Source organism: Phytophthora cinnamomi (assembly GCF_018691715.1).
Source record: "Phytophthora cinnamomi strain GKB4 chromosome Unknown Contig49, whole genome shotgun sequence".
In the NCBI taxonomy this organism is placed as follows: domain Eukaryota; phylum Oomycota; class Peronosporomycetes; order Peronosporales; family Peronosporaceae; genus Phytophthora; species Phytophthora cinnamomi.
In genome coordinates this window covers 928,381-1,203,016 of record NW_027150982.1, presented here as the reverse complement: position 1 = coordinate 1,203,016, position 274,636 = coordinate 928,381, and the positions used below count along the sequence as shown (strand labels likewise).

The window sequence follows — 274,636 nt, the reverse complement described above, 5'->3', positions numbered from 1 at the left end:
GTAGTTTTGATACATCTAGAAGAAGCAAGAATCAGTTTGAAACCGTCCAAGTGTTGCTCTGCGGTAAAGACGGGATATCTGCATTGTCTCCGTTGTCCCCTCTGGAGCGTCCCGGTGGGAGGAGTCTCTGGTTTCCGGGGCGTTCTCGGTAGGATGCTGCCGAGAATGCAACTACCTGTCTAGCTGCTTTGTAGAGCCTGGATGCACTCGGCCGGCGTGGGGTATGTCTGCCGGTGAACTGAAGGTGCACCAACGGAGAGTTCGCCCTGGTAAGTCCAAGAGTGAATAGCGGCCGACTGTTGGGGGTAGAGAGCCCGCCTGTACGTTTGTACGTTGTCCTGGGTGCGTGGCGTATCCCCCCCCCACCCGTGTATTTGACTTCTGGCCGAGGTTTCACCTCGGCGCCCCTGTAAAAGGCCTTGACTGACCCGGTAACCTTCCTTTTAGAGGGATTATATTGTGTTTAGCGCTAAAGCACTCTATATTACGCACCCTAGCCGTTACGCGTGGGCAAGCGGAGCCTTGTGTGTGTGGGGGGGGGTCTGTCCCTACGTGATCGTCAACTCGACACTGGCGCATTTCCAGTCCGGTGTGCAGTATCGGGTCTGGCGTTCAGGTTTAATGCCAACAACCTTTACCGGTCTTTCGAGGGAAACGTGTATTGTTGGTAGGACTCGTCCTAATTGTCGACGCCGAAGGGACACGAGGACTCGTAAAATTGTGAATTCCTACACGACGTTGTCCGCTTGAACGGCTAGCTGTAATCTGGGTGGATCAACAGAACTCGTCCCTTGAGCACGTTTTGTACACGTCATAGTCGTTCCCTGGTCTCGGGACTCAAAGTCTGGTGTATATACGTTCACGAAGGGGTTGTCATGTCTGAGGACGGAGTATATGACAACAGCCCCCGAGGGTTTGAGAAGAGGGGCGTCCCCTCAAGAAGCCCAAGCTTCTCGGTCAGTTCTAGTTTACTGATCAGTCGGGAACTCACCCTGTCAAGCAATCACAACAACAAAAGCAGCTTTTCATATCGGTACTTGCTGGTCTACTCGGGGCTACACTACCGCCCCTTCGTCACCTTCCTGAAATGGCATCCACTCGCAAACAACCACAGCGAGCTCAACCCCAGAATCAGGGTGTAGTACACGCCACCTAGTGGAGAAGAAGGGAACGCCGTAAGCGTTAATAATGGTATCTGGTCGCGGCGAAACATATTGACGAGAAGAATTCGAATCATTGGGGCACACCTATCTGTCGTGTGGAACGACTTGGTGATTGACGGTGCACAAGTGACCGCGACGCAAGGCGACACGTGAAAGCAAGAGGAGTCCGCGAGTAAAGGGTTCGACTCGGACAGATCGTGTGTCGGGGACCAACAACGGCTGCCTCCATCCGCGTCTTGATCTGTGTTCTCCAACGACGAGTCCGAGGTCTCAAGTGCCGCTGCTTCTGCTCCTACCACAGTAACTTCAGCCGCTACAACCTCGGCTCCAACTCCAACTCCAACGACGACGTCGACAACCTAAACCATGCTAGCGACGACCAACCCAGCCCAATTGACGATTTCGTATCGGCCATGACGTCCCCTGCTAACTTACGTAAGAGAGTGCTCCGGATTCGCAAAAAGCTCAAGCGGCACAAGGACCAAGCGCGCGCCGGTGTAAATACCCACTCCAAATGAATTCAAGTTCGTCAATTCGTTATTGGCTGGTAGACGTGCGTCCCCACTCATCGGTTGACAGGCTTCAGTTGGGTTACTGGTGGTGCTTCATATACGAGTCGAAGGTGATCGGCTCTGAGGTTTCGGCAGACCATCGTCTCCCAAAAGTGGTTAGCGAGCATTGCTGGGAAATCCGTGTGGCTTGGATCCCAGGATAGTGGTTCCTGGGTCCACTTTTGTTTCGCCCAAGTCGACGTGGTGGGCGATTGCCCCCCCCCCCGAGTGCAGATAACGAGCTTTGGAATTGGCAGACCCATCTCGGGTCAACTTTCTCTGGTTCCTTCGGATCAAGGAACGAGTGGAGATTCCGTACGCGGTTCCCAAGTCTGAACCGCCCGGAGGAAGTGGAGTGACTCGAAACTGGAGTCGTTGGGAAAGTGGAGGCTGTTAAGACCCGAGTCCAGGGTCTGAGAAGAAGTGGACAAGTGTTTGTGTGGAGAGTGAAGTTTGTATATTCAAGGAGAAATCCCGGGAGCATTTCCGGTTCGAGTGGACACGTGCAAACCGGAATCTAGTGGGCCAGGGCCAAGCTTCGCTCAAGTGGATTTGGAGATTTTTGGGATCAGGCAGCAGGTGGTGTGGTCGACCCACGCCTGGACCCACAGCGTAGCTCTGGTCAAGAACCACCCAAGCGATTACAAGCAAGGGAATACACACGCCCTCCCGACGCAATCCGATTGATTCCGGGATCAGGACTCGGGTTCCGGAATTCTGGGTTTTAACCGGGGATTCTAAGATCTGGGTTTGCGATCACTGGAAGGCTCGCCACCACAAACCTATACAGTTCTCATTTTACCTTAAATTAGCTACTTGGTGCATTTATTTGATATAACGTATATTTGTGGCCTCAAGTATAATTAATTCAAATTAATACAAAACCTAACGCTTCCTCAAACATGTAGAACCCGTGTAAGCCGTAGTAGTGAGCCAAGTAGGCCCACTACACCTGGTAGCACTTTGTAGTCCGTCTAACAACCGACTACGTGACGTTCGTACAGGGTGTACGAACGCGGAGCCGAGAACCGCATTAGCACGGAGGTGCCCTTGGAGAGCTCCAATACGCCTGCAACGCATGTTGCACGCGCTGACTGCCCCCACCTGTCTGACCCAGAGTGGGAAGCCCTCCAACGACTGTCAACAGTCATTGGAGAAGCGGCGATAGCCACAATGCTGCGTACGCTATCGCCGACGGAGCAACATGGTGTTGCTCTGGGGTTCATCATGAAGGAGCAGCGTGACGCTGCTTCCTCAGTGACGGCGTCGTCAGGGACGACACCGCGTACTCAATCATTAAAATTGAGCGTGAGCAATTACGTGGGGAGAGAGGGCGAGCCTCTCCTCCGATGGCTTGTCGAGCTCGACACAGCCATAGCGGCTCGACGCATCGTCGACCCGCTGTCGAAGGTCGCGTTCGCCATGTCCTGTCTTGGCGGACGCGCATGGAGTTGGGCGTATGGACGCCGACTCTCCAATCCTACGTGCTTCAGCACGTACGAAGTGTTCAAAGAGGAGCTCAAACAAGCGTTTGAGCCCCCGCAAAACGAGTTCCGGTCGAGGGCAGAGTTCCTCGACCTTCAGCAGGGTAAGTATGACATCCATGCTTACACGCAGCGCGCACGATATTTGGTATCAAATATCGTGATTAACCCGATTGACGAGGCGACCAAGGTCGTCACGTTCATGAAAGGGCTTAGAGATGGGCCTGTGAAGACCTATCTCTTCCGAGAGTACCCGAGTACTCTCGAAGCGGCAATCACCCTTGCCATGCAAGAAGAGTTTAGCCTGCGGCAGGCTAAACTCCATGTAAATGTACCGAGGCCGCAACCGCGCCCCGTTGCGAGGACGGAAGGTCCAGAACCAATGGACCTCTCGAACGCAACAACTGCTGGTTACCAGCAGGAGGGAAGCAACGTGCGATGCTTCCGTTGCGGAAGGATCGGTCACTTCGCACGGGAGTGCACAGCTCCCAAGCCCCCTGGAGGTGACCGTCGTGGCGATGCTAGGCATCGCCGCGAACAAACAAAAAACGTGAACATCCAGTAGGCGCGGAGCGCCCTACTGGTAATACAGTTCCGCGTGCCGACATTGGGCACGCGACACTGGGGACTGCAGCCCCCAGTGAGACCAGCTCTCGCTGCAAGAAGCAAGATGACAGGCCGAACCTGGTCATCTTGAAGGTAACGTCGAAGAGAGCGAGCGACCCTCTTCGAGCATTGGTAGATTCGGGCGCGTCGAACAACTTTGTTCGACTGCGGAGTTTACCGAGTCTTGACTTCGAGGAGGTAAAGGTACCTCGAAGTCTTCTGGAAGTTCGATTGGCAACAGGTGCCATCGGGAAGACCGAGAAGCGCGTCGTGAACGTGCGCTTCTCGTACAAACAACGAGTGTTTGTCGAACGCTTTATCGTCCTGGACCTGGACGATAAGTTCGAGGTAGTAATGGGCATGCCGTGGCTTGCACGGCATGATCCGGTAATTGACTGGAAGAAGCACACGCTAGTGCGCTTCGGTCGCGACTGCGAAACAGAGAGCGATGGCCCTGTTACCGCAGCGCACGCATCAGGAGGTGCGCGCGACTCGCCAGTCGAGACAGCGCTTAATGCCGCTGTCCCGGAGTGCCCAGGAAGTGCGCAAGCGCGCGCACAAGTGGGATCTACGTCGGCAATGCTGCCGACGTCGGAAGGAAAAGATGTGTCGGTTCCGGGAACCAACACTCGCGTTCAAGTACGCATGGGACAGTCCCTGACCCGAAGAGGTCAGGTCGATGACGACGCGTCGACTCCGAGAGCCGACGCACCCTCGGTCATGAGGGGCCCCGCCAATGAATGGCGTCGAGGTGACAAAGGCGTGTCAACTCCGGGAGTTGACGCTGCAAACAGTGCGGACGGTTGCAAACGTACCGCACTGACGCAATTTGCATGCTGTCGTGCAGCCCGGCTGCACGAAGCGCCATGCGATCAAGCCGGGCTTGATACCGCGCGCCCGCGGACAGGGTCCGCCGGCGAACAACTGTCCACGACCGGGCCTGGACCAGAAAAACAATTGTGCGGAGCCGGGCTCCGCACAACAAGAAGACGGCGCATGCGGAGAACGCTGCCCAAGTCTCGGTCCGGGACCGAGACGCAACAAGAGCAGTCTGTTGGGCAGACTGAGGCGGTGACGCCGGACGCCGAGACGCTAAGCGTCTTGACGCGCACCGATACTGGATTCCAGTATCGTGACATGGAACTCGCTAATCCTCCGACGACGGCGTCGGAGTTGACTTCGCTTCCAGCCATGAGCTGGAAGCGCTTCATCCGCGACTTGCACGATGGACGCATCGAGCAAATCTGCGTTCTTTCGGACAGCGAAAGAACGAAGAGCGAGAGCGAAGAGCTGAGGCAGCTCTTCATGGGAAGTACCACTGAGAGTGAAGACACTCTCAGTGCGAAGACGAAGCGAGAGCGCTTCGAGGAACAAGGCTGGGACTCGCTGAAGTCGAGTCCCTATTACGAATTGTTGGGGGAGTACAAAGACGTACTCCCGGAAGAAATTCCTGCGGAGCTTCCGCAGGATAAGGGCATTCAGCACGAGATTGATCTCGTGCCGGGCACGAAGTACTGTGTCACGCGGCAGTGGCCACTGCCGCGAGAACAAGTAAAAGCGATCGACGACTTCTTTGAAAGTCGTCGCAGAGCAGGACAAGTGCGGGAATCAAAGTCCCCGCACAGTGCTCCGACGTTCTGTGTCAAAAAGCCACAGAGCGGATGGCGCATCGTTCATGCGTATAACAAGCTGAACGATGCGACGGTACCGGCGCAGACGCCGATACCGCGAAAAGATGTTATCATCGATTCGATGACTGGGAGCACCGTTTACAATGCTCTCGACTTGCGAGATGAATTCTACCAAATCCTGATGCGTGAGAGGGATATCCCTCTCACGGCAGTGAGCACGCCAAGCGGCATGCTCTGGGAATGGCTAGTAATGCCACAGGGGCTTAGGAATGCCCCTGCGACTTTCAACAGGTGCGTGACGCACTTGTTGCGCTCGGTGCGCGACTTCGCGCCGAGCTACTTCGACGATGTGTTCATCCACAGATGGGAAGTCCGACGTAGAGATGCACAGGGTGCATCTCCGAAAGCTACTTGAGCTTATGCGAAAGCATAAGCTCTACGCGAACCTGAAGAAGTGTATCTTCGGGGCGAGCGAGATACCCGTCCTCGGGTGTCTCGTAGGGAAGAATGGCGTTCGCCGCGTCAACTGAAAGCAGCTGAGCGCAACTATCCGGTGCATGACAAGGAACTCCTTGCCATGAAGTATGCACTCGCAAAGTTCCGAGTGTATTTGCTTGGGAGTAGACCATTTGTGGTCTACACCGACCATGCATCACTGCGCACCGCAGTGAAGTCGCCACACATATCACAAAGAATGGCGAGATGGCTCTCATTCTTTGCGGAGTATAACTTCCGGGTCGAATACAAACCCGGAAGATTGAATGTAGTGGCCGACGCGTTGTCACGTCGGCCGGACTACGCAGAAGCTGCTGACGTCAATGCCATTGACGCCATGCGATCGAGCAAACCCACATCGTCTCTGTTGGACGATGTGAAGGCCGCGTATGCGCACGACGCGGACGCGAAGCTCTTGCTGGCCTATGGCACAGCGCCTTCTGACAAGTCCCGTCAGAAGCTGCCCAAGCACCTTCGAGCGCGTGCACACCGCTTTCGTGTGCACGACGGACTACTGCTTCTTTATAATGCAGTCGACGACAACGCGGATCGCGTTGTCGTGCCGAATGACCATGACCTGCGACTCAGGATCATGTACGAGTATCATGATGCCCCGTCTGCGGGACATCTCGGACGTGAGAAGACATACGTCCTTCTCAAGCGTGACTTCTACTGGCACCACCAGTACAAGTGGGTGCGCAAGTACGTCCGTGCTTGCGAGGTGTGCCAACGCGTAAAGCCTGCGCCGTTTGCGCAGGCTCCTTTACAATCACTACCGACTCCGTCGGAGTGTTGGAAGTCCATGTCATTGGACTTCATCTTTGGTCTTCCCCCGGACAGCGGAGGGAATACCGGTGTTGTGGTCTTCGTCGACCGCTTCAGCAAGATGGTACATCTTGCTGCGGTGCCGGCAGAGGTGACCGCGAAGCAGACGGCCCGTCTGTTCGTCGACATGGTGTTCAAACACCATGGCATGCCGACCGACATCGTGTCGGACAGAGACCCGCGCTTCACAGCGCACCTGTGGCAAGAAGTGTTTACACTTCTTGGGAGCCAGCTTTCCATGTCGACTGCGGATCATCCGCAGACGGACGGTCAAACCGAGCACGTGAATCGGGTGCTCGTCGACATTTTGAAGAGCTACGCTCACTCGTTCCAAAACTGGAGCGAGTGTTTGTCGATGGCGGAATTCGCCATCAACAACTCGGTGCATGCCTCAACCGGGCATACACCGTTTTATGTGAATCCCATGCGGCATCCCCGACTGCCGAGTTTACTCGGAGTGGTGGCTCCCACTTTAAGTGGGGGAGGATCTACGACTGCAACACAGCAGCCGCAGAAAGCCGCTGACACCTGCACAGTGTCAGCCGCGACACCAAGAAACAAGACAACCACGTCTGCGCGGGGCGCAGACCTTGGCAGGAAGAACCAAGGGTCAACGCAGGGCGCTGACCCCCAGAACAAGGAAAACGAGTCTGTGCAGAGCACAGACTCCACAAGGAACAAGGACCACGGGTCTGCGCAGGGCGCAGACACCGCGAAGAACCACGCAGAGGCCGGGCCTCTTGCGGAGAGCGAGCAGAACGACTTCAGCTCGGATGCGATTGACTTCATCAATAAAAGACAAGCCGTAATTCGGTTTGTCCAGGACACGATTGCAGCTTCTGTAGATAAACAGAAGTTGAACGCCGATAATATTGGCAGGGGTAACACAAATGAATTCAAAGTGGATTCATTGGTTTTGTTATCTACTCAAAACCTGCCTAAACATGCCGTTTCGGATTTCGGAGCAAGTAAGCTTGCTCCGCGCTTCATCGGGCCATTCACGGTGATGGCACGTCACGGTAACGCATACACGCTAGACATACCGTCTAACATGCGGCTCCACCCGACATTTTATGTCGGGCGGTTAAAGCCATACCTCCAGCACGAGCCAAGTGGCTCGTCTGACCCGAAGAGACAGACTCGTCAGGGGAAACCCTCCTCTCCAGCGGGTGGTCGCGCTGGAGCAGTTAATACAGTCGGGCCTACAGCCCGACCGGCACGTTCAAGGCGGTCTGGGAGACCGCCAGAGCCGGGACACGAAGGAGCAGAGCGGCAACCGCCGCGCTCTGAAAGTACTCCACGACCGTCACTTGGTCGTGGAGCAACACGAGATGAAGGTCAACACGGCGTTGACCATCGGGGCGTGTTTTCACCACCTCCGCCATCGCTGCGAGACGCACGCGGAGAAATTCGCTGGATCGTCCAGCGAATTGTTGATCATAGGAAACCAATCCGAGGTCCGGATTGTTTTCGCATTCGCTGGAGAGGTTTCCCTCCCCAACACGACACGTGGGAACCACGGAACGTCGTGATGGAAGACGTTCCGGACATGGTGAAGGAGTACGAAATCCAACACGCACTACCAGCAAGAAGGTAGTGCGAGCGCTGTAGTAATCTACAACGCCTGACGACTCGCGTGCTAGATAATTAGCACGGAGATCATTGAAGCTTTCAGGTATACATATAGTATACCTGTTGTGGTCGCGGTTGCTAATACGCACCGCCACCTGGACGGACAGTGCGCACGGCGCACGGACACCAGCCTCCACCGCAACAGCGTGGAGTTGCTAATACTTGCCTCGCTTCGAGAAGGACTCGAAGTGCTTTGGCGCTTGCTTACCCGATCACGGTAAGCAGCCGAAATTCGCTTAGAGATGTCGACGCATAGACGTGGTCGACATCGAAGAATCGTACACAGACACTGTGTTGTCTGTCCCCGTGGTAGCGGCGCACCTCGCGCTACCGCGCATAGTACTCAGCAGCAGAGAGCTTACCCTCTGTTGCAATGGCAGTCTTAAGCTTGGTCGTGCTCATTGCGGATGAACACGGATCTCCCCAACACAAACAATTGACAAGCAGTCAATGTTTATTGACGTGTCGAGACCGACACGTCTAAGCTTAACGGGGGGATGGTGTAACGGGGTTACACACACAAGTGACAACAGTCACTTGTGCATGACAACTGTCACTTGTGCATGACAATTGTCACTTATGGAAACAGATAAATATCTGTTAAAGGTTTTAGATACTTCCTCACATTGGTGTAAGGCACACCAATGGATACATTGAAGTGGGCCACCACAATGAGCGGTCCACACCTACTCAAAGATCCTAGTGGTAGAAAGCAGCATCTTTCTACCAATCAGAGACATGCATATTGGCGGGGCTCTGACAGCCAGCCGCTGTCAACCCCTTTCATAAATGATAAACAGTTTTAGCAGATTTAGGAGGAAGATCAAGTCACAAACAGTACAGTTCTCATTTTACCTTAAACTAGCTACTTGGTGTTTTATTTGGTTTATATTATACTTGTGGACTCAAGTATAATTAATTCAAATTATTAATAAACTCCTACGCTTCCTCATACACGTAGCGCGACGTGTAAGCTAAAGTAGTGAGTCAAAGTAGGCCCACTACAGAAACTATCCGTGTGGCAAAAGCCTGAATCCGGATGGTCTCGCAATTCAGCGCCTCGAGGCGTGCGCAGTCGCAAAAGGCTTCACTTTGAACACGCTGTTATCTTGATCTTCGCATTTGGCCTGCGATCCTAAGCCGTCTCCATCGCCCAAGCCTGTAGAAAGTCAAGAACCAACAGTGGGCATCACACAAAACCCATTGTTTCGCCACCAAGCTGCGTTGACTGAGCAATTAATCCAAGTCAATCAAAAGCTCGACGTCCGCGTGGCTGCAATGGAGGATGCATTCTACAAGAAGACACAAAGAAAACGACAGCAAAACGACACACGTGAGTCAATCACCGACGAGCCTCCAGCCAAGCGAAAACGTAAGACATCAGCACCCACCAGCCTGAAAGACCTGTGGTTTACCTTGGACACACAGGAGCCGCGAATGTAGAGCTCTTCCGATTGTGCAACAAAGCATTCGAGGTCATCTGCCAAACTTGTCGTCGCGTTCTTGAAGTTGTTCCTTCCTGAAGGCTTCCAACTCGGCGACAGTTCTGCGAGCTATCGAGACGACGTCCTTTGGGCTGGCACAAATCCTGAGCGAGAGAAGCTCTCGTATCTTCGGCAACTCGACATCACCGCCCGTAGTAGCCAAAACGTCCTCAAAAGCCTACGCAAGCTGCACAAGACTGGTCTTCTCAACGGCCACATTTAACGCTATCAACAGCTCCAAGCTGCCGGACGTATCAAATATCTTACACCTCTGCACACGAACGACATCATCCGTTTAGAAACAATCCCGTAAGCGAATACACTGTACCAGCCATTTATCCAGTTCTGGGCTTGTCGTCCAAGCACTGGGTCTCTCATTCTGCAATTTACACCCAAGCACGAACTACCAGTCGTGATGGCGACACCGAAGCCGACCAAGAACCCCATCAGCTCGACGAAAGAGTTCAAGACCATCTGTGTCGTTGCGCTCAAGAAGTACCCGTTTCGAATTAGCAACAAGGCGATTCGACACCTGCGGCTTACCATGAATACGACCATCTCGTCGACAGGCCACCTCCCTGAAGCACTTGAAGTCATCTTCGCCTCCCTTGCCGAACGCTGCAGGCGCCGGATCGACCTTGAAGACATCCACTGATGGATTTCCGCCCCAGGTCCAAGCGCTGAAGCCGAAGACGAATTGGAGTGGAGCGCCGAAGACGACTTGAGTGAGAAGCCGCTACATGATGGACGCAAGGTCCTCGACCGTAAACGCTTGAACCGGGAGACGTACTACCTTGTGAATTGGGAGCCAACGGGGGAGCCGCGCGAACACGTAGCTCAGACGCTAATCGCCGGCTTTGAGCGAGAGCGCCGCGCTCTTGTCCGCAAGACCTACATCGAATACGAGGTTGTGGAGGATAGCACGCTTAACAAAACCGAAGGATAGAGTGAGCGCAAAGAGTAAGAGCTAATGCAGGGTGTATTACAGGCTTAAAAAACAGTCGCAGGCATTTACGCAGTGGTAGCACCGTATTGAACTCTAAGCTTAACCTCCTTTCGGAACTGCAAAGTCAACCTCGTTACAGAGTACACAGCCACATATTTGAGTGTAGCATCGAACACTAACCTTAACCTCCTTCCGGAACAGCAAAGTTAACCTTAATACAAGCTGGCACACCACACACAAGCAGCAAGTATACATAAATACAGTCAACCCACTGCTGAGTGTCATTGGGTAAGCAGGAGACCTGGTACCCGCAGAGAAAAAAGCAGAATGGCGCTCGCATCGCCTTGGCGACTCCATAAGCCAGTCAATCTGTGATAAACCTTATTTTCAAGGTTTTACCTACGTCTTGTTGTAAGCCAGTCGCTTATTACGTAATTGGGTTGTGTAAAAAGGTACGTAAAACAACGGGCGTGCTTTTATTAGTAGACCCCGATTCTCGGGTCGGACCCTCATTTTACAATTGGCGCTGGAGCGTGCACATCGCTCCAGCCGTAAAACATGCATGATTTGGTTTTGGCTGTTTTCTCACCCTACAGGCCGTTTTAGAGCCTGTGAGGTCGCCTATAAACTCGCTACAGCGGGCCTTTTGCAAGCCCTCTGGCCACACACATCTCTATTTTAGATCCCCTCAACTCCTACACAATTTTACATAATTTACACAACTTTACATTAAACAGGCCTGACTTTGTTCGTGTCGGAGGATGTCGGAGTTCGGAGATTTTTTGTTATGGATGAATAACATCATCTCTCCGACCTCACTGATCTTTTGTTTGGCGTTTTTTTCGTGAATATTGACCGATGATTTGCATTGATTCTGATTCCACCAATCCACTCGAGACATAGCTCGTATTTTTTACCAATAAAAGCTCAGTATCAGACAGAGGTCGGAACCCCCTTAACTCCGACGTATCGGGTCGGAAGCAAGCCTCAGATATGTATATCTGTATAGAGAAGGCCGCCCAGCCACATATCATTTAGATATCAACTCCCTCTCCGACCCATTACGATATGCCTCAACGATCTCAAGCCCGCCAACACCAAGCGCGCACGCTCGACCGCTCTAAAGGCGGTCGAGCGCTTCCTCTCGAGCGAAGGGACCAGCCTCGAGCACGTTGGTGCCATGATCTTTGCCGAACCGAGCCGCGCAAGCGCCATCATCCTGACGATAATGGACAAGTTTGGCGTTTATCTTGCTTTCCACGCTGGCTCGAAGGGGCAGTATCTGTCACGGCATTCCGTGGCACAGTACTACCGACAGGTGAAGTGCTGGCTGCTCGATGAATATCCCGTCCCAGGTTGTAGTGGGCCTACTTTGGCTCACTACTTTAGCTTACACGTCGCGCTACGTGTATGAGGAAGCGTAGGAGTTTATTAATAATTTGAATTAATTATACTTGAGTCCACAAGTATAATATAAACCAAATAAAACACCAAGTAGCTAGTTTAAGGTAAAATGAGAACTGTATTGTTTGTAAACTGATCTTCCTCTAAAATCTGCTAAAACTGTTTATCATTTATGAAAGGGGTTGACAGCGGCTGGCTGTCAGAGCCCCGCCAATATGCATGTCTCTGATTGGTAGAAAGATGATGCTTTCTACCAATAGGATCTTTTGGGTATGTGTGGCCCACTCATTGTGGTGGCCCACTTCAATGTATCCATTGGTGTGTCTTACACCAATGTGAGGAAGTATCAAAAACCTTTAACAGATATTTATCTGTTAAACCATAAGCGGCAATTGCCATGCACAAGTGACAGTTGTCACTTGTGGCCGTTGTCATGCACAAGTGACAACAGTCACTTGTGTGTGTAACTCCGTTACACAGGTGGTGCTGTTGCAAGGCAGCTGCCAAGTATGGGTCGCACTCTGGAGCAGCACTGTATTAAGCGCGAAAGCGGTGGTTTCGTGAAGAAGGCGGTGGCATGCACCAAGACCGACTTGCAAAAGATGGTGGGATACCTGTATTCAACAGCTAGCTGCGCAGAGGACTACCAAGATGCTGCATTGCTATGCTTGCTCTGGTACCTGTTTGGCCCCGCTTCGGACTTGACCTTCGTCAGCAAACAGCAGCTCTCCATCGGTGCTGGTGGGGTTTTCTTCATCCGCTTCATTCGGATGAAGACGTCTGATGAGCAAGCGCTGTCGCTTTTCCCCGACGCTGACTTCCGGTCGTGTCCGTTGCTGGCTCTTGCGCTTGCGCTGGCATCTCAGGAAGCTCCATCGACTGCGCTGTTGAGCCATCTTCCAGCGCTAACGGCCCACGTGCCAGTTGAGCTGACTGCCTCTGTCCCCCTCCTGGAGATGCTTGAGGGCTGCGACGACCAAACTCCTTCAAGTGCACCAGCTCAGTCGAATTCATCCAGGGCACCATCACCTCTTGGGATCCACGCTCAAGTTAATCGTCTCCTCGATCGAGTTGCGGGTCCAGCTGGAGTGGAAGAACCGCTGAGCTCGCACTCCTTTCGCCAAGGAGGAGCTCAGCATGCAAACGCTTGCTCGGACTTGACAGCGCAGTGGATCTTCGACCGCGGAGCCTGGAACATGACTACGACAAACAAGGCATTTGCATACGTCTTCAATACACCGAAGGAGGATCTCCAAGTTGCGAAGGTGCTCAGTGGTATGGCACCAAAGCAAACCTCTGTACTGCCGTCGCTGGAAGCCTTCGACTCGACTACGCAAGATCAGATCCATGAAGTCAGCCATAAAATATTCAGTGCAAGCCACTCACTGGGAAATCCGGCCTTCAACATCAGCGCTGCTGTACGAGAAGTGCTGACTGCGACGCTGATCCTTCACTATCCGTCGCTGTTAAAGATTAACCCACGCGGTAAAGTAGTCGCGAAGATTGAGCACTGCGCCGAGGAATCCGGAGTGACGACGACCAACCTGCTCACTTGGTCACAACAGCTCGCGAGATCATCAAACCAAGCAAACGGAGTCACTGAAGACATGATCGAAGGAAGTAAAGGAGCGAAAGCTGCATTCGATCATCAAACGGCCTTGATTGAACGATTAATCGAGCTAAATCGACAACTGGAAGCAGGCGTAAACTCGTTAGAATCTACAAACGACAGTAAAAAAGACGATATAATCGCACGACGAGGTGAGCAAGGATCAAAGCGACTGCGAGAAGAAGAAACAAACGTACCCCAGAAGCGCAGACGCCGCTCGAAGCTGCAACCGCTAACCGACACCTGGTTTGCGTGGTATGCAGGAGATCCGCACGGCTGGAGATGCAACGACAAGCACAAAAAATCAGACGCCAAGCAGCTTGTGGCCTTCTTGAAGCTCTTTATCGAAGATGGATACGTGCTCGACGAATCATCAGCCAGCTACAAGGACGATGTTCGTCAGCTTGGGGAGTTAGCATCAGGTAAGGTCATGGCGTTCTTGCGGTTGCGAAACGTACCCTCATCAGGATCCTGCGCTGTGCTGAATGCGCTTCGGCAGCTGCATCGCGAAGGAAGCCTGAACGTTCTCATCGGAGACTATCGGAAGCGCCTTGCCATCGGAAGAGTTGTAGATCCTGCACCAGTACACCATCAAAACACACTCAAGCAAGTCCCATAGTCCAACACAATAGCACAGTCATTGTTCCTCGTGTTAGTTGTTCTTGCTTCCGTTGATGCCGCTTGCGTGGAGGTCTGCATCGTTCATTCAATCATAGAAATTTTACCGATGGGTGGAATCGAACCACCTTCATCCCTTTCGGGAGCTCTTCCATTGAGCTACATCGGTGGGGGTTAGACAACAACATCGCAGGGTACTTTACACTGGAGTGCTCGACGGGGAATTAACGACCACAATTCTTCGTGGAAGCGACAACCCTCTTAGGTGCACCGATGCGCGGCACAACCCCCTCAATTCACCCTCCCGGGTGGTCAATCGAGCACTGAGCAAACGGCGCAGTCAAACTTACGCGTGCACCACTCATTTGTTAGGTTATTTACGCGCGTAATTACCTGCTGTCATCCTATTTACGAAAACCTTCCCAAATTAGTTCGATATAAAGTTCTGTGATATGGTCGGATTCTGGTCGGAGTTGCATTCACGGTCGGAGACGTGATGATATGGCGGGATGTAAGTCTTGGGACGCGATCTTTAGGATTCGGTATTCCAGGAGAACAACGGGGAATACGAGAAGTGCCTCTGTTCCCAAGCTGTAATCGGGAGTCGATTTCCGCCTCACTCAAATATTATGGGAAGGATCGCTCGCGTTTCAATGCACTTCTTGGAACGGGATCAATTTAGCCCACATTGATCTATTTTCAGCGTTCAGCGTTCAACCACAGATCATTCCCTTGTAATTTGTAGGGGTCCATAATCATAAAAATCGCAGAATCTAGATACGTGCCATAATTCTGGTACAACTTTGTCCACACTCAGACATAGGTATTCCACAATGCTTCTTTGTTGTTTTTGTGAAACATATGTCTCCCTAAACTAATTTCAATGTAAAAATTAATCTAAGCGGGGAGTAAAGATTATCAATGTGCTTGTATCATCAATGTGTGAACGTTCTTCTCATCGCATATTACTCTATCGATCGTTTGCAAGAATACGCAGGTGATACGTTGTCCTGAGAGACGAAGTCAAGAAGCAGGAGTCCAGGAATGTAGAACGCTCCCGTGTTCTACCCGACGTAGGGGTGGCCTATTAATATTTTTAATCGTCCAACAGACTGTGGCACATTTCAAGCCAAAATATATGTTGCATGCCGGCCACTAAGGGCGTACATGAATGGATGATGGCGCTTGTCACCACGCTGAGCGCTAGCCAAGGATGACAGGCCGAAGCTGGTGCAGGAAGAATTCCAAACTGAACTGTTTCGCAAAGGCTGACTCGGCGATTTATCAGTGTGATCTCTCGGCCAGCCAAGTGAGATCCCGGAGGTGTGGGTCGTAATCGACCATTTGAACTGAGTGAGTAAAACCTCCACGTCGCGAGCTCGGCCACATCCTAAAGGTTGACTCAATGTCATACTCGTTCATGCCAAGAAATCGTTCATCGCGTGGGAAAGATACCCCTCCAATGCAGTTTGATTAAATTCCAGACCGACGGGTGTTGTACGGGCTGGCCGCTTCCAGTGGTAGGTAGGAGATGATCCAAAACATCGCCGAAGACCTGCGTGCCGAACAAGCATTACACCCTCGGCGTATACTTTGGTAACGCATGTAAGGCTCAACCAGCACGTCGACACGCCAGGTGCTTCCCTTATTTACTACCTTAGCAAGTGAGTGAAAATATCGGATCCCATATGCATCGCTTCCTCCACACTAGAGGTCCGCCAATACAGTATTTGATCCACCGTCTGCCACTAATAAAAACTGCAATTGCAAGCTAAACAATAATAAAAATTGCCGCAATTTATATTATGTTGATACAGAAATGATACAATTAATAGCACTTTACAGAGGGATACAGGAGTTGAGATCGCAATTTTCAAGAGAGTAGGCTCAATCTATTGGTGCTAGCTGGGAGTTGAACGTCGTCATCAACAGGTTCAGGGAACCAAGATTAAACTCGGTTGATCGGCGATAGAGGTGCTGGTAGTTTTGCTGAAACGAACAGCTCAAACGGGGAATGCACGCACACCGTGGAAATAGATATCGTTCCGGAGACGCATGGCTGTGTGGATGCGCCATAGAAGGATCTCACGAAGATGGCGCCATTTGTCATGGAGATCGCGGTCGGACGGGAAGATCAGCAGCTTCCACCCCAGGGAGCATCGAAAATCTGGAGCCCATGGTTCTGCCACAACACCTGGACGGGGTCACACTCGAAGAAGCAATATGTGGCAGCCCCTATAGCCCGGTAGACAAGGCGCACACAGTGCTGCGCCAGCGGTGATACTGCACTCAAGTGACCCTGGCCTATAGACTGGAGGTTTATTGCTAGACTTTTGGTATTTGCCAGTGGGGGCACTTTTTACAAATTTATTGCCAATAATTGGGTCAATTTGATATTGTATTGAGGTCAGCGTAGTCCAGTAGTAATAAAAATTTATAATGAAAAAACTGATTATTTATTGTATTGCACTATTTTTTTTCGACCTCTGCTCCACACTTGATCCGCGATACCCAGTTCCATGCAGCACGCTCGCCATTGTGACGCTGTGCAGACTCCGCCCACTTTCTGTAGACCCAACCTCGAAATTGATACCGCGCTTTCGTCACCTAGAGAAACGCCAATGATAGCCAGACAGACACCTTGTCAGGAGGAACACAACGGTTCAGTCGTGCGTCGGGATGCGATCAATGAAGGCCAAGCATTCCGAGTAGTCAGCTCCTATACTTGCCGCACTGCCCTCCTCAGCTGTCACTTGCCGTAACTTAAGACTCTTCCCCGCGCGCGGTTCAGCAGCGGCGGCCATCTACTTTCCGCACGACAGCGAGCACCGAAATGTCGAGAACCGAAAGTGCGTCCTCCGGCCAGTCACGCCGCCAACGTCATTTCGAGTGGTGGGTGCCTTATCCTGCCACTCACCCAGGTACGCGTGGCGAACGAAGTGCTTCTCGACTGATGTTACGCGCAGAGCAAAATGATAGCGGGGGTTTTGAAACGGCTGGCGGGAGCGACTTCCTTCCTGGCGAAGATAGATAGATTAGAGTTGGTCGCCCTCCTGTCTGCGGAGGCGTCCAAACGGCAGGCGGCGGCGACTGCGCGCCATTCATCTCCAAGAGTCTCCGTCTTCGGCGGTTGCGGAAGCCTGGGTGTCCCGAGGCATACTGGGAGCAAGTGTAAAAGGGACCCTTTTTCCGCCGGATTTTTGGATCTTCGCGTCCAGAAACAAGGCGGCGCTCTCGGCTGACTTGGTTTCACTATGGCGCTGTCCTCGTACCGGAATTGCGGTACCCAAGGTGGAAGGAAACGTCCCTTTTTGTCGCAGGTCCTGGGCGACTCTTCGCTCAAGACCTCAGCTTGTCCATAACGAGCGCGAGTGGCCCTCAACCGGCAATTCTCGCCCCCTCAAGGCGCAACCTCAAGGGTCCAGTAGCGACGCGCCCGTCCTTGGAGACCAGTTACAGAACGACACGCCGCCGAGAGGAGAAAGATGTCGCTCCTGGCGCCGTCGTCACCGCCGCTGCAGGTGGCGGCCGGCAGCTTCTTCCGCCTCGAGTGCGACCACGCGCAGCTCTTCCACGCCGAGTACAAGAGGTGCGGCCTGCTGCTGTAATTGCCCGCGGGGTGTCCAAAACCCAGCTGGCACTTTAAGCTAGTGTTAAAACTACCCCTCCTTTTAAGCTAGTGCTAACCCAGCTTCAACTTGCCGTGTGGTGTCGGTGGCGTTGCAGGAGCAACCGCACCAAAGGCCTCAAGATCCTGCGCTGCTTCCCTCACTGCTGTCCGGAGCATATTGACCGCAGCTACTGCGGATCTTCGCTGAGCGTGCGTGTGCGACTAGCGGAACGTCCGGCGGGAAGTGCCCCACCGGAACCCGCCCCCAGCGAGGTGTTATCCGTGTTCGCCCGCTTCGAGGCGGTCAGCGACGTGAGTCTGCGCACGGGCGAGTGCGTCGAAGTGGACAAAATCCAGCACGGGGTGCAAACGGAGACCAACCTGGACGGTCAGTGGATCGCCGGGGTGTTGGACAGACCCTCGGCCATGGTCACGGCCATCCGTGCAGCTGATATCGATGCCTCGTCCTCGTCCTCCTCAGAGCCCCTAGTCTTCCACCTCAACAGCAAGGCCTTCTCCCGGTGGTACTACGACTGGGAGAGTGGCGCCAACAAGGCCCAGAGGCTCATGAAGCACGTACTGAAAGCCTACGTGGTAGAGCGAGTGGCCGTGGACATGGACGACAACTTCACCACCATCTCCAGCCGAGAGGCCTTCACGCAGCTCTACCGCGTGCTACACGTGGTCACGTCACCAGAGTTTACGGTGATATCCTACCGTCGAGCACCGCTCGAAGGGGTGCATGTTGCTTCCCCGCAGTTCGGCAAGGCGCCCGTACTGCAACAGGTTGCAAGAGGGAACCACCCGTTGTCGCAGAGGGGTCTCTCTCCGAGATCGAGTTTCCGGAATGACCGCCGGGATATGGTCTACTCACCGTCACCGGCGCGAAGTGCGAGCGTGGTGCCGATTGCCCGAGACAACGGCGTGACCGAGTGGACCCCTCGTGATTTGAATCGACGCATGGAATTGAACGAGGTGGAGGCGAAGCGCCGACGGAGGGTGGCGCCGAGAACGGACAGTGAGGCGGTGCACCCGCTGGAGGACAAACTGTTCTGGGAACACGCCAATGCCAAGTCGGTGGCGCTGTCGAAGAACTTGGCTCTGGTATACGAATTCATCCGCTGGACCCCGTTGGCACATTATGCGCCGTTCGTTGATGAGCTCGTGAACTTGGTGCAGCAGAAATTGCTAGAACCGATTTCGACGGGCTCTTTCAAATCGGAGAAGATGAATTGTTTTGCACAGTTTCTGGTGGATCACACACGCGTTGAGGAAGAGCCGCTGATACCTGCTGCTTCTCACGAATTTGAGACGCTGGTGCGAGTGGCATCGCAGGCTGCGCTTTGGCTGTTCTCGAGGGAGACACGGCGCTGGCTGCGGACGTTTTTCCGCCAGTACGCAGCGTGCGTTTTGAACAAGAAGGACCTGCGCGCATGCTACCTGCAGTTCCTGCACGACCTGGAAGAGCATTTGAACACCGAGGTGTTTACGACCACGACGCTGGGTAATTTGGACAACGTAGCGGAGGAAGTCATTGCTGCAGTGTACTCATTCGACTATTTCCATGATCGACGGCCGGTCGTGAGGAGGATTTTGGGTGGACAGAGTTTTGCAGGATGGAATATGTTCGTGGCGCAGATGCGTGATTCGTTCATTGGTTCCACCAGCTTGCCACGGGGGCTGTGTGGTCCGGAGAACAATGCAACATTTGCGATGGCCTACCCTCCTCATAATGCTATTGAAAGAAGCTGGAATGGGGAATGGTTCTTGGACATGGAAGATTCACGATGGGATAGTGGAGTAGCGAGCCCTTCAGAGGGAAAGAACGACCAAGATGTATCGTTTTTCTCCATTGTAGCACTCATTTCACAGATTGTCCATCTGGAAGTTGCAATTAATATTCAAGAAAGCTCACTTCGAGTCCGATCGATGCGGGGTTTAGCCGGAAGACTTGACTGCATGCACGTCGTATTGGATGGCAAGGATCGTGTGTTTCGACTGTTCCCAAACGGGATCGCGTCCAGTGCTGGCGAGGGATCTTGCGGTGACTACGTCGGAGAAATACGCGTGGAGAAACCAGGGCGACTGTTTGTATTCCTCGAGACTTTCGCTTGGGCCACGGCGGAAGTTGATCAATCGTACCATGTACGCACACGCATCGAGTACCTGGAGGGCGACCGCCTCTCTATTGACGGAGACATTCTGGCGACGACAAGGTCGACATCTTTTACAGCAGAGGAGATGCCGTACGTGGCAGAAATGTCCCTGCGTACAAAGCGCAAATCGGTCGGCAAGGCCAATGCAAGACGCTACCACGCTTCCGGTGCATCGAGAGACGGGCCTGTAGCTGCTTGGAGAGGACACAACAAATTTCATTTGAGCTACCGCAAGGTGGATTGAAGGCATTCCCACACTTGTCCTCGTGTTGTGTTGAGTATAAGAACGTTAGTTGAATAGGAACTAAAGGTTAATGGAATTCATACATGTAATGCTAGATATTTCGTCAAGAACAGATTCACCGAGCCCATGAGCTGACGGTGACGAGAATGCCAGGTAAGCTATTCGCCAGAATATAGGTAGTGTATTGAATAATTGACTTACTTCTACTTCTTTTACGCGTACTTCTTCGATCTCTTCCACAGGGCCCACCCGGAATGGACCATTGTTGCGTCGACCTATACGGATGATGAGGAGTCCTCTATTTGAGCCAGACAAGGACCCACAAATGTTTCCCACAGCAACAGCGCAAATGTTAGGCGATATGGCGTTACATTTGGTTGGTGTGTATCGGACAGATGCGAGGAGATGGCATGCTGATCCCGAAAAGAAGAAAGTGCTGTATCTGTGCGATGGCCCACCGAAGGATAAATATTGTTAACCCTTTCGTTCGGCCATACACTTCTATATTAAGCTGATCTATAGTGAAATCAAGTCAAATCTGTAAAAAGAGACATTATGTCTGGTTCTTACTGATCTATTCGTAGAGGTTTTGCTAAGTAAATCGAGTTATAACAGGATTTCTTATAAGAAGTGCAAGTGTTTTGGCGACCCTTCAACAAAATGGGGCATTAAGTATGGTTCTGCATACGACGCATCGATTTGCCGAAATAAATCTTGCATGATTGCTATTCGTCAAAAACCAAGCACAACTCACCGTTTTGGTAGTACCGTGCGGAACGCCAACATTCAGAACAAGAAAACTGCTTTCCAACCGCCAATCGCGTAGCAGAAACACAAGCGGCGTGCCATCCTCGTGCTGAGCTCCACGGTGATAGCCAGGATTGGAGCTATCTGCCTTCTCGCTTCGACGCAGTGATGCAGCCGCCTTCGAACATACTGCTGCTGGTCTTCAGCGCCAGTTCTCTGGACGCGACTCGCTGTCCGTCATTCTCAGTGTCGATGTGCCGTTACAACAGCTTCAAGACCACGTTGCAGGCGGTCATGATCGCGAACACAGCGCCGCCCTCTTGAACACCAAGGGCGACAACCGCACGGGCTTCGTGCGCAGTTACACTTCGAGAGCAATCTCGAAAAGAAAAAATGCTTTGGCATCAAGAGATGTAACCTGCTGCTGTAATTCGAACCTAAATCAGCACAACACTTGTTCGCTGGGTGCGATTCTAATCTGGTAGCGGTATGTGCCCAAGCTCGATCACATCTACTAATTCGTTTGTTTGTTGTACTTACTAAGTGTGGGGTATTTCACTACACCAGGGTGCATCTACCATACGGGTGTTTCAACTCAAGATATATCGCTGCGACTGTGTAGTAAATCGTAACTTGTTGGCTGGGGGTATCGTTCTCATACGTGTCAATGACTGCGAGTGTTTTATACTATCAATTTGTCAGCTTTCTGCTAGTACCTGAATTGACGGATTGGATTCGCGCATTTCGCGCCCAGAAAGTGGTGCCCTCTCAAGAGCACCCAATGTATGTTCATGTGATATGTATCAAAGAAGACTGGAGGGATAATTTTCTGCTGGATTCTTTATGCTGCTAATGTGTGAGCCGTTGCTGCTGTGACGACAGGCTGTAGCTTGTACCTAACGAGAGGACGATTCTACAAACAAATTATCGCAGCTGGAACGTATAGAAGACATGTCAAAGCTATTCACCGCTTCGCGTTTACATCGAGTGATAGGAATTTTGCTGGACACGTGCATTTTCACTGAAGCTACATCTCCCAGGAGAGCGGCCTTGAATGAGAGACCCGGTAATATCAATGTGCTTCTAATATCCACCCCAACCTCCTCAAACTCTACGGCGTCTGCGACTTTGGTGCCGATCGCTACAATGTCTACGAATACGTGGCTCACGGTCAATTGAGTAGCTATCTCAACCATCAATGGAACGGATCTGTGGGCGACCCCTTGAAACTGGTGTGGAGAAAACTACTGGAAGTGGCCCAAGGATTGCATTATCTTCCCGAACGCGGACTCGAGCGCGGAAATCTGAAAATTAAAAATATGCTGGTGGATGGAACGGCATCGTCAATCATGGTGGGTTTGGTGACAATGGGGTTCCGCGGGAGGATGGACGTGGCGATGAATGGTTTGCCATCGATATTTTCGCGTTGGGTTTGTGTATTGTGGAGCTGGTGGACGGCCACGAAGTGCACTGAAAAACAATGCTGCCTGCAACAGCCCCAGAACTTATCAGCGACCAGTGGCGTTTAGTACGGCACTGGTGCAATTCGATTCCACAGGAGAATCTAACTGTCGATGCGGTAGTTCACAACGTTAGCCCTCTACTCTATAGTCTCACTACTAGCTTTCAGCCTGGACATTCAGATTCAGTCGGTAATGGCCTTTGAGTATGAGCGATGCCCATATGTAGGACGGAACACGTCAGTTCATGAGTCTTTGTAAATACTTTTGACGCCAAATGGATGAGTTTTAAAAGCATGAATTATTTTATGAATGCCTATTCTAACAGGTACACGATGTAGCAAAGCTATCAGCGTCCTCTGTGCTCTCCGGGCAGCTGGTTTCGTTGGTAGCACATCGGGAACGATCCTTGTTCCGCCGTCTGATAAATTGAGCTTGGGCTTTATAAATCGCTGAGCTTCGAAGCAAATTCCCACCAAGACTGTATACTTTTCGAGGTAAGTAGTAATGATGAAACTTTTGCCAGCAAGTCCAAGATACTTCTTGACACAGGTGTGATTTCGTGCTATCAACTGAATAGGAGCGCTTACATAGCGCGACGTGGTGTGTCTCGCAAAATCGGTTTTTTTGAGTAGGGACTCTCCCCTCAAACCTACACACGGTGCACTCACGCTTCGCCCTGCTCCTGTTCTTCAAAATTACTGAAGATTCTTTAGCGACACAAATAGGTACTGCGCTCTCCGTTACGCTGCTTCTATTGCTTTCGCTGAGTGCTTGAATGACTTGAGTAGATGTGGGATCTTCTCCGGCGTATGCAATACCCTCTGCAGGACTCAACCACTTTTCCAAGATCCATCAAAAGTTCGCGAACGAGCTCAGCGACAAACACACGGTGTGGGTCACGTCCCTGGGGCACGTTACTGTCTTCACAATGCGAGCTATCACTACCACCATCATTGTTCAACCCTCCAGCTGCAAGTCCGTGACAAATGTACGCGTTGCAACGTGCAATATCGATAGCAGACATGGCCACCTTTTGTGCCATTTTTTGAATGAATGCCCGTCAGCGATAGAAAATCTACCACGAAGCTGGTCGTGGCGATCAACACCCTGCATGGCAGCGTTATATTCGCTGACACACGTTGGAGCTTCAAAGCCCACACGATCCTGTTTGATTCTACGCAGAACGGTAGTAGTGCTGGAGTCATCAGCGTTCGATATAATGTTGACTATCGACCCGTCCATCCAACTTGCCGCTACAATATGCTTGTCCAAACACACACCTTGTTTCATACTCCCTCGGTCCTTATCCACTTTTGGGTCAAGCATGGTGAAGTGCGGGAAATGCTTACTGGACGAGCGAACTGTTCCCCGACCATGTAACCCAACTGAACGCAGACTCTCGAGAAGCAAACAAGAAGTATAAAAATTGTCCGTGTTTACAATTCGACGTGACCCCTTCAGTGAATTCGTTACTTCCAGTACGTGTCGTCGTATTTCTGACGATTTTTTTGTAGCCTCTGCCAACCGAACAATTTCAGAAGTCTCTAGTACACCTTCCAGACGGTCGTGAAGCTCACTGTCACAATGTAGCTTAAAGTCTACCACAAACCAGGTCGTCGAACAGCAGCACATGTAAAATTTGAAGTGGTACTTTCCTGTTGGTTTTCGTGGATTATACACAATTATATGCCTGGCATACTTGGATCTGCAAGCCACGCTGGCCTCATCGACCGCCACGTTACGGCCCACAACAACGTGGCGCTTGCAACGTGTTTTCAGGATTGTAAGTAGGGGGCGAATTCTAGCAGCCGGATCCCGCTCCATTTCTCGCGGCGTCACCTCTGCGCGAAAAGCTAAATTCTTTCTGATGTATATGAATCGATTCCACACCATAACACCCGCCATATTGGTTGAACCTGACCCGGGAAATATTCTTGATTCTTCGTTGTCTCTCCAATAGTTCTTCATTTCGCCTTTATCGACAAGAGACATGTACCAAAGGATACCCAAAAATATCATGAGCTCATCCAATGTTATAGGCTGACGGGAAGCATTGCCTCGTTCAACTGCATAAGCATTACTGAATTCGACAACTTGTTTCCAGAACGAAATCGGAAGAAACGCAAAAAACTTGAGGTCGCTGAGTGACCAAAGTACTTGCGACTACTTTCATGCACCTTAGTCTTAGTAGACCCATCGGCATGGGTAAACAAGCCCGCTGGCTGTTCGAGTGATCCAGTTGGTACAAATGTCATAGATTCGATAGCTTCAACTTCATCGGGGCTCAGTGCGATCTGAAGTTCTTTCCTACCTCGAAATGCACTCAATTCTCGGTAGTCTGCTTCATCTAGTTCCTCATACTCCTCGGTAAGAGCCGGAATGTTGGAGTACTTGGGCACCATACTGCACAGTGAACTCCACGACTCCATAAACTCTATCTGACCTCGATGCAAACGAACAAACTGGGCGACACCACGAACTACAACGTCTTCAGATATTCCGTGAACGTGGTCTTTCGATTGGAAGGCTGTGTTTGTCCACAGCAATTTGAACATTGGTGTTGGAACCTTTACACGTTCACCACTTTCCATTTCTTCAATTACATAGCGAGTGATGATACCGGTGAGATATGCTGCTCCTACATCACGGTAAGATTTTGCTGGCATCCACGATTCTTCGGCAGGCGAAAACGAAACCTTTGCGTTGATAAACCGATCCGCTGAAATTTGGATTCTGCGCAGGAGCTCGGATCTGAAAGTGGCATCCACGTTGCTGGTGGATTTCTTTCCTTTCTTTTGCCTTGAACACAGATGAACTTGAGCCAGGCTTTCTTGTATTTTTCTTCGTGGGTGGCGAAGTTTTCTCTGAAGACGTAGCGCTTGTCCTCTTCAACGGAGAGGGATGCTTTGCTTTTTGCCGTTTTCGCTTGGTATGCTCTGTTATCGTTGTTGCGCGATCACACGTTTTGACCACCGCAATCGAAGTTGTCTTGCGTTTCGTGAGTGGCATAGGTACTGTTGTATTGCTCAGCGCCGACACAGGCACTAGGTCTGCCGCATGACCATCCAAACTCGGTTGTGAGTCCCTCCTTGCTGTATATAAATGATGGGTCCAAATAACTTCGCTTCGGTTTGCTGTAGCCGCCATGTAACATTTTTCACTACAATAGCATGACTCCCCAAAGTCAACAATCGCTTCACCGTTGCTGTCGTGAAGATCAAGTCTAGCGCACACATCATGTGAGCAGAAGTGGTGCATGAATGCACCTCAATTCGAACACGAACGCTCGAGAGAGCACTCCATCTGACAAACAACGCATACTGTAGCAGAAATACTTTGCGCTAAACTGTGTTGATCGTTACTCCACGCGTCACTATGAACTTCAGCATCCTTTTGTTCCTCCAAATCATGTTCGCTCTGTGGAATCGCTTCGCGCGTACCACATGGAGCTGGAATCGACCCACTAGTTGCACATGCAAAGAGGCTTCGATTACCACTGACTTGCGATTTAGGCACACTCAGATTGGTAGATTGGTCGCGTTCACGTCTAGCACCAGCTGTCGCGATATCCATAGCCTCCGTGTCTCCATCACGTGACGGCTTTTCTCCACTCAACGATTCGTAGTGCTCGACAAGGCTCTCCTCGCCAAGAAAAAAATCGCGGCCTTCTTTGCCATTGACATTTCCACCAGGAGGAATATATCTGTAACGGTTGTCTAGGCTCCGACGTTGAGGTGGCTTCGAATCCCATCCCGCGCGATGTAAAATCCGCCACACGTCTTTGAACCTCGCTGCATCGACTACATTTAAAAGAGCACGAATATAGATTAGGAGACACCAATTTATACGCCGTCATGATATGCCGCAATACCTCGTCTGCCCGATATAACGACAGGTTGAGATTGACCTCGAGTAATTCGACGAGGCGAATCATTCTCCATCGTTTGGCGAAGGCCAAACCGTGTACAATATACGCTGTCTAGACGGTTTGTTGAGGAATGAGCGGCTCCTGCGGTCGCTCCGATCATGAACAGTCAGGGAGGACTAAATATCTCGTATTTTGTATGTCAGCCTTCGTGTGGTGGGCTGAGGGCTTCCAAAGATCTTCATGGGTTCATGAAGATGGTTCATGGAAAGAAACCCACTCCACCCCACGGAACTGAATATGGCTCGTTACATGAATTCAACTATGAGTACGTTTATTTACGTGATTGCCTAAAGGCTCAAAATCGAGCTGGCGTGCAAGGCGACCGGCTTCGCCTTCACCTCGGAACGACTTACATGGCGTCACGTCTTGCCACCAGCACCTCTTTTCGGCGCGCCTTGACGTCGCTATCGGGGAGCAAGTGCTGTATGGACAAGCTTGAAGTCGAGCAACTCTCCATCAGCCCCCGAACCCGGTGAGGAACGTCTTCAGATGATCACACGCCTCAAGTGTGAAAACGACTCCCAGCGCTTGTCCAACCGCTACAAAGACCGCATGTGACGCATCTCGTCCAGCGAAGGCACCAATCGAGTCGGAAACCCGACGGCGTACCCTTATCCCCGAAGTCCAACCGTTAGATAATGGCAGCGAACGCGATCAGACGTGGGTGGGATGAAAGCCATCGCAGCACGAGAAACGGCGTCCGGCACTGGGTAAACATGGCCGCTCAATAGCGCTTGGTCCACGCGCGGTGTCATGTAGCGCGGCAGCGCGGTCGGTCCGGTGTGGCGTTCCTTCCCTGGGTTATGGCACTCGTTGTCACGCGGCGCCGTCCAACCCAGTCGTCAGTGTGTTGTGGTGGATAAGATCCAATGTGCGGGTGGGCGTAAGAACCAGCATTGTGAGTTTCAGGAACCGGCACGTCGCTCGGAGTCTAGCATGTCGCCATCCAACTTGCGTAGACTTGGTGTAGAGCATCGCAACGTTAGCAACTCAAGTGTGGTGCTTACAACGCCATCGCGGATCCGTCATCCGGGCACTCACCATCGAGTACGGGGCTGTCCACGTAGATGTATCCAGCAAAAGGCACCACAAACGACGGAATCTGGGGCACGGCGCTCGTTGCTGAGTGTGGAATCGCCTAAGAAGATAACGCTCGGCGTCGTGCAGTACGGCACGACAGAGCGATCAATCCGGAGTAGTGTTGGTAGATTCGTCGTTGGTCCGACATCCGGACCACGGTACACAGCTTCGAGCACGGAGCTGTCCAGTACAGCGACCTCGGCGTCGAGTATGACGTCGCCAAGGGGCGCTTGAATAGTCGGCAAATGATGTACGGGATCAGCATACGCGGACCGATAGCGTGGGAGTGGCGAAGTCGTACGAGCGCATGATGCAGGCGTGCCGCATCAGCCGTATGGAGTCGACGCGGCAGCATACGGACACCATGCTTGGTACAGCTTGGAGGCGACACGGACGTTGTGGAGTTGTGGGTGAAGCCGCACGGTGAAGAGCGTTCGTTGCAGCGGTCTCTTGGACAATGTGTGCAGGCCGAGGTAAATTGGAAACTGAGAGTCGATCAGCAATTGGAGATCTTTTCGCGCCACAGAGCATCAGGGCCATCGAGTGCCCGTTTAGATCTGGCGCGCGTGGTTCCGTCAATCACAGTCTTTCATTCAAATATGAAAGATGTTGATTGGCGGAACCGGACCAAAGCGAACCCAAGGAAAAACTTGTGGCAAGATGATTGGCGGAATTTGCCAACGCGAACCCCAAGACGAAACTCAGCACCGATCTTTTGTCAACTTCAACTTCGCGTCACAGCTTTACTGCGTGCGCTAGTATAGATAGGACCGGTACGCTAATTGTTAGACTTCCGGTAGTAATTTCACCCTAGATTTCCTAACTCATTTCATACAATTAAATATATATATAAATGGCCTGAAAGTATAGTGTTTTGTTAAATCACAGCGTGCCGAACATCTACAGTAACCACAACTGCTTCCGGCTCGCGATCCGCCGTCGACATTGCGATCGGAACCAGCTGGGGTAATAGTTACCCAAGCAGGAAACGCTTACTCAGAGGCTCGCACATTTACGGTTGGCAATACCACCAAACCGATCTCACACTGAGCTACATCTACGGCGGTCGCGACATAGGCACCCCTTTCACCCAGCGGCCCGCTGTTGATCTGAACGACCAGCGGCAATATTCGGTCAATGTCACCCCAGAAAAATCGCATACTCAGAAGGTCATACAAACTACGGTAGTCGTTGGTTGGTCAACTCACCAATCCTTTCTCGGGGTGAGCTATACAGTTACAGCAACCAAAACACGCATACATCTTTCCTTCCTTGACCCGCCGTCGACATTGCGATCGGAACCAGCTGGGGTAATAGTTACCCAAGCAGGAAACGCTTACTCAGAGGCTCGCACATTCACGGTTGGCAATACCACCAAACCGATCTCACACTGAGCTACATCTACGGCGGTCGCGACATAGGCACCCCTTTCAGCCAGCGGCCCGCTGTTGGTCGGAACGACCAGCGGCAATATTCGGTCAATGTCACCCCAGAAAAATCGCATACTCAGAAGGTCATACAAACTACGGTAGTCGTTGGTTGGTCAACTCACCAATCCTTTCTCGGGGTGAGCTATACAGTTACAGCAACCAAAACACGCATACATCTTTCCTTCCTTGACCCGCCGTCGACATTGCGATCGGAACCAGCTGGGGTAATAGTTACCCAAGCAGGAAACGCTTACCCAGAGGCTCGTACAACTGCAGTAGTCGTCGGTTGGCAATACCACCAAACCGATCTCACACTGAGCTACATCTACGGCGGTCGCGACATAGGCACCCCTTTCAGCCAGCGGCCCGCTGTTGATCTGAACGACCAGCGGCAATATTCGGTCAATGTCACCCCAGAAAAATCGCATACTCAGAAGGTCATACAAACTACGGTAGTCGTTGGTTGGTCAACTCACCAATCCTTTCTCGGGGTGAGCTATACAGTTACAGCAACCAAAACACGCATACATCTTTCCTTCCTTGACCCGCCGTCGACATTGCGATCGGAACCAGCTGGGGTAATAGTTACCCAAGCAGGAAACGCTTACCCAGAGGCTCGTACAACTGCAGTAGTCGTCGGTTGGCAATACCACCAAACCGATCACGCACTGAGCTACATCTACAGAAGCCGCGGCTCGTACACCTAATTGAATATTGTAATATCGCAATGGAGAAGGTTTACTGAACGACCTATGTTTAATGAAAACGAAGCGGAATATATTCATACTGAACAATTGAAATGGAGGAGACGGCGATACACATACGCCCTATGAGGTTCAGTAGACTATGATACCGTTACCGAAGTGACTTGTTCCAGCATTCACATTGAGCAGAAACCCCGCCGGCATGCTGGTCGGTGTCTTGGGTGCGTTCTGCATCAAATTCGCTTCCAGCCAATTTTGGGACCTTCCTATTGCTGGGCTGTCGCAAGGCGAAATAATACTTGGATTCCTCGTCGTAGAAATCAGTCTTTACGAATTCAATAATACCGATTCAAACAGAGGACACTCAGTTCCTTTATTCTAACTTCACATATCATCAATTTATTTAATAGTGTGACATGTACATTAGGGTCAACTACGCCAACGCATGGCGTTGGCGCGAAGTTGAAGTTGACAAAAGATCGGTGCTGAGTTTCGTCTTGGGGTTCGCGTTGGCAAATTCCGCCAATCATCTTGCCACAAGTTTTTCCTTGGGTTCGCTTTGGTCCGGTTCCGCCAATCAACATCTTTCATATTTGAATGAAAGACTGTGATTGACGGAACCACGCGCGCCAGATCTAAACGGGCACTCGATGGCCCTGATGCTCTGTGGCGCGAAAAGATCTCCAATTGCTGATCGACTCTCAGTTTCCAATTTACCTCGGCCTGCACACATTGTCCAAGAGACCGCTGCAACGAACGCTCTTCACCGTGCGGCTTCACCCACAACTCCACAACGTCCGTGTCGCCTCCAAGCTGTACCAAGCATGGTGTCCGTATGCTGCCGCGTCGACTCCATACGGCTGATGCGGCACGCCTGCATCATGCGCTCGTACGACTTCGCCACTCCCACGCTATCGGTCCGCGTATGCTGATCCCGTACATCATTTGCCGACTATTCAAGCGCCCCTTGGCGACGTCATACTCGACGCCGAGGTCGCTGTACTGGACAGCTCCGTGCTCGAAGCTGTGTACCGTGGTCCGGATGTCGGACCAACGACGAATCTACCAACACTACTCCGGATTGATCGCTCTGTCGTGCCGTACTGCACGACGCCGAGCGTTATCTTCTTAGGCGATTCCACACTCAGCAACGAGCGCCGTGCCCCAGATTCCGTCGTTTGTGGTGCCTTTTGCTGGATACATCTACGTGGACAGCCCCGTACTCGATGGTGAGTGCCCGGATGACGGATCCGCGATGGCGTTGTAAGCACCACACTTGAGTTGCTAACGTTGCGATGCTCTACACCAAGTCTACGCAAGTTGGATGGCGACATGCTAGACTCCGAGCGACGTGCCGGTTCCTGAAACTCACAATGCTGGTTCTTACGCCCACCCGCACATTGGATCTTATCCACCACAACACACTGACGACTGGGTTGGACGGCGCCGCGTGACAACGAGTGCCATAACCCAGGAAGGAACGCCACACCGGACCGACCGCGCTGCCGCGCTACATGACACCGCGCGTGGACCAAGCGCTATTGAGCGGCCATGTTTACCCAGTGCCGGACGCCATTTCTCGTGCTGCGATGGCTTTCATCCCACCCACGTCTGATCGCGTTCGCTGCCATTATCTAACGGTTGGACTTCGGGGATAAGGGTACGCCGTCGGGTTTCCGACTCGATTGGTGCCTTCGCTGGACGAGATGCGTCACATGCGGTCTTTGTAGCGGTTGGACAAGCGCTGGGAGTCGTTTTCACACTTGAGGCGTGTGATCATCTGAAGACGTTCCTCACCGGGTTCGGGGGCTGATGGAGAGTTGCTCGACTTCAAGCTTGTCCATACAGCACTTGCTCCCCGATAGCGACGTCAAGGCGCGCCGAAAAGAGGTGCTGGTGGCAAGACGTGACGCCATGTAAGTCGTTCCGAGGTGAAGGCGAAGCCGGTCGCCTTGCACGCCAGCTCGATTTTGAGCCTTTAGGCAATCACGTAAATAAACGTACTCATAGTTGAATTCATGTAACGAGCCATATTCAGTTCCGTGGGGTGGAGTGGGTTTCTTTCCATGAACCATCTTCATGAACCCATGAAGATCTTTGGAAGCCCTCAGCCCACCACACGAAGGCTGACATACAAAATACGAGATATTTAGTCCTCCCCTGACTGTTCATGATCGGAGCGACCGCAGGAGCCGCTCATTCCGCAATTTACCCCGTCGACATCAGATCAACAACAAGAGAGACATACTCCACCTGAGTTTTGAGATCAACCATGGACGACCGAGTGGACAAGATTCGCGTTAGTCACTCCAGCGTGGTTGTGTAGATATATCTAGATTTCTGATGGGCAATGTCGCAGTTACCTTTTATAGCAGGCGCCTCAGCATCCAATGGACGGCGAATCTACGTAAACTCAACACTCTCGGTAGCGCTTTTCTACTATTGCAGTCCAACCAAAGTGAACTTCGACTCGTTGCTCCCTGTGTTTGTGCCGGCCAAAGATCGAGTATAGCCGAATCCGTACAATTGAATGGGTTGTAAACGCTTGTAGACTAACAGAAGATGTCTGTTGTAGGTTTTCGAAACAGCGTTCGGGTCCACTGAAGACATTGACGACTTTATCGACATGTTACCGGTGAAAGAGATGCACTCTGTCTATAAAGCAGTCTGCTCAGGAAACGAGAAGCGCTTGCATGACTTCTTGTGGATGATGCACTGGCTTCAATTATCCATGGATATTTCAGGGGTAAGAGTTTTAGTATGCATCGCACCTTCAGAAACAAGAACGCTCACAAAGCCCTTTCGTGTTACAGATAACTCGCCAAATGATTCGTGACCGCCTCGAATTTCTCAAAGATTTTCTTGTGCGCAAAGGAAAGTTTCTTGATGCGCATATTGAGCGTGGAATCAAGATGGCGCTAAACCCTTCGAATGACGAGAAAGTTATGTCAAAGTACCGGTTTCAAGGCCTTATTTATGAGAACAAGTTCAATGGCATACAACACCTATGGACGGCGATGAACGAAGTGGACATCATCGCGGATCAGTGGCGGTTGGAATTGACTTGGGGGCCGTGTTCATGCACAAAGTGCACGTATTATCGCACACCTGCATGGCAGCAAGAGCAACCGTCGGAACTGGCGTACGAAGCTCTACCGCTCAACCAAGTTTACAAACTGGTAAGCCGTTGGTAATGGCGCTGAAATACATGTTGATACGGTTGTGCTGTGATATTTATTGTTTGTTTCATCTCTAAGATGGATAAGAGCATCTCCACCACCGCGGGAGCAAAGCGTTCGTGGAAGCCACCGTAGCGTTCCGGAAATTGGTCAGTGTGCCCCTGGCAGCGTATTCTCAAACAAAAAATGACAACTCCACGTTGCAGGCGCCGTACAGAGCTACCACGTGAGAGTGATTCAGTCAAAACCAGCCATCCGTCTCGTGTTTGAAGATTGTCTCGCCTCAACTCGAAACGTTTTTGCCGTCTCGACTTGAAGCACCCGCTTGATCACCAGTGATGAGTCGAGCCAGGTCCCTCGATGCGCCGACGCGAAGGCGCCACGGCCTAGAACTGTGGCGATGCGGGCTCCAAAATCAGGGAATAGCCTCGCGGCTAGACCTCGATCTCAGACCACTCAACTCAGAATCTGAGATTAGATCTCAGATCCTAAGCTGGGTGAGGCGTGTGTTCCTCACTCTTGCAATCCCTTGACTTAGTTCTTCCTAAGGCTACGCTGTGGGCCCAGACTTGCGTCGGCCACACCAGCTGCCTCCGAACTCGACAGTTCCCAGATGCCCCCAGACGAAGCTTGCTCCTTGCTTGGAAGGCCCTTGTACGCACGTGCTGAGTCCGCTGTGCCCCGTTTTCTTGAATATAAACACGTTCACTCCACACACACTTAGTCCACTTCTCTTCTCAGGCCCTTGGACTCTGGGCCTTAACAGCCTCCTCCTTGCTCAGCGACTCCGGCTTCGAGTCGCTTCCAGTCACGACACTTCCTCCGGCGGCTCAGACTGAGAGCCGCACAACGGTCTTCACTCGCCCCTCAGACCAGAGTGGCCCCGAGAGTTGGCTCGGTCTGAGCCTGCCTTGATCCAGGGTTCTCGCTCTGCACCCTGGGACTTCCGCGCACCACGCCTTGATGTAGGCGACACAGCGAAGCTGGGAACCACTATCCCAGACTATTCGCGCCACACGGATACCACCAGCAACCCCAGAAACCACTATCCCAGGTGTTGCTCTGCCGAAACCTCAGAGCGGAGCACCTTCCGCCCGAAAATATGAAGCACCGCCAGGAAACCAGCCAACCAGCACGAAAAACCAGCCAAACCAATGTCCCGCGTGTGGAAATACAACAACGAAGGCAAACCGGGCCGAAACACGAAAAGGCTTGGTTGTTGAACTTGAATTTATTTGGAGTTAGCTGAGCTTGACCGTAGAACACTCGTAGCGACTCCACTTGACCTTGCGCGCGCCGCCGGGGCCAGGGACTTGGTCCCTGTGTAGCAACACGCCCGTCGGCGCAAGACGAACTCCGCAGCTTGCGGTCTTCGGGGCAAAACAAACTCTGATTATTATCATGCACATGCACATACAAAGGGCCTATCAAGTAAGGGTGCAAACATCTCCTGGGTACACCTTGAACAAGGGTGAGACACCCACTAAGCTACTGGCTTGGCAGCGCCCGTGAATGCGCGTCAGCCCTTCCATTGGCCTGTCTGTGTCAGTCATCACTTGATTACACTGATTACACCTGGGTGCAAATCAGTGATATCCTGATTACGCCAGGATCTTGTGGCCGGGATTGGGCGGACTTGGTCTGTCATCACCTGATTACACTGATTACTCTGGGTACAAATCAGTGTGTAATCAGGATGACGCCAAGATTCTGCGGCTCCCGTTGGCCCAAATCCATAGGCGACTGGTCAGGCCGAATCTTGTGTGCCCGACACCAGGGGCCGAAAAGCCACAACGGGGCGACCCTTCAGAGTGACCTTCCAAGCGGCAACCGCCAACTCCAAAGAGCAACTACCGCAGCTCCCAGACCGGCAATGTAGCCATCGCTGTGTACCCACTTCATAGGCGAGACCACGAAGTCGCACTTCAGGCCCTGCAGGCACGCCGTAGGCTTTTAGTCACGTCCTAGGCTTGGAGCGTCAGCTGTCTTTCACCAGTTGCCACTTATCCTCACGAACATCGTGCATCCAGACACCAACTTGCGCCCACAATCACCGTGTCTCAGTTTTGGCACAAGTTGAGGGACTGCCGGGCTGAAAACCTGAGCTGGGGGCAAAAATACGATGTTGATTCCATACCCCGGCTGTCCAACCCATTTGACGAGTCTCAGTTTTGGTTCAACTTCTGGGACTCTGAGTCTGGGAATCTGAGCTGGGGGCAAAATTACGATGTTGACTCCATATCTCAGTCGTGGCACCCCAAAGCCGAGATGAAATCAGACGCCGCACGCCACGCCTTCTTCCCAGACCCCAGACTGCACATCTCATGGTCTGGTCCACAGGCAAACCTCAGACCGAACTCCAAATCACCAAGTCTCAGACTTTTGCCACCACTCTCAGGTCTCAGAACTCCGGGCATTCCAAACTGTGAGATCACCAATCTGAGACCTGAGGTCTGAGACTTAAGCAACCATGGGACTTCAAATCACAGACCCAGAAGGCCAGGGCTCAGCTCTTCGCCCAGAGTCCGATTCAAGGCCTGGAACCTCAGATCTGTGGCCTCTAGAGCGATTCTCAGACCTCAGACTCCAGACCGAATTCAAATCTCAGACCTGGGGATCTGGGGTCGCCGCAACTCAACGTTCGCAGAGCTCAGTTTCCAGATGTAGCCAGCACAACTTGAAGTATGTACAAAACCAGACTTGGATCAAGAAATATCCACGTTCCAAGTGACATGTGGCCGGTACGTGGTAGGGTTTGGGCCTCTGACTGATGGGTCCTGGCCAAGAATTGGCTCGGACCTCGTCACAACCGTCCCTTATGTGCGCTGGGTCCAAAGAGATCATTCTCGAGTTGGCCCCGGCGCACATAACCGGAAGATGCCCACACTCGCCCCGTCCCGGCCGCGAAATCTCTTGCCGCGGCTCCCGGGTCTCGGGCCCAGCCATTTCGTGAACAGTCCGGAGTCACAAAACTTCATATTGCAGCGCTGGCACGCGCAGCACATTTTTCGGATGGCCGACGACCACGCGGACGACCAGCGGCTCCCCGTGCCATCGCAAGGTGGCGGCGGACAAGACGCGGGGTCGCGGGGCGCTCCTGCGGCTCCCACAACCTCCGGCAGCGTGTCCACGTCCACAAGCAGCACGTTCACGGCCTCTGGCAGCACTCCCACGGCTTCCGCCTCCGTGTTCACGGCGACGGCGACCTCCACAAGCGCGTTTGCGTCGTCGGCGACCTCCACGAGGGCGCACACGGGCTCCACGACATCTTCGGCAGCTTCCAGCATGTCTCCAGTGACTCCAGCATCCGCCTCGACGGTCCCGCGCTCTGCACCGGCACTGCCGGCTTCGCAGCCACCGTCCGGCAGCACCACGAGCTCCTGCACGTCGATCACACCGCCATCCGCATCCACGACGCTCGCATCAGTGAGCACGGCAGCTTTGACGCCACCGCCAGCGTTGCAAACGCCTTCGGCGACGTCTCCGGCGGGTCCACGGCGGTCGTTCACGCTCTTCAGTCCCTCGCAACGCCACCCGTCGCCCGTGCCATCCACCATTCGGGTCCCCGCGACGCTTGACGACGTGGAGAACCGCGCAAACCTCGTTGATGGGTTGGATGGGGTCGCGCGCATCGAAGATGTTACGCGCTTCTCGAGCACCGAGTTGGCGTGGTTGAGCAGGATGGCACACGTCACCGCTTCGCAGGACGTGATCCAGCCAGTCGCTTCCGTGCCGCTGAACTTCTCGGATCCAAGATCGCGTATCCGCTTCGAGCGAGAGACCGTCCCTCTGGTGCAATGTTTCGGCGTGGAGCACTTCGCGCGCCGCGTTGTCGGTACGGCCCAGTGCTTGCAGCGCGTGCTGAACTACGCTCAAGCACTCGAGCGTCCCAGTCCCGGTGGTGCGGCCCACATTCAAGTCGGGCAGCTCTCGGCCGAGATCAATCGGCTGACCGTGGAGCTGAAGCGCGAGCGCGAGCGCCACGCTCAGGAGATGCGCGACTATCAAGGCTCTCACCAGTACGACGCTGCCGCAGCCGGGCGAGAACAGGTGGTCCGTGGTGAGCTCCAGGCCGCTGAGGCTCAGCTCAATTTCCAGCTGTCCGAGAACAAGAAGCTTCGGGCTCAGCTCAGGGCACAGCCACCAGCCCCACCTCCGGCCAGCAGTCCGGATCGGCTACTTCGAGCTGAAGTTCAAGCGCTAACCAAGAGGCTGGACGACGTGCAGGCTGAGAACCAAGCGCTTTGCGGGCAGCTGAAGAAGTGCGGCAGCGACCTCGCCGCCTGCCAGAGCACCCTGCACGCCAGCGACGTCTACACCACGCAACTCAAGCACCAGCTACTGAGCGCGGTCCCGTTCTCAGCTGAGGCGCTGATGAACTTCCTGATGGCGAACTGCAGCGCTTCGGGGCACTGGGCGCGCCTGTATGAGCTGCTTCAGCGTTTCCAGAGCCAGACAGACGTCCCAGCCAGCTTCAGGACGACGCTCCAAATCTCGGCGCGGGACCAGACTTCGGATGACTGTGGGCCCTACGTTCCGCTCAACACCGCCGACCCAGTTCCAAGCCCAGCGTCCGCGATCGTTCTCAGCGCTGCGGCTTCGACGTTGACGTCTCTCCTGGGTTCGGCTGTGCCTCCGGCGGCGTCAGCGACATCGGCTCAGGTTACCACTTCGGTCCCGATCCAAACTCAAGCCTCAGCTCAGCCCAGCAGCACGTTAGCTCAGCCCAAGGCCACGTCGACAGCAAAGCCGAGCAAGAAGAAGAACAAGAAGCCAAGCTCCGCCCGGACTCCTTCGCTGAGCAGCGCTCGAAAGGCTGGTGGCAAGGTAGCCAAAACTCCAGCCCAGCCAAGCAAGTCTTCAGGTCTTCTCGCCGCTTCCAGCACAAGTCCATCCAAGCACCTCAGGATCAAGCGTATCAACGATCGGATGAGTCTGCCCGGCTACCCTTCGTCCCATTCGCCCCAGAAGGTTCGCGCCTCCAAGGAATCTCCGTCCCGGGTCTCAGATCGTCTGGCAGCGCTCAAACTCCCCCGACATCTGCCGTGGGAGCATGTCCGTGGCGACGTCAGGGAGTTGATGCGCGCCGGCGTCGACTTCTGGGACGCCGTGGACCAAGCCGGGAAGTCGCAACTCCTGCATGACCAATTTGGGAAGAAGGCCCTCGTGAGCATGCTGGTCTCGGCGATCTACTGGGAGCAATTGGACTCCACGCCTTGGCTGGCGTACGTGCCGTCAGCGTACTACGAGGCAGCGATCAAGCGGGTCCGCGACGTGCACTTGAGCCAGCGGCCGCCCAACTGGGATCCATTGCCTGAGAAGCCTAGCCCGGAAGACGAGGACGACGACTCTTCAATCGACACTGACTTCTCAGATGTCGACGACGATGCCGATGACGATGATGATGAGCTGGGCAGTGGCGGGCACTACCAAGTCAAGAGCTCCAAGTCAGGTGCCGCTTCAGGAGAAGCTCCAGTGGGGGCAAAAGGATACGCGACCCAACTTCGTCCGCCGGTGGCTCAACTTCCAAGCGCGGCAAGACTTCGTCCCGTACAACTTCGCATGGTAGGTCCAGTCCTGTTGATCTGCAGGTTCCAGTGTCTGACCAAGCGATTGACCCAGCTCGTACATTGGCTCCGCAGCAGATCTCAGCTCGCTCGAGTGGACGCTCTAAGGCAGGGCTCGCAGCGCGCCCAGATGATGGAGTTATTGAAGAACCGCAACCGGGCCAAGGTAGCTGGTTGCATTATGGCATCAGAGTCCAAGACCTTCCTCGGCAGACGTTTGGTTTCCCCAGATACGCGCCGTGCAAGAGCCATATTCAGCACCTGCACCAGCGCTGGGAGCCGGTCGAGTACTTGGAACTTCTCAAGACAAAGCCCTGGGATGCCATGTGGAATCAGCGAATCCAGACCCTGGTGTTCTTTCGATGTCACGACTTGGGCCCGGTTATGGTTCGCGCTCTGAAGCGTGTGGTCAACTTCATGAGCCTCTGGCGGCGAGCTTACTGGGAACGCTTGCACTGGGTCACGATGGATACACGTTTTGATTACGAAGCCATGGCTGCACTCCTGGGCATTCCTGAGCTTGTGGATCTCTACCGTGACCGCAAGGAGCGCAGTGCCGAGTTCGAGGTTCGACGTCGGGAGCTCATGGAGGATCTGGGACGCGTCAAGGGCTACACGGATGATATCTGGTACGAGCCTGGACTCTGGGTCGTCCCTCACGATCCTTGTCATTGGATCCTTCGCGACCCAAGTCGCCAGATCTCGCTCCCGGATCAACTCGAAACTTTGGACGATGCTGAGCCGGCTCGCACGCAATTCGCCACTCGCAGCTCGGACGACGCGTTTCTGGACCTGGCCCCTGTCGAGCTCCAAAGAGACCCACTGGACGATGAAGAGCGAGCCCAGAATCCAATCGACCCAAGCATCATCTACGATCAAGCTGAGTTGGAGAGAGTTTTGGAGAGCCTTCGGCGCCACCGAGGAGAGGAGGATGAGTAGTTCACAGAGATGTAGCGTTTTTAACTTAATATGACGTCCTCACGATTTTGCATTGCGTGTGTCACTTGAGTTCTTATGCATCTCAGCTCGTTTTCACTTCCTCGGTTAGAAACCGCTTCGGCTCACTCCAGGCATATTCAGGATAGGGTAAACATGTAGAACTTCAACAAATTTCAAACACAAAGCAACATTAACACATGCACGGTTTAGGCTGAATACCTCTACTGAGCCTCAGGCTCAGGAGGTTCATCACCAGCCTGCATAGCTTTAAACCGTGCCTGCGCTCGCGTGCTCTTGTTGAATTCGTAAAGTAAAGCTCCACAGTTCAGCTGCGACATCGGCAGCCACTCCAACTCCGAATAACCCTTCCACTTTACCAAATACTCTCGGACTCTTCTCGACGTCCGGGTTCTCTTGACCCAGCGGACATCCCGGATGGCCTCAACCTCATAGACATCCTGAGTTTCATCGGGCTCGTCAATATCCTCGGGCAGTAAGGCTGCATCTAGATCATCATCCTCAGACACTTCAATCTCAGCTGTGGGTCGGTCTGGGAACAGCGCTCGCGGCTTGAGTCGACTCACGTGGACCCACGGGTAGAGCTTGTAGCCAGTCCCCTCGATTTTCAGCTTGCACCGATAGTCATCTGAGACTTCCAAGATCCGGAACGGCCCATGCCAGAGATGAGCAAATTTCTTGCTCAGTCCAGGTTGCACTCGGGCCAGGTATAACCAAACAGCATCACCGACAGCAAACCCTGACTTCAGCCTCTCAGAGAGTTCAGCCCAGACCTTAGTCTGAGCTTTCGAACGTTTCTCTTTGGCTTTAGCTTGGAGGTCCTTAGCCCAAGCTTGGGCGTACTCATATTGCCTCTGCACGTTCCGTCGCCACTCATAAGCAGTCCTTTGATCCAGCCCAGCGGGGGGAGATCCCAGCATAGCTGAGACTGTGCTTTTCGGGTCCCAACCGTGAACCAAATAAAATGGAGTGTCGAGACGAGTAGCGTCGAAGGACGTGTTCAGAGCCCACATCAACTTCTCCACTTGGTCGTCCCAGTCGCTTTGGTCAGGTTCGGGGACATAAGCTCGGATAGCTCGGACTACGGTTTGCACAGAGCGTTCTTGCTGGCCATTGGCCTGAGGGCGGTAGGCTAGGGTCGCACGCTGTCGACTTCCCAGCATTTCCCGGAACTTGGTGAAAACCTCACTCATAAACCGAGGATCTCGGTCATGACGCAGCATTTCACTCGCTCCAAACCTCTGAAAGACATATTCCATGTAAACCTCAGCCACATCCTGAGCTGTGGTAGAACTCATAGGCCGCCCAATAACATACCCTGAGAAAGCACACTGGAAAAGCAGCAGAAATACATTGCCACGGTCTGACTTAGGAAGATGTGTCACAAAGTCCATAGAGACCACCTCAAAGGGCCGAGACGCCAGAATATTTCCGGGTGAAGGCCCTGGGTTGGGCGGAGCTCCTTTAGCAGTGACACAATCCACACATTCCTTGACATAGCGTTCCACATCTGCATACATCCCAGGCCAATAGTATTCTTGGCGAAGTCTCTCGAAGGTGCGAGTAATTCCCTGATGGCCGCCTTGATAATCTTCATGGCTCAGCTGCAACAGGTCGTCCCTGAGAGCGGAAGGTACTACCAATCTCAGATTCCCAGCGGCGTCCCTGGGTCGACCTGGGGTAGGACGGCTCAGATAATACAGGATATCCCGAGAGTCTAGCACGTAACGATCCACAACCTTCGCCACATCTTCAGCTTCGGCCGCGGACATGTCTTCAAGTTCACCTTTAAGATAAGCTCTGAGCTGTTTTGTCCAGGGCTCAGCTTCTTGCTGCACGAGGATTCGTCGCCACCTTTCGGCTATTGATGCGGCGGGTGTCGTCATCTCAGGTACATACCTGGGTTCTGCTTCAGCCTGGATTTCTGAAGTCTCCGTTGGGGGTCCCCTGTCTGCATCAGCGCCCGCTTCTTGGCGCCGGGCTTGATTACGAGTGACCACAAAAATCTTTGCGTCAGGAGTCAATGGTTCAGCCACAGCTTCGAGAGAGGTTGGTTCTGTCTTGGGTCCGGGCGCAGTTTTTGTGACAACTAAGTGTTCCGCCGCGGAGTTAGCAGGTTCAGGTGCCTCAGATTTCACCAATTTCTCAGGGATTCGATTCATCTGTCTGAGCTGACTCAGCTCCACCGGGTCATCAACCACTACTGGGCCCTTAGCAAGGAGTGTCTTTGAGGTCAAATAATCTGCGACAGCATTGAATTCTCGCTTGACATGTACTAGTCTCAGCGATTTAAACTTGAGGCGGGTAGACTCGAACTGAGCCAGCAATAATTGAAGCCCAGGGTTCAAACATTGAATCAAACCTTGTGCCTGCTGAATAGCAATTCGAGAATCTCCAACTACAACCAAATTTGATATTCCACGTTCTAAGGCCATGCGAGTGCCCTCGATTAGACCATGATACTCGGCTTCGTTCACCGTGACACCCTCGAAATGAAAACCTCGAGCTTCTACAACGTCCCAGGACGGCAACTTCCACAGGATGCATCCAGAACTGCCTCGCCGATCTGAAAGTTTAGCTGCTCCGTCAAAACTAAGCAGCCATCCCTCGTAATCAGCTTCAAGCATCTCCAGACTGATGGGTGGAGCTCGGACTACACGTCCCTTAGCCGGGATCAGGTTCTCAGCGATTTTATCAAGCTGCTCTCGGGGGGTAATCCCAGCTCCCAGAATTGCAGCGAGTCCGTCTTCATCACGCTCTACTCTGTAAATCTCCAAGGGCCATGGAGCCAAGCGAGCAGCCCATTGCTCACAGCGACCTTCCAGGGACCGAGACCTAAACAACCACTTCAGAACTGAATACCGGGTGTAGACTTTCAGCAATTTGCATCCAACCAGCATTGTGTAGAAAACTCTGAGAACCCTGAGTAGGGCTACGACCTCTTTCTCAGCTGGGTGGTATCTGAGCTCCTGATCATGAAGAACCCTTCCGGTGTAACGCACCGGATGAATTACCTCCATCGTATTCTTGTCCCAGCACGGCACAGACAGCCCAAGGATTAGCGTGAACTATGATCACAAACGGCTTTTCCCTGTCTGGGTGTCTGAGCAATGGCGTCGAAACAATTTTCTCTTTCAGGATCCCAAACGCCTCCTTAGCTCGACTGAGATCTCGGCCTTCCCGGACTTGATCGTCGGTCAACTCGTAGAGGACAGAGGCTACAACTGGGAGGTCTTCAATAAACTTATTGTAGTAATTGAGACTTCCCAGAAAAGACTGAACTCCCTTTAAAGTCGACGGGAACGGCAAATCTCGGACTCCCTTGGCGATCTTCGGCTTAGCTCGGATCCCCTCAGCCCCAATTTCGTGGGACAAATACGAGATCGTCTTTTTACCGAATTCACTCTTAGGTAGGCTCACAGAAATTCCCCAGTATCGCAGTCGGTACAACAATCGATTCAGGTCGATACACAGTTGATCCCAGGTTTCAGCACCATAGGCGATGTCATCGATGTACGAACTTCGTCCCAGAACTGGGTTCAGCTGAGGAGGGGCTGGTATGTTTCTCCGAAACACCGTCAGCTCTGCACACAACACCGGCAATTCATTCTCAACTCCATCTGAGCCCTTTGGCTCAATCCCCAGAAACCTCAACACATCTGGGTCCACCTGAGCCTCTTCCGAGGCTGGGAGGCGGACAAACCCCCACAGACAGTTGTCCAGCATTTGTTGGTAGATCAGCGGGGCATTTTTCAGTCCAAACGGCATGCGGGTCCACTGGTAATGGCCTAACGGGCAAATAAAAGCTGATATGAGCTTAGCCCTGATCGTCATAGGCACAGCCCAGAATCCACTAGCCATGTCCAAGCTGAGAAACCACATCGCACTCTCAAACCCGATCAATAAGTCATCGATCAAAGGCAGAGGGTAATGCATTAGCTTGATCAGCTGGTTCACCAGTCTGTAGTCAATGCAAAGTCGAATATCAACTCCATTCTTCTTCATCACAATGACAATGGGTGATGCCCAATCTGAGTGTGAAGTCTCGATCAGTCCAGTTTCCAGTAACTTCTTGAGAAGATCGTACACCTTCGGCAACAGATGCGGAGGAATCGATCTCGAGCGCTGAGCTATAGGCTTGGCATCACCAACATCTAAGTCACAGACAACACCTCGCGCAGGGGCTGGGACTGCATTCCCATCTCCCAGAAAACTTGCGTGATGTCTTTCCAAGATCTCCCGGATCTGGGAGTCCATCTCAGGTGTAGTTTCACCAACTTCGCCGATGTCAGCTGAGTTCAGGTCCGCTTTGGGGTTCAAGTCCTTCAGTTCAGGGAGAGCCGCTAGTTGATCTCGGAGATCGCTCAGCAGCGCGCTTCCTTCGTGATAAAACACCGTAGCTTCTTCATCTATTTCAGCCTCCATTCTCAGACATCGAGAAAACGTCTCGTCCAACTGAGATCTGAGGTTGCTCACAAAAGTCTCCGATTGTCTCGAAAAAACTCTCTTCAGTTCCTGATCAGCATTCTCAGAGGTCTCTGGCTCAGATTTTCGCGCAAATCTCGGGTTCGTTAGGATCTTCTGAGGCCAAGGATAAGAATGCTTCTCAACGGCAGGGGTTCGTTCAACTCCCGAAGTTTCTCAGCTTCCTCTTCTCGCCTCAGAAAATCCTCAGAGGGCTCAGCTTCAAAAATCAACTGTGCCCATTCTCGATACTTCCGAGATCGCGGCCGCACAAAAAAGTCTCCATGTGGCAGGTAATCCTTCTCCACCAAACAAGCAACCACAGTGTGTTGATATACTGGGGTCAACCGGTCTGAGATATTGACAATCTTGACTGCTTTCGGTTTCCGCCCAGCTCCATAGATGAATTGTGTCACCCATTGCTTGCCCCTCCCAGCCCATTCCTGGACTTTCTGAGGGTCGGCACGGTCATACTTCACAGGGCGAATCACAGATTCTCCTGGTTGTAGCCAGGCGGTCTCCAACATTCTGACTCCGATTTCCAAACCAATATGATCCACCTCAGGTCCTCCAACTAAGAAAAGACTTTCCTCATCTGGGAGTTGAACCATGCCTTCGCGTGCACAGAGGCGAACCCCAGCAGCAATCATGAAGTCCATTCCCAGAAGACAGTCGACACCTTCTCCAACATTACCAACCCAGATATCCATGATGTAAACAACCCGAGTTCCGAGCGTCAACTTGATCTTAGCTTGAGCTGAAACATAAGTGGGAACGTCCCCGACCCCAGTTACTTTGAGTCTGTAACCACGTCTGAGCTTGAGCCTTAACCTGCGTGCAAGGTCTAAGCTCATAAAACTCGTAGTAGCCCCAGAATCCAACATAATCTGTAATCTGTGATCGAAAATCGCTCCATGCACCTTTGCCACCGCCCGTTTTTCACCAAGTAAAGTGTGATTGCTCCACCAGCCATATCTCTGACCTGGGACTAGGGCAAACTCGAGATGGTTCTCAAGCTCAGCCTCAGAGTCTGGGTCTTCGAGGTCAGCTCCAACGGAATAGACACATCCTTGCTCAGATGAAGACATACATTTGGGGTTATTACTGCGCCAACATGGAAGGGCAGAGCCCACATATGCATATGCGCAGCATGCTTGGGACTTCGGCTCGTCACGCACTGGTTCCCAGACCAGCGAGCCTAGTGGTTTAACGGCATCCCAGACTCCGGGCCATCCAATAGAGCTTGGACTACCTCAGGAGCGAGGCCCTCGATGGAACCCCAGCACGGATGACATCCTGTACTGCTTTTAGAGCCGACCACATGTCGCATAAACCCCGGCGATGGTATTCGCCGCACTTGGAACATGGTTGGCGTCGACAGAACTGAGTCGGATGACCCTCTTCGTGACAACGTCCACAGATGAGCTTGCTCCAGCATTTCTCCGTAGTATGGCGGCTGCTGCCGCATTCTCCACAAGTCTCAGCATGCTGGTACTCATCGCTTCTGGGCTGGGATCTGGGCTTCCAAGCCAATTTCTCAGCAACTCGGTAAATCTCCTCATCCAGCAGGGCTGTTGTACAGCTTAGCTCAGATGGTTCTGTGATCTCCTTCCCGGACATCTGTGCCTCTTTGGGGCTTAGATTCTCAGCTCCGGTCTCAGTTTCGGTCTCAGCTTTATTATCTGAGGGAATCTCCGAGTCATCCTTGAAATGGACATGTCGTCTCAGATCTGAGTCGAAATTTCCTCCATCAGCCAAGAACGCCCGGCCCTCAGCTCGTCGTTGCTGAGGCTTAAACCTACCAAACTGCACAGTCTGGGATGGGCTTCGCTTTTGCTGAGCATCCCGGCTTTCATCTCGCTGCAGAGCTTCAATACGTTTCAAAGTCTCCTCCAACTCGCTCAGCGTGTCAAACTTCTGACCTTGCAGAGTGGTTCTCAGCCGAGAATCACCCACAGCTTTGATGAAGCGCCTAATATGCGCTTCACGGTCTGGGGTTGGCTTCAGATAAGCGATGTTGGCCTTCTTTACAGCACGGTTGAGGCGGTAGAAGAACATTCTGGGGGTCTCTCGGTCTCGGATCCTCATCTCGTAGTACCGCTCAGCCTTGGAACCAATGCTTCGGCACCATTCCTTCTTGAAAACGTGTGAAAGCTGTTTCCAGTCTGAGCGGACATCATCTGAGAGCTGAGTACACCAGTCTTTCAGAGAACCTGAGAGTCTCATACGAAGCTGGACAATCCGAGTTCGTTCATCCCAGGGTGCCATGGTAGCATAGTACATGAAACGCTCCCACCAGTTGACTCGGTCCTCCAGGGGTGCATATTCATTGAACTTTTCCAGAGCATCATGGGGAATCATCGCTTGGACTACCACTCGAGTCCCAGAGCTGGGATCAGCACTCTTGGACTGGGCCACAGCTCCAAACTGATTTTCGAGCTCATCCTGAGAAGAGTCACTTGAGCTGGAATCGTCTGACTCAGATCCGCTATCATCTGGGCCTTCTGGCGGCGACGTCCGAGATTTCTGACTTCGGCGAGACGCTGAGCCTGACTTCATCTCAGACCTGGTCTCAGATTTGGTCTCAGAAGTCTTGGTCCTGGTTGAAGCCTGGGCTTTCCCAGCTGAACTTGGCTTGCTTTGACTGGCTTTTACCAATTGTTGCACAATACTCGTCAGCTGAGCAAGCTGGGCCGTCACAGAGTCTCCAGGAGTCTGAGATGTAACCGGGATGGCTGGGATAATCTGAGCTGGGGTCTCAGGCTGAGATCGAGAAACAGCAGTTTGGCGAAGTTGGTCTTGAGCCACTTGGAAGCGGCGGATTTTCTCTTCTTGGATCGCCACTGCCTTCCTGTGGTCGATCTGAGCTTGGGCATATTTCTCATTCATCATTCTCAGCTCGGATTCGTATTCGGCTCGAATGCGGCTCGCTTCAGCTTCCTCAGCTCTCTTCCGCTCAGCCTGCCGAGCTCCATCCTCAGCTTCTCTGAGACTTTGTTGCACACCCAAGAGATACCGAGCTCGGGTTTCGTCTTCCTTGCGTTTCTGAGACTCCTCCTCAGCCCTCTGCTTGGCCAACCGCTCGAGTGCTTCCAACTGAAGTTGTTGCTCTGACTTCTGAGATTTGGGAGCTGAGTTTAAACTTGTTTGGGGAATGTACTGCTGAGAGCGGTGATCAATCGTCTCGGCTCCTTGCTCCACAAGTAAAGTTCTCAGCTCAGCCTCGAGCTCAGCTCGTCTTGCCTGAGCCGCAGCAATTATGGCTTCCGCCTCAGCTCGGACTCGAGCTATCTCGCGTTGATACACACTCTCCAGTTCAGTGTCAGTCACAGGAGGCTGAGAAATTTTCGGAAAAACATATTGCGGGGTCTGACGAATTTCCCAGGTCGGCTTCACAGATGGGGTCACAGTTCTCTGAGGTTCCGCATCATTCATGCCGCTGAGAGCGTCCTTCTCAGATTCTGGTGTGCCAGGCAATGGCACTTGCGAGGGGTTCGCGTCCCTGGCCGTCCCAGTCTCAGACCGAGCTGAGGTTGAAGTAGTCTGGGGTGTAACTGAGACCATTACAGCTGGGAAATTACTCCGCGCGGCTGAGGTCACAGATCCCATCATCACCGTTGCACCTGAAGTGGGTCCAAACGTTCCAGCTCCAACACCATAATCTGAGAAAGACATCAGAGACGATCCCGAGGAACTTAATCCAGACAGGTCCGTCCCTTGGTCATTCCCAGCCATGGAGGCATCAGAACCAGCTTTTGCACCAACCACACTTGGAACTGTGCCCGATCTTGCACTTCGCATAGCATCCGAATCACTCCCAGACCCGTGCCAGGATAGCAGAGATGTTGAGGGGATCGAAGGATCTGAGCGTAACGAGGGCAGCGGAATCTCAGCCGGTTCATGGCTCAGCTGGGGTTTCTTGCAGGTGGTTCTTCATCCAAGCTCGAAGCTGGGCTTCTCGGCCGAAGACCAGTCAGCTGAAGACGCATTACCACTTCTGGGCCAAGGAAAAGCTGGGCATCCTCACCCATAGCCACATCTCCATCTCGATCAACTGGAAATCCGAGTTGGGTCTCAGATCTCTGAGCGGCAGACTGGGTCTGAAGAGAATCTGAGGTTTGTCGAACATAGTATGCTGTAGTACCAACCACAGATTTCCAAGTTGCCAGCTCAATGCCGAGGAAATGAGCGATTCGCTCGATCTCAACTCGGACCCGAGAATCTGGGACCCCAGACACTTCATTCAAGCTGGGCCAAGCTGGGACTCGGTTCACAAATTCATACCCAGCTTCCCAGAGCATAGTCTGCAACAGCGCCACGCAGGCAATCGGTGGAAGCAATTTCAGCGAAACTTTCACAGCTCTCAGGTCTGAGATGACCGGGAGTCGACGTCGCTCAGCTCGAAACACGTTCAACCACCTAGCGGCAGGCGACCGGGTCACAGAAAACAAGTGTCGACCGGTCGACTCAGCAGCTTCGATGAATCCCCACAGGTCGTAACCACCGTGACACGGGTTGTACGCGATGTCGACCGGGTGAACAGTCTCAGCTGGGACTCCCATCCACATCTCAAACTGGGATCGTGCATAGCTCAGCATTTCTTCGTCAGTCATCTCTGGGAGTGGGGCTAGAGCCCAAGTCTCAGCTTCTCCCTCAGGCACACCTTGCAATCTGCGAGTGGTTCTCTGCTCAGGCCACAGAGTACTTGACCAAGCACCGCCACCACTTGCATAGCTGGGAAGTGTGACACCAGGCGCATAACTCAGCCTTGTAGGGGTCGTCCCAGCCCCAGAAACACTTTTCGTTCTCAGATGTAGCTCGCGCTTACCCAAAAGGCTGAGCGCACCACCCTCGGCTTGGATACCGGGATTACTCTCAGTAGTTGGCTCTGGGCTGAGACTCGGCGCTTGAGCAGTGGTCATCTCAGCTGAGAAACTTCCTCGATGTGTCGAACTGTGACTCGCTGGTGGTAATCCCAGACTCGGACCATCATTTCTCGGAACATCTTGTCTTAGATCCGAATCTCGACCAGTCTCAGCTTGCTTCTTCACAGGCGAGCTGGGCGGCGGCTCGGCATCCTCAGTTTTGGGCGCAGCTTCAGGTTCAGCACTCATCTCAGCTTCTTCCTCAGCAGATACGCTCAGATCATCACTTTCTGGGACCCTTTCCGACTTCCTGGACCTGGGCGTCCCAGCATTTTCCGTCATCACATCAGCCGGCAAACCAGCAACTCTGAGACTTCGCCGAAGCGAAGACTCAGGCATCTCACCACTTGTCTTGGAAACTTTCGAGTCGGGAGCAGTCGACATGACTTGCACACGTCCGTCACCAAAGTCGTTTCCTGATCCGGGCACGCGCACCAGCTGTGGCGATGCGGGCTCCAAAATCAGGGAATAGCCTCGCGGCTAGACCTCGATCTCAGACCACTCAACTCAGAATCTGAGATTAGATCTCAGATCCTAAGCTGGGTGAGGCGTGTGTTCCTCACTCTTGCAATCCCTTGACTTAGTTCTTCCTAAGGCTACGCTGTGGGCCCAGACTTGCGTCGGCCACACCAGCTGCCTCCGAACTCGACAGTTCCCAGATGCCCCCAGACGAAGCTTGCTCCTTGCTTGGAAGGCCCTTGTACGCACGTGCTGAGTCCGCTGTGCCCCGTTTTCTTGAATATAAACACGTTCACTCCACACACACTTAGTCCACTTCTCTTCTCAGGCCCTTGGACTCTGGGCCTTAACAGCCTCCTCCTTGCTCAGCGACTCCGGCTTCGAGTCGCTTCCAGTCACGACACTTCCTCCGGCGGCTCAGACTGAGAGCCGCACAACGGTCTTCACTCGCCCCTCAGACCAGAGTGGCCCCGAGAGTTGGCTCGGTCTGAGCCTGCCTTGATCCAGGGTTCTCGCTCTGCACCCTGGGACTTCCGCGCACCACGCCTTGATGTAGGCGACACAGCGAAGCTGGGAACCACTATCCCAGACTATTCGCGCCACACGGATACCACCAGCAACCCCAGAAACCACTATCCCAGGTGTTGCTCTGCCGAAACCTCAGAGCGGAGCACCTTCCGCCCGAAAATATGAAGCACCGCCAGGAAACCAGCCAACCAGCACGAAAAACCAGCCAAACCAATGTCCCGCGTGTGGAAATACAACAACGAAGGCAAACCGGGCCGAAACACGAAAAGGCTTGGTTGTTGAACTTGAATTTATTTGGAGTTAGCTGAGCTTGACCGTAGAACACTCGTAGCGACTCCACTTGACCTTGCGCGCGCCGCCGGGGCCAGGGACTTGGTCCCTGTGTAGCAACACGCCCGTCGGCGCAAGACGAACTCCGCAGCTTGCGGTCTTCGGGGCAAAACAAACTCTGATTATTATCATGCACATGCACATACAAAGGGCCTATCAAGTAAGGGGTGCAAACATCTCCTGGGTACACCTTGAACAAGGGTGAGACACCCACTAAGCTACTGGCTTGGCAGCGCCCGTGAATGCGCGTCAGCCCTTCCATTGGCCTGTCTGTGTCAGTCATCACTTGATTACACTGATTACACCTGGGTGCAAATCAGTGATATCCTGATACGCCAGGATCTTGTGGCCGGGATTGGGCGGACTTGGTCTGTCATCACCTGATTACACTGATTACTCTGGGTACAAATCAGTGTGTAATCAGGATGACGCCAAGATTCTGCGGCTCCCGTTGGCCCAAATCCATAGGCGACTGGTCAGGCCGAATCTTGTGTGCCCGACACCAGGGGCCGAAAAGCCACAACGGGGCGACCCTTCAGAGTGACCTTCCAAGCGGCAACCGCCAACTCCAAAGAGCAACTACCGCAGCTCCCAGACCGGCAATGTAGCCATCGCTGTGTACCCACTTCATAGGCGAGACCACGAAGTCGCACTTCAGGCCCTGCAGGCACGCCGTAGGCTTTTAGTCACGTCCTAGGCTTGGAGCGTCAGCTGTCTTTCACCAGTTGCCACTTATCCTCACGAACATCGTGCATCCAGACACCAACTTGCGCCCACAATCACCGTGTCTCAGTTTTGGCACAAGTTGAGGGACTGCCGGGCTGAAAACCTGAGCTGGGGGCAAAAATACGATGTTGATTCCATACCCCGGCTGTCCAACCCATTTGACGAGTCTCAGTTTTGGTTCAACTTCTGGGACTCTGAGTCTGGGAATCTGAGCTGGGGGCAAAATTACGATGTTGACTCCATATCTCAGTCGTGGCACCCCAAAGCCGAGATGAAATCAGACGCCGCACGCCACGCCTTCTTCCCAGACCCCAGACTGCACATCTCATGGTCTGGTCCACAGGCAAACCTCAGACCGAACTCCAAATCACCAAGTCTCAGACTTTTGCCACCACTCTCAGGTCTCAGAACTCCGGGCATTCCAAACTGTGAGATCACCAATCTGAGACCTGAGGTCTGAGACTTAAGCAACCATGGGACTTCAAATCACAGACCCAGAAGGCCAGGGCTCAGCTCTTCGCCCAGAGTCCGATTCAAGGCCTGGAACCTCAGATCTGTGGCCTCTAGAGCGATTCTCAGACCTCAGACTCCAGACCGAATTCAAATCTCAGACCTGGGGATCTGGGGTCGCCGCAACTCAACGTTCGCAGAGCTCAGTTTCCAGATGTAGCCAGCACAACTTGAAGTATGTACAAAAACCAGACTTGGATCAAGAAATATCCACGTTCCAAGTGACATGTGGCCGGTACGTGGTAGGGTTTGGGCCTCTGACTGATGGGTCCTGGCCAAGAATTGGCTCGGACCTCGTCACAGAACTGTATCGCTGGTTCGCAACTCTACTTCATGAGGATGTAATAACCGCACAGGTAGAATCAGTGGCGTCCTTGTAGGACCTGAAATGGTATATTCGACTCCGGACACCGCACCTTCAATCATCGGGATCTCTTCATCTGCGTACTTACTCGAATAGCGCCGCCGCTCGAACTCGAGAGCTGCACAAAATCCCTACACTCGCCTCACCCAACTGTCCACATCGAACTGGTCACTGCCTTTCTCTTCCAGCTCTTTCAAAGTTGCAGCAGTATCCGGTACTGCTGCGCACAACGCTTGTTCTTGATGTCTGCGTAGTATTCGCCACGGTGGCATTGATCTTATTGGCACGATGGCGACCTTCTACTTGAGAGCACAGCGGCGTTGAAGCACGCCTTGTCCAGCATGGATCTGTATAATACGATGGCGATCCTCCTGAGTCTGGACACCGTCAAGATCAGGGCGGCGTTTGCCAACGCACCCAGCTCGTACTACGCATACATCCGCTCCATCTACGAGCGCAGCCTTGAGCATGTGCTCATCGAGACGTCCCTCACCGTCTTCGTCATCTACACCACGTTTGGCAAGCGCGACAAGCCCAAGGGCACAGCCGTCAAGCTCTCTGAGCGCGAGTTCGACGCCCTGTGCGACCTGTGGACGCCCGAGACCATCATCCCGCCCAGCGCCATGGTGGGCGATGTTGAAGATTAGGCTCGTCTTTGGAAATAAATGTGACTCATACTATTGCATATATGAAGAATGATAGTTCCAATTGGCAGGCAACATGCTAAATCGTGGGTGCCTGGCAATTCTTCACTAAGTTTTTGAGAATAGTATACTAGAACCCAATGAGCCTAAGTTCTCCTAAGCTTATTAAGCTTACCTTTTCTTTTTACCGCCTTCCTCTATAAGTCCTTTTCCCAAGCGCTAAAGACTGCTGTATCCGTGTTTAACAGGCTCTTAATAAAGCCAAGCGTTGAGGGGACTGGATATCACAACCGTATTTCCCCGAGACAGTATCTTTTGCTCTGTATGCATTTACGCGAAGTCACACTGCAATGCATTTCCGTCTTATTGACACGTTGAACGGGCTATGATGCCTTTACATAAAGTTCATTCTGACATTTGTGAACCCGTGGCTGTTCCTAGTATCATATATCTGGTCGTCCCCGAGCATAAGAAATGTTATCGCCTGATGAATGTTAACTCCCATGCAATTGTCTACAGTTCCGACGTGTTTTTTAATGAAGACAGTTTCCCATCGTTAGGTCAGAACGATATTCATTCATCAACACAAGTATACAACTAATGTCCTCAACAAGTTCAAACACCTTGTCACATACCCAACTGCGACACCATCAGACCGCAGCGCTAAACTGACGAAAGCCATAGCGCCTACCACTCAAGAAGAGAGGGAGGCGATGAAAGAAGTTCCCTACCAAGACGTCGTTGGTCGTATCATGTACCTGATGGTTGGCATTCGCCCCAATCTGGCATTTTATATATGCGCGAGTTAGCCAATTCTTGTCCAATCCTGGAAAGGAATACTGGAAGGCAGCGGTAAGAGGTCTTAAAAGCCTTTCGGGTACAACAGATCAAGGTCTACTACTCGGTGGGCCACTATCTGCTGATGCCAACAACTTTGCTGATCATCTGACAGCTTACAAGACTCAGACTATGCTAATTGTCCTGACACGAGAAGGTCGATTGGCGGATACGCTACGATGAGCGGAACAAGTCCAGTGTCATGGCTGTCGAGAAAGCACCACACCGCAGTGCTCTCGACTACAGAAGCTGAGTACATTGCTTTATGTCATTGCATGCAAGAAGTTATTTTCTTTTACCAAATCACTTGACAAGAATCAGTTCAGAACGTTAAGAAATAAGCTAGGAATGAGATCCATTAATTCGCTAACAAATAGATAGGTCAACACACTAACACAAGTGAATTCACCATTTCACAACAATTATTTTATGAGTCACAGGACAGCTTGAGGTTTCCCCTAACAATAGGTTTACTCGTAGCGTCTTATAAGGTTTTACCCTCATTTAGGTTTCTCTGGCACACTCACCGAATATACAACAATAAATAGTGAACATGAGTGACAGAGTCAATGAAGCAAATTTATTATCTGCTTAAGCCTGAATGACAACCTTGCGCACGAACATCACCGCGTCAATCCACTCGCCATAACGTCCCAAGGTCTTCTTGGCATCGCCGTCGTGCACGGTTAGCTTCCGTCCGCTTACGTGAAGAGCAAATGCATGCCCGACGCCCATAGTACTTTGAGCTCCAACGACGTAGACCCCATTCTTGAGCTTGAGACGCCGGATTGCTGCAGCACCTCGGTGCCCGGACTGCTGGTAATTGAACTTGAAGTCGGGAACCGATAGGGGTGAACCGGCACGTTGCAGCTGGTTGAGGAAGGCGCACGTCTGTTTCCAGCTGATGCCACGCGAAATGTCCACGCCGCGAGCCGCAGCACCCTCCTGGAAACGCTCAACTTCTTCACTTGGCACTGCCGACGGAGAACCCTCAAGGACGGCAGCCTTCGCCAAAGCTTCAAACATGCACGTGCCATTGATGTTGGCGCCCAGCACAGCTTCGTGATGCGTTCGTGCCCAGACGAGAAAGTCGCCCTCACGCCCGGCATCAACCCACTCATCCACGATGGCCATGGCGTCACCAAAGCCATCCTTACGAAGCTTGGTGGCAGGTTCATCCGTTTCGGGGCGCTGTCCTCCCACACGAGTCTTCCACACCACGGTGTACTTGATATCGGCGCCTGTTCCGACACGGTCGCGGAGGTAGGCAACCTTCCACTTCCTCGCCATGGCCCTGGCCATACTTGCCTCGGCATAGCCTGCTCGCACTGCCAGCTGCCGCTTCGGAGGCCTGCCACCCACGGATATCTTTGCTGTCTGCTTCGTGCGAGCCATTTTTGCAGAGAGCTACCAAAACTCTTAGTCAAAAACAACTAGGACACGAATCAAAAGCAAGAAGTAAGCAAAAAACAGTATATTTTCTGCTTAAGCTCTGGGTGGCAAGTTGCTAAATGAGCCAGTAACGATCAAATGCGGACCGCACCGTGCAGCCCGAACCAATCCCTTGCAGATCACAGAAAGTATCCCGTCTGGATACCCATGAATTGACGGGACATCCACTCCAAAAACTAATGACTCTAAGAACTAATAGAATTTTTGCAAACGGCCTCATTTGAGAATTTGCCGAGTCGTACACACTTGTCCCGATCGGCAAACCGACCAGCTGACCCCCCTCACGAGGAGAGCTCAAATCCGGTCTCGGATTAGCCGTAGGCCCTCTGGAAGCGCCAGAAAACGAAAAAAACAAGTTTCGGCCTGGCGGTTTTGTCGATTTACAAAATCTGACTGAGCGATTTTGCAAGGGATGTGCATGCAAATTATGACCAATAAGAATGATCCCTGACGACGAGCCAGAGATGCTGTTAGGCTCGTCTTTGGACATAACTGCGACTCGTACTATTGCATACATGAAGAATGATAGTTCCCAGCGACATGAAACGTGCTAAATGGTTGGTGCTGGCAATTCTTCACTAAGTTTTTGAGAACGGTATACTAGAACCCAATCAACATCAGTGCTCTACCTCCTTCCTCTACAAGTCCAATTCCCACGCGGCGTCTACAGTCGATGAAGTTCCCGCCCTCGCACGTGAACGAGGACTCGTTCTGCGACGGCTGCGGCATGGACTGCATCGTGGGGAACATGTGCTCGTGCTCCAAGTGCGTCAACTACCACCTGTGCGAGAGCTGCTACCAGCTGGGCATTCATGGCTTCGAGGAGTCCAAGCTGCTGCTCGAGGTGCGCGAGGACTTCGCGCTGCGCAAGGTCATGGACGTGTCCAAGAACAAGGTGCCCGAGGAGGTCTTCACGGTGCTGCTCAAGACGGTGTGCCGCGGCGAGGTGGACTAGTTCAACTTCCTGGCCAAGTGGATCACGGCCGTCGTGCTATTCCAGCCCATCAACACGCTCGAGGTGCGCGGCATCGAGATCCCGCACCTGGACGCCGTGACACGCGGCACGCTCGTGCAGCTGCTGACCCCCGTGCTGGCTGACCGCACGGACCTGGAGGTGTGCGTGGAGTGGTTCTGCCCCGTACGTCCGAAGTTTTTATTTCGTGCTTCTCGTAATGTTCTCAGAATCTTGTGACTGATTTGTTGTGCGGTTGCCGGTGTATTGACGATGAACTAGGACGCCGACAACATGGACATGCCCGGTGTGCAGCGCCGGATGGAGACCATCCGTATCTGGGTGGCCACTGACAAGGATCAGAAGTCCCCCTTCGCCATGAAGGAGGGTCTCAAGGACGAGGACACCGAGTCGGACATGTCCACGACGAGCTCCAGCGGAGACGTCATTGGCTCTCCTGGCCCGGCCAGCCCTGCGTCAGAATCGCCGAGCGTGACACCCCGCCGTCCCCCTCGGGGGTTCGCCGCAAATCCACGGGAGCGACGTCAATGACTTCCGAGTCGTCCTCGCAGGTCTCTCCCCCGCGCCTTGATGCGCTGGCGCTCACCGACAAGGTCGCTGAATACACGTACGAGGTCGACGACACGCACGAGATCCTCGAGTAGGACATCGCGCAGGTGATGGGGACCACCGACTCGATCACCTTCTCGGGCACGGAGGCCACTTCGTCCTCTGGCGGCGTTTGCCAAACGTGGCGACCACATTGTCATGGATGAGGGCTGTAACGACTCGGTCCTGGTGGACGCCATCCTGGCCCGCTCCACAGTGATTTACCACAAGCACAACGACATGGAGGACCAGGAGCACGTGTTGAAGCGCGTGCGCGACGAGGACAAGCGCAAGAACCGCGGTTCGGACTGCCAGCGCCGTGACGAAGGCTCTGTTCTGCAACCACTGTGGCATGATCGAGCTGCTCAAGGTGGTGGAATCGTGCAACAAGTACTTCTTCCGCATCTTCCTGGACGAGAGCTTATCGTTCGGTGTGCTCGGCAAGGCTGGTCGTGGGCTCACGGAGCACTTTGGCAGTCGTCGGACGTGCTCGAGGGATTTGTCGTTAGTGTGAACCAGCTGCAGGAAGGAGACGAAGGCACCACTTCGACGTCTGTCGGGGCATCGGTGCATGCACGCTAAACCACACCGCTGCTTGGGAGTTCGGGAGATCCCACTCACGCTGCGACCACAAAACCCTTGGCTAGCATGGACGACTCGGAGGTGGCCATCATCTGTAGCTCCCTGGCCGGATCCACCGCCAGTGTGGGCGGCTTCAGCACGGGCTCGCAGGAGGTTGTGGAGTACCAGCGTATCGACAGCGCTGGCGACCTGTACTCTTCCCCTTCACGTCGGCTTGCTGTTCGGAGGCCACCCGTATCATGAAGAACGAGCCGGAGTTCTTCACCAAGCTCTGCGACAACGCCAAGCTCCGCGACAACGCCAAGCTCGCTCACGACGTTCTGTCCGCCGGTGTCCAGGGCGTGTTCAGCATCTTGATGGCTGTCGTCTACCCCATCCTGCTCGTGCGTCTGCTAGTTCTCTGCGTCCCTCGCGGTCGAGCAGTTCCTCCTTCTCCGTCTCTCCCTTCCCGCCAGTCTGCCATCGTGAGCGAGTTGTTGGTCACCATCGGCCAGACCTTCACGGAGGTGCGCTGCGCTGCTCGCAACTTGTCTGGGATGACGCTCGTTCCAGCTCCAGCTAGACTGGAGGCGCCGAGACACAATAGATGTACCACTACTTGATACTTGGTTGCATCTTGATTGGTTGAAAATCTAAACAAAAGGCTGTTGTCGCAAAGAAATCCAACTTAGCAAAAGCTGGTGGGTTGTAGCAGATAATATTGGCTTCAGTATGAGCTCTCCCGGTCGCCTACCCACTTTTGCTAAATGGGACTTAATGTATTGTTATTAGAACGAAAGGGTTAAACAGTGGCGTTGACGAGAGATGAATGAGAACAGGGAGAAATAATTTTATGCGACTACTGCATGCCTCCGTGGACACTTAAAAGAGCCAACTAATTGCTTCAGTGCTGAACTATGCGATTAGCGATGATGATATGGAAGAACGGTTCTGGAAGTTTGGTGGCGTGGCGTGGAATTGCCTCGATTTTGACCCCGCAAATGTGGACACAGTTCGATTCAACAGATAAGCGACCATGGTGGCCTCCAGAACCCGCTCTCGGGCTATGATAACGCCGACACGCGCCACTATTCCTGCATTACGAGCCGACTGAAGACGGGAGCGTAATGGAGACAATCCTTGTGTTAAACAAGGCTCGTGAAACACTGTTGTTGAACATCCGGCAAAATAAAAAAAGTTAAAGCGATGCTTGATCGAGTACCTGTGACCGCCTCGCTCCCTCGGTCTATTGTTGAAGCAAATCCACATGCAACGCTGAAACGTGGACTTCAATTAAGCGCACAACCGCTATCGCGTGTTGGAGTCAAGTCGACACAGTTCACTATTTCGATGAGTGCTAAAAATCGATGCTTTCAGAGATGGGCAGGCGCCTTCTCTCCTTTGCTTATAAGCAATCGACCGTACCATCAGCCGAAGTGGAAAGAGCTGGAGTCAACTGATGGGTTTTAGTTTCCACATACATGTGTGAGGTCCTAGATCTCACGGCTCTGAGATCTAGAACGACGTCATCGACGAACGTCAAGAACAGCCGTATACTTCTGTTCAAGATGACCGTCTCATAGACGAACCCGGTGCGTGCTTCGGAAATCATTTTGCGTACTGCAGAAAACCTTCAGCATTTGAAGCAAGATGATGGAATTCATACGTATGTGATCTCTATTGTCTTGAAAGGGTTCTAACGACGTGCATCAGTTGGGTATCTTTAGTCGTCGTCACCACCGCGGCGCTTTTTGCTTTTCTTGCTCTTCTTTGTCTTTTTATCCTTTTCGGCAGCACCACTCCGCAGCACGTCCATGATCATAGCCACGTCGGCACTCTTAGAAACCTCTTCCTTACGCTGCTCGGCCTCCTCTTCAGTGAGCTGAGCAGCCTTGCGCTTCTTGGACTTCTTGTCCTTCTTCTTGTGCTTCTTACTGCCCTCTTCGGGCGCTTCATCACCCTCCACAACATCCTTGAACAGGTCAGCGATCTTCTGCTGCTTCGTGTAGAGTGCCTCCCACTTCTCTCGGCTCTGCTTGTACTCGAAAAGGTGGCATGTGTTCATCACGAGCTGTGAAAAGTGGCTTCCACTAAGCTGGTTCTCGACTGCTAACAGCTCGTGCACAACCACCTCCTTCTTATCCAAAGGCAGGTCCTCGTAGCACTTCATGACTGAGAATGCACCAAGACGATCCATCGCCAAAGTACCGAACTTGCCCACAAATCGCTCGTACAGCTCCTGTCGTACCCAGGCAGTGATCGGCTCCTTAGACTCCCAAATAGGCTCCACAACACAGCGACTGCCGGTGGAATCCTTTGCTAGAGCCATGAGCTGCGCAGAGTTGAACGAGAGAATGCCCTTGTATAGTGGCGTTAAATAGTCACCAGCCTCAAGCTGCTGCATCTGCTCGATAATCTTCGCACCCATCACGTTCAGCTGCACCTTGGCCGAGTTAGAAGAGGTAGAGAGCTGCACGTTGAGCAGCGACGCGACGAAGTTTTTGCGAACAGCCTCGGGCTTCTTGCTCTCCTGCTTGGCCACGGCGTTCACAAGCGCTTCAAAAACCTCTTTTTGGTGCAGCTTAAACTTGACGCACATCTCCACCACACGCCAAATCACACCGGGTCTGCCCATCGTCAGCAACGTCCACAGCGACGCCTCCAGTTCTTCCAGCACCTCCAACGCCAGCGCCTCCGTGCGCACAAGTTTGATCGCATGCTGCACCACGTAGTTCGCGATGTTGTGCTCCGCCAGCTGCAGCATTTTGCCGCGCACGCAGCGCTCAAACACCTTGGTGAAGAACTTATCACTGGCGCTCTCGAACAAGCCCTCCAGCAAGTGGCTGGTCACGGCATCCGCGGCCAAGTCGAAGAAGCCGCTCTCGCACGCGGCCTCGTCCTCCCACTGCAAGATCTTCTCCGCCAGTTTCTTCCGGCTCCTCGGGGGCGCCAGCTTCAGCGCCGAGGCAATGAGCGGGCCCGAGTTCTGGTCGTACAGCAGGTTCTGCAGCTCGTGCGTGGGGCTGTCGATGAGCACCGCCAGCAGCTCCTTGAACAGCTTCTCGAACGTGTCCGGCACGGCGTAGCTCACCTCGCTGCCGTCCTTGCCCGGCCGCGCCTCCGTGAACGTGACCACGCGGTGCTTGGCCTTCTTGCCGCGCTTCTCGGGCACCAGCGGCTTGCCCGCCAGCACGGCCAGCACCGAGCGCAGCACGTGGCTGGCGCTCACGTCGTTCATGAGCGTGAGCCACTCGCCCTCCACCTCCTTGACCATCTTGACGACGACGTCGCTCATGGGCGGCACGTCCTGCATGCGGTCGTCCTCGTCGTCGTCCTCCTGCTGGTCCCTGTCCTCGCGTCCGTCCACCTCCGTGGCCACCACGGCGCTGGCGAGCGACAGCAGGTGCTGCAGCACGTGCGACGAGTAGCGGTTGGTCCACAGGTGGCTCACGTAGCCCTCCATCTTGTGCAGCAGGAAGCGCAGCTGCGCGGCGCTCATCTTGGGCAGGAACACCTCCAGCAGCTCGCCCGCGTGGCGGTCGGACGCGGCGCTGGCGGCGCGCGGCGCCAGCTCCTCCAGCACGTTCCAGAGCATCATGGTGGCGTCCTCGGGCGTCGCGTCCTCGCCCGGCTGCGCCAGCATCTCCGTCACCTCCTTGAGGTACGACAGCGTGTCGGGCTCCAGGCGGCGCGGGCGCAGGCGTCTGCAGGCGCAGCACAAGAGGGATGGTTAGCAGAGGCTAGAGCGGGTGTCGGTGTGGGCTGTTGCGCGTACTCGGGCCGCTGCTGGCGCGCGTCGTGCTGCTCGTGCTCGCCCATCGTCGTCCAGGCGTCGGAATGCGACGGTTGATTCACAAGTGACGGCCAGCCAGCCAAAGAGGTGATGGAGAGAGGTGGTGTGGTGCACACGGCGGCTACGTAATTGGCACACAAGGTTGTGAGTCGGACTTAGACGAGGGCAACTTCAACGACAGTCGGCAGCAAAATCGGACTTCAAGTTTTCCTAAGACCAGGGAGATGGTCAGTAATTGTATGCCTTTCCTGAAAAACGCGAGACGACGACTAAGAGATACCCCGCTAAGAGAATAGAGATCACATACGTATGAATTTCGTCGTCTTGCTTCAAACGGTGAAGGGATTTGAAAACAAAAGAAACAAATGGAAAGCGGCCGCTCCTTCTACATCACCACAGGGACGCTGCTATCCTAACGACGCCACATATTGCGGGATATCTTCCACCATGCTGATGTATTTACTGTCGCTCAAGGACTGCACGTGCATCTCCCAGCTTCTCACGGCGCGTGCCCAAACTGCATTGTACTTCGGGTCTTTTCATCTTGATCGTGCCTTGCTTGAAGGCGCCAATTTTCTTCTCCAACTTCTTAACTGTGTTGACCTTGTATTGCTCCGTTAGTGTTTTCATAGTACCCGAACCAATGCCCTCAATGTCTTGGATAAGTTGTGGAGGTCCGTGACCTGAGAGAATATCCTGTCGTTTGAAGCTCCCCACGTCAGCCGCGGGGATGATGAAAATGATTGCAGCTCGCTTGGGGTCGGTGTTGACTGTCCCCAATAGACCAAGCTTCTGTAGTACGTAAATGATTTCCGAAGCACGCACCGGGTGCGTCTTTGAGACGGTCATCTTGAACAGAAGTATACGCCTGTTCTCGGCGTTCGTCGATGACGCCGTGTATTTCTGCCTTTTACTGGATCTCGAGGCTGTGCTTGTGTGTGAAAAATAAAACCCGTCAATTGACTCCAGCGTTGTCCACTTCGGCTAATGGTACGGTCCATTGCTTAGAAGCAAAGGAGACAACGCGTCGGTCTCGAAGACATCGATCTCAGTGCTGTTCGAGATAGCAAAAGTTGCCGTCTTTGCCCGAGTGTTTGCACGTGATAGCAGTCGTGAGTCCAGTTGAACTCCATGCTGCAGCGTTGTGTGTGCATTGGCTTCAAAAATCCATTCATGGAGCGAGGAAGCCGCAGGTATCCCAAGAAGGAAATGCTCGACCTCATGCCTGTTGTCTTTCATTATAAGCAGCAGCTGCTCCGATACTTTTTCGTACACCATCGCAGACACAAGTTTCGTTTCCACTTCGCTCCCGTCACCAGTTGGATCGTAACGTAGAAAACGGTGGCTAGTGCCAAGGTACTCATACCTCAAAAATAGGGCCTGCGATCGCTAATTTGTTCAATTGGCGTCGTCAATTCGGCTACAGCATTGGGGATATCGTTTGGGTTTAGCTCGAGGCAATTCCGCGCCACGCCGCCAAAATTCCAGAACCGGTCTTCGATTTCATCGTCACAGATCGGGTAGTTGAGCACGAAAGCAGCTACTTGAAGCTCTTCCAGATCCCACGGGGGCATGTACACAGTACACAACCACAACACCTTCTTGTCCGGCTTACAGTTTTCGAACGCCTCCAAATCTAACCGCTCCACGCCTTTCAATTGTAGCGCGATAGTGTTTACAAGTTCTGGGGATGCCCGTCAATCGTTCTTGTGCCTTTGCCGGGCTCAAAGATGGCCAGCTTCTCGACTCTTCCGTTGCGAGTATAGGTGTCCATTCCGGGTGTTCCTCATGGAAGCGAATAAAAAAGTAGGCGTAGAAGACGGACTTGCCGATTCCTGCGGCAAAGAGCTGTAAGTCGATCATCCGATGCGCTATCGGCCAGAGATCCTGGCGAGAGAGAACCTCACCTGGAGTTCCTGTCAGCATTCAGCGCTTCCAGGATGCTCATCCCAAACGAGTAGATGTCCGACGCGAATGTTGCTCGCTCCCGACACAACACACAGGGGCCGTCCATCCGACTGTACCCGGTCGCGCTGTCCAGCATTTCTAGCCGCACAGTGGTGATCTTGTTTCCAGCGCTTTCGTCCCAAGCCCACTCAGCTTCGCTCGGCCGTCCTTCCCAATCAAGAAGTCACGGCATTGAAAGGGGCCGTATACCACGCAGTGGCTGTGCAGATATTGCAGACCTTACAGTTTCCCCACAGTTTGTGGCGCTAGCTGGGTAGATACTGGTCCTGTGATCCGCTCTCCACGTCCTCGCACACGGAGAACGTTTGACATGCGCCAAATAACTGCAAGATGTGGGGATGCCGCAGGTTGTACCACGTCTCCACGTCCCGAAGAAACTCGGCGTCGTCGCCGCCCTTCGCGGTTCGTGGCTTTAATACGGCCACCTGGGATCCCTTCCACAAACCACAATACACCTTGTTGAATGAGTCCGCGGACAAATCGTTGACCTGAGCCCCATTTTCTGCAAAGAACCACGTCGTTTTCAGAGACCCAATTCGTAGCACAGTGGACGATCATGTTCCGAGTGACCCGCGCACCAGAACTACGCCGTTTCTCGATCATCCCAAGCAACGTGAACTCAAGCTCATCCGAGACAACGAAACGCCCTCAACCAGGAAAGCGATAACTCCCGCTGTTCACAAACTGAAGGTCTCGCTTTTGCTCCCTCCACTCGCGAACCGTCTTCCTGTCTAGTGTGTGTTATTTCGCGACAGCACGGAGACTCGACAATTCAAGCTCCTTGACCACAGCCAACTTCTTTTCCACGGTGGACTTGCGCCTCATTGTCACGACTCAAAATTGACAATGAGAGAGCTTGAACCAAACCGGTGAGACGTTGTTAAGCGCCAAAGTTGATTCTTGCTTATGACGTCTACGGTAATCTGATAATTCTGATCATTTGAATCAGAGAAGAAGAATGAGGAGGTAGACTTGTCGTAGTGCTGGCTGGGTTGTGTCAAAGCACTTCATTCATTTTGATTGTTTGTGTAGTAAAATAGTGTAACCCCACAACTCATCGCACTTAGTCGAAGTTCGCGCCAAACCGTTACCCTGCCGCCAGATCCATACAAACGGCGGCAGACGCAGACGCAGACGCTACTAGTCCTATAGTCAGTCAGTGGACCATCGCCCCTGAGCCATGGCCGAGTCCAGCGCCAGCCCGAGCCCGAGCAGCGGCAGCCCCAGCGGCAGCAGCAGCCCCAGCAGCAGCGCCGCCGCCTCCCCCGCCCCCAAGCGCAAGGACCAGAGCCACGAGGAAGACGCGGACGACGCGTCCATGGACGGCGGCGAGTCCGTGGAGGAGGAGGAGGACAACGACGAAGACGAAGAGGCCGAGGCCGCTCCCAGCACGCCCGAGGACGCCAAGAAGGCGCTGCTGTCCAGGGAGGAGCGCGAGGCGCTGCGCCGCGAGGAAGAGGCCGTGCTGCAGGAGCAGCGCGACCGCCAGAGCAAGTCGCTGGACCTGGTGAAGCAGTCGCTGGCGCAGGACGCCGACTGGGGCGCCAAGAGCGCGCGCGAGAAGAAGATGGCCTTCCTCATGGCCCAGTCGGACGTGTTCACGTCCTTCCTCATGGGCGGCAGCAGCGCCGTGGGCAAGGAGATGTCCCGCACCAAGGCCGCCAAGGAGGCCGCGGCCGGCTCGCGCCGCGGCAAGGGCAGCAAGCAGGCCGACGCGCAGGCGCTGCAGGACATGGACGACGCGCGCTACACGCGCATCACGCAGCAGCCCTCCATCATCAAGTTCGGCACCATGAAGCCCTACCAGCTCGAGGGGCTCAACTGGATGATCCGCCTGCACGACTCGGGCGTGAACGGCATCCTGGCCGACGAGATGGGCCTGGGCAAGACGCTGCAGAGCATCTCGCTGCTGGCCTACCTCCGGGAGGCGCGCGGCATCGAAGGCCCGCACATCATCATCGTGCCCAAGAGCACGGTGGGCAACTGGATGCGCGAGCTGAAACGGTGGTGCCCCGCCATCAAGGCCTTCAAGTTCATGGGCAGCAAGGACGAGCGCGCCGTGCAGCGCGAGACCGTGGTGAAGCAGGACTTCGACGCGCTCGTGCTGTCGTACGAGGTGGCCATCATTGAGAAGGCCATCCTGCAGAAGATCCGCTGGCGGTACCTGCTCATCGACGAGGCGCACCGAGTAAAGAACGAGAACTCGAAGCTCTCGAGGGTCGTCCGCGAGTTCAAGGTCGAGCACCGGCTGCTCATCACGGGCACACCGCTGCAGAACAACCTGCACGAGCTCTGGGCGCTGCTCAACTTCCTGCTGCCGGACGTGTTCTCCGACTCGGAGGACTTTGACTCGTGGTTCAACGTGGACGAGCAGGAGGGGCAGGAGAACGTCATCAAGAAGCTGCACACCATCCTGCGCCCGTTCCTGCTTCGTCGGCTGAAGTCGGACGTGGAGCACTCGCTGCCGCCCAAGATCGAGACCAAGCTCTATGTGGGCCTGTCCGAGATGCAGCGCGAGTGGTACATGCGCGTGCTGCACCGCGACGCGACGCACCTGAACGCCATTGGCGGCAGTGATCGCGTCCGCCTGCTTAACATTCTGATGCAGCTGCGTAAGGTGTGCAACCACCCGTACCTGTTTGAGGGCGCTGAGCCCGGCCCGCCGTACCAGGAAGGCCCGCACCTGTGGGAGAACTGTGGTAAGATGACGCTGCTGCACAAGCTCCTGCCGAAGCTCCAGGCCCAGGGCTCGCGTGTGCTTATTTTCTGTCAGATGACTTCCATGATGGATATTCTGGAGGACTACATGCGCTACTTCGGCCACGACTACTGCCGATTGGATGGTTCCACGAAGGGTGAGGACCGTGATAACATGATGGAGGAGTTCAACGCGCCAGGCAGCTCCAAGTTCTGTTTCTTGCTGAGTACGCGCGCTGGTGGTCTGGGTATTAACTTGGCCACCGCAGACATCGTTATTCTGTTCGACTCGGACTGGAACCCCCAGGTTGATCTACAGGCTATGGATCGCGCTCATCGTATCGGTCAGACCAAGATTGTGCGTGTTTTCCGTTTCATCACGGATGGTACCGTCGAAGAGAAGATTGTGGAGCGTGCCGAGCGGAAGCTGTACCTTGATGCTGCTATCATCCAGCAGGGCCGTCTTGCGCAACAGAACCGGAAGCTTTCCAAGGATGAGCTGATGACTATGGTGCGCTTCGGTGCTGACGAAATCTTTAACGCTCGCGGATCCATGATCACGGACGACGATATTGATGCCATTCTTGCCCGTGGTGAAGAGCGTACGGAGGCTATGAAGGATAAAATTGCTGCTGACATGCAGCACAATCTGGCGAACTTTTCCTTGTCCGGCGACAACGGTAACGCTAGCGTCTCCAGCCTCTATGAATTTGAGGGTGAAGTGTTCTCGAAGGATACGAACAACGGAGATATTCTGCCGTCCACGTTCATTGCTCTTCCTCAACGTGAGCGCAAGTCGAACTACAATGAGGACGAGTACTATCGTCAGCAGGCTGGTTTGTCGAAGCCCAAAAAGCCGAAGAAAGCTGGTTCTGATGCAGCCAAGGTCCCCGTTGTTCACGACTACCAGTTCTTCCAGCAGGAGCGTATGGTAGCGCTGCTTACCAAGAAGACTCAGGTCGAGAACCGTCGGAAGGAGCTTACCCGACTTATCAAGGAGGCCAAGGCTGACGAGACCCGCGCTAAATCGCGGAAACCAAAGCAAGGCGAGGGCGACGAGTCGGCTGAAAACTCTGCTGAGGAAGGTGAAGGCGATGATGCGCGTTCTGCTGCTCTGGAAAAGGAACTGAACGAGACAGAGATGGATGCTGCCGATGCCAAGGAGCTAGAGGCTATGGAGAAGGAGGGTTTCGGTGACTGGACCCGCCGGGATCTGAAGCAGTTTATCAACAGCTGTGAGCGCTACGGGCGTGCGGACAGGACTCGTGTGTGTGAAGAAGTCTCAGTCGTACTCGGAAAGGATCCTACGCAGGTTGAGAGGTACTACGACACATTCTGGGCTCGCTACACAGAGCTGAAGGATCACGCGAAGTACATCGAGAAGATCGAGCGTGGCGAAAAACGTCTGGAGCGTAATGAAGTGGTGAAGCAAGCGCTTGCGAGGAAGTGCAGCCGATACAGCCACCCGCTGCGTGACATGCGCCTTCACTACCCGGCAGGATACAAGAGCAAGGGTTACATTCTGGAGGAAGACGTGTTCCTCGTTGTTATGATGAACAAGTATGGCCCACTAGAGCACTGGGGCGAGATCCGTGATGAGATTCGCAAGGCCTGGCAGTTCCGGTTTGACTGGTTCTTCAAGTCGCGCACCATCGGCGAGCTGCAGAAGCGCGGCGAGGTCCTCACGCGCATGATCGAGCGCGAGAACGACGAGCTCAAGAGCCGCGGCAGCAAGGACGAGGAGGACCTCGCCAAGAAGGCAAAAAAGAGTTCGAGTTCTTCTTCCAAGTCCAAGAGTAAGAGCAGCAGCAGTAGCAGCCGCAGCAAGACGTCGAGCTCGAGCTCGAGCAAGAAACGCAGCAGCTCGTCGAAGTCGTCTTCATCGTCTGCTGCGAAGAAGCAGCGCTCTAGTTAGTAGAGATGGCCAAAGGAGAGTCGTAACTCCTGTTTATTTTGCACGAGTTCGTTTGTATTTCAGTTCAACCTGTTCACTTCGTGTCACTGGTTCGTCACGAAGACAATCTACGTGCTTTTGCACCAAGCCGCGAGAAAACTTTTCGAAAGGCACCCTTGCGCCATCCTAACCAGACTGATTGAGGAAATGGGATTTTCAAACGCACGGACAAAAGTTCATGTTGAAGTTGCAACCTTTGAGTGACCAATCAACAGTCGGAACAGGTCAAGAGGATCACCTACGTCTGAAGTACATGTAACACAGAGAGGTAAGAGGGAAAAACACTGTATATTCACATGCATCAAAAGCACTCTAGTCTCAGTATAGCTCAACGTCTTACTTCTCGCGACGCGAGTCGTACTCGGCCTGGATCTCCTCGGCCGACTTGCCCGACGTCTCCGGCACGAGGTTGAGCGCCAGCAGGTAGAAGATCGCCAGCAGCACCACGAACGGCACGTACGCGTAGTCGTTCAGCGCGTCCGAGATGTACGGGTACGACACGCCCACGATGAGGTTGCACAGCCAGTTGATGCCGATGCAGAACGACGACGCGCTGGCGCGGATCGAGTCCGGGAAGATGTCGGCCGTCATGACCCACACGAGCGGACCCAGCGTCACGCCGAACACGATCACGTACAGCGCCGTGAACACAATAGACAGCGCCGACACGTTCACGATGAAGGCCACCGTCATGCCGATGGACATGACCACCATGCCCGCCAGGCCCCACAGGATCATGGTGCGCGCGCCGAAGCGGTTGGCCAACACGCCCGTGAAGAAGGCGGGCCAGATGTTGATGAAGTCGATGATGAGCGTGCCCACGCGCGAGTCCGAGATGCCGGCGTCCGAGAAGATGCTGCCCGAGTAGTAGAACACGGCGTTGATGCCCGACAGCTGCTGCGCACACGAGAGCAAGATGCCGCCCAGCAACTGCAGGCGGTAGCGCGGGTTGAACATGGACTCCTTCTTGGGCGCGCCGAAACCCTCCTCGGCCTCCTCGGGCTTCTTGCTCACCTCGAGCCACGACAGAGCCGTCTGCACGTGCTCCTCGCCGTACAGCCGCGCGATGATCTGCTTGGCCTCCTCCGTGCGGCCCTGGTTCAGCAGCCACGCGGGACTCTCCACGCACATGGTCGGCGCCAGAAGCAGGTAGATGACGCCCAGCACGACGGGGAACGCAGCCAGGTAGCGCCAGCCCGAGCTCGTGTTGGCGAAGAAGAATGCGATGGCCGGGAACAAGATGCCGATGGTCGTGAAGATCTGCAGGCCCAGGCCCAGCGTGTTGCGCATGTGCGGCGGCGACAGTTCGTTCACGTAGCTGCCGATCGTGGCGGTGGCCGTGCCTGAGGCGAGCCCGGCGATGAGGCGGCCGACGGAGAAGACCCAGATGTTAGACACGACGGTCTGCACGATGCCGCCCACGATGATGAAGATGCAGTTGCCCATGAGCGTCTTCTTGCGGCCATATTTGTCGCTGAAGTGGCCGCAGCATAGCGAGCCCACCATGGCGCCGAAGATCCACGCGTTCACGGCGAACGTCCACTCCAGCTTGGTGTGGCCCGGGAACATGAGGCACGTGCCCTCAACCACGGGCCGCGCATTGCACTGGTTCGTGTCATTGTACTGCGAGAGGTTCATCTGCGAGGTGGACCAACCGCTCTGGAACGGCTGCAGCCACGACAGTAGCGCGCTCGTGTACAGGATGGCGTTGGGCTTGATGAGGCGCGCGGCTGCCTTGTTAGCCTCGTCAAAGGCGTTGACGGCGCCCTTGCCGGGAGAGTTGGCCACCGCGTAGTCGGCGCTGTCGTGCATCGGTTCAGCCATGGGTGCTTGGAGCTTGGCAGGCGATTGCAAGGTCTTTCGAGGAACGTTGGACAACAGTTGATGTTGTTGTTGTGGTGATGGTTGCTGTTGTTGCACTAGGAGGCGAAACAAACAATGAGCTGGACGGCAGCCCTTCCGTGAGACTAGCAAGCTTCGGTGCGGTGCTGACAGCCCGCCTACCGCTCGCCCGCCTATCTTGTGAGCTTGTCGAGGTGGAACGGCTCAAGTACATTTTTCACAGATATGCGACTTACGTTGAACCTCAGTATCATCTGAATTTGACAAAACGCACATTGCGTGAGCTGCAATGTGCATTCCACCAGTGCAGGGCCATTTGAAATGGGCCATTTCCAGGCGAAGTCGGTTCGTAGTCTTCCACATGGCTGAATGTCTCCCCTTGCCCCGCCATTTGGTGCACCAACTTGATACAACCAGAAGACAAACGAGCTGGCATTGCGTGTGCTTTTCTGCTGCGCCGGTTGAAACTTCAGTACGAGGGCAGGGTTTACTGTTGGTAGCTTTCGGCGGCGCCATACGGCCTCGGATGGTTGGCCTATCTTCGGCGCACAGTGTATCCGAGGCTGCTTGGTTGTTAGGTGAAGAAGACAATAGATCAAGGGAATACCGGTTTACTGTATCTATAATAATAGTGGACGACAGCACCATGCTACAGGGTGACCTTCAAGCACTTCACTAAGACGACAGCGTCGATACAAAATGCAGACTGAAATCAGCAACACGCAGTTCTAGATGGCATTTCGCTTGAACCGAAAGCGTTGACGACCACTTCTGCGGATTGGCCACTGAATGGTCGCAACTTCAACATAGACCTTCGATGTAGTGGTGGTGAAATGCTATTCGTGTGGTTGCTTGCCATCTTTCGACGCTGAGGGTGGTGGTGTAACTCGGAGGCAGGGTACTAGAAAAGGAGAAGCCCTTGCCACCCAAAGCTTGAAATTGTTGAACGGCACGAAGCAAGGCTGCGTCATTTGCGTCTAATGTACTGGGCACTGGTTAGAGGAGAATCCTAAGCGACCTGAGAGGATTGCGAAATAGTGGGAAAGTCAATTGTCCGCGACCGCGATGGCCGCAGTGGTGCTGTCTTAGATACGTAGCCAGTGACTGCAGTACACTAATTTCTTTTGGGGATATCCTCGCAGAGAAGACGTCCGTATCCTATCTGTCGATATCTGCGAATCGGATGTACGCTGGCTGACGTTATTAAGACAGCACCACTCGCTGAATCGCGGTCGCGGAATTGACTTCCCACTATTACTCTGGGCAATCCACTGGAATTCAGTCCGTGGCACGGAGTCCGTGTGCATTAGATGCAAATGAAGCAGCCATTGCTTCGTGCCGTTCAACAATTTCAAGCTTTGGGTGGCAAGGGCTTCTCCTTTTCTAGTACCCTGCCTCCGAGTTACACCACCACCCTCAGCGTCGAAAGATGGCAAGCAACCACACGAATAGCATTTCACCACCACTACATCGAAGGTCTATGTTGAAGTTGCGACCATTCAGTGGCCAATCCGCAGAAGTGGTCGTCAACGCTTTCGGTTCAAGCGAAATGCCATCTAGAACTGCGTGTTGCTGATTTCAGTCTGCATTTTGTATCGACGCTGTCGTCTTAGTGAAGTGCTTGAAGGTCACCCTGTAGCATGGTGCTGTCGTCCACTATTATTATAGATACAGTAAACCGGTATTCCCTTGATCTATTGTCTTCTTCACCTAACAACCAAGCAGCCTCGGATACACTGTGCGCCGAAGATAGGCCAACCATCCGAGGCCGTATGGCGCCGCCGAAAGCTACCAACAGTAAACCCTGCCCTCGTACTGAAGTTTCAACCGGCGCAGCAGAAAAGCACACGCAATGCCAGCTCGTTTGTCTTCTGGTTGTATCAAGTTGGTGCACCAAATGGCGGGGCAAGGGGAGACATTCAGCCATGTGGAAGACTACGAACCGACTTCGCCTGGAAATGGCCCATTTCAAATGGCCCTGCACTGGTGGAATGCACATTGCAGCTCACGCAATGTGCGTTTTGTCAAATTCAGATGATACTGAGGTTCAACGTAAGTCGCATATCTGTGAAAAATGTACTTGAGCCGTTCCACCTCGACAAGCTCACAAGATAGGCGGGCGAGCGGTAGGCGGGCTGTCAGCACCGCACCGAAGCTTGCTAGTCTCACGGAAGGGCTGCCGTCCAGCTCATTGTTTGTTTCGCCTCCTAGTGCAACAACAGCAACCATCACCACAACAACAACATCAACTGTTGTCCAACGTTCCTCGAAAGACCTTGCAATCGCCTGCCAAGCTCCAAGCACCCATGGCTGAACCGATGCACGACAGCGCCGACTACGCGGTGGCCAACTCTCCCGGCAAGGGCGCCGTCAACGCCTTTGACGAGGCTAACAAGGCAGCCGCGCGCCTCATCAAGCCCAACGCCATCCTGTACACGAGCGCGCTACTGTCGTGGCTGCAGCCGTTCCAGAGCGGTTGGTCCACCTCGCAGATGAACCTCTCGCAGTACAATGACACGAACCAGTGCAATGCGCGGCCCGTGGTTGAGGGCACGTGCCTCATGTTCCCGGGCCACACCAAGCTGGAGTGGACGTTCGCCGTGAACGCGTGGATCTTCGGCGCCATGGTGGGCTCGCTATGCTGCGGCCACTTCAGCGACAAATATGGCCGCAAGAAGACGCTCATGGGCAACTGCATCTTCATCATCGTGGGCGGCATCGTGCAGACCGTCGTGTCTAACATCTGGGTCTTCTCCGTCGGCCGCCTCATCGCCGGGCTCGCCTCAGGCACGGCCACCGCCACGATCGGCAGCTACGTGAACGAACTGTCGCCGCCGCACATGCGCAACACGCTGGGCCTGGGCCTGCAGATCTTCACGACCATCGGCATCTTGTTCCCGGCCATCGCATTCTTCTTCGCCAACACGAGCTCGGGCTGGCGCTACCTGGCTGCGTTCCCCGTCGTGCTGGGCGTCATCTACCTGCTTCTGGCGCCGACCATGTGCGTGGAGAGTCCCGCGTGGCTGCTGAACCAGGGCCGCACGGAGGAGGCCAAGCAGATCATCGCGCGGCTGTACGGCGAGGAGCACGTGCAGACGGCTCTGTCGTGGCTCGAGGTGAGCAAGAAGCCCGAGGAGGCCGAGGAGGGTTTCGGCGCGCCCAAGAAGGAGTCCATGTTCAACCCGCGCTACCGCCTGCAGTTGCTGGGCGGCATCTTGCTCTCGTGTGCGCAGCAGCTGTCGGGCATCAACGCCGTGTTCTACTACTCGGGCAGCATCTTCTCGGACGCCGGCATCTCGGACTCGCGCGTGGGCACGCTCATCATCGACTTCATCAACATCTGGCCCGCCTTCTTCACGGGCGTGTTGGCCAACCGCTTCGGCGCGCGCACCATGATCCTGTGGGGCCTGGCGGGCATGGTGGTCATGTCCATCGGCATGACGGTGGCCTTCATCGTGAACGTGTCGGCGCTGTCTATTGTGTTCACGGCGCTGTACGTGATCGTGTTCGGCGTGACGCTGGGTCCGCTCGTGTGGGTCATGACGGCCGACATCTTCCCGGACTCGATCCGCGCCAGCGCGTCGTCGTTCTGCATCGGCATCAACTGGCTGTGCAACCTCATCGTGGGCGTGTCGTACCCGTACATCTCGGACGCGCTGAACGACTACGCGTACGTGCCGTTCGTGGTGCTGCTGGCGATCTTCTACCTGCTGGCGCTCAACCTCGTGCCGGAGACGTCGGGCAAGTCGGCCGAGGAGATCCAGGCCGAGTACGACTCGCGTCGCGAGAAGTAGGACGTTGGGCTATACTGAGACTAGAGTGCTTTTGATGCATGTGAATATACAGTGTTTTTCCCTCTTACCTCTTTGTGTTACATGTACTTCAGACGTAGGTCATCCTCTTGACCTGTTCCGACTGTTGATTGGCCACTCAAAGGTTGCAACTTCAACATGAACTTTTGTCCGTGCGTTTGATAATCCCATTCCCTCAGTCTGGTTAGGATGGCGCAAGGGTGACTTTCGATGAGTTTTCTCGCGGCTTGGTGCAAAAGCACGTAGATTGTCTTCGTGACGAACCAGTGACACGAAGTGAACAGGTTGACTGAAATACAAACGAACTCGTGCAAAATAAACAGGAGTTACGACTCTCCTTTGGCCATCTCTACTAACTAGAGCGCTGCTTCTTCGCAGCAGACGATGAAGACGACTTCGACGAGCTGCTGCGCTTCTTGCTCGAGCTCGAGCTCGACGTCTTGCTGCGGCTGCTACTGCTGCTGCTCTTACTCTTGGACTTGGAAGAAGAACTCGAACTCTTTTTTGCCTTCTTGGCGAGGTCCTCCTCGTCCTTGCTGCCGCGGCTCTTGAGCTCGTCGTTCTCGCGCTCGATCATGCGCGTGAGGACCTCGCCGCGCTTCTGCAGCTCGCCGATGGTGCGCGACTTGAAGAACCAGTCAAACCGGAACTGCCAGGCCTTGCGAATCTCATCACGGATCTCGCCCCAGTGCTCTAGTGGGCCATACTTGTTCATCATTACAACGAGGAACACGTCTTCCTCCAGAATGTAACCCTTGCTCTTGTATCCTGCCGGGTAGTGAAGGCGCATGTCACGCAGCGGGTGGCTGTATCGGCTGCACTTCCTCGCAAGCGCTTGCTTCACCACTTCATTACGCTCCAGACGTTTTTCGCCACGCTCGATCTTCTCGATGTACTTCGCGTGATCCTTCAGCTCTGTGTAGCGAGCCCAGAATGTGTCGTAGTACCTCTCAACCTGCGTAGGATCCTTTCCGAGTACGACTGAGACTTCTTCACACACACGAGTCCTGTCCGCACGCCCGTAGCGCTCACAGCTGTTGATAAACTGCTTCAGATCCCGGCGGGTCCAGTCACCGAAACCCTCCTTCTCCATAGCCTCTAGCTCCTTGGCATCGGCAGCATCCATCTCTGTCTCGTTCAGTTCCTTTTCCAGAGCAGCAGAACGCGCATCATCGCCTTCACCTTCCTCAGCAGAGTTTTCAGCCGACTCGTCGCCCTCGCCTTGCTTTGGTTTCCGCGATTTAGCGCGGGTCTCGTCAGCCTTGGCCTCCTTGATAAGTCGGGTAAGCTCCTTCCGACGGTTCTCGACCTGAGTCTTCTTGGTAAGCAGCGCTACCATACGCTCCTGCTGGAAGAACTGGTAGTCGTGAACAACGGGGACCTTGGCTGCATCAGAACCAGCTTTCTTCGGCTTTTTGGGCTTCGACAAACCAGCCTGCTGACGATAGTACTCGTCCTCATTGTAGTTCGACTTGCGCTCACGTTGAGGAAGAGCAATGAACGTGGACGGCAGAATATCTCCGTTGTTCGTATCCTTCGAGAACACTTCACCCTCAAATTCATAGAGGCTGGAGACGCTAGCGTTACCGTTGTCGCCGGACAAGGAAAAGTTCGCCAGATTGTGCTGCATGTCAGCAGCAATTTTATCCTTCATAGCCTCCGTACGCTCTTCACCACGGGCAAGAATGGCATCAATATCGTCGTCCGTGATCATGGATCCGCGAGCGTTAAAGATTTCGTCAGCACCGAAGCGCACCATAGTCATCAGCTCATCCTTGGAAAGCTTCCGGTTCTGTTGCGCAAGACGGCCCTGCTGGATGATAGCAGCATCAAGGTACAGCTTCCGCTCGGCACGCTCCACAATCTTCTCTTCGACGGTACCATCCGTGATGAAACGGAAAACACGCACAATCTTGGTCTGGCTGATACGATGAGCGCGATCCATAGCCTGCAGATCCACCTGGGGGTTCCAGTCCGAGTCGAACAGAATAACGATGTCTGCGGTGGCCAAGTTAATACCCAGACCACCAGCGCGCGTACTCAGCAAGAAACAGAACTTGGAGCTGCCTGGCGCGTTGAACTCCTCCATCATGTTATCACGGTCCACACCCTTCGTGGAACCATCCAATCGGCAGTATATGTTTCATGTACTTCAGACGTAGGTGATCCTCTTGACCTGTTCCGACTGCTGATTGGTCACTCAAAGGTTGCAACTTCAACATGAACTTTTGCTGGGAATCCCAACCTCCAACTTGGGACACAACGCCATTGCGTTTGATCCCCAATGCTCGCCATTGCGTTTGATCCCCAATGCTCGCCATTGCCTCAATCAATGCTGGCTAGGCTGGCGCTAGGGTGAACTTACCGGTACGTTTTCTCGCGGCTTGGTGTATTCGTAGTAACGGAGATATCGGGGTATTATAGAATAGTGATATCACTCTTCATATTGTAATATATAATAATTCATATAATATAGTAATACTTATATTAATAAGGTCGTATTAGTACTTTACATATTAATAAATTTGGTATCATTAAACCAAATATCACGGAGATGCAATTTATTTTCCTGGGTGGTAGTATTTTCACACTGGATGACCGTGCCTATTTTCGTAATTAATAGTTAAGAATATGGCTACATATTCTTAACTATTAATACATGACCAGTCCTCCCCTAGCCACAAGGGTGCAACAAATATTCATTTGGCGCTTCCGACCACGTCCAGCGCAGCTACAAACTGCCCCATCATCGCAGAAGCTCCAGGATTTTTGCTGACTGTGTCCTCGTTGATTGATTCTGATGTTTACTTGGAACCACCAATGTAAAGTAGAACTGGTCCGTGTCCACGCCTGCTTTCTTTAACCGCTTAAGAAATTTGTTCATTGGCGCAGCTTTGATTCCATGGTCCGCATTCAGGGTTATCTGCAACCCGTAACATTTGCTGTTTCCGTCCCAGATGAGTGCATCCAGGGCTCCAAACGTTTTTGATGTTGGCCGATAGTATGCCCAACTCTTAGTTTTAGTTTGTCGAGAGCAGCGAAGCGTACCGTTTGAATCTCTTCCGGAATGGTCACAGCTTCTAGAGTCGTCGAGCACAACGAGCGAAAGTGCAGCGTTTTCTGCTTGTGCATATACGAGCTACTCTGCCACAAGTGGTTTAGCCTCTAGCCGCGAATGACAGCCGTACCAGTCGCTTTGTGGACACAAAATCCAAATGAGAAATAGAACATCTGAAGGATAGTTATTTTCCTCCACAGCAGAGTTTTTTTTTTCTGCAATAAGAGATAACCTTCAGTGCGTTGAACGAGGCGAGTGCCTCCTCGATGAGAGCCACGTGCCGGTCTACCGTCTTCGCCAGGAAGAGCTCTAGCTTGTCTGCGTCGATGTCTTTGAAGTCGCTCGCCTTCTTCTTCTTGATAGCATTGTTCAATGCGGAAACCGAAACACCCTCGTCGATGTCCACTTCGAACACACTGCCCACCACGCCAACGATCGCGCAGAAGAGCTTCACCATCTTTCCTCGAGGCGGTGGATTCTGTAATGAGGAAGACGGGGGGAATTCGTCGAATTTAACCCCCCCCCCCAACCGAAGAGGGATTATTTAAACTGTACCGCAACTGGTGGGAAAAATGCATCTGGAAAATATACTGTGTGATACAGCGTTCTAAGAGCTTCATATGGAGGCCAACTACAACTCAGTTAGCAGTGGAAGAAAGTTATCGCCAGATTAGAGAACTGTTAATTCTTTTCCGGACCGGAGAAGTAAACGGTGAGATCGAGCAACTCCTGCCTGAGTTCGTTGGCACTTTATTTTTGGCGAGTGATGATCAAAAAGTTGCATAGTCGCTGGGGAGTCCACTGCTAAGAGCGAGCCACGATGCTGCGGAGGGTGAGCCGAGCTGAGAGCAGCAGAACGATCCAATCTCTTGCTGAGGAGAACGAAGACTCGGAGGGCGAAGGAGATGATCTGGTGGAGCGAGACTCCACGAGGAAGCTCCAATCGTCCAACGGTTCGACGCCGCAGAACTCGGACACGATGACGGTGACGGTCGTTCAGCCGGTGAGCCAAGTTCGACCGCGGATGCATTTAATACGACGCTCGTCAAGTGCAGTGGAGCGTGTCGCCTTGCAGCCGCCCCCAGAAGAGAAAAAGGATGGAGGAGACAAGTCACTCCGACCACGGTTTCTACAGGAGCGGTCCGCGACGATTGTCCATATTACCCCCGCTGCGGTTGATCCAGCACGCGTTCCTAGATCAAAGGCAAGCGCTTTTCTGCTTGATGTATTAGCGAAAGCGAAAGGAGCCGGACTTGAAGCCAGACGCGTATCGTTGGAGCCTCTTCGGCCAGGTGTGACCAACACCGTTCACTATGTCCCCTCCCAAGGGGTCGAGCGAGGAATGCCACTGCGGTTGGCAGGAAGACGCAATAGTAGGCGCTCAGGGTGTCAAATTTCAATTGGGCCTTCTTCGGACTTGATGGAGAACGAAGTTCTCGAGGGAGCGAAAAAACGCCGCGTTAGTGCCAGCCAAGAGCACATGGCGGCGGTTCTACGAGAACTCCAAACTAGCAAGCAGCAAGCTCAGCTACAACTCGACATTTTGCACAGTATTTTGCGTTTTATCAACGCGAGCGAAAGGGATGGCGACGGGAAGAGGCCTGCTCTCAACCAAATGGTTGACATCGGCTTCATTTCCGAGCTCGCAAGTATACTGCGCGAGTTTCGGTTCCACACGAATCTGCAGGTACGCTGAAAACAGTTTTACGTCTTCTAAACGAAAAAATAATTGGCGTGGTTGTATTGGCAGGTGTGCGTGATCAGTATTTTATCGGCCCTGGCGGAAGAATCGCCGGTGTATGCGTATATGATGAGCGAGGTAAGCACATAGCTCCTGATTGCTGCAGCACAGATCGCTTGTTGATTTTATGATGTAGTTTGATCTCGAGAAACTTCTTCAGAAAACGGCTGCAGTTCACGCAACTCAAGACCGCCTCGTGTTACTGGCGTCAAACCTTGTCCACGTTATTGAAGACTCCAAGGTCTCCATCAATATGCCAGCCTATCAAGCAGAAAAGGCGGCAAAAATGCGCCAACAATCAGCCACGTATGCGGACATGATCGTTGCAGCTATCGGCTCGGCAAAATCGAGGCCGTCTCTGATATCCCTGCCACCAGGCAGGAGATGTTCGACTGCTCGACGCGTGACCCATCTGGGGGTTGAATCAACTGAAGACTCTCGAATTCGCCCTATGATCGCTAGCGCTCCTTCCTCAGTAATGGGAGGGTCTGAACGAGAGTTAGGGCGATTAGCAGGAGGGCGACGACAGTCATTTACACTTCCGGTAGATCCACCCAAGTTGAGTGCTAATTATCGATTGCTCTTTGCGCAGAAGTTGAAAAAGTCTGAGATACAGGTTTCGGAGAGGAGAAAGACCCAGCCGGTAGAAATTGGTGATTACCAAGAGAAGCACGATCGACCTTCGTCAAGCCCACCACGGAGATCGTTACCGCTTAATCTCACGTCGAGATCTCGCGCCACTGCGATTTACTCAGGCGGATCAATTTTTGTCGAACCCTCACCGCTTTCAAAGCGACTGTCACGCCAAGCCAGCTTCAGTGCTGGAGGTATCCATAGAAAACTTACCGCCCCGAGGCCACTCCAGCGAGCGCAAACTGAAAGGTTACCTCCGACGTTATTGTCTTTAAATCGCGCTCAAACACCAGCAATACTCGAAAAACCCGAGTTATCTGAAATTCAGGCTTTGGAATCAGAGGCCCCAATAGCCGTCGATAACACCGTGAAAGCTACAGATGATGCAAACGAAAAAGACGAGTCTACGAGGGAGTCGGCAGCGGAGGAGAAGCTGGAGGAGTGCGTGATGAGTGTGGAAGACAAAGAGGAGGACACAAGGGAAGAGAACGCAGAAGAAGTGGAGGAGGAATCGTATGAAGACGATTTCGATACTACTGGGGATGACGATAACGAAGATAAGGCAATGCCTAGTCGTACTGCTAGTCGTGTAATTGCTTCAGACGGGGATTTGTTCGACATGTTGCACGACATCTCGGTTCAAGAACTTGGAAGCAGCTCAGCGTTAAAATCTTCAACGCCAGCAGAAGTCGAAGCGGCCACAACTATTCAGCGTCATATTCGAGGGACCTTGGTTCGACTAGCGCATCCTAAACCATCTAAGAGTTCATCAAGCGAAAACCTTACGCAAGCTTCAGAAAGGAAGACTCGACGGGCGACTTCCAGTGGTAAAATTGTGATGAACGAATCTCGCAGTGAAGAAACTAGAGGCAAGCGAACAGCCTTGTCGGCTCGAGCACACCGACAACTTCAAAATCGAGCTAGTGCGCGTGCTGGGCGTGACAATAAGTCCCGAAGTGAAAGCATTCCTCGAGCAGCAGGCCGTACAAGACCAATGACTGCCATGTCTACGCCCCTTATCACACCGGGCAAACGAACAAGTATGATGAGTATTTCAGCTGCTGGCGATCGGTATCACAGTTTGGCGACAAGCAGCCAACACTTAAACCCAACCAAGTTGCTGCAGTCGGGAGGGCATTCGGCATTTAGCCTGATCTCGACGGGTAGTTCTCACAACGTTGAGCCTAATAGTACAGAAATTGCGAAGGAGCCTCCCGATCCCGAAGCATTAAAGCAGATCCAGACGTTGTATGCGGAAGGTTTACAGCACCAGAAGGAAAATCACCTCGGGCTCGCCATTGAGTGCTACGAGAAAGCGTTAGCGATTCCAGGCGGGCAGAGTTTTGCGTCGATTCACGTAAATATCGGGTCGGCGTTGATGGCAAAAAACAAGTTCTCGGAAGCATTGGAGTCCTTCGAGCAGGCAAAGCGCATTCAACCGAACAATATCAAGGCCATCTACAACTACGCCTTGGCGTTGCTGCACCTGGACCGTCCGAAAGAAGCGCAAGGATTGGTAAGGCTGTCCCTAAAAACTGTCGACATGTCTAGGGGTTTACTGATCGTTGTTTTTCTGCAGCTCCGCCGCATTCTTGAGCTTGATCCGACACACGAGAAAGCTTCCACCGCGTTATCTCACATCCAAGACGCTGTAAGATGCCCACCAACGCGTTCATAAAAGCGAGAAAACTCTTGGAAGCTAAAGATGAAGTACGACGCAACCGTACAAACGCCATTTAGATGCAACCAGGTTCACGACACGAACAATATATTTACGTGCAGCCGGACAGGCGGGCGATCGCCAGCTTGCAACGCAGTACTAGCCGAAGTAAACTAGTAACATCAGCCCCTTCTTCCGGGTTTCATTAAAGTGGCAACCAGACGCGAGTCAGCTAGCCTATACTACTTCCAGCGTCCGCCGCGAGTGCTCGTCGGGGCTGCTGCTCTCCGTGCTGCTGGCGTAGTCGTCCTCCTGCAGCTTCTGCGGGGTTGAGACTCGGAACACAAAGGACTGCGCCACGATGTCGTGCTGGCGCGGGCTGCTGAGGCTGATGGGCATGGCGACGGAGTACTTGACAAAATTGCCGAACTTCTCGTGCTTCGAGACGAGGTAGATGCCCAGCGCCACAAGAAGAATAGCAACCGGGAACATGATCCACTGCGTCTTGGTGAAGTTGTGCGCCTGCTGGAAGAAGACGACGCCGCTGATGTTACTCATGGTGATCCAGAAGCCCATGAAGACCGGGTACGACGACATGGTGTCGCCGCACATGGTGGCCAGGTTCAGGGTGTGGGTCTGGGTCAGCAGCGTGGCGGCCATGCCGGCGCACAGCACGTACGTGCCGAAGTACACGAACTGGTTGTCTCCGGACACCGTGGACGAGATGAGCTCCACGACGCACTTGGCGAGCAGCACGGACTGGCCTCCCGTGGTGCCGGAGATGGCGGCCCAGTAGAGCGGCAGCTTGGGGTCGATGATGAGCGTGTGCTTCTCGATCTCGCTCTCGTCGTACTTGCCGATCTTGAGGCTCGACAGCTCGATCTCCTCGAGGTGGTCGTCCTCCTCGCCTGGCAGGCGCTTGCCCATGCCCATGGGGGACAGCGACAGGTGGTCGCCGAAGATGGGCGACGGGAAGGGCGACATCATGGCGCCCTTCCTGCCTCCGCTGGGCTCGTCCAGCGCGGGGGACCCCTCGGCGTTCTTCTGCTCCTGCTCCTGCTCCTTCTTGTTCTTGGCGGCGATCTCGCGCTTCTTCTCCTGCACGTCGTCCACGCGGGCGTCGTCCTTGTCCGTGCTGGCCACGCGCAGCGCCGGCGCCTTGGAGCGGCGCGCGCGCATGTAGAGCGTCATGACGAAGGCCGTGATGATGAGCGCGTAGAGGATGAAGGGCGCGGCCTCCATGAGCTGGTAGATCTGGTCCATCTGGAAGTGGCCCTCGTCCTCCTCGCTGGCGAGGGCCAGCACCACGACGCCCAGCGACACGAGCGCCACGCCCATGATGTCCGTCAGGTACAGGCTCTGCTTGAGCCAGAAGTGCGACATGAGGCAGTTGCCCAGGATCGTGGAGCCGCCGCCCAGCGACGCCACCAGCGTCTGCGGCGCGAAGCCCAGCGCCAGGAAGTCGCCGAGCGACGCGCCCACGACGCAGATCATGCCGACCCACCAGATCGGCCGCATCGTGTAGGGCCGCTGCACGGCGCGCAGCTCCTCCTTGTCGTGCGAGTACTTCTGCAGGTTCACGCCGAAGATGGACAGGAAGGACGACAGCACGGCGATGGCGCCGCCGATGAAGTCGCTGCGCATGTTGGCGTCGGAGTGATGGTCACCTTCGGGCTTCGGGCGCTTTTTCTCGACTAGACTGGGCCGAAGTATGGGCGGCGACCCGACCCGACGCGCTCTCGAGGGGTCGAGGACGGTGGCGCCAGTACACGCCGCGGCACGGATTCCGAGAGGGCGGAAAAACCGGTTACCCGAATAGAGCAACGGGAATACAAATGAAGAGCGAAACAGGTTGCTGGATGGGGGAAACGTCGGTCTGGCTATAACCTGCAGGCCCCCCAAGCATCAGTTGCATGATGGCATAGAATCCAGCCGCTGCAGGTTCAACCGCTCGCGGCCTGGCGGATGGCTCCAGCACGTGGCTAAATAGGCGGAGAGCTTTTTCCGCTTGTGGATGCGGGTCGGGTCCGTGGAAGAGGTTGCTCGCTTGCACCCTCAGGCGAGGACGACGACGTCGCGACGAGTAGATAACGAGAGCACATCTCCGGTGTGCTCTTGTGTATGTAAACACAGGCGAGTTATCACCCGTTGCTGAATTCAACTCGAGCTCGGAGGATGGCCCAGGCACTCACGCGCTTCTCACCCGCAGTTCGTCGTCGCGCTTCGAGTCAGCGCTGGACCAGCTCACCACGCCAGTGCAGAGCTCTTGGTCGGATTCAGACCAGCTGCGCCTCGGCCGGTGGCAGCAGCCGACAGGAGTCGCACCTCTACGGCCAATCATGAGCGTACACCGCACTTCGAGCCGGCCCCATTGGCAGAAACTGGGCGCGGTGTGCACCACTCCACCTGTGTCCGCCACACCACATCGGCTTGTGCACTCTTCCGCGTTCCGACAGAAGGGCGCAATGTTGCAATCTTTGGCAGCGGCGGGTGAGCGCTACGATGCACGAAGCAGGGAAACCATGCTGGCGATAGGCGTGTATTCCAGGATAGAAGCTATATGTACCTACAGTACGTGGATTGCCTCGCCGGTCGCCGGTCGCGTTTCGTTGCAGGCGACAATGCCATCCGCGTGATCGCACGCACCGGCTCACGACGGCGCGGGGCTTCAACCCGTCAGCCTGACGGACCTGGTGATCGGCAGAGTGTGCGCAGGTGAGAGGAGGCTATCTGGATGCAGCACGTGGGCGCCAGAAACCGACGTGCTGCTTTCCGCCTTCCTGGGCGTTTGTTTACCAGGTGTGGCCCTATGGCAAATCCACGCCAACGCGAAAGCAACCTCCCTCGCTCAGAACAACTTCGGACACATGTCTGCGGACATGAGTTCGAAAACTTTGAAGCACCTGTCCACGGTCATGCCGTTGTACCAGGTCAGCGAACGTCTTTAGGCAATATTTGTATCTTACTAACTTAGTACTATATGAAAAGTCTACCGAAGCAACCGCTCCAGTACGTGGTCTACGCTGTCGTGTTCCGCACAGAGCTCTTCGATGTCCGCCGGTGTGAAAACTCGATCAGACTCCTTCAGCGCTTCGAGGCGACTCCGCTGCTCAGCAGTGAGCGTCGTCGAGAAATAGTAGGCGATCATCTTCTCCATCTGCAAGGTGGACATGTAGTCGAGGTGGAGCTTCTTGCTGATCCGGCCAGGACGGATGAGCGCGGGGTCCAGCATCTCTGGGTGGTTGGTCGTCATGATCACGATCCGCCCGGGACAGTCGATAACTCCGTCCAGGACGTTCAGGACGCCGGCGAGGTTGAGCTTGTCGGCCGAGTTGGACGACGACACGAAGCCGCCCTTCAGCTTGGGGCCAAAACCTTCGAACTCCATTTGCGATTGCAGAAGCACAGACAGGAGGTCGTCGTCATCGTCGCCGTCGTCGTTGTGCATGTTCATCAAACCGGGATGGAAGAATCGAGGCACCTCCTTCTGGCGACGGTAGGGCATTCCTGCGTCGTCACGCTCCTCGACGTTGATAGCCACACCAGCAGCCTCTTCCTCGACAGGACTTGAAGCAGGAGTCTCGCCTTCCATCTGCCCCTGCTTCTCAGAAACCGGAGTGGACGACCCGTCCTCGCGGCTAGCTACGACGGAAGACGCGCAGTCGATGTCCTCCATCACGAACACGACGTCCTTGAAGCCCATGCGAACAGGCAGGTCCAGGCCGTCCACCGCGTAGCGCAAGTCGAACATGGCGTCCATGAGCTCCTGGTTGGTCTTGACCTTGCCCAGCGGGATGTTGACGATGTGGCGCCCCGTCTTCTCGGCCACAGCCTTGATCACGCTGGTCTTGCCCGTGCCAGGGGGTCCGTAGAGCAGCAGCCCCACCTTGTTCGGGAACCCCTCGATGGCGAACTTGCCCGTCTTGTTCTCGAAGTGGTCGAGTAGCTGCAGCAGCGACTCCTTCTCGTCGAAGAAGACGTTGCCGAAGGTCTTGTCGTCGCCCAGAGCGTAGCGCTTGTGGTACGGCGCACTCAGCTTGCTTTCGTCGTCCGTGTCGGTCGCAGCCGGACGATCAGAAGAGCGCACGTACATGTAGCGGGAGGTGTCGTCCTTGAACTTCTTGCTCTCGACGTCGCGGTAGAACGCGAACGCCTTCTCCACAAAGGCGTCGATGCGCTCGGGGCCGTCCGGCAGCTTAGAGCGCAGGTGGAAGAGCGTCTTGGTCTCCTGGACGGTGGTTTTCTCGTCGTCGTTCCTCACCGTCTCGTTCATGAACTCGACGCCCTCTTCGACCGTCACCCACTCGTCGAGAGGTGGGAGCACGCTCACGCCCAGCTTGGCGACCTCGGGCGATGCAGGCTGGTCCAGCAGAGCCTTGAGGCGCTTCTGTTTCTCCAGGTCGATGTGCGCGAACTCCTTGTCCACGAGCAGCTTCTCAGCGTTCGGGCGCTCCAGCAGGTCGTAGCGCCCGGACTTGTCGTGCAGATCCAGGTTCTCGGTCAGGTACAGCAGGATAGCCCTCTGCAGCAGCTCGTTGCCCTTGGATTCGCTGTCGAGCAGGTACGATCGGTAGCCGCCCGATACCTCCTTGGTCTCCACGACGTGGGTCACGTACTGGCGGGGGAAGAACAACCAGCACAGGAACGCGAAGACAGCCTTGAAGATCCCCAGCGCGTCCTGGCCGGAGCTGGTGATGCGCTGCACCACGGCGGGCACCACCATGCAGACCACGAGGTCGTACACGGCGTTGCCCGTGCGCAGCGTGTTGATCACACCGAACTCGAAGGCCGTCGACGTCGACATGCCTGGCGGTCTTGAGACTTGTGGGCGCTTGCGGGTTTCGTGGCACGTTGGAAAGTGGATGAGTGAGGTCTAGCACCTCTCGACTGCAACAATGTGACCATCACTCACGGCTAGTCAACCACTTCAACTTTGGACATACAAATATCAAGATATCGACGGCTGGTGAGACTTTCAGTAGCTGGTTCCCAGCCAAAACATGGGTTCAACCTGGGATGAATCATGTGTGAGTGAAGATCACGGTCTGCAGCTTGGAAGGCGGCACGTTTCCACTTCAGAATTCATTTTGCCATCCGCCTGCAAGTCCACACACTGTCGCAATGAATCCTGCTGCGGCCTTCCCGTCCATCGTCCAAGCGCTGGCCAAGCCGCTCTTCGAGTCGCCTTCCAACGCGACGGCGGACTTCGAGGACCTCGACACTGCGTCGGGTTTCAGCGTCCTCTTCAACACGCTGCTGCTCACCTTCGTGCCGCTTTGTGTGCAGCTGGTACTATACCCGTCGCACCTCAAGACGCTGGGTGTTACGCTGGAGGGCGCTCTGGTCGGAGGCAAAACCAGCGACGACGTCCTTCGAGAGATCAAGGCCATCACGCGCTACGACCAGTACTACGTACTCGACAGCCACGCGAATCGCCACGGCCACATCCTGCAAAAGGCCATCGCGGCTCACCTCGCCGAAGTGCTCCAGCTGCGCGGCAAAGGCGTTCGCTACGAGATGGTAGAGCGGGAGCTGGACGACGAGACCCAAGAGGAGCTGAACATGGTCTCCAAAAAGCGGACTCCCGACTACTGGAGCGACGATGACGACGACGCCGACATGTACGAGGAGCTCAATCGCCTGAAGATCGCGTCGCTGCCGAAGTTCAACACGTGGGTCGAGGTGGAGAAGGGCATCTACTTCCAGCAGTACCTCGAGAACCCAGACGGAGAAGGCGGCGGCGACCGTGGCCGAGACACGGTAGTGAAGCAAACCAAGGAGGTCGTGATGGTGTACGCCTTCAAGTCCCGCGAACGTGGCGCGTCCGCGAGGATCGACAAGTTCATCAACGACGCCTTCGCCAAGTACCAGCTGCTGGAGCTGCTCAAGCTCGCAAACGACAAGAAGCGCTACATGTACGTGCAGGCGGTGCAGGAGGCAGCGAAGCCGTCCGGAAACAGTGAAGGTGAAGAGAACAGCGGGAAGAAGGCTACTCCCGCGGTGGTCTATAAGCGATACGCGCTGAGCGGAGAGAAGTCGTTCAAGAACTTGTTCTTCGATGAGAAGCCGCAGCTGCTCCAGCTTCTCGACAGCTTCATGGCTCGTTCGGGCAAGTTCGCCATCAAGGGCTTCCCGTACAAGCTCGGATTGCTGCTGCACGGTCCGCCTGGCACGGGCAAGACGAGTCTCATCAAGGCGGTGGCGCAGTACACCAAGCGACACATCGTGACGATTTCGCTGGGCAAGGTCAAGACGAACCAAGAGTTGATGAATGCTCTGTTCGATCTCCGCTTTGCCGTGGAGGGTGTCGACCTACCGGTAAACATGACGTTTGAAGACGTTGTGTTCGTCATGGAGGATATCGATTGTGCCGCGTCCGTGGTGATGGCTCGTGAGAACAAACCCGAGGCCTCGCGGCGACAGCGCAAGCGCCTCTCGTCGTCTTCTTCGGCGTCTGACAAGCTCAACCTGTCGGGATTGCTCAACGTTCTGGACGGCGTGATCGACTGCCCCGGCCGCATCGTCATCATGACCACAAACCACCCGGAGAAGCTGGACCCCGCACTCATCAGACCCGGGCGTGTGAACAAGAAGCTCATGCTCGGGTACATGAACAGCGCCCAGGTCCAGAACATGATCGAGTATTACTTTGCGACCACGTGCACCCGGATGCAGCGCGAGGCACTTCAGGGAGTTACGGGTAGTGCCACGCCTGTCACTCCTGCAGCTGTTGAAGCCCTGTGCTCTGAGCACGACGATGTCGACGCGGTGGTTGAAGCATTTCGTCGGACGCACCAGATTTCGCCACCTTGTACCATAGCAGCATAATAGACTTCAATATTTTCAGAAATGCTGAAGCACTCCGTCTTTGAGTCAATGGACAAGTTGGTTCTCGGCCGAGTCGGCACAGCCGCATGTAATGAAGCGCATACGAAAATTGTAGCAACTTGGAGTCTTTGATCCTGATGTTCGTTTGGCCCAATTTGGCCGCCCAAACATGCTTCGGATCACATCAACCCGGCGTATAGAACAATCGACGAATTTGTCACTTATCGACGACTTTTAAAATGTCGATTTGGTTTCTGCCATTATTAACTGAACTACTGATAACCAACCTGTGCTTCAGCATTTCTGAAAATATTGAAGTCTATTATGCTGCTATGGTACAAGGTGGCGAAATCTGGTGCATCCGACGAAATGCTTCAACCACCGCGTCGACATCGTCGTGCTCAGAGCACAGGGCTTCAACAGCTGCAGGAGTGACAGGCGTGGCACTACCCGTAACTCCCTGAAGTGCCTCGCGCTGCATCCGGGTGCACGTGGTCGCAAAGTAATACTCGATCATGTTCTGGACCTGGGCGCTGTTCATGTACCCGAGCATGAGCTTCTTGTTCACACGCCCGGGTCTGATGAGTGCGGGGTCCAGCTTCTCCGGGTGGTTTGTGGTCATGATGACGATGCGGCCGGGGCAGTCGATCACGCCGTCCAGAACGTTGAGCAATCCCGACAGGTTGAGCTTGTCAGACGCCGAAGAAGACGACGAGAGGCGCTTGCGCTGTCGCCGCGAGGCCTCGGGTTTGTTCTCACGAGCCATCACCACGGACGCGGCACAATCGATATCCTCCATGACGAACACAACGTCTTCAAACGTCATGTTTACCGGTAGGTCGACACCCTCCACGGCAAAGCGGAGATCGAACAGAGCATTCATCAACTCTTGGTTCGTCTTGACCTTGCCCAGCGAAATCGTCACGATGTGTCGCTTGGTGTACTGCGCCACCGCCTTGATGAGACTCGTCTTGCCCGTGCCAGGCGGACCGTGCAGCAGCAATCCGAGCTTGTACGGGAAGCCCTTGATGGCGAACTTGCCCGAACGAGCCATGAAGCTGTCGAGAAGCTGGAGCAGCTGCGGCTTCTCATCGAAGAACAAGTTCTTGAACGACTTCTCTCCGCTCAGCGCGTATCGCTTATAGACCACCGCGGGAGTAGCCTTCTTCCCGCTGTTCTCTTCACCTTCACTGTTTCCGGACGGCTTCGCTGCCTCCTGCACCGCCTGCACGTACATGTAGCGCTTCTTGTCGTTTGCGAGCTTGAGCAGCTCCAACAGCTGGTACTTGGCGAAGGCGTCGTTGATGAACTTGTCGATCCTCGCGGACGCGCCACGTTCGCGGGACTTGAAGGCGTACACCATCACGACCTCCTTGGTTTGCTTCACTACCGTGTCTCGGCCACGGTCGCCGCCGCCTTCTCCGTCCGGGTTCTCGAGGTACTGCTGGAAGTAGATGCCCTTCTCCACCTCGACCCACGTGTTGAACTTCGGCAGCGACGCGATCTTCAGGCGATTGAGCTCCTCGTACATGTCGGCGTCGTCGTCATCGTCGCTCCAGTAGTCGGGAGTCCGCTTTTTGGAGACCATGTTCAGCTCCTCTTGGGTCTCGTCGTCCAGCTCCCGCTCTACCATCTCGTAGCGAACGCCTTTGCCGCGCAGCTGGAGCACTTCGGCGAGGTGAGCCGCGATGGCCTTTTGCAGGATGTGGCCGTGGCGATTCGCGTGGCTGTCGAGTACGTAGTACTGGTCGTAGCGCGTGATGGCCTTGATCTCTCGAAGGACGTCGTCGCTGGTTTTGCCTCCGACCAGAGCGCCCTCCAGCGTAACACCCAGCGTCTTGAGGTGCGACGGGTATAGTACCAGCTGCACACAAAGCGGCACGAAGGTGAGCAGCAGCGTGTTGAAGAGGACGCTGAAACCCGACGCAGTGTCGAGGTCCTCGAAGTCCGCCGTCGCGTTGGAAGGCGACTCGAAGAGCGGCTTGGCCAGCGCTTGGACGATGGACGGGAAGGCCGCAGCAGGATTCATTGCGACAGTGTGTGGACTTGCAGGCGGATGGCAAAATGAATTCTGAAGTGGAAACGTGCCGCCTTCCAAGCTGCAGACCGTGATCTTCACTCACACATGATTCATCCCAGGTTGAACCCATGTTTTGGCTGGGAACCAGCTACTGAAAGTCTCACCAGCCGTCGATATCTTGATATTTGTATGTCCAAAGTTGAAGTGGTTGACTAGCCGTGAGTGATGGTCACATTGTTGCAGTCGAGAGGTGCTAGACCTCACTCATCCACTTTCCAACGTGCCACGAAACCCGCAAGCGCCCACAAGTCTCAAGACCGCCAGGCATGTCGACGTCGACGGCCTTCGAGTTCGGTGTGATCAACACGCTGCGCACGGGCAACGCCGTGTACGACCTCGTGGTCTGCATGGTGGTGCCCGCCGTGGTGCAGCGCATCACCAGCTCCGGCCAGGACGCGCTGGGGATCTTCAAGGCTGTCTTCGCGTTCCTGTGCTGGTTGTTCTTCCCCCGCCAGTACGTGACCCACGTCGTGGAGACCAAGGAGGTATCGGGCGGCTACCGATCGTACCTGCTCGACAGCGAATCCAAGGGCAACGAGCTGCTGCAGAGGGCTATCCTGCTGTACCTGACCGAGAACCTGGATCTGCACGACAAGTCCGGGCGCTACGACCTGCTGGAGCGCCCGAACGCTGAGAAGCTGCTCGTGGACAAGGAGTTCGCGCACATCGACCTGGAGAAACAGAAGCGCCTCAAGGCTCTGCTGGACCAGCCTGCATCGCCCGAGGTCGCCAAGCTGGGCGTGAGCGTGCTCCCACCTCTCGACGAGTGGGTGACGGTCGAAGAGGGCGTCGAGTTCATGAACGAGACGGTGAGGAACGACGACGAGAAAACCACCGTCCAGGAGACCAAGACGCTCTTCCACCTGCGCTCTAAGCTGCCGGACGGCCCCGAGCGCATCGACGCCTTTGTGGAGAAGGCGTTCGCGTTCTACCGCGACGTCGAGAGCAAGAAGTTCAAGGACGACACCTCCCGCTACATGTACGTGCGCTCTTCTGACCGTCCGGCTGCGACCGACACGGACGACGAAAGCAAGCTGAGTGCGCCGTACCACAAGCGCTACGCTCTGGGCGACGACAAGACCTTCGGCAACGTCTTCTTCGACGAGAAGGAGTCGCTGCTGCAGCTACTCGACCACTTCGAGAACAAGACGGGCAAGTTCGCCATCGAGGGGTTCCCGAACAAGGTGGGGCTGCTGCTCTACGGACCCCCTGGCACGGGCAAGACCAGCGTGATCAAGGCTGTGGCCGAGAAGACGGGGCGCCACATCGTCAACATCCCGCTGGGCAAGGTCAAGACCAACCAGGAGCTCATGGACGCCATGTTCGACTTGCGCTACGCGGTGGACGGCCTGGACCTGCCTGTTCGCATGGGCTTCAAGGACGTCGTGTTCGTGATGGAGGACATCGACTGCGCGTCTTCCGTCGTAGCTAGCCGCGAGGACGGGTCGTCCACTCCGGTTTCTGAGAAGCAGGGGCAGATGGAAGGCGAGACTCCTGCTTCAAGTCCTGTCGAGGAAGAGGCTGCTGGTGTGGCTATCAACGTCGAGGAGCGTGACGACGCAGGAATGCCCTACCGTCGCCAGAAGGAGGTGCCTCGATTCTTCCATCCCGGTTTGATGAACATGCACAACGACGACGGCGACGATGACGACGACCTCCTGTCTGTGCTTCTGCAATCGCAAATGGAGTTCGAAGGTTTTGGCCCCAAGCTGAAGGGCGGCTTCGTGTCGTCGTCCAACTCGGCCGACAAGCTCAACCTCGCCGGCGTCCTGAACGTCCTGGACGGAGTTATCGACTGTCCCGGGCGGATCGTGATCATGACGACCAACCACCCAGAGATGCTGGACCCCGCGCTCATCCGTCCTGGCCGGATCAGCAAGAAGCTCCACCTCGACTACATGTCCACCTTGCAGATGGAGAAGATGATCGCCTACTATTTCTCGACGACGCTCACTGCTGAGCAGCGGAGTCGCCTCGAAGCGCTGAAGGAGTCTGATCGAGTTTTCACACCGGCGGACATCGAAGAGCTCTGTGCGGAACACGACAGCGTAGACCACGTACTGGAGCGGATGCTTCGATAGCTTGCTAAAGTTTTCAAAATGTACAGATACTGATGAAGCGAGCAATCTAATGAATATGTATTCGCGTTCTTGGGTTGGATGTCTGCTCCTTCACCTGCGTAGAAGACGCGAGATGAATCCATTGCCGCCCGAGTTGCTGGGGCTGTTGGTCGGCGTGGTGAGTACCGGCTCGTCCGCGTCCTGCTGGCTGGCGAAGGCGTTGAAGATCTGCTCCAACGTAGTTTGCGAGACGCTGTACTCGCGGATGGCCAGCCGCGCCTTGGCGTTCTCCACTACCTCGAAGACGTTCGACAAACGCAGCGCCGGGTTGTGCGCGTTTTGGCTGGACTGGTCCAGTATCTTGAACCAGCACGAGTCGTGCTGCCGCTCCAGCAGCTCGACCTCCCCGAAGCTCTGCTGCAGGAAGGCCGACACGTTCTCGAATTGCGTCTCCGTGATCCACCAGGCGGCGAAGCTGTTGGCCGAGACGTAGCCGTCACGCTTCGCCAGGTTGGCGATTGCGTGCCCTGTCGGGTGCGTGTTAATGATCTTCTGGGCCCACGAGGCATCGCCGAATAGCTGACACGTCTCGGCCAGATCGTCCTCATCGATGCGGGTATCGACCGAGTCAAAGTGACGCAACACCAGCTCGGACACGGCCTCGGTGGATGGCGCCTGGAGCTTGGCGTCAAACATGAGGCCGTCGCCGAAGCGGTTCTTCAGGTGCTGCACGCTACCGAGACACTTGAGTTCTCCGCCGACCATGATACCGACGCGCGTGCACAACGCCTCGCTCTCCTCCATGCTGTGCGTCGTGAGCACCACCGTCGACTCCTTGTTGTACGTGGAGATCTCCGAGATGACGTCCCACATGAATCGACGGGAGACCGGGTCCATTCCCGTGGATGGCTCGTCGAGGAACAGGATCTTGGGCGACCCGATCAGCGCGATGGCCACGGACAGCTTGCGCTTGTTACCTCCGCTCAGGCTGCCGGCGAGCTTGTCTTCGAACGCTGTCAGGTTGAGTTGCTCCATCTTCTCGGTCACCACGAAGTTCAAGTCCGAGCTGGAGACGCCCTTGATTTTGGCGAACAGCTCGAGATGCTCGCGAACGGTGAGGAGGTCGATGAGTGCGTCGAACTGCGGGCAGTAGCCGATCTGGCGGCGAACTTCCACTTGCTGCGTCAAGATGTCGAAGCCGCTCAGCGTTGCGCCACCGGAGGTGGGCACGATGTCGCCTGTCAGCATCTTCATCGTGGTGGTCTTGCCCGCACCGTTGATACCGAGGAAGCCAAAGCACTCGCCCTGCTTCAGCCCGAACGACAAGTCGTGTACCGCAACCTTCTCCCCCTTCCGATAGACCTTGCGGAGATTCTGCAGCTTGATCGTGTCATTGTCCGCGCCTCCCATCATGACTCGGTCCACTTCTGCTCCAACGTCCTCGTCAATTACTCGATGCGCCACAGGGATGTCGGGGTCTTTCGATAAAGCAGACTTGATCTTGGGAAAAGTCATCGCATAGTCGATGCCCACAGCAATTGCGTAGTACAGTGCTGCGTCGAAGATCAGGTAGATGATTTCGTATCCCGTGTTTTCTAGTGCAAACGGCTCTTTGGAGATCTTGTAGTCAGTCTCGGCTCCTCCTGTGTTCGTAATTTCGATGATGGTCAAGTTGAGGAGACCTCGTCCAAGACAGAAAAGCGGAGACAAGCGCCAAATAAATTGGAGCGCCTTATCTGCGCTCTCAGTGCTGTTGATGACTTGCATGACGAAGGAGACGACCATCAGAGCGAGCCCCAGCACGAAATTGATGAGGATCATGTAGGTCTGGGAAGACGCCGGGTCACTGAACACGTAAGACCAGCAGTATGCGTGAGGGCAAATGGCCAGCCCGAAGACCAGCACCAGCACAATCACAGCGATAAACGTCGAGTTATCGCACGTGGCACAGGTACTTGAGCCGGTGAGCGCAGAGAGATCATAAGCCTGGATGAGCGCCAGCGCTATCACCGCGGGGATGAGAAATACAATGAAGTCCCAAATGTAGTTGGCCGCCCAGAACGAGTTGATGCCGACACCTGACACGAGCTGCTGGTGCTTGGAGTTGTGGTCGGGGGATCTCTCGCGGACGAGCATGACGACGATGGAAGCCGGGTAGTACGCAAACGCGATCACGATGAACAGCACCGCTGTGAACGAAATGTACGCTGAGAAAAGAGCGGTATTCTCAGCTGTCAACGGAAGCGGATGATCATTCACAGTCAAGCTGAGATCCGATGCCCCGATGGATGAATCGTGTTCCGTGACCATCAACCGGTACAGTGACTGATCCATGAATTCCTTGAACACGATCGAGCCGTGCGTCAGCGTTGTGTTGATTAACAGATTGTAACCAAACACATTGTTGTCCACATCTGCGTGGATAACGTATCCGCCGAACTGGTCCGAGATGTGATCCGTGAAGGCCCGAGTGAAAATCTCTTCGCTCACTTTCAACTGGTATCCCGTCGCATCGGTCGCATTGATGGAGGGGTTGTCGTACAGTACATCGAAGACAGTGGGCGAGTCGCTCGAGTAGGGCGGACTACCAATATCGGACTGGCTAATAGCCACAATTGACGCACCGGAGAAGTAGTCACTACCCAACGCTGTCTCGCACCAACTTCCAGAGCTCTGCTCGCAGAAGGATGGCACCAATATGCTACCAGCATTACTTTTGAGGCCATTCAACTTCAGTGCCATGAATGGGTCATTTTTTGTGATACCTGCACTCTTCAGAATGGATAGCCCGAAGATCAACCACGCCACCGGCAGAAGCAGCCCCACCACGAATAACTTCTTGTCTCGCTTTGCCATTCGGAAGCGTTTCTGGATCATCGCCACCATTTGGGTCAAGAAGACAGATCGCGAACGTCCCAGTGGCAACGAACTCCCCGTGCGGTCGAGTCCATGATAGTGGCCATCGGCGGGCTTGTCGCCAACAATAGGAATACTGTCCTGGGTGTTCACTGCATGCTGCTTGACTCGGTTCTGCAAAGTGTGCTGCTGGTCTTCGTCCGAGGCTTCTGCTACCTTGATGAAAACCTCCTCCATTGTCGTCACCGAGATTCCATACGACAGCACCTGCAGCTTCTGGAGATTCTCATCCAGCTTGCGGAACATCGCTGGGAATTGGGACGAGCTGTCCAAGGGTAGCTGGAACGCGATTTCGGTGCCCACGTTGCTCAGCACTCGACTGGGCGGAATATATCTCGATACAAAATCGATCACGTTGGCGTCGTTGCAGCCTTCCTCCTTCACGATCGTCAGGTTATAGCCCACTCCAAACTGGTTCTTGAGGTACAGCGCCGACCCACAGCAGCGAAGCTCGCCTTCAGCCATAATAGCGATGCGGTCGCCCAGAATGTCTGCTTCGTCCATGAAATGCGTCGTCAGCACCATCACGCGGTTCTGCCGGTTACCCATCAGGATTTCCCAGGTGCTCCGTCGAGAGTACGGATCCATGCCTGACGTTGGCTCATCCAAAAACACGAGCGAGCTATCTCCAAGTAGTGAAATCGCCACGGATAGCTTGCGCTTCATGCCTCCTGACAGCGCACTAGTGATCGTGTCTCGCTTGTCAACAAGACCGACCTCGCGAATTTTGGATGTGATCTCGTCCGCAAGCGCTTCACCAGTGTACCCTTTGATGCGAGCGTAAAACTCGAGATGGTCGTGGACGGACAGTTCCGGGTAGAGCACGTCGTGTTGGAAGCAGATACCGAGTGATTCGCGGATTTCGTCCATGTCTTCGCGGAACGAGAGCCCGTGGAAGGAGGCATCACCTGCAGTCGGAGGCGTCACACCTGTGAGCATGGAGATCAACGTCGTCTTACCAGCTCCGTTATGCCCAAGCAAGCAGGTGATTTGGCCCGAGTACATGTTGATGTGCAGCCCCTTGACAGCTTCCTTCTCGCCACCAGGCACGGGGAATACCTTGCGAAGACCTTGCACAGTGAGGGCCTCACCCGATCTCTCTTGGTCCTGCAAATCAGCACTCACTGGCTCGATATTGGTGTTCACTTCCACCTGCACAGCTAATCCATTTTCATTCACCTGAGCTGACGTCATGAACTTCCTGGACTTCCTCCAATATGAAGGACGTAGAGGGAAGTACCATTTCTCCGGCGTGCCATACTCCTTGGGAATGACCTTCTCGAAGTACAGACCCAGCAGTGTGTACAATATCGTGTCCAGTGCGAAGTACCAGAGCGCTGTCGAAAAGCGGAAGTTGTAGATACGCTGCGAGGCGGTTGCGAATGAGATGCCCACATGTGAAGTTTCTGAAGTCGAGAGCGAGTTGACACCAAAGACGAGTCCGACAGGAGCCAGCAGACACGCGATGTTCTTGGACGATTCCGATGATGAGTCGCTATAAGCTCCCGTCACGCCGTACATGATGAAAAACGTGATGAAGCCGACGTAGACGCCCGTGCGTGATTTCGAGAACATGGAGCTGATCATGAAAGCGAAGCCCAGCACGCTCATGCTGAACAGGAAGAAAAACAGGAACAGCAGCACGACGTTCGTATTCGGGAACAGTTTGGCCACGGCCACCAAAGCCTGCAGCACGCAGCTCACGAACAAAATCACAATGTACGTGATGTACCAGGATATAACGATGCTGGATTCCTTCACACCGAGGATCTTCATGAGCTCGCGCGATCTCGTTTCTCTCTCGGACATCAGCCCGACGAGGATCTTGGACAGCGGGTGCAAGTACGTGAGGATGAAGAAGATCGGGAAGGCGTTAGTGACGGCATCGTAAAAGGAGGAGGAATCGAAAGTGTCGACGGGGAATGGCGTGGTGAGTGCCCCGAGGTACGGCTGGGGTGCTTGACGAAGTGGAGTCAACAGAGCTTCACGAGTAGCGCTGTCCAGCTGCAAGTCTGCGGCGTCAGAGCTAAGCGGGGAGGCTTCGCTGAGCAATTCGTTGAACAAGACATCGGCATATTTCGTGGCGGGGTCGTTGACCACGGTCTCCAGCAAGCGCAGATCCAGGTCATCCGAGGAGAGTGCGGTAGACGCGTTGATCTGACACGCCCCCGTAGTGGCCTTGGTGCTTGCATCCCAGTCGGGCAAGCAGTTGACGAAGCGAGTGACGAGCGTCTGCAGCGTCATGAAGCCGTTCGTCGTGTACTGCTGGTACTCTGTGGTTTCGAGCTTGCGGTCAAAGGAGTTCCACGTGGACGCGCCGTCGCTGTCAACAGTTTGCGGGATGTATCGATTCGTGCTGCTATCGCCGACATACGTCGAGTTGAGGCGCAGCGTGTACTCGATCGACGCGGGCTGGCCGATCGCGCTGGCGTCCGTCGGGTGCGTGGTGAACACGATGGCGCCGAAGATGCGCGGCTGGTCCGCGGTCTTGGCGTAGTCCGCCGACTTGACGTACGTCTCCAGGGCGTCCTCCGTGTCGAAGAACACGGTGCTGTCCTCGAACGACGGGATCACCAGCTGCGACGCATTGGACGAACCATTGACCACCACGGTCGGGTACCATTGCTTCATCGTCTCGAAGAAGTAGTTCCGCGTGAAGGCATCGTCCGGCGCGATGGCGAATTTGAACGGCGACACGCGGCCCTCGCACTCCGCTGGGAGAGCGTAAGGTGACGACGTGTTGAGACTGACTCGGCCGCCGAGTGCGAGCTCGCGCTCGCAGATGCTGCGGTTGGTCGAGGTGAAGGTCTTCATGAGGCGACCGTAGTCGAACGACATGTAGCCCAGGTGCAGCATCAGCCCCGAGAGCGTGGACTCCGGCGTGGCGAACATGGGCGTCGTGCTGGGCCCCACGAGCGACCAGCCCGCCGGGTTGAAGAGGTTGTAGGACGTCTTGCCCGAGGAGAAGCCCGAGGGCACGGTCTCGTCGCTGCTGGTGGTGCGCACGATGTCCATGACGACGATGAAGAGCACGGGCGTGAGCACCTCGAAGAGCAGCGCGACCGGGTGCTTGCGCTTGAGCAGCCAGTTCTTGCGCAGCAGCGTGGGCACGAAGCGCAGGTTGGAGCGCGTGGCGGGGGCTGGCGGCCCATTGACCGTCAGAGGCTGGTCCATGGCTGCGAGTAGGTGGACTGGGAGGTGGTCAAATCCTTTGGGAGAAGGAGCTAGTGCTTGAAGGAAGGCAGATTGAAGAGTGAGGCGTCTGAAGTGGAGAGATTCACCGTACCCACTACAGGCGTCAGCGGCGACCACCATTCCGTCACGTGAGACGGCGGTGAAAAGCTGCAGCACCGCGCATTCGGAGATCAATACTGTTTAGCGTTGTGGGTGTGGGTGGTGTCATACTCCTTTTGACGCGTATCGCCTCGCTGTCTTTGCCGCAGCGAAGTGAACCTGGATATTCCACCGGATCGGAGGCGTTGCGGTGTTCGGGCGGTGCTGCGGGTGATTACACGGGTAATCAAACCGAGCTGGTCGTGGGACCATGATCATTCCCCGCGATGATCATGGCATGCTCGTCCCGGCTCAAGCAGGTCTCTGCGGCAACTGCAGCCCGACCAAAGCGCAGGACGATCGAGTCGAGGGCTCCGGCTGCCGACAGCCGGGATATCAAGTCGAGGGAGATGCCGACCCGAAGTTGCGTAGTCGGATGAAGCGTAGCGGTGGATACTGTGCGCTTGTCCACTCGACTCGAAGGCTTCAGCTAGTCGAGTGAATCCTGAATCTGGCCCATGCCATTAATCATCGCTCGCTTGGAGTTCAGTTGTGTCACTTGCGACTGGTAGCTGTGTCGAACGGAGCAGCACCTGAGCAGGGCAAGAGCAGACGTCGAAGACAAGCACGCGTTGGTTTAGAAGTGTATCACACATTACAAGATCCACAGCCGTCGCTGGTCTCCCCTATATCAACTCGATCAACCAAACAGGACGCGGCGCATGAAGTCGGCGAACTGCGACCCTGAAGCCTCGTCCTCGCCCTTGATGCTGGCCCGCAGCGTGCTGCTGGCCTTCTCGACGAGCGTCTCGGACAGGAAGTAGCGGCCCTGCGTGTCCTGCGCGTAGAAGAAGAACTTGTACTGCGGGCCCACGTCGCCCGACGCCATAGTCACGATGCCGCGCGATGCGAACGCCTGCTCTAGATCGCTCTGCGGGGGCAGCGTCGGCAGCTGGACCACTACCTCAGCCACCACAGGTCGACTGCCCCACTGACCCTGGAACGTCGGTGCATCCATGACGGGGTTCGGGACCAGCGAGAAGGCCGGGCCGGCCGCCTGGGGCGGAGGGCCACTAGAGGCCGAGCCGAAGTCCATGTCCAGCAGGTCCATGCTAGGTGCTGCCGGCTGCGGAGGCGGCGCAGTGTTGCGCTGCTGCTGTTGCTGTTGTTGCTGCTGCTGCTGAGGGGCGCCATTGTTGTAGTTCTCGCCCTCGTCGTCATCCTCTTCGTCCTCTTCATCCTCGAGAGGTGCCACAGCGCCAGCCAGGTGCGAAGGCGACACGAAGAGCTCGCTAGGCTTATTATACACCACCGCAAGCGAGTTGAACTCCTGGAACAACTTGTCCTTCAGGTCCGTCTCGATTGACTCAGCGAACACGCTGACTGTCTCCTCGGTGCGGAACTGCGCCACAATAGCGGCCGCCTGCTCGGTCGGTTGCTGCTCTAGCAGGCGGTAGTACAGCAGTGCTCGGTCGCGCACATCCTGGTGGTTGGATTCGTTGATGGCAGATCCAAGCAGGCGGCCGAGCATGCTCTGCATCTCAGGCGGACGCTTGAAGAACAGCTTCATCGTCGCAGCGAGCAGCTCGAGCAGTACGGACGGAGCGGCCTCGTCGTTGAAATCGTCAATGAGTTTCTCCAGTACGTACGGCGCGCGGCGAAGATCCTGGCCGAACTCACCCAGCATCCACACAACCGCAGCCTTGGCAGTGGGCTGCTCCACAGAGGCAATAATGCGGGCCAGCACGGGGAGAACGTCGTGGCGCTTCTCGGGGTACTTGCGCAGCAGGTCCTTCATCACAACCAGACTCTCGTCACGCACGTAATCCAGATCCAGCTCCAGGAAATCCACCATGGTGTCCATGATGTGGTCTTGCATCTGCTCGACAAGCTGCTCCGCTGCCTGCTGGCCGTACGCCTCAGGGACGTTGCCGCCGCCCGGGTACTGCTGCGGGACTGTGTTTACCGAAAGGTTGGGGCTAACAGCGATATCGGCAATAGCGTGAATGGCACGACGCGCTAGCTCCTGGTCCACATCCGTGACGTATTCGCTCAGCTCCGTGACAATGTCGCCGACGTTGGCGCCATCGGCGACCAGCGCCATGATGTCGATCTTGACGTACTTGACGTGCGTGGGCTCGTTGTAGCGGTTGTAGAACTGGCGGTAGTCGCGGCTGAAGACGTGCGGCTTCTTGCCCACGAGCAGCAGGATGTGGTGCAGCACGCAGTAGTTGATCTCGTGGCTGCCTCCGGCCATGAGCGTCAGCAGCGGCTGGCGCATGCGCTCGAAGACCTGGTCCTGGATCTGCTCCATTCCGCGCGCCTGCGTGAGGTTGAAGAAGCACTTGGCCGTGCCCAGCACGACGGCGCTGTTGGACACGCGCAGGCACTGCTCCAGCGTGTTCATGATCGTGAAGACCTCGTCGGGGCCCGTGGGCTTGTACTTGGCCACGATCTGCAGGATGTTGCACTGGCCCCACTCGTTGAAGTCGGTGATGCGGCTCAGCAGGTGCATGACGATGGGCTGGTTGATGGCGATGCCGCCCTCGTCCGCCATGATCTCGTTGAGCGCCACGAGGCAGTTGGAGACCACCTGCGGGTCGCGGTCGCGGATCATGTTGTACAGCGTGTCGATCATGTCGCTCTCCTTGATGATCTCCGGGTTGAGCGAGTAGACCTTGAGGATGCCGATGACGCCCGTCTTGCGCACGTAGGCGCTCGTATCCGTGAGCGAGGCCTGCAGCGGGTCGTGGATGTACTCGAGGATCGAGTCCAGCCGCAGCGAGCACAGCGAGCGCAGCGCCAGGCCGCGCACCATCGGGTCCTCGTTGCGGCAGTCGTTGAGCAGCGTGTTGATGCACATGATGGCCAGCTCCGAGTTCTTCTGCGCGTAGTTGGTCAGGTACAGGTACACCATCTTCTTCGAGATGAGGTCCTTCGTGTCCACGCACAGCACCATCTCGCTGAACAGGCGCGACACGTCGATGCCCAGCGTCATGTACGCGATCACCTTCTTGATGATCTCGCGCTTGCGCTTCACGTCCTTCTCCACGGTCACCTCGCGCAGCAGCTGCCGCAGCAAAGCAACATGGGTACATATTAGATTAGAGGGACCAGTATAAAACTCTCTATCAACTATGAGGTTCCCCAATCACGCACGTTCTTGAGCTCGTTGACCTCGCCCTTCTTCTTGTCCGTGAAGTAGCTGGGGTTGCTGCCGCCCGCGGGCCGCTGCGCGCCGGGGGCGGCGCCCGGCCCGGAGGGCGCCCCCATGCCTCCGGGAGGCGGGCCCTGCGACGGGTACGACGGGTTCATGCCGGCCATGGACGGGAACATGCTGCTGCTGCTGCTGCTGCTCTTGCGGGGCGGAGGAGCTCGAGCTGCTGTGGGCTACGCGGCGGATCCTCCGAGGTGGTACGCGTGACCACGAGGGCACGACGAAATATGAAGTGTCGGAGGTATTTAGTGTGGTAGTGGTGTGGATATGCGAGGTGGGAGGTGACATGGCTACGTTTTAATTGGTGTAGCGTACGTAGATTTTCAATCTTGGATACATTTTTGTACCCCTCCGACGTCTAGCGAGGATGGCGGGCGCGGCGCCGACGTTGGCGGCGCTGCTGAAGGCGCTGCGACGCGCCGAGACGGCCGCTGCGGCGGAGACCGCCATGGAGCAGGCCGTGGACCGCCTCATCGCCAGCACGTCGCTCGCCGAGTCGCAGCAGCTCGTGCTCGGTGCGTGTCAACGTCTTGACCTGTGATATGTGCTACTCGTTTAAGTTAATTTTTAACACGATACTCTCTAATTTCGATACCGGATTTCACAGGTCTGCAGGTCTGCGCCAGGGACCATCACTCTTCCCCGTTCACTGCGAGTTTGTATGGCAAAGTGCAACAAGCGGCCGCCATCTGCTCCGAACCTCCCGCCAAGGCGCAGTATCTCGGCTTCGTGCTGTTGCAGGCCGGCGTCCACCTGCTGGGGACGCTCGAGGTGTCGACCCAGCGCCAAGTGCTGCTCAAGGTGTTCAACGCCAACAACGGCGCGCTGTCTGGCTACGTGGCGGCGCTCACGGCTGCAGATGGACCCTTTTTCAGCTATGAGGTGGACCACACTAGAGCCAAGAGGACACTTGAAATAGTATCACCCGTCTTCAAAAGTGTCCTCATGGACACAACACAATCTGAAGGCCACAAAACCTTGGTGCTGGACGCGCTGAGCCGCATCGCCTGGCGCTTTGGAGGACAATCGGAGGACAATGAGGCCCTGAGGACAGCCGTGGTCCGCCTGCTGGTCCAGGCACTGGAGCTCGTGCCCTACTCGCAGCTCTCCCAAGCGTCCTACGTGGTCCACGTGGCGTTGACGGTCGACCTGCTGAGCTCTCTGGCTGCGCACAGCAAGGAGCAGGTGGCGCTGGCCCAGCGAACGGCGAGATTTGTGCTCGAGGCGTCGCAGATTTTGATCAGTAAGGGCGAGGGTGTGCTCGCTCTGCTGCAGTCGCTGGAGCAGCTGGCCCAAGCGGTGCCCGAGGCGCTGTGGTGCTCGGTGTTTCTCGTTTCCATTGCGTATTTTATGGTGGATAGGTGCGAGACGCCAGTGGAGCAGCGGCTGATGCTGCGGGTGCTCTCTCACACGTTGGAATTCGGACACGAAGTTGTCTCTAGCCAGGGTGGTGGTCGTGGCGTTTACGTGGAGATTCTTCTGTTACCGTTGGCTTCGATGATTGCGTTGCATGGCAACGATGTGTCGGAGCTGCTGAAGTTGATGATGGAGATTAAAACGACAAGTAAGTATCGTTCGCAGCAGGAAATCGGGAAATATACGACCCCAACGGAAACTGCAATTCATGCACGCTCGGCTGTGCGACTGATAAACGACGAAGGAGGGTGCAAGCGTTGGTTGGACTCTCTGTTCCAGTCCGAGGAGCCAGAATCTGCCGATCCCAGCAACACTTCTACTGACAAATGGTTCGCGCTACTTTTGGTGGCTTTGCTGTCTGATGGACGGACTTCTCTACGTGGTTGTGCGGCTAACTGCTTGGAGCGTCAAGTTAACGCCAGTCCGAAGTTTTGGGGCGCCGACTCGGCGAAAGCGCTCGTGGCGAGCCTAGTATTCCTCGTGTCCCAGCACCCGTCCGGAGATGCCAAGACTGAGTCTGCGCGTGTTTTGGGTGAATGGGTGGCCTCGTGTTTGTATTCGCTGGCAGCCCTGGCGGCTACAACAACAGACACGATGCGAATTGTACTTCGTCTCATTGATAGCATGAATAGGGCTACTAAAATGCGATCCATGGCACTCAAACTTATGTACGAAGTGTGGCGAAACGAGTCCAGAGTGTTCCCACGGCTGGAGACAATGCTGCTCGAAGCTACTGATCCCGATGAGGATGTTGAACGCCATGTTGTAAAGGTGGCAATGATCAAAACACTTTGCGAAAAAGACCCTGAGCTGGGTGTGCAGTTCATTTCTTCCATTCAAGGTTTTCTGGAGGACAAACTGGAGTCGGTTGTTTCGATGGCGATGGATGCTATCACCGCGTTGTGCGGAGGGGATTGCTTGGACTTTTACGTTGCATTCAAAATCATCGCTCAGAAAATGCGCAAGAACAAGGTGACCTGTGCAGATGAACCCCTCTTCCAAGAACGGTTGTGCAGATTTTACACACTTGGTGGTGCTGAGAGTGCCGCAAATGAAAAGCACGCATCGAAGCTGCTCGACCAGACTTGGGAGTTTGCGGACAGCGGACATCCCAATGTGCGTAAAGCTGCTTACGCGGCGATGCACACGTTTCCTCTTGATATGTTAGGACTTTGCCTGCCTGATGATAATGCGGGGCAAGATAGCGACGATGACGATCAAATGACAGAGGGAGAGGTTGAGGAGCAACTCGATGACTTGATGCAGCGTATTCAGAACGAACACGATGCTGCTGTTCGCGTCGAGATCGAGAAACTCGTGACAAAGGTTATTGAATACGAGAGTACGAAGTTAACCGCTGGTGTTGGTCGTGGGCAGCGGATGGCATCTGCGGCAACAGGCCAGCCACAACCGGGCTCTATTATTTCAGCCGCGGCCACTAAGGAAATGAAGGCACTTTTGCCGTCAAGAATGGAGGTGCAAGCTATGCTCTCGAATTCTTCGGCCACTGCCGATTGGGGTGGTTTTTTGTTGGCTTTTCAACCAAAGGCGATTGTTGATGCGAAAAACGTTAAGCGAAAAGATAAACTTGTACGCTTAGCAACGCAAAACGTGGACGAGATCATCGAGACCGTCTCGACTGTACTGCAGTCGATGGAACTCCCGTGGATATCGCCTGGCGCATCAATAAATGAGAGATGCACGGCGTTTTTGCGTATTCAGGCCTTGATGGCAGGGTGGACAGGCTTTATGGCAATGTATGCTTCTTCGCTTGACGAGCTGGCGGAGCTTAAGACGCCAGTTGGTGTCGATGACGCTGATGTTGCCTTCCGTGTGTTCTCGGAAGGTGTTGCCGATTTGTTGAATTCACTGCTAAATGACAACCCAAATAAAATAGGAGGCGCATTAGCTGCCGGCGCGCTGGCGGGCCAACTGTGTGAGTCGAGGCATTGGCAGAATCCCATCTTGCACATGAAGTACGAAGAAACGGTTGGAGAGCTATCTCGGCGGCTAGCAGTGTCCATTGAGCAGACTCGTGTGTTTTCAGCCGGTGACGATGATGCCCGCGTATCGTCCATTGGCACTTTGATAGCACTCCAGCTTTCGTTTGGCCGGCGGAAGGTTGATACAAATAAAGACTGCAAGAATTTCTGCACTCAACTGGAAAAGATCGAGGAGATGTTTGTGGAGCTATATCGTAACACGTCCGATCAGGTCCTGCACACCTTCACTTTGTTGGGATTAAGTCATATTGCAGCTCTTTATACGAATGGAAACGAGCTAGAAGCTTTCGAGGTGAATCAATGGAGGCAGCACCGAGTTAAGCCAATAGCCGAACGTCTACTCGTGTCGTTCTTAGTCACAGACCGGACAAAGCAAGCCATATCTTCGTCATCTAGCGGTGACGTTGTGTTCCCTCTCGACAAACGAACGGATGTCGATACTTCGATTGGAAAGGTTTCAACTGATTACCAAGAAAGTTCGGCCGATAGTATTTTGGTACGATGGGCTTCATTGGTGGGGCTAGCGCGTTTGGCTAGTGGGTTTTCGAGCATCAAGCGTTTGGACTGGCTGGTGAATGTGCAAAGAGTTATGGCTGCTGTGTGGGATGGAGGTAACTCCTTCAGTATCGTAGCTCTCGCGCTTGGGCCCGTGTTATTGGAGTGCGTACACTTTAACTTGATACCCTCATCTAGCCTGGAGAGTTTTGTTGCCAGTTGCATTGAGCGTGCTGCTACTTCGGATCCTGGTAGTCTTGATAACGGGTTGGTGGTGATGGCAGCAGCGCACGTGTTGTGCCATCTCGAGTCCTTTGGAGGCTTTCCTAGCACTATTCAAAATCAAACCAAATTGGTCATCGAACACATTCAAAGCACCCTGGAAAGTGAGAGTGGACAAAACAAAGCGGTCCGCGCATTGCTGATATCCGGTATCGCAAACTTCTTCCAGTTGGCATTTGGCATCCCTGGAGCATTTGTCTCGGCAAAACAGAAAATGGATGGGAATGTGGAGCTTACGCTTGATTCCGACACGATGTGTACCCTGGTGAGACTAGTTCGAGAGGAGGGTGAGCGCAACTGCGTTTATTCAAAGGCAGTTCTTGCCGCTATTGCGCGTGCAGCTGATGGATTCTACGTTTCTCAAAAGAAGAAATCGTTTGACGTCGAGGTTCGCAGTATTCCTACTAACACTTTGCTGTCGAAGACGATCGAGTGGCTGCGGCAAACGAATCCATTGGATGACTCATCGAGCACGGGAGCTATCGCAGACGCCCATATTGCAGAATCCCTGCTGGGTTGTTTGACATCGACAGGATCTGTGCTTCCTTTGCTTGACTATGCTTCATTTACGCATCGCGTAATGCTGCGCTTTTGCTCTTCTGGTACTAGCGTCGCCTGCATTCGCTTCGCTGCTACCCAAGGGAGTTGTGACGAGCTATTAGCGGGCGAGTTGTTGTCCAGCCGATGGTTTGCGAATGTTGACACGGCGATTCAGGCTGAGCTTATCGGGTCGCTTCTGCTTGCAGCTGCTCGTCTTCCAACTGATGTTCTTCAGACTTTATTGACAAATTTATTCGACGTTCTAAAGGATATTTGGCGCCATAATACGTTGAGCAGCAATAGCATCCTGCTTTTCGACACCTGGACCAATATGCTATGTGAGGTGTTAACATCCACTGGTCGCATCCCAGCAAGTTCATTGGACATGATAAACGACGTTATTTGCAAAAAACTGCTTGTGGAACTTCCGTTCGGCCCACATGACTCTCGTATCGTCGAGCAGTTCGCAGCGCGTGTCCTGTCAAAGGTGAACTACGGTGAGCGCGGCATTGCGGAGATGTTCTTGATGCAGTCTACATCGGATTCTTCGATGTGGACCTGGTGGAGAAACGGCATTTTCGTTGCGGAGCTAGTGAAGCTCGGCGTCTTAGCCATCTCGAAGCGCGAGGCGTCTTTGGCATTCCAGTGGATTTTGCGTCACGACTTCGATGAATGGACAGATGACCGCCTCGTTGACAAGTATTTGCTGCCGCTTATCGTTCGAATTGGTGCTATTATCGCTCAACACACGCGGCCAGGAGAAAACGTCTCGGCACTGCTAGATGCAATCGACACTTTCAGCCGAGGCATGTCCTCCCTCGATTTTTCTATCCACTCAGACGCATTGAAGCGTCGCGCCCTGTTTGATGTGATGGCTTGCGTTCTGTCGTGGAATTCGGCTCTGACGCATGAAAAGTATCTGATGAAAACTCCACAAGCTGAAGTCGCCAACGTGGACACCGCCAGCGAATTGCTACCGTTTGGATTGACAGCGTCTGCTCACAGCGCGAAAGCGGTCTCGGAAATCGGAGAGAGACTTTTGGCCTTACAGCAGCAGCTGGACACCTTAAATGTGGATGAAGCGATAGAATATTCTGCGACCCTACACGTGTGCAGCCGGCAGATGTACGTAGCAGCAGATAGCTGGCATATCCCAAGTACGTTGCCAGGAGAGATCCGAGAGTTTTGGAGCCTTAGTTAAATATTCGGTAAGTTTAATTAAACTAAGAGAGTCTGACGAGAGATACTTACGGTAGCACAGTTTTCGGACGAAGAGCGACAAGCTTTGCAGGATCAAAGATCTCTTCGTGTTTATTACAGCCCGGGGGTTGCTAGCCCATAGCCCCTTATTTCGCCGGTCTCATTTGCTAACCCAGTACTTGGAGTACTGATAGCAGACTTCCATGGTCCGATCGTTTTGCGCCAGCAACCTGTCCACGACCGCCTCCTGTCCATCAACCTTTCGAAGTGATTAGGACACCTCTCCTACAAATCCTTCTTCCCAAGTTGCGCCGTAATAAACTCTGCAACCAATTCCTTCTTTCCCTTGGTGGTGAGCTCTGCGTTCGGAAGCGATTTGGATCTGGTTAACTGTGCAACTAATCGGTCCACTGCCTTCTTTCCCTTGACGGTAAGCCTCAGGTCCGGTAGCGATTTGGATCTGGGCAGCTTCTTCGCAACGCTTGCAATATTCTCGGGCAATGCGCCCGAAAACATTCTCTCCTCATCGTCCGATTCCTCGAGCTCGTTAGTTCTCAAGAACCTGCCGCCGTTGTCGATCACGGAAACAGAAGAAATAGCCTCGGGCAATGCGGCGTCGGAGGCTGAGGCGACATCGCGGCTGGCAATGAATGCAGGCACAACAACCAGCAAGATGGAACTGAGCTGCATGGCGACTCGATTTTGGCACGTAGGTACTACACAGGAAATCGCAAAGTGAGCTTGCGGAGGCTTTCACGGACACCAAGATACTGCCGCACCTAGCATGTTCATAGGATTAAAACGAATGATCTGCTTTACCAGATGAACCACACACCATCTTCTTTTTCTCCTCAACCGGTACAAACGGAAGCGTCCCTACCTATCTAATACATGTAATGCTGAGAAGAACGCTACGTAGAGATAGAGTACATGCCTGGTGGTTTGAGACATTTGTAGCCTCCGAAAGCGTTATCGTTGATACAACAAAAACAAAACGTTTGCTGGGACGTAATGCACCCCATCAACTCCATGAGCGAGTCGCTCACAGCGACGAGGTCTTGACTTGTCCAAATGTACAGTATTGTGCAGATCTTTCGCAAACGTGGTGATGGAATTTTTAAGTAAGAGATGCATTCCGTACAATTATGCCATTGTAAAACTTCAGTATAGGTTCTTAGGACAGCGCATCCACCGTCTTGCGGAGGAATATCCTTATTTGTTGGACGAATGTTTTCTTCGATTTTGATGTCCACGCGACCAAAATGATCAAAGACCTACAACTTTTTTATTTGCTACTATCCGTGGCTTTGCTTATCGGTATCGGTGACTGTATAGAGTAGAGATGCTGACTCTGACCGAACCACATCAATGAGACCTCGCTTTGCGTTATGCGGCTTTATCTCTTGATTTGCTCCTCAATTGAAATCTGGATTGCCAGGTAGCGCAATACCTGACCCATGAGATACACTGTACTAACACTGGTCTGTACATGCATCTGAATATGAGGAAGCAGCATTTGTGTTGTTATCAGGACTCGACAATGGAAGTGGATTCCGTTCATGAATGCATTTCCCAGCGCCATCTCGACGTCGACTACTTGTATTAATACATGCATCTGTAGTGGGTACTTATGAAAAAGACTTGTTGAAGCAATTAGTGCGGTACACATAAACGCCGTTGATGCCGTAATACCACGATTGCAAACGTCCTATGTATTACCGGAGAAGGTCATTCACCTTCGTACCCAACAACTTCCGAAAAACCAAAACAAATGCGTCTCACTGAGCTCGTGGAGGTGATCGTGGCTACTTCAATCGTTAGCGGTATGGGGTTCGCCAGCGCCGAAGATACCTCCCGGGCCAACAACGTCGGAACTGCCTCGGGATTCATGTCTACCGATTTTGGCAAGATGCTTCGCCGACTCGGGGGAAGTCAGAAGCCGAGGAGTGAAGAGAGAGCTGCACCTGTTGGTGCGTTCTGGTTCGCTACGATGGTACTGATCCAGCCAGCTACGAAGATTAGCACGCAAGCGGCACATGCGACGGAATTCGTGTGACTACAGGCTGCTACTGCCCACTTTGCGTCAGATACACACCAGACACACCAGGCGAAGTGGGTAAAGGCCGTATTGGTTCTGCTTCCTCTCGGTGCGATATCTGGCGGTGTGTACAAGCTAGCTGGATGGGTGAATCGAGTAGGATTTCTACCGTAGGAATGAGGGTCGGAGTGTGCTGTCACAGCTTCAACACAATGGAAACGTATTTGATTCAGGTGAGTAAGAAAAACGGAACCCCTCGACTAATTTGCATTATGCTGATACACTGCACCTTGTTACACGTTATGAATTGCAGAAAACAACTTTTCATAATTACTTATTACTGGCAAGGTGCTATGCTACCTCAGGTTCCTCACTCCAACAATTCCCAAAATCGGCATGCGGTTCTACTTTCATTGCAATCCATAATTACTTTGACAGCAGCTTGCTGGACGTTCAGCTTTCAAGAATTTCTCCAGCAACTGTAATGAAAAGAGCTCGGCGCGCCCATCGAGTTCGATTGTGCGGATGGGAAATTGACGAAAATTCGTACATATATCCATAATTTGTAAAGTACCCTCTAGAAACTGTACAGTCGAGTCTCAATATCGCTGACGGCTATGCTTGATTGACTCATTTTAATGCAATATCCGCCTGAAGCTTGAGCCGCATATTTTTGTTGTGTTCGGATTTCCTGGACATATTATATGAGTTCATCTGCATCCCCCATGCCGTCAACTACGTCCCTTCTCGTTCTCCTCTTCCCATTGCAGGACCTGAGTCTCAATAAAGCGCGAGCTCCTGATGCGGATAAGTTTCATTGCCAGAGTGATGGTATCACTTCAACTGAGCAACGATTGGCTGGCGGCGTCGACATCTGATTCTGACCAATGAAAAGCGTTCGCGCCAAAAAAAACAAATCCCCCACTCTCCGCGATGCTGTTGGCGCTCCGCAGACCTCATCTTGCCCTCCGAGCCTCAGCCGCCGCCGCCATGTCGACCAAGCGCAGCCGCCCCGCGCCCGTGCTGCGCGTGAAGAAGCTCTCGCCCGAGGCCATCCTGCCCACGCGCGGCTCGAGCCTGGCCGCGGGCCTGGACCTGTCGGCCGCCTACGACGCCGTGATCCCCGCGGGCGGCAAGGGCCTCGTCAAGACGGACCTGGTGGTCGCCGTGCCCGCCGGCTGCTACGCGCGCGTGGCGCCGCGCTCTGGCCTGGCGCTCAAGAAGTTCATCGACACGGGCGCGGGCGTGATCGACGCCGACTACCGCGGCAACGTGGGCGTGATCCTGTTCAACCACGCGGCCGAGGACTTCCCCGTGCAGCGCGGGGACCGCGTGGCGCAGCTCATCCTCGAGAAGATCGAGTACCCGGAGGTGCAGGAGGTGGCGGAGATCGAGGACACGGCGCGCGGCGCCGGCGGCTTCGGCAGCACCGGCGTGGACCTGCCCATCGCCAAGAAGCAGCACGTGGCGAGCAGCGCAGGCGACGAGAGCGACGACGAGCTGGACGTGGCCTTCCGCGCGCTCGAGCTGCTGGCGGAGAGGAAGGTCGTGGACGACAAGACGCGCGCGCAGCTCAAGAAGAAGCTCTTCTCGGCGTCCGAGCGCCAGTTCAAGCTGCTCAACAAGGCGCTGGCCGACTACCTCGACGACGAGGACAGCGCCAAGGTGCTCGAGTGGCTCAACGCCTTCCTCGACGCCAACTGCAGCAGCTCCGGTTAGAGTTTACAGGACGGCCGTGACTGCCATTGATCTCAAATTGATAGAAAAATAAATATATTCACGTAGTATGGCCAGAGTTTGAACGACAGCTTGCGTTTTGTAAGTTTGGAAAGTAACTACTACAACCGAGAATTCATTGGAGGGAAAGCTTCAAGCAGCTTTTCCAGAGTTAGCCGATCCGCTGGATGCTCTGCGAGTGTGCCTTCCACGAGCTTTGCATACTTCTCCTCCAACTTCTCCGCCTTCAGCTCGTCCACGATCTCCCCCACTGGAACATTGGCACGCAAATTTAGCGTTCTGCATATAATCACACTCGTGGAAGGCGGAAGTAAGTAGCTTACCTGGACGTGTGGCCACCCGTGGCTCAGGATTGCCGGTCAGCATAGCTACTGCTAGCGCACCGAGGGACCAGATGTCTGCCTTGGAGTCATAGCTGACGACCTCGCCCAAGAAATACCGTCGTACTTCTGGGGCCATGAATGCCAGCGTACCGGCAGCATGGTGCGTCAGCAAGTCGCTTTCCAAATACGTTGACACGCCGAAGTCTGCAATTTTTGTCGTGCCGTCACTCTACAGTTGTAACACAAAGGAAGTGAGCGGGTTAGCCTTTAGAGGACAAACATGCCAATGAATGCAGGGCTATAACTTACCGTCAATAACACATTGCCCGGCTTCAAGTCCCTGTGAACAATCCCGTGGCGGTGGATCTCCTTCAAACCCAGACACAACTGGTGGAACATCGAGTCGAAGTCGTCGCCCTCCAGCCGGCCCTATACGAAAGCAATCAGTTCAGATACATTTGACCTCCCTTTTCGCCAGGATGCAGGCGATATAACCCACCTTTGTCTCCAGCACCCCCCTCAAATCGCCACCGTCGCAAAACTCCATCTCGATGTACGCGAAGTGCCGGTGCCCGATCTCCTCGATAAAGTACTGCTGTATCTGCACCACGTGCGGGCTCCGTACACGGGACAAGATGCTGATCTCATTCGCGGCTTCCGGCAGCTTATCACTTTCTTTTAGTACGGTCAGTCCCCCCTTGCGGTTCTCCACGAGCATCACCTCCGCGAAATTTCCGATGCCCAAAGTGCGAACAAAAGTAAACTTCAGCAGTTTAGATGGTGGTTGCAGACCTTGCACACGTTTGGCCCACCTCTCCGGTCCTTTAGCCAGCGATACCTCAGCTTTGGCAGTCTGCTTTGACAATCCTACAACACCGTCCACGAGCAGCTCATCTGCTTCATCCGGCAGGACTTCCGCGACGAGTTTCTTAGCATCGTCAATAGCATCCCGCTTCTTTTGTCGAGATTTGTCCGAATCCCGTCTGGTCGGAACCAAACGGCCAGCAATAAAGGACAGCGCTGCAAGAACCCCACCCTGCTTCCATGCGCCTGTCAGGGACGCGGGCTTCTCCTCCCCCGCCGATTCCACCTGCATCTCCAGCTCCGAGACCGTCCGCGCCGAGAAAGGTTCCATCCTTAAAATGTAATTCGTAAAGACCACCGCCTCCACCGCCACCATGTCGTTGCAGCGTGCGCACTCCAAGAAGCACGTCCGCTCGTGCTCCACGTGTTTAATCGTGCGAGACGCCACACACTTGGCGCACACAGGGTGTCCGCAACATAGTTGCACACGGGGGGACTGCCGCAGCCGGAAGCAGCGACTGCAGTCGTACAAGTTGGACACGTTCGGAGCGATCTCGTACGTCACGGCCGCAGCCGAGAGCCCCGGCGCCTGGAACGTCGGCGGCGGCTGCTGTCTGGCCGACTCGGGCACGTAGCCGAGGAGGGGTCTGGACGGCAGGCCGCGGCTCAAGAACGGCACATGGTCCAGCGGGTGGCCGCCGATCTTGACGGCCGAGTAGACGAGCACCTCCGGCCTGGGGACTGCATAGGCCGGCGACGTCCTGGCCTGCGACGTCGGCGTGCTCAGCGCCGCCGAGTTGCCTGTGAATGCCGCGCCCAGGGCGCCCACAGCGCCCCACACGGCGGTCTTGAGCGGCCCGTGCAGCTGCCGCTGCCAGTCCGCGTGGAACGGGTGCTTGTGGTCCAGCTCGTGGCCGCCGATCTTGGTCTCTGCGTAGGCGCCCGTGCGCTCGCTTCGAGGGTCGTACGAGTGCAGGTTCACGTTGCGAGCGGACGTGCGGAACTTGCCCGGGCCGCCGTCCAGCGCCAGCGCGCGCGGGGCCGGAAGAGGCGCGGCCAGCTGCTGCTCCGCGTCGGCCAGCTCCAGCTCCAGCGGCAGGTCGCCCTGGATCTCCAGCTCGTCCGCGTCTTCATCGTCGTCGCCCTCGCGCACCACTGCGCTGCCGCCCTTGTCGCGCTGCACGAGCCGCTGCATCCCTCGCCTTCTGCCGTCGGTGTGCAGCCCTTCGCTGTCTTTTTTTGTGTTGACGTGAAACTTTGTAGGTTGAAACTAGAAGAGGTTGTTGGGCCTACCCCTACTGTAGGTAGACTGTGATTGGTTGAATATGCGGTGGTACGGGTCCTGGAGAATTTTCCTCTTGTCGCTGCCGCTTCAAGATCTGGAGGTGATGCGGCCGGTGACGTCGCCCGACGTACCGCGAGATGCAAAAGTGATCGCTGGAGATGGCACCTCGAGGTGAGGCGAAGAGTTCTGTGGCGTGCATGACGAAGTGCTCCCACGCACGGACAAAGAGCGCACGCGCAGAACGAGGCCGCCCAATCCCTGCTGCGGTGCACAGGCTGTTTCGCCGGGCGGTGCGGGCCGGAACCCCGCCTGCTGTGCCGAGAGGCGCCACATGCCGTCCACTATTAACCCGACCTCCCCCCACATGCAGTGCTACCGGTATTAATACATGCAGTGGGCGGCCACGAGCGCTCGGGCGGATCTTGGGGGGCGGTCCATTACGTGCTCAAAGATGGCTGTGGAATCAGACGACGGACTCAGGCGCTGTGCAATCGCGCGCTGCCATTGGCCGAGCGTTCCCTTCGGCCTCCGCCTAAGTGCGACCAGATGTCGCAGTCGACGTCTGCGGTTCGGGGGAGGATCGCGGCCACTCCGAAAACCACCGAGCGCGCGAGGGACCATCACTCTGCATCTGCTGCATGGGGCGGAATCTCAAGGGCAAGGCGGCCAAGGCGGGCGCGCAGCAGAAGCGCCGCAAGAAGGGGGCGGCGGCGCTGGGCGCGGGCGGCAGCAGCCCGGCGCTGTCGGCCTCGTCGTCCTCAGGCGGCGGCGGCGCGTCCACGCCGGGCCCGCGCGAGTGCGAGCAGTGCGGCAACAGCCTGCTGCTGGAGGGCGTGGCCAAGGCCTGGCCCGTGGGCAAGAAGGGCGCGGCGTCCACGGGCTGCCAGATCTGCGACTTCGTGGCCTTCCGGCGCGCGCAGCGGCCCTGCGTGCAGTGCGCGCGCACGGGCTGCGACCACTTCTGCGAGTGGTGCGGCAAGGGCTTCCACGCCAAGTGCGCGCGGCTGCGCGACGAGGACGTGGGCAACCCCAGCGGCTTCTGCTGCCACAAGTGCGAGGCCGAGCAGGGCGAGGGCCACGACACGGACGAGGACGAGGCCCGCGCGGACGAGAGCGGCGACGGCGACGACGAGGACGTGGGCTCGCGCTGCGGCAGCTGCCGCCTGCCCTTCTCCTCCACGAGCAGGGAGCCCGAGGTGGCCACGGGCTTCAAGGTCAACCAGGCCGTGCTCGTGGACAACGACGAGGTGCTGTACAACGCGCTGATCACCGAGGTGGACGCCAAGGGCGAGCGCATCAAGATCCACTTCACGCGCTGGAGCAAGTCGTTCGACGACTGGTACGCGATGGACGACGAGCACATCAACGAGAGCCTGGCCTGCGACTGCTGTAACAACTGGTTCCATATCGGCTGCCTGCCGCCGATCAAGAGCTCCGGGAGGTGGAAGGACTCGACGTACGTGTGTCCGCGATGCATTGACGACGCGCGCGCCTTCCACAACGGCAACCGCTCGGTGCTAAAGGCGAAAGCGGCGTATATCTCCACCAGCAACGCGATTGCGAAGGCTGCGAAGAAGGCGACGTCGCCGAAGGAGGGCGAGACGGTCGTAGTGACGGTTGCGAAGACTAAGAAGCCCAGCAAGGCGGTTGTGGTCGTGGACGACGATGACGAAGACATGGAGGAGAAGAAGCAGGACAGTGACGACGAGGAGATGGAGGAGGAGAGGGAGGAGGAGGTCAAGATCGCAAAGGCACCGGCGAAAAGGAAACGAAAGCTGTCGGAAGTGATCGATTCCCCCGCGAATGCACCAGCGAACGAGAATGCGAATGATACGACAGCGAATAGCGCAGCGAATGCTCCGTCCGAAGCGAATCCCGCGAAGTCAGCGCCAGCGAAGAGCTCAAGTCCTACTGGTTCCCCCTCAAAGGTCGATTTACCGGCGTTAGAAGCGAAAACTGCTGACGCCGCGAAGACCAGTGCGAATGTGCCTACGACGAAGGCGAAAGCGATTGCTGAAGAAAAAGCGAATGAATCTACGACGCCGGCGAATGGTGCTGGGTCTGCGAAGCCTGCTGCGATGATGCACGCGTCTCCAGAGCACACTATCAAGGCTGCTACCGAGGCGCACAGCTCTCCATCCAAAGCCGCAACTGCCAAGATTGGCGCAAGTAACAAATCTGAGACCACGGTTGACAAGCAAGTGAAGACGGACGTGGAAACATCCACGGATGCCACTGGGGACAGCTCGAACCGGCATTCCTCGTGTAACACGGTTATGTCTCTTTTGAACAGCCCGCCGACGAATGAGGGACCAGCCAAGGCATTCAAGCCCACAGTGGCATCGCTTCCCATGCTGAACTCGGCCAAGGATAAATCCGCGAGTTCATCGAAGCCATCAATGGCGATGCCTGCCAATTTCCAAGTGTACGTAAAGATGGAGCAGAAGAACGGGCGCTTTCCGCTGTATCCGCGTCCGATGCCGAACATCAAGTCCGTGCAAGCAGGTCGGAAAGAGGTAACAACCGCTCCAAAATCGTCAAAGCCGACGGCTGGCCGAAAACCTAAGCCGGGTCAAGGTGCAGGGGGACGAGGAGGTCTTAGCGCCTTCGATATCCTGCGTGAAGTGGCGTCGCAGGAGATTGATGAAGGCGCTGCGCCAGTGAAGCCGAAGCGCGAGAAGCGCGTCACGGCTAGCCGAACAAGTAGCTCCAGCGCGAACAAACGTGCCAAGATCGACGCATCTACGAGCACGGCGAATACTAGCGCATCACCGGGACGAGCAGCTACAGCAGGCGTGCCGAGCCATCCTGTTTCTGCAGACACCAACCAGTCTGCCCAGACTCGTGAACGCATCCAGATGAACTCCTTTGTGGACCTGCACTTCAGCATTCGCAAGGAAATGTATCTGCGCTTTTGTCGATTAGAGGAAGAGGGAATGTTGACGCGTGACTCGGCGCATTTGCTGCGGTCACTGATCTACCCGACGTCGGAGCGATTTCAAGACCTCAAGTTTGTTTACCTGGTGAACAAGGACTTGCCATCTGTACAACTCACAAAACGGCTGCTGGAAGCGGTGCCGTACCCCCCAACAGTGGCGAAGCCCATTGCCACCACCGTTCCTCACGCTACCCCAGCGGCTATCCGATCTCCGCTTGGCGGGAAGGGTATTGGAGGACTCCCCATGACCATGGGAATGTTTTCTGCTGGATTGGGGAGAAACTCGTCGCCTGCGGGCACGCCGCGAATTGGACTGCTGCCTCCTCCTCCTGGATCGACTCTATTGAGACCGGAACCCCCGCGACCAGATGAATCCTCACGACTTGCGTCTGGAAGTGGCACTGCCCCGCAAGCTCCGGTCCAGCCTCAGGCTCAGCCTCCGTCTCAACCCCAACCACAGTCACAGCCTCAGCCTCAGCACCAGCGCTCCGGCCCAGTCCCTGCGCCGGCTACCACTGCGAAACGGCCAGAAATGCTGCTGATGGAGCAGCTTGCGCCGACGCACCGCCCTGTAACTAGCCAACCACAGCAGCAGCCGCAACAGCAGCAGCAGCGACTATTGAATTCAAGGTAACAGGCATGTCAGATAGTAAGTAAGTAAGCCTGTAGCACATTGTAGTATAAGAGGGCAGCGATCACGGCACTTGTATTTAACCGTAGCCAACCTGCGCCACCTCCGAATACGAAGAAGACCCCATTCACTCGTTGCTGTAGCGCGGTACGCTCCGCGCTTCAACTTGATGGGCGCCCCATAGATTTGCTGCAAAGCGAAGCATCACCGAAAGTTCCTCATTGAGAAAATGATTCTACACGGACTTCAACTTCGGGTACATCTACACAAACTGAAGTATCGACTGGAGCTACAACGTCAGACACCCATGTTGCGAATTGCGCCAGTTTGGTTGCTCTGCCATGTACAAATTGAAGCTTACAATCTTGCTACATGTACACTCGCGAGCGAGTCGCTAGGTTGAGACAACCAAGATACCTTGAAGCGGATGATCTCTCTTGGACGATAGCGTTGAATGACGTGTGCTGCAAGCTGTCACACACTTTTCGATGACAGGTTGGAATTAAACTATGGAAACGGTTTATTGACTTCCAGTTACATGTTGTCGCCGACGTTTCTTAAATCCTTGACAAACGACGTAGAAAATTTCTACGTCGTTTGGTATATTTGATATACTGGATATCAACGACAGTTGCTGGTAGCGCTCTGGCCACCAGCCTCCTGTGCAGTTACACGAATCGCACCCCCCCCACCACCACCACCACGCCCCCGGTACGATAGGAGCATTTGCATGCCTAAAAAGTCCAAGTGTAGCGATCCTCAGAGTCGACATGTTGGCGCAGTCAAGTTACGACATTCTGTCTGCAACCAACTCGGCGTCGAGCTCATCAAACAGTTCAAGGAGCCATCGCATGCACACCACATTTGTTTTCTTTGTAGCAATGTGCACCGTCTTGGACGTATTGGAATTGAGGCTTCGCTTTACGATGCACCAAATCAACTCGAGTCTTTGCTTTTAGCTACATCGAATGAATTCCAATCCCAGGTATGGTTTCTCCACTCTCGGAAAACTATCGAACCACTCGGGGACACGGCCGGAACACAGAGGGCATATTGGCTATCATCGCACATTGAAATCTATACAACCACTTCAGCACCTCCACGTTGTCGTACTTGGCAGCCAGTGTGAAAGCTTCCAGAGTACACCCATTGCAGCAGCTCGCATGTAGCCATTTCGCAATCTCAAAGTTGCCAGTCGCAGCGGCGTAGTCAATTGCCGACGTAGTACAGCTCTCCCTACGATTGCTCTGCAGCCACTCCAACACTTCCAAGTGGTAGTTTGCAGCTGCTTGGTCCATCGTCTCCGTGCTGCAGCCATCCGTTCTGTTCTTGTGTAGCCACTTTATCATGTCTGTGTGGCCTTCTCGAGCGACGATGTCCATCAAGTTGTGTGTGCATTTTCCATTTGGTAGATTCGATAAAGCCACTTGAGCGTCTCAAGGTGGCCATCCGAGGCGACACGGGGATATCTTCCGACTAACTTTCCGTCCGATTGTCTTTGGGCCATTGAGCAACATCTACATGTCCGCCCCGTCCATCACTGAAGTCGTACAGCCTTCACTGCAATATGCGTGAAGAAACTTCACCACATCAATATGGTCATTGGAGTAAGCTACGTCCATCGCGTTTGTAGTACACCCATCGCGTTTGTCGTACACCCTGTGTATCCAGTCCACCACTGCAAGATAGCCATTTCCAGCGGCTCCATCCATAGCAGTGGTTGTACAGCCTTCCTGAAGATTGTCGTGAAGCCATTGCACTACCGAAAGATGACCGCACTCCGCCGCGGAATCCATGATACTTGAAGTAAACTCCTCGTGCGTTTTCCTTGCCTACCGTATCGACCACTTCGTCGAATCATATTCGAACGAAGATGCTCTCGTCAAGGCTTGCGAGTGTGGCGACTCAGCACGACCACTGCTATAGTTTCTCCCGCGAGTAGATGCAATTCCCAGGTGCTATCTAGTAAAGAAGGCGGCAAAGCGTGCTTCACACACGCGGTTGAGTGGCTGGTGCAGCTTCCACTGGACCAAGGCCCCTGGAATGCCGATTTTGAAGATACCCTGCAGCATTTGGGCACCTGGAAACGATAAAGTGGCTGCATGAACATCATGGGGTTAAATTCCCTGCTAAAGCGATCGACGCCGCCGCTCAGAATGATCATTTGGACGTTGTGCAGCTTTCGAGTAAACACGAAGATACTTGATACGCTTCTTGCGCTCATCGGGTACGGATCTTCTCCAGCAGCTGGAGCGAAACAAACTCTGGCACAGCTTGAACGCTGAATAACCAAGGTTCACTATACGACAACAAAAAGGCCCATACACTTTTTTCACTACAGACTTTCACTACAGACTTCTTGAAAAAAAAAGTAACAATAAAAAGCCTTTTAACCGGTACGCTGTCGCTTGGATGGTCCAGCTTGCACTTCTTCATCATGAGAACCGAAACACCAGGCTCGGACTTCCGGATTCTGTAGATGAGCGTCAACCTATTGGAGACTATGACTTGGAGCTTGGTGGATGAGATTTCGGATAGCGCTGCGCGAGTTTTCATCACGAAATTTTACATTTTCAAGCACCCACATCACCTTCTCCAGCCCTCTCTCATCCTCCTTGAGCGCTTTACGCACAATCCACACGCGATCACTTACAGGTACCCATTCCACGACCTCCAGACAATCGTGAGTCCAGAACATATCCCAGCTCTTTCCGCGGTCCATTTGTGCTCCATTCTCGACCAGCCATCGCGTTACGACGGATCTGGTTGTCCAACCAGCCGTACAGGATGTGGTCTTGCATCCGTGATACCATAACCACCGAATCATTCGTAGATGCCCTTGTTCGACGAGATTGTGTCGTACATCCGGTATGCTCAATTCAACCCCCTTGTACACGATCTGTGTAGTCACCAACTCCAAGTCGGTGGAGACGTATGTGTAGCTGTTCCAGAATTTCTGGGCCCAGTTTGTATCTTTCCCATGCAACTGATACCCACGATCAAGCAGCCACTCGACAATTGGCACCTTCCCATACATGAAAGCAGTCACCGTGACCGGCATCAAATATTTAGAATGGGAGAACCAACTGTTCGTCGCCAGGCTTGCACAACCTTCAGATGACCACCACGCGCAGCAAGCTCTGCGGACTTGATGAGATCGAGAATCGAAAACTGCTTTCCGTAAGTTTTGTTCAGCCAGCGCACCACCTCCGAGTGTCCATTCCACGCAGCACGTTTAATCGTTTTTCCTGTGCAGCCTTCAGCGCGATGTTCATGGTGCCAACAGACTACGTTTAGACGCCCATCGCCCGCCGCGCCGTCCATTGCTTCGGTTGTACACCCTTCACGACGATTGTCATGAAGCCACTCTACCACCGCTAAGTGACCATATCTTGCAGCGCCGTTCATTGCTGCCGTGGTGCAGCCTTCCTTGTAGGTGTGATGGTGCAGCCACGTTACTACTTCCAAATGGCCGTTGGTCGCTGCAGCATCCATAGCTCTCTTTGTGACGTAATATCCATTGTTTTGCAACCATTGAAGGGCGTCCAACCTCCCGCAACTCGCTGTTTCATCCGCCAGTGCCACTTTCCACTGACGTTGGTGCCCGCAATGGCTGCTGACCCATTTCATCACTTCGAAATGTCCATTGCACGCGGCAGATACAAACGCTCTGTCCGTGCACTTGTTGCTTTCCAACCAACTCCTCTTAACATTTGCGTGAAGCCATTTGACGACTTCGAAGTGGCCATTGGCGGCCGCATCATCCATTGCATTGGAGCTGCATCCACTCTGCGTGTTGGTGTGCAGCCACTTCACCACTTCGAGATGCCCACCTGCCGCGGCAAGGTCCATCGCACGGTAGATGTTACCCCCATGTTCATGTAGCCATTGCACTACATCCAAATGCCCGTTGTGCGCAGCAATATCTATCGTCTCGACTTCGCGATCTCGAACTCCTTTCCCCCAAAGCCACTTAACCACTGCGAGGTGCCCATTCTCAGCAGCGTTGCCCAACGCATTCGCACGAGATGGCACTTCCGTACCGTACGCATAAAGCCACTTCACAGACTCTAAATGACCATGATCTGCCGCTTCTTCTAGCGCCCCCGAAAAATCAACTCCACGGTCCCCGGCGGTCCTGACGTTTGGTTACCATCCAATGCAAGACGTGGAGATGACCGCCTCGTGCTGCGGACACAATTGCCTCATTCCAATCAGGTGCAGCTCGGCCAAGTAGGTACTCGAGAGCTCGCACAGAAGCACCTCGGCCACAGGCGGCGTTAAAAGCTTTCTGTCCTGGGAAGTCATCGATGAATTCGTCGATAAGTTGCTCGACGTTTGGCATGAACTCGTGACTGGAGAAACATTCCCGCGATACAAGTCGAACTGCCACGCGCAGTGGCAGCGCATCTATGTCCTCCATTTCTTGCTCTACTTCTTCTTCAGAGCTGCTCCGTTATTTTCTGTCGCCTGGCCAATCAAGACTTTTACTTCCTTTCAAACACTGCGAAAGCTTCCGATCTGATGTCAACAAGTAGGTGGGAACCGACAAACACATTTTATTAGAATCACTATCTGGAGCTGCACCATTCATTATTAGGTACACCCAGCACTTTTACTTCGAAGTATCTCCACGGCCGCAACGGCTCCGTTTTGGTAACCAAATAGACACTCATGATGATCCTAACATTTGGCCTTCCGAGCCGAATGCACTCCCAACAAATGATCTGTGCTCCAGATCTCAAAGCTCACTCTAGCAAGTGCAACCCACAACCACATTAGTTTACCAACAGCATAGCGAGAGTTGTCAAACTACTCACCTCGTGCCCCCTCCGTTCGTCTTGGCCGAGTACGTCAGCTTGGGGAACTGTGGCGTCCAGCTCGGGAAAAATGCATCTCCGTCCTCAATCCGCCGCTGCACCCTCGACAAATAGCACGACTCGGCGACCTGGGCGTCCATCGCTTCCTGGTACAGCCGCTCGCCGCCGCCAACGAACACTCGATTGCAGTTCCGGTACTGCGGCTCCGAGTTCGCCAATTCCAGCGCCTGATGCAGCGACCGAGCCACTCGCACACCAGACCAGCGACCGCCCACAGCTTCGACTTGAGCTTGAGTTGGTTGCTGCACCGTCGAGGACACGACGATCGTGTGGCGGTTTGGGATGGGCTCGTCGAACTCGAGGAAGGAGCGGCGGCCGACCACCAGCACTTGGCCGCGGGTGGCGGAGCTGAAGAACGCCCAGTCAGCCGGCAGGTTCCACGGCAACTGGCCTTGCCTACCGATCACGCGGTTCACGGAGCAGGCCGCGATGAGAGACACGGGCAGTCTCCGTTGTCCTCCTGCTGTAGCCATCTTTTTGAATTGTGGTCCTCAACGCTTTTTGGTCATAACTTTTTTGCGTTTAGTCCATTCTATTTCAGGAACGTTTCATTTTATTTTCGCGAATGTATCAGCAGGAAACAAAACTGAAAACGGCAAAACCGCAAGGCACAATCTATTCAAGACAGAGAGGCACAAGCGAACTAAAACTACGATACTCTGCCCATTCATGGTCTGGAGTTCGACCATGATCCTGTTTCGTACGGGAGCTGGCTGTCGTGGGCGAAGTGGCAGCCACGGTTGAGCACTTTGGTTGTGGCTGCGTCGGAATAGTTTTAGAGCTCCCCCTATTAAAACTACGCCCGGAACCAGCACTCGTACCGACTTCCCCTTTGTTGGCCAAAACAGAGAATCACAGCCACCACCGCGCAGATACAGACGCAGATGCAGAGACTAGGATACCACCGAGAGTGACCCGTCGCGGTGGGCTAGCCACGGCGATCACATCCACACACACCACTACGCTGAACCGGGCAAGCTCATGTTCAAGATCTACGAGTCTCTACGCGACGACTACAAGGTCGGCACGCACGAGCTGGACTATCTAGTCGAGGCGGCTCGCGGCTGAAAGGGTGTCTTCGGCACGCGCATGACGGGCATCGTGGCGCTTGTGCAGCACCAGCTCGCGCAGAATCTCATGAATGCCGGACACACCGCTGACAAGTTCGGCTCCGATCTACCCAAGCTCGCCCGCTTCTTCACGCGCATCGGCGACGAGGCTCACGTTGTGCCGGCCGGCGTCCCTACCTCCCGCTTCCGCCCAAAGTTCCATCTCAACAGGATGATGCTGTATGAGAGACGAAGACATCGGCGTGGCTTGAGTTCGCGAATCAACCAGTGACAAACGAAGGCCAAGACGATGTAGCATTCCGGTTGCGATAAAGAGATTTATGCCACCGGAACCCACATACCATGCTAGAGACTTGCTCTGGTGGGGATGCCTGTGGCTATCCGACCCATTTCGGGACCGGGTTTCGATACCCCTCCTTACACTACGGGGCATTTTCGGCACGTGGGGCCTCCAGCCCACCCAACTATCTACATCGGGGTGCGGGTAGGCAGGGCGGACCACTCCACGGAGTACATGTAGCTGCTCGTCCAAGATATTGCCTATCTCCGGTCTACGTGGAAAGTCCCGCACTCGGCGGGGATCGATCCCGGTACCTCCCGGTCTTCGCGCCAAGATGTGACCACTGGCCCACGGGGATCGGTCCGGTTGCGATAGATTGAGCGGCTGCTGCTGCTCTCGAGTTCTTCGGCGCAAGGGCGCCGCGGCGTCGTACAGGTGGCCGCTGCAGAAGCATTTATCATCCTCTCCTACTCGTGCCTGCCCTGCAAGGAGGACGTACCCTGTATGGCAGCACCCTCCGGCTCTGCTGCACCGCTTGCCGTCCTTGTTGATGCGGTACCCACGCAGTAGTCTATGCAGTACCAGAATTGACGCGGTCCTCAAGTGTCGGTTGCTGTGACGGTCGAGCTGTCGGAATCGTCGGCGCCATCACCATCCCCGCCGGCGTCGCAGTCGTCTGAAACAATACTCCACATGGGGGCGAAAATAGGGGGTAAGTCGGGGTTTGGCCAAATTTCAGGGGGGGGGGCCGGCCCCCACAAAAAGACCCTGCCTCCGTCCCTGGTGGCTCTCCAATATGTTGTGAGGGTTCGCAACTTGTCTGTCGATTGACGCCGACTGTTTAATCTGCAGCGATAACTGCAGCTTAATTGAGGTCGGCTTTGAGTCAAAAGTTTTGACTCTCCGACCGGCCAAGCAGCAGACGCATTTTTTTTTCTTCATATGCACGCACAAGTACCCCTTCATATTCATATTCTTTGATTGGTGGACTATCAAATTGAATTTATGTCCATGACGGCTGCGAGGTCCAGTACATGTAAAAAGAAAGAGACCACCAACCCAAGAATATGAATACCTCGAAAACACCAAATGGTGGATAAGTAACTTTTTGTTTGGCGTGGACCCATTTAATAGCCCTGAGCTTCTTCGACCCAGCTTGTGATATCGATATTGTGCTTTGTTTAGAAGGGGAGGAGACACAGCACTCTCTAAAACAGAAAAATATGTTGCAATTGCTCACTTAGCAGTCATACATTCATTTACGCCCATTCACTTACACCCATGATGCTGGATAGCTATATTTTACAACCACTCACGGAGTGGGGAGACTGCAGATATCCATGAAGCAACGGAACGTTTTCGTTAATTTTTATTCTGTGCTGATAGTACATGCTGGGCATGACTGCAGGCGACAAATCCTTTTATTCAGCCATTCCAGATGCGCGCCTACTATCGCGGGTTCGTATCGCTAGATATGATGAGTACGTGTTCCGTATGCGAAAATGGAGCTGTGCGCGTCTTCGACTGTAGGTAGCCGTCTAAACCAATTTAAATACATAAACCAAGCCCGACACTTAGCTCCTGTCGCCAACTGATGACGCTTGTCGACATTGTACTTCCGAAATGGAGGCTCTCGAGCTAGCCACATAACTCATCACGTTTCCCCGAGTGCAACCGGCTTTGACAGATAAAAATAAAAAAGAACTCATCGCGTGTCGACAATCATGTCCATGAACAAAAAAGTACCAGAGGTACATGTACGGATGGATATGTACAGTACAGTATGATGGAAGCAGTATTAAAGTTCACCTTGACCCATAGGATTTGTACCGGATTTGCAGGCGTCATGTTTGGCATTTTTACTTGTTTTAAGTACCACTCCGTCTCAAAATTGATGTCCCATTGTTGTAGAACACATGCGCGTTTTGTCAATATTTCGACTTTTGCAGCGCGGTTTGGCAAATACGACTCGGCGCGCTCTCACGGTTTGAACCGTGTGCTTATCTACTCAGCACAGTTAGTTTTGACCGAAATGATGACCACGGAGGTGAATCACCGTGATTCACCTCCGTGGTGATTTAAGAGCTGGGACACGGCGGCAGATCGCAGATGTCGCCCTTTCCTCCTCAAACCAAGCGTCCAGCTCCGCCCATTCTCCTACTCTCCCAGTCCAATGGAGGTTTCAAGCACGCCGCGAAGGCGGGAGCTCACTTTGATGAGCTCATTGATGCCGTTACAGCAGCGTATTGGGAGCTGCCGCGGTCGACAATTAATGCCGCGTTCTTAAGCCTGCAGGGGTCGATGGACTTGTGCATTCAGGATACAGGAGGCAACACGTTCAAGCCTCCTCACATGGCCAAAGCGAAGCTTCAGTGGGAGGGAAGACTGCCTCTGAGCCTTCAGTGCTCCCCCAAAACAGCCGTAATTGTGTCGCAGTAGTATGCTCCTGTCTCTGACCTTTATTGCGTAAACAAACATTGACCGCGCGGTAAATCTTGGGATGAGGTTTCCAGGCTACAGTCCACATTTTCCCTCCCGTCGGTACGGTCATGCGGTCATACTCCGTGCTACTTCTCGTTATTGTCTCCTTCGTTAGTGCTGCAAGTTCAAAGGCGTCCACCTCCCCAGCGTCGTTCAATGTTAAGGCACACGATGATCGCGCCAGGATGCTCTTAAAAAATGGCTACGCGGGCAGAGAGCACGAGGAAGAGCGAACACTCGACAACTCGCTTTTATCGAAGCTGAAGAACGGGTTCGCAGCTCTAACTCGAAGAACCGCGCTCTCCCCAGATGAATTGCAAGTCCGAGCATGGATAAAGAAAAAGGAGACGCCAGACGGCGTCTTCAAGTTCCTGAAGTTGGATGAAGGCATAGATTCTCTGCTAGAGAACCCGAAACTTCAGCTTTGGACTGCATACCTGACAAAGTACAACGAAAAACACCGCGGAGAGGAGGTGAATACGTTGGGAATGTTCACGAAGACCTACGGAGATGAAACCGTGGCAACGATGCTCGAAAAAGCGAAGCAGAACCCGAGTACGGCGGAGGTAGCTACCGCGTTGCAGAATGAGCAATTGGTGGCCTGGATGGTCAACGGACTCTCCACCGACTTCGTCTTCACGTGGTTTAAGCTGGATGAGGGCGGAATTGAGAGCCTGCTTGCAAATCCAGCTTTGGGAGTTTGGTGCAACTACTTTAGCAATCTCAACCAGTATAACCCAGGCAGGGAAGTTAGTATGATCAACAAGGTGCTGGACACTCATGAAGATATTCCGTTTGCAAAGGCAATCGTGGCAGCGATGAAGAACGAGGACACGCAACTAATTGCTTCAAAATTGCAGAAAGCGCAATTTGAAAAGTGGCTGGTCGATGAGAAAACCCCCGACACGATCTCCAAGATGCTCATGGACACGAAGGCGGGCTGGATGTACATGAGCATTGTCCGAGAATACGATGAATTTTACAAGAGTGCTAACAAAATGGACGAACTTATGTAGTGGTCATCAACGTTAACCCGTATAACCTGTCCGTTCCCACCTAAAAACCTTAATTGACCAGGACAAAAAACAGAGAAGCCAAGCCTACAAAAGCGCATTTTCTTTACAAGAAGCAGAGCTAGCCATGAGGGACGCGAAAATGCGTTGTCGTCGCGCGCTGCGGTGCGAATCGTATCTCGGGAATCTTTCTCCAGTAACGAATCCATCCCGCACGTTGAGTAACTTATAGGCGAATTCATCGATGACTTTCCAGGACAGAAGCTTTTAACGCCGCATGTGACCAAGGTGCTTCTGTGCGAGCTCTCGAGTACCTACTTGGCCGAGCTGCACCCGATTGGAATGAGGCAATTGGGTCCGCAGCACGAGGCGGTCATCTCCACGTCTTGCATTGGATGGTAACCAAACGTCAGGACCGCCGGGGACCGTGGAGAGTTGATTATTCGGGGGGCTCTTCGAGTGGGAGCGGTGTTGTGGGTATGCTCGAAAACGCGATTAGCTAAAGAAAGTGTTAATTCATGGGGGAGGAAGCACAGGCAAGCCTTTTCTTATCTGCACGCTGACTCGAGAAATAGAACGTCGAGGTTTAAAAATTCTAGTGCCATCTTCAACTGGAGCGGGGCATAACAGGAGGGAGAACGTTCCATTCCAGGTTCAAAAACACCCGACTAGTGGCGTTAATTTTCGTAGCGCCCGTGACTGAAGAAATTACTCTTCAACAGAAGCAGCATAACCCTTGGGATGTCGCTGCGAATTCGAATGCATCGACCTAATCGCATGTGTTGGAAAGTTGGAAGCAGAGGAGCTGAAAGAAATTGGTATCATGCGGTGGGGGTCTCCGTAAATCGTGGATCCCAAAGCAAAGGGACCTGCAAGACGCTTTTGGAGAAGGTTGAGAGTAATAAGTACTTGATAACTGAAATTGAACTGACCCAGTTAGAATTTATGTAAACGTGCATGATACATTGTCAGAAAATGTCGCGTTTGCCTCGTCCTAATGCGAGCGTGAAGAATTTACCGCCCCTACCAGTGCTAACGGCAGTTTCTGTCGTTTGCAGCAAAAGCTCACTGTCATGTCTTGCATATCGTTTCGACACCTTCATCGCATCCCAAACCGCCACATAATCCTTGTGTCCTCGACGCTACAGCAACCGACGTAAGCTCAAGTCCGTCGTACGAGACTTGGATGAGCGTGGCGTTGCGGGCCTCGAAAGCCTGCACTCGTCGCTCGTGAGGATGGCAACCGAGACGGGGCAGCTTGCTCATGATGGCGCCGCCGACGCCGCGGTTCTGATGATGGCGAACCTAGTGTTGGCCGATATGGCAGGACCGTGGCCCCACTGGCTACGGAGTAGGCGAACATCGTGAAGATGCCCACGAATAAATATCAATATATAATGTCAAGTTTGCTGAAGCTTGCTGTCCGAGTTAGATGGCGGACTCATTGAAAGATGTTGAGTCGACATCAGCCAAGCTGATGTAGCGCGAAGCCTGCGTCAAGTCGAGTTATGCGTTACGATCGCGCAATTAAACCGTTGGAACTGCAACACCTCGACAGCCTTCTGTCGAACGACGACTACCTTCTTACGCCCTTTCATCCCAGCTGCAAGGCCTCCTCCGGGTGTGGATGGGGCTCAAAAAGCAAGACAAAATACGGCAGAAGTTGCACAAGGGGGTATGTGGTAACGACAATACACGAAATACTCGGCCAAGTGACGTTTATTACAAGCAACAAGTGTCAAAAAGACGATATAAGGTTAAGGTAAACTTAGTTACTATCCAGCAGTTTGGAGTGTTCAATTTGGCTAACGCTCGACGAGTTCCCGCGCCATGCACCGTCGCATTTCCTCGATTGTTAATACAGTAACCCTCCAGTTGAAGCTGCCTGGTGACTCACGATGAGTGTACTACTAGCAAGACGCGTCCGTTTTGGATCTGGGGAACATTCGGAGGATGTTCAGGTTTCCGGATCGATGATAGGAGTTTCGAACTACTATTCCTATGCATGCGAGTGGCAGCGTGCCGCCCCCAGATAGCTCATTCTCGAATTTACTCGGCTGGTCGACGGCAAATGATCTACATTCCCCCAAACGATTGAGTAGTATCCATGGAAAGCAGTAGGCCCCATGGGCTCAATCTATTCACTTCTACTTTTTTGTGGCGCGGAACAGGCCGGTATCGCCAGACGCCACGATGGTTCAGTTCAAATCATGAAAGGCTTTGGTACGTGTATAATACATTCATTGCAAGGCTAAACTACATGTGAGTTACGGTGGTCTCCGCTTTCGTCTCCCCAGCAGCAGCGCGGAGATGATTGATCTGCAGTCAGGGTGAGTCTTGATCTGATCTGCCCAGGCCGATTCAGGCTCCTTACTGGCGTTGAATGATGGCACCCAGGAGCACTTCGGCCACTGACAGCAGCACGGATAGCGCGTCGCGCAAGTCTTTAGCGAGGTTGCCGTTGTCCGTCCAAATGACAGCAAGCGCTGCCGCCACCAACGTGGCGACCACCACGAACGTCACGAGGAGGCGATTCTCGTGCAGCCACGCGTGATAGCCTGGTTGTTGTGGGGCGTCTCCCACCTGGTGTGTGTCGGGCGGCTCCTGTTGCCCTCCTTCCAGCTCTTGGGCACCGTCATCCATCGGAACGTACCCGTTCGCGCTGGCTTGCATGGTTGAGTGCTGCGGGGCGGTTGTGCACTGCGAAGAAAATCGGCAAATGACTTCTGCTCCACCAAGCGCGCTTGGTGCCCGGAAGTTCGTCTTTCAGCTTACGAAAATAGTTAATACGCAATACGTTCTGGTATTGTGGCGGGAAATCATCGTCACTGTGATCGAAGCGCGGGATGCCAGGCAGGGCGAAACCACTGCAACTTTACAAAACGAGCTCGTGTTACGTTCGTGGATCCCAACCGAAAAATTGCCCAAATGGGCTTCAAGTTGAAGCCTTCAAAACGATCCATTCAACGGTCATTCCTTCTCCCCTTCCGCGAGCTGCTTTTCAACTGCTCACGAGTCGCACCCAGTTCAGAGTCACAATTGGGTGCGAGCGCCATTTCGCTTTTCGATGGATATTCAGGATCTACTCGCGCCCGCAACTCACCCGGCGGACAACAAGCGGCAGCGGGGCCCGGACGGCGCACACGTGCAAGTCTGCACTCTCGTTGAGTCTCAAGCGTTCCCCAACAATAACAACGACGACCTCGTTTTTGAGAGCCCCGAACTCGCCAAGACGCACAGCAGTTGGGCTGCGTTCCGAGCATACCTGGATGACTACTGCAGCGCAAACGGCCTCCGGATCGGCGTCGAGTTCACGGTGAGCGTCACGAGCCGCAACCGAGAGCTGCGAATGTCCAAGCGACCCAAGTCCGTGACGCTGCTCCCCGACGGCTTGGAGTGCTTTCGACGCATGTACGTGTGTCGACTGGGGCGGAAAACGCGAGCGCGAGATGCAAGAGGCAGCCGCACCGAGTGTCCGTTCAGATTCACCGTGACAAGCGTAAGGCGACAGGGCCAGTGGAGGGTGGAGATAACAAGAGGAGTCTTCACGCACGACCACACGCAGAAGACCAACTTCGACTTTGCGCGAGCAGGGAAGCGGCAGAAACAGAGATCAACCGCCTTTGACCAAACCCCGACGGATGCAATGAACAAGCTCCCTCCCAATGTCGCCACGGCTGGGGATTTAGTGACAAGTGCAGGCACCGATTTGCTCAGATCGCTTCATTTCGCGGCAACAGTGATGAATCCGACGTGGTTGATTGCAGAAGATGAGGTTCAGGTCAACGATATGCCGGCGGACTCATTCGATAAGGTGTATCGTGGTTTGTGGAAGGGATCCCAAGTGGCCGTATTAAAGCCGCGAACCGAGAAGGACGGCGACGACGCCGTGTTTCTTCGGGACGTGGAGATTTGGTACAACCTGCGGCATCCCCACATCTTGCAGTTATTTGGCGCATGCCAAAAGTTCTTCGTGTGCGAGGACGTGGATAGCGGATCTCTGGACCAGTATCTACCCAGCCATCGCCACGAAGTGTGGGGGAAACTGTACGAAGTAGCCTTGGGTCTGCAATATCTGCACAGCCACTGCGTGGTATACGGCCCCTTTCAATGCCGTGACATCTTGATGGGGAAGGACGGCCGAGTGAAACTGAGTGGGCTTGGAATGGGAACGCTGGAAGCAATCTCATCACTGTGCGGCGAGAAATGCTGGACAGCGCGACCGGGTACAGTCGGATGGACGGCCCCTGAGTTGTTGTGCGGGGAGCGAGCAACATTCGCGTCGGATATCTACTCGTTGGGGATGATCATCCTGGAAGCGGCGACTGGGAAGTGTCCGTGGCTGTCGTGTGGGCAGGTCATTCCTGATGGTGCCATCAAGTTCCAGGTGCTCAAGAAGAAGGCGTTCCCGACTCGTCCTGCAAGTTGTCCTGAAAACATTTACGAGCTGGTCCAGCAGATGTGTCGGTTTGATGCGAGCGAGAGGGGTGGGCTGAAAGAAGTCATCGACGGGATGAGTGAACTCAGCGCGAAAGCGAAAGTCTACAAGCCGATGTGTAGCCCAGACGAACTCCATGATTTCGACGAGCTCTACGGGGACTGGCCAGGACAGCGGATTGTCATGAAGCTGCTGGAATCGCCGCACGATAAGGACCCAGCACCATTCTACTAAGAGCTACTTCAATTCAGTAGCAGCTTTCGTCTAATAAAAAGTAGCCATTTTCTTTCCATTGGTCTAAATGTAGCCGTGTGACACCGCCTACGTCACCCATCGTAACCTGGGGTACATAATGGGTACACTGGTTGGTTGGCTGGTCATTTGCAGTGTAGCAAGCATGGCGTCCGACAACAAGGCGAGCAAGCCCAAGCCGTCCCTGGACGTGTACAAGCAAAGTTTCCGCGAATACCTGGTGAGCTATGCGCTCCATCCACTGATACGTTGCTCATGGGTACAGTACTGACCTTGTGTGGGATTTTGCCCTGCTAGCGAGAGACGCATGCCGTTGAGGACGAGACGGAGCTGGAGCAGCTCATGAAGCTGCTCCACGAGCCGCTGCCCGTGTCGTTCCGCCTCAACCTGCACCGCCCCGACGCCAAAATGTACCCATTTTTACTTTACTGAAAGTAATTTATAAAACCTTAACAACTAATGCTTTTGTTTCTTGCAGGCTGAAGGAGCTGCTGGCTACGAAGCTCCAGTTCCCGAGTGGCAAGTATTTCCACGGAGAAATTCCCGTGAACCCGCCCAAGTGAGTGAAGAACAGTGTTTATTTTGTGGTTGTGTTATTTCTTTCTGATGGATATTTTTTTTATTTTGCAGGCCGATCGCGTGGTATCCGTTGGAGAATGTGGCGTGGCAGATGGACTGCGGTCGTGTTGCGCTCTCCAAGAGTGGTGAGTTGTTATTTACTGTATTTTGATGCAACTATTGTCTTTTAATCAGTGTTAATGGTGGTTTTAGCACCGAAGCACGAGGTTGTCCGTGCATTCCACTCGGTTCTGCTGGAGCAGACGGACCGAGGAAACATTGATCGGCAGGAGGCGGTGAGCATGCTGCCCGTGTTGTTCCTGGGTGTGCAGCGTGGCCACCGTGTGCTGGACATGTGTGCTTCTCCTGGCTCGAAGACGACGCAGGTTATTGACTTCCTGCTATCAGCGGAGAGCAGCAACGCTGGCGAGCAGAGTGGCTTGGTGATCGCCAATGACCTCGACAAGAAGCGTGCTTATATGCTGGTGCACCGCCTCTCGCGGAACACTTTGCGTCGTGCTGTGGTGACGTGTGGAGCTGGTGATACGTTCCCGGGTCTCTACGATGCTGACACGAAGACGCTCCAGCCTACCAACGTCTTCGACCGCGTGCTGTGCGACGTGCCTTGCAGCGGCGACGGCACTCTGCGCAAGAACCAGGCGTTGTGGAAGGACTGGCACATTGGCCAAGGTCTCACGCTGCACCCGATTCAGCTCGCATTGGCTCTTCGTGGTGGTGCCTTGCTGAAGGTGGGGGGTATTATGGTCTACTCGACGTGCTCGTTCAACCCAGTCGAGAACGAGGCCGTGGTTGCAGAGCTGTTGCGTCGTGCTGGCGGATCTCTGGAGCTGCTGGATGTTTCGAAGAAGATGCCGCAGCTTGTTGCGCGCCCCGGTAGATCAAAGTGGCGTGTCGGCTGGCGCTCCAAGTCTAAGTCGACGCACAAGGGCCACCTCTTCAAGGGTGACACCGCGGACGACAGCAGCGAAAAGCAGGACCTGCACCAGTGGTTTGACACCTACGATTCACTATCGCAGGACCTTCGTGGAAGCCGCGTGACGCGCTCCATGTTCCCGTGCGACGGCGCTATTGCGCAGGAGCTGCACAAGACCCTCCGATTAATCCCGACGGACCAAAACTCCGGTGGCTTTTTCATCGCTGTACTGCGCAAGGTGGCCGATTTGCCTGGCGAAGATGGTCGCCAGGAAGGACTCGCTCCTCTTGAAGAATTGCAGGCTACTCCGCCGGCGGACTATGTGTGCAAGCTCTGTAGCAACGGAGGCCACTTCTTGAAGAACTGCGAGCAGTACTTGCCCGACACGGAGTTCGCTGCTTCGAACTCGTCGCTGAAGCCGCAGAAGAAGAAGCGCCGCACTGAGGAGTCCACAGATGCCAACAAGACTTCAAAGAAGAAGACGGACAAGAAACGCGAAACGCTGTATCGTCCTGTTGGAGATGATGTCTGGCAACAATTGCGCGATTTCTATGGCCTGCAAGACGAAAGTTTGAAGGTAGGTGCCCTAACGACGGAGTTTATGAATGATGCACTTGCTAACGACGAAATATCGTCATCGTGCAATTAGGAACGCTTCTGGTGCCGTTCCGACACAGCGGCTACTGTGAACTACGTGGATAAGGAGATCTCCGATGCGTGTCTCGGTGGAGACGCCCTTGACGTACGTGCTGTCCAGAATGTTATGCTAGTCGCCGGTATGCTTGCTGATATTGATTCGCTATTTTTCATACAATCAGATTGTCAACACGGGACTCAAAGTGTTCACCAAGGTTACTGAGCGTGGCGAGATTTTCTACCGCCCGTCAGAGGAGAGCCTCGGCTTCTTCGACGACTTCTTTACCATGCGGCGACTAGACATCCCTATCGCCGATTTCTCGAATCTTCTTGAGAACGCGGAGCAGCACGTGGCGTTCGAGACGCTGTCATCAAACCTGCAGAAGACCATGGACGGTATGTCCATGGGCCCCGCGGTTGTCCGCGTCAAGGAGTACGAGCAAGTTCGCATGAACATTTGGGTCGGCAAGGGCTCCATCTTGCCCCGCGTGTCGAAGGCCATGCGTGGCGAGGTTGAAGACGCACTCAAGCAATGCACCGAGAACTAGATAGAAACCAGTTTTACTCCACGTTTGTACGCGACCACTTCACGAAGCCTGGTTAGCGGCCAATGCCCTTGCACGCATTCCCCGCACTAGAAAGTAAAACGAGTCTCTTTTGCCTGCGATTTCCTCTTCATCGCGAACCCCACCAGTGTTTCCGCGCTTCTGACCGGGGCGTGACGATGTAGCAGTCGATCTACCTGGAAGTTGGTGAACACGAGCTGCCGTTGCTTGAGAAGTGCCAGGGGTTGGCACGGGGTTCGGTGCGTCCGAGTTCAAAATGTTCGTGAAAACCTCGATAAAGTCCTGCTTCGGGATGCCCATCAAGCTGCTCTCGTTGTTCTCGATCCACATTCCGAGCACGAGCATCGCAAGAACTATGAGCGCCACAATAGCTGCGGTACTGCAAAAAGACCGACACATTAGCAACTGTATCGTCAGGCCGAATATCTATCCTGCTTACTTGTATCCACGACTCAACTTGTAGCTCTTTACCACAACATGTCCGTGGTTACCGATGAGGATGCCTGCGAAGCCCATGAGCCAGCTCCCGAGCACCTGCGAGATGAACCGCGTGGCCAGCAGCAACTTGCAAGCGGCAATATACAGCACGCTGAACACAAAGATCAATTGCACGATCACCGACTGTGTGTGCAGAATGGCAGGAAGCAACACCACCACAGCCATCGTGCAGTCTACACAGGGGAACCCTCTCGTGTCTTCATCGATGCAGCGTCGGTCTTGTAGCTGCCGCAGCGGGCGATACAGATCAATCGGACGCGGAGTCTGAGCCAAATACTGCAGCGTCACCATCGCTAGCAGGTTGCCGACGCAGATCCAGAAGTACGGGAACCCGAACTCCGGGATCATGGTGATGAACACGAACCTGACGAAAGCCAAAACCATATGAGAGTTGTAACTAACATCAACTGCGTCCTCTCGAGCGGACACGGACACACCATATGAGCAGCGAGATGTCCTGCGTCCGTCGCCGAGATGTCGTGGAGTGCACCAACGTCCTCAGCCACGGTCGTTCCTGCATGAGCGATGATTTGCCAGTGACTCAGAGCTGCGATTAACCCATGAAGCCAACCAGTCGCACCTCCTTTTGCTGGATCAGCCAGACTATCACCGCCATATCCCATTGCAATAACGGGTGCAGCTCGACGCTCTCGCCGTCGTCGTCCACATCCTCTCGGAAGTGCACGCGTCGCATGGTGGACACGTAGCTGCTGGTCTCCACCGCAAAGTAGAAGATACTTTTCGCGCACGAAGCGTCGCACGATCTCTCGCCAGAAGCGATCGAACCGAACTCTATCACGTTGGACGAGGTATACGGTCCACAACGCGACGTTGGTGTAGTCGACAGTTGCGGCAGTCACAGTCACCAGGCACCCGTGTTGCGTTGCGCTCGTCTCGCACTGCAGTGCAGGTCGGAAATGGACCGCCGCGTGCATCCTTTGCAATGCCACAGCCCTTGCTTGGCCTCGATTGAACCCTCCATCGATCCCTTTGGAGTGCGACCTCGTTGCCACGGGCAGCACACATAGCAAATGTATTCTTTCAGCGCCACTCTCAGTGTCTGGGGCCCCGCAGCTTGTGGTGGACTTCCGCGATGCAAATCGCCAGCTGGGCCCTTTGATGTGTGGAAGTCATGCGCTGCACGTCACGCCCGCAGAACCTGCGTCCGTAGTCTGCCGGATCAAGTCTCGGGGGGAAGTGGAGTTGACCAGTTGACCAGCCTCTGGAAGGGTGGACGTCCTCGGTGTCGTCCGTCGCGATGACGGTGCATGCCGCGCTCGCACGTACCCGCGCTAAAGACCAGTCGCAAGCTCACCCAGCGGCTCAGTTGGGGAATCACCAGCACATTGTGAATTGCTGAATCGGCCAGAGAGTGCTCGCACACAGTCGCAGAATGACCACAGTCGACGTCGACCGCGTTACGCCCGACACCCCCGTGTGTGAGGACGACAGGTTGGTGGCCGTTTGCTGTGGTTGGCAACGGATTCGATGCTGATACCCGTTGTCTCTGTCGTCACTGCAGGCTCGATGTGCCTGGCGTCGTGGAGAACTTCATGCTCATGGGCTCCGTTAAGCACGCCACGGACGAGCAGCTCCTCAAGAACATGCAGGTCGCGTACGTGCTGGACGCTGAGAACCCGCGGAAGCGCGCAGATCACGCGGAGGTGACGGTGGACCCCACGATCGAAATGGGGCGCATCGAGCTGGACGACGACTTCTCGTACGACGAGTTCAAGAGCAACCTCATGACCGCCAACAAGCTCATCCAGGTCGCCCGCTCGGACAACAAGACGGTCTTCGTCTTCTGCACGCACGGCAACAACGAGAGCGCCGTGGTGTGCATCGCCTACCTGATGGTCGTCGAGCAGTGGAGTCTCGAACATGCGTACCGACACGTCTTGCAGAAGCGCCCGGCCAGTGCCCCACGCAAAACCTACGTGGAGAAGGTGGGTCTGACCGGATAGTGTTGAGAGGGGGCTGGAACGTGGAATTCTAACGGTGGTTATGGATGCAGCTACGTACATTGGAGCTGGAGACTCACGGTCGTGTGACGCTCCGTTCGGACCAAATTGGCCCCAGCATGATCGACATCATGCTCGGTCTCCGAGGCCAGAGCCCCGCCAACGATGATATCGACGAGCGTAGCAGCCAAGCCACGGACGGAGGCAATTCCACTGTCGAGCGCGCGAGTTACATGTCCAACTTCTCGGTTGTCACGGGGCGCACGAACGGCAGATCTGTGCGCGAGACGATGATCATCGCCGAGCAGGAAGACGACCCCGTTGCAATGGGCAGGAACAAGGTGCACCCGCACGTTTCGCCAGGCTTCGGACGGAGGAAGTCCAAGACACACAAAGGCAACTGCGTCATCAGCTGATCCCTGTTTGTTGGTCCAGTTATCGTCGGTCCGTAGGTAAAAATGCCTCCGAGCAAGAGGAGGAAACTAATATAATACTTGAACGTAAAGGGCGAAAAACACTCAAGTGTTGCACGTTAGTGAAGACGCCTAGCAGAACATTCGTTGCAGGGCGCATAGTTGATAGCCCCCAGTCCGTGGTTTGTAGTTCGGGTAGCTTTCAGAGTCCGCTGCACCTATACAAGAGCAACTTCAGTAAAGGAAGACACCGTTAATCCTTGTAGATGTCACCCAGAAGCCCACCTTGAGCAGCTCTGAGGCTTTTACGGTGGTGCAACTTGCTGTTTCTAGTCGACCCATTCCCGTCTGACTCATCCTCTGAAGAAGGCAGGAAGCAGGTATTCCGCACAGGATAGGACTTGCGGGCAGCAATAGCCTTGCTTGCACCCAAGCCACGCTTGAATAGTTTCTTGGTTGCCTTCGTTTTGAGCGGAATTGACTTGGGCTGCTTCACGGAAAATGTTTTACAATATGATTCATTACGAAGGAATAGGGTGAAGAAATGCTCAGATCTATCCTCACCTGCTTGTTTCCGCTTTCAATACGAGCATGAGCTCCAGACGAAGCGGGTTCCTTCGCTTTAGAGTGCTTAGTATGATGCGCACTGCTAGAATTCTCTAAATCCATGGTCGCTGGTGGATAGCCTGAATACTTTGGCGCGGTTGCCTTCGGATCTTTGTAGCAGGCGGTAAATTTCGCACTGAAAGGGCAGTCAACCAACGAATGTTGAAGTTTCCCTACCTGTATCAAAGTAATTGTGAGCACCTAGGGGGACCCAAGACTACGTAGCTCTGGAGAAGCGTGCATTAACCAAGTATCTAGTTTGCTGGCTCTAGAGGGGCTTGGTTTATTGACCTGAACATCCATTTGGCGACTTCTCACCAAGTGCTTCCTTGCTCTCTCTCAAACCATTAGACATCGTGTCATCCACTGCACCTGCATGTTTGTACTTCCTTGAATCGTGTTGGCCGGGGTTGTCATCACTGTACTCCGTCGAATTGCTGTGTGAATCTTTCGATGGCTTGCACACACTCAACAAGCTACTCGAGAACGCGTCCGGCCCCTTCTTCTGCAATTCTGCCTCACCTTCGACGTAGATCATCCCCATGCCGACACTCATGTGCCACTCGATGTGGCAGTGCATCATCCAGACTCCAGGATTGTCGGCCTTGAAGCGCAGGACAACATACCCAACGTCTACACACTGAGCATTTTCGTCTATCGTGCATGGCGGAACAGTGTACACATCGCACAGCATCGCCCCCTCAAGCTTCAGAGCAGGCAAATTATTGTTGTACACGTCCTCAGCGGATGCGTGGCCACTGCTGACCACCCACGCCACGTGCGAGTGCAGGTGGAACGGGTGTTGCTCGAGCACATCGTTCGTCAGCACACCTCAACGTGATCGCCGTATTCAATAGCTCGGGCGTTGGCAGTGATAGGCAAGTCAGCAGTTGACACTCCACTCGCAATGCTCAAGAGTGGAGGCTCATCTGGGACTTCAAGGGTGTAAAACTCGCCGCCGTCAATAGAGACGATACCAGTACCGATAGTTGTGTTGATACCAGATCGCATGTAGGTGCGATCATCAGGCTTTGAGGGGAGTACAACGGGGTCCTCCGGTATGAAGTCGAACTCGCCGATCGTCACCGTCTCCTTCGCCTTCTGCGTTGTCGGCTCGGAGTTGCTACTCGAATCATAGCGCACTATAGCCAAGCCCTCGTCGTTGAAACCAGCAGTTCCAGTGTCCACTGTCGGCGCCGTCCACGGATACCCGGTCAACCCTATCGCTCGCATCCAGAACGAACGCACACCGGCAGTGTCCTTCTTGGCCTGGACGATGATGTCGTAGCGCTGACCGACGTTCACGATGATCGAGTTGAGCAGCTTCGTGGGCACAACCGGCTCGGCGTCGGCGGCGATGACCTGGAACTCGTGATCGTCCATGCTGAACTCGAATGTCCCCATGGCGGCCATGTTGATCAGCCGCAAGAGATACTTGCGTCCCGACACGAAGTCGAATGTCGACAGCGGTTGGTGCGCGTCACAGTCCGCCAAGTTGTGCGAGGCTGCTGCGGTGCAGTTGTAGCGGCCCAAGTTGTTGATGGAGATGGTATCCCAGAGAACGGGGCCGGCGGCGGCGGTGCGTGGTAGATGTCCGCCATCTGAATGGTGTACTCGTGATCCCAGCGCTTCGCTCCATTATCTGGCACGTGCACGATCAAAGGGCCTCGAAGACCGTATGCATACTGCGTGCCGTGGTGGCTGTGCCACCAAAAGGTGCCGGCCTTGTCGGGCGTGTAGTGGTAGGTCGCGGAGTTGTTGGGCTCGATCGCGCACTGCGTGAAGCCGGACATGCCGTCCATCTCTTGGGTGCCGAGCTGCTTCATTCCGTACCAGTGCAGACACGTGGACTCGGAGAGTTCGTTGGTGACGCGGACTTGCACCTCTTGGCCGAGTTGCACGTCGATGACGGCTTCGTGGCTGGGCTTGCCGTTCACGCCGAGGGTTTGGAGACGCACACCGTCGAACGCAGTCATGATTGGTGTCAGCCTCCAGTCGTAGGTGACAACATCGGCCGAGGCTTGAGATAGCTGCAGTGCTAGGAATACGACCGCTGTAGCGGCGGTGAGACGCCCCGGGCCCATGGTTGATGCGTGGAAGGTAGATGCTGAGTTGGTACGCTTGCTACCAGGTTGTGAGTACTTCATAAGAAGTTTGGAAGCGATCGCTCGTAGATCAAACCCGCGGTTGGTGGATCGCATCCAGTGGCTTCTCCAGTCTGCCATACCGTACCACCACAAATTGAGTAAGACGCTTCGATTGAACGAACGCCACGAAGCTTTCCCCAACGTACGAAAGAGACTAACGCTAACTCAAGCTGAACAGGTGAGTCATGCAACAGGCAAGTATTTGGGCGGTGCATGCACCGCAACGAAGTGTGAAACAGCTCTGTAGTAGACCCGGTGCCCATCCTACTGACGTCCAGATGCGGAGGTTAGAACTCAGCCATGTGAACTCAGTGCTCACGCATGTCGATCAACTGAACACGTTGGCAAAATTTGTAGGTTGATTGATAACTTGCGGAATACAGTACAGATAACTCTAAGGGCAGTTTCATGTTACGCACCTGAAATCCAGGCTGGCGCTCCACCAACGGCGACAACTACCTGTGCATGTTCCTACGGTAGTGGAGAAGGAGGTGATGATTTGGGTTTAGGAACGAGGATATAGGCTTCACATCTTTAAATCGGAGGAGCTTGTTGATGTATGTAATCAAACGAAAGATGCACTTGTGTTATGCATAGCAACCACTTCGGCTACTGCTTCTTTGCCTTATCCACCATTCAGGAGCACTTCTACTTGATTCCTAGTCACCCTTGCACACGCTCAACAGGCTGCTCGAAAACGAATCTGGCCCCTTCTCCTGCAGCTCCGCCTCGCCCTCAACGAAGATCATGGCTAAGCCGATGTCCATGTGCCAGTCGATGTGGCAGTGCATCATCCAGACACCTGGGTTGTCTGCTGTGAAGCGAAGGATGAGGTAGCCGACGTTCACACAGTAACCATCCTCGTCGGTGTTGCAAGGAGGCACAGTGTACACGTCTCGAAGCACTGCTCCCTCTAGCTTGGACGGGGGCAAGTCGTTGTTGTAGACATCCTCCGCTGAAGCTTGGCCACTACCCACCACCCATGGAGCGTGCGAATGCAAGTGGAACGGGTGCTGCTCGTTCATGCTATTAACGACCACGACTTCGATGTGCTTGCCGTATTCGAGTGCGCGAGCGTTGGCAGTCGCTGGCAGGTCAGAGGTCGTCGATCCATTCGAAATCGTCAGGAGCGGCGGCTGATCCGGGATTGCGAGGCTGTTGTATTTCCCGCCATCGAGGGAGATGACTCCTCCCAGTTGTGTAATGTTGAACTGGACAATGGACCGATCCGACGGGGTCGTTGGCAGCACCGAAGGAACGACAGGCTTGAAGTCGAACTCGTTCACCGTCACCGTTTCTTCACACTGCGTCGTCATCGGCTCGGACGTGCTAGCAGCGTCATAGCGGACGATAGCGAGGCCTTCGTCGTTGAAACCCGGCAAACCGGTATCAGCAGATCGTGCCATCCACGGAAGCCCGGTGAGTCCCTTTTGTTAAAATGAACAGAATACTGTAGGTAACTCTCAACAATATATTACTCTTAACCTCTTATTCCTATGCCTACTACTCTAGGTCCGTGCTCGGTACCTGGAGGCAAAAGAGGAAGTGAGCTCGTCTTCGGACTGCGTCCTCGACAGCTCACTCCTCGGCCTCTTGTCGTCATCGCACTATGGATGGCAGGAAGCTCTCTGCACTATCCAGATCGCAGCTGGCGATCTGAACATTTTCCTCTCGTACTTGCTAATATAAACATTAACAACTTAACGAGGTTTTTCTTTCAATATTCAATTACTCGACTGGCAGACAGGCGTTGCCTGCTGCCATTCTACGAGCGGGGCGCGCGCTGCGCGCCTCCTCATTCAACACTCCCACTAAGTACTAGGGGACAATTTCAGTTCGCGAACGCCTAGTTTCTCTCTTAGTTTCAGGAATTGTTTTGTGGGAAGAGCTTTAGTGAGAATATCCGCTGTCATCTCTGTTGTAGAGCAATAGGCTATCTTAAGGCGACCGAGTTCAACAAGGTCCCTCGTAAACAGATAGCGGATCTCAATGTGCTTATTTGCTTTGTGATTTCCAGGGTTTTTCACAATGCTGATGGCAGCGTTGCTGTCACACCACACCTGCACTGGTACCTTTTGAGGAAATCCCATTTCTCCCAGCAAATGCCACAACCACTCACTTTCCTTGGCTCCCTCACTTAGTGCGATAAGTTCAGCTTCAGCAGTCGAGAGTGACACGCCTCCCTGTTTGCTACTGCACCATGACACACTCGCTCCGGCCATTTGGATCACATACCCAGTTACGGATTTACGTTCTTTTGATTGACACGCGAAGCTCGCGTCAGTGTACACTTCGTAAGTCACGTCTCTCGTTTTTCCATCGAGAAACAGACCGTACGTTGACGTCCCTTTCAAGTATTTGAGTACTCGCCAAGCTGCATCCCAATGCGTGCGGTTGTAGCAAGATAGAAATTTGCTTAATTCTCTAACCGCGTTGGCGATATCCGGGCGTGTGCCACGGACCAAATATTGGAGTGAGCCAACAATACCTCTGAAGTCAAAGGACTGCGCAGCAATTTGCTCTGCGCTTAGTTTCGTCTCGGGCTCGAGTACGAGGCCAGGCACTTGTGGTGTCATTACTGGCGCGCATTCGCCCAGTTTGTACTTTGTAATCAGCTCTGCAATGTACTTGCGCTGTGAGATCATCATCACACGCTGATTTCTATTGCGGTGCACCTCCATCTTGAGGATATAATGAATGTCGCCCAGGTCTTTCATTTTGAACCGGTTTGACAATTCGGCTTTCAGCCTGTTAATGAGTCGCATATCTCGCGACATGATCGTCAGATCATCGACATATACCACGACTATGATCCATTCTTCTCCCACTTTTGCACGTAGATGCAAAACTCTTTGTGGCAGCGTGCAAAACCCATCGACGTCAAAAGGTATGTAAAACTCGATACCAGATGCGTGGGGCTTGCTTCAGGCCATAGATGCTCTTTTGAAGTTCACAGACCAAATGCTCATGGCCTCGCTTCGCAAATCCGTGAGGTTGCCTCATATAGATCTTTTGCTCTCCGTCCATCGTGCCGTTCAGAAACGCCGTATGGACATCCATCTGATGGATATGACAGTCCAATATCGTTCCAATCGCCAGCACTAGGCGTAGTGACTCGAATCGTGCCACTGGTGCGTATACCTCGTCACAGTCTACCCCAAACTCCTGGTGGTTGCCTTGTGCTACGAGGCGTGCTTTGAACCGCTCGACAGTCCCGTCAGCGTTATACTTTACAACTAGTACCCAATGACATGGCAAAGCCTTACGCCCAGGTGGCAGTCGTACGAGTCTCCACGTCCCATTCTCGATCAAGGAGTCGTACTCAAGTTCCAGAGCCTGTTTCCACTGCTCTCTATAAGGGCCACTCAACGCATCTTTGAGCGATCGTGGTGTAGGCACTCTGTGCTCTAGAATGTCTTGCGCAACGTTGTGCTCTAACATTGCCTGGAAGCACTGATAGTCCGAGTATCTCTTCGGTTTCTTCGCCTCTCGACGTGGGCGGGGCTCGCGCCTTGGTGGCGTATCCACGAGTCCCGCACGTCGGCGTTTCTTAGCTCCCACTGCTGGGTTACTGGCCTGCGCAGGTTCTTCAGCTCCCACTGCACCAATAGACCCTCCCACAGGTTCTTCAGCTCCCACTGCTCCGGTAGACTCGGTTGCAAGTGCATCGGCTCCCTCTGCTGCGGGTAACTCTCGCGCGGCAGATTCAATTGTGAGGGCCTCATCAGTCTGCCCGAACGCTCGCTGGACCATGGTGGCTACATTGGTCGTATCGAATAACACGTCTCGTGATTGGATGTGCTTGTTGTTGTACATGTCCCAGAGTCGATAACCCTTCGTTTCCTCCGACATTCCGAGGAACCGGCACTTTACGGCACGAGCAGACAGCTTCTTGTCCTTTCTTAGGACGGCAGGGATATGCGCAAAGCACACAGAGCCCCACACGGGTAGCTTGCTCACGTTGGGAGGTCTCCCATACACCATCTCATACGGTGTCTTATTTCCCAACCGCGCCATAGGTGTGCGATTTTGCACATACGTCACGTACATAAGCGCCTCTGGCCACCACTTGTGTGCCATATCAGCGTCTTTCAGTGCGCAGCGAACTCTGTCCAGTTTGCTCTGATGATCTCGCTCTGCAGCACCATTCTCTTCAGGGCTGTAGGCATTCGATGTCTGGAATACAATTCCTTTGCTTTTACAAAAGCTTTTAAAGGCTGCATTCACAAACTCAGTTCCTCCATCGGACCTGATCCGACGAATCGTGAACTTTCCTCACGCTCCAGCTGCAAAAGTAGCTCCTCTACTTTCTCAAATACTTCTTTCTTATTGCGCAGGACATAAGTCCAACGCCATGACGTGTTGTCGTCAATGATGCTCAGAAAGTATTTAATTTTCCCGCAGCTGCCATACACCCCAATTGTTTTCATGGGGCCGTTTGTGTCCATGTGAATGGTGCTAATCGGGTGTTCGTCTCTCGAACCCCTCGCATTCCGGTAGGACATCCTCCGTTTCTTCATCTCTGCACACGTTGTGCAGAAGAACGGAATTTTTCTTAGACCTGACGCGGGTAATTTTGGCATTCCAGCCACTAACTTTGCGCTTAGCATCGCAATAACTGCCTCTTTATTGAGGTGGCCTAGTTTGACATGCCACTCTTGCAGTGTGCGCTCAAACCTTTTATTATTAAGGTGAGCTAGCGGCTTACAGGGCCCTTGCTTCACTGCGTTACACAGCAGTTGTCTTTCTTGAAGCGTTTTATTTTGCATATAATACGCCCCGTTGATAGCCTTCGCAACAAAAACTAATTCGTTTTTGAAAAGTACAAATTTGTACTCGCCAGTTAAGGATCCCAAAATTTGGTACCCACCGCGCCTGAGCCAGAACTCGCTCAGAATGTTCGAGGTAGCGTCCGGTACTAACGCAATATTTTCGAACAGAAAAGGTCTAATTCCTCGTGGACCATGCAAATACAACTTTATTGTACCAATATGTGTATTTGAATGCTTAGAGCCCTGTGCAAATGTAAACATGTACTGGGTGTTGGGCTCCTTCCGCACAAACCGCGCTGTCTCGCTGGTTAGGCCATGCCCGCACCCTGAGTCAAGTACCCAAGAATTTGTGGTTAGATACATTTCATCATCTAACAGAAATGGATACAAACTTCGCACCTTTTTCTCGAGCTCAGTCAGCATACCGGCGAAAGACTTCGTCGTCTCAGCAATCTCTTGATTGCTGTCCTTGCCTGGCTGCTCTTCCATGTCCACGTCGCCGTCCGGTTCCTTACCCGCGGCTTGAGCCTTGCCCGTGGCGTCAGCATTCACTGCGTTGACGACGGTATCCATTGGCTCGTCTTCGTCGCTGAAGGGCAGCGTGCCCTTTCCCGGGGTCACGGGCACCTCGAAGTTGCTCGGAGGCGGGCTCGTGTACCCACCAGCTGTCGCTGGTGACGCGCCGTGTTCAGCGTTGCACGCGTCCACCGCCACGGCTTTAGCCAGGCACTCATCCAGTGGGACTTCACGTCTCACCTTGGCCTTGGCCCTTCCCTTGCCGTTGCCCCTCATCTTGGGCGTTGGCTCGTGGACTTCCTTGCGAGCTTGGCGGCTTGGCCTTGACCAGATGTTCCGGCGGTGCACGCCAGCTGCCTTGTCATGTGCACGCTTGGGGCAGTTGATCATCTTGTGTGGCCCAACATTGTTCATTTTGTTGTGCTCACCACCACAGTAGTGGCACTTCATTGCACCAATGTTGTAGTGCAAATCGCGCACCGGCCCGTCTACGGCCTTGCGCTTGCCAAGCACAGGCCCCTTCGGATTTGAAGGAGCCGCGTTGACATGGTTGACCGCCTTTCCGCTGGCCAGAGCCCAGATCTCGCTCTTGCTCTTGGTGCCGAAGATGGCATTGAGCTTGTCGCTCACCTTCTCGAGCGTAAACCCAACCTGGGTCAGCTCAACCGATGAGCCCCACATGTGCCTCGGAAGCACTCCGAGCACCATCACCAGCATAAGCTGGGAGGTCAACATGTGGCTGTGCAGAGCCTCGTGCGCGTTCACGTTGACTTGACTACGCACACTGTTGAGATCTTGAAAGAGCTGTCCCACGCTCTTGAAGTCGGTGTTCACCATCTCCATGAACTGCCGAACCAGCCCGACGACGCCTGCCGCGTTGCTCAGGCTGTACTGTTTTTCAACGAGCCGCCAAATTACATGGACGGGCTCGTCCATGCGCTTGGTCGCGATTCCCTTGAAATCGCCCGGCAGCGTCTCGCACAGCAGCCGCTTGATGTACGACGACTGCTGACTCAGCAGCGTCTCGTGCAAATCGTGCTGCCATGCCGCGTCTTTATCCTCTGCAGGAGGACGCGGCGGCATTACCGGCTGGCTCTCGAGCAAATCCTCGAACCGAGTCAGCGACTTTGCACGCTTGTGCTGCAGCTCCTCCAGCGCGCGTTGCTCGCTTAACGCCTTGAGGTGGATGACCAGCTTGCTCTTCCATGATGCGAAGTGCAGAGGCTTTCCGCTGAACCGCAGCGAGTCGACCGAACTCTTGTCAACTTGGGGCTTGCTCATGTTACTTGAAATGTTAAAATGAACAGAATACTGTAGGTAACTCTCAACAATATATTACTCTTAACCTCTTATTCCTATGCCTACTACTCTAGGTCCGTGCTCGGTACCTGGAGGCAAAAGAGGAAGTGAGCTCGTCTTCGGACTGCGTCCTCGACAGCTCACTCCTCGGCCTCTTGTCGTCATCGCACTATGGATGGCAGGAAGCTCTCTGCACTATCCAGATCGCAGCTGGCGATCTGAACATTTTCCTCTCGTACTTGCTAATATAAACATTAACAACTTAACGAGGTTTTTCTTTCAATATTCAATTACTCGACTGGCAGACAGGCGTTGCCTGCTGCCATTCTACGAGCGGGGCGCGCGCTGCGCGCCTCCTCATTCAACACCTTTGCCCGCATCCAGAACGAGTCCTGCGTATCATTCTTGGATTCGAGAACAATGTCGTAACGCTGTCCTGCGTTGATGAAGATCGAGTTGATCGGCTCGGTTGGCTCCACCGGCTCGCCATCAGCCGCGATCACTCGAAACTCGTGGTCGTCGATGCTGAAGTCGAAAGGGGCCATAGCTGCCACATTGATTAACCTCAGTAGGTACTTCTTCCCCGCTTGGAAGTCGTAAGTTGTCAATGGCTGGTCGTTGGAGCATTCCGTAAGATTGTTGATCGCTGCATCCGTGCAGTTGAAGCGCCCACGGTTGTTGATCACAATAGTGTCCCAAAGTGCCGGACCAAATTTTGGTGCAGTGTGGTAGATATCCGCGAGCTGGACGGTAAATTCTTGCTCAATCTCCTTCTCGCAGGCACGGAGGTCGCTCGTTGGGGCGTGGACGATGAGAGGTCCACGAAGGCCGAAAGCGTACTGGGTCTTGTGGTGGCTGTGCCACCAGAAAGTGCCGGCCTTGTCCGGCTTGAAGCGGTACACCGCGGTGGCATTAGGCTCAATGAAGCACTGCGTGAAGCCTGACACGCCGTCCATCTCTTGGGTGCCGAGCTGCTTCATGCCGTGCCAATGGAGGCACGTCGCGTTGTAGAGCTCGTTGGTAACACGCACCTCAACTTCTTGTCCGAGCTCCACTTCAATGACGGCTTCGTGGCTGGGCTTGTCGTTCACTCCGAGGGTTTCAAGCAACACTCCGTCGAACGCTGTCATGATCGGGGTCAGGCGCCAATCGTACGTGACGACATCGCATGCACCACGGCCACAGAGCAGCGAAAAATGCAGCGCGAGGAAGGAGGCCAGGACCACGGAGAGTTGGCTGCGGCCCATGGTTCGGAAGACGCGCGATTGGCGTAGGTGGAGGTCCGTTGAGGAGGAGTCCTGAGTAGTTCAGGGGAAGTTGGAGAATGAGAGAGCGCTGGGTCGGCGCGCTTTGGGATCTCGGACATCGCTCTCTGTCCGTACCAGCGACCATCGCGGAAGCTTTTGGCTGTTAGAACGCGAGTCTCCGTTGCCACCCTCTCGGAACCTTGAATTCCAGCGTCACTTCGCTGGGTTATAATTCCACCTACGTCAGCCACCAGCACTTAAGTACCGGATTATCTTATCTGTTTGTGTGAGCTCTAGCTATCATAGCACACACGCTTCCTCGGTTGTCGACTAGATCCAAGATTTTTGAAGTGCAATCTTCTTCCTCACGAGCTGAAGGGGCCGATGTTATCGGCGATGACGTATGATGTTTCCACCGTTCCGTTCCTGCTGCACTTCGTATTACCTGTCAGCTACTTGCTGATAACCCATGTTTTCAAATTCAGTGTCATGTTGAGTCGCGGCAACACCACCCTCAACGCGTCCTCATGCATAGCGATGAACGCTGCTCATTCATGTCACTCACGAGCACCACTACTTTAGTCATATGTGACTATGTATAGAGAGAGCGTCCTCGGGCTGAAGATGTCACTATCGATGGAAAGGAAATCAAGGTAGAGCGCTGTCGCATGCTGCTCTAGCGAATTGTTGATTCAGTCGCCTCGACGTACAGCCCTTTCCGGGTAATAGGCGCGGTGGTCTTTTCACCGCACTCTTTTGAGTCGTGGCTCCATAGGGTTGGAGAACGGAACGACACATTTGACGACCAGTGCTCAATTTCTATCATCTACTTCTCTGTTCCACCGTAGTTTCTATCAACTACTTAAGTATGCCATTGCCAATGACTCACTGGCAACAAGCGGGCTACTACAAAAAATGTCGACATCGCTGTCTGCGTTCAATGCAGACACTGCAACCTGATCAATGGCGGCAAGTAAAGCCGCCACCCCATGGATATTGCATCCTTACAACAGCCAGGACAACGCTGAACTACTGCAGTTTCCAGTCGCGTTACGACAGCATATCTTCACCAGTAACCATACCTACCAGTTTGGATTTGTAAGTAGAGCAGCAGCGAAGCCGGCGTGCCATGTCGGGCGTACATAGGTAACTTAGTCGTGACGTGGCTCCGCCCTCGCCGGCGCGGGCCAACGACCTTGTTGAGCGAATTGCGACGTCTTGAGTCTTGAGAAGTCATATTGGGTTCCCAACTGAAGTTGTAGGCCCTCTTGTGTTGGAGTGCAATGTTGGGGGCGGCTGCGAAACCAATGGTTTGACTTGGACTCCAGCTGGTTGTCAGATGAGGTGAGATCTTAAGTGAGCCTAACCTCACGTTGGTATCTTCGACTAGTAAGATGAACTTGTTGACAGCTTGCTCCGAAGATGTCCAGCCACAGCTCAACACTGCACTTGATACTCACGCGCTGGTGACTTAATGGATCAAGTTGACTTCAAATTCGTATGCTGCCGACTACTCGAAGAGAAACGCCACCCACACAGACTGCACCTATGCGCTAAGAGGCTCATTTGTACTGCTGACCGGGACCTCAAAGTCCGGCCGCCGTGCTTGAGGCAAGCCTCGGAAATGCTCAGCGCCAACCAAGTGCATGGTAACGTCTGAAGCAGCGGCTCCCACAGCCAGTCAAAGCGCAGCCGTCGAAGTGACTTGCTTCAACACATCGGCGATAAATGAGCCTTTGGCGTTTTTTTGGGCTGGATTTTATTTTTGCTGGTGCGAATTGAGTCCAGTTGTGTACATTGAAAATCACTGACAAAGGGCGAGCAACCGTGACGGCAACATGACTCCAAGATAAACGAGGGTGGCAGCCTAATAGTGCACGTGACTCGCGTCACTAAATTCCGTCCTCCTAGAGGGCTCCAGGCGTCGCAACCCTCGCAGTCCCAGGGCGAAGGTTGCCCTTGCGGACCCAACATGGCAGGCGGAGGGCGAGTGACGCGCGGCCCGAAGCCCGACGGCCGACCCAACAGAAAGTCGTGAAGCCATACGCTTTCTTCGAGAGTGCTGCTCACCCACGGTCGGCAGCTGAGCGGTCGAAGTATGTGCGTATGGAACGCAGTGGCGACAGAGTGGCCGCGGGGCTCACACCAGCTTGTTTGCTCGCGGAGTCAGCGTGCTTACATGCACAGTTTAATCGAGATCGTAGCGGAACAGCCAACGAGCGAACGCTCCATGGACCATGGCCTTACATGCTTGCCACCGGAGATTGACGCTTGCCCAGCTGCTACGTCGGTGAGCGCCATGGAGCGCGAGCTCCGTTTGTACTCGCGTCGCTGCGCTTTGACCAAGGTGGCAGAATGATCACGTACAAGCAACACGTGAACTTTATTTCAGGGGCACTCATTGCTGCACCCAACTCGTGCACATGGGACGGGACAGGATGGAGTTACGACACCCAAGCAGCACCCATCCCAACCCACTGGCTTGTTGTGAATATTGTGCCCACCCTACAGTCTCACTACCAACGAAGTTCGTGAGAGCCTGCCTAAAATTTATACACTATACGCGTATATCCGGAAGATTTAACAGGCGATCCAGTTAAGAAGAGGGAAAAAAGGGCCCAAAATGGGGAAAATCGTCGAGCCAAGTAATTGCGGTCTTTATTTTCAGGTCGTGAAACTAGCATCATCCGATAGATCGATATTTCAAACCTATAAATATGCTGTCTTTATTCACTTGAACGCAGCTCACATCTTAGCATGAGCGCTCGAAAACAGCGCCTCCGCCTGAGCGGGGCGCGCGCTGCGCGCCTCCTCATTCAACACTGTCCACAACTACTTCCCTGTCAGTCGCCCACGCGTGGCGCGGCGGTCGCACCACCGCTTTGACGCGCGGCGCCATGGCTTCCTGGCTGCTGGTGACTTCCCCCGCTTTAAAAATGAGTGGGGGGTGTACCGCTATACGCTATACGACGTATACCCGCAGGACGGATACGGTTTCCAAGGGTTACGGAAAACTGGGGTCCTGTCCCATGTGCACGAGTTGGGTGCAGCACTCACTCTCTATTTCCGGAGATCGACGACAGAAAACGGTCATCCTCTCTCTTATCACAGTGCATATCACATCCAAACTAACGCGATCTCAGTATATCAGGGCAAAAGTGGGCCCTACCAGTCCCACTTTCGTAGTGACGTGTGTTTATTGGCTAGTCAGCGCGACCACTTCAACCAGGGCAAGTTGTTGTAGGCTACAACTTGCAGCCTTCGCCCGGGATTTCCGCGAGCGTCGCCGTTGAGCTTCAAGCTCCCAGTTTATCGCGGAGATATCACAGGAAGCTGGAAACCCGCGTGGACTTGCTGAGAGCGCCCCCTCTGCCAGCCCGTGTACACGTAATATGTCACTACCACGTGCTACCAGGACGCATAAGTGCGCGGCGACAAACAAAAACATCGCTGATTTTCTTTTCTGGTCGATGGAGACCATGCCACAAACTTGCCGATGCTTGGCGTTGCCGTCGCTAGTGCCTCTGCCCGCCGATCGGCGATCGAGCGCATGCTGCTGCTTGCTCGCTGCGCACAGCAAAAAGCTGCGGATGCGTCATTACTCACGGGGGCCTGTTTACCAGCACCGCCGAAATTCTTGAACGCTCGGATCCCGACATATCGGCGCCTCATCTACTGTGATTCGCTCGCTTCAACCCTTTGGCGACCGTCGCGACGAGCGCTGACGGCAAGAACCATGGATATTCACGGAGCCCTCGATGGTGCAATGCCTAGCGTTTGATTCAGCTGTTTGGATGCAAGCCCGGTCGTCAAACAGCTCAATATATCTACTATGTCGGTCTCCGGCCACGCTTAGCTGGACGAATCGTCACCACGCATGACTTGTGTCAACCCATTGCCCTCGACCGCACGACCGAGCCTGTGTACCACAGGCGAATCGTTGTACAGTTTCAACAACTACAGCACAGAGTCCGTGGTGTCACCCTTCAACCGGAATTTTCTTCACTACTTTTGGTCAAGTGATACCTGCACGACCCATCTGCCGGTGGTCTCCGAAAACCTCGGTCTCTGGAGTGTAGCCTTTGGGCGATCACTTGCCTAGGAAAAATTTGGCTCGGCCTGAAATGTGATTTGTGGCTTGGCACGCCCAATGTTGTGGTTCCTGAGTGCCCCGGATTCGCAAGGATCCGCGCTGCACCCGCTGGACAGCGATCTCCGAAGATGGTCTTGAGACCGAGCGCACGATGGGATATCCCCCTGAAGTCCTTGCCGCAGTCTCACTAAGTCATTCTGCAATTTGCACACTTCCACCACTTCCTCCACTGGGCCTGACACCGGCGACGCCACCAGTACTAAAACCTCATTTACCACCATGGGCATCACTCGCTTCTTCCTCGCTGCGTTGCTGGGTCTCTCTCTCCACGCCGCGACCACTTCGGCGGACAACTCCACAGTCGCCTACGACTGGCACGTGACCTACATCTCGTCGGCATGCGACGGCGTCCACTTGACGTCGTACGGCATCAATGGCAACTCCTCCAACTATGCGCTCATAGAAGTGGAGCTGGGCCAAACCGTCCAAGTGACCGTGACCAACGACCTCGACGAGCCCACCTGCTTGCACTGGCACGGGCTTCAGCAGCTCGGTACTCAAGAAATGGACGGCACCTCGGACATCACCCAATGCGGCATTGCAGCGGGCGGGACCGCGGTCTACACCTTCACGCCTGAACGCGCTGGTACCTTTTGGTGGCACAGTCACCACTCCACGCAGTACGCCTTCGGACTGCGAGGACCCTTTATCGTCCACGCACCGGCGGATAAACAGCAGTCCTGGGAACAAGAAGTCGCTGCGGAATACACGTTGCAGCTCGCCGATCTGTACCACGCCTCTCCCGGTGTAGTGCCCATGTGGGACAGCATCGTTATCAACGATCTCGGTCGCTACAACTGCACGGCAGCGGTGTCCCACGGCTACTCCGAGTGCAACACGGACCAGCCCCTCGCTCGGTTCAAGTTTGAAGCGGGCAACAAGTATCGCCTGCGTCTTATCAACATGGCCGCACTATCACCGTTCGAGTTCAGCATCGACGGCCACGAGTTCTCGGTGGTTGCGGCCGACAGCGAGTATCTCGAGCCGTCCGACCAAATCACCACGGTGCGGATCAATGCTGGACAGCGCTACGACATTATCGTCGAGGCCAAGGCTGCGTCCAGCAGCTCGATCGGTTCATTCTGGATTCGCGCCACTGCGTTGTACGGACTCCCGTGGACTGCGGCCACCGCCTCGGTAGCTGGCGACGGCTTCAACTACCAAGGCCTCGCTGTTCTTTACTACGAGGACGACGATGTCGACGACCCGACCTCCTCCGACTGGACGGAAACCACCACCATCAACGAGTATGAGTTCACGCCACTCGAGGCGTCCGTGCTCCCGACCGTGCCGTCGGACCGCCCAATCCTCGAATTCGACTTCCGCCGTGGCCTCGGGTACTTCTCGATTGACGGAGCTGACTATCTGCACTTTGCCGCTCCGGACGAGCCCCCACTCTTCACCATCGCTGCCGGTCTGAAGACCGAAGAGCTCCCAGCTACGACGCTTGCACGCAAGATCGAATACGGCAAGCATATCGAAGTGGTGCTGGTTAATGACATGAACGAGCAGCACCCTTTCCACATGCACACGCACTCGCCCTGGGTCGTTGGTAGTGGAACTGCATCGCTGTCCGACATTCAAGCAGGGAATCTCAACCTGAAGTTGTCAGGGGCTATGAAGCGGGATGTCTACACGGTTCCGCCCTGCGATACCGACGACAGCGGAGCGTGCACGAATCACGGCTACGTCGTACTCCGCTTCACCGCCGACAACCCCGGTGTCTGGATCATCCATTGCCACATTGACTGGCATTTGGACGCTGGATTGGCGATGGTGCTGGTTGAGGGCGAGGACGAGCTCCAAGCTGCTGGCGTCAGCGCCTTTGCCAACAGCATTTTGAGTGTCTGCGGCACCGCGTTTACCAACTCGACGTCTTCGAATTCCACCGCTTAAACGCGGTGATATTACACCAAACACTATCATGTCCATCCTACTCTGCGGTCTAGCGAGTAGCTTGAGAAGTATCACAGTTCAGCGAAACCCACACTTGTGAAAGTACAAACAGTTTAAACTCCTCTTCTTGTTTGATGAGTTGATAAACCTACTAGTAGTATTAAACCTGCCTGGGACCCAGGACTGCTCTATACCCAACCAGAGAAAGAGATTAAGGGCTAGTCTGAGGAGGAAACAGGGTTAGTAGAAGAACATACAATGCCACTCGCTCGCACCCAGCATGCCCCACGGCCATCTTGGCCTCATACCTACGCATTGAATGTAATACGCATAAAAAACACTAAGCGCCTTATAAAAAGCTCACGAAAGTCCACCGTTTTAGGGCACTTCACTAGATTTTAATGCGTCTATTATACTACCACGAGTTCGCGCTGAAGTTGACGGCGGTGGCTTCATCGAGGGAATCGTTCAGGAAGCTCTAAAACGAGACTCACCTGCACTTTGGGGAATACCGTCGGGGCTACAGGAACACGGAAGGATTCAACAAAGCTACGGCACGGCAGACAAACTCCAGGCGATACGCTCTCCGTAGTTTGGCTGATCGGTTCCGCCAAATTGGCGGGAGTGAACGTGAGTCGCGTAAGCACTTGAGTGTAGAAATGGCGGTGGGTCGGTGGCGAGTTGTTCTGGGCTGGCTTGGCTCGAGACTTGGTGTTTTCATTCCAATGTGGCTTTCGGCCACGTATGCTCCATTCGCACGTGTTCGTTTGTGGGTCAAAGGTGATGTTCGGAATCGTATGAAGCAGCGTACCGCAGCAGTCGATGAAATGTGGCGTAGCGAAGTAGCTCCTCGACTTGTTTGGGTTGTTTTGAGGTGAATCACGGGATGGAACGCGCCTGTAAAGCTGCAGGGTGCACTCACCCGACGGTAGTGTCTTGATCACTCGCGCTACTTGAGCTTGATCCTCGGGGTCTGCGGACAAATACGCAGCCGGTAGGGCCTCGGATGACAGGAAATACACGAAAGACCCTTCTTGGAATTCATTCGTGTCCGACGGTAAATACTTCTTGTTATCACCACCTTGAACCACTAGAAGTTTTTCAGGAGGACTTGCTTCGGACACCTGGTCCGTTTTTGACGGAAACACAAACGGAGATGCGTGAAGCTGCCGTGGCTTTGCATCGACGCTGGCCGGGCGAGCCATCGCTATGGTGGAAAGAGTTGGCTTTGCGTAGTTTGGAGTCAGCGGTTGAGCAGTGGTTCGTCGGGGCTGGTTGATTAGCTCGAGCCCTGGTGTTGTGTTTGCCCGGTTTCGTGGTTTTGGTTCAAAAGGTTTCATGGCGTCGTCAAATTCGTGGGTTGTGTCCGACATGAGCTGGAGGAGCTTCGAAAATGAGGTGGCAATAGTGTCTTGTTCACGTGAACTCTCGCTTGTACGGATTTTGAGAGAACTTGGTGATAACTTCTGCTTCGTTGGGGTTGGCGTTGCCGGCGGTGAACACGTTGTGGATGAAAAACGAGAGCGAGGAGATGTACTCGCGGCATCTTTGATCGATGTAGATGCGTTCTTGGCTAACAAGAACGGGCTGTTTGCGGTCTGCGAATCAAAGAGAGATGTCATTCAGCCTGCAGAAGTTTAATTCCAGCTCTTAAACGTACAGCTCGTTTAACTTGGATCAAAAGTAGCTCGATTGCTCCTGGCACAGCATTTGCCAGATCTTCCTGGTGCTTGTGAGAAATGCTACATTTCAGTCGTGTCAACACTTTGCCTACGTGATCACAAGAATTCAAAATTTAGCCTCAAAATTACGCAGGTCAACAGGTGAAAAACACAATTGCTCACGATTCAGCGTCTCCCAGTTACTCAGTTTCTGCTGGAATCGAAGTGTGGATGGGTAATTATGAAGTTGAACCCAGGCCGGAACCAGTTGCGCCAGGATCTCAGCCAGTAATACTGTAAGGTAAAATACAAGAAAAACAGCGATTGAGATCAAGGTTGAAAACTCCAAACACGCAAACAGCGACGTACCCGCATCACTAAAATCCCGTGCTGGGTTTTTCATCGGCCTCGAGAAGCTGAACCGGTCGACCCAGCCGTAGACACCATCCATTCCTCGGGGCATCTCGTCGCTCCTTTCGAACACCATCGCGTTCATCTGCCAAATTCTCAACTGTCCTGGAGCCCCCACAAGCCATTTTAGTGTCGCTATTTCGAGTTGTCACTTGCTTACCCACCCTCCCAACGTCTTCATGAGCAGTACTATCCACATCGCCTACGGTGCCAAAGCCAAAGCAGCGAAGCATTTACCTGCTTTTGGCATACCCACAACTTCTTGTACCGCTCGTTTGTAGATTTTCTCACTTGAATCTATGTTCAATTTTGATACCGTTTTAGATCTAGTGAACATATTTTGCTTGGTTGTATCATTCCTCAGCGCAAGGAGCTCCGTTCGGGCCCAATGCACTAGCAGCAACTATCGTGCACTAGCAGCAACTATCGTGCACTAGCAGCAACTCTCATCCGGTTGTTCATTCGATGGTCAGCCGCAATAGCAGTTTGGGTGTCAAGGATGTTTTCTGCTAACGGTACTGGAAACCCTGCACGTGACCAACTTGCAATCATCCTGAGACTATGAGATCATCGTATCCCTTCCTGTCGGAAGGCTCAAAGTACTAGAACCATCTATCGCGCATTTCACATCAAGAATTGTTCGTCAATCAAACTTTAGTATGACCAGGATATTCTCCTTCACACTTCCGTCAGATGAAGTCAAGCGCCATGGTATCTCGACGACCACCAAATACCGTCACGACACTCTGCAATTTGGCAGTTTGCTGTAACGTCGAGCGGGGGAAGGTGCTGCTTTTCGTGGTCTGATCATGGTGCAGTTTCGCTTTGCACTGTTGATAGCTTCATTTGCAATTGTGAGCGCCTTCGCACAAACCACGGGCCAAGAAGTTGCAATTCTTGTCGGGGCGGGATGCAAGTTCTCCAACTACGAGGAACTCCCGAAAGCAACGCCAAACGAGCCCTCCTACCGCCTGGAGCTGAACCCCGGACTCGGCAAGGGCATTTACGTTCTGCATTTCACGCAGTTTAACCTGCCGGAAGCCGATGTCCTCGTCGTGAGAGCCTCTGGGACCCCGAAATCGTCACCTCCAATGGCAGCGCTATCGGGGAAGAATGCAACCGGGAAGTTTTACTCGACAGCGATTGCGGGGAATGGCGTGGAGATAGAACTTCTCAAATCATCTTCCCCCGACAAAGCCAATCCTTCTTCATGCCGAGGCTTTACGATCAGTGGGTTGTTGTTCTCGCCGACAGAAATGGCGGATGAAGCCCAGCATTTAAAAGTTCCTGTCAAAGTCCCCTTAACCAACGCCAACAATACAGCAGAGTCCGATGATGACGGGGATATCAACCACGAAAGTATTTGCGGCACAGACGAATCAGTGGACGCGGCATGCACTCCGAGTGCCACCAACAGTCCGGAAGGAGCAATAATGCTGGCGAAGTCGCAGCCTGTGGCTCGACTGTCTATCATCAAAGAGAATGGCATGTCGATGGCGTATTGCACGGGCTGGCTGTTGGGTTGCGATGGGCATTTGATCACTAACCAGCACTGCATCGGTAATAACCAAGACGCGCTCAACACAAAAGTGGAGTTCCTTGCAGAGGCTACGAGCTGTGGAGGTGACGAAGATTGTGATACTCGAGGTGGCTGCCCAGGTCCCGTTGGAGTGACGACCACGACTCTTGTGGCAGTGTCAGAGGATTTGGACTACGCCTTGGTGCGTCTCGGAGGCAACACTACTAATGCGAATTACTCGCAATTGTATGCGAAGACGGGAGGTTATCTGCAGTTTCGAGGCTCTGGGCCAGTGTTGGATGAGACCATCTACATCCCGCAGCATCCGTTGGGCTATGGTAAGAGGATCGCGTGGCTATATAATGGTCAACCAGGTCGAGTCGAGTCTCTCACGGTCACCGAATGCCGCAAAGACGATGTGGGATATTACGTGGATACCCAGGAAGGCTCTTCGGGATCTCCTATCATCGCTACGAGTGACAACAACGTGATTGCACTGCACCACTGCGGCGGTTGCCTCAATGGCGCGATTCCGTCGAAATCGATCATCGCAGACCTCACCAAGAAGGGAGTTCTGCCTAATTGCACGGTTGCTCACGAGAGCAGCAAAAAATGAAGGGGAAAAATAATGTCAGCAAAAACGCACCAGCGACGCTGTGAATAGCTGCCAGCAAGACGCAAATGTCGGAGAGCTTGTACCTTGGAAGCGGTAAGCAAAGCGAAGATAAATCTCTTGACAAATTGATTCACGAATTCATTTCGGTTTATTCACAGTTTGGACTTGGTTATTGTTGAATTGACTTGGTCAGTTGTTGAATTCATAGCCTTGTCCTTCACTTGTCAGAGCTTTCTCTCGCGGCTTACAGCCTGGCCTGCAAAGCAACGTCGTCGTGGTCCGTGGACGACGCCAACACGGCCCACTCCTCAAACTCGCGGCGGTTGTGGTCCAGCACTTCGTCGCCGATTTTCACGGCGTCGTTGCCCAGCAGCATGCGACTGGGAATGGTCTTGCCGACGCAACGACCGCTCTTGGTCAGGACCTCCACAATGATTTGAGCTCCCTTGGCCGGGTCGCCAGGCTGCCTCGCCTCCGGCTCGTCGGCGTTTACGCGGTTAATGCGGTGGTGCAGAGACTCCGTTATCGGCAGATAGTCCGGGATGGAGTTCTTCATGGCCGAGAAGCCCTTGCCCAGGATAGCGGTGCGGAACGACCCGGGCTCGATGATGGTCACGTCGATGCCGAACATCTCCAGCTCGGCTCTCAGCGAGAGGGTCAAACCCGCGAGCGCGAACTTGGTGGAGCCGTACACGCCCATGGTCTTGATGCCGAACCAGCCGCTGGCCGAGCCGATGTTGGCCACTACGCCCGAGCGCTTCTCGCGCATGTGAGGCAGCACCGCGCGGAGCATCCGCAGCGTGCCGAACACGTTGGTGTTGAACTGTTGGTACGCCTCGTCGTGCGTGCACTCCTCAACGGCCCCACCGAGCAAGAACGCGGCGTTGTTCACCAAGATGTCGATGGTGCCGTAGAAGCCCAGGGCTCGGTCAATCACCTTCTTGAGCTCCTCGTCGCTCGCCGTCACGTCCAGCGCCAGCGCGCGAGCTCCTTGGTGCACGAGGTCTTGCAACTTGCTGGCGTCGCGCGCCGTGGCGATCACGCGGTCTCCGCGGGCGAGCGCCGCGAGGACGATCTCCTTGCCAAACCCAGACGAGCATGCGGTGATGAGCCACACCTTGGGGCCGTCGACTTGCGAAAACGCGGGCATGTTGAGAGAGAGGTCGAGCACTTGGAGAATAACCTGTGCGAACGGCGCGCCACCGTTGATTTCGGGTCCCTGTTCTTCGGGTCCCTGTTGACGCGGCCGGCGGGTCTCAGATGATCCCCAGCGATTTGGATGATGCGCCACATTGGCGGGCGATTGAAGACACATCACGCGGTCTGGTGGATACTAAAGATACTGTACCTTCAACGACGTCCTCCTGCGCGGACGCACGTATGCAATGCTTGGACACTTTGTTGAGATTCTCTATTACGGTTTAACCATTTCACTTGGCTTGCCGGCGTCCTGGAAATCCGTGGAGCCGGCCAGCTCCGCCCACTCGTCCAGCTCGCGCTTGGTCTTCTCTAGCACGTCCTGTCCGAGCTTCACGGCGTCCTTGCCCAGCAGCAGGCGGCTGGGCAATGCCTTGCCCATGCAGCGACCGCTCTTCGTCAGAGCCTCCACCATTAGTTGCGCGGCCTTGGCCGGGTCGCCCGGCTGCTTCCCGCTGAAGTTGGCGACGTGCGTCGTCAGCGGCTTCGTAAGCGGCTCGAAGTCGTCGATCGGCTGCTTTGCCGGCACGAAACCTTTAGCCAGGATAGATGTGCGGAAGGCGCCAGGCTCCACGACCGTGACTTCAATGCCGAGCGGCGCCACCTCTTCCCGCAACGCCAGCGTGATCCCCGCGATGGCGAACTTGGTTGAACCGTACATCCCGATGCCCGGGATGCCCGTCCAGCCGCCAGCCGAGCCCACGTTAGCCACAACGCCAGATCTCTTCTCGCGCATGTGCGGCAGCACCGCACGCAGCACGCGGAGCATGCCGAACACGTTGGTGTTGAACTGGTCCAGTACCTCCTGCTCACTGAAGAGACCAAGCGGACATTTCGAGTCAGAAAGCATCACCACGGTGGACACTTCAAAAGTGTAGGTTCAGTTGCGGTCTCCGACTCAGTAACGGCTATCACATGTACCTGCACTCTTCGATGGCGCCCTCGAGCAGGTACGCCGCGTTGTTCACAAGCACGTCGATGGTGCCGTACATGCCCAGCGCTTGGGCCGCCACGGCGTGCAGTTCGTCCTGGCTGCAGGTCACATCCAGCGCCAGCGTTCGCGCGCCTTTCTGCTCCAGCTCTTCGAGTCGCTCCGGCTTGCGAGCGGTGGCGATCACGCAGTCGCCGCGGGCTAAGGCGGCCAACACCACCTCGCGCCCCAGGCCAGAGGCGCAGCCCGTGACAAGCCACACCTTGGCGCCGGGAGGAACTGGGGCCATGGCTGCAGGGACTGAAGACTATCCGAGAGAGGGCCGATTGGCGAATGGCCACGACACAGGACGGACCTCACTCTTCGTGTCGTCCGATGTGTCCAGCGGACGCACAGGGTTGCTGCCTGCTTGGTCTTCCTCGGCATCAAGTGCTGTGTCTACCTATCTCCTGCTGGGGTGGTAAACCAGTTTTCCACCAATGGCGCCGTACAGCACATCGCCGCCGCGCAATCCCGCTACGCGCACTCACGAATGGCGAGCGCTTGCTGACTGCAGGTGTTGTCTGGATGCAGCGCAGGCCGTCGAGCTCTTCTACGCGAAAATAAGAGACGATGAACGGGTCAAAAGGTCTCATGAACGGCTCTTATGAGCTACTTGCACTATGGTAGAGCTACGCCGTCTAGGAGCAGAAACTACGGCACGGCGACGGTCGTGCTGGTGTCGTAGGACGCTCCGGTGAAGTTGCTGCCGCAGACGCTCAAGATGCTGTTGGAGAAGGCGTCCACGCCCGCTTCTTGCAGCTGCGCCTCGCCCTCGACGAAGATCATGGCTAAGCCGGCGTCCAGGTGCCAGTCGATGTGGCAGTGCATCATCCACACGCCTGGGTTGTCGGCATTCAGGCGCAGCACCACGTAGCCCACGCCGGTGCACGTGTTGGTGTCGTCCGTGGGGCACGGCGGGACCGTGTACACGTCGCGGAACATGGCGCCCGAGAGCTTCACGGGCGACAAGCTGTTGCTCTGCACCTCGGCCAACGTCGCCTGGCCGCTGCCGACGACCCACGGCGAGTGGCCGTGCAGGTGGAACGGGTGCTGCTCGTTCTGCACGTTGGCGAGCACGATCTCCACGTGGTTGCCGTACACGAGCTGCCGCGCGTTGGCCGACACCGGGAGCTCGGCGGTGGTCATCCCGTCGGCGATGGTGAGCAGCGGGGCGTACTCCGGGACGAAGAACTGGTTAAAGCTGCTCCCGTCGATCGAGACCTGGCCGATGCCGGGGAAGAAGAACTCGACGATCACTCGGTCGTCGGGCGTCTCCGGCAGCGTCGTGGCGTTCACGGGCGTGAAGTCGAACTCGCCGACCGTGGACGTCTCGTTCCAGCGTTGCGTGGTGGGCTCCGAGTCGTCGTCGGCTTCGTAGTAGATGATGGCGAGTCCGTCGGCGTTGAACCCCTCGCCAGCACTGCTCCCCGACGCTGCCGTCCACGGGAGCCCGTTGAGCCCCGTCGTCCTCATCCAGAAGGACCCGATATTCTCTCCGTCCGTGGCGTTCTTGGCCTCCACCAGCAGGTCGTAGCGCTGTCCGACGTTGATGGTGATGTTGGTGATGAGGTCCGACGGCTCGAGCGAGTCCCCGTCCGCCGCGATGACGCGGAATTCGTGCTCGTCGATGCTGAACTCGAAGGGCGCGAGCGCGCTCATGCACATGAGCCGCAGCAGGTACGTCTTGCCCGCCTCGAAGCGGAAGCGCGTGAGTGGCTGGTCGTCCGAGCAGTCTGTGAAGCCGTGCGAGGCGGCGGCGGTGCAGTTGTAGCGCCCGAGGTTGTTGATGAGCACCGAGTCCCACATGGGCGGGGCGCCCGGGGCTCCGTGGTAGATGTCGGCGAGTTGGACGTTGTACTCGGCGTAAATGTCCTTCTCCCAGGGCTGGAGTTGGTCGGCTCGAGGGTGGACCACCAGAGGTCCTCGGAGACCGTACGAGTACTGCGTGGAGTGGTGGCTATGCCACCAGAAGCTGCCGGCCTTGTCGGGCTCGAAGCGGTACACGGCGGTGGCGTTGGGCGGGATGTAGCACTGGGTGATGCCCGACACGCCGTCCATCTCTTGGGTGCCCAGTTGCTTCATGCCGTGCCAGTGCAGACACGTGGGCTCGACCAGCTCGTTGGTCACGGTGACTTCCACTTGCTGGCCGAGGGTAACCTCGATCAGCGCCTCGTGCGACGGGCGGTCGTTGATGCCGAATGAGGTGAGCGCGACGCCGTCGAAGGCCGACGAGATGTACGTCACCCGGAAGTCGTACGAGACCACGGACTCGTAGCAGGCCGCGGCGTCGGCGGAGACCTTGGACGTGAAGATGCCGAGGCTCAGCAGAAAGCCGGGGAGGAGGCGAAGAAGCCCCATGGTTGGATTGCAGGGTGGTATTGTCGGTGGAGTCGAGAGGAGGCAAGTTGGGGAATGAACGAGAGCAAGCAGATCGCTTTGGTCTTGAAGTGGTTGAGGCCAGCGACCGCAGAGCAAAGGAGCGGCGCTCGCTTGCGTTGAAGCCGATCGAGTGCCGCCGCTAGCCGCAATAGCATGTCTTTGAGCCAAGACTCTTTTGATTCAGAGCCCAGTGGATCCGCAATGCACCAGTAGAGTTGAAGCTGACCCTGAAACGGCCGAGACACCAGACGCGAAAATTTCCGTGGTAAGCAAACAGCGAGCGTAATCAGGAATTCGCTGGTCGAGGGTCTGTGCGTCGTTGACGATGATTCAAAACGCAGCACGGCCACCTCGACAAGAATCACCGAGCTGAGGCGGCAGCGTCAACCGGCATCGAGAATCGCTCTCTTTGAGCTTGGGGCATTCTTTGACTATCCGTGGGCTAGACTTTCCGTGGGTGTGGCGCAGGCTTGGTCTCTTGACGTCGCAACCCACCGGACGGGCTGTGCGCCAGTCGTCTCTGCGGATGCCTTCCTGGGGCTGCTAGCCCAGACATTCGGCGCCACGCGGGTTCGATATTTTGCCGCTCGTGATCCGCTGGATTGCTGCCTCAACGATCTTGGAGATGGCTTCAAACGGTGTCTCTTACGGACAGCAAAAGCCCTGCACCTCAAGTCTGAAGTGGGTGGTGCTCACCTCACCTCGATGTTCTCTGCAAGCTTCAACCAAAGTGGCAGTGGCCCGCAGCCCAAGTCCGCGCACGGGTCTGGTGCTCATTTCGGAATTCGCTTCCTCCCGCTCAAGCCTCGCTTCACCTCGACTCGACTCGACTCGACTCGCTCCACCTCGGCACTTCGTCCGCAGTACCAACCTTCAACCTCCATCCACGATGCGTCATCTCTCCGGTCTGGGCCTCCTGCTACTCGGCGCCACCCAAGCCTCGGCCGCCGTCGTCCGGTACGACTGGAACATCACGACGCTCAACACGACCATCTTCGACGGTGTGCGTGGCGCGCTGGGCTACGGCATCAACAACGAGCCGTGCGACCAGCACCCTATCTCGGTCACCTTCGGCGACGAGGTCGAGGTGCACGTGACCAATAAGCTCACGGAGCAGACGTGCATCCACTGGCACGGGCTGCGGCAGTTCGGCACGCAGGAGATGGACGGCGTCTCGGGCATCACGCAGTGCCAGATCCAGCCCAACGTGACGGCCATCTACCGCTTCAAACCGGACAAGTGCGGCAGCTTCTGGTACCACGGCCACGAGGAGGTGCAGTACGCCTTCGGTCTCCGCGGTCCGCTCATCGTGCACTGCCCCGCCAACCAGCAGCAGAGCTGGGAGAAGGATGTCTACAAGGAGTACACGGTGCTGCTCGCCGACTGGTACCACGGCCTGCCTGTGGGGGCCCCCATCTGGGACACCGTGCTGATCAACAACGTCGGGCGCTACAACTGCACCGTGGCCGAGGCTGCGGGCCTGGAGTGCGGCCCCAGCCGTCCACTGCCTCGGTTCCAGTTCGTGCCGGGCAAGAAGTACCTCATCAGGCTGATCAACACGTCGGCCATGGCTGCGTTCAAGGTGTCCATCGACGGGCACTCGTTCCAAGTGGTGGCGAGCGACGCCGACTACCTCAAGCCGTCCACGCTGGTCAACACCGTGACGATCAACGTGGCGCAGCGGTACGACATCCTGGTGCAGGCCAAGTCCTCGGCCTCTCAAAGCCAGAACCAAGCAAGCCAGCAGAAGAAGTCGGCGGCGCTCGGCTCCTTCTGGCTGCGCGTGGACTCGCAGTTCGGTCTCCCGTGGACAGCGCGTGCCGCCGACCAAGTGCCGGACGGATTCAACCCCAACGCGCTCGCCATCATCGACTACCAGAGCGGAGCCACCGCCGACCCGACCACGTCGCGGTGGGCGACCGAGGTGTCGATCCCTGAATTCGACTACAACCCGGCCGTTCCGGTGGTGCTGCCGGCCAAGCCTGACCAGCGCATCATCGTGGAGTTCACGCTCGCAGTCCTCCCGCCCAACCCGACCTCGTTCCTCGGCTACATCTCGCTCGACGGCGGCGACTTCAGCTCGCTGGTGATCCCCCCGAAGCCCCCTCTCTTCACGATCGCCCAAGGCGCATCGACGGAGCAGCTCCCCACCACGGCCAACGCCATCAAGCTCAAGCACAACGACCACGTCGAGGTGGTCGTGGTGAACGAGACGCCCGACCAGCACCCGTTCCACCTGCACGCGCACTCGCCCTGGATCGTCGGAAGCGGCCGCACCTCGCGCGACGCGATCCTCGCCGGCAACGTGACGGCGCTGCGTCTCAACGGACCCATGCAGCACGACGTCTTCACGGTGCCGGAGTGCACGACCGACGCCGATGGCGCCTGCACGGACCTGGGCTACGTGGTCTACCGCCTGAACGCCGACAACCCGGGCGTCTGGATCATGCACTGCCACATCGACTGGCACTTTGTGCTGGGCTTGGGCATGCTCTTCGTCGAGGCCGAGGACGTTCTCCACCAGGAAGGCCTGGCCGCATTCACGCCCAACATGCTGCTGAGCGTGTGCAATGGAAACTTCACCCTGTAATCGGGGTCTGCAATGGAGCTGTGCGACGGTACGTGTGATACTTGTACGCCGGGAGTGCCTAGTTGATGTTGTAGTGGACCCCGCCGACGTCCGTAGACGAATGCCCCCTTCAATAGCAACGGATTTTCATTTCAAAGTCAAGCGAGTCCTTCGTAGAGCTACACTTCGTGCTTTTGCAGCATCTTGCTGAATTCCTCGAGGTCGATCTTGCCATCCCCGTTCCGGTCCATCTGATAGACGAGCTCGCGCACGTCGTCGTGGTCGAGAGCTTGGCCCAGCGTCTTGAAGATGGACACGAACTCGTCCACGGAGATGGTGCCGCTGCCGTCCGCGTCCACCATGTGGAAGATCTCTTCGACCAGCTCCTCCTTGGAGTGGCGGCTCTCTTGGATCCGCGAGCTGCACCACTTGTAGAAGGCCTCGAACGTGATCTCTTGCGGACCTTCAACCATGGCTCCGTCCGGGCGGAGGCTCTCGTCGTCGCTGTCAAGTTCTTCTGCCACGAGGTCCGTCATAAGACGGTTGAGCTGCATGTCGTCGAGGTCGTGCGTGATGGCAAGCAGCAAGCTCGCCATCTCCTCTCGCGACACTGACCCCGAACCGTCCACGTCAAATAAGCAGAAGATGGTGTGGATTTCGCGCCGCTCCATTTCCCGTCGGTACGCGTCGCCGCGCTTCTCCCTAGGCGAGAGGTACGCCGCCAACGGAGACAATGGGGGCTCTGTGGCGACTGTCGCTTTTGGTGAGAATGTTAACGGTGGAGGTACGTTTTGGATGGAGCGCAACACCCCAGCGGTGACGGTGGGGTCGAGTTGTGATGAAGAGCGGCGACGTGCTGCCTTGAAACTAGCGCTGGCATCGATGGGCATGATGCTAGAGCGTCGTCGACTAGGAACGGGCATCGGCACTTCAGGCATCAATTCGATGTTGAGCTTCAGCTGTTGGCTGTTCCGCCGCGCGCTTTCGCGTAGATGAATCTTCATTTCAGCGACGAAGCGGAGCGTCCGTAGAGTTTGTCGAGCACGCAGAAGTCGAGTCACTTGGACGATAACACGAGAGACCTTCATGTGCTCAACGTTGAAAGCAAGCAGACCGTCTCGTGCGATTCGGGTGGACATGAACGGCACGGCGATGCTTGGTATCAGGAAGAAGAAGCACAGCAGACCGGCGAAAGCTGGGTGATCGCCAAACAGGTCGGAGATCTGGTACGTTTCCCGCAGCAAGAAGGTCGAGAGATGCAGCGCTGTGAGCAGGAACACCAGGCGTGTGGAGAACAGAGTAAGAAGAACGCCGTTCCCCCATCCAGCGCCGATTAAACTGCGCTGATGAATTTTCAGCTCCTTCTCCGACAGATCACGTCCACCGTTGGGCAATAGTTCGACGTAGGGCGGTGCCCAGCCGTGTGAGTCGGCGTAGTCCCGACCCGCTTCCTCTGAATCCGCCAGCAACCAGGTCTTCTCCGAGTGCAGGATCTCGGAGAGGGGCGGTAATCCGTGCTGAGCACGCCACACACTCTTGCGTCGCAGTCTCTCAGCGTCAGTTTGAAGCTGCGGAGGCGTCAGTAGGCACCGCATTGCGTTCACGCGCCGGTACACGAAATCGTTGAGTGCGATGAGCGCAAAACCCGAGGCAAGAAGAATCGCCACTTCTCCACGTGGGCCACTGTGCCAACACAAGCACAGAATAACCACAAGGACAATGTCGAGCGCGATCCACGTGGCCATATCGATCTGAATGAGCCGACCCATGACCTCGCCGGAGATGATTGACAGGTATTCGCTGAACGGGAATCGCGTGTCGTCTCCCTGAAGCTGGAATTCCTTGGCTAACTGACGCGCGGTCTCTTCATCGGGGTGGTTGGAGCGGTAGTCCATAAAGCGTCGACGAAGTGCCAGGTAGACCACTTCACGTTCCGCTTTTCTTGCAGCATCAGCTCGGTGCCATGATAATCGTTCGAGCCACGACTTCGGCGGCTCTGTAGCCAACGCATACTCTGATAGCACCGATGGAATGTCGGCACAGCTGCGCTCAAACTCTCTCCACTCGTGCTGCACGTGCATGCCCAGGCGCAGGAGCCCGAGACACAGCACCAGGAAGATGACGATGAAGAAGAACAGAGCCATGTGCAGCTTCTCGATGATCTCCTGCAGCTCGGCGCTCTCTCCTAAGACGTTGCGCGACAGCCACGGCAAGACCTGGATCTTGGTCACGACGAAGAGCAGCAGGCCGATGAAGCCCAGCGTCGTGAGCTCTCCGAACACCGTATTGACGAAGGGCATGTTGAGCTCGTCTGTGTGCTCTTTCAGTTGATCCGTCGAGACCTCGAACAGGATGGAGATGGCCACTAGCGTTGAGATGGTCACAGCAGCCACGATAGCCACGCGACCGCCATCCGCTTCGAGTTCTCCTTCCGCCTTCTCTCCTTCCGCCCCGGCGGCTTCAAGTTCTTGGCCATCAGACGTCGCAGGGGTCGACTTTTCCGTCACTTGGGCGATCACCAGAGCGAAGAGCAGCACTGCAAAGCCCAGACCACGCAGGGCGGCACTCCGCCACGATCGAAGCGGGTTGCTTGTCATCTTGGGCGAGGAATTGCGAGTGACTCCACAAGATCCAAGATCTCGTCGGAGGGGCTCTTTGACACGGATCGCGCCGTTTCAAGATACATACAAAACATAAGACATTGGCAGTTGGGAACGTGTGGTCAGGAGAGCTTCGATTCAATGCAGGGTTCACGTTGAAGCTGACTGATTGTGCGCCATCCAGCAGCTCTTGGTCGAGTCCTGCGCCCCTCCTTACAGTTGCGGGTAGACGGACTTGGGCCCGATGATGCCGCACGTGCCCGAGCTGCCCGTGCCAGCGCCGCGCTTAAGACGAATGAAGCCAGCTTCGCCCCACTGGGCGCCCCACGAGTTCTTGATCTTGAAGAAGGGCGTCGAGCCGTCGCTGCCTCCGCCGTAGCCCACCGCCAGCACGGCGTGGTCGAGATCCGTCGACGAGCAGGAGGACACAATGCCGCCCTTGTACTGCTTCCAGGTGGGGTTGCCGGCCGCGACGCCCACGGCCACGGGGCGACCACTAATCGCCTCAACCAGGCCGCTATCGGTCTCAGGAACCGACACCACCTTGCGGATGGTGACGGCTTCGGGCTTGCATGAAGACTTCTGGCACGACTCGCGATCGCCCGAGTCACCCGAGACGTATGGGTAGTCGTCTTCGGTACAGACACCACCAGCACGCTGGATAAAATCCAAAGCGTCGCCCGGGAAGCCCCCCTGGCAGGCATACGAAGCCGTGTCGCAGTCCAGCACTTGCTGCTCCGATAGCGGAGTAAGAGGACCCCCGGAGAGGCAAACGGCGCTTTCAAGTGAAGCGATAGCCGCGAACGCCCAGCATGAGCCGCATTGCCCCTGGTTCTTCACAGCAGCGACGCAGCCGGACGTGGTCCAGTCCTTGTCCGTGCTGGGTGCCTCCGTGGAGTTCGAAAACTCTTCCGTAACAGAGGACGTGGCCGTCAGGAGACCAGTTCCACGCTGGTAGGAAGCACCAACGAACTGGACAAACTCTTCATCCGTCATGAGCGTGAACGGCGTGTCAGTGGAGAAGACAGCTTCGGGGTTCGTAGCTTGGGCCTCTTCAATCAGCAGCTTGGTCAGGAAGAGTCGACGCAGCTCTTCATCTTCCGCGCTGCCGACAGACTTGGTGGACGTCGCCGGGATAAAGCCATGCTGCTTGGCGAACTGACCGGCGTCGCTTTGCTTCCACTTGCTCAGCTCGGATTCGAGGCTGGACTTGTCTTGGAGGAACTGGGCCATTCGGTCGGTTGGGACGGCAGGAACAGCGGCGTGCGCGGCGGACACGAGAGCAGCGAGAGCGAGTAGAAGAGCGACCTTCATCGTCACGAGCAGGTTGTTGGAGGGAAGGGAGGGAGACGGTGTTGCTGGAAGTGAGCAAATTTGCAAGTGAGCTGCAGCTCCGGTCACGGCGGGACCAGCCTCAACCGCTTGAGTTTCAACACGTGACCATCGTTTGCCAAACCACGACCCGGCGGACAGCAGCGAAGTCAACCGTGTCAGCAGCGTTGGATCAAAGAGGCTAGCACCTGGATTTATAGCGCTCGTTATCAGATCTTGACAAGGACAAGTGCCGCACTGCGGCAGCCGCAGCTTTAATCCTCGTCCTGATGGAGCGCCTCTTTCTGATTGACTTGAGAAGGATGTCTTGGTCGACAAAACAAATTTCGCGCAAGTGCAATGCCTCTTTTGCCTGTTGAAGTCGCAGGAGTGCTGGAACTGCTGATAGCTTCGCCATCATCCCCAGTTTTTGAGTAGTATTTTCGATAGAATACATTCTTGGAGCAGTAGTGGATCGATGCAGACCCGACAATCTGGTTTAATAACGCAAACACCAGGCCTCGAGACTTGTCAGGCACAACCTCATTCTCGTCTCCATCATGACCAACCTCCCTCGTTCCTGCTTGCTTTCGATGTGCTAATACGTATCCGAACATCCACGCCTCTCCAATAGCATCTCGGCAAATATAAGAAACCTTGAGGTACAAGACGGACGACAACGGATCTGGAAGTATGACTTTATCTTTTCCCTTGCGCTTTGGCGGTGCGCCGAGCGAGTAAACGCCCCAAATATTCACTGCGGGACAAAACTCGTCGTCATCGTCCCGAAAGATCATGTACTCCTCTTCTTGGGAAGCCTCCGGCGGAGTCTCGGCTTCGATTCGAACCGGTCCGTTGTCAAGTTCTGCTTTTCGCACTGCCATAGCTGAGTAGAGTCGAAACGGGGACGCTGGCCTCCGTTGCTGCAGGAAGCATGTTGTGCACAGCTGGACGGGCTTGTCGTGGGCAGAGCAAGCCTTTGGGTTGGTAAGCGCAGCCGCTGCGATGCCGAGCTTGGCTTCTAGGTTGCGACATACGACGTAGGTACCGAGCCAAATTGCTCTTCGACTGGTAGTTAAGCGCTTAGAGCTCACCACTTCTTCACTCAATTTAGGCAGCGGTGACTGAGTTGGGCAGGAGCTACCGGATTCATAGTCATCATTGAAGCCGTGCTCACGATGATTGTGCCTACACCACAAACAAGTTAATACAGAGCTATCTCGTATGAGGTGAAGAAGATAACGCATTATGTACCTGTTGAGCTCTCGTTGTGACCGAAACTGAAGCTTTTCGCACCCTACACGGCTGCATCCGAAATACCCAACGATTATTTTACGCTCTGCTTCCGTCCATGAAGTTCCTTGCGGCCAGTATGAGTGCAAGTACTGATCCACCAAAGGATTGGCCCTTGCGAGCCGCTCGCGACCTTCGTGTGATGTCGATTGATGTAATCGCGCTACCTTCCTTGATCTAGTGCACCCAAGCCAGTTAGCTGTGCGAGCTCAGTACCATATCGGATTCCGAATAACATCATCTACGTACGAGAAGCATTTCCCGCAAGCAGGATGACCGCACACATACGCATGGGCCTGGCGAGAAGCGATATGAATTATCTGCTCGTACCGTGCCTCTCGAGGAAGAGTCTATACGTTCAGTATTCCGTTAGCAATGTTAAACGCTTAGACAAAGACTTTATGGTACGCACCTTCAGTTCGTAAATAAGACGTTGCATATCCTGTAGGTTTTGAGGAGTTGGATCCTCACGAAACAGCATCATATCATCCTCAGTCGACATTTTTACCTGCTCAAGGCCAGATTCCTTGTGTACAACTGGTGTCGTCTCAGGTCGCGTGGGTTTGTCGGTGGTCACTTCCTCTTCGGGCTTGCCGCTGCCTTCGCATGTGCTAGCTTTCGCATCATGCTGGAAGCCTAGGTTCATCATTCGTTCCTCTACAATCTGTGCACGGGCAGGCATCGGGTGAATCACTGCTTCTTCCGCTACGCTTTCGGCACGGCCAACGCCAAACTCATGACGAAACATCTCCATGACCGATGCGCTGGGCAAGATGTTCTCTGTTGTAGCTGGTACATTCTTAATGGAATGTGTGCCATACCGGATGTGGCTAATCACCTCCAACCATTTCATCTTCAGCAAAGTTGAGTTTCTGAAAACGAAATCCACGAAATTACGCTGATCATACAGCAGATCGTGGCTTTCTCTGCAGTCACGCAACCGCTGTGCTACAGCGTCCACAGTAGCCAGCGCAGCTTCACTTGTCTCGTCTAATAAATTTGCAGACGCATCAACCTGGCTAGATTCAATTTCTCGTCGAAGACTGTCGATCGCTGACTGGATAATTACACCAACGCTCTTCTTCGCACTGATCTCAGATGAAATGAGCGGAATGTGCCGAAGCCGGGCAACATCCACGCGGTACTCAACGCTCTCCTCGAGGCGCCCGTACGAGTTTCGTAGAGGCTACATCGATATCACACGTTCTGGGGATTAGTACACAATAGGTTCCTACATAGACGGACTATAGCGACTACAGACGTACTTTGATGTACTCGATATCAAATGAAGCTGATAGTTTCCTGTTTGACCCGGTATCCTTGTGGATCGCAGTAACTTTTGCACGGCGTACAATAGTTTTGCGCTCCATTTTCCCAACCACATCCACAATACATCCAACTGGGAAAATTGCCTTCGATACTGGCATGGACTTAGCAAGTGGATCTCGTATGGTTGCGATGTGTTTTCTCAATGCCTTTGTTGCAATCTCGGCCTCTTTCGCGTCGCGACGAGCCTCCTCCGCTTCCAACCATTCTTGCTCTTCTTTCAGCTGCCTCGCGTACATCTCTTCCTTTGCGAGACTCCAACCACGCTTTCCATCCCGGTCACTAATCAGATCCAGGATGTACTGGTACTTGTACGCGTGCCCTCGATTAGGCACGGGTTCGTTTGCAATAGGCCGCATGTGCTGCCGTCTGTCCTTATGGTAGGCAAACGAAGGAAGGACGAACCCGTAACGCTGGTGGCCCACCGTCATGGTGTCACTTAGTTTCCCACTGGAATCTATAGGTGTTATTCCTAACCACTCCCATCGCTTCAGCATTGCAGCCCAACGCGCATTCGCAACTAATCGTCCAAGATGTCCTCGGAAAACGCGTTGAATCGCCAAAGCACCGAAGCGAGTTCGTATTTTCCAACTCGGGTACGAGTACGACTTGGAAGGCTGTGATTCAAGCACGACTTTACCGTATTGAAAGGCACTGCGCGTGTTGACAAAGTTTGTGACGAAATGCACACCTGGATCTCCGAGCCACATATGTCTCGTCAACCACCCACGGACGCGCTTTTGAATCGTCTGCGCACTTCCATAGCGCTTTTTAACGATCATGTATCGATGGTATCGCCTCCACTGGCGCTGGATCTTCACCGTTCCTAGCAAATTGCGAAGGCGCTCAGCGACCTCCTGCTCGTGCATTTCTTGACGCCGTTTCCATCGCATAATATGAGCGCGGAGAACCCGGCGTGCACGAAGCCGTCTGAAAGTATTCATCTGCTTTTCCATTTCCAGATAATTTGCGTCGGCTTGGCGCTGAAGAGCTTGCATGTACGCGATTTCCTCCCGGAAAGCCCGAGCTAGCAGGCGCTGGCGGTACCATCGGTAGTTGCGTTGGAGTCGAATCGCAGCTATGAGCTCGCGAAAGTGTTTGCGCGCTAAAGCTCCACGCAGCAAACGTTGAATGTGCGGAACAGCGTTATGGACATTTTCGTGTTCGTGTTCAAACCGGCGCCGTCCTAGGAAACCTCGCACGAATCGCTGAAGCACACGACATGCCTTCATCCGATCCAAGGCTGCCTGTTCATAGAGTAGCAGTCTCACCCGTCGACGAGCACGGTTGCCTCGAAAAATTCGCTGGATGCGGGTGGCTACCACCGCTGCTCTCCGCAAGAACTGTACGCGCCAAATGACTTCCTTCACAATCGCTGACACGGGGTTTGGATGGTTGAGCACCTCACGAATGGCATTCTCGATGAGAATTTGCGCCTTGTTGACGAATTTCTCGATGGCAGAGCGTTGTGAACGGGACGGGAATACCACAACAGCGTGCATTGTCTCCATGGGCAAGTTGGGGTCATTCTTCGACTCTTGTACGGGTGGTGGATACTTCGGAGCAAGCGGATGACGCACCAGGGGGGTTACCACTTCCTCTTTCCTGCATTCTTTGATGCCTGGCACGTCGAAGTCGGAATCTATTAGCAAGACACCTCCGCGTTCTTCAAAGGACAGAGTGCTCAGATGTGCCTCAAGGTGATTGCGGCACATTCCGTATCGATTTTTGCGGTCTATCGCGGGGCACGCTTGCTCTTTCTTTGCCTTGTTCCCGTATTCTTGAATACACCGCGGAGCATGAAAGCCGCAAAAGGGGAGGTACGACCCACGCAGCACTGGATGCATCAATACGCGGTTGCCGCATCGCCACACATAGCTTATCTCAGAGTGCTCTTTTTGCCACATGCACAAACTAGTTGGTCCCAGCTTTCTTCCTGTTTCGGCACCCAGCAACGACTTTGTGCCTGGCAACCTCCGCATGGCATCGCGCTTTAGTTCCTTGTGAGCATTTGTCTCGCATACTCCAGGAACTTTAAGTGCCCCGATCCTTGGAGGCACCTTTTGCAAAGTAGCGCGAAGTGTACCAGCGGTCACTTCGTAACACCTCAAGCACATGCCATATTCGTTGGGTATTTCAATAACCCTCGATTTCTCCATCGGGTGCTCGTCATATCCACACTCTTTAGCGTGCCAAAGACAGAAGCGTTTGGTGGGAGCTGTTGCGGTTGATGGTGCTTCTTGTGGATCTGCCTTCTTCTTTTTCTCCAGGGGCAGCAGGTTCGTGCAGTGGTGCATCTTACCGCCAATCCTCTCTCTAAGCCACTCACAGTCATGAGTTAGCACAGATTAGCCACCATCAAACACGAAAAACACAAGGCATCTACCTCCAGCAACACTGGTCCTCTTGGCGATCGATTGAACCAGGTAATCGTCCACCATGCTGGTCGACGTGGATGGCGCTACTCATTTCTTCCTCCATCGCAGCCTGAATATCCACAAACCGTGTTTTTAACGAGGTCTGCACGTCTTCCTTGTCGAATCTGGACTTGATCGCTGCATTTGCGTTCGCAACACTCTCCTTCCAGACCCATTTTCCTTCTTCTACCGCTTTCTTCTTTCTCGCGTTCCACTTCGAAAGGGACGTGTCTTCATCGCCATAGGCATCAAGCGCGTTTCGAAGCATGCGCTTCCCCTTCGTCTTCGCGCGCGCAGCAGCCAACGCTGTTGACATGTTGCCCACGCTGCACTGCTGTACTCACGGGTATACTGTCCAAGCAAATCCACCGCTCCACCCCTTCTGCGAGGAATCGCGCCCTCGAGGCGAAGCGCCGCCTCGGATCCAAAGTTATGCCCCCACGCAAACGAACACCACAAGATCAACCTCACCAGCTTCACGAGGCGTGCTGTGCACCCACCGTACCAGCGCTCTGGAGCTGCTATATTTCTCACGCGTTAGTAGTGCCTCTACCCAATGCGGCGCACAGTCCCCGTGACGCCGTCGAAGCAGAAGTAGTTGCAGATGGGCTCGTCCTTCTGCGAGATGGCCTTGATGACCTCCTGGCCCAGGATGCCCGCCACGACGGCGCAGATCGGCGCCAGCTCCGTGTCGGCGACGCGCACCAGCGCCCTGCAAGTCAGCACACGGCACGCATCCATCCCATCAGTCCACCTCCATCCCAGCAGCCGTGCAGCTGCCGAACGTACTGCAGCTCGTCGGGCGTCATGTAGTCTTCGTCCAGTCCGTTGGCGGCGAACTGCTCGCGCGCGTACTGGATGAAGTCCACGGCGTGGCTGTCCGCGATCTGCTCCACGCCCTTCTGGCTCTTGTAGCCCTGCAGCACTGCACCAATAATCAATCCCCTATGAATCCCAGCCAGCCAGCAGCTTCTTCTGCTCAGCACTCACGCTGGTTCTTCACGAAGACCTGCGGCAGCTGCGGCGCGCGCTTGCGGGCGCTCTGCAGCGAGCTCCACGGCACCTTCTGGGCCTGCTCCAGCGTCGGGAACTGCACGCGCTCGGGCTCGCTGGGCGCCGCGTCGGCCCCCGCCGCGCTGCGGCGGAAGGCGTGCGCGCCCAGGTCGGCGAACACGAGCCCGGCGAAGCCGAAGCTGCGCGCGGCGAAGAAGGCGGCGCCCGCGGCGTGGCACAGCGCGTCCAGGCGCAGCTCGGCGCGCCGGTCGGCGCCCACGAGGCACACGGCCGAGAACGGCGCGAAGAAGGCGTCGGGCAGCGCGTCCAGCGGCCGCGTCTCGCTCGCCACCTGCACCAGCGGGTTCAGCTCGCGCGCGCGCGGCAGGCAGGCCTCGGCGCGCTGCGTGCAGCGTTGCAGTTAGCTCCAGGGAGGCAGGGGGACAGGAGGAATGGGGGAGGCCACGCACGTTCGCGCCCGCGTCCGCCGCCGAGAGGAAGAACTGCGAGGAGGAGGCGCATGCCGTCGCGGGCCGCGCGTCGTGCAGCGTCACGCCCACGCCCGCCAGCACCAGGTTCTTCACCAGCTCCGAGCCCAGCGCGCACAGCCCGCTCACCAGCACGCGCGAGCGCTGCAGCCGCTGCTGCGCCTCCACGCCCCACAGCCGCATCTGCCGGTCGTACACGGCCGCCTCCGCCGCGCTGAACGTCGCCGTCGCCTGCTGCTCCGCCGCCATCTCGTAGGGGGGGGGGTACTTAACGTTAGATACCGGATGGAGGGTACGTCCCGCAAGTTGTTCTATAAGGGTGCGCTAGTTGCTCGTTCAGGGGGTTATTCGTTCCAGACTATTGACTAATTGAGTCGATTCCCTCGCATTAGGGAGCATGCCTCAAATGCAATTTTCGGGACACTTGCGAGAATTGATACGTCGTCGAATCGAATCGTCCGAAATTAGCGCTTACTTGGAAAACGTATCGATTCGAATCCGTCCGAAATTAGCCACAAATAGCGCTTTGGCTCGGATTTTGAGACTCGATAGTCGCCGAAACCGAATCGCGTGCCCGAAACTAGGCCGGGAGAAACCCATTCCCGAAATTAACTCGGCGAGTCTGCCAAACAGGCGGACACAAGATCTCGCCATAGATCCTCCAGCGTCCTGGAGAAACTGTTTTGCATACTTCCGCCGAGATACAAGTTTGTGCGTAGTGAGTTACGTCTCTGGGTAGTGTATTTGGCCCCGGCACTTGTGATCTATCTCGGACGTCATGATCGGGCGTCGAAGGAGGCAGGGCCACACAGCACAAAGCTTTGAGTAGGGACAACGAGATGGTCTATTGAGCAAGTTGGAGTCTAACTCTGGAGGGCGGTGCCGTTGCCGAACCTGCTGTTGGCGCCGCAGACGCTGAGGATGGCGTTGGAGAAGGCGGCCACGCCCTTCTTCTGCAGCTCGTCCTCGCCCTCCACCAGCATCATGGAGAGGCCGGCCTCGAGGTGCCAGTCGATGTGGCAGTGGAAGATCCACACGCCCGGGTTGTCGGCGTTGAAGCGCAGCACGAGGTAGCCGGCGTCCAGGCAGCCGCCGTTGCCGTCCGACGTGCAGGGCGGCACCGTGTACACGTCGCGCGTCATCGGGTTCAGCAGCTTGAGCGCCGGCAGCTGGTTGTTGCGGATCGCATCGATGGAGGCCACGCCGCTGCCCACGACCCAGGGCGAGTGCGTGTGCATGTGGAACGGGTGCTGCTCGTCCTTGACGTTCACGAGCACGACCTCAATGTGCTTGCCGTACTCGATCTTGCGCGCGTTGGCCTCCACCGGCAGCTGCTCGGTCTTGAGGCCACCGGCGATCGTGAAAAGCGGCGGCTCCTCCGGGTGCGTGAAGTGGTGGTACGCGCCGCCGTCGATGGCGAAGTGGCCCTTGCCGTCCTGCATCTTAAACTCGAGCACGGCGCGGTCCGACGCGGTCTGGGGCAACGCGATCGGCACCAGCGGCATGAAGTCGAACTCGTTCACGGTCGTCAGGTTCGCCTGCTTGGTCGTCGTGGGCTCGGCCTCGCTTTCGGATCCATACGAAACGATCGCCAGACCTTCGTACGTATAACCTTCGCCGGCAATCGCGGCCGTGCCTCGCGTCCAGGGGAGCCCGTGGAGGCCGTTCGCGCGCATCCAGAACGCGGTCTCTTGGTTCTGTTCGGATGCAGCCTTGGCCTGCACGATAATGTCGTAGCGCTGGCCGGCGTTGAGCTGGATCGAGTTGATGAACTTGCACGGCTGGAGGTGGTCGCCGTCGGCGGCGACGACCTGGAACTCGTGGTCGTCGATGCTGAACACGATCGGGGACAGCGCAGCCATGTTGATCAGGCGCAGCAGGTACTTGTTGCCAGGCACGAAGTTGAACTTGGACAGGGGCTGCTCCTCAGTACACTGGGTGAAGTTGTGGTGGGCCGCGGCAATGCAGTTGTAGCGTCCGCGGTTGTTGATCAGGATGTTGTCCCACATGCGCGTAGGCTGCGGCGGGCGGTGGTAGAGATCAGCCAGTTGGATCACGTACTCCCCATCGATGTCCTTTTCCCAGGCTTGTCGCTCAGTCGCAGGGGCGTGAACAACCAGGGGTCCGCGCAGACCGTAAGCGTACTGGGCCATGTGATGGCTGTGCCACCAGAACGTGCCAGCCTTGTCCGGCGTGAAGCGGTAGATGGCGGTGCTGTTGGGGCTGATGTGACACTGCGTGATTTCCGATGTGCCGTCCATTTCTTGGGTACCGAGCTGCTTGAGGCCGTGCCAGTGAAGGCACGTGGGCTCATTGAGCTCGTTGGTGACGCGCACCTCGACGTCTTGGCCAAGCTCCACGTCGATGACGGCCTGGTCCGCAGGCTTGTCGTTGATGCCGAGCGAGTGAATGAAGACGCCGTCGTACTCGACGGTGAGGTTCGTGACCCGCCAGTCGTAGGTGACGAGGTCGGCAGCGCTGGCTCCGAGGTGGAGTGCCAGCAGCGCCGCAGCGAACACGGGAGCGTGAGCGACTCGCATGGCTTGTACGAAGGAAGCTGGACCCTAGAGCTTCTAGGGTGTGGTATCCGTTGTGGACGGTCGAGTGCAAATTGCAGAATGCGGTTCGAGTGGTGAGGCCGACAGCCTGGCGGTGCGGGGCCTTCGTTGCCACGGAAAACCGGACTGGCTCATGCTACACGGCTGAAGTTACAACCCGAGAGTAAGTAGCGTAGCGCATATTGTTCGGATTGTTCAGATCTCAACCGGGATCGTACAGACTGCATTGCCATGCGGAGCTTCAACTTCAGAGCAATTGGTACATCTGGAAGCAACAAAGCCAAGCCGTCGTCGCACTGTATGTCCCCAGAACTTGGATCTTGAGCTCTGCTGCTTACGTTAAGGGGGGTGAGAGCGTCCATTTTGTAAACTCGACCCGTCCAAGCACGCTGTACAAGTACTGTGCATTCCGTCGGTACAGCCTACACCGACGGAATCTTGTGCAAAGTCTGGGTGGGTGATGACAGAGTGCCAGTGTTCATCGCGCTAAAATTTACAGAGCCACGGCGTTTACTTACTGGATCATGACTAGGGATTTAGTATCAAGTGCGCGCGCATCGTCAACACCAGTGGACGAGTGTTAAGCGTTCACTGATGCTTGACAGTTGCTTGACTCGGTAAGGGTGTACCTACATGTACGTGCAGTGATGACCAATGCATCTTTGCCAGTGGGTTTATCACCTAGTCGACTGCAAAGTTCTCATTTCACAGTCGATCTCGTACATGTATTACGCTGGCTTGCCGTAAACAGCAGCTCCGAGGATCCAGCGGAGCCGGAGCCTTGTTCATAGCTCTCTGCTGGACGTACAAAAAAGTGGTAAAAATTAATCATTGTGTGTGTACATTTATTATGTAGTCGCGAGACAAATTCTCGAAACGGTCAAAGCTGAGCACTCTTGTCATAGAGCGCTGGACCTCGTTCCATTCCTTCGGGAAAGCTAACGGTTTGAGCCCATCCTCGTGCCCGTGGCATCAAGAAAGTAGGTTGTGTATTTGCGCTTGAAATTTCCTTCCGGCCCGTATACTACTCGTTTTAAAGCGAATCTACGACATCGTCGAATTCGACGTCGAGTTAGTAAAGTGCCTACTCCCGCAGACACTCAGCATACTGTTCGAGAATGCACTCAGACCCTTGTGCTGGAGCTGCTCTTCACCCTCGACGAAGACCATACTGAGTCCTGCAAGCAGGTGCCAGTCGATGTGGCAGTGCATGATCCACACACCAGGGTTGTCGGCATTAAAGCGCAGCACCACGTATCCAGCATCCAAGCAGCCACCATTCCCATCTGAAGTGCACGGCGGGATGGTGTAGACGTCGCGCTTCATAGGGCTAACAAGTCGGAGTTCTGGAAGCGTGTTGTTGCGGATCGCATCGATCGAGGCCACGCCGCTGCCTACGACCCAGGGAGTGTGTGAGTGCATGTGGAACGGGTGCTGCTCGTCTTTCACATTCACGAGGACAACTTCAATGTGATCGCCGTAGTTGATCTTGCGCGCATTGGTAGTGACAGGTAGTTCCTCGGTTTTCAGACCAGCAGCAATCGAGTAGAGGGGCGGGTCGTCGGGAAGAGTAAAGTGGTTGAAGTCACCTCCGTCGATCGCGAAATAACCCGAGCCATTTTGCATCTTGAACTGCAGAACGGTACGGTCGGACGGCGTCGATGGCAAAACTGCTGGAACAAGAGGCGTGAAGTCAAACTCGCTCACCGTAGTCATGTTCAGTGGTTGCTGTGACGTCGGCTCCTCGTCACTTTCGCTCGCGTACGATACGATCGCGAGGCCTTCGTAGTTGTATCCTTCGCCAGCAACGGCCGGAGTTCCTCTCGTCCACGGAAGCCCGTGAAGCCCAGTCGCGCGCATCCAGAACGAGCCAACCTCTCCTTGCTTTCCGTTTTGCTTCTGGTCTTGCTTGCCGACACCGGACGAGCCCTTCGCCTGAACCAAAATATCGTAACGCTGCGCGGCATTGAGCACCACCGAGTTAATTGGCTTTGAGGGCTGAAGCGGCTCGCCGTCGGCTGCAATGACCTGGAACTCGTGGTTGTCGATACTGAACTGGATCGGGGACAGCGCAGCCATGTTGATCAGACGCAGCAGATACTTATTGCCAGCCTTGAAGCGGAAGTGTGACAACGGCTGCTCGTCGGTGCACTCGGTGAAGTTGTGGTGGGCTGCCGCAGTACAGTTGTAGCGTCCGCGGTTGTTGATGAGGATGTTGTCCCACATGCGCACAGGCTGCGGCGGTCTATGGTAGAGATCAGCCATTTGAATGATGAATTCCCCGTCAATGTCCTTTTCCCACACTTGCTGTTCACTTGCAGGAGCATGAACAACCAGGGGACCGCGCAGACCATACGCATACTGCGCGATGTGGTGGCTGTGCCACCAGAACGTGCCAGCCTTGTCTGGCGTGAATCGGTAAACGGCAGTGCTATTTGGGTCGATGTGGCATTGCGTAAGGTCCGACGTTCCATCCATTTCCTGGGTGCCAAGTTGCTTCAAGCCGTGCCAGTGAAGGCACGTGGGCTCATTAAGTTCATTTGTCACGCGAACCTCGACCTCTTGACCCAGTTCCACGTCGATGACAGATTGATCCGAGGGTTTTCCGTTGATACCGAGCGATTGAATCGAGACGCCGTCGTATGACGCCGTGATGTTGGTGACACGCCAATCGTAGGTAACAACGTCGGCAGCACTGGATCCGAGGTTAGTGGCCAGTAATGCTGCCGCAAAGGCGGAAAAATGAGCAGGTCTCATGACTTGGATCGACTTGAACGACTTGGAACGGAATGTAGATGAAGACGGTAGGAAGCAAATTGCAGAATGTGGTTTGAGTGCTGAGCTCGCTAGGGTCTGCCAGTTGAAAAGGTCGAACCAGCTCATGTAATCGTTCGTTGGGCGCAGTCTGGAGTGACCCGCGACCCAGTAATTACAGCCAGACATGGAGCAAAAGGAGTTGGAAGCAAGGATCATTTGGCAACGTAGCCAATCGATCTTAGTCTGCCGATGTGCTGCTCGATTCGAGCAGCTCGAATAACGAAATGTTTGCCGTTCGGATCGTCGGAACCGTACCGTCTCAGTTCAAATCACTGGCCGTAATGTACATGTACCGGTACCTGCTCAGGGTCTGGAGGCACTAAGTTGTATACGCTTATCTAGCATCTATCTATCTGGATGGTTCCCCATAGCGGTGAAGGCTGCTCGTGGGCCCTCAATGGCCAAACATTTTCAGCCAAATTAAAGGCAGTGTAGCTCGTTGAAGGCCACGAAGGGCAATACGTGTACACAGCAAAGCTGTGCAGAAGTTGAAACACTAGAGCTCAAAAAAATACTTTGAAGTACAATCTCGCTGAAAAAAACATGATTTGAAGGTAGCCGGAGCCACTCCCTAAGAGACGGTTGAGTGCTTTCGCATACATGTACAAAGTTTGCGGCTGGAACCGAACACGCGGCTAGGATGTTGATGGCGGTGGCAACGTCGATGTCGTGTTGGCATCATGCTTCCCCCCGCAGACACTCAGCATACTGTTTGAGAATGCATTCACTCCCATTTGCTGGAGCTGCTCCTCGCCCTCCACGAAGATCATGCCAAGACCTGCAATCAGATGCCAGTCGATGTGGCAGTGCATGATCCACACACCGGGGTTGTCGGCGTTAAAGCGCAACACGACATATCCGGCGTCCTTGCACCCGCCGTTACCATCCGATGTACACTGAGGGACAGTATAGACATCGCGCATCATGGGATCGACGAGCTTCAAAGGAGGCAACGAGTTGTTCCGGATATCATCAATCGAAGCTACGCCGCTTCCAACAACCCAGGGAGCATGCCCATGCATGTGGAACGGATGCTGCTCGTCTTTGACGTTCACGAGTACCACCTCGATGTGCTTGCCGTACTCGATCTTGCGGGCATTAGCTTCGACTGGTAGCTGCTCGGTTTTCAGACCGCTGGCGATCGTGAAAAGTGGCGGCTCGCTCGGAGCCACAAAGTGATGGTACTCTCCACCGTCGATTGCAAAGTGCCCGAGAGCGGATTGCATCTTGAACTCAAGAACGGTGCGGTCTGCTGGGACTGCCGGTAGGGTGTTGGGCACTAGTGGATTGAACTCGAATTCGCCCACGGTCGCTGCAATAGCCGATGCTTTCGAAGTTGGTTCGGCACCATCTTCTGCGTCATACGAAACAACCGCGAGACCTTCGTAGTTGTAGCCCTCGCCAGCAGTTGCTGCAGTTCCCCGAGTCCATGGAAGCCCATGAAGACCAGTAGCACGCATCCAGAACGAACCGACCTTGCCATCATTCGGTCCACGAACGGAAGAAGTCTTCGCGCGCACCAAAAGGTCGTAGCGGTGACCGCAGTTGAGGGTGATGGAGTTAATGAACCTCGAAGGCTGCAGAGGCTCACTATCAGCCGCAACGACCTGGAACTCGTGGTCATCGATACTGAACACGATCGGAGAAAGCGCAGCCATATTGACCAGGCGTAGAAGGTAGTTCTTGCCGGCCTCGAAGCGGAATCGAGCCAGCGGTTGGTTGTCGCTGCAGTCCTTAAACCCGTGAGATGCCGCAGCGGTGCAGTTGTAGCGTCCGCGGTTGTTGATGAGCATAGTATCCCACATGCGTACAGCACCAGGTTCTGCGTGGTAGTAGTCGGCGAGCTGAACGATGTACTCACCCGCGATGTCTTTTTCCCACGCCTGTTGTTTATCCACTGGAGCGCGCACGATCAATGGGCCACGCAGTCCAAACGCAAATTGCGAGGACTCGTGGCTGTGCCACCAGAATGTGCCAGCCTTTTCTGGTATAAAATGGTAAACTGCCGTGCCGTTCGGGCTAATGTGGCATTGCGTAACCCCAGACGTGCCGTCCATTTCCTGTGTTCCCGGTTGATTCAGTCCATGCCAGTGAAGGCATGTAGGCACAGCCAGCTCGTTGGTGACGCGCACTTCAACTTCTTGGCCCAGTTTGACATCGATTACAGCTTGGTCGGACGGCTTGTTGTTGATGCCGAGCATGGGTCGAGGGATGCCATCAAACACGGCCGTGATTTCAGTGACACGCCAGTTGAACGTGACGACGTCCGCAGTGCCGGACCCGGTATGGAGCGCGAGCAAGACTGTCGTGTAGACTGAAAGAACTGAAAGCAGACCGAAGCCCATGCTGCTGCTGAGAAACCGAAATTACTTGGGGGAAGCAAATTGCCGAATGTTGATGGAAATTGACCGCTCCCGACACTAGATATAAAAAAAACAAGACCCGCGTAATGCTGGCGCGTGTCTGTCGCGCTCCAAGCATCCGAGCCGGCTGGAGTGGAGCGGAGGAACTGAGCGATAAGAAACTAGGGCATCTGGCAAACAGAACCCCCTCAAGCTCCACAAGCATGAGCTTCCTTCCTACAATTAGCACTGCCGCATAAAAACACAATGCACCAGCATGTTGTCGCAGCGTTAATCGCTCGGTTGCCAAACGACTCGTTTAAGAAATTGTCGGGTTGATGCTGTCGCTGGGCGCCAGTATTGGGCACTATCCGCACTCGTATGTAGGGTATTATACCTTAGTCACGGCCACGTGCGGCGACAAACGTCGCGGCACACGAATTTCCAAGGTACTGTCGCTTTACGTAGGTATACATGTACCGTACCATCGAAATGAAAAAGAGACAGTCGCGATCACTAATGGTCACACCTAGCAGAGTCAACCACGAGTAAACAATGTCCCGTCCCGGAAAAAGAGGTGCAGAAATGTTATTTACCGGAAAAAGAGGGTTATTTTTTATGGCAGTGGCTATATTGCCCGACTGGGGTGGAAGAGAAAGGCTTGAGGTGCCCCAACGCCCGACCGATGCCCAGTCCCGTGCGTCGGCCTCTATCTGCACCGCCGAACCACCAGGACAAAGATGATGATGCTGCCCGCCGACGAGGTGCCGCCGCCGCCGCCCTCCCGCGGCGGAAGCAGCTCCGCCGCGCTCGTGCTGGCAACCACCACCGACGACGACGACGACGGCGGCGGCGGCGCGCTCCGTTTCCCCCTCCCCGTTTAGCGCTCAGAAATTTTGTGGCTGGCAGCGGTATACGCGAGGTATACTATCCGCAGTGCGAGGAGCAATCGATTTGCTAGGGAAAGGGTAACCCAATCGGGCAAAATAATCACTCTCATTTTTTATCACGCACTGTGATACTATTTCTGACCGATAAAAAAAATGACTTTGGAAATTTTGGCTTTTTCTACAAATAAAAAAACTTGTGCACCTCCTTTTGTGGGACGTACAATGTGTGCAAAAACGGGCCGGTGCTGGCATCCTCGGATTCAGGTACCATAGAGAAGTATCGCTACATGTACGAATCACCAGCATGCATTTCCACGCTGCAAGAACAACAAGCCTACGATGTCGTCGCGTTTGCGCTCGAGTTCGTGAACGCCATGCTGCCGCACACACTCAGCATACTGTTCGAGAATGCGTTCACTCCCTTCTCTTGGAGTTGCTCTTCGCCCTCCACGAACACCATTGCCAAGCCGGCATCCAAATGCCAGTCGATATGGCAATGAAAGATCCACACGCCGGGATTATCAGCGGTGAACCGAAGCACCAGGTACCCGACGTCACTGCAGACGCCACTTTCGTTGTAGGTGCACGGCGGGACGGTGTACACATCCCGTGGCATAGCTCCCTCGAGTTTCAGCTCTGGCAGTGTGTTGTTTCGAATTTCGTCGACCGATGCAGTGCCGCTACCCACAACCCAGGGCGAGTGCGTGTGCAGGTGGAACGGATGCTGCTCGTTCATGTCGTTTACCAGGACAACCTCGATGTGCTTCCCGTACTCAATTTTGCGTGCGTTGGTACTGGTGGGCAATTCCTCCGCCTTAAGGCCTGCTGCGATAGTAAAAAGTGGGGGCTCGTCCGGGACGACAAAATTGTTATAGTCACTGCCGTCGATGGAGAAGTAGCCCAAGCCAAGCCGTATATCAAACTCAAGAATAATGCGGTCTGATGCTGTTGTCGGCAGTACTGTCGACACAAGAGGCTTGAAGTCGAACTCACCCACAGTTGTCACGTTTGTCCATTGCTCAGAGGTTGGCTCGGACCCGTTGTCAGCCTCGTAGTAGACAACTGCCAAACCTTCGTAGTTGAATCCCTCGCCAGCCATTTCAGCGGTCCCTCCCGTCCATGGTATGCCATATAGCCCTGTGGCACGCATCCAAAACGAGCCAATTTGGCCTTGATTCTGGTAGGAACCGGGATCCTTTGCTTGCACTACAATGTCGTAGCGTTGACCAGCATTGATCGTGAGTGAATTGATTGTTTCTGACGGCTCAAGAGGTTCACTGTCGGCTGCAACTACTTGAAACTCGTGGCCGTCAATGCTGAACACGATCGGAGACAGCGCTGCCATGTTGATGAGACGCAGCAGGTACTTGTTGCCGGCTTCGAAGCGGAACTCTGTTAGAGGTTGATCATCAGTGCACCCGGTAAATCCATGAACGGCTGCAGCAGAGCAATTGTAGCGGCCGCGGTTGTTGATGATAATGCTATCCCAAATCGGAGCTCCGACTGGTGCATCATGGTACTGATCAGCCAACTGAACAGTGAATTCCTCGGCGATGTCTTTCTCCCACGACTGTCGTGCATTTGCAGGGGTGCGGACGATCAATGGCCCGCGGAGACCGTACGCGTACTGCGTGGAATGGTGGCTGTGCCACCAGAAAGTGCCAGCCTTGTCCGGCGTGAAGCGGTACACTGCTGTTCCGTTGGGGTCGATGTGGCACTGCGTAATACCTGACGTGCCATCCATCTCCTGGGTGCCGAGCTGCTTCAAGCCGTGCCAGTGCAAGCAAGTAGGCACCTCGAGCTGGTTGGTGACTCGAACTTCGACCTCTTGTCCGAGATCCACATCGATAACGGCTTGGTCGGCAGATTTGTCGTTGATACCGATCGTGGCCACGGTGACGCCGTCGAAAGCTGCAGTGATGGCGGTGACTCGCCAGTCGTAGGTGACCAAGTCAGCCGAGCTTGTTGTGAGCTGGAGCACCAGAGAAGTCGCCGCGACAGCGCAGAAGCGAATGAGGTTCATGGCGTAGCTTGTGCCAAAGCTTGTTTCGATGTACCCGTGCGTGGGTGAAATACCCGTTGTGGACGGGAGGAGGCAAAATTGAAAGTGATTGAAACGTGGAGTTGCCACTGTACTACAGTGCCCCACACGAGCCACTTAGAGGACTAGCGACACTTTCCAGAGGGCATTACCGCGAGCTTGTAGCACCGCATCTCAGAGTTCTTCAACGCTGGAAGCCAGCCATGTGGATAAGAAGCTCTGATTACCAGTATCTGTCATGCACTGCGCAATACAAATCCTACGCTCACCGTCGAACTAGCGTCGAGGCCGCTAAGTGGACATGATTCAGTAGTGTATGCAGTGAAGACATCGACGATCAATGTGCTAATGCAGTTTCCTTTCAGAATTTTAATTCTTTTTTAAAAAAGAAAAGCTGAGTTGAAACGAAAATGCTGCAGCTTATCGCCCCACTGCTTCATTCCCCCATCTACTGTATGTACCTATTTTTTTTAAATCGTGCTGCATGCCTGCATCGACTTCGATCTGTACCAATGGATTGCCCCCACAGCTGAGCTCTGTCAATATCTGATGGGGATCGGTATTTGCTTCACCTCTCGTCTGAGGCCATATATTTATATTACTAGAGAGTATTCCCGGCAACAGCTGAGACTCGAGTCTCACGCTGCAGTGGCGGGGATCTCCTTTGCTGCATACTTCATCGAGTAGGGGCTAATCCACCGACACTGGAGAGCTAGTTGTCCGATCGATAGCTCATCTAGATAAATTTCCTCCCTAGCAGCACCAACAGGCTTGAATGCTTGCCGCTGGAGCGTACCGAACCTCCCATCTCCGATGGGACACCCAATTGCCACAATCTGCTGCTTCCCTGATCGAGGCTCCATAACGGCGAGCAACCGTGTAGCTTGACGAAAGCTCTTGTGCATTATTCCATCAGGACGGTGTTTGAGCCCGAAGGACAACCCCATGAGATGAAGCAAGACGCTGATTCCTCCACTGTAGTTGGCCCAGTAGCTTTGATGTACCGAGCGCTCATCAATTACGAACTCTGGTGAAACAAAATCGCTGTTGAAGCAGCAGGTGGTGAACTCATTCAGGCCCCGAGGCCACGTGAACAGACCGTAGCTACTTGTTGCAATCACATTTCCACCCACGAGAGCCCTGTAGTCGGATATTCGTTGCGTCCTCGGATCGAAATGAGAGCCTCCTAGAAGTATCACGTGCTTCGTATGGGGTTGCTTAGCCGGTGATCCCAACTTCATCTGCTTTTGCTCTTCAAACCCCTGAACGTCTGTGTTGAGATGAACCAGGAGCTGGGAGTCCGTCATCCGTCGAGCTTGGCCGATCGAGTGCTTTGAGCGCAGCACATCTACGACAGGGAAACCATCGCTGTCGAGCTCCAGCGCGAATGTCTTCCTGGAAAACCCAGCGCGGTGGAACAACTCCGCCACGGTAGTCTGAAGCACCATCGCATTGAACTTCAGTCGCTGACAAGCGTCGCTGTCGGAGTTGTCGACTCCGTTTGGCGCGTCAAAGCCTTGGTAGCTGTCATGAGGCTTCTGGTAGTGAAAGCGAACAACCCACTTAGTTTTCCTCGGCGCGAATCGAAGCGTTAGCTGGTGTGTCGCCGTGGCGATTCGGAGGCGGATGTGGAAGACTCCGGGGTGAGCGAGGTGCACGTACGCCTTGAAGTGGCCCGATTCGCGGACGACTGGCCAGCAAACGCTCCCCACCCACGAGTTGCTGACCTGCTCCGTGGCATGTGCTACAGCTTGGACGTACAACGCACTATCCGGTAGGTTTGAAGCGTCGAGGTTATCAACGCGCCCTTCGATCAAGACCAGCGGGTAGGCCAGCTTCTCGTGCTGGCGCAGGTTGGTGACTCGGATGTGTAGGGGCGCCCTCGAATTTGTTGTCGTTCGATGATCAGACCTCGGCAGTGGTGCGGCAGCGGGTACCGATGCCCGTCCAGCTTCGTGGATGTCGAAGGTTCGCTCGTAAGGAGCCGACAGTCGCCCTCGCTGCAGCCAGAGCGACCGTCGCGTCCGGCCGTTTGGCGCACTATCCCGTCGGGAATAGCGGGCGTTGGTCCTCGATTGCTTATTCCCCATTGAATTGAGGTGTATATGTGTGCGTTGCGGCCTGCAACTTGGGAACTGGTGTTGGTCTCCGCAGCGACAGCTACCAGCCGCCGAACTACGTGCATCCAGCTTGTGGCACCCACCGCGTCGCGTAGCACCTACAATCAGGAATAAATCCGTCCCATGCAGAGCTTCAGGCGTGGGGCTCTGGTGGGTTGCAGGCGCCTGTTTGCCGCTAGTGAGTGGAGAATCACTGTTTGGAGCAAGAGGTGACCCGTTAGTGGCAAGTTGTCCGGGTACAGGGTCATCGGTTGGGTTCCTAGTTCGGTTTTTTGGGGTTGGGATTGTATCCCGGGGTTACAGACAACGACGCATACATCCGGCGAAGAGATCATAGTTTCTAACAAAGAAGCTAAAAAAAATGATATTTAAATTAATCCATGACGAGACCACCGGGTACCAAGTGGACCCCGTGGTCCCGCCATCGAAACGAACTGCGAACTGCGTGAATTAGTTTGGAGGTGCACTTTCAGTGCCATGCAAGCCTTTGAGCGATTAAATACGCCACGAATCCCTTAACTTCACATACTCTAACTCTTTGAATGGCTTCCATCCGAACGACTTCAGCCAGTCACAGTCGATACTGCAAAGTCATTTAATTTGTCGCTCTCGAATGTTTTGATTTCGAAAGTTCCTCTCGACTTGGCAAGCGCATCCATCCACAAATAAAAGCAGTTGAGGTGAAGTGAGCACTGGTTATTTGTATCATCTGCACGTGGCTCATCCACCATGACAGCATCTTGAGCATGAATCGTATTTAAGATGCTTGTACCAGTTTGGTGGTACAGTTGGATACGACAGAGCTTCGTTTGCACGTCATCGCGACCGTTTCTCGTTCCTGTCGCATGTGGAGCGCCGGCGCCGCGCTCCTCGCGCTCGCGGGGCTCGTCGCCTTCCTGTCGGCATGCGTGGCCACGCTCATGATGCTGTTCGGTCCCGGTATCGACCGCCAGAACACGCGGCGGGGGGCTCCGCACATCGCGTCGCACCAGGAGTTCCTGCTCGCGCACGTGCACGCCGGCGTCGAGGAGTCCGGACTGCTGGAGCGCCCGCGGCCCAACGGGGAGCTCGTGCGGCTGTTCTACCGCTTCTGGCTACCAAGACACCTGGACAGCGCCAAGGACGCGCGCGCAGTGGTGGTCGTGCTGCACGGCGTCAACTCGCACAGCGCGCGCAACAACAAGTTCATGGTGGAGGTGCTGCAGCACGGCTTCCTGGTGGCGGGGATGGACCACGAGGGCATGGGGCGCAGCGACGGCAGACACGGCTACTTCTCCAGCGTGGACATGCTGGTAGACGACGCCATGGCCTTCGTGGACTTGGTCAAGGCCAAGTACCCGGACAAAAAGGTCTTCCTGCTCGGAGCGTACGTGGGCGTAGCAGTTGGCGTTGATGGAGGGTTGTGGGGAATCTGATCGGTGTTCTTGTGTGTTGCTGTAAAATAGATCGCTGGGGGGACTGATGATCCTGCACGCGCTGAGCAAGGGCGGCCCGAAGCTGGTGGACGGCGCCGTCATCTTGTGCCCGGCGACGGAGATCCACAAGGCGTCAAGGCCGTCGCATTTGATGGAAGTCATCGGCCGACTGCTGCAGGAGTACATACCCAAGCTGCCACTGGTGAAAGCGAACAGTGGCAAGAACAGCTCGCCGGAGGTAGCAGCGGTGATCGATGCTGAGAAGCACGCAGACCCGCTGTATTACCCTGGCAAGATGCGTGTTGGCACAGGACTGGCGCTCCTGGAAGGCATCACTAGTATTCAGGACAAGCTGGACCTGATCGAGACCCCGTACCTGCTGCAACACGGCACTGCAGACCAAGCCTGCAGTGTCTCCGGCTCGGCAGCGCTCCACCTCAAGACGCGCAGTGCCGACAAAACCTTCAAGACCTACGAAGGAGGCCACCACGACCTGGCTAGCGAACCTCCACGCATTCGTGATGCCGTTGTTCGCGATTTTGTGGCGTGGCTAGAAGACCATTCCTCCACGTCGTAATAATCGAAACTAAATGGTAGACTGATGAACTTGTGCACAAAGCTGTTGTGGATATTGATGCGTTGGCTCCTACTGCTACGGGGTGTCACTCACAATAAAAAGAAGCAAAATATCGAGGAGAGAAAAAGACTGCAGGGGCGAGCACGAGCTCAAAGCTGCACGCTTACTTGCCGTCGATCTTGCCGTCCATAGCATCCACCAGGATGACTCGCTTGGCCATGTACTTGTGCACGAACTTGCGTCCGAACGGGATGTACGACAGGCTGTACCAGATCATGCTGCCGAACTGCACGAGCAGCAGCAGGATGACGATGAACCAGTGCGAGGGCCAGAAGAAGGCCACGACGATCGTGAGCGCCAGCGAGCCCATCCAAGCGCGGCCAGTCAGGCTGCGCTTGCGCGAGAGCATGCGCTTCTGTAGTCGGTTCTGGCCCATGATGAAAATGAGGCTGGAGAAGGTGGCGATGTTGCTCAGCGAGTAGAAGAGCGCGTAGAAGCGCACGTGGTGCACACCCGTGCACAGGATCACGGTGGCCGCGAAGGCGAAGAGGCCGCTGAGCACGTAGCAGCCCACGGCGCCCAGCGCGCGCTGGTTGAGCGTGAGCTTATCGAACTCGTCGCCGATGTCGTCCAGCAGGCCGTCCTCCTCGTCGCTGTCCGAGTCGCTCGAATCCTTGCGGCGCGGCTTGGCCTTCTTCTTGTCCTTCTTGTCCTCCTTGATGTCGATGTGGAAGGCCTCCTTGGCCGAGTCCAGCAGGCCGCTGGCGCTGCTGGCGCTCTCCGAGGCCTCCTTGCCCTGCTTGGTGGCCTTGCTGATGCTCTCCTTGGCCTGCTTGGTGGCCTTCTCGATGCCCTCCTGCGCGCGCTTGCTGGTCCTCTCCAGGTCCTGCTGCGTCTTCTTGGCGAAGTCCTCCAGCTTGTCGCTGGCCTTCTTGCTCTGCTCCTTCAGCTGGTCCATCATGGTCTCGCACACGGGATCTTCTTGGCCACGGGCTCAAATCTCGAAGTGGGGCGGAAAAATCAGCTCTAATCGATAGCTTCACTTGCGGGTGCCACACAGGATTCGCACCGTAAGCCCTCGGAAGTTGCTCCAAAGAGACAAAGACGTGGTACGCGCAACTGTATTTCAGTTGAGTTGCGTATCATCGAAATGACCAGCATTCCGGCCTGTTCACGCTGCACCTGAGCGCGGCAGGGGCGAGCAATATGGCCGCCTTCCACGCCTCCGCCTAGCAAGTACGAAGGCTGGGGGAAAGCCCCATGGAAGACGTCTGGTAAACCATGTGGAGTCATACTCCTATTAATGCTCAGTTGGCCTGCGTATCGCTATTATGGACGGACGTTGTCAGGATACCTATTTGACACGATGGTTGCTGCCCTCGGTCTTGCAGTCTTGCTAGCAACTTATCTCCCTAAAGACAGCGAACACTACAGCGTGAATCCATTAAGCCAACTTAATGGAAAAACAAAAATCTACTTCCGCTTCCTCTCCTCAGCTGTAGGTGAGGCGGGAGATGTCAGGGCAGCGCAGGGCCTTGCCGCGCATCATCTGAGTGGCGAAGCGTAGTAGCTGCACCCAGCTCGCTGCGTCTTGCTCGTTCCGCGTGCGCAAGAGCAGCATGTTGCCGCTCCTGAACTCGATGCGGAAGCCTCCGTGCCCCATCATCTCGATTTTAGTGGCTGAGCGCAGATCCAACTCGCCGCGCGGACTCCGCCAGTAGCTGCGCTTGTACATTCTAACAACAAAGGCTTGGAAATCCAGTGTGCACCAGCGCTTGCTCCAACTGCGTCGGAGCAGCGCGATCGACTCTCGAAGCACGAACAGGTTGCCACTGTAAGGAGGTAGATCCAAAAGCGCCACCGGGGGCGGAATGGGTGGCAGATCGATGATGTCGGGGCTGTTGTGCTCATCGTCTGGAGTCGAAGTCTCATCGGGGCTTTCTTGGTAGAGCGCTCGGTAGAGAACTCGCTGGAAACGATACTTCTCCACCCGAATCACCTCAATGGCCTGGTTCATGCAGACCAGCTCTTTCTCCAGCTCGGCCACATCGTCGTCATCGAGCTCCAAGCTTTTAACCTTCAGGCGATCTTCTCTCTCCATTTCGAGCAAGTCGTCCTCGGTCACGGGGTTCCCGTCCTCATCCAGCAGTGTGAACCGTCCGGAATCGCTTCGATGCATTTCACTTCGCATGCGGCTACTTGGTACTTTGCTTTGCGTGCCGAACGGATACACTGTAGCTCTCTGAATCGGGTTGAAGGTGTCGAGGTCATCGCGGTCGTCCCAAAACTCGTCCAGGCCGACGTTCTCGCGGAACATTTGAACGGTGTTGGCATTGTCGCTGACGTCGAAGTAGCCGTGTCCTTCAAAGAACTCGAGACCATCCGGCGCCCGGCCCGCATAGATGTCGAGAAGATGAAGCTCGAACGGAGATGCCATTTCGCTAGCGCTCGCAAGGCGGCGCATCACGACTGAAGTCGGAACGGTATGGGAAGTTGCTAGCGCGCCTTTTTCAAACAGGACGAGAAGCCATTTGAGCGCCAGCAGGCAGACCTGGCTGGCTGGCTTTCGTCTGCGAAGACTATTATAAAAGCAGCACATGGCGTCGTACGAGCTCATGGGACAAGCTTGGAGAACCACGTGCTCACATTACAGCTTCGGGGTCGGGTTGATTCGGGATCAGCTCGCCAAATCGGTCCGGTGTAAATGGATGCGCACCGAGATATAACTCGAGCTATTACTGCCGAGTTTAATGCTTGTCAGCAGGAGTATCCTTTGTGTGTATTTCTAGGCTTGCCGTTGAAGATGCTTATATAGATCGATCTCTGAAGATGCTGCAACATTGCTCGGGCATCGTTGCTTTGGCCGAATAACAACTAAGTTAGGCAAATTCGTCAACAGACATGCTTGGCCAAGTACCAGTGTAGCTGCTTCAACGAATGCACGCGCTGGCTGGTTATTGATTGACCTCTTCAGCCAGCACACAGCTACACCGAACGGTGCTTCAAAGTACAATTTTGTCTTCATGTCATTATATAAAATAAGCTCGCGAGAGTTTCTCTTAGCTGGTGACGTAGCTGGCCGCCTTCGAGCAGCCCTTGCGTAGGATCGCCCGGCCGTACGGGATGAAGGACGCGCCGTACCACAGCATCGCCGAGTACTGGATGATCACCAGCAGCAGCACGAGCGGCCCGGCCTTCGGGAACCCGAAGGCGATGATGAGCGTCGTGACCATGGCGCCCATCCAGATGCAGCAGGCCACGCGCCGCACGGGCATGCACATGACCTTGAGCTGCCTCATGGGGCCGATCAAGAAGAGCGAGCTGCCGATGCTGCAGAGGCTGCCCAGCGTGTAGAAGAAGGCGAACTGCTTGAGGTGCTTGGGGCCGCCCCACATCATCATCGTGGACAGGAAGCCGCAGAGCGCGCCGAAGAGGTAGCAACCGACGGCGCCGTAGAGCCGCTGGCGCTTGGTGAGGCCGCACTCCTGGCCCAGCTCGTTCAGCAAGCCCTCCTTCTCCTGGTTGGCGTTGCCAGGCGACTTGCCGCCCGCCTCCAGGTCGCTCTCGCCCGCCGTGTCGGCGCCGCTCGAGAGCGACGAGGACGAGCCCGAGGGCTTCACCACCGCCGGCACCTTGATGTTGAGCGCGCCGGCCTTGGCCTGCAGCGCCGCCGAGCCCTTCTGCGTCGCGTCCTTGAGCGAGCTGGCGATCGTCGACTTCTGCGCCACGTCCTTGAGCGAGCCGGCCGTGTCCAGCGCCAGCGCCGCCGCCTGCGTCGACTTGGCCTTCAACTGCTCCAGCATGTTGCCGCCTCTTGATGCTTCTTGACAACTGACGACTACACGCGAAAATAAAACCACATATCTACATAAATAGCCAATAAATTTCGATAAATATTCTACCAATGACACTTGTATTTAGTATATTCAGTAAAATTTGGAGTCATTATAGTTCCATTTAAATAGGAATATGTGCTGCTTGAAGATGCTAATTACAGCTGCATAGAGCCTCCGTCAGCGGGCGTCACTTTCCGATCCATCGAGCAAGCATGTCGGACTCGGAGGAGTACGAGTACGAGTACGACAGCGACGAGCAGTTCGACAGCGACGAGCAGGGCTCGGCGGCCGACGGCGAGGACGGCGAGGCCGCCCAGCAGCGCAGCGCCGCGCGCGAGGCGCAGATCGCGCTGGAGAACACGTTCTACGAGGCCGAGGACTTCCGCCAGCGCGGCGACCTGACGCAGGCGCTCGCGTTCTTCCAGCGCGTGGTGGCGCTGGAGCGCGAGGCGACGCCGCTGGAGGAGCGCAAGTGGAGCTTCCAGGCGCTGGAGCACGTGGTCAAGATCTGCGTGAGCCGGCGCCAGTGGGAGGAGATGCTGCGCCACTACGAGCAGATGCTGGAGCACCTGGCCTTCGTGACGCGGAACGAGAGCACGGACTCCATCTCGTCCATCCTGGACGTGGTCTCCGGCGCCACGGGCAGGGACGGCGACAAGGACAGCGCCAAGTACACGTCCAAGATGTACGAGCTGACGCTGGACAAGCTCAAGGACGTCAACAACGACCGCCTCTGGTTCAGCATGAACGTCAAGCTGGGCAAGCTCTACCTGGACATGCAGGAGTTCGACCAGCTGCAGAAGCTGCTCAACCAGCTCTACGAGTACTGCCAGACGCCCGACGGCGTGCAGGACCACTCGAAGGCCACGTCGCTGCTGGATGTCTACGCTCTCGAGATTCAGGTACCGGACTGGCGGTCCCTGCAAGTGATCATGGACCAGAGACTCATTGTGTGTATTGCTACTGTGTTGGGTTGTTTGGTGCAGTTGTGCGTCGCCACGAAGAACAGTGCCAAGATGCGCGTCGTCTATCCGAAGACGCTGGACTTGGACGCTGCAGTGGCTGACCCTCGAATTATGGGGTGCGAGCTGGTCTGGAGCGGTGTAGTACGGCGACTTCTGACAATGGAGCTAACTGAGGTTTCGTATCTACTGTAGTGTGATCCGCGAGGAGGGTGGCAAGATGTACTTGGAGGAGAAGGAGTGGATGCTGGCCTACAACGAGTTCTTTGAGAGCTTCCGCAACTATCAGGAGGCAGGTAACTCGCGTGCAACGCAATGCCTCAAGTACGTCGTCCTGGCCAACATGCTGGCAAGCTCAGATATCAATCCATTTGATTCGCGAGAGGCTAAGGTGTATCAGGATGTGGAGGAGATTGGCGCGATGCTGCTGTTGCGAGGCGCCTACGAGACCAACGACATTGTGCAATTCGAGAAGATCCTGAAGAACCCGAAGTACAAGTTGCTGAGCGACCCTATTATGAAGAGATATCTGAACCCGCTCCTGCGTAACATTCGCTGCCAAGTTATGAAGAAGCTCGTGCGCCCATACCAGGCAATCCGCATCGAAAGCCTGTCGAAGAGCATGAACATTACCGCGGAAGACGTTGAAGACATCGCCGTGGCACTGATTCAAAATCTTGAGCTGGACGCCAAGATCGACCAAAGTCGGGGGCTACTCGTGCTCCAGACTCGACAAAAGTACGTTGTTCCTTGCAATCATCGATTAGTTTCGAGTATTTTTTCTGACGTCGATCACTGTGTAATCAGGGCACGCGATGCCAGCAAAATGTACGACGCATTAGACCGATGGACGCGGGCGCTGGCATCGACACATGCAACGATTGCAGCTCGGGTGGCGGCGCATCAGTGAAATTGGCACCTTATTGTGCCGCAAAGCAAGCTGAAACTCAAGCAACTTGGTGACATGTCGTTGACGATATGTTATGCATTCTCATTTTAACACGTTGGTCACAAGTGCGACTGGAAATGTGATTAGTTCAGCCATCCCGCACAAGCAAATGAAAGCTGGAATAAAGAAGCTCTATCTATTGCTCATCTATCAGCAGGTAAGCATCGCGTCTTGCAGTCGTTAGGCAAGTAGGCATTGCGCGTTGTGCTCCGTGATGTAGCTGGTCACAGCTTCGTCGGACACAGCCGAAGGCACCACCTGATACATCGCGCGGGACGCCACGTCCACAAGAGAAGCCGATTCAGACACGACTAACGTCTCGCAGTTGCGCGTTTCGATTCGACCGTCCGCAGGTAGCGCCCCTGCAACATCTGCCGCTGAAATAACGTTAAAAGCCGCACCATCCTTTGTAACTTGCTCAAGCAGCGCATTCGTCGACGGTACCGAGTAGTTGGTGACGATTCGAACGTTTTCAGCACCCACGAGAGGCACTAGAGCTGCAAGGAGGTTACTGCGCTTGATAGCAGCATCTGCTGGAACGTCCACAACCTTGCCGTCACTTGCCGTTCCAAGCAGAACATCCACGTCTACCAGCACTGACAGCACAGGCACCGACAGTGGTTTGGCGAAGTACCGAACAGTGGGGTTGGCAATCACGTGGCGACTCTGGATTAGCTTCAAGTCGCAGTCCTTCCCACCAAGTTTGAGAGTAATGCGAAGCACATCCTGAATGGTCGAGATGACGTTCTCCAGCGCACGCTTGAAGTCGTTCGGGAAGCGGTAGAGCCAAGCGAGCAGCAGCGCCGCAAACAGATCGCCCGTTCCAGTGTAGTAGCTGTCGATCCACGGGAAGCGCACTTCATACTGCTCGCAGCGAGGTTCGCCTCCGTCGACGCCGCCAGCAGCGACCTTGCTGCCAATGACCACCAACTCCTTCGGCGTCTCGCCCTCGGAGGCTTCCTGGAAGCTGCTGATCACCACAACCTTCGGTCCCAGCGTGTGCAGCTTCTTGCAAGCACGCATGGCATCCTTCACCGTGCGCAGCTCCATCTCCGCCAACAGCTCGCACTCGTACTGGTTCGGCGTCAAGACGTCGCAAATCGGCAGCACCTTGGATCGGTACAAGTCCACTGCAACAACAAACACGAAACGATCTACCGTCAGCACAACCCCCCACCCCACCCTCTCCCCTCGCGACCCCCTAATAACTCACCCAGCTCCATTGGCACGTAGAGCTTGCCCAGGTCTCCCATCACCGGGTCACACACGTACACCAGACGCTCCGGGTGGGTCTGCGCAGCGAGCAGCCGCTCGTGCACGCGCACGATGGCGTCCAGCAGCGAGATGGAGCCGATGTAGCCCGTGAGCAGGTGCGTGTGCGCGTCGCGCAGCAGATCGTTGGTCTCCATGCCGTCCAGCAGCTCGTGCAGCTCGTCGCCCGTGAGGCGGCGGCCCGTGAACTTGGCGTAGCCCGTGTGGTTGGAGAACTGCACGCTGTTGATGGGGTCCACGTCCATGCCCAGGAGCTGCAGCGGGAACACGGCGCTCTTGTTGCCCACGTAGCCCTGCACCACGTGCGACTGGATGCTCAGCACGCGGCCGCCGTCGTCGCTCACCGCCAGCTCGTGCTCGTGCTCGTACTCCGCCATGGCGGTCGTCCGATCTACTGGACCTCACAGTGCGTGGCGGTTACTGATTCCGGTAATCGACAGTGGTGTGCGGGACACCAAAGTTCCCGTTCATACTGAAGTTGAGTCAAGCAGCACGACCGGCTCAAAAGCGTTTTCAAGGTGATACCGACCTTCCTACATGGCGTTGAGCCTTTGCTGGCTAGCCACCGTCTTCTTCAACGCCTCGCTGCAGAGATCAGGGAGGAACGGATTTATTTGGAGGAATGGATTTAGTTGACGCTCAGTTGAGTTTACATGGACGTCGCGCGCTGCTTCGAGTAGTCGCAGCGATTCGCAACCTGCGCACGTGTGCCCGGAACGGGGCGCCAGAGCCGGCATCCCGAGCAGCAATTGGTGCCATGAACCTACACGTGTGGCGATTGCCCCTCGCCGAAAGTGTTGAGCTGGACGGAAGTAAACGTAGCATAACACACCTGCGCATGCACTGGTGAGAAAAGCCAGCCAGTGTCGGCATCGTCGATGTTGCGCCAAGTGCCCGTGCAGACGACGACGGGGGCAAGCGAGCCAGCGCTACAGCCGCGGCCTTGACACCTTGGAGCCGTACCTCGGCCCGAGGCTCGGCAGCCTGTGCATCGATACGGCATTGATACCTCTGCCCCGGCGGCGACTGAGAATCAACGTAGATGGAGTGAGGATTGTCACCTTCCGCTCCGGTTGCGCCGATGCACCACGCGAGAGTGGTCATTTCGGCTATCTCCGTAGCAGCGCACTATAGTACTGTACTCACCTGCTGTCTCCGCTTCCGGCTGGGAGCACGCCACCGTAGCGTTTCCTGGCTGCGCAGTGCGCCAATAGCGCTCGAAAGAAATCGGGCCTCTCGCTGTTCGTCGCTTCAATCATCCTGTCAGGGCATCAGGAGTCTCCGGCCTTCGGACACCTTAGAATGTCTGCAGCTGGCGCCGCACGCATGCTGCGAACGCGGCGAACGCATTGCGATCGATCACACCAAGCTTCCTTGACGCTGGCGCCATGAAGTCATGGTTGTCAACTTCGTTCTCTTCACGATCGGCTCAGGCATGGAGATCGGGCGCCGATAAACTTGACGTCAAGTGTCCGGCTAGCGTGTCGAAGCCGGTCACATTGCGATACTACTGGTACGTCCACGCCCCCACGCGTTACGCCGCGGGTGCCTGTAGTCCGGCTTGCCGCCAGCCGCTGGTGACTTACGACCCCCGCTCCAAGCGTGGTCTTACCGGCCTACTTAAGCGCGGGGAGTCCCGAACAGCGTCCGGACTTCTCTTCCCCGACTTGCAAAGTTATGGCCTCGACATGGATAATCGGAAACATCAGGTTAGTACTCGGGCCGCAGCTGGTTCTGCGGCACCACCGCGCCTGCAGAAACTAAGTGCATGGTGGCAACGGAAGAGAGACATTGCTCGCCCTTCCCGCCTTCGTGTGCTCGCATTGAGCCGTCCGCTGTCGAAGCGGCGCTCATTTCCTACTTGGGTCAGACGAGTACAGGACGGCGGTAGTGGCAGCCCCACCAGTAACGCCGACCCGGTTTGCCTTCCCACAAAGGAGGACAGGAACATTTGGAGGAGCATGGGCTCCGCTCGCAGGCTGCTGCTGGGCGCGGCCGTGGCGCTCATCATGGCAGCAGGTTCGAACGACCCACTTGGCACTTTGTTGTCCTGCATCGACAATCGGCTAATGAGTAAACGTTGTGCATTGTTCTGAGTAGAGACTCGCGCGGGCATGACCTTGCCATCGCTGACGCTGTCGCCTGATGCCGACTCCCTCATCATCACGCGCGGCGAATCCACCAACACCGGCACCGGCACGTCGAGGGACGCCCTTATTGGTAGTGCGCCATCGCCATACACCAAGAAGACGGAAGCTCCAGTGACCGAGGCTCCGGCCACTTGGGCCCCTGCCACGACGGCTCCGGCCACTATGGCGCCGTCGAGCTCATATGCGTATTCGACGTCTAACAGTGGCGAGCAGGACACGATCGACACTCCTTCGAGTGCCACGGCCACGGTCTCTCCATCAAAAAAGGCGACTCAGACGGAAACTCAAACTCAAACCGAGGCTTCCAAGTCCACAGCTACAGTTGACCAGCTGAACGACAAAAACGGAGGATTTACCTCTGGCAACAACTCGTCTGGCAACTCCCTGGGCGCGGCAGTCCCTGCCGTCCTCGGAGCTCTCGCGTGCGTTGGTGCGATTGTCATGGCGGTGACCTACAAGAAGAAATCTAACAACACCAGTGATGAAGACGCCACTCGCCCCAACTCGGACTGCGAATACACTGGTGATATCGACTTCACCCCGGAAAATCGGACGCTAACTTCGGTTCCGGAGAATTCGCCTACTGCTGCAACGTCCAAGGCACCGGTGCTAGCTTCCCAGAGCGGCGACTTCACGGTCGGGGCTGCAAGCGTTGATTTCGGTTCGAGCGCCTCGTCGATCAGGTCAACGTCCCCGTTCGCCAGCTCGCGCTGCGACGTCCGAGTGAGCTCTCCGCTTCACAACTTTTATTCGAGTAGCGAGGCCAACATGGAATTCCAGGACCCGAGTGTGCGCCACGAAGGAGGAAGTCACGTGGTACTCACTTTCGACGAAAACACAGACAGGGTGCAGCTGTAAATAACGCGTTTTGCAAGTCCATTCAGTCGCGTGAATTGCCTCTGTTTGCTTGTACCTCTCGTGGCTGGGAGCGCCACAACATTTTTGCCGTAAGCTTAGCAGGTCTCTTGTTGAAAACGCTCAATACACCACTTTGAGCTTTCTGCTCATTGCCTCAACCGATGAGAATTTATTCAATAAATTTCCGCTTGTACATCCGAAAATGGATGTTGACTGAGTTCACAACAATGAAAGAGAAAAAACATGCTCATTCCTGGCTCTTCTCCGGGTCTGCTCTGTTGCCTAACATTCTTCTGCCTCCCGTTTCGTTCTACTTGCTACTACCTGTTCAGTGGCCACCCCAAGAACCATCATTGTGTCCGGCGCGCGCAATGTTGCGGTATGAGAACCCATCAAAGAACGGGGTGTTGAGGGCCTCCTTGGCTGTCACCCGGTTCTCGGGGTCCAACACCAGCATAAGCTGAAGCAGCTCAAGCAGGCCACTCTGGGCGTCTTCCGGCGAAATCAATTGAGCCAGGTTGCGCATCCTCCGCACGTGGTCTATACTTTCTTCACTCGATGAACCAGCAGGCCAGTTCAGTCGCCCGCGATGGAAAAAATTGGAGGAGGACGAGTGCTTGGATGCTTGGGCCGCCATTTTTACAGGTAGAGGGCCGATGCAGCGCTCGATGAGGGCGAGATGTTCCATGTTCTCATGAGTCGCAAACAGCAGCTCACCCAAGTACAGCTCGGCGATGATACATCCGGCTGACCAAATGTCGGATGGGTAACTCCAGCCGAGCCCAAGAATTACCTCCGGCGAACGGTATTGACGCGTATTGATAATGGAGCTCTTAGACTCGTCTTCGTACGTGGCGCCGCCAAAATCAATTAGCTTCACCGCGTTGTTTGCAGGCGGACGGAGAGACAGTCGGCCGCTGTCAGCATCAGAAATCCCGCGCTCGCGCTTTTTCCACTGTCGCCCGTTAGACCACTGCTCACGCCCGGAAGACCCATCCGGGGAACCGTAGGAAGATGTTGAGGATGGCGAAGACGAATCACACGAAAGCCTCTCCTCTTCATCATCCACCAGCAAAATGTTCTCGGGCTTGAGATCTGTGTGGATGAGCCGGATGCTGTGAATAAACTCCAATGACGTCAAAAGCTGCCAGGCGTACGCGCGTATGCAGTGCAGCGGGAACGGCTTGTAGTCGTGGTTCTTCAGATAGTCGTACAGCGAGCAGCCGAGGCGCTCGAAGACCATGCACACGTGGCCCTTATACTCAAACCACTTGAACATGCGCACGCAGAGCGACTCGTTGTTCTTGTCTTTGTCGTTCACGTCCTGCAGAATGGCCGCCTCGATCTTGGCCGACTCGGTGTACTTGTCCACCTTGCGGACGACCTTGATGGCCACCACGATGTTGCGCTGCCTGTCCAGACACTCGAGCACGCGGCCGAACGTGCCCAGGCCCGCCTCTCGGAGGATCTTGTAACGGCCTGCGATGTACTCGCCCGGCGTGCCTGCGTAGCTGCCCACGGTGTCGTCGTGCGCCGCGCTGTCCTCGCTGCCATCCTTCTGCGCGGGCGGCGGGGGCGGCAGCGGCTCCCGGTCGTGGTACGAGTCGCGTCGGCGCGAGTGGCGCTGCTTGTTCTTGCCGCGCGGCGAGCGGCGCCGCCCGTTGTAGTCGCTCTCGGGGCTGTTCCGGCGGCCGCGCGTCTGGCTGTCGGTTCTCGACGACCGCGCCTTCCTCCCGCTGTATCTGCAGGCCGCACACAGCCGACAAGGAGTCAAAAACCTGCTCAAAAAGTACCCGGAAGCAAGCACGCTGACGCTCACCGTCGGTGGTGGCGGTGGCTGCCGCCCGAGCCGGTGCGCGAGCGTGTGCCCGAGTGTCTGCGCTTGCGAGACCCGGATCTGGACCTGGACCTGGACCTGGGCGCTCGCGAGTCTGAGGGGGGGCAGATACAGTAAAACCGCTACAAGTTAGCACAAATCGCGACCGAAAACGGTAAAAAGAGACCGCAGCTACAACGCACCTGCAGTTCTCCGCCGCGAGCGACTGCCCGCGTGGTGCGAGCGGCTGCGGCTGCGACTGCGCTTGCCGTTCTTCTTCTTGTCGTCGTCCTTGGTGGCGCGTCGGCGGCGCCGGTGGCCCGAGCTGGGCGCCGGGGGCGGCCGCGTGGTGCCGCGCCGACGAGGCTGGTGGCGCAGGCGCGAGGACACGGGGCTGAAGCTGCGGCTGCGGCTGCGCCGGCGCCGGCCGTCCGAGTCGCCCGCGCGCCGCCGCTCCATGGTCACAGCACTGGTGGTCGGGCAGGCGGACTACAAGCCGTTCCCGCTTGTAGCCGAGAAGCTCGAAAATAGGGGGAGCGCATGCGCAGGTACAGTGTACCGCTGGGTAGTTGTGTGGCCCACACCAACTTGTGTACCGCCACTTCACAGGGCCACTTCTACAACGCAACCAAACAGCGACAACCGCCGCCGCAAGATGACGACGCTCGTCGTGGGGAAGAACCTGCCCGGCAGCCGCAACGACGAGTTCTTCGGCTGGGAGGAGGCCGCGGGCGGCCGCGGCGCCGACACCGGCGGCGCCTTCGAGGTGGAGCAGCTGATCCAGCGCCAAATCCGCGCGGACCCCACGGCGCTGGCGCAGATCTACGACGTGCCCGACGACCAGGACACGTACCTGTGGCAGTACGAGCACCTGCGCCAGGTGATGAAGGAGCTGAACGTGCTGGTGGCGCGACTGGACGGCAGCTGCACGCGCGAGTCGTGCCCCGTGATGAAGGCCACGGACGACTGGGTGTTCCTGTGCGCGGCCCACAAGGCGCCCAAGGAGTGCTGCGCCTTCGAGTACATCGTGCACACGATGGACAACGTCAACACGCTGCTCACCAGCAGCCGCGTGTTCCCGTCGCGCGTGAGCATCAGCTCCAACGCCACGCAGTACTTCCAGTCGGTCTCGCGCCGCCTCTACCGCATCTTCTCGCACACGTACTTCCACCACCCGGAGGTGTTCAAGGAGTTCGAGGACAACTCGTATTTATGCCATCGCTTCGTCTACTTCGCGCTGCACTTCTGCCTCATCCCCAAGACGCTGCTGATCATCCCCGACATCGGCTGAAGGAGCAAGTCGTGCAACTCGCGCTGCAAGAGCCGGAGGCTGTGGAGGGATAACGTGGTTGATCAGTGATTAAGCTTAATTTGTGCGTGTTGTAGTCTGAAGTCGACGAGAAGAGCTTCTCTCTCTCTCTCTGCTCCACTACCAGCTAAAGCAGCCACCTTGAAGTGTACAACGTGCTCGCCCCCCGTTTCTCTAGTAGTACAGCACATCATTCATCGCCGCAGTCAAACCGAAGGTCTGTCTCGCATTTGAATTACAGTAGCTAAGCCTCACCGCTCTCACGACCGTCGCAGGTTGTTCAGCCGCGCTTCGAGGTCGCTGATGGCCGAATCCGTCGAGTCGCCTCCCCCAGCTGCCACGGGGGCAGCAGGCGGCAGCACCGCCGCGGGGGCCGCTTGTGCTGCCGCTGCAGCGGGCGCCGCCTGGGCCGTGGGGGCCTCGGGCACCGCGCCCGTCATGTCGATGCCGATCTCGTCCAGCACCTGGCCGACGATCTTGTCCTCCTCCTCCTCGTCCTGGTCGGCGTCCATGACGTCGTCGATGGTGTCTCCCAGCATCTCCTGCGTCATCTCCATCTTCTCGCTCTCCTTGGTGTACTCCATCATGATCTGGTTGAGCCGCGGCAGGTTCATGGTCGAGGCCATGGCCTTCATGGCCGTGGTGGTGCCCTGCAGCGCCGACGTCATGGCCTCCGCCGACTTGGCCGTCTCCAGGCGCAGCGAGACCGCCTGCAGCTGCGAGCGCATGGTGTAGAACTTGGTGATGTGCTGGCGCGTGCGCACCAGGTCCTTGGCCATGATCTTGACGCTGGCGATCTGGCCCTGCTTGGCCATCTTCTTGATCTCGATGATGAGCTTCTTCTCCTGCAGCTGCAGGTTGGTGCGCTCGCGGTCCAGCTGCCGCACGGCGCGGTTGATCTCGCGCTTGTTCTCGCGCAGCTGCTCCTTCAGCGTCTTCTTGGTGCCCAGCGCGTTGCCCATGGTGCCCGGAGCTGCTGCTGCTGCTGCTGCTGCTGCTGCTGCTGGTAGCGGCCGGTCTGCCTGCGTGCCCAGGTCCGATGATGATAATGCCTGCGCACGTAGCACTGCGTAAAACGTACTTTATCGGGAAGTGTTAGACATCGAGGCTTTTGGCTGGATTTTCTGAAGTGGCTCACATAATATTTACACAAATTTGTGGAAATATGTACACACTTCGCGCAAATTAGTCTTCACAAGAAGTCATACTTTTTCGTGACAGTGTGGACGACTTGAAAATCACTCAAAAAAAGTGCTTTATTGGGGCGTTTCAGAATCGACTTTCTTGTATTTCGAAATCGATTATGCTGTAGTATAGTATTGCTCTCATTTTGTCTTTATTAACAGGAAATAGGTAGTTTAGTTGTTTCTTCCACCGCACTACTGCCCCAAACGGATATAGTACAGTAGTCGGAACTAAAACAGAACAGCATTGCAATACTAAATGGGAAAATCGCCTTCACTTTTTACCTGTTGCAGATATGGTGGACCCCCGTCCGGACAGGACTACGTCGTGGGGGCACCAAGTCGCAGTCGGAGGAAGCGTAGGTGTAGGATGCAGGCGGGGGACTTTGAGGGGACCCCGCCAGGCGATGTTGAACTTATAGACGTTCTTGGCAACGACTTGAACAGAAGAGAGTAGATTTCAAAGTGTGTATTGTGAGGACTGGTTTGCTCTGCCTACTGTTGAGGGTCGCGTGGTTTCGAGATCTCTGCCGCAGTGGTTTCGAGATCTTCGCTTAAGGGTCGTCCGTTGCTTTTTCCCAACTTACCTTCACGGAACGGTTTAGATCCGTGACACGACCTCCGTTGAACCAGACCCCTCCCGTGAGAAGTAGTATTTTACTAGTCGAACTGCCTTTGCGCCGTATCTGTTTCTTGAATGAAGTCGCTCGGAGGATCTGGTAGGTAACTTGTTGGTACGGCGATGGTATTCCCGAATGAGTCCCGGCACTGAAAGCAAATTTGAGGTGGGTTCCCAGGTAATATCGTCAGTGCGACCTACCCACTTGCACTTGTACATCTCTTCGCCCTCTTTGGTGATGTGATGGTCCAGAATGGTCTCGATCAGATGCCCTTCTGTGCCGTCCTTGAGGCGAACTGTAACGGGGTTACACACGCAAGTGACAACAGTCACTTGTGCATGACAACGGTCACAAGTGACAACTGTCACTTGTGCATGACAATTGTCACTTATGGTTTAACAGATAAATATCTGTTAAAGGTTTTAGATACTTCCTCACCTTGGTGTAAGTCACACCAATGGATACATTGAAGTGGGCCACCACAATGAGTGGTCCACACCTACCCAAAGATCCTATTGGTAGAAAGCAGCATCTTTCTACCAATTAGAGACGTGTATATTGGCGGGGCTCTGACAGCCAGCCGCTGGCAACCCCTTTCATAGATGATAAACAGTTTTAGCAGATTTTAGAGGAAGATCAATTCACAAACAATACAGTTCTCATTTTACCTAATCTAAGCCACTTGGAGTCTTATCTGATTTAAATTATATTTGTGTATTCAAATATAATTAACTCAAGTAATTGCTAAGTACTTACGCTTCCTCATACACGTAGCGCAACGTATAAGCTAAAGTAGTGAGTCAGGTTAGGCCCACTACACCTGGTAGCACTTTGTAGTCCGTCCAACGACCGACTGCTTGACGTTCGTACGAGGTGTACGAACGCGGAGCCGAGAACCACATGAGCACGGAGGTGCCCATGGAGAGCTCCAATACACCTGCAACGCATGTTGCACGCGCTGACTGCCCCCACCTGTCTGACCCAGAGTGGGAAGCCCTCCAATGACTGTTGACAGTCATTGGAGAAGCGGCGATAGCTACAATGCTGCGTACGCTATCGCCGACGGAGCAACATGGTGTTGCTCTGGGGTTCATCATGAAGGAGCAGCGTGATGCTGCTTCCTCAGTGACGGCGTCGTCAGGGACGACACCGCGTGCTCAATCATTAAAATTGAGCGTGAGCAATTATGTAGGAAGAGAGGGCGAGCCTCTCCTCTGGTGGCTTGTCGAGCTCGACACAGCCATAGCGGCTCGACGCATCGTCGACCCGCTGTCGAAGGTCGCGTTCGCCATGTCCTGCCTTGGCGGACGCGCGAGGTGTTGGGTGTACGGACGCCGACTCTCAGATCCTACGTGCTTTAGCACGTACGAAGTATTCAAAGAGGAGCTCAAACAAGCGTTTGAGTCCCCGCAAAATGAGTTCCGGTCGAGGGCGGAATTCCTCGACCTGCAGCAGGGTAAGCATGATGTCCATGCTTACGCGCAGCGTGCACGGTACTTGGTCTCGAACTTCGTGACCAACCCGATAGACGAGGCGACTAAAGTCGTCACGTTCATGAAGGGACTTAGAGATGGGCCTGTGAAGACCTATCTCTTCCGAGAGTACCCGAGTACTCTCGATGCTGCGATTACTCTCGCAATGAAAGAAGAGTTTAGTCTGAGGCAGGCTAAACTTCATGCGAACGTGCCGAGGTCGCAACCGCGCCCGGTAGTGAGCACGGGAGGTCCAGAACCAATGGACCTCTCGAATGCAACGGCTGCTGGTCACCAGCAGCACGGAAGTAATGTGCGATGCTTCCGTTGCGGAAGGATCGGTCACTTTGCCAGAGAGTGCACGGCTCCCGTGCACTACAATGGTGGCCGTCGTGGCGATGCCGGGCATCGCCGCGGGCCAACAAAAAACGTGAACATCCAGTAGGCGCGGGGCGCCCTACTGATAATGCAGTCACGCGTGCCGACATTGGGCACGCGACACTGAGGACTGCAGCCCCCAGTGAGACCAGATCTCGCTGCAAGAAGCAAGATGACAGGCCGAACCTGGTCATCTTGAAGGTAACGTCGAAGAGAGCGAGCGACTCTCTTCGCGCTCTGGTAGATTCAGGCGCGTCGAACAACTTTGTTCGACTACGGGGTTTACCGAGTCTTGACTTCGAGGAGGTAAAGGTACCTCGAAGTCTTCTGGAAGTTCGATTGGCAACAGGTGCCATCGTGAAGACCGAGAAGCGCGTCGTGAACGTGCGCTTCTCGTACAAACAACGGGTGTTTGTCGAACACTTTATCGTCCTGGACCTGGACAATAACTTCGACGTTATGGGCATGCCGTGGCTTGCACGGCATGATCCGGTAATTGACTGGAAGAAGCGCACGCTCGTGCGCTTCGGTCGCGACTGTGGAACAGCGAGCGATGGCCCTGTTACCGCAGGGCACGCACCAGCAGGTGCGCGCGACTCGCCAGTCGAGACAGCGCTTAATGGCGCTGTCCCGGAGTGCCCAAGAAGTGCGCGAGAGCGTGCACAAGTGAGACCAACGTCGGCAGCATTGCCGACGTCGGAAGAAAACGATGTGCTGGTTCCGGGAACCAACACCCACGTTCAAGCGTGTAAGGGGACAGTCCCTGACCCGAAGAGGTCAGGTCGACAACGACGCGTCGGCTCCGGGAGCCGACGCACCCTCGGTCATGAGGGGCTCCGCCAATGAATGGCGTCGAGGTGACGAAGGCGTGTCAACTCCGGGAGTTGATGTTAAAGGGTGATGCGTGCGCGTGGCTTCACACTTGGCGCGCCATTGTGTGTGCGTGCGTGTGCGTGTGCGTGTGCGTGCGTGTGCGTGCGTGCGTGTGTGCGTGTGCGTGCGTGTGCGTGCGTGTGTGTGTGCGCGTGTGCGAGGCTTTGTGGCGGCGTCCAATGCTCAAGATGAGACGCGCAGGCTGCGTGTGCATGAGGACGAGCGCGTGGGAGCGCGTGTGGATGTTCAAGCTGCGTGGATGCGCGGGTGGGTGCATAGTATTTGCATATGTAGGAGTAGGGTGTCCATGACTTTGCACAAGTCTGTATTGCTTAGTGGGTTAGTACCGGGTCTTTGACTCCGAAGGTCGTGGGTTCGATTCCCACAGATGTTTGCTTTTCTTTTGCCAACAAGAGAGCATAGTAGGCAGGCTAGAAGCTAAAACTCACTCAATCAATCTTACTTTTGGTTTTGCAATCTCGGCCCGAAGCCGTCTTTAAGTGTTTCAAGCTTTACAGCTCGTAGTCCAACTTCCTTTTGGTTATGAGCCCAAGTATCGACACCAAGTTCAAAGTCGAGCCTTTCGACGGCTCGAACTACTCGCTGTGGAGCTACAAGATGAAGATGTACCTGATGTCCAAGGGATTGTGGGATGCGGTCAGCGGAGAAGCCGAGGTGGCCTCGGCGAAGGAGCAGCAAGCGCACGCGGCGATTGTGCTCAACCTCAACGACTCGCAGTTGATGCACGTGGTGACGTCCAAGACTGCGAAGGAAGCGTGGGACACATTGAAAACGTTCCACAAGACTCAAGACATGGCGAACCGACTGTGGCTCAAAGAGAAGTTCTCGGCGTTCAAGTTTACAGCATCCTCCGTCAGCAATCACGTAACGGAGTTAGAGAAGCTCGTGATGGATATGAAGAACGCGGGGTGTGAACCGAGCGAAGAAGACGTCTGTGCGACGATGTTGCGGAGTCTACCATCGAGCTACGAGAGCCTGGTTCAAGCATTTCGCATGTCAGTGAGCGATTTCAAGCTTGCAGACCTCGTGAGCAAGCTGATTGCGGAAGAAGTGCGTCAAAAGGACTCGACGCGCGTCGAAGAGGCGACCGCGCTTCTTGCCGGTAAGGGCAATGGAAAGCAGCAACAGAAGAAGAAGAACACACGCGGGGGACGCAAGAAGGGATTCTCCGGAGCGTGTTTCAACTGTGGCAAGATGGGCCATTACGCGAGGGATTGCCGTTCTAGGGCAAGTCCCGATGATAGTATCCAAGACCAGTCAAACGTTGCGTTTAACGCGACCGACGCTTTGCGAGCGAGAGCTGGGTGATGGATAGTGGTGCTTCGGCACACATGTGCAAGACACGCGACGCCTTTCACGAGTACTCGGCTATAAAGACTGCGCGCAGCATATTGAGCGCAAAGAACAGTGCGAACTTGAAGATTCTCGGCTTTGGAACAGTTGTTTTGCGTGTCTGGACTGGAAGTTCGTGGATAAACGCGCGGCTGGAAAACACGTTGCATGTTGAAGACTTAAACAAGAACCTGTTCTCTCTGACGGCTGCAACAGCACGCGGTATGACCGTGACTATGGACAGCGAGCGGTGCGTTGTGAAACGCGGCAGCCAAGTTGTGGCGACGGGTAGGAAGCAAGGCAAGCTGATGTACCTCAACACTGATGGTGGTGAGGAGTGTCATGTGGCTGAAAACGACGTTGGTCTGTGGCATCGGCGACTCGGTCACGTGTCTTTCAGCACGTTGAACTCCATGGTTAAGGACGGAAAACTCAGTGGTGCGCAAGTTGCACCTGGAACCGTGTGTGGTGTATGCGCGACTGCGAAACAAGCACGCAAGCCATTCAGTTCAACCGAGAAGGAGCTCGAAGCCAGGGAGAGTGCACGCAATGACACCACCGTGTGCTCTGATGTGTTGGGGCCTGTCACCCCGCATCCAAGTCGGGCTACAAGTATATTGTGAGCTTTATTTTGATGAAAAGCCGTTTTGTGACGATCTATCCACTGCGCAAGAAGAGCGAAGTGTGTGAGGCGTTCAAGAAATTTCTCAAAGAGGCAGAAACAAGCGCGGGCATCAAGGTTAAGGTGTTACGCAGTGATAATGGTGGTGAGTATTGCAACGCAGCAATGGAGACTCTTTGCGACGACAAGATGGTCAAGCAGGAGTTTACGGTACCATACAACCCGCAGCAAAACGGTATGGCAGAGCGAATGAACCGTACTCTGGTCGAAATGACACGCTGCATGCTGAAAGAGAGCGGGATTGACAAGTCATACTGGTGTGAGGCTATGATGACTGCAGCAGACATTCGGAACGTGTTGCCTAACACTTCAAACCCACACTCAAGTCCGTTCCAACTGGTTTACAAAGGGAGCCACGTCTGGAGCACATGCGCGTTTTGGGACCGAGTGCTATGCCCATGTGACCAAGCAAAAACGCAAAAAGCTGGATGACTCGGGTATCAAGTGCGTTTTCCTCGGCTACGCCAAACAGCACAAAGCATATCGACTGCTGGATCCAACTAACGGATCAATCGTGATTTCAAGGAGTGTGACGTTTGCTGAAGCCCCACTCGCTACGGCGCGTAAGGAGGGCAGCCAGGAGGTGATCGATATCATCGGCAACGACGAAGAAGAGGAGCGCACGGAAGAACCCAGCGTTGAGGAAGGTTTCCGCACACCCCAACTCACCCACGCCGGGAACCTGATAATCACAGCGGGCCGACTGACTCTGTGCCGACGCGTGGCTCTAGCACTCCGGGGAGAGATGGCGAGGAGGAGTGGATGGTGCGTCCGGCACGCAAAAGGCGTGGAGTTGTGCGCTACCAGGACGAGTACCCCGGGACTCGACGTGGTGAGTTCAACTTGGACGATTTTGAGGGTGAGCTCGATTCCCTCTACTGTCTACTTACTGAAGACGACGACAGCGAGCGTGCTGTTTCATACGACGAAGTTATGCGCAGCAAGTACAAGGACGAGTGGCTGCGTGCCATGGAAAGCGAGATGAAGTCGCTTGAGGATCACCGCACCTGGACTTTGGTGGATATGCCATCAGACAAAAAGGCAATCGGGTGCAAGTGGGTTTTCCGCATCAAGCGAGACCCGAGCGGGAAAATTATCAAGTTCAAGGCTCGTTTGGTGGCAAAGGGCTTCACACAACGCCCAGGAGTTGACTACACGGAGACGTTCGCTCCTGTAGCACGCAAGGAGTCCATCAACATGGTTGTGGCAATTGCTGCAGAGGAAGACATGGAGGCTGAAAACGTGGATGTTGACACCGCGTTTCTATACGGTGACGTGGACGAGGAACTCTATATGGACCAGCCAGATGGTTTCGAGGACCAAAGCAACCCGACTAAGAAGTGTTTGCTGATGCAAGCACTTTACGGCACGAAGCAAGCGGCGCGTCAATGGAACAGCAAGCTGAATAAGCGCGGAAAGCCAAGGCTTTTGTCGATCGGCGGCGGATCCGTGTGTGTACGTTCGGCGTTCTGGCTCAAAGTTCAGCATTATTGTCGTCTATGTGGACGACCTCATGATCTTCAGCAAGACGAAAGCAGATATTACTGGGATCAAGGAGGCGCTGAAGCGTGAGTTCAGCATTAAGGAGCTCGGTGAGCTAAAGTACTGTCTCGGCATCGAGATCCACCGCGACCGTGAGAGCAAGGTCATTATCATGAACCAACGAGCGTATATTCAGCGACTCGCAGAAAAGTTCGGTGTAGAAAACTGCAAGGCAGTGCACACACCAGCGGATAGCAACTCGAAACTGGTGAAACCCTCGGAGGACGAAGTTTTCGCGCCTAAGTACCCGTACCGCGAGTTGGTGGGGGCTTTAATGTACCTCGCAACTTGCACCCGTTCGGACATTGCTCAAGCTGTGGGTGAAGTGGCCAAGTTTTGCGAGTACTACAACAAGTCTCATTGGGTGGCCGCAAAAAGGATTTTAAAGTATTTGAAGACGACTCAAGACTTGGGGCTTGTGTTCAACGGCCGGACCAAGGGAGAGTTGTTCGGCTACGCGGATGCGAACTGGGCAGGCGATCTGGACACTCGGCGCTCGACTACAGGCTACGTGTTTTCCTGAATGGGAGTGCGATTTCGTGGAAGTCGAAGCGGCAACCGACAGTGGCAACATCGAGCACGGAGGCAGAGTATATGGCCTTATACAATGCCACCCAAGAGGCAGTATGGCTGCGTCAGCTACTAAAGGACGTGGGGGCTGAGTGTGTGGGTGCTACTACAATATTCCAGGACAACCAAGGATGCATTGCGCTGGCCAAGAACCCAGCTTACCACTCACGTACGAAGCACATCCACCTGAAGTATCACTTCTTGCGCGAGAAGGTGGAAGACAAGATCATCGTGCTTGAGTACAAGCCGACAGACGAGATGGTCGCGGACGGGTTTACCAAGGCGCTGGCACGACCCAAGCACCGCCAGTTTATCGTTGGACTCGGCATGGACGACTAAGACGCCAGGCACAGCGCATCAAGGGAGAGTGTTAAAGGGTGATGCGTGCGCGTGGCTTCACACTTGGCGCGCCATTGTGTGTGCGTGCGTGTGCGTGTGCGTGTGCGTGTGCGTGCGTGTGCGTGTGCGTGCGTGTGCGTGCGTGTGTGTGTGCGCGTGTGCGAGGCTTTGTGGCGGCGTCCAATGCTCAAGATGAGACGCGCAGGCTGCGTGTGCATGAGGACGAGCGCGTGGGAGCGCGTCTGGATGTTCAAGCTGCGTGGATGCGCGGGTGGGTGCATAGTATTTGCATATGTAGGAGTAGGGTGTCCATGACTTTGCACAAGTCTGTATTGCTTAGTGGGTTAGTACCGGGTCTTTGACTCGAAGGTCGTGGGTTCGATTCCCACAGATGTTTGCTTTTCTTTTTGCCAACAAGAGAGCATAGTAGGCAGGCTAGAAGCTAAAACTCACTCAATCAATCTTACTTTTGGTTTTGCAATCTCGGCCCGAAGCCGTCTTTAAGTGTTTCAAGCTTTACAGCTCGTAGTCCAACTTCCTTTTGGTTATGAGCCCAAGTATCGACACCAAGTTCAAAGTCGAGCCTTTCGACGGCTCGAACTACTCGCTGTGGAGCTACAAGATGAAGATGTACCTGATGTCCAAGGGATTGTGGGATGCGGTCAGCGGAGAAGCCGAGGTGGCCTCGGCGAAGGAGCAGCAAGCGCACGCGGCGATTGTGCTCAACCTCAACGACTCGCAGTTGATGCACGTGGTGACGTCCAAGACTGCGAAGGAAGCGTGGGACACATTGAAAACGTTCCACAAGACTCAAGACATGGCGAACCGACTGTGGCTCAAAGAGAAGTTCTCGGCGTTCAAGTTTACAGCATCCTCCGTCAGCAATCACGTAACGGAGTTAGAGAAGCTCGTGATGGATATGAAGAACGCGGGGTGTGAACCGAGCGAAGAAGACGTCTGTGCGACGATGTTGCGGAGTCTACCATCGAGCTACGAGAGCCTGGTTCAAGCATTTCGCATGTCAGTGAGCGATTTCAAGCTTGCAGACCTCGTGAGCAAGCTGATTGCGGAAGAAGTGCGTCAAAAGGACTCGACGCGCGTCGAAGAGGCGACCGCGCTTCTTGCCGGTAAGGGCAATGGAAAGCAGCAACAGAAGAAGAACACACGCGGGGGGACGCAAGAAGGGATTCTCCGGAGCGTGTTTCAACTGTGGCAAGATGGGCCATTACGCGAGGGATTGCCGTTCTAAGGCAAGTCCCGATGATAGTATCCAAGACCAGTCAAACGTTGCGTTTAACGCGACCGACGCTTTGCGAGCGAGAGCTGGGTGATGGATAGTGGTGCTTCGGCACACATGTGCAAGACACGCGACGCCTTTCACGAGTACTCGGCTATAAAGACTGCGCGCAGCATATTGAGCGCAAAGAACAGTGCGAACTTGAAGATTCTCGGCTTTGGAACAGTTGTTTTGCGTGTCTGGACTGGAAGTTCGTGGATAAACGCGCGGCTGGAAAACACGTTGCATGTTGAAGACTTAAACAAGAACCTGTTCTCTCTGACGGCTGCAACAGCACGCGGTATGACCGTGACTATGGACAGCGAGCGGTGCGTTGTGAAACGCGGCAGCCAAGTTGTGGCGACGGGTAGGAAGCAAGGCAAGCTGATGTACCTCAACACTGATGGTGGTGAGGAGTGTCATGTGGCTGAAAACGACGTTGGTCTGTGGCATCGGCGACTCGGTCACGTGTCTTTCAGCACGTTGAACTCCATGGTTAAGGACGGAAAACTCAGTGGTGCGCAAGTTGCACCTGGAACCGTGTGTGGTGTATGCGCGACTGCGAAACAAGCACGCAAAGCCATTCAGTTCAACCGAGAAGGAGCTCGAAGCCAGGGAGAGTGCACGCAATGACACCACCGTGTGCTCTGATGTGTTGGGGCCTGTCACCCCCGCATCCAAGTCGGGCTACAAGTATATTGTGAGCTTTATTTTGATGAAAAGCCGTTTTGTGACGATCTATCCACTGCGCAAGAAGAGCGAAGTGTGTGAGGCGTTCAAGAAATTTCTCAAAGAGGCAGAAACAAGCGCGGGCATCAAGGTTAAGGTGTTACGCAGTGATAATGGTGGTGAGTATTGCAACGCAGCAATGGAGACTCTTTGCGACGACAAGATGGTCAAGCAGGAGTTTACGGTACCATACAACCCGCAGCAAAACGGTATGGCAGAGCGAATGAACCGTACTCTGGTCGAAATGACACGCTGCATGCTGAAAGAGAGCGGGATTGACAAGTCGTACTGGTGTGAGGCTATGATGACTGCAGCAGACATTCGGAACGTGTTGCCTAACACTTCAAACCCACACTCAAGTCCGTTCCAACTGGTTTTACAAAAGGGAGCCACGTCTGGAGCACATGCGCGTTTTGGGACCGAGTGCTATGCCCATGTGACCAAGCAAAAACGCAAAAAGCTGGATGACTCGGGTATCAAGTGCGTTTTCCTCGGCTACGCCAAACAGCACAAAGCATATCGACTGCTGGATCCAACTAACGGATCAATCGTGATTTCAAGGAGTGTGACGTTTGCTGAAGCCCCACTCGCTACGGCGCGTAAGGAGGGCAGCCAGGAGGTGATCGATATCATCGGCAACGACGAAGAAGAGGAGCGCACGGAAGAACCCAGCGTTGAGGAAGGTTTCCGCACACCCCAACTCACCCACGCCGGGAACCTGATAATCACAGCGGGCCGACTGACTCTGTGCCGACGCGTGGCTCTAGCACTCCGGGGAGAGATGGCGAGGAGGAGTGGATGGTGCGTCCGGCACGCAAAAGGCGTGGAGTTGTGCGCTACCAGGACGAGTACCCCGGGACTCGACGTGGTGAGTTCAACTTGGACGATTTTGAGGGTGAGTTCGATTCCCTCTACTGTCTACTTACTGAAGACGACGACGGCGAGCGTGCTGTTTCATACGACGAAGTTATGCGCAGCAAGTACAAGGACGAGTGGCTGCGTGCCATGGAAAGCGAGATGAAGTCGCTTGAGGATCACCGCACCTGGACTTTGGTGGATATGCCATCAGACAAAAGGCAATCGGGTGCAAGTGGGTTTTCCGCATCAAGCGAGACCCGAGCGGGAAAATTATCAAGTTCAAGGCTCGTTTGGTGGCAAAGGGCTTCACACAACGCCCAGGAGTTGACTACACGGAGACGTTCGCTCCTGTAGCACGCAAGGAGTCCATCAACATGGTTGTGGCAATTGCTGCAGAGGAAGACATGGAGGCTGAAAACGTGGATGTTGACACCGCGTTTCTATACGGTGACGTGGACGAGGAACTCTATATGGACCAGCCAGATGGTTTCGAGGACCAAAGCAACCCGACTAAGAAGTGTTTGCTGATGCAAGCACTTTACGGCACGAAGCAAGCGGCGCGTCAATGGAACAGCAAGCTGAATAAGCACTTGGAAAGCCAAGGCTTTTGTCGATCGGCGGCGGATCCGTGTGTGTACGTTCGGCGTTCTGGCTCAAAGTTCAGCATTATTGTCGTCTATGTGGACGACCTCATGATCTTCAGCAAGACGAAAGCAGATATTACTGGGATCAAGGAGGCGCTGAAGCGTGAGTTCAGCATTAAGGAGCTCGGTGAGCTAAAGTACTGTCTCGGCATCGAGATCCACCGCGACCGTGAGAGCAAGGTCATTATCATGAACCAACGAGCGTATATTCAGCGACTCGCAGAAAAGTTCGGTGTAGAAAACTGCAAGGCAGTGCACACACCAGCGGATAGCAACTCGAAACTGGTGAAACCCTCGGAGGACGAAGTTTTCGCGCCTAAGTACCCGTACCGCGAGTTGGTGGGGGCTTTAATGTACCTCGCAACTTGCACCCGTCCGGACATTGCTCAAGCTGTGGGTGAAGTGGCCAAGTTTTGCGAGTACTACAACAAGTCTCATTGGGTGGCCGCAAAAAGGATTTTAAAGTATTTGAAGACGACTCAAGACTTGGGGCTTGTGTTCAACGGCCGGACCAAGGGAGAGTTGTTCGGCTACGCGGATGCGAACTGGGCAGGCGATCTGGACACTCGGCGCTCGACTACAGGCTACGTGTTTTCCTGAATGGGAGTGCGATTTCGTGGAAGTCGAAGCGGCAACCGACAGTGGCAACATCGAGCACGGAGGCAGAGTATATGGCCTTATACAATGCCACCCAAGAGGCAGTATGGCTGCGTCAGCTACTAAAGGACGTGGGGGCTGAGTGTGTGGGTGCTACTACAATATTCCAGGACAACCAAGGATGCATTGCGCTGGCCAAGAACCCAGCTTACCACTCACGTACGAAGCACATCCACCTGAAGTATCACTTCTTGCGCGAGAAGGTGGAAGACAAGATCATCGTGCTTGAGTACAAGCCGACAGACGAGATGGTCGCGGACGGGTTTACCAAGGCGCTGGCACGACCCAAGCACCGCCAGTTTATCGTTGGACTCGGCATGGACGACTAAGACGCCAGGCACAGCGCATCAAGGGAGAGTGTTAAAGGGTGATGCGTGCGCGTGGCTTCACACTTGGCGCGCCATTGTGTGTGCGTGCGTGTGCGTGTGCGTGCGTGTGCGTGTGTGTGCGTGCGTGTGCGTGCGTGTGCGTGCGTGTGTGTGTGCGCGTGTGCGAGGCTTTGTGGCGGCGTCCAATGCTCAAGATGAGACGCGCAGGCTGCGTGTGCATGAGGACGAGCGCGTGGGAGCGCGTCTGGATGTTCAAGCTGCGTGGATGCGCGGGTGGGTGCATAGTATTTGCATATGTAGGAGTAGGGTGTCCATGACTTTGCACAAGTCTGTATTGCTTAGTGGGTTAGTACCGGGTCTTTGACTCGAAGGTCGTGGGTTCGATTCCCACAGATGTTTGCTTTTCTTTTTGCCAACAAGAGAGCATAGTAGGCAGGCTAGAAGCTAAAACTCACTCAATCAATCTTACTTTTGGTTTTGCAATCTCGGCCCGAAGCCGTCTTTAAGTGTTTCAAGCTTTACAGCTCGTAGTCCAACTTCCTTTTGGTTATGAGCCCAAGTACCGACACCAAGTTCAAAGTCGAGCCTTTCGACGGCTCGAACTACTCGCTGTGGAGCTACAAGATGAAGATGTACCTGATGTCCAAGGGATTGTGGGATGCGGTCAGCGGAGAAGCCGAGGTGGCCTCGGCGAAGGAGCAGCAAGCGCACGCGGCGATTGTGCTCAACCTCAACGACTCGCAGTTGATGCACGTGGTGACGTCCAAGACTGCGAAGGAAGCGTGGGACACATTGAAAACGTTCCACAAGACTCAAGACATGGCGAACCGACTGTGGCTCAAAGAGAAGTTCTCGGCGTTCAAGTTTACAGCATCCTCCGTCAGCAATCACGTAACGGAGTTAGAGAAGCTCGTGATGGATATGAAGAACGCGGGGTGTGAACCAAGCGAAGAAGACGTCTGTGCGACGATGTTGCGGAGTCTACCATCGAGCTACGAGAGCCTGGTTCAAGCATTTCGCATGTCAGTGAGCGATTTCAAGCTTGCAGACCTCGTGAGCAAGCTGATTGCGGAAGAAGTGCGTCAAAAGGACTCGACGCGCGTCGAAGAGGCGACCGCGCTTCTTGCCGGTAAGGGCAATGGAAAGCAGCAACAGAAGAAGAACACACGCGGGGGACGCAAGAAGGGATTCTCCGGAGCGTGTTTCAACTGTGGCAAGATGGGCCATTACGCGAGGGATTGCCGTTCTAGGGCAAGTCCCGATGATAGTATCCAAGACCAGTCAAACGTTGCGTTTAACGCGACCGACGCTTTGCGAGCGAGAGCTGGGTGATGGATAGTGGTGCTTCGGCACACATGTGCAAGACACGCGACGCCTTTCACGAGTACTCGGCTATAAAGACTGCGCGCAGCATATCGAGCGCAAAGAACAGTGCGAACTTGAAGATTCTCGGCTTTGGAACAGTTGTTTTGCGTGTCTGGACTGGAAGTTCGTGGATAAACGCGCGGCTGGAAAACACGTTGCATGTTGAAGACTTAAACAAGAACCTGTTCTCTCTGACGGCTGCAACGGCACGCGGTATGACCGTGACTATGGACAGCGAGCGGTGCGTTGTGAAACGCGGCAGCCAAGTTGTGGCGACGGGTAGGAAGCAAGGCAAGCTGATGTACCTCAACACTGATGGTGGTGAGGAGTGTCATGTGGCTGAAAACGACGTTGGTCTATGGCATCGGCGACTCGGTCACGTGTCTTTCAGCACGTTGAACTCCATGGTTAAGGACGGAAAACTCAGTGGTGCGCAAGTTGCACCTGGAACCGTGTGTGGTGTATGCGCGACTGCGAAACAAGCACGCAAGCCATTCAGTTCAACCGAGAAGGAGCTCGAAGCCAGGGAGAGTGCACGCAATGACACCACCGTGTGCTCTGATGTGTTGGGGCCTGTCACCCCGCATCCAAGTCGGGCTACAAGTATATTGTGAGCTTTATTTTGATGAAAAGCCGTTTTGTGACGATCTATCCACTGCGCAAGAAGAGCGAAGTGTGTGAGGCGTTCAAGAAATTTCTCAAAGAGGCAGAAACAAGCGCGGGCATCAAGGTTAAGGTGTTACGCAGTGATAATGGTGGTGAGTATTGCAACGCAGCAATGGAGACTCTTTGCGACGACAAGATGGTCAAGCAGGAGTTTACGGTACCATACAACCCGCAGCAAAACGGTATGGCAGAGCGAATGAACCGTACTCTGGTCGAAATGACACGCTGCATGCTGAAAGAGAGCGGGATTGACAAGTCGTACTGGTGTGAGGCTATGATGACTGCAGCAGACATTCGGAACGTGTTGCCTAACACTTCAAACCCACACTCAAGTCCGTTCCAACTGGTTTACAAAAGGGAGCCACGTCTGGAGCACATGCGCGTTTTTGGGACCGAGTGCTATGCCCATGTGACCAAGCAAAAACGCAAAAAGCTGGATGACTCGGGTATCAAGTGCGTTTTCCTCGGCTACGCCAAACAGCACAAAGCATATCGACTGCTGGATCCAACTAACGGATCAATCGTGATTTCAAGGAGTGTGACGTTTGCTGAAGCCCCACTCGCTACGGCGCGTAAGGAGGGCAGCCAGGAGGTGATCGATATCATCGGCAACGACGAAGAAGAGGAGCGCACGGAAGAACCCAGCGTTGAGGAAGGTTTCCGCACACCCCAACTCACCCACGCCGGGAACCTGATAATCACAGCGGGCCGACTGACTCTGTGCCGACGCGTGGCTCTAGCACTCCGGGGAGAGATGGCGAGGAGGAGTGGATGGTGCGTCCGGCACGCAAAAGGCGTGGAGTTGTGCGCTACCAGGACGAGTACCCCGGGACTCGACGTGGTGAGTTCAACTTGGACGATTTTGAGGGTGAGTTCGATTCCCTCTACTGTCTACTTACTGAAGACGACGACGGCGAGCGTGCTGTTTCATACGACGAAGTTATGCGCAGCAAGTACAAGGACGAGTGGCTGCGTGCCATGGAAAGCGAGATGAAGTCGCTTGAGGATCACCGCACCTGGACTTTGGTGGATATGCCATCAGACAAAAAGGCAATCGGGTGCAAGTGGGTTTTCCGCATCAAGCGAGACCCGAGCGGGAAAATTATCAAGTTCAAGGCTCGTTTGGTGGCAAAGGGCTTCACACAACGCCCAGGAGTTGACTACACGGAGACGTTCGCTCCTGTAGCACGCAAGGAGTCCATCAACATGGTTGTGGCAATTGCTGCAGAGGAAGACATGGAGGCTGAAAACGTGGATGTTGACACCGCGTTTCTATACGGTGACGTGGACGAGGAACTCTATATGGACCAGCCAGATGGTTTCGAGGACCAAAGCAACCCGACTAAGAAGTGTTTGCTGATGCAAGCACTTTACGGCACGAAGCAAGCGGCGCGTCAATGGAACAGCAAGCTGAATAAGCGCGGAAAGCCAAGGCTTTTGTCGATCGGCGGCGGATCCGTGTGTGTACGTTCGGCGTTCTGGCTCAAAGTTCAGCATTATTGTCGTCTATGTGGACGACCTCATGATCTTCAGCAAGACGAAAGCAGATATTACTGGGATTAAGGAGGCGCTGAAGCGTGAGTTCAGCATTAAGGAGCTCGGTGAGCTAAAGTACTGTCTCGGCATCGAGATCCACCGCGACCGTGAGAGCAAGGTCATTATCATGAACCAACGAGCGTATATTCAGCGACTCGCAGAAAAGTTCGGTGTAGAAAACTGCAAGGCAGTGCACACACCAGCGGATAGCAACTCGAAACTGGTGAAACCCTCGGAGGACGAAGTTTTCGCGCCTAAGTACCCGTACCGCGAGTTGGTGGGGGCTTTAATGTACCTCGCAACTTGCACCCGTCCGGACATTGCTCAAGCTGTGGGTGAAGTGGCCAAGTTTTGCGAGTACTACAACAAGTCTCATTGGGTGGCCGCAAAAAGGATTTTAAAGTATTTGAAGACGACTCAAGACTTGGGGCTTGTGTTCAACGGCCGGACCAAGGGAGAGTTGTTCGGCTACGCGGATGCGAACTGGGCAGGCGATCTGGACACTCGGCGCTCGACTACAGGCTACGTGTTTTTCCTGAATGGGAGTGCGATTTCGTGGAAGTCAAAGCGGCAACCGACAGTGGCAACATCGAGCACGGAGGCAGAGTATATGGCCTTATACAATGCCACCCAAGAGGCAGTATGGCTGCGTCAGCTACTAAAGGACGTGGGGGCTGAGTGTGTGGGTGCTACTACAATATTCCAGGACAACCAAGGATGCATTGCGCTGGCCAAGAACCCAGCTTACCACTCACGTACGAAGCACATCCACCTGAAGTATCACTTCTTGCGCGAGAAGGTGGAAGACAAGATCATCGTGCTTGAGTACAAGCCGACAGACGAGATGGTCGCGGACGGGTTTACCAAGGCGCTGGCACGACCCAAGCACCGCCAGTTTATCGTTGGACTCGGCATGGACGACTAAGACGCCAGGCACAGCGCATCAAGGGAGAGTGTTAAAGGGTGATGCGTGCGCGTGGCTTCACACTTGGCGCGCCATTGTGTGTGCGTGCGTGTGCGTGTGCGTGTGCGTGTGTGCGTGCGTGTGCGTGCGTGTGCGTGCGTGTGTGTGTGCGCGTGTGCGAGGCTTTGTGGCGGCGTCCAATGCTCAAGATGAGACGCGCAGGCTGCGTGTGCATGAGGACGAGCGCGTGGGAGCGCGTCTGGATGTTCAAGCTGCGTGGATGCGCGGGTGGGTGCATAGTATTTGCATATGTAGGAGTAGGGTGTCCATGACTTTGCACAAGTCTGTATTGCTTAGTGGGTTAGTACCGGGTCTTTGACTCGAAGGTCGTGGGTTCGATTCCCACAGATGTTTGCTTTTCTTTTTGCCAACAAGAGAGCATAGTAGGCAGGCTAGAAGCTAAAACTCACTCAATCAATCTTACTTTTGGTTTTGCAATCTCGGCCCGAAGCCGTCTTTAAGTGTTTCAAGCTTTACAGCTCGTAGTCCAACTTCCTTTTGGTTATGAGCCCAAGTACCGACACCAAGTTCAAAGTCGAGCCTTTCGACGGCTCGAACTACTCGCTGTGGAGCTACAAGATGAAGATGTACCTGATGTCCAAGGGATTGTGGGATGCGGTCAGCGGAGAAGCCGAGGTGGCCTCGGCGAAGGAGCAGCAAGCGCACGCGGCGATTGTGCTCAACCTCAACGACTCGCAGTTGATGCACGTGGTGACGTCCAAGACTGCGAAGGAAGCGTGGGACACATTGAAAACGTTCCACAAGACTCAAGACATGGCGAACCGACTGTGGCTCAAAGAGAAGTTCTCGGCGTTCAAGTTTACAGCATCCTCCGTCAGCAATCACGTAACGGAGTTAGAGAAGCTCGTGATGGATATGAAGAACGCGGGGTGTGAACCAAGCGAAGAAGACGTCTGTGCGACGATGTTGCGGAGTCTACCATCGAGCTACGAGAGCCTGGTTCAAGCATTTCGCATGTCAGTGAGCGATTTCAAGCTTGCAGACCTCGTGAGCAAGCTGATTGCGGAAGAAGTGCGTCAAAAGGACTCGACGCGCGTCGAAGAGGCGACCGCGCTTCTTGCCGGTAAGGGCAATGGAAAGCAGCAACAGAAGAAGAACACACGCGGGGGACGCAAGAAGGGATTCTCCGGAGCGTGTTTCAACTGTGGCAAGATGGGCCATTACGCGAGGGATTGCCGTTCTAGGGCAAGTCCCGATGATAGTATCCAAGACCAGTCAAACGTTGCGTTTAACGCGACCGACGCTTTGCGAGCGAGAGCTGGGTGATGGATAGTGGTGCTTCGGCACACATGTGCAAGACACGCGACGCCTTTCACGAGTACTCGGCTATAAAGACTGCGCGCAGCATATCGAGCGCAAAGAACAGTGCGAACTTGAAGATTCTCGGCTTTGGAACAGTTGTTTTGCGTGTCTGGACTGGAAGTTCGTGGATAAACGCGCGGCTGGAAAACACGTTGCATGTTGAAGACTTAAACAAGAACCTGTTCTCTCTGACGGCTGCAACGGCACGCGGTATGACCGTGACTATGGACAGCGAGCGGTGCGTTGTGAAACGCGGCAGCCAAGTTGTGGCGACGGGTAGGAAGCAAGGCAAGCTGATGTACCTCAACACTGATGGTGGTGAGGAGTGTCATGTGGCTGAAAACGACGTTGGTCTATGGCATCGGCGACTCGGTCACGTGTCTTTCAGCACGTTGAACTCCATGGTTAAGGACGGAAAACTCAGTGGTGCGCAAGTTGCACCTGGAACCGTGTGTGGTGTATGCGCGACTGCGAAACAAGCACGCAAGCCATTCAGTTCAACCGAGAAGGAGCTCGAAGCCAGGGAGAGTGCACGCAATGACACCACCGTGTGCTCTGATGTGTTGGGGCCTGTCACCCCCGCATCCAAGTCGGGCTACAAGTATATTGTGAGCTTTATTTTGATGAAAAGCCGTTTTGTGACGATCTATCCACTGCGCAAGAAGAGCGAAGTGTGTGAGGCGTTCAAGAAATTTCTCAAAGAGGCAGAAACAAGCGCGGGCATCAAGGTTAAGGTGTTACGCAGTGATAATGGTGGTGAGTATTGCAACGCAGCAATGGAGACTCTTTGCGACGACAAGATGGTCAAGCAGGAGTTTACGGTACCATACAACCCGCAGCAAAACGGTATGGCAGAGCGAATGAACCGTACTCTGGTCGAAATGACACGCTGCATGCTGAAAGAGAGCGGGATTGACAAGTCGTACTGGTGTGAGGCTATGATGACTGCAGCAGACATTCGGAACGTGTTGCCTAACACTTCAAACCCACACTCAAGTCCGTTCCAACTGGTTTACAAAAGGGAGCCACGTCTGGAGCACATGCGCGTTTTTGGGACCGAGTGCTATGCCCATGTGACCAAGCAAAAACGCAAAAAGCTGGATGACTCGGGTATCAAGTGCGTTTTCCTCGGCTACGCCAAACAGCACAAAGCATATCGACTGCTGGATCCAACTAACGGATCAATCGTGATTTCAAGGAGTGTGACGTTTGCTGAAGCCCCACTCGCTACGGCGCGTAAGGAGGGCAGCCAGGAGGTGATCGATATCATCGGCAACGACGAAGAAGAGGAGCGCACGGAAGAACCCAGCGTTGAGGAAGGTTTCCGCACACCCCCAACTCACCCACGCCGGGAACCTGATAATCACAGCGGGCCGACTGACTCTGTGCCGACGCGTGGCTCTAGCACTCCGGGGAGAGATGGCGAGGAGGAGTGGATGGTGCGTCCGGCACGCAAAAGGCGTGGAGTTGTGCGCTACCAGGACGAGTACCCCGGGACTCGACGTGGTGAGTTCAACTTGGACGATTTTGAGGGTGAGTTCGATTCCCTCTACTGTCTACTTACTGAAGACGACGACGGCGAGCGTGCTGTTTCATACGACGAAGTTATGCGCAGCAAGTACAAGGACGAGTGGCTGCGTGCCATGGAAAGCGAGATGAAGTCGCTTGAGGATCACCGCACCTGGACTTTGGTGGATATGCCATCAGACAAAAAGGCAATCGGGTGCAAGTGGGTTTTCCGCATCAAGCGAGACCCGAGCGGGAAAATTATCAAGTTCAAGGCTCGTTTGGTGGCAAAGGGCTTCACACAACGCCCAGGAGTTGACTACACGGAGACGTTCGCTCCTGTAGCACGCAAGGAGTCCATCAACATGGTTGTGGCAATTGCTGCAGAGGAAGACATGGAGGCTGAAAACGTGGATGTTGACACCGCGTTTCTATACGGTGACGTGGACGAGGAACTCTATATGGACCAGCCAGATGGTTTCGAGGACCAAAGCAACCCGACTAAGAAGTGTTTGCTGATGCAAGCACTTTACGGCACGAAGCAAGCGGCGCGTCAATGGAACAGCAAGCTGAATAAGCACTTGGAAAGCCAAGGCTTTTGTCGATCGGCGGCGGATCCGTGTGTGTACGTTCGGCGTTCTGGCTCAAAGTTCAGCATTATTGTCGTCTATGTGGACGACCTCATGATCTTCAGCAAGACGAAAGCAGATATTACTGGGATTAAGGAGGCGCTGAAGCGTGAGTTCAGCATTAAGGAGCTCGGTGAGCTAAAGTACTGTCTCGGCATCGAGATCCACCGCGACCGTGAGAGCAAGGTCATTATCATGAACCAACGAGCGTATATTCAGCGACTCGCAGAAAAGTTCGGTGTAGAAAACTGCAAGGCAGTGCACACACCAGCGGATAGCAACTCGAAACTGGTGAAACCCTCGGAGGACGAAGTTTTCGCGCCTAAGTACCCGTACCGCGAGTTGGTGGGGGCTTTAATGTACCTCGCAACTTGCACCCGTCCGGACATTGCTCAAGCTGTGGGTGAAGTGGCCAAGTTTTGCGAGTACTACAACAAGTCTCATTGGGTGGCCGCAAAAAGGATTTTAAAGTATTTGAAGACGACTCAAGACTTGGGGCTTGTGTTCAACGGCCGGACCAAGGGAGAGTTGTTCGGCTACGCGGATGCGAACTGGGCAGGCGATCTGGACACTCGGCGCTCGACTACAGGCTACGTGTTTTTCCTGAATGGGAGTGCGATTTCGTGGAAGTCAAAGCGGCAACCGACAGTGGCAACATCGAGCACGGAGGCAGAGTATATGGCCTTATACAATGCCACCCAAGAGGCAGTATGGCTGCGTCAGCTACTAAAGGACGTGGGGGCTGAGTGTGTGGGTGCTACTACAATATTCCAGGACAACCAAGGATGCATTGCGCTGGCCAAGAACCCAGCTTACCACTCACGTACGAAGCACATCCACCTGAAGTATCACTTCTTGCGCGAGAAGGTGGAAGACAAGATCATCGTGCTTGAGTACAAGCCGACAGACGAGATGGTCGCGGACGGGTTTACCAAGGCGCTGGCACGACCCAAGCACCGCCAGTTTATCGTTGGACTCGGCATGGACGACTAAGACGCCAGGCACAGCGCATCAAGGGAGAGTGTTAAAGGGTGATGCGTGCGCGTGGCTTCACACTTGGCGCGCCATTGTGTGTGCGTGCGTGTGCGTGCGTGTGCGTGCGTGTGCGTGCGTGTGCGTGTGCGTGCGTGTGTGTGTGCGCGTGTGCGAGGCTTTGTGGCGGCGTCCAATGCTCAAGATGAGACGCGCAGGCTGCGTGTGCATGAGGACGAGCGCGTGGGAGCGCGTCTGGATGTTCAAGCTGCGTGGATGCGCGGGTGGGTGCATAGTATTTGCATATGTAGGAGTAGGGTGTCCATGACTTTGCACAAGTCTGTATTGCTTAGTGGGTTAGTACCGGGTCTTTGACTCGAAGGTCGTGGGTTCGATTCCCACAGATGTTTGCTTTTCTTTTTGCCAACAAGAGAGCATAGTAGGCAGGCTAGAAGCTAAAACTCACTCAATCAATCTTACTTTTGGTTTTGCAATCTCGGCCCGAAGCCGTCTTTAAGTGTTTCAAGCTTTACAGCTCGTAGTCCAACTTCCTTTTGGTTATGAGCCCAAGTACCGACACCAAGTTCAAAGTCGAGCCTTTCGACGGCTCGAACTACTCGCTGTGGAGCTACAAGATGAAGATGTACCTGATGTCCAAGGGATTGTGGGATGCGGTCAGCGGAGAAGCCGAGGTGGCCTCGGCGAAGGAGCAGCAAGCGCACGCGGCGATTGTGCTCAACCTCAACGACTCGCAGTTGATGCACGTGGTGACGTCCAAGACTGCGAAGGAAGCGTGGGACACATTGAAAACGTTCCACAAGACTCAAGACATGGCGAACCGACTGTGGCTCAAAGAGAAGTTCTCGGCGTTCAAGTTTACAGCATCCTCCGTCAGCAATCACGTAACGGAGTTAGAGAAGCTCGTGATGGATATGAAGAACGCGGGGTGTGAACCAAGCGAAGAAGACGTCTGTGCGACGATGTTGCGGAGTCTACCATCGAGCTACGAGAGCCTGGTTCAAGCATTTCGCATGTCAGTGAGCGATTTCAAGCTTGCAGACCTCGTGAGCAAGCTGATTGCGGAAGAAGTGCGTCAAAAGGACTCGACGCGCGTCGAAGAGGCGACCGCGCTTCTTGCCGGTAAGGGCAATGGAAAGCAGCAACAGAAGAAGAACACACGCGGGGGACGCAAGAAGGGATTCTCCGGAGCGTGTTTCAACTGTGGCAAGATGGGCCATTACGCGAGGGATTGCCGTTCTAGGGCAAGTCCCGATGATAGTATCCAAGACCAGTCAAACGTTGCGTTTAACGCGACCGACGCTTTGCGAGCGAGAGCTGGGTGATGGATAGTGGTGCTTCGGCACACATGTGCAAGACACGCGACGCCTTTCACGAGTACTCGGCTATAAAGACTGCGCGCAGCATATCGAGCGCAAAGAACAGTGCGAACTTGAAGATTCTCGGCTTTGGAACAGTTGTTTTGCGTGTCTGGACTGGAAGTTCGTGGATAAACGCGCGGCTGGAAAACACGTTGCATGTTGAAGACTTAAACAAGAACCTGTTCTCTCTGACGGCTGCAACGGCACGCGGTATGACCGTGACTATGGACAGCGAGCGGTGCGTTGTGAAACGCGGCAGCCAAGTTGTGGCGACGGGTAGGAAGCAAGGCAAGCTGATGTACCTCAACACTGATGGTGGTGAGGAGTGTCATGTGGCTGAAAACGACGTTGGTCTATGGCATCGGCGACTCGGTCACGTGTCTTTCAGCACGTTGAACTCCATGGTTAAGGACGGAAAACTCAGTGGTGCGCAAGTTGCACCTGGAACCGTGTGTGGTGTATGCGCGACTGCGAAACAAGCACGCAAGCCATTCAGTTCAACCGAGAAGGAGCTCGAAGCCAGGGAGAGTGCACGCAATGACACCACCGTGTGCTCTGATGTGTTGGGGCCTGTCACCCCCGCATCCAAGTCGGGCTACAAGTATATTGTGAGCTTTATTTTGATGAAAAGCCGTTTTGTGACGATCTATCCACTGCGCAAGAAGAGCGAAGTGTGTGAGGCGTTCAAGAAATTTCTCAAAGAGGCAGAAACAAGCGCGGGCATCAAGGTTAAGGTGTTACGCAGTGATAATGGTGGTGAGTATTGCAACGCAGCAATGGAGACTCTTTGCGACGACAAGATGGTCAAGCAGGAGTTTACGGTACCATACAACCCGCAGCAAAACGGTATGGCAGAGCGAATGAACCGTACTCTGGTCGAAATGACACGCTGCATGCTGAAAGAGAGCGGGATTGACAAGTCGTACTGGTGTGAGGCTATGATGACTGCAGCAGACATTCGGAACGTGTTGCCTAACACTTCAAACCCACACTCAAGTCCGTTCCAACTGGTTTACAAAAGGGAGCCACGTCTGGAGCACATGCGCGTTTTTGGGACCGAGTGCTATGCCCATGTGACCAAGCAAAAACGCAAAAAGCTGGATGACTCGGGTATCAAGTGCGTTTTCCTCGGCTACGCCAAACAGCACAAAGCATATCGACTGCTGGATCCAACTAACGGATCAATCGTGATTTCAAGGAGTGTGACGTTTGCTGAAGCCCCACTCGCTACGGCGCGTAAGGAGGGCAGCCAGGAGGTGATCGATATCATCGGCAACGACGAAGAAGAGGAGCGCACGGAAGAACCCAGCGTTGAGGAAGGTTTCCGCACACCCCCAACTCACCCACGCCGGGAACCTGATAATCACAGCGGGCCGACTGACTCTGTGCCGACGCGTGGCTCTAGCACTCCGGGGAGAGATGGCGAGGAGGAGTGGATGGTGCGTCCGGCACGCAAAAGGCGTGGAGTTGTGCGCTACCAGGACGAGTACCCCGGGACTCGACGTGGTGAGTTCAACTTGGACGATTTTGAGGGTGAGTTCGATTCCCTCTACTGTCTACTTACTGAAGACGACGACGGCGAGCGTGCTGTTTCATACGACGAAGTTATGCGCAGCAAGTACAAGGACGAGTGGCTGCGTGCCATGGAAAGCGAGATGAAGTCGCTTGAGGATCACCGCACCTGGACTTTGGTGGATATGCCATCAGACAAAAAGGCAATCGGGTGCAAGTGGGTTTTCCGCATCAAGCGAGACCCGAGCGGGAAAATTATCAAGTTCAAGGCTCGTTTGGTGGCAAAGGGCTTCACACAACGCCCAGGAGTTGACTACACGGAGACGTTCGCTCCTGTAGCACGCAAGGAGTCCATCAACATGGTTGTGGCAATTGCTGCAGAGGAAGACATGGAGGCTGAAAACGTGGATGTTGACACCGCGTTTCTATACGGTGACGTGGACGAGGAACTCTATATGGACCAGCCAGATGGTTTCGAGGACCAAAGCAACCCGACTAAGAAGTGTTTGCTGATGCAAGCACTTTACGGCACGAAGCAAGCGGCGCGTCAATGGAACAGCAAGCTGAATAAGCACTTGGAAAGCCAAGGCTTTTGTCGATCGGCGGCGGATCCGTGTGTGTACGTTCGGCGTTCTGGCTCAAAGTTCAGCATTATTGTCGTCTATGTGGACGACCTCATGATCTTCAGCAAGACGAAAGCAGATATTACTGGGATTAAGGAGGCGCTGAAGCGTGAGTTCAGCATTAAGGAGCTCGGTGAGCTAAAGTACTGTCTCGGCATCGAGATCCACCGCGACCGTGAGAGCAAGGTCATTATCATGAACCAACGAGCGTATATTCAGCGACTCGCAGAAAAGTTCGGTGTAGAAAACTGCAAGGCAGTGCACACACCAGCGGATAGCAACTCGAAACTGGTGAAACCCTCGGAGGACGAAGTTTTCGCGCCTAAGTACCCGTACCGCGAGTTGGTGGGGGCTTTAATGTACCTCGCAACTTGCACCCGTCCGGACATTGCTCAAGCTGTGGGTGAAGTGGCCAAGTTTTGCGAGTACTACAACAAGTCTCATTGGGTGGCCGCAAAAAGGATTTTAAAGTATTTGAAGACGACTCAAGACTTGGGGCTTGTGTTCAACGGCCGGACCAAGGGAGAGTTGTTCGGCTACGCGGATGCGAACTGGGCAGGCGATCTGGACACTCGGCGCTCGACTACAGGCTACGTGTTTTTCCTGAATGGGAGTGCGATTTCGTGGAAGTCAAAGCGGCAACCGACAGTGGCAACATCGAGCACGGAGGCAGAGTATATGGCCTTATACAATGCCACCCAAGAGGCAGTATGGCTGCGTCAGCTACTAAAGGACGTGGGGGCTGAGTGTGTGGGTGCTACTACAATATTCCAGGACAACCAAGGATGCATTGCGCTGGCCAAGAACCCAGCTTACCACTCACGTACGAAGCACATCCACCTGAAGTATCACTTCTTGCGCGAGAAGGTGGAAGACAAGATCATCGTGCTTGAGTACAAGCCGACAGACGAGATGGTCGCGGACGGGTTTACCAAGGCGCTGGCACGACCCAAGCACCGCCAGTTTATCGTTGGACTCGGCATGGACGACTAAGACGCCAGGCACAGCGCATCAAGGGAGAGTGTTAAAGGGTGATGCGTGCGCGTGGCTTCACACTTGGCGCGCCATTGTGTGTGCGTGCGTGTGCGTGTGCGTGCGTGTGCGTGTGTGTGCGTGCGTGTGCGTGCGTGTGTGTGTGCGCGTGTGCGAGGCTTTGTGGCGGCGTCCAATGCTCAAGATGAGACGCGCAGGCTGCGTGTGCATGAGGACGAGCGCGTGGGAGCGCGTCTGGATGTTCAAGCTGCGTGGATGCGCGGGTGGGTGCATAGTATTTGCATATGTAGGAGTAGGGTGTCCATGACTTTGCACAAGTCTGTATTGCTTAGTGGGTTAGTACCGGGTCTTTGACTCGAAGGTCGTGGGTTCGATTCCCACAGATGTTTGCTTTTCTTTTTGCCAACAAGAGAGCATAGTAGGCAGGCTAGAAGCTAAAACTCACTCAATCAATCTTACTTTTGGTTTTGCAATCTCGGCCCGAAGCCGTCTTTAAGTGTTTCAAGCTTTACAGCTCGTAGTCCAACTTCCTTTTCAAATCTCGCCAAGCGCGAAAGGAACAAGTCTCGCCAGGTCGGCGAGCCGGTACGCCGGACAGCCCGGGTGCCGTTACTCTTCAAGTCGGGTTGCTTCTGCCCCGGCGACCTGTAAAAGCGCTCGCGCGCCGTCGTCCATCCTTTGGTGGAGGGCACAGGATTTCTGAACCCGGAGGCAGGTAGCTCAGCTGACCTCCGTGATTTGACTGGCTTGGGGTACTTGGTCTCGGCGGAGGCGAGCCACTTCTGTCCCGGAAGGGCCGAACCGCTTGGGGCAACTCAGCGCAGGCCAACAAGAGCCGACTAACTCGGCTATTGTTGTGGTTTGTGCTAGTATCCACATTTGACGATTTTGTGCGTGCTACAACACCACAAAGACGCCAGGCACAGCGCATCAAGGGAGAGTGTTAAAGGGTGATGCGTGCGCGTGGCTTCACACTTGGCGCGCCATTGTGTGTGCGTGCGTGTGCGTGTGCGTGCGTGTGCGTGTGTGTGCGTGCGTGTGCGTGCGTGTGCGTGCGTGTGTGTGTGCGCGTGTGCGAGGCTTTGTGGCGGCGTCCAATGCTCAAGATGAGACGCGCAGGCTGCGTGTGCATGAGGACGAGCGCGTGGGAGCGCGTCTGGATGTTCAAGCTGCGTGGATGCGCGGGTGGGTGCATAGTATTTGCATATGTAGGAGTAGGGTGTCCATGACTTTGCACAAGTCTGTATTGCTTAGTGGGTTAGTACCGGGTCTTTGACTCGAAGGTCGTGGGTTCGATTCCCACAGATGTTTGCTTTTCTTTTTGCCAACAAGAGAGCATAGTAGGCAGGCTAGAAGCTAAAACTCACTCAATCAATCTTACTTTTGGTTTTGCAATCTCGGCCCGAAGCCGTCTTTAAGTGTTTCAAGCTTTACAGCTCGTAGTCCAACTTCCTTTTGGTTATGAGCCCAAGTACCGACACCAAGTTCAAAGTCGAGCCTTTCGACGGCTCGAACTACTCGCTGTGGAGCTACAAGATGAAGATGTACCTGATGTCCAAGGGATTGTGGGATGCGGTCAGCGGAGAAGCCGAGGTGGCCTCGGCGAAGGAGCAGCAAGCGCACGCGGCGATTGTGCTCAACCTCAACGACTCGCAGTTGATGCACGTGGTGACGTCCAAGACTGCGAAGGAAGCGTGGGACACATTGAAAACGTTCCACAAGACTCAAGACATGGCGAACCGACTGTGGCTCAAAGAGAAGTTCTCGGCGTTCAAGTTTACAGCATCCTCCGTCAGCAATCACGTAACGGAGTTAGAGAAGCTCGTGATGGATATGAAGAACGCGGGGTGTGAACCAAGCGAAGAAGACGTCTGTGCGACGATGTTGCGGAGTCTACCATCGAGCTACGAGAGCCTGGTTCAAGCATTTCGCATGTCAGTGAGCGATTTCAAGCTTGCAGACCTCGTGAGCAAGCTGATTGCGGAAGAAGTGCGTCAAAAGGACTCGACGCGCGTCGAAGAGGCGACCGCGCTTCTTGCCGGTAAGGGCAATGGAAAGCAGCAACAGAAGAAGAACACACGCGGGGGACGCAAGAAGGGATTCTCCGGAGCGTGTTTCAACTGTGGCAAGATGGGCCATTACGCGAGGGATTGCCGTTCTAGGGCAAGTCCCGATGATAGTATCCAAGACCAGTCAAACGTTGCGTTTAACGCGACCGACGCTTTTGCGAGCGAGAGCTGGGTGATGGATAGTGGTGCTTCGGCACACATGTGCAAGACACGCGACGCCTTTCACGAGTACTCGGCTATAAAGACTGCGCGCAGCATATCGAGCGCAAAGAACAGTGCGAACTTGAAGATTCTCGGCTTTGGAACAGTTGTTTTGCGTGTCTGGACTGGAAGTTCGTGGATAAACGCGCGGCTGGAAAACACGTTGCATGTTGAAGACTTAAACAAGAACCTGTTCTCTCTGACGGCTGCAACGGCACGCGGTATGACCGTGACTATGGACAGCGAGCGGTGCGTTGTGAAACGCGGCAGCCAAGTTGTGGCGACGGGTAGGAAGCAAGGCAAGCTGATGTACCTCAACACTGATGGTGGTGAGGAGTGTCATGTGGCTGAAAACGACGTTGGTCTATGGCATCGGCGACTCGGTCACGTGTCTTTCAGCACGTTGAACTCCATGGTTAAGGACGGAAAACTCAGTGGTGCGCAAGTTGCACCTGGAACCGTGTGTGGTGTATGCGCGACTGCGAAACAAGCACGCAAGCCATTCAGTTCAACCGAGAAGGAGCTCGAAGCCAGGGAGAGTGCACGCAATGACACCACCGTGTGCTCTGATGTGTTGGGGCCTGTCACCCCCGCATCCAAGTCGGGCTACAAGTATATTGTGAGCTTTATTTTGATGAAAAGCCGTTTTGTGACGATCTATCCACTGCGCAAGAAGAGCGAAGTGTGTGAGGCGTTCAAGAAATTTCTCAAAGAGGCAGAAACAAGCGCGGGCATCAAGGTTAAGGTGTTACGCAGTGATAATGGTGGTGAGTATTGCAACGCAGCAATGGAGACTCTTTGCGACGACAAGATGGTCAAGCAGGAGTTTACGGTACCATACAACCCGCAGCAAAACGGTATGGCAGAGCGAATGAACCGTACTCTGGTCGAAATGACACGCTGCATGCTGAAAGAGAGCGGGATTGACAAGTCGTACTGGTGTGAGGCTATGATGACTGCAGCAGACATTCGGAACGTGTTGCCTAACACTTCAAACCCACACTCAAGTCCGTTCCAACTGGTTTACAAAAGGGAGCCACGTCTGGAGCACATGCGCGTTTTTGGGACCGAGTGCTATGCCCATGTGACCAAGCAAAAACGCAAAAAGCTGGATGACTCGGGTATCAAGTGCGTTTTCCTCGGCTACGCCAAACAGCACAAAGCATATCGACTGCTGGATCCAACTAACGGATCAATCGTGATTTCAAGGAGTGTGACGTTTGCTGAAGCCCCACTCGCTACGGCGCGTAAGGAGGGCAGCCAGGAGGTGATCGATATCATCGGCAACGACGAAGAAGAGGAGCGCACGGAAGAACCCAGCGTTGAGGAAGGTTTCCGCACACCCCCAACTCACCCACGCCGGGAACCTGATAATCACAGCGGGCCGACTGACTCTGTGCCGACGCGTGGCTCTAGCACTCCGGGGAGAGATGGCGAGGAGGAGTGGATGGTGCGTCCGGCACGCAAAAGGCGTGGAGTTGTGCGCTACCAGGACGAGTACCCCGGGACTCGACGTGGTGAGTTCAACTTGGACGATTTTGAGGGTGAGTTCGATTCCCTCTACTGTCTACTTACTGAAGACGACGACGGCGAGCGTGCTGTTTCATACGACGAAGTTATGCGCAGCAAGTACAAGGACGAGTGGCTGCGTGCCATGGAAAGCGAGATGAAGTCGCTTGAGGATCACCGCACCTGGACTTTGGTGGATATGCCATCAGACAAAAAGGCAATCGGGTGCAAGTGGGTTTTCCGCATCAAGCGAGACCCGAGCGGGAAAATTATCAAGTTCAAGGCTCGTTTGGTGGCAAAGGGCTTCACACAACGCCCAGGAGTTGACTACACGGAGACGTTCGCTCCTGTAGCACGCAAGGAGTCCATCAACATGGTTGTGGCAATTGCTGCAGAGGAAGACATGGAGGCTGAAAACGTGGATGTTGACACCGCGTTTCTATACGGTGACGTGGACGAGGAACTCTATATGGACCAGCCAGATGGTTTCGAGGACCAAAGCAACCCGACTAAGAAGTGTTTGCTGATGCAAGCACTTTACGGCACGAAGCAAGCGGCGCGTCAATGGAACAGCAAGCTGAATAAGCACTTGGAAAGCCAAGGCTTTTGTCGATCGGCGGCGGATCCGTGTGTGTACGTTCGGCGTTCTGGCTCAAAGTTCAGCATTATTGTCGTCTATGTGGACGACCTCATGATCTTCAGCAAGACGAAAGCAGATATTACTGGGATTAAGGAGGCGCTGAAGCGTGAGTTCAGCATTAAGGAGCTCGGTGAGCTAAAGTACTGTCTCGGCATCGAGATCCACCGCGACCGTGAGAGCAAGGTCATTATCATGAACCAACGAGCGTATATTCAGCGACTCGCAGAAAAGTTCGGTGTAGAAAACTGCAAGGCAGTGCACACACCAGCGGATAGCAACTCGAAACTGGTGAAACCCTCGGAGGACGAAGTTTTCGCGCCTAAGTACCCGTACCGCGAGTTGGTGGGGGCTTTAATGTACCTCGCAACTTGCACCCGTCCGGACATTGCTCAAGCTGTGGGTGAAGTGGCCAAGTTTTGCGAGTACTACAACAAGTCTCATTGGGTGGCCGCAAAAAGGATTTTAAAGTATTTGAAGACGACTCAAGACTTGGGGCTTGTGTTCAACGGCCGGACCAAGGGAGAGTTGTTCGGCTACGCGGATGCGAACTGGGCAGGCGATCTGGACACTCGGCGCTCGACTACAGGCTACGTGTTTTTCCTGAATGGGAGTGCGATTTCGTGGAAGTCAAAGCGGCAACCGACAGTGGCAACATCGAGCACGGAGGCAGAGTATATGGCCTTATACAATGCCACCCAAGAGGCAGTATGGCTGCGTCAGCTACTAAAGGACGTGGGGGCTGAGTGTGTGGGTGCTACTACAATATTCCAGGACAACCAAGGATGCATTGCGCTGGCCAAGAACCCAGCTTACCACTCACGTACGAAGCACATCCACCTGAAGTATCACTTCTTGCGCGAGAAGGTGGAAGACAAGATCATCGTGCTTGAGTACAAGCCGACAGACGAGATGGTCGCGGACGGGTTTACCAAGGCGCTGGCACGACCCAAGCACCGCCAGTTTATCGTTGGACTCGGCATGGACGACTAAGACGCCAGGCACAGCGCATCAAGGGAGAGTGTTAAAGGGTGATGCGTGCGCGTGGCTTCACACTTGGCGCGCCATTGTGTGTGCGTGCGTGTGCGTGTGCGTGCGTGTGCGTGTGTGTGCGTGCGTGTGCGTGCGTGTGCGTGTGCGTGCGTGTGTGTGTGCGCGTGTGCGAGGCTTTGTGGCGGCGTCCAATGCTCAAGATGAGACGCGCAGGCTGCGTGTGCATGAGGACGAGCGCGTGGGAGCGCGTCTGGATGTTCAAGCTGCGTGGATGCGCGGGTGGGTGCATAGTATTTGCATATGTAGGAGTAGGGTGTCCATGACTTTGCACAAGTCTGTATTGCTTAGTGGGTTAGTACCGGGTCTTTGACTCGAAGGTCGTGGGTTCGATTCCCACAGATGTTTGCTTTTCTTTTTGCCAACAAGAGAGCATAGTAGGCAGGCTAGAAGCTAAAACTCACTCAATCAATCTTACTTTTGGTTTTGCAATCTCGGCCCGAAGCCGTCTTTAAGTGTTTCAAGCTTTACAGCTCGTAGTCCAACTTCCTTTTGGTTATGAGCCCAAGTACCGACACCAAGTTCAAAGTCGAGCCTTTCGACGGCTCGAACTACTCGCTGTGGAGCTACAAGATGAAGATGTACCTGATGTCCAAGGGATTGTGGGATGCGGTCAGCGGAGAAGCCGAGGTGGCCTCGGCGAAGGAGCAGCAAGCGCACGCGGCGATTGTGCTCAACCTCAACGACTCGCAGTTGATGCACGTGGTGACGTCCAAGACTGCGAAGGAAGCGTGGGACACATTGAAAACGTTCCACAAGACTCAAGACATGGCGAACCGACTGTGGCTCAAAGAGAAGTTCTCGGCGTTCAAGTTTACAGCATCCTCCGTCAGCAATCACGTAACGGAGTTAGAGAAGCTCGTGATGGATATGAAGAACGCGGGGTGTGAACCAAGCGAAGAAGACGTCTGTGCGACGATGTTGCGGAGTCTACCATCGAGCTACGAGAGCCTGGTTCAAGCATTTCGCATGTCAGTGAGCGATTTCAAGCTTGCAGACCTCGTGAGCAAGCTGATTGCGGAAGAAGTGCGTCAAAAGGACTCGACGCGCGTCGAAGAGGCGACCGCGCTTCTTGCCGGTAAGGGCAATGGAAAGCAGCAACAGAAGAAGAACACACGCGGGGGACGCAAGAAGGGATTCTCCGGAGCGTGTTTCAACTGTGGCAAGATGGGCCATTACGCGAGGGATTGCCGTTCTAGGGCAAGTCCCGATGATAGTATCCAAGACCAGTCAAACGTTGCGTTTAACGCGACCGACGCTTTTGCGAGCGAGAGCTGGGTGATGGATAGTGGTGCTTCGGCACACATGTGCAAGACACGCGACGCCTTTCACGAGTACTCGGCTATAAAGACTGCGCGCAGCATATCGAGCGCAAAGAACAGTGCGAACTTGAAGATTCTCGGCTTTGGAACAGTTGTTTTGCGTGTCTGGACTGGAAGTTCGTGGATAAACGCGCGGCTGGAAAACACGTTGCATGTTGAAGACTTAAACAAGAACCTGTTCTCTCTGACGGCTGCAACGGCACGCGGTATGACCGTGACTATGGACAGCGAGCGGTGCGTTGTGAAACGCGGCAGCCAAGTTGTGGCGACGGGTAGGAAGCAAGGCAAGCTGATGTACCTCAACACTGATGGTGGTGAGGAGTGTCATGTGGCTGAAAACGACGTTGGTCTATGGCATCGGCGACTCGGTCACGTGTCTTTCAGCACGTTGAACTCCATGGTTAAGGACGGAAAACTCAGTGGTGCGCAAGTTGCACCTGGAACCGTGTGTGGTGTATGCGCGACTGCGAAACAAGCACGCAAGCCATTCAGTTCAACCGAGAAGGAGCTCGAAGCCAGGGAGAGTGCACGCAATGACACCACCGTGTGCTCTGATGTGTTGGGGCCTGTCACCCCCGCATCCAAGTCGGGCTACAAGTATATTGTGAGCTTTATTTTGATGAAAAGCCGTTTTGTGACGATCTATCCACTGCGCAAGAAGAGCGAAGTGTGTGAGGCGTTCAAGAAATTTCTCAAAGAGGCAGAAACAAGCGCGGGCATCAAGGTTAAGGTGTTACGCAGTGATAATGGTGGTGAGTATTGCAACGCAGCAATGGAGACTCTTTGCGACGACAAGATGGTCAAGCAGGAGTTTACGGTACCATACAACCCGCAGCAAAACGGTATGGCAGAGCGAATGAACCGTACTCTGGTCGAAATGACACGCTGCATGCTGAAAGAGAGCGGGATTGACAAGTCGTACTGGTGTGAGGCTATGATGACTGCAGCAGACATTCGGAACGTGTTGCCTAACACTTCAAACCCACACTCAAGTCCGTTCCAACTGGTTTACAAAAGGGAGCCACGTCTGGAGCACATGCGCGTTTTTGGGACCGAGTGCTATGCCCATGTGACCAAGCAAAAACGCAAAAAGCTGGATGACTCGGGTATCAAGTGCGTTTTCCTCGGCTACGCCAAACAGCACAAAGCATATCGACTGCTGGATCCAACTAACGGATCAATCGTGATTTCAAGGAGTGTGACGTTTGCTGAAGCCCCACTCGCTACGGCGCGTAAGGAGGGCAGCCAGGAGGTGATCGATATCATCGGCAACGACGAAGAAGAGGAGCGCACGGAAGAACCCAGCGTTGAGGAAGGTTTCCGCACACCCCAACTCACCCACGCCGGGAACCTGATAATCACAGCGGGCCGACTGACTCTGTGCCGACGCGTGGCTCTAGCACTCCGGGGAGAGATGGCGAGGAGGAGTGGATGGTGCGTCCGGCACGCAAAAGGCGTGGAGTTGTGCGCTACCAGGACGAGTACCCCGGGACTCGACGTGGTGAGTTCAACTTGGACGATTTTGAGGGTGAGTTCGATTCCCTCTACTGTCTACTTACTGAAGACGACGACGGCGAGCGTGCTGTTTCATACGACGAAGTTATGCGCAGCAAGTACAAGGACGAGTGGCTGCGTGCCATGGAAAGCGAGATGAAGTCGCTTGAGGATCACCGCACCTGGACTTTGGTGGATATGCCATCAGACAAAAAGGCAATCGGGTGCAAGTGGGTTTTCCGCATCAAGCGAGACCCGAGCGGGAAAATTATCAAGTTCAAGGCTCGTTTGGTGGCAAAGGGCTTCACACAACGCCCAGGAGTTGACTACACGGAGACGTTCGCTCCTGTAGCACGCAAGGAGTCCATCAACATGGTTGTGGCAATTGCTGCAGAGGAAGACATGGAGGCTGAAAACGTGGATGTTGACACCGCGTTTCTATACGGTGACGTGGACGAGGAACTCTATATGGACCAGCCAGATGGTTTCGAGGACCAAAGCAACCCGACTAAGAAGTGTTTGCTGATGCAAGCACTTTACGGCACGAAGCAAGCGGCGCGTCAATGGAACAGCAAGCTGAATAAGCACTTGGAAAGCCAAGGCTTTTGTCGATCGGCGGCGGATCCGTGTGTGTACGTTCGGCGTTCTGGCTCAAAGTTCAGCATTATTGTCGTCTATGTGGACGACCTCATGATCTTCAGCAAGACGAAAGCAGATATTACTGGGATTAAGGAGGCGCTGAAGCGTGAGTTCAGCATTAAGGAGCTCGGTGAGCTAAAGTACTGTCTCGGCATCGAGATCCACCGCGACCGTGAGAGCAAGGTCATTATCATGAACCAACGAGCGTATATTCAGCGACTCGCAGAAAAGTTCGGTGTAGAAAACTGCAAGGCAGTGCACACACCAGCGGATAGCAACTCGAAACTGGTGAAACCCTCGGAGGACGAAGTTTTCGCGCCTAAGTACCCGTACCGCGAGTTGGTGGGGGCTTTAATGTACCTCGCAACTTGCACCCGTCCGGACATTGCTCAAGCTGTGGGTGAAGTGGCCAAGTTTTGCGAGTACTACAACAAGTCTCATTGGGTGGCCGCAAAAAGGATTTTAAAGTATTTGAAGACGACTCAAGACTTGGGGCTTGTGTTCAACGGCCGGACCAAGGGAGAGTTGTTCGGCTACGCGGATGCGAACTGGGCAGGCGATCTGGACACTCGGCGCTCGACTACAGGCTACGTGTTTTTCCTGAATGGGAGTGCGATTTCGTGGAAGTCAAAGCGGCAACCGACAGTGGCAACATCGAGCACGGAGGCAGAGTATATGGCCTTATACAATGCCACCCAAGAGGCAGTATGGCTGCGTCAGCTACTAAAGGACGTGGGGGCTGAGTGTGTGGGTGCTACTACAATATTCCAGGACAACCAAGGATGCATTGCGCTGGCCAAGAACCCAGCTTACCACTCACGTACGAAGCACATCCACCTGAAATATCACTTCTTGCGCGAGAAGGTGGAAGACAAGACGTGCTTGAGTACAAGCCGACAGACGAGATGGTCGCGGACGGGTTTACCAAGGCGCTGGCACGAATTAGCACCGCCAGTTTATCGTTGGACTCGGCATGGACGACTAAGACGCCAGGCACAGCGCATCAAGGGAGAGTGTTAAAGGGTGATGCGTGCGCGTGGCTTCACACTTGGCGCGCCATTGTGTGCGCGTGCGTGTGCGTGTGCGTGCGTGTGTGTGTGTGCGTGCGTGTGCGTGCGTGTGCGTGTGCGTGCGTGTGTGTGTGCGCGTGTGCGAGGCTTTGTGGCGGCGTCCAATGCTCAAGATGAGACGCGCAGGCTGCGTGTGCATGAGGACGAGCGCGTGGGAGCGCGTCTGGATGTTCAAGCTGCGTGGATGCGCGGGTGGGTGCATAGTATTTGCATATGTAGGAGTAGGGTGTCCATGACTTTGCACAAGTCTGTATTGCTTAGTGGGTTAGTACCGGGTCTTTGACTCGAAGGTCGTGGGTTCGATTCCCACAGATGTTTGCTTTTCTTTTTGCCAACAAGAGAGCATAGTAGGCAGGCTAGAAGCTAAAACTCACTCAATCAATCTTACTTTTGGTTTTGCAATCTCGGCCCGAAGCCGTCTTTAAGTGTTTCAAGCTTTACAGCTCGTAGTCCAACTTCCTTTTGGTTATGAGCCCAAGTACCGACACCAAGTTCAAAGTCGAGCCTTTCGACGGCTCGAACTACTCGCTGTGGAGCTACAAGATGAAGATGTACCTGATGTCCAAGGGATTGTGGGATGCGGTCGGCGGAGAAGCCGAGGTGGCCTCGGCGAAGGAGCAGCAAGCGCACGCGGCGATTGTGCTCAACCTCAACGACTCGCAGTTGATGCACGTGGTGACGTCCAAGACTGCGAAGGAAGCGTGGGACACATTGAAAACGTTCCACAAGACTCAAGACATGGCGAACCGACTGTGGCTCAAAGAGAAGTTCTCGGCGTTCAAGTTTACAGCATCCTCCGTCAGCAATCACGTAACGGAGTTAGAGAAGCTCGTGATGGATATGAAGAACGCGGGGTGTGAACCAAGCGAAGAAGACGTCTGTGCGACGATGTTGCGGAGTCTACCATCGAGCTACGAGAGCCTGGTTCAAGCATTTCGCATGTCAGTGAGCGATTTCAAGCTTGCAGACCTCGTGAGCAAGCTGATTGCGGAAGAAGTGCGTCAAAAGGACTCGACGCGCGTCGAAGAGGCGACCGCGCTTCTTGCCGGTAAGGGCAATGGAAAGCAGCAACAGAAGAAGAACACACGCGGGGGACGCAAGAAGGGATTCTCCGGAGCGTGTTTCAACTGTGGCAAGATGGGCCATTACGCGAGGGATTGCCGTTCTAGGGCAAGTCCCGATGATAGTATCCAAGACCAGTCAAACGTTGCGTTTAACGCGACCGACGCTTTGCGAGCGAGAGCTGGGTGATGGATAGTGGTGCTTCGGCACACATGTGCAAGACACGCGACGCCTTTCACGAGTACTCGGCTATAAAGACTGCGCGCAGCATATCGAGCGCAAAGAACAGTGCGAACTTGAAGATTCTCGGCTTTGGAACAGTTGTTTTGCGTGTCTGGACTGGAAGTTCGTGGATAAACGCGCGGCTGGAAAACACGTTGCATGTTGAAGACTTAAACAAGAACCTGTTCTCTCTGACGGCTGCAACGGCACGCGGTATGACCGTGACTATGGACAGCGAGCGGTGCGTTGTGAAACGCGGCAGCCAAGTTGTGGCGACGGGTAGGAAGCAAGGCAAGCTGATGTACCTCAACACTGATGGTGGTGAGGAGTGTCATGTGGCTGAAAACGACGTTGGTCTATGGCATCGGCGACTCGGTCACGTGTCTTTCAGCACGTTGAACTCCATGGTTAAGGACGGAAAACTCAGTGGTGCGCAAGTTGCACCTGGAACCGTGTGTGGTGTATGCGCGACTGCGAAACAAGCACGCAAGCCATTCAGTTCAACCGAGAAGGAGCTCGAAGCCAGGGAGAGTGCACGCAATGACACCACCGTGTGCTCTGATGTGTTGGGGCCTGTCACCCCCGCATCCAAGTCGGGCTACAAGTATATTGTGAGCTTTATTTTGATGAAAAGCCGTTTTGTGACGATCTATCCACTGCGCAAGAAGAGCGAAGTGTGTGAGGCGTTCAAGAAATTTCTCAAAGAGGCAGAAACAAGCGCGGGCATCAAGGTTAAGGTGTTACGCAGTGATAATGGTGGTGAGTATTGCAACGCAGCAATGGAGACTCTTTGCGACGACAAGATGGTCAAGCAGGAGTTTACGGTACCATACAACCCGCAGCAAAACGGTATGGCAGAGCGAATGAACCGTACTCTGGTCGAAATGACACGCTGCATGCTGAAAGAGAGCGGGATTGACAAGTCGTACTGGTGTGAGGCTATGATGACTGCAGCAGACATTCGGAACGTGTTGCCTAACACTTCAAACCCACACTCAAGTCCGTTCCAACTGGTTTACAAAAGGGAGCCACGTCTGGAGCACATGCGCGTTTTGGGACCGAGTGCTATGCCCATGTGACCAAGCAAAAACGCAAAAAGCTGGATGACTCGGGTATCAAGTGCGTTTTCCTCGGCTACGCCAAACAGCACAAAGCATATCGACTGCTGGATCCAACTAACGGATCAATCGTGATTTCAAGGAGTGTGACGTTTGCTGAAGCCCCACTCGCTACGGCGCGTAAGGAGGGCAGCCAGGAGGTGATCGATATCATCGGCAACGACGAAGAAGAGGAGCGCACGGAAGAACCCAGCGTTGAGGAAGGTTTCCGCACACCCCCAACTCACCCACGCCGGGAACCTGATAATCACAGCGGGCCGACTGACTCTGTGCCGACGCGTGGCTCTAGCACTCCGGGGAGAGATGGCGAGGAGGAGTGGATGGTGCGTCCGGCACGCAAAAGGCGTGGAGTTGTGCGCTACCAGGACGAGTACCCCGGGACTCGACGTGGTGAGTTCAACTTGGACGATTTTGAGGGTGAGTTCGATTCCCTCTACTGTCTACTTACTGAAGACGACGACGGCGAGCGTGCTGTTTCATACGACGAAGTTATGCGCAGCAAGTACAAGGACGAGTGGCTGCGTGCCATGGAAAGCGAGATGAAGTCGCTTGAGGATCACCGCACCTGGACTTTGGTGGATATGCCATCAGACAAAAGGCAATCGGGTGCAAGTGGGTTTTCCGCATCAAGCGAGACCCGAGCGGGAAAATTATCAAGTTCAAGGCTCGTTTGGTGGCAAAGGGCTTCACACAACGCCCAGGAGTTGACTACACGGAGACGTTCGCTCCTGTAGCACGCAAGGAGTCCATCAACATGGTTGTGGCAATTGCTGCAGAGGAAGACATGGAGGCTGAAAACGTGGATGTTGACACCGCGTTTCTATACGGTGACGTGGACGAGGAACTCTATATGGACCAGCCAGATGGTTTCGAGGACCAAAGCAACCCGACTAAGAAGTGTTTGCTGATGCAAGCACTTTACGGCACGAAGCAAGCGGCGCGTCAATGGAACAGCAAGCTGAATAAGCACTTGGAAAGCCAAGGCTTTTGTCGATCGGCGGCGGATCCGTGTGTGTACGTTCGGCGTTCTGGCTCAAAGTTCAGCATTATTGTCGTCTATGTGGACGACCTCATGATCTTCAGCAAGACGAAAGCAGATATTACTGGGATTAAGGAGGCGCTGAAGCGTGAGTTCAGCATTAAGGAGCTCGGTGAGCTAAAGTACTGTCTCGGCATCGAGATCCACCGCGACCGTGAGAGCAAGGTCATTATCATGAACCAACGAGCGTATATTCAGCGACTCGCAGAAAAGTTCGGTGTAGAAAACTGCAAGGCAGTGCACACACCAGCGGATAGCAACTCGAAACTGGTGAAACCCTCGGAGGACGAAGTTTTCGCGCCTAAGTACCCGTACCGCGAGTTGGTGGGGGCTTTAATGTACCTCGCAACTTGCACCCGTCCGGACATTGCTCAAGCTGTGGGTGAAGTGGCCAAGTTTTGCGAGTACTACAACAAGTCTCATTGGGTGGCCGCAAAAAGGATTTTAAAGTATTTGAAGACGACTCAAGACTTGGGGCTTGTGTTCAACGGCCGGACCAAGGGAGAGTTGTTCGGCTACGCGGATGCGAACTGGGCAGGCGATCTGGACACTCGGCGCTCGACTACAGGCTACGTGTTTTTCCTGAATGGGAGTGCGATTTCGTGGAAGTCAAAGCGGCAACCGACAGTGGCAACATCGAGCACGGAGGCAGAGTATATGGCCTTATACAATGCCACCCAAGAGGCAGTATGGCTGCGTCAGCTACTAAAGGACGTGGGGGCTGAGTGTGTGGGTGCTACTACAATATTCCAGGACAACCAAGGATGCATTGCGCTGGCCAAGAACCCAGCTTACCACTCACGTACGAAGCACATCCACCTGAAGTATCACTTCTTGCGCGAGAAGGTGGAAGACAAGATCATCGTGCTTGAGTACAAGCCGACAGACGAGATGGTCGCGGACGGGTTTACCAAGGCGCTGGCACGACCCAAGCACCGCCAGTTTATCGTTGGACTCGGCATGGACGACTAAGACGCCAGGCACAGCGCATCAAGGGAGAGTGTTAAAGGGTGATGCGTGCGCGTGGCTTCACACTTGGCGCGCCATTGTGTGTGCGTGCGTGTGCGTGTGCGTGCGTGTGCGTGTGTGTGCGTGCGTGTGCGTGCGTGTGCGTGTGCGTGCGTGTGTGTGTGCGCGTGTGCGAGGCTTTGTGGCGGCGTCCAATGCTCAAGATGAGACGCGCAGGCTGCGTGTGCATGAGGACGAGCGCGTGGGAGCGCGTCTGGATGTTCAAGCTGCGTGGATGCGCGGGTGGGTGCATAGTATTTGCATATGTAGGAGTAGGGTGTCCATGACTTTGCACAAGTCTGTATTGCTTAGTGGGTTAGTACCGGGTCTTTGACTCGAAGGTCGTGGGTTCGATTCCCACAGATGTTTGCTTTTCTTTTTGCCAACAAGAGAGCATAGTAGGCAGGCTAGAAGCTAAAACTCACTCAATCAATCTTACTTTTGGTTTTGCAATCTCGGCCCGAAGCCGTCTTTAAGTGTTTCAAGCTTTACAGCTCGTAGTCCAACTTCCTTTTGGTTATGAGCCCAAGTACCGACACCAAGTTCAAAGTCGAGCCTTTCGACGGCTCGAACTACTCGCTGTGGAGCTACAAGATGAAGATGTACCTGATGTCCAAGGGATTGTGGGATGCGGTCAGCGGAGAAGCCGAGGTGGCCTCGGCGAAGGAGCAGCAAGCGCACGCGGCGATTGTGCTCAACCTCAACGACTCGCAGTTGATGCACGTGGTGACGTCCAAGACTGCGAAGGAAGCGTGGGACACATTGAAAACGTTCCACAAGACTCAAGACATGGCGAACCGACTGTGGCTCAAAGAGAAGTTCTCGGCGTTCAAGTTTACAGCATCCTCCGTCAGCAATCACGTAACGGAGTTAGAGAAGCTCGTGATGGATATGAAGAACGCGGGGTGTGAACCAAGCGAAGAAGACGTCTGTGCGACGATGTTGCGGAGTCTACCATCGAGCTACGAGAGCCTGGTTCAAGCATTTCGCATGTCAGTGAGCGATTTCAAGCTTGCAGACCTCGTGAGCAAGCTGATTGCGGAAGAAGTGCGTCAAAAGGACTCGACGCGCGTCGAAGAGGCGACCGCGCTTCTTGCCGGTAAGGGCAATGGAAAGCAGCAACAGAAGAAGAACACACGCGGGGGACGCAAGAAGGGATTCTCCGGAGCGTGTTTCAACTGTGGCAAGATGGGCCATTACGCGAGGGATTGCCGTTCTAGGGCAAGTCCCGATGATAGTATCCAAGACCAGTCAAACGTTGCGTTTAACGCGACCGACGCTTTGCGAGCGAGAGCTGGGTGATGGATAGTGGTGCTTCGGCACACATGTGCAAGACACGCGACGCCTTTCACGAGTACTCGGCTATAAAGACTGCGCGCAGCATATCGAGCGCAAAGAACAGTGCGAACTTGAAGATTCTCGGCTTTGGAACAGTTGTTTTGCGTGTCTGGACTGGAAGTTCGTGGATAAACGCGCGGCTGGAAAACACGTTGCATGTTGAAGACTTAAACAAGAACCTGTTCTCTCTGACGGCTGCAACGGCACGCGGTATGACCGTGACTATGGACAGCGAGCGGTGCGTTGTGAAACGCGGCAGCCAAGTTGTGGCGACGGGTAGGAAGCAAGGCAAGCTGATGTACCTCAACACTGATGGTGGTGAGGAGTGTCATGTGGCTGAAAACGACGTTGGTCTATGGCATCGGCGACTCGGTCACGTGTCTTTCAGCACGTTGAACTCCATGGTTAAGGACGGAAAACTCAGTGGTGCGCAAGTTGCACCTGGAACCGTGTGTGGTGTATGCGCGACTGCGAAACAAGCACGCAAGCCATTCAGTTCAACCGAGAAGGAGCTCGAAGCCAGGGAGAGTGCACGCAATGACACCACCGTGTGCTCTGATGTGTTGGGGCCTGTCACCCCGCATCCAAGTCGGGCTACAAGTATATTGTGAGCTTTATTTTGATGAAAAGCCGTTTTGTGACGATCTATCCACTGCGCAAGAAGAGCGAAGTGTGTGAGGCGTTCAAGAAATTTCTCAAAGAGGCAGAAACAAGCGCGGGCATCAAGGTTAAGGTGTTACGCAGTGATAATGGTGGTGAGTATTGCAACGCAGCAATGGAGACTCTTTGCGACGACAAGATGGTCAAGCAGGAGTTTACGGTACCATACAACCCGCAGCAAAACGGTATGGCAGAGCGAATGAACCGTACTCTGGTCGAAATGACACGCTGCATGCTGAAAGAGAGCGGGATTGACAAGTCGTACTGGTGTGAGGCTATGATGACTGCAGCAGACATTCGGAACGTGTTGCCTAACACTTCAAACCCACACTCAAGTCCGTTCCAACTGGTTTACAAAGGGAGCCACGTCTGGAGCACATGCGCGTTTTGGGACCGAGTGCTATGCCCATGTGACCAAGCAAAACGCAAAAGCTGGATGACTCGGGTATCAAGTGCGTTTTCCTCGGCTACGCCAAACAGCACAAAGCATATCGACTGCTGGATCCAACTAACGGATCAATCGTGATTTCAAGGAGTGTGACGTTTGCTGAAGCCCCACTCGCTACGGCGCGTAAGGAGGGCAGCCAGGAGGTGATCGATATCATCGGCAACGACGAAGAAGAGGAGCGCACGGAAGAACCCAGCGTTGAGGAAGGTTTCCGCACACCCCAACTCACCCACGCCGGGAACCTGATAATCACAGCGGGCCGACTGACTCTGTGCCGACGCGTGGCTCTAGCACTCCGGGGAGAGATGGCGAGGAGGAGTGGATGGTGCGTCCGGCACGCAAAAGGCGTGGAGTTGTGCGCTACCAGGACGAGTACCCGGGACTCGACGTGGTGAGTTCAACTTGGACGATTTTGAGGGTGAGTTCGATTCCCTCTACTGTCTACTTACTGAAGACGACGACGGCGAGCGTGCTGTTTCATACGACGAAGTTATGCGCAGCAAGTACAAGGACGAGTGGCTGCGTGCCATGGAAAGCGAGATGAAGTCGCTTGAGGATCACCGCACCTGGACTTTGGTGGATATGCCATCAGACAAAAGGCAATCGGGTGCAAGTGGGTTTTCCGCATCAAGCGAGACCCGAGCGGGAAAATTATCAAGTTCAAGGCTCGTTTGGTGGCAAAGGGCTTCACACAACGCCCAGGAGTTGACTACACGGAGACGTTCGCTCCTGTAGCACGCAAGGAGTCCATCAACATGGTTGTGGCAATTGCTGCAGAGGAAGACATGGAGGCTGAAAACGTGGATGTTGACACCGCGTTTCTATACGGTGACGTGGACGAGGAACTCTATATGGACCAGCCAGATGGTTTCGAGGACCAAAGCAACCCGACTAAGAAGTGTTTGCTGATGCAAGCACTTTACGGCACGAAGCAAGCGGCGCGTCAATGGAACAGCAAGCTGAATAAGCACTTGGAAAGCCAAGGCTTTTGTCGATCGGCGGCGGATCCGTGTGTGTACGTTCGGCGTTCTGGCTCAAAGTTCAGCATTATTGTCGTCTATGTGGACGACCTCATGATCTTCAGCAAGACGAAAGCAGATATTACTGGGATTAAGGAGGCGCTGAAGCGTGAGTTCAGCATTAAGGAGCTCGGTGAGCTAAAGTACTGTCTCGGCATCGAGATCCACCGCGACCGTGAGAGCAAGGTCATTATCATGAACCAACGAGCGTATATTCAGCGACTCGCAGAAAAGTTCGGTGTAGAAAACTGCAAGGCAGTGCACACACCAGCGGATAGCAACTCGAAACTGGTGAAACCCTCGGAGGACGAAGTTTTCGCGCCTAAGTACCCGTACCGCGAGTTGGTGGGGCTTTAATGTACCTCGCAACTTGCACCCGTCCGGACATTGCTCAAGCTGTGGGTGAAGTGGCCAAGTTTTGCGAGTACTACAACAAGTCTCATTGGGTGGCCGCAAAAAGGATTTTAAAGTATTTGAAGACGACTCAAGACTTGGGGCTTGTGTTCAACGGCCGGACCAAGGGAGAGTTGTTCGGCTACGCGGATGCGAACTGGGCAGGCGATCTGGACACTCGGCGCTCGACTACAGGCTACGTGTTTTCCTGAATGGGAGTGCGATTTCGTGGAAGTCAAAGCGGCAACCGACAGTGGCAACATCGAGCACGGAGGCAGAGTATATGGTCTTATACAATGCCACCCAAGAGGCAGTATGGCTGCGTCAGCTACTAAAGGACGTGGGGGCTGAGTGTGTGGGTGCTACTACAATATTCCAGGACAACCAAGGATGCATTGCGCTGGCCAAGAACCCAGCTTACCACTCACGTACGAAGCACATCCACCTGAAGTATCACTTCTTGCGCGAGAAGGTGGAAGACAAGATCATCGTGCTTGAGTACAAGCCGACAGACGAGATGGTCGCGGACGGGTTTACCAAGGCGCTGGCACGACCCAAGCACCGCCAGTTTATCGTTGGACTCGGCATGGACGACTAAGACGCCAGGCACAGCGCATCAAGGGAGAGTGTTAAAGGGTGATGCGTGCGCGTGGCTTCACACTTGGCGCGCCATTGTGTGTGCGTGCGTGTGCGTGCGTGTGCGTGCGTGTGCGTGCGTGTGCGTGTGCGTGCGTGTGTGTGTGCGCGTGTGCGAGGCTTTGTGGCGGCGTCCAATGCTCAAGATGAGACGCGCAGGCTGCGTGTGCATGAGGACGAGCGCGTGGGAGCGCGTCTGGATGTTCAAGCTGCGTGGATGCGCGGGTGGGTGCATAGTATTTGCATATGTAGGAGTAGGGTGTCCATGACTTTGCACAAGTCTGTATTGCTTAGTGGGTTAGTACCGGGTCTTTGACTCGAAGGTCGTGGGTTCGATTCCCACAGATGTTTGCTTTTCTTTTTGCCAACAAGAGAGCATAGTAGGCAGGCTAGAAGCTAAAACTCACTCAATCAATCTTACTTTTGGTTTTGCAATCTCGGCCCGAAGCCGTCTTTAAGTGTTTCAAGCTTTACAGCTCGTAGTCCAACTTCCTTTTGGTTATGAGCCCAAGTACCGACACCAAGTTCAAAGTCGAGCCTTTCGACGGCTCGAACTACTCGCTGTGGAGCTACAAGATGAAGATGTACCTGATGTCCAAGGGATTGTGGGATGCGGTCAGCGGAGAAGCCGAGGTGGCCTCGGCGAAGGAGCAGCAAGCGCACGCGGCGATTGTGCTCAACCTCAACGACTCGCAGTTGATGCACGTGGTGACGTCCAAGACTGCGAAGGAAGCGTGGGACACATTGAAAACGTTCCACAAGACTCAAGACATGGCGAACCGACTGTGGCTCAAAGAGAAGTTCTCGGCGTTCAAGTTTACAGCATCCTCCGTCAGCAATCACGTAACGGAGTTAGAGAAGCTCGTGATGGATATGAAGAACGCGGGGTGTGAACCGAGCGAAGAAGACGTCTGTGCGACGATGTTGCGGAGTCTACCATCGAGCTACGAGAGCCTGGTTCAAGCATTTCGCATGTCAGTGAGCGATTTCAAGCTTGCAGACCTCGTGAGCAAGCTGATTGCGGAAGAAGTGCGTCAAAAGGACTCGACGCGCGTCGAAGAGGCGACCGCGCTTCTTGCCGGTAAGGGCAATGGAAAGCAGCAACAGAAGAAGAACACACGCGGGGACGCAAGAAGGGATTCTCCGGAGCGTGTTTCAACTGTGGCAAGATGGGCCATTACGCGAGGGATTGCCGTTCTAGGGCAAGTCCCGATGATGGAATCCAAGACCAGTCAAACGTTGCGTTTAACGCGACCGACGCTTTGCGAGCGAGAGCTGGGTGATGGATAGTGGTGCTTCGGCACACATGTGCAAGACACGCGACGCCTTTCACGAGTACTCGGCTATAAAGACTGCGCGCAGCATATTGAGCGCAAAGAACAGTGCGAACTTGAAGATTCTCGGCTTTGGAACAGTTGTTTTGCGTGTCTGGACTGGAAGTTCGTGGATAAACGCGCGGCTGGAAAACACGTTGCATGTTGAAGACTTAAACAAGAACCTGTTCTCTCTGACGGCTGCAACGGCACGCGGTATGACCGTGACTATGGACAGCGAGCGGTGCGTTGTGAAACGCGGCAGCCAAGTTGTGGCGACGGGTAGGAAGCAAGGCAAGCTGATGTACCTCAACACTGATGGTGGTGAGGAGTGTCATGTGGCTGAAAACGACGTTGGTCTGTGGCATCGGCGACTCGGTCACGTGTCTTTCAGCACGTTGAACTCCATGGTTAAGGACGGAAAACTCAGTGGTGCGCAAGTTGCACCTGGAACCGTGTGTGGTGTATGCGCGACTGCGAAACAAGCACGCAAGCCATTCAGTTCAACCGAGAAGGAGCTCGAAGCCAGGAGAGTGCACGCAATGACACCACCGTGTGCTCTGATGTGTTGGGGCCTGTCACCCCGCATCCAAGTCGGGCTACAAGTATATTGTGAGCTTTATTTTGATGAAAAGCCGTTTTGTGACGATCTATCCACTGCGCAAGAAGAGCGAAGTGTGTGAGGCGTTCAAGAAATTTCTCAAAGAGGCAGAAACAAGCGCGGGCATCAAGGTTAAGGTGTTACGCAGTGATAATGGTGGTGAGTATTGCAACGCAGCAATGGAGACTCTTTGCGACGACAAGATGGTCAAGCAGGAGTTTACGGTACCATACAACCCGCAGCAAAACGGTATGGCAGAGCGAATGAACCGTACTCTGGTCGAAATGACACGCTGCATGCTGAAAGAGAGCGGGATTGACAAGTCATACTGGTGTGAGGCTATGATGACTGCAGCAGACATTCGGAACGTGTTGCCTAACACTTCAAACCCACACTCAAGTCCGTTCCAACTGGTTTACAAAGGGAGCCACGTCTGGAGCACATGCGCGTTTTGGGACCGAGTGCTATGCCCATGTGACCAAAGCAAAAACGCAAAAAGCTGGATGACTCGGGTATCAAGTGCGTTTTCCTCGGCTACGCCAAACAGCACAAAGCATATCGACTGCTGGATCCAACTAACGGATCAATCGTGATTTCAAGGAGTGTGACGTTTGCTGAAGCCCCACTCGCTACGGCGCGTAAGGAGGGCAGCCAGGAGGTGATCGATATCATCGGCAACGACGAAGAAGAGGAGCGCACGGAAGAACCCAGCGTTGAGGAAGGTTTCCGCACACCCCAACTCACCCACGCCGGGAACCTGATAATCACAGCGGGCCGACTGACTCTGTGCCGACGCGTGGCTCTAGCACTCCGGGGAGAGATGGCGAGGAGGAGTGGATGGTGCGTCCGGCACGCAAAAGGCGTGGAGTTGTGCGCTACCAGGACGAGTACCCGGGACTCGACGTGGTGAGTTCAACTTGGACGATTTTGAGGGTGAGTTCGATTCCCTCTACTGTCTACTTACTGAAGACGACGACAGCGAGCGTGCTGTTTCATACGACGAAGTTATGCGCAGCAAGTACAAGGACGAGTGGCTGCGTGCCATGGAAAGCGAGATGAAGTCGCTTGAGGATCACCGCACCTGGACTTTGGTGGATATGCCATCAGACAAAAGGCAATCGGGTGCAAGTGGGTTTTCCGCATCAAGCGAGACCCGAGCGGGAAAATTATCAAGTTCAAGGCTCGTTTGGTGGCAAAGGGCTTCACACAACGCCCAGGAGTTGACTACACGGAGACGTTCGCTCCTGTAGCACGCAAGGAGTCCATCAACATGGTTGTGGCAATTGCTGCAGAGGAAGACATGGAGGCTGAAAACGTGGATGTTGACACCGCGTTTCTATACGGTGACGTGGACGAGGAACTCTATATGGACCAGCCAGATGGTTTCGAGGACCAAAGCAACCCGACTAAGAAGTGTTTGCTGATGCAAGCACTTTACGGCACGAAGCAAGCGGCGCGTCAATGGAACAGCAAGCTGAATAAGCACTTGGAAAGCCAAGGCTTTTGTCGATCGGCGGCGGATCCGTGTGTGTACGTTCGGCGTTCTGGCTCAAAGTTCAGCATTATTGTCGTCTATGTGGACGACCTCATGATCTTCAGCAAGACGAAAGCAGATATTACTGGGATCAAGGAGGCGCTGAAGCGTGAGTTCAGCATTAAGGAGCTCGGTGAGCTAAAGTACTGTCTCGGCATCGAGATCCACCGCGACCGTGAGAGCAAGGTCATTATCATGAACCAACGAGCGTATATTCAGCGACTCGCAGAAAAGTTCGGTGTAGAAAACTGCAAGGCAGTGCACACACCAGCGGATAGCAACTCGAAACTGGTGAAACCCTCGGAGGACGAAGTTTTCGCGCCTAAGTACCCGTACCGCGAGTTGGTGGGGGCTTTAATGTACCTCGCAACTTGCACCCGTTCGGACATTGCTCAAGCTGTGGGTGAAGTGGCCAAGTTTTGCGAGTACTACAACAAGTCTCATTGGGTGGCCGCAAAAAGGATTTTAAAGTATTTGAAGACGACTCAAGACTTGGGGCTTGTGTTCAACGGCCGGACCAAGGGAGAGTTGTTCGGCTACGCGGATGCGAACTGGGCAGGCGATCTGGACACTCGGCGCTCGACTACAGGCTACGTGTTTTCCTGAATGGGAGTGCGATTTCGTGGAAGTCGAAGCGGCAACCGACAGTGGCAACATCGAGCACGGAGGCAGAGTATATGGTCTTATACAATGCCACCCAAGAGGCAGTATGGCTGCGTCAGCTACTAAAGGACGTGGGGGCTGAGTGTGTGGGTGCTACTACAATATTCCAGGACAACCAAGGATGCATTGCGCTGGCCAAGAACCCAGCTTACCACTCACGTACGAAGCACATCCACCTGAAGTATCACTTCTTGCGCGAGAAGGTGGAAGACAAGATCATCGTGCTTGAGTACAAGCCGACAGACGAGATGGTCGCGGACGGGTTTACCAAGGCGCTGGCACGACCCAAGCACCGCCAGTTTATCGTTGGACTCGGCATGGACGACTAAGACGCCAGGCACAGCGCATCAAGGGAGAGTGTTAAAGGGTGATGCGTGCGCGTGGCTTCACACTTGGCGCGCCATTGTGTGTGCGTGCGTGTGCGTGTGCGTGCGTGTGCGTGTGCGTGCGTGTGCGTGCGTGTGTGTGTGCGCGTGTGCGAGGCTTTGTGGCGGCGTCCAATGCTCAAGATGAGACGCGCAGGCTGCGTGTGCATGAGGACGAGCGCGTGGGAGCGCGTGTGGATGTTCAAGCTGCGTGGATGCGCGGGTGGGTGCATAGTATTTGCATATGTAGGAGTAGGGTGTCCATGACTTTGCACAAGTCTGTATTGCTTAGTGGGTTAGTACCGGGTCTTTGACTCGAAGGTCGTGGGTTCGATTCCCACAGATGTTTGCTTTTCTTTTTGCCAACAAGAGAGCATAGTAGGCAGGCTAGAAGCTAAAACTCACTCAATCAATCTTACTTTTGGTTTTGCAATCTCGGCCCGAAGCCGTCTTTAAGTGTTTCAAGCTTTACAGCTCGTAGTCCAACTTCCTTTTGGTTATGAGCCCAAGTATCGACACCAAGTTCAAAGTCGAGCCTTTCGACGGCTCGAACTACTCGCTGTGGAGCTACAAGATGAAGATGTACCTGATGTCCAAGGGATTGTGGGATGCGGTCAGCGGAGAAGCCGAGGTGGCCTCGGCGAAGGAGCAGCAAGCGCACGCGGCGATTGTGCTCAACCTCAACGACTCGCAGTTGATGCACGTGGTGACGTCCAAGACTGCGAAGGAAGCGTGGGACACATTGAAAACGTTCCACAAGACTCAAGACATGGCGAACCGACTGTGGCTCAAAGAGAAGTTCTCGGCGTTCAAGTTTACAGCATCCTCCGTCAGCAATCACGTAACGGAGTTAGAGAAGCTCGTGATGGATATGAAGAACGCGGGGTGTGAACCGAGCGAAGAAGACGTCTGTGCGACGATGTTGCGGAGTCTACCATCGAGCTACGAGAGCCTGGTTCAAGCATTTCGCATGTCAGTGAGCGATTTCAAGCTTGCAGACCTCGTGAGCAAGCTGATTGCGGAAGAAGTGCGTCAAAAGGACTCGACGCGCGTCGAAGAGGCGACCGCGCTTCTTGCCGGTAAGGGCAATGGAAAGCAGCAACAGAAGAAGAAGAACACACGCGGGGGACGCAAGAAGGGATTCTCCGGAGCGTGTTTCAACTGTGGCAAGATGGGCCATTACGCGAGGGATTGCCGTTCTAGGGCAAGTCCCGATGATAGTATCCAAGACCAGTCAAACGTTGCGTTTAACGCGACCGACGCTTTGCGAGCGAGAGCTGGGTGATGGATAGTGGTGCTTCGGCACACATGTGCAAGACACGCGACGCCTTTCACGAGTACTCGGCTATAAAGACTGCGCGCAGCATATTGAGCGCAAAGAACAGTGCGAACTTGAAGATTCTCGGCTTTGGAACAGTTGTTTTGCGTGTCTGGACTGGAAGTTCGTGGATAAACGCGCGGCTGGAAAACACGTTGCATGTTGAAGACTTAAACAAGAACCTGTTCTCTCTGACGGCTGCAACAGCACGCGGTATGACCGTGACTATGGACAGCGAGCGGTGCGTTGTGAAACGCGGCAGCCAAGTTGTGGCGACGGGTAGGAAGCAAGGCAAGCTGATGTACCTCAACACTGATGGTGGTGAGGAGTGTCATGTGGCTGAAAACGACGTTGGTCTGTGGCATCGGCGACTCGGTCACGTGTCTTTCAGCACGTTGAACTCCATGGTTAAGGACGGAAAACTCAGTGGTGCGCAAGTTGCACCTGGAACCGTGTGTGGTGTATGCGCGACTGCGAAACAAGCACGCAAGCCATTCAGTTCAACCGAGAAGGAGCTCGAAGCCAGGGAGAGTGCACGCAATGACACCACCGTGTGCTCTGATGTGTTGGGGCCTGTCACCCCGCATCCAAGTCGGGCTACAAGTATATTGTGAGCTTTATTTTGATGAAAAGCCGTTTTGTGACGATCTATCCACTGCGCAAGAAGAGCGAAGTGTGTGAGGCGTTCAAGAAATTTCTCAAAGAGGCAGAAACAAGCGCGGGCATCAAGGTTAAGGTGTTACGCAGTGATAATGGTGGTGAGTATTGCAACGCAGCAATGGAGACTCTTTGCGACGACAAGATGGTCAAGCAGGAGTTTACGGTACCATACAACCCGCAGCAAAACGGTATGGCAGAGCGAATGAACCGTACTCTGGTCGAAATGACACGCTGCATGCTGAAAGAGAGCGGGATTGACAAGTCATACTGGTGTGAGGCTATGATGACTGCAGCAGACATTCGGAACGTGTTGCCTAACACTTCAAACCCACACTCAAGTCCGTTCCAACTGGTTTACAAAGGGAGCCACGTCTGGAGCACATGCGCGTTTTTGGGACCGAGTGCTACGCCCATGTGACCAAGCAAAAACGCAAAAGCTGGATGACTCGGGTATCAAGTGCGTTTTCCTCGGCTACGCCAAACAGCACAAAGCATATCGACTGCTGGATCCAACTAACGGATCAATCGTGATTTCAAGGAGTGTGACGTTTGCTGAAGCCCCACTCGCTACGGCGCGTAAGGAGGGCAGCCAGGAGGTGATCGATATCATCGGCAACGACGAAGAAGAGGAGCGCACGGAAGAACCCAGCGTTGAGGAAGGTTTCCGCACACCCCCAACTCACCCACGCCGGGAACCTGATAATCACAGCGGGCCGACTGACTCTGTGCCGACGCGTGGCTCTAGCACTCCGGGGAGAGATGGCGAGGAGGAGTGGATGGTGCGTCCGGCACGCAAAAGGCGTGGAGTTGTGCGCTACCAGGACGAGTACCCCGGGACTCGACGTGGTGAGTTCAACTTGGACGATTTTGAGGGTGAGTTCGATTCCCTCTACTGTCTACTTACTGAAGACGACGACAGCGAGCGTGCTGTTTCATACGACGAAGTTATGCGCAGCAAGTACAAGGACGAGTGGCTGCGTGCCATGGAAAGCGAGATGAAGTCGCTTGAGGATCACCGCACCTGGACTTTGGTGGATATGCCATCAGACAAAAGGCAATCGGGTGCAAGTGGGTTTTCCGCATCAAGCGAGACCCGAGCGGGAAAATTATCAAGTTCAAGGCTCGTTTGGTGGCAAAGGGCTTCACACAACGCCCAGGAGTTGACTACACGGAGACGTTCGCTCCTGTAGCACGCAAGGAGTCCATCAACATGGTTGTGGCAATTGCTGCAGAGGAAGACATGGAGGCTGAAAACGTGGATGTTGACACCGCGTTTCTATACGGTGACGTGGACGAGGAACTCTATATGGACCAGCCAGATGGTTTCGAGGACCAAAGCAACCCGACTAAGAAGTGTTTGCTGATGCAAGCACTTTACGGCACGAAGCAAGCGGCGCGTCAATGGAACAGCAAGCTGAATAAGCACTTGGAAAGCCAAGGCTTTTGTCGATCGGCGGCGGATCCGTGTGTGTACGTTCGGCGTTCTGGCTCAAAGTTCAGCATTATTGTCGTCTATGTGGACGACCTCATGATCTTCAGCAAGACGAAAGCAGATATTACTGGGATCAAGGAGGCGCTGAAGCGTGAGTTCAGCATTAAGGAGCTCGGTGAGCTAAAGTACTGTCTCGGCATCGAGATCCACCGCGACCGTGAGAGCAAGGTCATTATCATGAACCAACGAGCGTATATTCAGCGACTCGCAGAAAAGTTCGGTGTAGAAAACTGCAAGGCAGTGCACACACCAGCGGATAGCAACTCGAAACTGGTGAAACCCTCGGAGGACGAAGTTTTCGCGCCTAAGTACCCGTACCGCGAGTTGGTGGGGGCTTTAATGTACCTCGCAACTTGCACCCGTTCGGACATTGCTCAAGCTGTGGGTGAAGTGGCCAAGTTTTGCGAGTACTACAACAAGTCTCATTGGGTGGCCGCAAAAAGGATTTTAAAGTATTTGAAGACGACTCAAGACTTGGGGCTTGTGTTCAACGGCCGGACCAAGGGAGAGTTGTTCGGCTACGCGGATGCGAACTGGGCAGGCGATCTGGACACTCGGCGCTCGACTACAGGCTACGTGTTTTTCCTGAATGGGAGTGCGATTTCGTGGAAGTCGAAGCGGCAACCGACAGTGGCAACATCGAGCACGGAGGCAGAGTATATGGTCTTATACAATGCCACCCAAGAGGCAGTATGGCTGCGTCAGCTACTAAAGGACGTGGGGGCTGAGTGTGTGGGTGCTACTACAATATTCCAGGACAACCAAGGATGCATTGCGCTGGCCAAGAACCCAGCTTACCACTCACGTACGAAGCACATCCACCTGAAGTATCACTTCTTGCGCGAGAAGGTGGAAGACAAGATCATCGTGCTTGAGTACAAGCCGACAGACGAGATGGTCGCGGACGGGTTTACCAAGGCGCTGGCACGACCCAAGCACCGCCAGTTTATCGTTGGACTCGGCATGGACGACTAAGACGCCAGGCACAGCGCATCAAGGGAGAGTGTTAAAGGGTGATGCGTGCGCGTGGCTTCACACTTGGCGCGCCATTGTGTGTGCGTGCGTGTGCGTGTGCGTGTGCGTGTGCGTGTGCGTGTGCGTGCGTGTGCGTGTGCGTGCGTGTGTGTGTGCGCGTGTGCGAGGCTTTGTGGCGGCGTCCAATGCTCAAGATGAGACGCGCAGGCTGCGTGTGCATGAGGACGAGCGCGTGGGAGCGCGTGTGGATGTTCAAGCTGCGTGGATGCGCGGGTGGGTGCATAGTATTTGCATATGTAGGAGTAGGGTGTCCATGACTTTGCACAAGTCTGTATTGCTTAGTGGGTTAGTACCGGGTCTTTGACTCGAAGGTCGTGGGTTCGATTCCCACAGATGTTTGCTTTTCTTTTTGCCAACAAGAGAGCATAGTAGGCAGGCTAGAAGCTAAAACTCACTCAATCAATCTTACTTTTGGTTTTGCAATCTCGGCCCGAAGCCGTCTTTAAGTGTTTCAAGCTTTACAGCTCGTAGTCCAACTTCCTTTTGTTGACGCTGCAAACAGTGCGGGCGGTTGCAAACGTACCGCACTGACGCAATTTGTATGCTGTCGTGCAGCCGGGCTGCACGACGAAGCGCCATGCGATCAAGCCGGGCTTGATATCGCGCGCCCGCAGACAGGGTCTGCCGGCGAAGGGACACATTACCGTGCAGCCGGGCTGCACGAAGGAAAATGCGGTCAAGCCGGGCTTGATACCACGCGCCCGCGGACAAGGTCCGCCGGCGAACAACTGTCCACGGCCGGGCCTGGACCAGAACAACAACTGTGCGGAGCCGGACTCCGCACAACAAGAAGACGGCGCAAGCGGAGAACGCTGCGCAAGTCTCGGTCCGGGACCGAGACGCATCAAGAGCAGTCTGCTGGGCAGACTGAGGCGGTGACGCCGGATGTCGAGACGCTAAGCGTCTTGACGCGCACCGATACTGGATTCCAGTATCAGGAAAAGGAACTCGCTAATCCTCCGACGAGGGCGTCGGAGTTGACTTCGCTTCCAGCCATGAGCTGGAAGCGCTTCACGCGCGACTTGCACGATGGATGCATCGAGCAAGTCTGTGTTCTTTCGGACAGCGAAAGAACGGAGAGTGAGAGCGAAGAGCTGAGGCAGCTCTTCATGGGAAGTACCACTGAGAGTGAAGACACTCTCAGTGCGAAGACGAAGCGAGAGCGCTTCAAGGAACAAGGTTGGGACTCGCTGAAGTCGAGTCCCTATTACGAATTGTTGAGGGAGTACAAAGACGTACTCCCGGAAGAGATTCCTGCGGAGCTTCCGCAGGATAAGGGCATTCAGCACGAGATTGATCTCGTGCCGGGCACGAAGTACTGTGTCACGCGGCAGTGGCCACTGCCGCGAGATCAAGTCAAGGCGATCGACGACTTCTTTGAAAGTCGTCGCAAAGCTGGACAAGTGCGGGAATCGAAGTCCCCGCACAGTGCTCCGACGTTCTGTGTCAAAAAGCCACAGGGCGGATGGCGCATCGTTCATGCGTATAACAAGCTGAACGATGCGACGGTACCGGCGCAGACGCCGATACCGCGAAAAGATGTCATCATCGATTCGATGGCCTGGAGCACCGTTTACAGTGCTCTCGACTTGCGAGACGGATTCTATCAGATCCTAATGCGTGAGAGCGACATCCCTCTCACGGCAGTGAGCACGCCAAGTGGCATGCTCTGGGAGTGGCTAGTAATGCCGCAGGGGCTTAAGAACGCCCCTGCGACCTTCAACAGGTGCGTGACGCACTTGTTGCGCTCGGTGCGCGTCTTTGCGCCGAGCTACTTCGATGATTTGTTCATCCACAGCCGGGCTGTGGACGGGAAGACCGACGTAGAGATGCACAGGGTGCATCTCCGGAAACTACTTGAGCTTATGCGAAAGCATAAGCTCTACGCGAACCTGAAGAAGTGTATCTTCGGGGAGAGCGAGATACCCGTCCTCGGGTGTCTCGTAGGGAAAAATGGTGTTCGCCCTGACCCGGAAAAGGTCAGAGTGATTAATGAATGGTCAACGCCTTCAAGTGTCAAGGAACTGAGGCAGTTCCTTGGCTTGGCCACGTACTTATGCAAGTACGTGGAGGATTACGCGGGCAAGATTCGCCCGCTGTCACAGCTTCTTAAGAAGGAAGCTGTGTGGAATTGGACAACCGATTGCCAAAAGGCATTCGATGCAGTCAAGCAGGGCTTGACTGAGGCACCGATCTTGGCAGTGTCTGACCAAGATCGTCCATTCCACGTCGTATGTGACGCATCCGATTTTGCGATCGGATGTGCGTTGATGCAGCACGATCACGAGGGCCGTGATCGTGTCGTCTATTACCAGTCGCGTCAGCTGAAAGCAGCTGAGCGTAATTATCCGGTGCATGACAAGGAACTTCTTGCCATGAAGTATGCACTCGCAAAGTTCCGAGTGTATTTGCTTGGGAGTAGACCATTTGTGGTCTACACCGACCATGCATCATTGCGCACCGCAGTGAAATCACCACACATATCACAAAGAATGGTGAGATGGCTCTCATTCTTTGCGGAGTATAACTTCCGGGTTGAATACAAACCCGGAAGATTGAATGTAGTGGCCGACGCGTTATCACGTCGGCCGGACTATGCAGAAACTGCCGACGTCAATGCAATTGACGTCATGCGATCGAGCAAACCCATATCGTCTCTGTTGGACGATGTGAAGGCCGCGTACGCGCACGACGCGGACACGAAGCTCTTGCTGGCCTATGGCACAGCGCCTTCTGACAAGTCCCGTCAGAAGCTGCCCAAGCACCTTCGAGCGCGTGCACACCGCTTTCGTGTGCACGACGGACTACTGCTTTACAATGCAGTCGACGACAACGCGGATCGCGTTGTCGTGCCAAATGACCATGACCTGCGACTCAGGATCATGTACGAGTATCACGATGCCCTGTCTGCGGGACATCTCGGACGTGAGAAGACATACGTTCTTCTTACGCGTGACTTATACTGGCACCACCAGTACAAGTGGGTGCGCAAGTACGTCCGTGCTTGCGAGGTGTGCCAACGCGTAAAGCCTGCGCCGTTTGCGCAGGCTCCATTGCAATCGCTACCGACTCCGTCGGAGTGTTGGAAGTCCATGTCATTGGACTTCATCTTTGGTCTTCCCCCGGACAGCGGAGGGAATACCGGTGTTGTGGTCTTCGTCGACCGCTTCAGCAAGATGGTACATCTTGCTGCGGTGCCGGCAGAAGTGACTGCGAAGCAGACGGCTCGTCTGTTCGTTGACATGGTGTTCAAACACCATGGCATGCAGACCGACATTGTGTCGGACCGAGACCCACGCTTCACAGCGAACCTGTGGCAAGAAGTGTTTACACTTCTTGGGAGCCAGCTTTTAATGTCGACTGCGGACCACCCGCAGACGGACGGCCAAACCGAGCGCGTGAACCGCGTGCTCGTCGACACTCTGAAGAGCTACGCTCACTCGTTCCAATACTGGAGCGAGTGTTTGTCGATGGCGGAATTCGCCATCAACAACTCGGTGCATGCCTCGGCCGGGCATACACCGTTTTATGTGAATGCCATGCGGCATCCCCGTCTGCCGAGTTTACTCGGAGTGGTGGCTCCCACTTTAAGTGGGGGGGGGGACCTACGACTGCAACACAGCAGTCGCAAAAAGCCGCTGACACCTGCACAGTGTCAGCCGCGACAACAAGGAATAAGACAACCAGGTCTGCGCGGGGCGCAGACCTTGGCAGGAAGAACCACGCAGAGGCCGGGCCTCTTGCGGAGAGCGAGCTGAACGAGTTCAGCTCGGATGCGATTGACTTCATCAATAAAAGACAAGCCGTAATTCGGTTTGTCCAGGACACGATTGCAGCTTCTGTGGATAAACAGAAGCTGAACGCCGATAATATTGGCAGGGGCAACACAAATGAATTCAAAGTGGATTCATTGGTTTTGTTATCTACTCAAAACCTGCCTAAACATGCAGTTTCCGATTTCGGAGCAAGTAAGCTTGCTCCGCGCTTCATCGGGCCATTCACGGTAATGGCACGCCACGGTAACGCATACACGCTAGACATACCGTCTAGCTTACCTTCTGTTGCAATGGCAGTCTTAAGCTTGGTCGTGCTCATTGCGGATGAACACGGATCTCCCCAACACAAACAATTGACAAGCAGTCAATGTTTATTGACGTGTCGAGACCGACACGTCTAAGCTTAACGGGGGATGGTGTAACGGGGTTACACACACAAGTGACAACTGTCACTTGTGCATGACAACGATTACAAGTGACAATTGTCACCAATTGTCACTTATGGTTTAACAGATAAATATCTGTTAAAGGTTTTAGATACTTCCTCACCTTGGTGTAAGTCACACCAATGGATACATTGAAGTGGGCCACCACAATGAGTGGTCCACACCTACCCAAAGATCCTATTGGTAGAAAGCAGCATCTTTCTACCAATTAGAGACGTGCATATTGGCGGGGCTCTGACAGCCAGCCGCTGTCAACCCCTTTAATAGATGATAAACAGTTTTTAGCAGATTTAGGAGGAAGATCAATTTACAAACAATACAGTTCTCATTTTACCTTAAACTAGCTACTTGGTGTTTTATTTGATTTATACTATACTTGTGGACTCAAGTATAATTAATTCAAATTATTAATAAACTCCTACGCTTCCTCATACACGTAGCGCGACGTGTAAGCTAAAGTAGTGAGCCAAAGTAGGCCCACTACACGAATCGTGGGGATTGTACTATCACGGTGAGCGCCCGTTTTATCCTTCCGGAACTTCTTTAGTACCATGGTGTGGAAGACCGGGTGGGTACCCAATTCTTTTGGCAGATCGAGCTCATAAGACGCGCCGTCATGCAAGACTGCAATAACTTCGTAGGGCCCAATCCATTTTGCTGCGAATGCTCGTCTGACCGCCGCGACCGTCACTGGGTTGAAGTTCTTGGTAGAGATCAAAACCATGTCGCCCTCATCAAATTTCTGGTCCCGCCGCCCTCGGTCATACAGAAGTTTCAATTTTTCAGCTCCCCCGCGAATTTTTGCTTGTAGTTCTCGAAGAATCTTTCCTGCTGCTGTAAAAATGTCACCGCCGGTGTTTTTTCTAGGTTCGCAAGTTGAAGCTCTGCCGGTACTCGTGGATTGTATCCTAAGTCTGCATAGAATGGGGACATGCAGATCGTCGACTGGTGCTGGCGGTTGTAGGCGAATTCTGCTAGCGCCAAGTGAACGTCCCAGTCATTCTGATAGCCGCTCACATAGTGTCTGAGGTAAGTTGACAAAATAGCATTTGTCCTTTCCACCTCCCGTCCGTGCGCTGGTGGTGTGCCGTTGCCAGATTCAGTTTGGTCCCCAGCATTTTTGCGCACTCCCCCCTAGAATTTTGATGTACATTTGGAGTCTCGATCCGATGTGATGTCTGCTGGCAGCCCATGTAATCGCACGTAGTGGTCAATAAAAGTTTTGCCAGTAATTACGCTGAGATGTCACTCACTGTGCTACGAAATGAGCCCTTTTCGTTAATCGATCTGCAATGACCATAATTGAGTCGAACTCGGTGCTGGTCATTGGTAGACCGGTCATGAAGTCGATACCAATTGATGACCATCGGGTGGTTGGAACTTTTAATGGATGTAGTAGTCCTGGGGGTTTTCCGGGCCGCGCCTTGTTCCGCTGACAGGATTCGCATGTCGCCACGTACTCTTTCACTCGTTTCTGCGATTTTTTCCAGTAGAAGCGCTCGGCGACCGCTTTGCTTGTCTTTTCGATACCTGGGTGGCCTGCTGTAGCAATGTCGTGTAGTTCCCAGTGGATCGTGTTCTGAACCTCGATGTCATCCGCCGGGTTTTAGCTGCTCCTGCATGCGACACAGTACAATTTGGTCCTTTTCATCAAACACAAATTTTCCTGCCGCCTCGACCTCCTTTCGGACGGCCCAATCTCTTGCAATTCCTGAACGGCGTTGAGCTCTCCGGATTCGAGTCACTAGTGTAGTTGGTTTCAGACGACGAACCGCACACATTTGCTTGTTCTTGCGATCCAAAAAATCAATCTCGAAGTCCTGTCGACGGCTTAACGCATCTGCCGCAGTGTTGGTTACTCCAGGAATGTGCCTAAAACGCAGGTGAAATTCTGCAAGTAGATCGTACCACCTACAGATGCGCCGATTGATTGTTTTCTGCGTGAGGACGCGCTCGAGGGGGTGATGATCTGTTTTGACAGTGCACCCTCCATCAAGAAGATAGATGCGCCAGATGTTCAAACAGTGAACTATTGCTAGCATCTCCTGCTCGTGTGTAGGATAATTCAGCTCGGCTGTATTCATTTTTCGGCCACAGAAAGCAACAGGTTTCTCCATTTCTCCTGTTCCGTCGTGCGACCGCACGTGCTGTAGTAGAACCCCACCGACTGCTAATCGAGATGCATCTGTGCGTAGCAGGAAGGGTTTTGAAAAGTCAGGTAGTGCTAACACTGGCGTCTCGCTGAGTGGGACTTTTAGCGCCTCAAAGGCGTTAACACGAGCTGGTGTCCACTCCGATTCCTTCTTGTCCTTCTTTTTTACCATTTCGAAGAGAGGAGCGCTGAATTCCGAGTAGCGATGACAGGAACGCTGCACGTAGACCGTAGTACCAATGAACGATTGTAAGTTCGAGATGGATTGAGGCAGCGGCCATTCACGCACAACTCGGACTTATCTGGATCGATTCGAACTCCTTCGCGACCGGCAAAATCACCGAGGCAAGGAATTTCCTGTGCACAAATGATCGACTTTGACAGCTTCAGGTACAGTTTTTTTCTCGCGGCACCTCTCGAACACGCGACGCACTGCAGTGTGATAGGAGTCGATGTCCTCGTGCTTAGTTAAAACATAAATATCGTCGAAGTACGTCGCAACGCACTCTCGCATATCTTCGAAAATCCTTTGCACGATACGGTTGAACGTTGCAGGGGCATTGCTCAGGCCCATCGGGACGGCGATGTACTCAAATAGTCCATCCGGTGTCTGGAAATCCGTGTAAGGTATATCTTTTGACCTCATACGCATCTGATAGTAGCCTGACAGCAAATCGAAGCAACTATACCAGAACGCGCCACTCATCCGGTCGAAAATCGAGTCCTTCCTCGGCATTGGTGTTGACTGCCGGACTGTCTTCGCGTTCATCGTCCTGTAGTCATGCACTACCCGCCAGCCTACTGGTTTCCTGATACAGAAAGTTGATGCACCGTGAGGGGATATGCTCGGGCGGATCAATCCTGCTCGAAGCATTTCCTTTACCCATTCGCGAAGTGCGCGTTCCTGCTAGGGACTCAGTCGCCACTGAGGTTGATAAACAGCCCCTGTTCCAGGCAGAACCTCCATCTCGTGTTCGCCGTGTGCCGGTAGGCCTGGTGGCACTTCATTCTTGAAGATGTCTTCAAATTCACATACGAGAGGGCAACCTGGTTGTCCACAGAAGCTTGCTTTGTCTGTCTTAACCTGGCGCACCTGCTTTTCGAGCTGCTTACTTGCTTGCGCGAACTGCAAGACCCCCAAAGTATTCCCGTCTCCTCCATGTACAGCGCGTTAATAGTCTCTTCGGGAATAATTGCCACGAACGCCACGTCGTCTTTTCGGATAACCTTGTTTGCCTACTGTAGAGTGATCTGCTTCGTGACCCCAAAACGCTTACTGTAGAAAAATCTTTTTTCAGGCGGCAACGTGGGAGGTATGAGCCACTTCTTTGCCTTGCGTTCAACTTTATTAACACTTGCCTTGGCCTCTTGGACGAATGCTACCTTGGAAAGTATCCGATCGGTTTCCCAGTCAATTATTGGTCGCGCTAGCCGCTTCCACGGCACTCCCACCATGAGTTCACACTCGTTCGGGATATGACACAGGTAAAACTCATGCTGAAGAGCTGGAAGCTCTTCGACGAAGACAGTCAGTTGGAGTGTCCTCTGACGCACGGACTCGGTCTTCCCATTTGCATACGTCACCGACATTGCTCCATGATCAACGACATCGTTCATCCAGCCTAGATTCTCCACAAAACGCTCCGAAATACCGCAAAAGTCTGCTCCTTCGTCAAAAAATGTTCTCGCAGGTGCCGATCTCGAATGTTTCTCGCAGCGCACTGTTTTGATCAAGTAGCGCTCGGGTATTTGAACTCCGTCGCCTTCTCCTGACAGGAAATACATGCTGTTTGCTCTCGTTCCTGGATCAAATACACGATACTGGTCACCGCTGTTGGCTTTGTCTGGTCTTGAGCCGCCACCCTCAAGACCCCTTAGTTTAAATCCGACTTAATCTTGGCCATATCACTCTGGATCGCGTTTAGCACTGCCCACGTTTTGTTGTTGTCGTTCTGGGACGCTGAATTTCCGATGGATGTCGTGAGACTGGACCCTGGCTACATCAGGCAACGCTACAGAATCCTTGCATGTGCAGGAAGCGGTTGGCTTCTGCCACCGCCGCTCGGAGGTCATGACCACTTTGACCAGGGCGCGACGGCATGTAGCTCGACCTCTCAAACGTCGCCACGTGTGGTGTTTTGAGTGCGTTGAATTGATTCGCGCCATAGGGATTTTAAACGATACAATTGGCGTAGTTGACACAACGCCATCGAGAATATTGAGCTTAGTGAAAGCTGGCATTGTTGAGGAGCTTGAAATATGTAATTCGTAGGTCACCCCTCAGTAAAATCAAGATTTGCTCGCATATGTCGATGCAAGTGATTTGCACTTTGTGCTATTGAAGTGACGCCTAAGGACTACGACGATACGGTACTCAGGTAAAATGCACTTTTCGGGCGCCGGGAACGTGATCATATCTTAGAACCCTAACCGATTTTAGGAACTAATATTTTGATTGCTGTAAAAAGGGTAGTAGACTGCGTAAATACGAGTACTGGATGCCCCTATAATGATGTGATTGGATAGGGGGGCTTCGCCCCAAACATAAAGATAACATCAGTGCGCCATTCATTTGCGAAGGATACGAACGCACGAAGAAACCTGCGGGGTGACCAAATAGTGGCCCGCCCACTACTTGGGTGGAGACGGTCTATATTTAATGTACACACAGATAACCTAGTGAAAACGCGCACAACCGTTTACTGGTACTAAAAGCTGATCGCACCAGTAAGTAAGTGAGTAAGGACTATACAAGTAAGGAAGTGATTTTTCCAAAACGTAAGTAAAATGGGAACATGAGTATAAATGTCTCAAAGTAAGAAGTGAGTAAGTTCGTTAAGTCATTTGCCTACTCCTCATTTACGATGTCAGCAAAAACACCGGCCAAAATTCCTACGATCTAAAACAATGACGTAGTTACTGGCTACGAAACAACGTCAATCGGCCTCATGAAGGATTTGTTATACCTTGGAATTCGTCCGGTATGTGCAACTCCAAAATCTTCATAATTATCATTTTACATGCTTCACGAGACGTTGCTACCCGTACAAGTTCAACATGATGGGGGCATAGACTGCTGTAAATATCAACACAACAACATTCGACGTACATGCTTAAAAGCTTTTAGAAAAGAGCGACCTTGATGGGACTCGAACCCACAACCCCCTGATTAGAAGTCAGATGCGCTATCCATTGCGCCACAAGGTCATATGCTAAACGGGTATCACACATTTACTTAAGAAAGTTACTAAGTTAGAGTTGACAAATTTATTATTATGATTATGATATTATTTTACAATTATTAAGCTGCCTGTCTGTGCAGGCTCTGAGTTGACTTTGGAAAACGTAAGTCCCTCTCACCGACGAGTCGGAGACTTGATGTAATTGGCTGAAAATAGCAGAGCGTCCGTACGGTTGTTATTGAGGAGTTGGAACGCGGGCAAAGAGTAGGGTAAATACATGAATAGCTTGGGTAACACGTGTATGACTGGTCTAGCATCCTGTATATCGTGTACTAAATCAGTTAAGAGATGCAGTGTTCTTTATAGGTGTTGGTAACCCAGAACATGTCGTTCTAGATGTTGAAATCGGTGTACGGGGTGCCTTGCGGTGTTGGAGATAAGAAGACGGGTAGCGGGGGGTGGCGCGCGTGAAGCATTCTCATTGACTGTACTATCGTTGTTGGTACGGATGGTTATGGCGATGAAATACGAGTTGAGGTGGCAGCGGTGACGATTGAAGTCGGGCCTGCTAAAGTTATGGCTGTTGACGTTAGCGCGACTGAAGTCGTGGTAGGTAAGGTTGATGTACAAGTCGTAGCGATTGCGGTCGAAGTGGTTGAAGTCGTGACAGCTGGAACCTCAGGAGGGACCGGAAGGAGGTGTGCTATTGACTACTGATTTTTGACGCTTCCTCTGCTTGAATAGAAATGATCTGATGCCCATGTGTTCAACTTGGCGTATTAATCTGAGCACTGTGGTAAGTTTGAGCTGACTTGTTCTACGCTTCTTCCAACTCGATTTTAATCGTACTGCTTGGTATCCAATATTGAATAGCTCGATGGTGTGTGCTCCATCGCGATTTTCTGGTAGCGGAATGTTCAACTTGGCTTCAATGGCGTTCACTATGTGTCGCATCATTATCGACCATTCCGACAATACTGCTTTCTTTTTTGTGGGTCTAGATCATCGGATGATATAGCACTGCACGGTGGTAGCCACGTCTAGAATCACTAAACCACCTTCCACAGAAAACTGCTTCATGCCATCACCATACTCCTCGGGTAGTGTGATCACCTACCTTCAAACGATACAAATTCTTTATAGCGCTGCGAAAACCACCCAAAGTACCCGACTTCGCTGTTCGACGTTTGTGCACCAAAAACTGCTCAAATATTGCAGGCGTAAACTGCACGAGCGAGATTCAGGTCGTCATTCGTGTCAAAATATGCGAGCCTGGAGACGCCACTGTGGACATTGTTATCACAAAGGCGGATGTTGAACCCGTGGCACAGGAGGCAGCCAGGTTGGGGCTCACGGAGTGGACTGACCTGTGCTGAATTATACTACAGTCTCGACGAAGGTTAAAAGGTCAAAAATACTGAGAAGAGACGGCGGCGCAACGTAGAATCCGGCAAGGCAGCTAGAACCTGCTCGAAGAAGCTGTCTGCTGCCTCCAACTGTTGAAGCAATTGTCGCGAAACAGGCGACACAAGTTGGTGACGTCCTCTCCAGGCAAGGTTTGCGTTACTTCAAGATAGCCGAATGCTTCGTCAAATGCATGCTTGCGGTTCATTCACTTAGTGCAGGCGACGATGCTTGTTTGCACGCGCAACGACACATCCCACGATCTGCCGATCCGTACGTAGAGAGAGAACCCAAGGTATCACCGAACTACTCCAGTAACAACTCGGACAATTCCAGCAAAATGTTGCGGGCAGAAGAGTTTGCGGTGTCAGGAATAGAGTTTCGGAGCGCTTTGTCGTAGCGGTACTGCTGGTCGACGGAATGCGCGAAGACTTGTGAACAGATCGGAGACGGGGTGACGAAACGGATAATCTGGTTGCTTACGCTTGGGCATAAGCAGACGGTGATGGGAAGCGACAAAAAAGGGAACCTGGTGCTGACAGACCCGGCTTAGAGAAAGTATGTGTAGTGGTAGACGTTATCCCTGGTGGACCCGTTGGCGGGGAAATCTCTCCACGGACCTAACTGCAAGTTCTCACCAATCACGCCCCTATGTAGACCAGACGCTCGTACAAGACTCAGGCAAAATTCAAACGGTAAACCGTAGGATGAGAGGTCGCAACGAACTGGCAGAAGAGCAGAGGAAGTAGACGACAAGAGCGAAGATCCACTGAGGATGGCTTGAAGAGTCGTAAGGCGCGGTCTTGGGTGGAGGCGGCTTGAGAGTGAAGACTCACGTGGAAGTTGGTAAAAGAGAAAGTGAGATTGAAATTGTTAATTGTTTGTCGGCTATGGGCTGCCTCGAGGAGATAACACCTAGTTACCCTATGTAATTATATGCATTTCACTATACTAGATTCTCCGTAGTCCTTGAAATTGAATCTTGATGGTAGACAACGACCGCGGTTCACCTGTACAGGTCCGAGGTCTTATTTGAATAGTGTATAGTAGTTCCAAATGAAAAGAATGAATGTAGAAGTCATGCACTCCTTAATTCTGTTCGCTCAAATACAAATATTACTTGTGATCAGGCGTGTACCTGTACGGTAACTTAGTGATGGGAATTCGAAAGAGTAGCACTCGATGCTTCAGCGTCACAACCGAGGGCCGTGACGCTGGTGCGTCGTTACAAGGAATGCCAATATCGACGAAAGGGCTAGCCGAGAAGACCTCGATTTCCTCTCATCACCTCCAAGCTTCTGACTTAGAGAGCGTTTAAAGCGCTCCCACCACCACATTACGTAGGCATGGGAGTTTGACCATATTTTAGGACAAACACAGGGGGAGAAGTCATAGATGGAGAAGTAGACTTGCTTTCGCTTTTTTATGCCAGGGAAATCTCACAGTATATTAAATAAATACCCCTGAAGCGCTTTTTCGTCTGGAATGTCTTCATCATTTATTGACCTTCCTAGTGGTGAAGTCAAACAGAAGTTTTGATGTTTTGTGTTAGAGTTGGACCTGCTCGTCGATTGCACCCAAATCTTTTGACGCGTCATCCAGCCCAAGCTGTTGAGTCGTGACTTCTCCCCCAGCTGATGCAGAGTCGTGCCGTATATCACAGCGGCAACAACAGCACTGACTCTACGTTGGTGTTATTTTCATCCAATCATAGAGCAATGTGATTTAGCTGATTAGTAGCTAAATTTATATATATGCACAAACACAATACCACATATTTTCGTCCAATCAAAAATATGAAAGGTGTAACCGCACGGGCAGTCGGAGAATATACTTATAATGCTGAAGATAAAGTAACATTACGATTTTGTTTTCAGTGGTTCTCGAAGATAATATTTGGCAGTTCGGACAATGTGTAACTACTTGTATGTTAGTCACAGGAGTGATAAAGATCACATGTTTAGGCGAACTTAGCCAACGTTACAAAATTAATCCTATAAATGTGCTGTGTTTCCATCACCCACAACGATGACAACGAATTTAGAGCTCACAAAAAGGATATGTTGATGCTAAAGACTTAGGCAGATTGGAGAAAGTTGGGCTCGGATTCCTGGTGTTATTAAGCGCGAAACCTCTGCCTACTCTTGCATTTTATACGGCCTTCGAGACAAAGTTGCGTCCTTGCATCATTATACCGTTTAAGGCCATGACCAGGAGGGATCCTGTGCGTCACCTTGCTTTCCGAAACTGGCTTGAAGGACTGCAATCGAAATCAACTTGTGGTTACCCTCACTCTAGGCCTGGATTTTTTTCTTTAGTTCACTGGTCAGGCGGACCAAGTGATTCAGTCTATCATGGGTACGGCGCGATCGCGCAGGTGATCGTTCAGCCGGGGGCAGTACGTGATGGAGTCATCCCTTTCGGCGTAAAGCGATTCCGTGTGTGATATGCACATCCGTGATGCCGACAACATACAAATACAATACTTCCGTTATCGCCTCTTTGTAACCCCCACCAGAACGTCGTTACTTTCAAAGCGATAACGACGCCGGAATTATATAATATATTAAATATATCTACTCGTGTAGCAAGCATTACAACGCCAAAATAATGAACACTCTTCTCACGCACCAGCTAGTGCTTAACCGCCCGCGATTTGGACATGAGTTTGTATCCGTCTTGAAGTCTTCACAATCTTGTCCGCTGGGACCACCACGGCTGCGGTGTGGGTATTCCATTCGACATCTTCGTAGTTGGTCAGGATGTAAGCTTGCCTTGTATAATAGCGTCGGTTGCAATTCAGTCCAGCACCGTATGCATATTGAGGCGAATATACCTTCTGCAGCCCGACTGTGATCGGGCAGGTACGGTTGAGCGTGATGTGGTCATCAACCCACTCGTAAGAGAAGTTATCTGCGCGGTGCACATGGAGATCGAATTTTTATCGTCAACCAAGTTTGACATTACGCACTCGACACCCCCATCAGAATGTGGGACTTAATCCCTACGTTGGCAACCCTGCAGGCAACTAGCACCGTCTGGGTGCGACACGCAAGTTTGGTACATCAAATCAAATCGATGCTTTTTGACGGATCAATGTTTTCTATCACATCTCTAAGGTTTGTTGTTCTTCACAGCATCACCATCGATAGCAGCGTCGTGGTCCTTGGATTGGCCCCACATACTGAATATGTCATAACACATTCAACTCATACATTACATATGCGTTATCTCAGAATTTTTGAGAACCCGTTCCGCTTGCTTCTCGGGGTAGGTAACAACGGGAGGGAATTCATGCTTGGCGATGACAGCTTGAATGACAGATCGTGCAAAGGTTTGCGTTTCTTTGGGATATTTTAACTGAACTTGCAGTTGCTCACGTACAGCATTTCGGGGTAGCCCGTAAATTCGGTCTAGCTAGACTGCCCTGCTGGACCTGTTACTTTGAATGCACGCTTACCACTTGTAAGAAAAGGTAACCAGCAAGTTTCAGCTGATGACAGCTCGGGACGCATGCACAGCGAGCATTTCGATGTCGGGCATACTTGTGGCTAGTGCCGCGGAGGATCGCCACAGCGCTCGATATACTATAAATATAAAACTTGCGACGCTCCTTCGACCATTCATCTTGGAATTTGTATGAGCGTAAACAACTTGCACTTACGATTTCTTTTATTACATTACTGGCAGGTGCCAAAAGACTCGCACGTTTGCAAGACCGCAACTTGGGTGCTATTTCGCCAACGATGTAGTGAGAGCTGTCATCACACTCCTGATACAAAATTTGACATCCTAATTAGACTGGGCTCCATCGATTTAACCTCTTGTATCGACGACTACAGAGGCCAATCGTATGAATCAAGCTTTCAACCAGTAACCAGCCGATTTAGCTAGAGCCCGCTGATTGCTAATGCCCAATTCGCAATCGGCATTCGATCTTTGTAGATATATCAGCCGCAAGTAATTCTGAGGGCAATCGTTGGAGTGTCTGTTGCAGTAGCGTGTTTAATTAAGTCTAACATGTTACGATTCAGGTCTGCAGCACAGCTCTTAGTAGAACTCAAGGCGAAGGACAGTGTAACGCAGGAGACTGATCCTATTCTTACTTAACCCCTTCAACCCGATGTGCTGTATAAGATGTGTTAGCAAATCACCCAGATAGGATAAATTTCAAATCTAAGCTGTATATATACAGCATAAGAAATTGCTATACTTAAAGTTTGTATGCTTGGAGCTCTTTGTGAGCGTGTCTCTATCACTGCCTATACAAAGATCAAGTCAAACCAAACCAATATTTCTGTTCACAGCTCACATAGATGCATGCGGGAAGGTCCGTCGTCTATGTTCAACTTTTAAGATTATTAACTGCCAGAGTATGGCACACAAACGCTACATCACCTACTAATTATTACAGACTTCGTCTGAGTGGTCAGCAGCAACCTCCCTCATTTTTCGCCTCACGTTCGAGATCGGCGGCCAACAGAACAAATGGCCGGAGCCCGCGAGAAACGACGAGCGTCCCGCATAATGCGCGGCGGGACGACAACCTGGAAGGCCGTTTGGAGGAAGCTGAAAGCGAGTGGGTGGACGCACAAACTCCCACCAACACGTTCCATCGAGACACGGTGAAATTCATCCCCCCAGGCGGGAATGCGGCCGAAACCGAAGGCAAGAACTATTTTTTGGGCGAAGACCGCGTCCTTGAGCACTATTCCTCTGGTATGTAATAAATTTGGTTTGTTATATAGGGTAGTAGCTTATGCAGTGTTGTGTTTGCTGCTTGCAGTCCACTCGAAAGAAGCCGTCCAAGCTCGGAGTGCAGCTTGCGCTGCAAAAGGTATGTCGACGAATTTATGCTATTATATTGAATGACTTTCTAACTTGGTGAGCGTTATGTATCGGTGCTGTAGATCCTATCGCTCCAGGAGAAGAAAGCGAGGTCGGAGACGCCCGCGCCCATTGGGTTGCGGATAGCACCGCCACCCGAAATTGCAGATCAGGCGGTTCCCGCGCCTTCGGAGACATCGGATGAAGTGACGACACGCGCTCTGACAACCCTCGCTTCGGCAGCAGTGGACCAAGCTGCTACCCCATCGCCGTCACAGCGACGCGCAGCAGGAAACCATTCACCGGGTTAGTATCTGTTTATCAAGTATGTGCTCATCATGCGTATTGTATATCAATAGGTGGTGCGAGCGCGGACAGCGATGACGATGACGACGAAGAAGAAGCTCAGTATCATTTGGTGTCATTCACACCCCGAGTAGCGCGGTCCAGATCGCCTGCTGAATCTTCAGCGCGTGGTGCTTCTCTCTTTGGATCGCCGGACGATGATGGAGCTACCATTGCTTCCGATGACGAGAGCGACGACGATCAGCCCAAGCTTAGTTGTTATGGTTATGGTGTATACGATACGCTATATACTATATTATACAGTTTATTCTTACGCTGTATATGATGGGCTGTGTTGCATGTGCTTCAGGTGGTAGCATCATGTCAAGTGATTCAGGGGATGACCTTAATTGAGTCGATTATGGAGACGATCCGGACGAATTATGGGAACTTAATTCCGGTGATGAGCCTACAGAAGACGACATTGTCGACAAAGATGAATCAGATATTGACGAAGATGACTATGGCGACCAGCGTGAGATAGCTGAAGAAGAAGATGAAGATCTCAACTCAATCGCAGCCATTTCGGAACGGCACTTTGCAAAGAAGTTTCTGGAGTTTGGGAGGAGCTGAGAAGGTGTTGGGGCTCTTTTCTTTTTCATCATGCCCGTGGCTCTATGGCACCACATTGCCGTATGCTGCAACGACTACAAGCGTGGACAGCTTGAAGCGCGAGTGGAAACATACATTGAGCGGAGAAAGAGAATGCTACGTCGCCGACCCGACGAGGATACACCTATTCGGACGAGGAGTGACTCCGCATGAGCTTGATGGCCGTCAAACAGATTCTACCGCATGAGCTCTGCGTCTTCGTCGGGCTGCTGTTGGCTCGAGCGATTCAGCCAGACCGCGAGAAGATCTCCAATCACTGGAAGCGGGCGGACGAGAGTTGCAGAGCGCAATGTCTCTTCGCAAATTCTATGAAGCGTGGTCGTTTCATGGAGATATCGCAAATTTTGCACTTCTCCAGTAACATGGAGTGCTAATCGGGGTTAATAACTGTGATAACTGATGTGTAAGAAGTCCGTAAAAAGGCGGCCGTCGCCGCGCTCCATTGCAGGACACACATGACAGTCAGTACGATACTCTCTCCATAGTAAACGCCTGGTGGCGCTGTCGTGGTGGTCAACAAGGGACGTGATTCTTCGCGAAAGGCCATAAACCAGTCGATTGGTCCGATTTGGTACTCGATGCACATGGCTTGGGGTGCCAACGGCAGAACGAAAGCTCCATGTA

At 54.3% G+C, this 274,636-nt stretch overlaps 62 protein-coding genes across 64 annotated transcripts; 28 read left to right on the top strand and 34 right to left on the bottom strand.

Moving 5' to 3' along the window:
* Positions 1–10,286: 10,286 nt before the first annotated feature.
* On the top strand, positions 10,287–10,526 carry IUM83_08324 (Replication factor C subunit 5; the record flags this gene model as incomplete). The annotated part of the gene is made up of 1 exon (XM_067932689.1): positions 10,287–10,526. One exon carries the CDS (start codon positions 10,287–10,289, stop codon positions 10,524–10,526), a length of 240 nt encoding a protein of 79 aa, XP_067789983.1.
* A 2,204-nt stretch (positions 10,527–12,730) lies between these two features.
* IUM83_08323 (Glycine cleavage system H protein) lies at positions 12,731–14,449 on the top strand (the record flags this gene model as incomplete). The annotated part of the gene is made up of 2 exons (XM_067932688.1): positions 12,731–13,496; positions 14,094–14,449. 2 exons carry the CDS (start codon positions 12,731–12,733, stop codon positions 14,447–14,449), a joined length of 1,122 nt encoding a protein of 373 aa, XP_067789943.1.
* Positions 14,450–17,933: 3,484 nt separating this feature from the next.
* Positions 17,934–20,458, top strand: IUM83_08322 (uncharacterized protein; the record flags this gene model as incomplete). The annotated part of the gene is made up of 2 exons (XM_067932687.1): positions 17,934–18,037; positions 18,175–20,458. The coding sequence occupies 2 exons, from the start codon at positions 17,934–17,936 to the stop codon at positions 20,456–20,458; spliced, it is 2,388 nt and encodes a 795-aa protein (XP_067789944.1).
* Positions 20,459–55,500: 35,042 nt separating this feature from the next.
* Positions 55,501–58,574, top strand: IUM83_08321 (major facilitator superfamily; the record flags this gene model as incomplete). The annotated part of the gene is made up of 4 exons (XM_067932686.1): positions 55,501–55,683; positions 55,753–55,890; positions 55,987–56,011; positions 58,567–58,574. The coding sequence occupies 4 exons, from the start codon at positions 55,501–55,503 to the stop codon at positions 58,572–58,574; spliced, it is 354 nt and encodes a 117-aa protein (XP_067789984.1).
* A 23-nt stretch (positions 58,575–58,597) lies between these two features.
* Positions 58,598–60,693, bottom strand: IUM83_08320 (ARM repeat-containing protein; the record flags this gene model as incomplete). The annotated part of the gene is made up of 2 exons (XM_067932685.1): positions 58,598–60,578; positions 60,650–60,693. 2 exons carry the CDS (start codon positions 60,691–60,693, stop codon positions 58,598–58,600), a joined length of 2,025 nt encoding a protein of 674 aa, XP_067789985.1.
* A 3,122-nt stretch (positions 60,694–63,815) lies between these two features.
* IUM83_08319 (imitation switch isoform alias nucleosome remodeling factor 140 kda subunit) lies at positions 63,816–67,247 on the top strand (the record flags this gene model as incomplete). The annotated part of the gene is made up of 1 exon (XM_067932684.1): positions 63,816–67,247. The coding sequence occupies one exon, from the start codon at positions 63,816–63,818 to the stop codon at positions 67,245–67,247; it is 3,432 nt and encodes a 1,143-aa protein (XP_067790064.1).
* A 375-nt stretch (positions 67,248–67,622) lies between these two features.
* Positions 67,623–69,110, bottom strand: IUM83_08318 (putative glucose transporter; the record flags this gene model as incomplete). The annotated part of the gene is made up of 1 exon (XM_067932683.1): positions 67,623–69,110. The coding sequence occupies one exon, from the start codon at positions 69,108–69,110 to the stop codon at positions 67,623–67,625; it is 1,488 nt and encodes a 495-aa protein (XP_067790063.1).
* A 2,324-nt stretch (positions 69,111–71,434) lies between these two features.
* IUM83_08317 (putative glucose transporter) lies at positions 71,435–72,922 on the top strand (the record flags this gene model as incomplete). Its single annotated transcript, XM_067932682.1, has 1 exon — positions 71,435–72,922. The coding sequence occupies one exon, from the start codon at positions 71,435–71,437 to the stop codon at positions 72,920–72,922; it is 1,488 nt and encodes a 495-aa protein (XP_067790061.1).
* A 370-nt stretch (positions 72,923–73,292) lies between these two features.
* IUM83_08316 (imitation switch isoform alias nucleosome remodeling factor 140 kda subunit) lies at positions 73,293–75,032 on the bottom strand (the record flags this gene model as incomplete). 2 transcript variants are annotated; one of them, XM_067932680.1, is made up of 1 exon in its annotated part: positions 73,293–75,032. In XM_067932680.1, one exon carries the CDS (start codon positions 75,030–75,032, stop codon positions 73,293–73,295), a length of 1,740 nt encoding a protein of 579 aa, XP_067790153.1. The 2 variants fall into 2 exon arrangements, with proteins under 2 accessions (XP_067790153.1, XP_067790154.1); XM_067932681.1 differs by having other exon boundaries at positions 73,293–74,780.
* A 1,786-nt stretch (positions 75,033–76,818) lies between these two features.
* IUM83_08315 (uncharacterized protein) lies at positions 76,819–77,296 on the top strand (the record flags this gene model as incomplete). The annotated part of the gene is made up of 2 exons (XM_067932679.1): positions 76,819–77,001; positions 77,231–77,296. 2 exons carry the CDS (start codon positions 76,819–76,821, stop codon positions 77,294–77,296), a joined length of 249 nt encoding a protein of 82 aa, XP_067790088.1.
* A 317-nt stretch (positions 77,297–77,613) lies between these two features.
* Positions 77,614–80,050, top strand: IUM83_08314 (uncharacterized protein; the record flags this gene model as incomplete). The annotated part of the gene is made up of 5 exons (XM_067932678.1): positions 77,614–77,685; positions 77,749–77,817; positions 77,876–77,980; positions 79,556–79,888; positions 79,952–80,050. 5 exons carry the CDS (start codon positions 77,614–77,616, stop codon positions 80,048–80,050), a joined length of 678 nt encoding a protein of 225 aa, XP_067790155.1.
* Positions 80,051–80,269: 219 nt separating this feature from the next.
* Positions 80,270–81,676, bottom strand: IUM83_08313 (uncharacterized protein; the record flags this gene model as incomplete). The annotated part of the gene is made up of 1 exon (XM_067932677.1): positions 80,270–81,676. One exon carries the CDS (start codon positions 81,674–81,676, stop codon positions 80,270–80,272), a length of 1,407 nt encoding a protein of 468 aa, XP_067790156.1.
* Positions 81,677–82,046: 370 nt separating this feature from the next.
* On the top strand, positions 82,047–82,980 carry IUM83_08312 (uncharacterized protein; the record flags this gene model as incomplete). The annotated part of the gene is made up of 4 exons (XM_067932676.1): positions 82,047–82,165; positions 82,242–82,301; positions 82,713–82,747; positions 82,832–82,980. The coding sequence occupies 4 exons, from the start codon at positions 82,047–82,049 to the stop codon at positions 82,978–82,980; spliced, it is 363 nt and encodes a 120-aa protein (XP_067790062.1).
* Positions 82,981–83,021: 41 nt separating this feature from the next.
* IUM83_08311 (mitochondrial chaperone BCS1-B) lies at positions 83,022–84,836 on the bottom strand (the record flags this gene model as incomplete). The annotated part of the gene is made up of 1 exon (XM_067932675.1): positions 83,022–84,836. One exon carries the CDS (start codon positions 84,834–84,836, stop codon positions 83,022–83,024), a length of 1,815 nt encoding a protein of 604 aa, XP_067790174.1.
* Positions 84,837–85,153: 317 nt separating this feature from the next.
* Positions 85,154–86,860, top strand: IUM83_08310 (mitochondrial chaperone BCS1-B; the record flags this gene model as incomplete). The annotated part of the gene is made up of 1 exon (XM_067932674.1): positions 85,154–86,860. One exon carries the CDS (start codon positions 85,154–85,156, stop codon positions 86,858–86,860), a length of 1,707 nt encoding a protein of 568 aa, XP_067790157.1.
* A 322-nt stretch (positions 86,861–87,182) lies between these two features.
* On the bottom strand, positions 87,183–88,889 carry IUM83_08309 (mitochondrial chaperone BCS1-B; the record flags this gene model as incomplete). The annotated part of the gene is made up of 1 exon (XM_067932673.1): positions 87,183–88,889. The coding sequence occupies one exon, from the start codon at positions 88,887–88,889 to the stop codon at positions 87,183–87,185; it is 1,707 nt and encodes a 568-aa protein (XP_067790003.1).
* A 317-nt stretch (positions 88,890–89,206) lies between these two features.
* On the top strand, positions 89,207–91,021 carry IUM83_08308 (mitochondrial chaperone BCS1-B; the record flags this gene model as incomplete). Its single annotated transcript, XM_067932672.1, has 1 exon — positions 89,207–91,021. One exon carries the CDS (start codon positions 89,207–89,209, stop codon positions 91,019–91,021), a length of 1,815 nt encoding a protein of 604 aa, XP_067790004.1.
* Positions 91,022–91,111: 90 nt separating this feature from the next.
* On the bottom strand, positions 91,112–97,090 carry IUM83_08307 (the record flags this gene model as incomplete). 2 transcript variants are annotated; one of them, XM_067932670.1, is made up of 1 exon in its annotated part: positions 91,112–97,090. In XM_067932670.1, the coding sequence occupies one exon, from the start codon at positions 97,088–97,090 to the stop codon at positions 91,112–91,114; it is 5,979 nt and encodes a 1,992-aa protein (XP_067790010.1). The 2 variants fall into 2 exon arrangements, with proteins under 2 accessions (XP_067790010.1, XP_067790011.1); XM_067932671.1 differs by having other exon boundaries at positions 91,112–92,569.
* A 799-nt stretch (positions 97,091–97,889) lies between these two features.
* Positions 97,890–100,525, bottom strand: IUM83_08306 (AP-1 complex subunit beta; the record flags this gene model as incomplete). Its single annotated transcript, XM_067932669.1, has 2 exons — positions 97,890–100,259; positions 100,349–100,525. 2 exons carry the CDS (start codon positions 100,523–100,525, stop codon positions 97,890–97,892), a joined length of 2,547 nt encoding a protein of 848 aa, XP_067790002.1.
* Positions 100,526–100,773: 248 nt separating this feature from the next.
* On the top strand, positions 100,774–101,848 carry IUM83_08305 (Armadillo-type fold; the record flags this gene model as incomplete). Its single annotated transcript, XM_067932668.1, has 3 exons — positions 100,774–100,921; positions 101,014–101,767; positions 101,839–101,848. 3 exons carry the CDS (start codon positions 100,774–100,776, stop codon positions 101,846–101,848), a joined length of 912 nt encoding a protein of 303 aa, XP_067790000.1.
* Positions 101,849–106,627: 4,779 nt separating this feature from the next.
* IUM83_08304 (putative secreted RxLR effector protein) lies at positions 106,628–107,032 on the bottom strand (the record flags this gene model as incomplete). Its single annotated transcript, XM_067932667.1, has 1 exon — positions 106,628–107,032. One exon carries the CDS (start codon positions 107,030–107,032, stop codon positions 106,628–106,630), a length of 405 nt encoding a protein of 134 aa, XP_067790001.1.
* Positions 107,033–109,370: 2,338 nt separating this feature from the next.
* On the top strand, positions 109,371–110,099 carry IUM83_08303 (Deoxyuridine 5'-triphosphate nucleotidohydrolase; the record flags this gene model as incomplete). The annotated part of the gene is made up of 1 exon (XM_067932666.1): positions 109,371–110,099. One exon carries the CDS (start codon positions 109,371–109,373, stop codon positions 110,097–110,099), a length of 729 nt encoding a protein of 242 aa, XP_067790008.1.
* A 119-nt stretch (positions 110,100–110,218) lies between these two features.
* On the bottom strand, positions 110,219–112,439 carry IUM83_08302 (serine/threonine protein kinase; the record flags this gene model as incomplete). The annotated part of the gene is made up of 4 exons (XM_067932665.1): positions 110,219–110,367; positions 110,441–110,669; positions 110,750–110,869; positions 110,940–112,439. 4 exons carry the CDS (start codon positions 112,437–112,439, stop codon positions 110,219–110,221), a joined length of 1,998 nt encoding a protein of 665 aa, XP_067790009.1.
* A 728-nt stretch (positions 112,440–113,167) lies between these two features.
* On the top strand, positions 113,168–115,839 carry IUM83_08301 (Xylose isomerase; the record flags this gene model as incomplete). Its single annotated transcript, XM_067932664.1, has 2 exons — positions 113,168–115,725; positions 115,836–115,839. The coding sequence occupies 2 exons, from the start codon at positions 113,168–113,170 to the stop codon at positions 115,837–115,839; spliced, it is 2,562 nt and encodes an 853-aa protein (XP_067790007.1).
* Positions 115,840–120,781: 4,942 nt separating this feature from the next.
* On the bottom strand, positions 120,782–121,451 carry IUM83_08300 (Dihydrofolate reductase; the record flags this gene model as incomplete). Its single annotated transcript, XM_067932663.1, has 2 exons — positions 120,782–120,851; positions 120,919–121,451. 2 exons carry the CDS (start codon positions 121,449–121,451, stop codon positions 120,782–120,784), a joined length of 603 nt encoding a protein of 200 aa, XP_067789999.1.
* Positions 121,452–121,959: 508 nt separating this feature from the next.
* Positions 121,960–122,319, top strand: IUM83_08299 (Galactokinase; the record flags this gene model as incomplete). The annotated part of the gene is made up of 2 exons (XM_067932662.1): positions 121,960–121,998; positions 122,050–122,319. The coding sequence occupies 2 exons, from the start codon at positions 121,960–121,962 to the stop codon at positions 122,317–122,319; spliced, it is 309 nt and encodes a 102-aa protein (XP_067790172.1).
* A 3,095-nt stretch (positions 122,320–125,414) lies between these two features.
* On the top strand, positions 125,415–125,825 carry IUM83_08298 (Secreted RxLR effector peptide protein; the record flags this gene model as incomplete). Its single annotated transcript, XM_067932661.1, has 1 exon — positions 125,415–125,825. The coding sequence occupies one exon, from the start codon at positions 125,415–125,417 to the stop codon at positions 125,823–125,825; it is 411 nt and encodes a 136-aa protein (XP_067790173.1).
* Positions 125,826–127,823: 1,998 nt separating this feature from the next.
* Positions 127,824–128,376, top strand: IUM83_08297 (uncharacterized protein; the record flags this gene model as incomplete). The annotated part of the gene is made up of 4 exons (XM_067932660.1): positions 127,824–127,920; positions 127,994–128,045; positions 128,120–128,152; positions 128,220–128,376. 4 exons carry the CDS (start codon positions 127,824–127,826, stop codon positions 128,374–128,376), a joined length of 339 nt encoding a protein of 112 aa, XP_067789934.1.
* Positions 128,193–128,495, bottom strand: IUM83_08296 (uncharacterized protein; the record flags this gene model as incomplete). Its single annotated transcript, XM_067932659.1, has 1 exon — positions 128,193–128,495. One exon carries the CDS (start codon positions 128,493–128,495, stop codon positions 128,193–128,195), a length of 303 nt encoding a protein of 100 aa, XP_067790171.1.
* A 394-nt stretch (positions 128,496–128,889) lies between these two features.
* Positions 128,890–130,494, top strand: IUM83_08295 (serine/threonine protein kinase; the record flags this gene model as incomplete). Its single annotated transcript, XM_067932658.1, has 2 exons — positions 128,890–129,636; positions 130,180–130,494. 2 exons carry the CDS (start codon positions 128,890–128,892, stop codon positions 130,492–130,494), a joined length of 1,062 nt encoding a protein of 353 aa, XP_067790094.1.
* Positions 130,495–130,657: 163 nt separating this feature from the next.
* Positions 130,658–133,188, top strand: IUM83_08294 (TRNA (cytosine-5-)-methyltransferase; the record flags this gene model as incomplete). The annotated part of the gene is made up of 7 exons (XM_067932657.1): positions 130,658–130,732; positions 130,810–130,922; positions 130,991–131,071; positions 131,143–131,216; positions 131,284–132,581; positions 132,654–132,746; positions 132,823–133,188. 7 exons carry the CDS (start codon positions 130,658–130,660, stop codon positions 133,186–133,188), a joined length of 2,100 nt encoding a protein of 699 aa, XP_067790095.1.
* A 39-nt stretch (positions 133,189–133,227) lies between these two features.
* IUM83_08293 (Transmembrane protein) lies at positions 133,228–134,398 on the bottom strand (the record flags this gene model as incomplete). Its single annotated transcript, XM_067932656.1, has 4 exons — positions 133,228–133,585; positions 133,646–134,068; positions 134,142–134,218; positions 134,285–134,398. 4 exons carry the CDS (start codon positions 134,396–134,398, stop codon positions 133,228–133,230), a joined length of 972 nt encoding a protein of 323 aa, XP_067790168.1.
* Positions 134,399–135,097: 699 nt separating this feature from the next.
* Positions 135,098–136,081, top strand: IUM83_08292 (dual specificity phosphatase, catalytic domain containing protein; the record flags this gene model as incomplete). Its single annotated transcript, XM_067932655.1, has 3 exons — positions 135,098–135,156; positions 135,227–135,650; positions 135,719–136,081. 3 exons carry the CDS (start codon positions 135,098–135,100, stop codon positions 136,079–136,081), a joined length of 846 nt encoding a protein of 281 aa, XP_067790093.1.
* Positions 136,082–136,331: 250 nt separating this feature from the next.
* On the bottom strand, positions 136,332–136,747 carry IUM83_08291 (uncharacterized protein; the record flags this gene model as incomplete). The annotated part of the gene is made up of 2 exons (XM_067932654.1): positions 136,332–136,565; positions 136,643–136,747. The coding sequence occupies 2 exons, from the start codon at positions 136,745–136,747 to the stop codon at positions 136,332–136,334; spliced, it is 339 nt and encodes a 112-aa protein (XP_067790169.1).
* Positions 136,748–137,506: 759 nt separating this feature from the next.
* IUM83_08290 (Multicopper oxidase) lies at positions 137,507–138,768 on the bottom strand (the record flags this gene model as incomplete). Its single annotated transcript, XM_067932653.1, has 2 exons — positions 137,507–138,285; positions 138,360–138,768. 2 exons carry the CDS (start codon positions 138,766–138,768, stop codon positions 137,507–137,509), a joined length of 1,188 nt encoding a protein of 395 aa, XP_067790170.1.
* A 722-nt stretch (positions 138,769–139,490) lies between these two features.
* Positions 139,491–146,665, bottom strand: IUM83_08289 (Multicopper oxidase; the record flags this gene model as incomplete). The annotated part of the gene is made up of 2 exons (XM_067932652.1): positions 139,491–140,258; positions 145,787–146,665. 2 exons carry the CDS (start codon positions 146,663–146,665, stop codon positions 139,491–139,493), a joined length of 1,647 nt encoding a protein of 548 aa, XP_067790036.1.
* A 4,372-nt stretch (positions 146,666–151,037) lies between these two features.
* IUM83_08288 (Phospholipase D) lies at positions 151,038–152,714 on the top strand (the record flags this gene model as incomplete). The annotated part of the gene is made up of 1 exon (XM_067932651.1): positions 151,038–152,714. The coding sequence occupies one exon, from the start codon at positions 151,038–151,040 to the stop codon at positions 152,712–152,714; it is 1,677 nt and encodes a 558-aa protein (XP_067790035.1).
* Positions 152,715–154,130: 1,416 nt separating this feature from the next.
* On the bottom strand, positions 154,131–154,862 carry IUM83_08287 (sperm flagellar protein 1-like; the record flags this gene model as incomplete). Its single annotated transcript, XM_067932650.1, has 4 exons — positions 154,131–154,301; positions 154,375–154,484; positions 154,559–154,669; positions 154,745–154,862. The coding sequence occupies 4 exons, from the start codon at positions 154,860–154,862 to the stop codon at positions 154,131–154,133; spliced, it is 510 nt and encodes a 169-aa protein (XP_067789939.1).
* Positions 154,863–157,165: 2,303 nt separating this feature from the next.
* IUM83_08286 (dehydrogenase) lies at positions 157,166–158,071 on the bottom strand (the record flags this gene model as incomplete). Its single annotated transcript, XM_067932649.1, has 1 exon — positions 157,166–158,071. One exon carries the CDS (start codon positions 158,069–158,071, stop codon positions 157,166–157,168), a length of 906 nt encoding a protein of 301 aa, XP_067790034.1.
* A 264-nt stretch (positions 158,072–158,335) lies between these two features.
* IUM83_08285 (dehydrogenase) lies at positions 158,336–159,338 on the bottom strand (the record flags this gene model as incomplete). The annotated part of the gene is made up of 2 exons (XM_067932648.1): positions 158,336–158,930; positions 159,040–159,338. 2 exons carry the CDS (start codon positions 159,336–159,338, stop codon positions 158,336–158,338), a joined length of 894 nt encoding a protein of 297 aa, XP_067790033.1.
* A 404-nt stretch (positions 159,339–159,742) lies between these two features.
* Positions 159,743–161,449, bottom strand: IUM83_08284 (Multicopper oxidase; the record flags this gene model as incomplete). The annotated part of the gene is made up of 1 exon (XM_067932647.1): positions 159,743–161,449. One exon carries the CDS (start codon positions 161,447–161,449, stop codon positions 159,743–159,745), a length of 1,707 nt encoding a protein of 568 aa, XP_067790032.1.
* Positions 161,450–162,359: 910 nt separating this feature from the next.
* Positions 162,360–164,060, top strand: IUM83_08283 (Multicopper oxidase; the record flags this gene model as incomplete). Its single annotated transcript, XM_067932646.1, has 1 exon — positions 162,360–164,060. One exon carries the CDS (start codon positions 162,360–162,362, stop codon positions 164,058–164,060), a length of 1,701 nt encoding a protein of 566 aa, XP_067790031.1.
* Positions 164,061–164,218: 158 nt separating this feature from the next.
* Positions 164,219–166,636, bottom strand: IUM83_08282 (calcium-binding protein CML13; the record flags this gene model as incomplete). Its single annotated transcript, XM_067932645.1, has 1 exon — positions 164,219–166,636. One exon carries the CDS (start codon positions 166,634–166,636, stop codon positions 164,219–164,221), a length of 2,418 nt encoding a protein of 805 aa, XP_067790030.1.
* A 216-nt stretch (positions 166,637–166,852) lies between these two features.
* On the bottom strand, positions 166,853–167,872 carry IUM83_08281 (Cysteine protease family C01A; the record flags this gene model as incomplete). Its single annotated transcript, XM_067932644.1, has 2 exons — positions 166,853–166,904; positions 167,499–167,872. The coding sequence occupies 2 exons, from the start codon at positions 167,870–167,872 to the stop codon at positions 166,853–166,855; spliced, it is 426 nt and encodes a 141-aa protein (XP_067790029.1).
* Positions 167,873–169,055: 1,183 nt separating this feature from the next.
* On the bottom strand, positions 169,056–173,010 carry IUM83_08280 (abnormal spindle protein; the record flags this gene model as incomplete). The annotated part of the gene is made up of 8 exons (XM_067932643.1): positions 169,056–169,138; positions 169,205–169,247; positions 169,411–169,420; positions 169,493–169,593; positions 169,656–170,429; positions 170,509–170,982; positions 172,872–172,885; positions 172,956–173,010. The coding sequence occupies 8 exons, from the start codon at positions 173,008–173,010 to the stop codon at positions 169,056–169,058; spliced, it is 1,554 nt and encodes a 517-aa protein (XP_067790028.1).
* Positions 173,011–173,535: 525 nt separating this feature from the next.
* IUM83_08279 (SUMO-activating enzyme (SAE)) lies at positions 173,536–174,716 on the bottom strand (the record flags this gene model as incomplete). Its single annotated transcript, XM_067932642.1, has 4 exons — positions 173,536–173,698; positions 173,776–173,911; positions 173,977–174,382; positions 174,450–174,716. The coding sequence occupies 4 exons, from the start codon at positions 174,714–174,716 to the stop codon at positions 173,536–173,538; spliced, it is 972 nt and encodes a 323-aa protein (XP_067790116.1).
* A 614-nt stretch (positions 174,717–175,330) lies between these two features.
* On the bottom strand, positions 175,331–177,007 carry IUM83_08278 (putative multicopper oxidase; the record flags this gene model as incomplete). The annotated part of the gene is made up of 1 exon (XM_067932641.1): positions 175,331–177,007. One exon carries the CDS (start codon positions 177,005–177,007, stop codon positions 175,331–175,333), a length of 1,677 nt encoding a protein of 558 aa, XP_067790146.1.
* Positions 177,008–178,069: 1,062 nt separating this feature from the next.
* Positions 178,070–179,782, bottom strand: IUM83_08277 (putative multicopper oxidase; the record flags this gene model as incomplete). Its single annotated transcript, XM_067932640.1, has 1 exon — positions 178,070–179,782. The coding sequence occupies one exon, from the start codon at positions 179,780–179,782 to the stop codon at positions 178,070–178,072; it is 1,713 nt and encodes a 570-aa protein (XP_067790151.1).
* Positions 179,783–180,477: 695 nt separating this feature from the next.
* IUM83_08276 (putative multicopper oxidase) lies at positions 180,478–182,187 on the bottom strand (the record flags this gene model as incomplete). The annotated part of the gene is made up of 1 exon (XM_067932639.1): positions 180,478–182,187. The coding sequence occupies one exon, from the start codon at positions 182,185–182,187 to the stop codon at positions 180,478–180,480; it is 1,710 nt and encodes a 569-aa protein (XP_067790152.1).
* A 1,221-nt stretch (positions 182,188–183,408) lies between these two features.
* IUM83_08275 (Phospholipase D) lies at positions 183,409–185,097 on the bottom strand (the record flags this gene model as incomplete). Its single annotated transcript, XM_067932638.1, has 1 exon — positions 183,409–185,097. One exon carries the CDS (start codon positions 185,095–185,097, stop codon positions 183,409–183,411), a length of 1,689 nt encoding a protein of 562 aa, XP_067790149.1.
* Positions 185,098–188,080: 2,983 nt separating this feature from the next.
* IUM83_08274 (putative lipase) lies at positions 188,081–189,227 on the top strand (the record flags this gene model as incomplete). Its single annotated transcript, XM_067932637.1, has 2 exons — positions 188,081–188,601; positions 188,681–189,227. The coding sequence occupies 2 exons, from the start codon at positions 188,081–188,083 to the stop codon at positions 189,225–189,227; spliced, it is 1,068 nt and encodes a 355-aa protein (XP_067790150.1).
* A 163-nt stretch (positions 189,228–189,390) lies between these two features.
* IUM83_08273 (Transmembrane protein) lies at positions 189,391–190,188 on the bottom strand (the record flags this gene model as incomplete). Its single annotated transcript, XM_067932636.1, has 1 exon — positions 189,391–190,188. The coding sequence occupies one exon, from the start codon at positions 190,186–190,188 to the stop codon at positions 189,391–189,393; it is 798 nt and encodes a 265-aa protein (XP_067790148.1).
* Positions 190,189–190,719: 531 nt separating this feature from the next.
* On the bottom strand, positions 190,720–191,691 carry IUM83_08272 (Zinc finger CCCH domain-containing protein 7; the record flags this gene model as incomplete). Its single annotated transcript, XM_067932635.1, has 1 exon — positions 190,720–191,691. One exon carries the CDS (start codon positions 191,689–191,691, stop codon positions 190,720–190,722), a length of 972 nt encoding a protein of 323 aa, XP_067790049.1.
* A 595-nt stretch (positions 191,692–192,286) lies between these two features.
* On the bottom strand, positions 192,287–193,030 carry IUM83_08271 (Transmembrane protein; the record flags this gene model as incomplete). Its single annotated transcript, XM_067932634.1, has 1 exon — positions 192,287–193,030. One exon carries the CDS (start codon positions 193,028–193,030, stop codon positions 192,287–192,289), a length of 744 nt encoding a protein of 247 aa, XP_067790147.1.
* A 245-nt stretch (positions 193,031–193,275) lies between these two features.
* On the top strand, positions 193,276–194,935 carry IUM83_08270 (COP9 signalosome complex subunit; the record flags this gene model as incomplete). The annotated part of the gene is made up of 4 exons (XM_067932633.1): positions 193,276–193,965; positions 194,050–194,144; positions 194,221–194,763; positions 194,833–194,935. The coding sequence occupies 4 exons, from the start codon at positions 193,276–193,278 to the stop codon at positions 194,933–194,935; spliced, it is 1,431 nt and encodes a 476-aa protein (XP_067789947.1).
* Positions 194,936–195,154: 219 nt separating this feature from the next.
* Positions 195,155–196,623, bottom strand: IUM83_08269 (pyridoxal kinase; the record flags this gene model as incomplete). Its single annotated transcript, XM_067932632.1, has 2 exons — positions 195,155–196,104; positions 196,188–196,623. 2 exons carry the CDS (start codon positions 196,621–196,623, stop codon positions 195,155–195,157), a joined length of 1,386 nt encoding a protein of 461 aa, XP_067790084.1.
* A 1,584-nt stretch (positions 196,624–198,207) lies between these two features.
* On the top strand, positions 198,208–199,254 carry IUM83_08268 (RxLR effector candidate protein; the record flags this gene model as incomplete). The annotated part of the gene is made up of 2 exons (XM_067932631.1): positions 198,208–198,265; positions 198,347–199,254. 2 exons carry the CDS (start codon positions 198,208–198,210, stop codon positions 199,252–199,254), a joined length of 966 nt encoding a protein of 321 aa, XP_067790013.1.
* Positions 199,255–199,582: 328 nt separating this feature from the next.
* On the bottom strand, positions 199,583–201,529 carry IUM83_08267 (CMGC/CLK protein kinase; the record flags this gene model as incomplete). Its single annotated transcript, XM_067932630.1, has 3 exons — positions 199,583–200,996; positions 201,074–201,185; positions 201,274–201,529. The coding sequence occupies 3 exons, from the start codon at positions 201,527–201,529 to the stop codon at positions 199,583–199,585; spliced, it is 1,782 nt and encodes a 593-aa protein (XP_067790085.1).
* Positions 201,530–201,725: 196 nt separating this feature from the next.
* On the top strand, positions 201,726–202,361 carry IUM83_08266 (MOB kinase activator-like 4; the record flags this gene model as incomplete). Its single annotated transcript, XM_067932629.1, has 1 exon — positions 201,726–202,361. One exon carries the CDS (start codon positions 201,726–201,728, stop codon positions 202,359–202,361), a length of 636 nt encoding a protein of 211 aa, XP_067790014.1.
* Positions 202,362–202,499: 138 nt separating this feature from the next.
* On the bottom strand, positions 202,500–203,341 carry IUM83_08265 (Charged multivesicular body protein 2a; the record flags this gene model as incomplete). Its single annotated transcript, XM_067932628.1, has 3 exons — positions 202,500–202,553; positions 202,635–202,679; positions 202,742–203,341. The coding sequence occupies 3 exons, from the start codon at positions 203,339–203,341 to the stop codon at positions 202,500–202,502; spliced, it is 699 nt and encodes a 232-aa protein (XP_067790015.1).
* Positions 203,342–253,262: 49,921 nt separating this feature from the next.
* Positions 253,263–257,208, top strand: IUM83_08264 (Retrovirus-related Pol polyprotein from transposon TNT 1-94; the record flags this gene model as incomplete). Its single annotated transcript, XM_067932627.1, has 3 exons — positions 253,263–253,842; positions 255,300–255,809; positions 255,899–257,208. 3 exons carry the CDS (start codon positions 253,263–253,265, stop codon positions 257,206–257,208), a joined length of 2,400 nt encoding a protein of 799 aa, XP_067790086.1.
* A 185-nt stretch (positions 257,209–257,393) lies between these two features.
* On the top strand, positions 257,394–273,754 carry IUM83_08263 (reverse transcriptase; the record flags this gene model as incomplete). The annotated part of the gene is made up of 6 exons (XM_067932626.1): positions 257,394–257,481; positions 257,824–260,765; positions 273,015–273,065; positions 273,139–273,361; positions 273,415–273,624; positions 273,711–273,754. 6 exons carry the CDS (start codon positions 257,394–257,396, stop codon positions 273,752–273,754), a joined length of 3,558 nt encoding a protein of 1,185 aa, XP_067790087.1.
* Positions 273,755–274,636: the final 882 nt, after the last annotated feature.